The 288,358-nt window shown below is 46.3% G+C and overlaps 1 protein-coding gene across 4 annotated transcripts; it reads left to right on the forward strand.

Moving 5' to 3' along the window:
- The first annotated feature begins 7,683 nt into the window (after positions 1 to 7,683).
- Positions 7,684 to 129,969, forward strand: ECE1 (endothelin converting enzyme 1). 4 transcript variants are annotated; one of them, XM_068968646.1, is made up of 19 exons: positions 7,684 to 7,740; positions 65,978 to 66,064; positions 74,649 to 74,790; positions 80,847 to 81,059; positions 94,437 to 94,558; positions 95,598 to 95,744; positions 98,605 to 98,670; positions 99,793 to 99,984; positions 107,487 to 107,629; positions 109,006 to 109,120; positions 115,678 to 115,788; positions 117,294 to 117,392; positions 117,970 to 118,047; positions 119,540 to 119,643; positions 122,995 to 123,105; positions 123,889 to 123,956; positions 124,639 to 124,829; positions 127,340 to 127,435; positions 128,114 to 129,968. In XM_068968646.1, exons 1-19 carry the CDS (start codon positions 7,738 to 7,740, stop codon positions 128,288 to 128,290), a joined length of 2,265 nt encoding a protein of 754 aa, XP_068824747.1. In that variant the 5' UTR covers positions 7,684 to 7,737; the 3' UTR covers positions 128,291 to 129,968. The 4 variants fall into 4 exon arrangements, with proteins under 4 accessions (XP_068824747.1, XP_068824745.1, XP_068824746.1 ...); XM_068968644.1 differs by lacking the exon at positions 7,684 to 7,740 and adding an exon at positions 65,658 to 65,737 and having other exon boundaries at positions 128,114 to 129,969; XM_068968645.1 differs by lacking the exon at positions 7,684 to 7,740 and adding an exon at positions 65,687 to 65,710.
- The last annotated feature ends 158,389 nt before the right edge of the window (positions 129,970 to 288,358 follow it).

A 288,358-nucleotide genomic window follows, 5' to 3' on the forward strand; every position in this document is an offset into this window, starting at 1 on the left:
CTCATTGGAAAAGACTCTGATGCTGGGAGGGATTTGGGGGCAGGAGGAAAAGGGGACGACAGAGGATAAGATGGCTGGATGGCATCACCGACTTGATGGACATGAGTTTGAGTGAACTCTGGGAGATGGTGATGGACAGGGAGGCCTGGCGTGCTGCGATTCATGAACTGAACTGAACTGAGAGATGAGGTTCAGAGAGGTGTGGAACCTTGGCTAGGCTCCCTCAGCTAAAGACAGAATCCACTTAAGGAGTCTGACTCCAGAGTGGGATCTCATCCCACGGTCCCCAGCCCTAATCCGATGGAGTGTTTGGGGGCTCCCAGCCCATCATCCTTGCTCTGACTGGTTGGGCAGTCTCTGGGGAGCTCTCCCCTTGAGTCAGTGGGGCTGGGCAGCTGGTCTGCTTCGAGGGCATCTGGCTTGATGCCTTTTTCCTGTCCCCACCTGCTCCCCCAGCCGAAAGTCAAGGACACCCTGGAGTGGGAACAGCACCTGGCCTGGGATTGCTTCTGAGAACATAAGCACTCAGGTTTCAGGATAAAAGATACTTTCCCGAGTGGCAAGACACACTCCCAGCCCCAGCTCACCCATGGTCCTCACTGCCCTAAACACACCGGACACTGGAGCCTTCTTCCTGTCCTCCTGTGTCCTGCCCACATCCGGGTCTGTGCACAGGTGGCTCCCACCGCCTGAGCCCTGTTCCCTTCCCTGGCTGTGTGACTCCATCCATCACACTCAGCTACTCCCTCCACAGTGCCCTGACCTCCCTGCCATGTGGAGTATCTCCAGAACCCAGCACCTCTTCCCTGTGTGATCAGTCACCTTTGCTAAGTTGGCCTTGACATCCTCTTCCTCCTGCCTGATCCAGCTTGCCCACCTTGGCCCACTCTACTTCTATGCCCTTTCCCATTTCTCTGTGACTTGACTCTCTTCAGCTGTCAACCAACACATTCATGTGACAAAATGTTTTTGTTTACGATCAACATCTCCACTTACCAAAATGCAGTGAAGTGGCTGCTCGGTATTAAAGCAAACATTTTAAAACATGGATTTAAAAGAGGTTGAAAGCCATTAGAAAGAGATAGGGAGAGATCTTTTGGGGCTTCTGGACTGAATTAGTAACTGAAGTGGAATATATGACTCACCCAAGAGTGTCCTAGCAGCCAAAGCAAAAGGAGAAGTATACTGGGCCAGGGCAGTCTGGTTCTGGGGTGACCTGGTTCCTTGAAAAGCCACACCCTTACCCCCTCGACTGATAAGGGCTGTAGATAAAAAACTGCTACTGGCAGGGAAGACCTTTGAGGAAGTGGGTTTCCAGGCTCTGCATTCCCGTCCCTGCTGGCAGTCTCTGTGCTCATCCTAGCTAATTCTCAGGAATTTCTTCTGCTTCACTGCTCCAACCTGGCCTACTTTCCCCAGCTCTGGGCTCCACAAAAGTAGTGGGCCTCCCATCTGAGAAATGTCCAAACTTGGGCCAGGTGACCACTGTGGGGGAAGCGGCAAAGATTTAGAAACTGAAATAGGGACTAGAATAGACGATCGATTCAGGTCCAGCCCTCAGGGTCTGCAAATTCATGCCTGGGTAACCGAGATGTAGCCCAGATCCCGAGCCAGCTCCGGTTCCTGTATGCTCCTTCAGAGAACACAAATTCACACATCACAACTTAAAAGCTGCCTTACTCTCGGTTAGTGACCATGTTCCACGCAGCTTCAGGCTCTTCACGTAGAAAACAGGGGTGATACTGATCACGAGGAATCATGGACTCAATGACGGTGCATGTCTAACTTTTATTTACGTGTTTTCCTACATGATCAGAAGCAGAAAGGGTTTTGAAGCTCCTTAAAAAATAAACAACAACAAATAGAACTAAGCCACTACATTAACCAGAAGATTAAAATCAGAAAAGTTATTTCAGGGACTTCCCTGGTGGTCCAGTGGTTAAGACTCTATGCTCTCCCCTACCCCGCGCCACCCCCCCTAAAGAAAAGAAAAAGAAAAGCTATATCATCCCTGCTCCCTACTTTCTGGCTACGTGACCTTGGGCAAGTTGCTTTGCCTCGCTGAGTCTTGGTTTCCTCATTTGTAAAGTGAGATAACAGGAGTACCTTCCCCCAGTGGGGTTATTCTAGAATTAAACAGTATGGAAGAAGAATTAGCACAATGTCTGGCATATAGTAAGTAGGCAATACATTTTAGCAATTATTATTATGTAATCTCAGTTTTTGTTTATAAGAAAAGTAATCTGGGTAAAAGCTGAGCCACTTTGAGGCCAGTCTCAAATCCTTATTGAATTAGAAAGAAATATCATTTCCTTTCCCCACCAAAAAAAAAAAAGCAATTCAAATGTTTATTCAGTGCTTTCGAAAATGTTAACGATTTCATTTCATGCATAATATCAACAGAACTTCTTAACATTGCTTTTCCTCTCTTTGTTCCTCTTCTCTTCTTCCCTCCCACCCTCTGCACACAGCACACACATCTATTCCGAGTCCCTCAAGTGTTTTCCCAAAGCTCAGGCTGCACAGCTCTGTTTCCCTGGCTCCTGCTCCAGCCTCTCGCGTCTCCTCCCCTCCAGCATCCTCTGCCCTGTCTCTCCTGGCTTGTGTCTTTCTCCTCCCTCATCCTGTTACTCAGATCCACAGGACAAAGCCAGGCTGAAGATACCTGAACTACAAAGTTTTCTTCCTGAAAGGTAGGAGGGGGACTTCTCTGGTGGTCCAGTGGCTGAGATTCTGAGCTGATCGGAGATCCTGTGTGGTGCAACTAAGACCTGGCCCAGCCAAATAAAGAGATATTTTTTTTTAAAGGCAAGAAACCAAGGAGGCTATGAAAAGTTAATGTGTTTCCTCTCACAAAACAGACACACATCTATTAATGCAGCTCAATGCAAGACTGTTATCAAGGAGTTAGCAGTGGTTAATATTTGAGGAACAGGGTTATGAGGGATTTTTTTCCCATTGTACTCATTTCCATATTACTTACATTATTTTACAGTCAGCATGCAATAATTGCCCTTGAGATCAGAAAAAAACAGATTTTCTTAATTTTTAAAATTAAATTGGGAAATCAGGGCAAAGGGAGATAATAGCGCAAAAAGTAACGGAAGGACTTCCCTGGTGGTCCAGTGGTTAAGAAATCTGCCTGCCAATGTACGGGACACAGGTTCCAACCCTGATCCAGGAAGATTCCACATGCCAAGGGGTAACTAAGCCCCCTCCGAGGGGTAACTACTGAAGCCCGCACTTCTAGGTCCTTCGCTCTGCAAGGGGAGAAGCCGCTACAATGAGAAGCCCCTGCTTGCCAAAACTAGAGAAAGCCCACATGCAGCAAGGAAGACCCAGTGCAGCCATAAATAAATAAATAAATGTTTTTTAAGTAAAGGAAAAGCAGGTATAATGTGAGCATCCAAAATATGTTCCAATGGTCCTGTATTTAAATCACGCAAAGAGCCAAGTATGGGGCCCAGTGCACATTTGATAAACAGCATCTACTGTTGGTCAGGACTTAATGGACCTACAATCCCTCACAGAAATTCAAACTGCCCAATTGAATCAGAGTAGCTAGTGGCCCAAGGAGAAAAGGGTCAGGCTGGAACATCCTGGTCCCCAGCCCCATCCCAGGCAACCTCTCTACAGCATTGGAGGAGTCAAGAAATAGTCTAATTGGATCTGACAAGCTCTACCTGCCCTCCTGGACCAAACTCCTAACGGGCTCCTTCTTACTACATCCTCTTAGACAGGCTGGTGGGTGGGTGGGTGTGATCGGGGAGTCTGTTCCTAGAGAGTCTGGTGATACCCCTCCCCCAGGAGCTCTAGACTATAGCTTCAGTTCTGTTATGGAAGACAAGACAAAATAAAACACTGAATAGCTCTTATAATGAATCTCATTTTGTCTGCGGACCTGTAGCTGTCCAATTTATCCAGACCCTGACTTGGTATGTGGTATCAGCAACCCCCTACCCAAATCAGTCAACCACTAAGGATTCCTTGGGTACCTACTGTATGCTAGACATTACCGTCAAGATGATGACAGAGGAAAAGTGGAGGGGGGATACCAATAAAAACTGTTGCCATTTGTTGAAGGCCTATGAAATTTAAGCCTCTCCACAAATTCTGGAGGATTCTTCTTGGACCTGCATTGGGAAGATCCCCCGGTGAAGGAAACGGCTACCTACTCCAGTATTCTGGCCTGGAGAATTCCATGCATAGTCCATGGGGTCAGAAAGTGTCGGACACGACTGAGCGACTTGCACTTTCACTTTTCACACTTCTTGGATCTTGATGAGTCCCGAGGCTGGGATAGCTAGAAATCCCACATAGACTCAAACACCAGGTACCTCTGAGACCCTCAGGCTCCGTGGCCCGGCCAATCAGAACCCTTGGCCACACTGATTGGCCAAGGCATGGATACATGTTTCAGTAACAGCCAGGGAGACTTGGTTTGGGGAACGCTGTTAGAACTTCTAGGAAAAGAGTCTCTTTCTGCCGGAGCGGCCGGAGACTAGGAGGCATGGCTAGTGCTGCTGGCAGCCACTTTGTGATCAGGAGGAGAGCCTGCCAGAGAATGAGATCAGTGGAGAGGGGAAGAATCTTGAGGGACCAAGAGATTGACCCTGAATCCTGACGACATCATCTGAGCTCCTCAGTGCAGCCATACCTAGAGCTTGCTCGACACGGTCCTTACCAGTTTAAGGTAGGTTTTCTGCCAGTTCAAGCCCTGATGCTCTGACTACTGTACCCAGAAACCTGAGTGCTTGGCAGAAGCATCCTCAACATCCAGTCTATAGGAGCCTGACAAGGGAATCGGGTTCCCCTGCCACACAGCTGCCCACATTTCTGTCAGCACAGAGAGCCCACAAACGCCAACAGAAGCAGTATGGCGCCAGAACGAAGGAGCAAGTCCTCTTAGACTCATTGTGCCACCTTGGGGGAGTCGCTTGCCCTCTCTGGACGTTCATTTTCCTCACCTGTAACAGGGGACTAGGGTGGGAATCATGGCATCTGTAGAGTAGGTTTGTTTCCATGAGGCTGTTTGGGGAGCGGAATACTGGGGACCCCTGAGGAGCTGGGGGTGAGGGTCAGAATGGGCAGCACACCTTCTCCCTGCTGTGCCCCGAGCAGCATGAAGGCCAGGATCTCTCTTTCCCAGGCGGCCTGGTGGGATGGAGCAGAGAAGACCCAGCCCGAGCGCTGAAAGTGCTCAGTTCTAGCCCTGGTGCTTCCGCCAGAGCAGGGTCTGCCTCTGGCTACCCGCCTCCCCTGCCGGTGTGTCCCCTTCAGAAGTGGAAAAGCCAGGCCCCTTCTCGGTGTTCTGGAAGAGTCAGGATCCTGTCCTGCTCACTGTTGTACATCCCCAGCACTCAGCCCAGCTCCTGCCTCACTGATACAGCAATCCAGGATGCCCATCATGCGAGCGAAGGAACCGCGGTCAGGATACCTGAGCTTTCTTCTCTTCTTCAGGGAACATGCTGTCGGAGTATGACACATACAGAAAGAAGGCACAGACCCTAAGCAGTCTTCACAGACAGCACATCCCTGTGCCCAGCCCTCCCATCCGCAAGCCACCCTCTACCAGCACCTGGAAGTCCCCCAGTGCCCCCTTCCAGGCATTCCTTCCACAGAGGCAAGTCTGGCCTGACTTCTGACAGCGTCAAGGTGCTTTGGACTTTATAGAAATGGAGTAACGCTCAACGTTTTCCAGTGATTCATAGCTTACAAAGAGCCCATGTATACACGAACTCATTAAATCTTCACATCAGTACTGAGGGATAGGCAGGAATTACAAATCCTACTTTACAGAGGAGAAAACCAAGGCTCAGAGAGAAGGGAATCCCCTGAATTACATCACTGGTAAGTGGACTGCCAGGATAACTGGTTGCATTTTCCGGTCTCCCCAGATCTCAGAATGTCCCTCCAGACATTAGGATGCAGTTCCCAGGAATGGTCTGGGCAGCTGATAGTCTAAGTTACCAGTCCTCCAGGACGGAGAGAAGGCGCAGGCCTTCAGTCCAGAGAAGATCTGGTCACCTTCAGGGCAGGGCCCACCTCTGCCTTCTTTCAACCCGTGGCACTCAACAAACTTTGTGAATTCTGGCAAGTGGCCCCCCTCCCTGTCTGCTTCCCTCCACGCTGGAGAATTCAGAAGGCTGTTGAATGCAAACAGGGAGAGTTATTTCCCCAGCCCCCTCCCTGCCCTCCAGGTGGCCACATACACTGCCCAGGTCCCATGGTCCCATTTGGCTCCTGGCACCGTGTGCCCAGACCTCTCCTTTGCAGAGTCACTCTGGGCTAGCTCCTGAGGAGGGGCTGCTGCCAGCTCCCCCCCTCCCCAAATCTACCTCTGTCCCCCATGGTTGCTTGGCAAGATTCCCCAGGTCTTTCCTTCTGGCCTCATGAACTCTTATACATCCTTCAGTGCCCCAACCCCCATGTCCTCTGGAATGTCTTTGTTTCTCCTAACCATCCACTGATGGCAGAAATTAACCCACATTAACTTCTCTTTCTCAACACAACACAATCACAAAGTCACATGGACAAAACACACTCTGGCTGTATCTTTTTCTCTCTCTTTTTCACAAACTGGGCTGCATATACAGTTGTACCAAATAATAGCCACGGCCCTCGCAGGTCTGCACATGCAAACAAGCACAGGCTACACCACAAAACCACAGGGTCTGGTTTCTACTTGTTTACAGCTGAGACACAGAATGTCTTTCTACCATACCAACGTGTGTGCACAACAGGCCCAAGAGTACAGACCACACACCATACAAATACACAGACACACACTTCCTTCACTCAGGCAATCACACAATCACATGTAGAGACAGTCCTTCCCTGACATACAGACGAGTGCAGGTGCGGAGAAGCACCAGTCCTTCACCCTGGCTCCTTCCCTCCTCTTCTCAAGCCTGTCTCACTCTTAACACACACACACACACACCCCCTCCTTCCCTCTTAAACACACACACACATCCTCCTTCCCTCTTACATACCCACACACACACAGCCCACCCACCCCCACACGCACAGCCCACGTAAACACGCACGCACACACACCACCTCCTTCCCTCTTACACACACACACACACACACACACACACACACACACAGAAGCACGCAGTAACAAACCCTCATAGTCAGTCTCTGCCTTCCGTCACACAGAAACACATAGGCGCGCACGGGATCCATCACACACACACACACACACACACACTCTCTATCTCTCTCTCTCTTTCTTTCTCTTTCTCTCATACACACACGGGCGCGCGCGCAGCTGCAATGTCCTGGCTCACACTCCGTGCAGGCACCAAGCAGGAAGACAAAGGTCGCTGAGGCTCCCGGCGCCGCGCAACGAACGCAGCTGAGCGGCTCCCTGGCCTTGGCTGGCCCCGAGCCGGGTCTCGGCGAGGTCTGGAGCCCGCGCCCGGCGCCGGAGCCCCAGCCCGGGTCGGCCTTCGGGGGTGCGCACGCGGCCCCCCTGGCCGCGGCCCCGGCGCGCCGAGGGTTAAGGCGCGGGCGCGGGCGGGGGAGGCAGCCCCGGGCGTGATTGGCCCCGCCGCCCGGGCCCGCACCCCCGCGCCCCGCCATTGGCCCGTCGGCGGGCCCGCCTCCCGGGGCTCGTAGCGCGAGCCGCGCTCACCCTCGGGGGCCCAACCTCGCTGTCCGGGCAGCGCGGCCGAGCGCCGGGAGTGGGGCCGGGAGCGCGGCGCGGGGCCGGAGCGGAGCGCGCGAGCGATGGTGAGTGCCGCGCCCGGCCCGCCTCGACGGCGCGCGGGTGGGACTCGGGGCCGGCCCGGCGCGCGGGGGGCCTGGGTGCCGGCTGCGGCTGTGGGAGGGCGTGCAGTCGGGGGGCGCGCGGGCCGCGTTGGGCTCGCCTTGCGGCGCCGCGCTCTGTTCCGTCGGGGGCGGCTGGAGGGGTCGGGGTGCCGCTTCGATTCGTGCTCCCTCGGTGTGGTTTTGCGCTGGGGCGTCCGGAAGTCCCTGAACGCGGCTGGGCTTGGAGACCCTCGGCGGGTTCCGTAAGGGGCTCGGGGACCATCCGAAGTGCTGGATTCGGTAGGACCTGAGTGTCCCGGGACTCTGAGGCGGGACTGGGGCTGGGGCTCGGCTTGGAGCGTCGTGGGTGGCTGCGCCGAGAGCTTCGGAGGAGTAGTTCGGGCGCCCTGGGACTGCGGATCCACTATGCCCTGAGGGTTGAGAGTGGATGCTGTCAGAGACCAGGGGCCCCTGGGGGGACCCTAAGCCCAGCGATCTGGTCTCCCCAGCATGTCCCAGTAATGGGTCTTCATCGGAGGGGGTTGCTGAGGCCACTGACTCGGATGGGCAGTGGCACCAGGGAGAAGGGACGTGGGGACATCGGGGGGGGGGGGGGCGGGGGAGGTGGGTGGCGGTGTTTCTGAAGTCCCTGGAGAGAAATCCGTTTGGTCAGGCTGAATTCGTTGAGGCTGTTTTAGAGAGGAGGGTTGTTCTGGAAGGAAAGCCACGATCTTTCAGTGCCTCTCTGGGGCCTGGTGGCCACTTTGCCATTATGGAGGCCAAGGCCACCTCCTTCTCCGTGGCTTGTTTTCTCCAAGGGCAGGCCCCTCCGATTCTCTCTCAAGTCCTGCTCTGTGTCCTGTGGAGTGGATACAGGGCTCCGCGTAGGGCCTGAGGAGGGCATGAGTCAGTGATGGTGGCTACCAGTCCCACGGAATATCCCGTTCTTCTTCCCTTCAAGCCAGTCCCCTCTTTTCTCGCCCAGGAGTGTCTGCCTCCCCTGCACCACCACGAGCCACTCCAGAGTCAGTTAGAATGAAGTTATGACTTGACTCTGTACCTAGAGGTGCTTAGAGACCATCTTGGATCCAACCTACCTCTTTGATCAGGAACCTCCCCCCTGCACTGCCCTTCTTGAACAGTTGCAGTGGCAGGGTGCTCACTCCCAAGTGGATCGGCACTTGATTTAAGGCCTCAGTATATGGGAAATAAAAAAAGGGTGACTTCGAGCTCATATCGTCATCCACTCTGCCTCCAAGCCCACCCTGACCTTAGTTACTCAGAAAGAGAAATTTATCCTTCTCAAAAATCAGTTAAAGAAGGAGAGGTCACTTTGCCTTGGTGACACTTTTCAGAGCCTTACAACCTTCCAGCCTGTGAGAGAGACCCCTGGTTTTGTCCTCAGACAGACTTGGGTTTGAATTCTGGTTCCTGTACTTCCCCAGAGGGACAGGTGACATCATCACCTCCAAGTTTCTGTTTCCTCTTTATCTGTGAAATGAGATGATATATCTTATCTCTCAAGGATGGTGTACAGATTTGGTGAGCCAACCCAGCAAGAGGGCTTTACTTGAATACAGCTTAGTTTCCTTTCTGATACAACCTTAAGCTTAAGGTGGGAAGTTCTGCCCGACATCTAACCTATTTGCTAAGTACAGAAGAAGGATTCAAGTTTACCATGTGGGGAGAAAAAGGGGAGGGTGATACTTGGAAAATCAGGCATTAGCTCATCATTCAACAAAGATTTATTGAGCTCTTCTATACGCCAAGTCCTGTCTAGAGAGGAAAACAATGGTCATAAACACCATGTTAAGAGCGCTTCCATGGGACTTCCCCTGGCCACCCAGTGGTTAGGGGCTGCGCTTCCACTGCAGGGCACCCAGGCTCAGTCCCTGGTCAGGGAACTAAGATCCCACATGGCACAGAGTATGGCCAAAAAAAAAAGAGGGCTTTGATTAGTCCATAAATGTCCATACCATCCTCAGGCTAGGTGGCATGTCTTTAGGAGAGGTGGCGCAATGCTGCCAGGGGAGGGCTCCTTCTGGATGGAGAGGTGGGAGAAAGCTTCATCGAGCAGGTGGCATCTGAATTGGAAAGAACATCCCAGGTAAGGGCACCTGTGTGAGCAGAGGCGTGGGAGTGTGGGAAGTACTCTTGGAAAGGGCTCAATGGGGCTTGCTCGGCATATGGGCAGCAGAGCGGCAGGAGAGAGGAGAAGGTGGCAGGGGACGCTGCTGGGGCTGGATGGCGGGGGGCTGGATGGTGGGAGCCTGGGGCAGGCCGAGAGGCCAGAGCTCCACGGTGGGTAGTTGGTCCACTGCGAGCGGGTGGGAAGAAGGCTGACGTCAGGCTCCTCGGCCCCTGTCATTTTGGTTTCTCCTAAACACCAGGCCCTGTACTCATTCCTGAGGTGGGGGTGATTCAGGGCTGCTAGAGTGTTTATTCCTTGGCTCTCCTGCTCCACGGGTTTTAAACAATTCAGCGTTCTTGCCAGCATTGCCAAGTTTCCCCTGGCCCCTGGGTTCCTAACGGGGCTCTGCTCGGATAGCGCGTGGGCCGTTTCCTGTGTCCTGCCTCCATCTCCTTGATGGTCCCCAGCGCCCCACCTTGGTCTCTAACCCCTTGGCAGGGAGTCAGCGCTGTTCTCAGAGGTTTCAAGTAGACCACCGGCAGGCTTGGGAGATGAGGGTTCTCAGGAGGCTTTTTGTGCCTCCTGTCTCTGGTTGTCCTTATACTGCCCAGCAGCAGGCACAGAGAGGCAAAGGACATTGTCCAGGGTCACACAACAAGATGGTACCAGAGCACGCACAAACCTCCTGGATGTCTGGGGGGTTCCCAGACAGACAGGTTGGGGGAAGGAGGCCCAGCCTGCTCTTGTGGAGCCCTGAGAATGTTTCTTTAGCTTCCCAACTAGGGGCTGAGCTGGAGGGTCGGCAGTCATTTTTACTGTAAGTGGCTGAGCTGAGAACCGGGTCCAGCTCCCAAGGGTCAAGACTGGATGTACCACCCACTTGCTGTGTGACTTTGGGTCAGCTGTTCCTTCTCTCTGCGCCCCCTTTCCTGCCAAGTGCAGCAGATTTGCTCCTTGTCAGGATCACAGGCCAATACCACCGAGTACGCGACATAGAAATGCTTCGCAAACTGTTGAGAACTTGAGGGAAAGTATGATTGATCGGGAGGAGGAGAAGGGGATGACAGAGGACGAGATGGTTGGATGACATCACCGACTCAATGGACATGAGTCTGGGCAAGCTCTGGGAGATGGTGAAGGACAGGGAAGCCTGGCATGCTGCCGTCCATGAGGTTTCAAAAATCAGACATGACTGAGTGTGGGAATAACAACAAAATCACTGACTGAGGATGGGAGGCCAGCCCCACGCCCCCTGAGCCAGTCTGCAGGGAGTTCCCAGTACAAAGTATCTTTCCCCAGGGTGGCCAGGCCACTGTGCTGTTGGGTTATTGCTTATAGGCACCTTATTAACTTTTGTTAAAGAATAGATACATTGTTTCCCAGATGGAATTGGAGAGACCAAGCCCTATACAGGGGAGAAGCAGGACTTAAGTAGTAGGAGGGCTAAGGGGTGGGTTCAGCAGAAAGTTGCAGGCTTGGCCTAGACAGAAACAGCTTGGCCAAAGTCCACACTTTGCTGTCAGCGGTGACAGCAACAAGGGAGGAGCCATCAGCAAATGTTTACGACTTTTTGTTCCCCTCAATTTTTTCTTTTCAGTTAACTAGGTAAGCGCCTTGCCCTGGTCAAAGTGCTGCATTCATTCATTTGTCCGCCCATTCATTCATTCACCAAAAAAGTATGCCTGGCATAGTGCCAGGAGCTGGGGCTGTGGGCATCAGTGTGGATGAGACTGGGAGGTCTGTTTTTCAGTCTGGCAATCAGGAGATAGGGAGTAGGAAATTACAAGTGTGATTTCTGTTACCAAGGAGACACACAGGGTGCTGTGGCACAGATAGGGCAACCTGGGGCCGGAGAAAGGCTGCCTTAGAGGACATGCCATGAAGGTTGCGGCCCTAAAGAATGGGTGAGACCGGGAAGAGCATTCCAGGCGGGGGACGCAGTAAGTGGGAGATGGGACAAAACTTGATGTTCTCAGGAGTTAATTCGCCTGCAGGCTCAGAAGATGACGCTTGGGAGGTGGCTGGGGTGGACGTGTGCAGGGAGGGCCGGGTTCAGGATTTGGGGCTGGATCCTAAGGGCAGTGAGGGGAGTGACGTGGTCAGGTCTGCATTTTTGAGGTCATCGCAGAGGCTGCTTTGCGGAGAATGGAGGGAAAGGGCAAGGCTAGAGGCCAGGAAACCCATGAGGAGACCGCCGGAGTGGCCCCAGGAGAGACCACAGTGGTCTGAACACCCGCTGCTGCCCCCCAACCCTACCCCACACTCCCATCATGCTGCCCAGAGTGTGCAGTGCGCCGAGGAGGGGGTCTGGCCCTAGAGGTCTCCCAGAGCCCCCTGCCCTGTAGGCGGGGACCTTCCTCTTCTCCTGCTTTCATGCCAATAACTAGCAGGTCTCCAGGAACTTTGATCTAACAGAGGAGAAAGGCGAAGTTTCCAAAAAGTTCTGAAACAAGGTAGAAAATGGGGATGCAGCTTCAAGGTCCCCCTGGCCATGGGGGTGTATCAGGGAAGGCTTTCCAGGGGAGGCGGCATTTGAACTGCTTCCTCGGGCCACAGTGAATGGAATGGAAGGCTTCCAAGGAGCTAGGCTTTGGAGAGAGGACAGTAAGGAGATACTGACTCACTGGGAAAGACCCTGATGCTGGGAGGGATTGAGGGCGGGAGGAGAAGGGACGACAGAGGATGAGATGGCTGGATGGCATCACCCACTCAATGGACATGGGTTTGGGTAAACTCCGGGAGTTGGTGATGGACAGGGGAGCCTGGTGTGCTGCAGTCCATGGGGTCGCAGAGTCAGACACGACTGAGGGACTGAACTGAACTGAAAGAGGTATAGTATGGCAGGGGGCAGAGTTTAATGAGTAACCAGTGCTGACTGACCCCCACTGCCAGAGGGGGCCACTGGGAGTCAAGACTCGTGGGTCCTGCCCTTTCCCCAGTGGTCCTGAGGGTGGGGTGCCTGGGCCTGTCTCAGCTCACTGACAAGCCTCAGAAAGGCTCCCTCTCCCCACAGGCCTCCTGGTGGGGGAGTTAGTGAGGGGCAGATGTAAACAGAGGAGCAAGTTTCTGGAAAACATTCAGGAAATAAGCTGAGGGAGGATCCAACTGCAGGGAGGTGGGCCTGGCTGCTCGATCTCCTTAAAATCTTGAAGTGCTTGTGTTAAAGAGGGATTAGTAACCACCTAATTCAACAGCCCTGGTTTATAGGAGGAAAGACTGAAGGGTAACTTGAGCGTCTACCATGTGCCTGGCACTTACATGTCACCCTTGTGACCGTCACACCAACCGCAGGGAGCAGCTTCATCCCCATTACGGACCTGGGAAGGCTGAGGCTCAGTGACCAGCTAGGGAGTTAGGACCTGTAAGCGGGCAGCAGCCTCCTGATTACTCAAGATTCTGGCTTCAGTCCCACACTGCCACTGGATTTGGCAGAAACGGCCTTCCTGGGAAAACCCCTGGGGACGAGGATGGGACTGTTGGGCAGTGGCCTGAGGCCCTGGGAGCTGGTCGGGGCTGGACACTGGCCAGGCCGACATATTGATTACCTTTCACCTTTGCCCAGCACTTGACAGTTGGTGAGGTCCTTCCGCCCACCCCCTTCACCACCTGCCCGTGATCCTACGGCCAACAGGTGGCCAAGCCAGGGCTGAAACCCAGGCCCGTGTTCCCCAGCCCAGACCCCTATCTCCCAGCTCCCAGCACTGCCCTGGGGGCTCCGGACCAGGTTCCCAGTAGCCCCTGGCTGGAGACGTCCCCAGCCTCTTGACCATGCTCCCCGAGTGTGAGGAGCGGCCCCTGACCCAGAAGACAGACCCTCCTCTTCCCCAGGCTCCTCCCCACCAGCTCCTCCCCTCCTCGGCTGGGCAGCAGGCAGGAGTCGGGTTACAGGGTAAACACCGCCGTCAGTATTTAGCTTGCCTGGAACTGGAGCCTGCCTCCCACGCGCCCGCCCCCAGGTGTGCGGGCCTGCCCCGATCTGGTCACCGAAGGCAAGGCCGAGGGCTGAGATGTAGCTTCAGCCCACGGCCCTCCACAAGACGTGCTTAGTTTTCCCATCTGTAAAATGGCATGGCTGGAACAGACTGATTCAAGGGGCCCCTTTCAGCCGTGATGTGCAGGATTCCAAGCGTGATGCTCTGGTTCAGAGCACGGGTGTGGAGTTGGCCAGACCGGGGTTTCCATCTCAGCTCTGCACTTCCTGCCTGCGAGGCTGTGAGAGGTCAGCCCCTTTGAGCTTCAGTCTCCCCAGTCTGTAAAATGAGCTGCTAACGGACATGTTTTGGAGGATCACTGGTGAGGATTGACAAGATGACACACTGATGAGCAGAGTTTGGGGCACAAGATAAGAAGTGAGTGGGGCGTCCCTGGTGGCTCAGACAGTAAAGAATCTGCCTGCAGTGCTGGAGACCCAGGTTCAATCCCTGGGCTGGGAAGATCCCTTGGAGGAGGGCATGGCAACCCACTCCAGTATTCTTGCCTGGAGAATCCCCGTGGACAGAGGAGCCTGGCAGGCTACAGTCCGTGGGGTCACAAAGAGTCGGACACGACTGAGCGACTAACGCACATAAACACAAGAAGTGAGCCAGTGGTGGTGGTGGTGGCTGTTGTTCCAAATAAACATTTGATAATCCTCTGGATCCAGGCACTGGGCTGCGTCTCTTGGGCACAAGAACTAAGGGTGGGAACTGTAACCTCAAACCTTCCTAGTACTTGGGCTGGGGGAACCCAGGAGTTGAAAAAACCCCTGGGTTAACACCACACACACACACACACACACACACACACACACACACACCCAGGTCCAGGACTGACCTCAGCACACACACATGTGCACACACACACACACCCAGGTCCAGGACTGACCTCAGCACACACACACACACACACACACACACACACACCCAGGTCCAGGACTGACCTCAGCACACACACACACACACACACACACACACACACACCACCCCACCCCCAGGTCCAGGACTGACCTCAGCGCGTGCGCACGCACGCACACACACGCATGCACACACACACACGCACGCACACACGCACACAGGCACACACACCCCCCACCCCACCACCTCAGCGATCTGTGGCGAGGGAGGAAGCAGAGGGGAGGATGGATGCATTTCCGAAGCGGTTAGTTCACAGGAGCTTCGCGACCAGTACAGAGAGGGGCCGTCGTTGCCTCCGGCCCTGGCGAGGAGGGGGCATGGGGCAGGGCAGGGAGGGAGGGGGCAGGGGGCGTGGGGCAGGGCAGGGAGGGAGGGGGCAGCTGCCAGCCGGCAGAAGTGGGCCAGGGTCCAGCCTGGCTCCCTCGCTTTCTGTGCTGTCGCTTGGGACAGCATGCCACCTCTCTGAGCTTCGTTTTCCTTGCCTCTTAGTATGGAGATGCTGGCGCCTGCTCTGTGCTCCAGTTGAAACAGTTGTATCAGATGCTGTTTCAGAAGAACCCAGCCCCCTCCTGGCATATCCAGGGGGCTCAGCCTGTTTTATCAGCCTCTTTTATGGTCACGAGAACCACTCGCCGGTCCTGCTTATCAGGGTGCTTCGTGAGGGCATGAATGTGCATTTTTTAAAATCGTGGCAGAGGGACTTTCCTGGTGGTCCTGTGGTTAAGAATCCGCCTGCCAGTGCAGGGCATGGACTCCATCCCCAGCTGGGGAGCTGAGAGCCCACCTGGCCACAGAGCAGCTAAGCCTGTGGGCCACACCCACTGAGTCCGTGCTCTGGAGCCCCTGCAGTGAGAAGCCCCTGCCCGCTGCAACTAGTGAAAGCCCACGCACCACACCAAAGACCCAGCACAGCCATGAATATGAAATTCAAAAGTTGCAGCATAATTTACACAAGATGCACACACTTGTGCAGCTCAGTTTTCACAGATGTACACACCTACACAACCACCACCTAGAGCAAAATATAGAACCTTCCCATGGGAGGTTCCATTGTCAATCACCCTGCTGCAGGGGGCCGCTGGCCTCTCTTCTGTCGCTCTGTTTTGCCTGATTCTGAACTCTGCGTGAATTCACATGTATGTACGCCTGGGTCTGGTTTCCTTCAGCTGCCATCAGCACTGAATGTTTGTAGCTCCTCTGAGCTGTTGCCAGGATTCATGCCTTTGTGGGCTCCGTTACATGCTGCTGGGTGGATGTACACGTGCACGTCCGTGGATGATGTTTGAGTTGATTTCAGGTTGGGGCAGCGGTGACATTCCCCTGCCTGTCTCTTGGGCGGGTCATAGGAGTGGCCCGGTCGGAGGGTCGCTGTGTGCTTCCTAGAAACTGCCACACATTGTCCAAGGAGGGCTCTGTTCACCTCTTTGCCCGGGGCCCACGGCCTAACCTAGAATATCTGCCTGATGAATGTCTTTTTAAAGAAAGATGAAATTTGAGTCCTTGCTTTGTCTTAAGCCTTCAGACCTATGCCAATGGCCTCAGGACCTGACTGCTCTGGGCAGGGGCTCTGCCCAGATCCTGAGCTTTGTCCAGGAGCCCCTCAGTCCTCAGGGCAGGGCGGGAGTCTGGCCCTGGAGACCCCGGGCCATGAGGCTCTACCACTGGTTGGCTGTGGGACCTTAGGAAGTCCCTTCCCTCCCTGGTCCTCAGTTTCTGCTTCTCCCAAACATGGTGTGGATTGAAGGTTTCTGCGGCTCCCTGGTTTCTGGTGGGCTCCCCTCGTCTGGGAGCATCTGCTCCCAATTGCTTCTCCACCTCCGGGCTTGCTCCGGTGCCCCGTGTCCCGAATCTCCAAGGAAGGACCCTTTAGGAAAGTGGGTTGTCTCTTCATTCTTGGCACCCTCCCCAAATACCTCCTCGGGACTCAGTCCTCTCTGGATGAGATTTCCGCCCCCTCCCCACCAGAGGGGGCCCCTGGTGGGCCCCCACCCATGGAGGCTCTGCAAAGGTAACAGGGCCAACCTGGATCTGAATCCTGCCGCTGTCAGTTCTGTGACCTTGGGCAAGTGACTGCATCCTCTTCTGCAGGGTGGTAAGGCTGAAGTGAGGTCCTGCCTCATGGTGGGGGCGGCAGAACCCCCACCTGTAAGGAGCTGCCTTCTAGGAGAAGGAGCCACAGATTTTAAACAGGAAAGAGCCCATCAGAGAGAGGAGAGAAAAGGAACACGGGGATGAGGCTGTGAGCTGGGGAACGGGAAACTCTAGATTGCTGGGGAAGGATGAGGAGGGGGCAGCCAGGCAGAGATGCAGGGAGAGGAGAGAATTCCAAACAGGACAGCCAGTGCTAAGGGCCTGAGACAGAGATGGGACTGGGCACATGATGAGTGGCCGGAAGGCTGATGGATGGAGCAAGGGGGAAGTGGGCAGGAAGAGGTGGGTGTGGAGGGGCCAGGTCCTACAGGGCCTTGTCAGGCTTGGTGGTGGGGGAGTTGGCATTTCCTTTTTTAAATTAATTAATTTATTTTTGGTTGCACTGGGTCTCGCTTTCTGGGCGTGGGCTTTCTCTGGCTGTGGCCAGCAGGGCCTAGCCGCTCTTCAGTGTGGTGCGTGGGCTTCTCATTGCTGTGGCTTCTTCTGTCCCGAGCACAGTCTCTAGAGCGTTTGGGCTTCCCTAGTTGCAGCCTGCGTGCTCAATAGTTATGGCACACAGGGTTTAGTTGCCGCAGCATGTGGAATCTTCCTGGACCAGGAATCAAACGTGTGTCCCCTGTGTCAGCAGGTGGGCTCCCGTCCAGTGTGCCACCATGGAAGTCCGGCATGTCATTTTTCAGAGTGATGGCAAACTGCTGCAGGGTTCCAGACAGGGAGGGGATGCAGTTGGCTTTAGGAAGGCCCTGGCTGCTGTGTGGGGAGATGGCCTGGAGGGGGCAGGAGTGAGGCAGGGAGGCAGCGCCCAGTGGGAGCCACTTTCACCTGTCCTACGGGCAAAGGAGGCTTCTGTTACGCCAGGACGTGGGCTTTGAGCAGCTACTTCAGAGGGGAGAGAGGTGATAGGGCCATCCCAGGTGCCAAAGATGTTCCTGGCAGCCGAGCCTGGTGGGCAGAGAACTGACTCCTGGAGCTAGAGAGACTGGTCTTAAGACCTGCCTTTGAACTCAGCCTTCCAGAGTGAGCTTCGGGTCCTCCCAGAGGGACCCCTTTCCCAGCACCCCAGGCCCTGGGGACCCAGGGACATGGAGCAAGAAAGGCCCCTCCTCACGCCCTGCCAAGAAGCGAGGCGGAGGAAGTGATGGCTTCCAGGGCTCCCAGTCCTACCCCCGCCACAGGCTGCAGCTCCAATGGCCTGGCTGCAGGCCATCCTGGGGCTTTGTGGTTCCTGGGTGTCCCGGGCTGGTCTGAGGCAGGAGGCAGCTGTGCGAGAAAGCGGTCCTTCACCTTCCTCTGCCCCTGAGTGGTGGTTACTGGGCTTCCCCGGGGGGTGGGGAGGGAAGCCACAGGGAGGGCAGGGCCTGGGAGCTCATGGTCTCATGAGAGCCACATGCAAGTGGGAACTTAGATGTCGTCTAGAGCGGCTGCTTCATGGGGAGACAAAGGCTCAGGAAGGGAAAGAACACTCTTGTGGACCCTGACTGCTTCCCCTTCTGTGGGAGTCCTTAGCTGCCAGCAAAAGTTAAGAAGTTAATACGAGGTCTTTCTGTATATCCTCCCTTAAGCATCAGCTCTGGCTTGAGCTGGTGTCTTTGAGGAAAAAGGGATCTGGAAGTTGAAACCCTGGAAAACAAAGGCCCTGTATCTGGGAGAGGAACGGGATTAGAATAGAGGCGTTTAGCAGGGAGAGGAAGGGAACTCAGAAGGCTGAAAAAAGTTGGAATTCAAGCTGAATCAGCATTTGCTAAATGCATCTTCTGTGCCAGGTATGGGGGTATCTCTGCCCGCCCCCTACAAGGAACTCCCAGGCCTGTGGGAGAGACAGACAAGTCAACTGGCAACAAGTGAGAAGCCACAGCCTTTAAAGGCTGGATGACTGATTTGGCCCAGGGTGGTGATTATTTTGAGCTGGGTCTTGAAGGATGAGTAGGAGTTCACCAGCCAGGCAGAGCCAGAATTTAAATCTAAAGAGTCTGTCTTGGCTTGGCCCCACTACCCTGTGAGCCTTAGGAGATGTGATTCCTCGGGTCCTGGGCCACTGAGTGGGCCCTGGGCAACTGTCCAGCCATTTCTCATCCAACCCCTGCTCCTGTCCTCTCAAACCCTGCTGCCTCCTGCTTCCACCAGGGTGGTGGGTGGTTGACCAGCCGTGAGTGGAGAGCCTCTGCCCTCTCTTGATGGCCAGGACTTCAGTCCTGAGAAGGATGCACAGATTCCACTGCCAGTGCTCCTGTGGCGGCAGAGGAGGCACAAGGAGACGGTGACGGATTTCCTCTTTCATTTTGCAGCTCTCCTCACTTCCCTGCACCAACCCCCGCCCCCAGCGACCTGAGATGTGCTTTGCATAACGCACTTCCTCAGATCTTTCCAACAACCCCGGCAATTAGAGGTTGGTTGTCACCATTTTAGGCCTGCAAAACGCCTGACCTACCTCTTGAGAAATCTGTATGCAGGTCAGGAAGCAACGGTTAGAACTCGACATGGAACAACAGACTGGTTCCAAATAGGAAAGGAGTCCATCAAGGGTATATATTGTCACCTTCCTTATTTAAATTATATGCAGAGTACATCATGAGAAACTCTGGGCTGGATGAAGCACAAGCTGGAATCAAGATTGCTGGGAGAAATATCAATAACCTCAGATATGCAGAAGACACTTCACTTATGGCAGAAAGCGAAGAAGAACTAATGAGCCTCTTGATAAAAGTGAAAGAGGAGAGTGAAAAAGTTGGCTTAAAGCTCAACATTCAGAAAACAAAGTTCATGGCATCCAGTCCCATCACTTCATGGCAAATAGATGGGAAAACAGTGGAAACAGTGGCACACTTTATTTTTCTGGGCTCCAAAATCACTGCAGATGGTGACTGCAGCCATGAAATTAAAAGATGCTTACTCCTTGGAAGAAAAGCTATGACCAACCTAGACAGCATATTAAAAAGCAGAGATGTTACTTTGCCAACAAAGGTCCATCTAGTCAAGGCTATGGTTTTTCCAGTGGTCAGGTATGGATGTGAGAGTTGGACTATAGAGAAAGCTGAGCACCAAAGAATTGATGCTTTTGAACTGTGGTGTTGGAGGACTCTTGAGAGTCCCTTGGACTACAAGGAGATCGAACCAGTCAATCCTAAAGGAAATCAGTCCTGAATATTCATTGAAAAGACTGATATTGAAGCTGAAACTCCAATCCTTTGGCTACCTGATATGAAAAGCTGACTCATTGAAAAAGACCCTGATGCTGCGAAAGATTAAAGGTGGGAGGAGAAGGAGATGACAGAGGATGAGATGGTTGGATGGCATCACTGACTTAGTAGACATGAGTTTGAGCAAACTCTGGGACTCGGTGATGGACAGAGAGACCTGGTGTGCTGCATGGGGTCCATGGGGTTGGACGCGACTGAACTGAACTGACTGAACTGTCACCATTTTAAGCCTGCAGAAGGCAACAAAGAGAGGTTGAGCTGCACATCCATGGGCGCACGGCTAAGCAAATACTCTAGAATTTGCTCCTCAGTTGGTCTAACTCCAAGGCCTGTGCTCACATTTCTAAGCCGTGAGGAAGCAGACCAGTCATGATAGGCTGGGCCTTCCTGGTGACCGGTGCTCCGACCCCCATCCACGCAGCCTCTGGGCTTCTCATCAGGGCCCCAGGACTTCTGCAGGTGGGTGGTAACAGTATGACTCTGCTGTATTAGTGGCAGCCCTTCTCAAGCCCAAGTGTGTGTGAGTCCTCAGGGACCCCGGTGACAAAGGCACGTTTCATCGCCGTTGTACACGCACTCTGATTCCATCTGTGTGGAGCAGGGTACAGACAGGAAGTTACGTTTCCAGTGAGCTTCCCGATTCTGATGCTGGTGGGTGATTGATCACACTTGGGCAACCCTAACTTACTGCACGTCCGCTCTGGAGCCGGCACTGTTGTGGGCCGTTTGTTTTGTCATTTCAGCCATCAGAACGTTACTTGGTGGGGGAAGTCGGTACAAAAGAAAGTGGGGAGTCTTGAGACTTCGACCAGTCATAGTGAGGACATTTGTAACCAACGTGTCAGACGTATTTCATCTTCAGATTAATTGGCTGAGGAAACTAAGGCTCAGAGAGGTTCAGGGACTTAGAACCCACATCCCTCAGCTGCTGATGCCTGTATTCTCAGCCCTGCATGTGGCCTCTTTTGCACATTCCCAAACACAGGTTCTTAGAGGCCTGGAATCTAAGGAAATATGGGAAGATTAGTGGTGGTGGTAACTACCATTTTTTGAGCAACTCCTATGTGCCAGGCAGAATATAGAATGGTGAGCACACAGAAATGGTCTTGGATGATTACACAGATTTCTGATTTTGAGCAGAATACTGTGTGATCTTATGTCTGAAGAGCTCATCCCAGGCAGGGGTTGGGGGGAAAGCAATGGCAGGGAAGACATCTCTCAGGAAAAAACAATTGAGAAATCTGAACGGTGAGTTACGTATTAACCAGGTGAAAAGATAGAAAAGTGCTCTAGGCTAAGAGAATGCATGTGCAAAGGTCCTGAGGTGGGTGGTCTCAGCGTAGCTGGAGTAGAAAGGAAAAGTGACCCAAGGTGAGACAGAGGGGTTTGCCAGGGCCTTGGCCCCATGGGGCTGTGTGGATCAGGTGAGCAACTTGGACTTTGTCCCAACAGCAGTGGAACATGGAAAGCCACGAGAGTGTGTGTATTTTCAAATCAATAAACTTTATAGGCTTTATTTTCTTCTACAATAAAAGATTCCACTTAAGCCTGTGAAGGAAGAAAAGGCAAATGTCTTTAACTCGCAGGGTAGAGGGTCTGGATGGGGCACCAGCAGGGAGATGGCAGGACCCGAATCGCCTTTTATTAGACTCACTCTGGCTGCTGAGTGGAGATGGGCTGGGGGGAGAGGGCAGGAGTGGAGGCGGGAGATGGTGGCCCTGCCCGAGGAAGTGGAAGGGAGAGGCAGACAGAGGCGCTGGGGGGTAGAGCCGATCACTTTGATGAGTGAGAATGGAGCCCAGGAGGTGTGTGAGCTGCTCTGGGTCAGGGTCACACAGCTTGTTGGTGGGCCTTTCCCCAGAGCTCTGACTCAGGGCTGAGCTTCTGAGCAGCCCTTTTGCAGAGTCCTTCTTTCAGGCCTTCTCATGCCTGCTCCCGCTCCCAACTCCCCAAGGGTGGGGCCTGCTGACTTCAGGGAAGGGTGGGCTTCATGGGACAGATCTGTCTTTGAAGCATCTACCAGGGGGAGGGTGGTACTGACCCCCCAGATTCTTTCCCTCTGCCCTCTGCCCTCTGCCCGGCCATCCCCCGGCTTTGAAGGAGTCTGCAGAAGTGGGGCTGGGATGGGGACTGGAGCCACTGTGCTTACATGGCCCCTGCTTGGGTAGGAGTGGGGGCCCTTCCAAGGATCTGGGGAGATGCCCTGCTGCAGAAAGAAAGCGAGGACCAGAGCCTGGGCCTCTGCCGGTGGGCGCCCCCAGATGTAGGAGGCGCCCCCAGATGTAGGAGGCGCCCCGCACCCACCCCTCTTGAGCTGGAAACAGCTGGCTGCCATTTAGGGTTTTTCTCCTCCCCCTCCCAGCCCTGCATTAACTCCCTGGCACATGCCACCTCTGAGATGTTCAACGAAATGAGTTTCTCGCCCTGCAGGCCTCCCTGCCCTCCCGCTCTAAACCATGCGGTTCTAAGAGCCGTGGCACTCCTGCATGAACCGCATCCCCCTTGTGTGGGAGCCCCCATTTTCCTCTCTGCGGCTCAGGCTCCCCTCTCTTCTTTCTGGGTTCCAGAGCCCACTCTCCTCTCTGTGAGAGGAATCGCCCCTGGACCTTGGATCTGGGCGTGATCTCTCTCTGGGACCCGGGTCCTCTGCTCTCCCAGGGATGGTACACACACACACACACACACACACACACACACACACACACACACACACACACACATGCGCACACACACACACACGTGCACGTAAGGAGTGGGTCCTTCTCACCCTGACACACAGTATGTGCGTGCTTAGTTGCTTCCATCGTATCCGACTCTTTGTGGCCCCATAGACGGTAGCCCGCCAGGCTCCTCTGTCCACAGGATTCTCCAGGCAAGAGTACCGGCGTGGGTCGCTATAGCCTCTTCCAGGGTATATTCCTGACCCAGGGATCAAACCCACAGCTCATGTGTCTCCTGCATTGCAGGCAGATTCCGTGCTGCTGAGCCACAGTAGGTACACAAGTAGGTACTGACACATAATAGGTACTCAAGAAATGTATTCTCTTTCTCCTGCCACCCCCTCTCCCACCCCCCCAACCTTGTGACCCCTTCTGAGTCCCCCTCCCCCACATGGGTATTTTTACTTAGGGGGCCACATGCTGTGTGACACCCAGGCCTGGAAAGCAGCTATTATTAACTCAGGACATTGGGACAGGGAGAATGCTCAGTGCTACCAGCTCAGCCCCCTGTCCTGATGTCCTGTTGAGTCGGGATGAGGCAAGTTTGGGACAAGACAGGGGAAGTCCCCTTCCCGCCGCCAGGAGCTCAGCTGCGGACATCGTTGCACTGCCAGGACACGGGCAGCAGCTTTGGAAGCGAGCTGGAGGGTTGGTGTAAGAGCCACTGGTGGCTTCTTGGGGGAAGAAGCCAGGATCTCCCCGGGGCTGGAGGACAGTGTCTGGACTCCTGGTGTGAGTGCAGCGCTTTGGGCTACCTGTTCTCCCCGTCCTCGGGCCAGTCTGCCGCGTGGAGCAGGAGGCAGGAGCCACCACTGAGTGAACGCTAACTCTGAGCCAGGTCCTGTGGCAAACGGCGGTTGCGTGTCATCAAAGTCAGTCTAGAGATGGGTCCTGAGACCTGCCTCGTGGGCCAGCGGTCAAGACTCTGCGCTTGCGCTGCAGGGGATGTGGGTTCCATCCCTGGTTGGGGAACTCAGATCCCACATGTTGCACAGCCACCCTCCCTCCCCACCATAAAAAAGAGAGAGAGGGGTCCAAGGGTGTCGCCATTTAACAGATGAGGAAACTGAGGCTTGGTGAGGCAAGGTGACTCGGCCAAAGCCACACAGCTTAGAGCTGTGACCCCAGAGCCAGGAGTGTTTTGCAGGCCCCTCTGGAGCATCTTAACTTCTGGGCTGGGACGGGGTGGGCTCGTGGCTCAGAAAAGCCATCAAGCGGTGGAGAGAGAGCCAAGCAGCATGAGAGGAAGACGGCTCTGGAACCCTGACCTGGGATCTCTCTGGAGAGAAGCAGATGGTCCCCTCAGGGACCAGGCAGCCGGAAGCAAGTTTCGAGCTGGATGAGGAGCTGGCACTGTTCTGTCCTCTGGGCACTTAATGCCCTTTAGCTGTGCCTGTGGCTTCTCTGCCCTGGAGGGGAAGCCCTGGAGGGCAGAGACCCTGCCTTTTGGCCCACCTGCTCTGGGCAGACGGAAGATGAGCTGGGGGTGGGGTGCAACCCCACAGTGCTGGAAGAGGGGAGCAGTCGGGATGGGGAGCAGCCCTCCTGGGCCAGAGGGACAGTCCTGGAGCCAGTGCGTGGCTCACAGGGCCACCTGGGACGGGTCTATTAAGTGTAAACGCCAGCTAATGGCGACACAGAGTCCAGTACATACAAACTGCACTTTGCAAGCAATTGTGAGCCCCATCTGTTGTGTCCTGTGTTTTTTCAAGAGCAGAACCTGGAACACAATGTCAGGGAGCGTCTCTGCCGGTGACCTAGGATTCCTCCAGACTGAAGAGGGGTTTTTTTTCCCTTCTTTGGTGATCTGAGAGTTTTCTTACTGTCCCCAAGTGCCAGTGAGTCAGCCGTAAAGCTCATTTAGGAAAGTCCAGAGGAATCTTTCTCCTCCGTCAGGTTCCATCTGGGCAGGGCCAGGTGACACCCGGGGACACACTCGAGGCTGGGTGAGGAAAACCAGGCACACTCCACCAGCCACTTGTCCCTGCCACCCCCGCCTGCATTTGTCACCCGTTCCCAGGGCACAGCGCTGGCAGGCAGATCAGTGACCCCAGGGCTCTTCCAGCCTGACTCAGCGCAGCCCTGGCCTTCTCTGGGGGAACGTGAGTCACTTCTTCAACCCTGGAATGTTTCTCTTTGTGTGGAAAGAAGGGGAAAGGAAGGGAGTGGGGATAGCCTCACTTGGGGCTCCTTTCTCAGGCCCCAGAGGGAGGGGTTCCAGGCGACTGTTGGAGGGGGCAGTCGGACCCAGTTAAGTCAGTAAACTGTGCTAAGCTGAGCAAGTAGAAGGTCCCTGTCCTTTCCTCTGTGGCCCCCACAGCACCCTCAGTTCAGTTCAGTTGCTCAGTCGCGTCCTACTCTTTGCGACCCCATGGACTGCATGCCAGGCCTCCCTGTCCATCACCAACTCCCGGAGTTTACTCAAACTCATGTTCATCAAGTCGGTGATGCCATCCAACCATCTCATCCTCTGTCATCCCCTTCTCCTCCTGCCTTCAATCTTTCCCAGCATCAGGGTCTTTTCCAAGGAGTCAGCTCTTTGCATCAGGTGGCCAGAGGATTGGAGCTTCAGCTTCAGCGTCAGTCCTTCCAGTGAACACTCGGGACTGATTCCTTTGGGGGATGGTGCTCCTTTCTATCCCTTGTGAAGTGAGTGAAGTGAAAGTCGCTCAGTCGTGTCCGACTCTTTGCGACCCCTTGAACTATACAGCCCATGGAATTCTCCAGGCCAGAATACTGGAGTGGGTAGCCTTTCCCTTCTCCAGGGGATCTTCCCAGCCCAGGGATGGAACTCAGGTCTTAACCGCTCTTTAACCTGAGCAGGTTAGGAAGGTATCTGGGGATGGGAGATGTTGATTAGGAGTGACTGTTCTGCGGATTTGAAAACCTGACTTCAGCAAGGGCGAGACATGGATGAATCCATCCGTTAGTGATGGCTGCCAGGGTATGGGGACGGGCGTGCAGCTCCGCTGGAGAGGAACTGGGGGCCCTGGGCTCACCCTTGCCCTTGTGCCCAGTTTCTCTGTTATTTGCTAGGTGACCTTACAAAAATCTTTTTCCTTCTTTGAGACACTTTTCTCATCTGTAACATGGGGCAAACAATTGCCACCCACAGGCGTTGAAAGGTAAATGAGGAAGCATCTGCGAAGCAGCCTCATTTCCTTTGCATCCTAACTCAGATGTCACTTTCTCAGAGACCCCTTCCTGGACACGCTCCTGAAAACTGCCCCTCCCTTCATTTTCTGTCCCTTTCCTTGCTTGATTTTTCTCGTTGGCTCTCACTCCAATCCAACACACTGCCTATTTTACTTATTCATTTTCTTTCCTCCTCTCACTAACCCATAAGGATTTCTGTGGTTCTTGTTCCCTAGTTTAGCCACTTACAATGGTGCTGCCACATGGCAGGCACATAAATATTTGTAAAAGAAAGAGTAAGTGAAAAAATGAACAAAGTCACGTGACCCCAGGCACAGTGCATGGCCGTTCGTAAGGCCTGGGTTCCTCATCCTTCTGCAGCTGTTATTCTGGATGGACCACTCTCTCCAGGTCAGCTCATGCACTTTTTAAAAAATTGTTTGTTTGGCTTCTCCGGGTCTTAGTTGCGGCATGCAGAATCTTTCGTTGCCACATGCAAACTCTTAGTTGAGGCATGTGGGATCTGGTTCCCTGACCAGGGATGGAACCTGGGCCCCCTGCGTGGGGAGCTTGGAGTCTTAGCCGCTGGACCACCAGGGAAGTCCCCTGCTCATCCACTTTTGAAGGTTCATGCTTTATACGTGAGCATTTCACTAGTGCATGAGATTGCCCTGGGGAATATAGTGGGGGGCAGTTATGATAAAATTAAAAGTTCCTGGGGGAGGTGGGAAGGAGTTCAGGAGGGAAGGGTATATATACATATCCTTACGGCTGATTCACGTTGTATAGCAGAAACCAACAGAACGTTGTAAAGCAGTTGTCCTCCAGTTAAAAATAATAACTGAATAAAAGGCACTGTTTTGGAGTCAGATGCAGAAGGTACATGAATTTTTAAGATTTTTTTTTTTAAAGAAGCTTCAGCGAAGACTCCTCTGTGTCCTCAGACCTCCCTGGCTCCAGGCTCACTCTCTGGGTGCCTTCAGGAAGGTGTGAGGAGGCTTGGTTTGGGAAGTGACCCCAGTCTGGAAGCCCCACAGCCTGCCCTCCCTCCTGAGCCCCTCCCCAGGATTCCAGCAAATGCGCATGGTTCCTACAGGGCACACACCCCAGCATGTCTCATCCAAGGCCTTTGCCGATCCCCTTCTTAAGCTGTTTCTTTTTCCCAGGAGAGTCAGTCCCTGGGACCTGGAGCCTGAAACCCCCTTTCCTTAAATAAGCATTTTGTTTTGAAATAATTTGGGGCTTCCCTGGTGGCTTAGACGGTAAAGAATCCACCTGCCATATAGGAGACTCGGCTTCAATCCTGGGGTTGGGAAGATCCCTTGGAAAAGGAAACAGCTACCACTCCAGTATTCCTGCCTGGAGAATTCCATGGACGGGGAGCCTGGTGGGCTACAGTCCATGGGGTCACAAAGTGTTGGACACAGCTGAGTGACTTTCACTTTGGAATAATTTTAGATTAACAGAAAAGTTGCAAAGATGATAAGGCGTTTTGGTATCCTCCTCACCCAGCTCCCCATCGTGGCTTTAATAACACTTTCATGACCACAGGACGTTTGTCAAAACTGAGACACCATCGGTGGTTCATTGCAGTTCATTAAATCCACACTCTGGATTTCTTGGGTGTTTACACACGTGTCCTTTTCTGTTCCAGAATCCCATCTGAGACACACACGACAGTTAATCGTCCTGTCTCCTTAGCCTCCTCTGGCCTGTGACCGTTTCTCAGACTTGCCTTGTTTCTTATGACCTCGGCGATGTTGAGGGTACAGGGCAGGTGCTTTGCGGAACGTCCTTCTGTTTGGATTTGTCTGGGGCCTCTTTGTGATGCCTTCCTCTCTGTCTGCTGCACAGAGCGGTCCCCAGGGCCACGGCCTTTTCCTTGGTCCTGGACTCTACCCGCCTCTTTTCTGCTGATGCTGCCTTGCCATGGTGAAGACCACCTCTGCCCTCCTGTGTCCCAAACCCGGCTTTTCCCGCCCTCAGCCAGTGGCTTATCTGTCCAGTTGCCTGCTCGGAGTTCAAAGTGCCACCTAGGTGCCTCCTTGCTCGAGTTCTATATCAGTATTCTGCCTCCCCTCCACTTCTTTCCACCCACACCCTCTGTCGGCCACCCTTGTCCCTGGATTAAGGCAAAGTCTCCTGACCCACCTGCCTCCAGCCTTACCCTTCCAACTTGCCTCCTCACTGCTGCTTTGGGCAACTTTCTGAAACATGTCTGGCCATTCTGCTTAAATGTACCGCCTTGTCCTGGGAGAAGTCAGACTCCTCCATAGGAATTCTCAGGTTTTCGTGACCTAGTCTTTGCCCCTTTCTCCAGCATCGTCTCTGGCCTTTCTCCACCCTGTCGTCCCTGATTCAGCCAAATAGAGGTGTAGCACCCCCGCCATCCCCCAGGCAGCTTACTCTGCCCTTCAGCCTCCATCCATTTGCATAGACTGTGCAGTCTTTGTCTGTTTCCTGCCATTAGAATGTGAATTTCATGAGGATAGAGATCTTATTGGGCTTGTTCTCCACTTCCCTGCAGTACCTTGGACAGAGCCTGGCACATAGTAGGTGCTTGATGGTGGCGGCCAGAATACTGGGGTGGGTTGCCATTTCTTTCTCCGGGAGAACTTCCCAACCCAGGGATCGAACCTGTGTCTCTTACATCTCCTGCATTGTAGGCAGATTATTTACCACTGAGCCACCAGGGAAGCGCAGGTGCTTGATAAATACTTATTAACGACTGTGAGAAGAGCATGGGGTAAGAAAATTCTTTATGAAATAATCTCAGATAAGCGTGAAAGGGCAGCAGTGACAGACGCTGCGAAGGCAGGGCTCATGGTGCTGCACGCGCCTGTATTGAGGGGACTGGACTAGTGAAGGTCAGAGAGGGCTTCTCTGCAGATAAGGACGCTCTCAGTGCAATCTGAAGGAGAGGCGCTGTAACTAGCAGGGAAGAGAAGAGCGTTCTAGGTACAGGGCGTCTGCAAAGGCCCGGTGGTTGAAGGGAGTATGAAGGACTGAAAAGGAAAGCAGAGTTACTGGGGCCCAGCCAGGGTGGGGAGGCCAAACAGGGTGGCAGGGCCAGAGCTTGGGGTACTTATCATTTTTATCTTCATCCTCAGAGCCGTATGAGGCCACTGCATGGGGGTATAAAAGAGAGAGAGAGAGAAGTAGGGGAGAAGACAGGAAGAACCGTGCTCGTGTCTAGGCTCCATGACTTTGGACAGGTCATTTAGTCTGCCTGAGTGTCAGTCTCCTTGTCTATAAAACTGGGGACAGAACCACCTACTTTATAGGGTCCCTGGGGGCATCAAATGAAATAAACATAAAGCACTTTGTCCCATTTCGGTGCCTGGTTGGGGGCCTGGTAAATGTCCCATTTCTTCCCTCCCTTTGTCACCCACCAGCAGCAGCTGCAGACTGTGAGAGAGACATTAACAAGCCCTGTTCACAGCTCAGCCGAGCTCTCTGCTCACGGTCCTTCCCCTTTCCCTCCCATCTCGGCCTCTGCCCTGCAGGGAGCAAGGCCATGCCCATCTGTCCCTCTCAGCCCAGGCCCACCTCCCGCTCTGACCAGCTAGGTGCTAGGATCCCCACGGCCTCCCTCTGCCTGAGCTCTGCAGAGACCGGCAAGGTACAGGAAAGCCAGCTGATCTGTTCAGCTCGTTTTGGGGCTCGTGAGTTTGAGTGGAGAAGGGCTGTGCCTGTTCTGATGACCCAGGAGCCCACCCAGCCCCTCCCTCTTGCTCGCAGAGCACCAGCTGCCCTGCTTTGCGGCCACCGTTTCTCGAGTTCCCTCTGTGAATCAGTGTCCTCTTTTTACAGATGAGGAAACTGAGGCCCAGAGAGGTGACATGATATTCCCAGGCTCTCATCACTTGTTGATGACAGGTCCACCTGACCTGGAGACCCAGTATCCTGCTTTGCCTCCTGTTGGACTTGGAGGCTAAGAACCCTAGGAAGAGCCTTTGAGGTTACAGCCAGTGCCTCTGAATGCAGGCAGTCTTGGCATATGGAGAGAGAGGCAGTTTTTATTATTTTGCAGGATTGTCCCACATATAGCAGAAAGTTAACAACTCTGGCCCCCAGGCTTAAATATGAGTCCTCCCCAGTCGTTTGACAACCAAAAATGCTCCCACATATATCCAAGAACTCCTTAGAGGGGTAGAACTGCCCCAAATTGAGACCTGCTGATAATTGGGTAAAAAGGATGGTAGTACTAACATTATCGAGGGCCCGCTGCTGCTGTCGTGTAGTCGCTTCGGTCGTGTCTGACTCTGTGTGACCCTATGGACTGCAGCCCGCCAGTGCCACACAGTAGGTGAGCATCGGGGGTGAGTTTGAACTCAGGACTGGCAGAGCAGCGCTCTTTTCACTCCACCTGATGCTTAGAAAGACAAGAGGAGCCCCACTGACTGGAACTAGAGAAGCCCCACTGACCAGAGAAGCCACTGGCCCACGGTCAGGGGAGGACTTCCACCTCTGTAGCCTGATGCCTCGGAGAAGGCAATGGCAACTCACTCCAGTACTCTTGCCATGGACAAGAGGAGCCTGGTGGGCTGCAGTCCATGGGGTCACTAAGAGTCGGACATGACTGAGCGCCTTCAATTTCACTTTCACTTTCATGCATTGGAGAAGGAAAGGGCAACCCACTCCAGTGTCCCCAGGGACAGGGGAGCCTGGTGGGCTGCCGTCTCTGGGGTTGCACAGAGTCGGACACAACTGAAGCGACTTAGCAGCAGCAGCGTGATGCCTGGGGTCCCCCCCATTGCCTCCACCAGACACCTTTGCTGAGTTTATCCACATCCCATTTCTCTCTCTCTATCACCCTGAACCTTGTGCCCTTGGAACAGGCCCATCAGGCCCCTCCTCTAGCCTTAGACTTCCTCCTCATCCTTGGAATTATCTGTATCTTTCACGGAGTGGGACATTTTAGAGGATCAGGTGCCAAAACTCGTATGAAGAACGTGCTGGTTTGGTGCCAGGCGGGTCCTGTGGGTTCAGGAAATGTTTGCTAACTCTGACCTCCATTGCCCTGCCCGACTCCATCCTCTGTCCCTCTGTCTCTCCCTCTTCCTCTCCTCTTCACCTCTGACTTTTTCAGTCCTCACCTGGCTAGGAATTTAGGCCAGCTTCTGAATCTCATTGCCAAACCGGCCCCACCTCCCTGTCTCCTATGCCAGTGGTTGGCACTGTCTTCTCTGCCATAGGGCCAGGGGCCTTGGGCTGGAGTGCATGGGAGGAGGGGCCCTGGCATAGTCCCAGCTTGTGCTCTCAGCCTGCCCTTTGCACCGACCAGGTGAGAAGGGCTGACTGGTTTCCTGCCCTCAGAGCACCGCTGGCATTTCCATGGCAGCCGTATAGCCAGGAGCCCTTGGCCCCTGCTGGGCAGAGGGTCACCAGGTGCCCCCCAGGTGCCCACAGCTCCTGGAAGGGAAGCCTCTGTTGGGAGGCCAGAGGTGGGCAACGCTCAGCTGCCCCGAATTCTTAGAGAGGGGAGCAGCCCGTGGCTCAGGTGGGGTGTGGGGTCTTCTGGTTTCATCCAGCGTACCCCTGTCCCCAGTCCTCCTGACTGGGAAGCTGCCCATGACTTCTCTCTGAGCTTTGGTTTCCTCATCTATAAAATGGGGAGATAATGCTGATCGCAAAAGTCGTCCCAGCTGCCTGTATGAGCCTGGGGGCGGGGGCGGATCACCTTGGTCAACGAGCCTGGAGAAGCTGTCCTGGGACAGAGCTGGAGGAAGGCAGGACCAGACCAACAGGACACAGCTCTGTTTCATTAGGACTTGGGAGTCAGACAGATTGGCCCATCCAAGCACAGTGGTCTGCGCCTTTCTTCTCCAAGCCTCCGTTTATCCTTCTCTAAAGTGAGGATAGTTCTTCCTGTATGACAGGATTGCTGGGAGCATGGAATAAGATATATGTGGCATGCCAAACGTGGCGCCTGACCCAGTATACAAGAGGTTCTCATTAGGCGTTGATTACGAGTAAGGGCACTGGCCGGTCGCAGCCCCAAGGAAGGGTGTTTCCTGTGGTCAGCCCTGCCTGCATAGACCTAGGTCCTCCACAGACCCCATTCCTGGGCAGGGCTGCTGAGCGCCCCCAGGATGTGCCCCCCATGGGGAATTCCTCCTGTGTCATTCACACCGACTTCCACAGGAAGGCCGAGCCCCTCTCTGTAAATGTACCCGGCCGCCTGTTATCTGGCTTTCCCTGAAGGCCTTTGTCAATTTCTGGTTTATGTTCGGTTGTTTGTGCCCCGTCTTATCTCCCCCAGAAGACAGGGGCAGCCAGCTGAGTCACAATGACCTGTGTGTGAGTCCCCGGCTCTGCCACCGATCGGCTGTGGGGTGCTGGACAAGTGCCTTCACTTCTTGGAACTTCGGTTTTCTCTTCCGTAGAAATGGGGATAATAAAGCCTCCGGCACAGAGCAGTCGTGAAGATTACATGAGAAAAGGCCGCGTGGTGCCTGGCGTGGGGCAGAGGAGGAGTCAGAGATATTCTGTCCCCACCCCAGGCTATCCAGCAGCGGGGTCCTACACAGTCTGACCCAGGGCCAGGGAAGAACCGCACAGATAAGCAAGTCACCCACCACCCAGGCAATGGGCAGAGGCGGCTGCGCAGCTGAGCCTCCGTCTGCTGGAAGTTCCCAGGACCTCATGGCCGAGAGGAAGCTGGGACCTCAGGAAGCCTCCCCAGAAGGAAGAGTAGGAGGGAAGATACAGATGAGACCCCTGCAGGGATGTGGGCAAGCATGGAGGTTTAGAGCACAGACCCTGGATCAAGCACTCACTTCTTCCACTTAATGAGGGCTGTGTGACCCCAGAGAAGGGAACTGACCTCTCTGGGCCTCAGTGCTCCCCCGGGGAAACAGGGTACAACGATGCACCCCATCTCCTGGGCTTGCTGTGCGGAGGTGATGAGATGAAGCATGGAAAGTGCTTGGCACCTTCTGGTCAAGATTTCCTGTTATTTATTTTTTAAAAGTGCTCTCTAGGGCCCACCAAGTGCTTCACCAAACTCCTCAATTCCCCCTAAAACAATTGCTCGTGAAGTTTTGTTGTTGTTGTTTTTAATTTTAAGAGCTTATTTTCCCAGTACCTTCCAGGAGCCAGGCACTGTGCTTCATGCCTTCATCATTTTAACTCACGTAATCCTTTTTTTTAAAGTTTTTTTGTGTGTGTGTGTGTGATGTGGACTATTTTTAAAGTTTTTATTGAATTTGTTACCGTATTGCTTCAGTTTTATGTTTGATTTTTTGGCCTCAAGGGCTGTAGGATCTTAGCTCCCCCACCAGGGATCTAACCCACACCTCCCGCATTGGAAGGCAAAGTCTTAGCCACTGGACCACCAGGGAAGTCGCTGCCCCGTGTAATCTTCATCATCCTCTCTTGTCCCCATTTTGTAGATGAGGAAACCGAGCCTCTGAGAAGCTGGGCCACCTGTCCTGGCCCACATGGCCCTTGACTCCCACTTTGCCCCTGTTCTGGGGATTGCTACAGACTGGCTTGGGAATGTCTTGCCAGGTATTAGCTGGATACAGCAAACCCCAAACACAGTCTGTGAGGAGAATCTGTAAAGAGAGGATCTGGAGTGGGGTGGAGGCGCCCGGGAGAGAGAAAGCCAGCCGGGAAGGGAGCTGGGGGCAGAAGCCTGTGACCGCGTGTGTTTATTCAGGCTGTTCCAGGCAGGCAGGGGGCCCTGGCCGGCCAGTGTAAACATCCGGCCTGCTTGTTGGCCTGCTGGGGGTTGGGGGGCGGGGGGAGGCTGAGGCAGCCAGGGTACCAGAAGACAGGGCCTCCTGGTGGCAGGCAGCTCGGTGCGGGGGTACCTTGTGGACGACGGGACGGCGCTAGGTGTTGAGTGCCTAGTCCGTGTCACGTCACTTACAGCATCTTCTCACACCTTCCACAGTAGCCCTTTCGGGTCTCTTTTATTATTTTTGCCTTGCTGATGAGGAAACAGAGCCCTGGGAATGGTGTAGCCCCCAGCTGTCAAAACCCCACAGAATTTGGTTTGCTGAGAGGGTGAGTTTGTCAAAGTGTAGCTTAGACGATATTCCTTTGCATCCCTTCCTGGGCGAACTCTGCTGGGACCCTGATGCCCTTTCTCTCCTGCTGGGCTGTGCCGTCTGGGAGCTGTAGTCCTTGCTGTAAATTGCCTCACCTGATTTAGTGTTTCTTAGGCGTGTGGGACTGGCCGGGCTGAGGAAGGCCAGCTCAGGGTTTCTGCCCCTTTCTTAACCAGGGAAGGGAATTTTGCTGGTGCTGGTTTTGCAGCCTTGTGGAGTGAGTCTGATGGATCGATAAGACCTTAGGTATCATCCCACCCATTTAACAGATGGAGAAGCAGAAGCTCAGAGAGGAGAAATGTTTGTCCCAAAGACTTGCCGTGAATGGCCAAGACAGAACCAGTGTTCAGGTCTCCAGGGAGGATGCCCCTAGTCCTTTGTTACTGGGGGTGGGGGTGGGACAGGGTTAGGAAAGGACAGGGATGGGGTAGGTATGTTCCCCAGATGTGTCATGATCTGAAATCTGATTTCACAGCCACCCCCACCGCCTTCTGCCCTCTCCAAGCTGTGCCCCAGAGATGCCCTTGGGCTCTAGGAAACGCGGATAAATTCCTGTGTTTGTGCCAGCGGGGTGGTTTCACTTGATTCCAGTGGCTGAAAGCCCATGCAGGGGCCCCCGCGCCCCGCCCCCCGCCCCTGCCCCTTTCTGTCCCAGGTCTTCCCCTGCTCTATCCCACACACTGCCACTCCCCTCAACACCACCCTACACCCCGCCCCCCAGCTTCACCTTGGAGTCCAACAGAACGGCCGCTTGGGTTGTGCCAAAGCTGGGAGGAATCATTTAAATATTGATTTGGCCAAAAGGGTCGTTCAGATCTTTCCATAAATCTTACAGAAAATCCTGAACGACCGTTTTGGCCAACCCAACATAACAGTGTCCATCGCCTGGGCACTGGATGCCCGAGGGGCTCAGGCCCGACCAGAGGTGTTCCTGCCCCCAGTGGGAGACGGGGCTGGCAGTGGCCCCAGTCGTAGGTTGAGGTCACACCTTGTGCCTGGATTTGGAGCAGGAGGAGCACACCCAAGGGTCCACACCCTCGGCCACACCTCTTAGAGCCTGGGACCTGTGAAAGCCGCTCCAGAGTGTTTGTTTGGGTACAGGGAGGTTCAGACTCCACCTGGAGCGTGAGGCGTGCAGTCTCAGGTGAGTGCGAGAATTGGGCGGGGAGGGAGCCCAACTTTGCTGCCCACCTCGCAGCTGGGAGGGGCGCTGAGAAACCCAGAGCTGGAGAGTCTGAAAAGGGCTGGGGCCGTGGCAGGAGTCTGGCCAGCCAGGCCCATGACTCTCTTTCTGTGTCCTGGCCAAGGGACCACGATTGCCCAATCCCCACATGCGTCACCAGTTAGGAATCACTGAAGGCCGGCCGGGCCGGGCCTCGGGACAAGTAAACCCTTTTCTCCCCTTGATCTGAGGCCTGTGGACTGGCCCTGCGCCTCCATCCGTTTGTTTTGGGAGGCTCTCCCGACAGCTGTAAGGACAAGAGCAGCTGCCGGGCACCTGGCCCCACAACAGCACCCCACACCCCACAGGGTGCCAGCCACTCCCCCCACAACTCTGCACCAGGCTCTTTACAAACCCAGCCTTGTTTGATTCCCAGACGAGTCATGGGAACTAACAGAGGGTCTTATGATCCCACTTCACAGAGGAGAAGACTGAGATCATGCAGCTGCAAAGCCCGATTCTGGCTCTCCACCCAAGTGTGTCTGCTTCCAAAGCCCATGCCTTTTTTGATATGGGACAGAATAGTTCAGACATATAAAAGGCATAGAGTTAAGCAAAAAAGAAACACTGGTGAACCTACCCTCCAGCTTAAGAACTAGAACATTCCAAATGCAGCGGAAGGCCCCACATGGGTCCCTCCCTGACCCCATTGCCTACCACCCCTCCTCTTCCAGAAGTGGCTTTCTTAAATGGCCTCCTCAGTTCTTTTACTAGGTCTTTCTGCCTCCCCAAATGATACACGTGTGTGTTAGTGTTAGTCAGTCGGATCCAACGCTGTGAAACTCCACGGCCTGTAGCCCACCAGGCTCCTCCGTCCGTGGGATTTTCCAGGCAAGAATACTGGAGTGGGTTGCCATTCCCTTCTCCTAGGGATTTTCCCTGACCCAGGGATCAAACCTGGGTCTCCTGCATTGCAGGCAGATTCTTTACCATAGGAACCACGAGGGAAGCCCAAATGATACATAGCATTGCTCCTGTGTTCAGAAACTTAACTGCTAGTAATTGGTGCAGGGCTGTGTATTGTCCGCTGCAGCTTTCTCTCTGCACGTCGTGCTTGGGTTGGGTCCAGGTCACCGCAGTGGTGTAGCGTGTCCTGTGTCACACCGACGCGGTTATGCTGGCTGGGAGAGGCAGCCATTTAAGTCGCTTCTCGTTCATTACTTTTTTATTCAGTCAGTCTTTTTATTTTATTTTATTTATGTTTGGCTGTGCTGGGTCTTCGTTGCTGCCCAGGCTTTTTCTCTTTTTGGCAGTGACTGGGGGCTACTCTCAAGCTGCGGCATGCAGGTGTCTCACTGCGGTCTTCTCTTATTGTGGCGCACGGGCATAATGGTCCCACGGCATGTGGGATCTTCCCGGACCGGGGACGGGACCCATGTCTCCTGCATTGGCAGGTGAATTCTTTTCCACTGAGCCACCAGTACAGCCCCCTCATTCACTGTTTAGATGACGCCATGGAGCTTCCCTGTCCGTGTCTCCCAGTGAACATGGGAGAGTATCCAAGTTGTGTATATGTTTGGCCACCTGAAGCAGAGAGCCGACTTGTTGGAAAAGACCCTGATGCTGGGAAAGATGGAGGGCAAGAGGAGAAGAGGGCGACAGAGGATGAGATGGTTGGATGGCATCATTGACTTGATGGACATGAGTTTGAGCAAACTCTGGAAGACAGTGAAGGACAGGGAGGCCTGGTGTGCTGCAGTCCTTGGGGTCACAAAGGGTCAGACATGACTGAGCAACTGAACAGCATCAGTGTTAAAGGAGGGGGACTCAGTAAGCCCACTGTGTATCAGGACTCTTTGCTGAGAGAACTGATCAATAATTTGGGGGGAGGTTCCTGCTTGAAGAGTTAAAAACCCCCAATGACAAGAGTCTGCTGCTATGAACTGCACCCACAACAGTGTCCAGTGCTTAGTAGGTATACAGTAGATACCTGTTCGCTAGGTATGCATGTTCCAAGCTCTTTGTGAAGCCTTGACATTCACAGCCTTAACCAGTCTGCTGTGCAGATGGGTTCTTCTCACCTCACAGATGAGCTAAGACCTCAGAGCGTTTGTCACGGTCCCAGCATCCCAGAGCCAGCAGCCCGGTCAGTCAGCTCCAGAGCCTGCTCTCTTTCCTATTTCCAGGCATCCTCCGAAATTGTCTGTGTAGTCAGCGGAGGCTTCAGAGGCCAGGAGCTGCTTCTAAAGCCTAGTTACTTGGGGACTTCCCTGGTGGTCCAGTGGCTAAGACTCCATGCTCCCAATGAAGGGGGCCTGGGTTCGATCCCCGGTCTGGGAACTAGACTCCACATGCCTCAACTAAGACATGGTGCAGCCAAATAAATAAATAAAAATAAATAGGCAGTTTTGAAAAATAAAGTCTAGTTGGCTAGATAGAGGTGCTTAGGGCTTTTAAGGTGGTAGGGTGTGGTGGGGCCCACTGGTTGTAGCTTCGAATGCCACCATGGGGTCCAGGGGTGAGTGGCGTCTCACTTCTGAGGCTGATCCATGGGAGACCTACAGAGGCTGGGACCATGCCAGGCACTGGATCCTGATGCAGTCGGTGGGAAAGACCTGTCATACCGCAGGCAGCCTGACCCTTCAAAAGAACCATTTGTGTTCGGCACGAGCAAACCCAGGTTCAAATCCCAGACCAGCCAGTTAGTAAATGTGTGACTTTAGGTTAAGTCACTCAGCCTCTCTGAGCCTTGTCATCTCCATCTGTTCAGTGAGGATATGGACTTTCTCTTGCAGAGTTATTGATGTGTTTAGGATTGAGTATAACACTCTTGGCACAGCGCCTGCATAGTAACTACGGTGCTGGGGGGAAGGATATTTCCGTTAGGGATACATACAAATCACTACAGGTGCTCACAGATGGGGCAGCTTAGGGACACTTAGTGGAGGACATTTGATTTGGGTTCTGAAGGGTGAATAGAAGTTCTTCAAGCCGAAGAGTCAACTATGGGTCCAGCGACTTCTGCCTGTCCCGACTGGACTTGGTATCAAGAGAAACATCATAGTGTTGCTTTGAAAAAGCAGAAGGAAATGTCAGTTGCTTACAATCTGATAGAGGTGCGTGACCTCTGACGATGATGCTGACTGCGTAGATAAAGGATCAGGAGTTAACGGCACTGGGATGCGAGGAACGTGTGAAATCAGTGGGCGAGGGCAGTCAGGAAGTTCTGAGGGTGAGTGGTGGGGCTTGAATGAGAAAGGAAGACGAGAGGGAGAGAGACTGCGTGATTCTTGGTTTCCTGGCTGCACTGGGTCAGGGAAGGGCCCTCCCCAGCCTGGCAGGTGGCTAGGGACAAATGCGGCCGTGTCCACCAAGCCTTGTGCTGATTTTTCCTTTCGAAGAGAAGTTGTTTCTAATTGTGCAATTGCAAATTGGCTCCTGAGCCGGCCTGAGGAGAAGCCAAGCCCCAGAGGGAGGGAGAAAGAGCCTGAGCTGGATGGCTATGCAGCCAGAAGTTTGGGGGCCCAGGAGGGGGTTCGGGAATGCCGCTGAGTGAGTTTCCCAGGCAGGGACGCCTGCCTGGCCTCGGCAGACCTCCCTGCCCAGAACTCCCCCTCCATTCTGCAGGATCCTGTGGTGTCCAAGAGGTGGGCTGACTGGGTTTGGATTATAGACTCTCCCCGGCTGTGTGACCTTGAACCAGTTACCTAACCTCTCTGGGCCTCTCCTTTCAAATCTCTCACATGTGATCGCTGCGGTGGTTAAACCAGATAACACGTGTAAAGCGCACAGGGCCTGATGTGCGTCACTGCTCAGGAAATAGGTTTTGCTGCTGCTGCCCTTGTGATTTCACAGCAGCAACAGCTACACCATCGCGGCCGCTGTCTGCTGTCACCGCCCCCATGACTCCGGGCCACGGTCTTGCTCCGGGGTGAACCCCAGGGTCATCCCAGCTGCCTCACTGTCTCTCCATGAGCCAGGATGTTCCTGCGCCATGCACGGTATTAGCATCCAACATCACAGCCTGTCCCCTTGGCAGGGGCCCCTCTTAGGAGGGGGTAGAATTTGAGCTCTGATGTGCCCTTTCATGGATTATTTTCTTAAATCTTAGCCTGTGAAGTAGGTTCAGGTGTCTCCACTTTATAGATGAGAAAATGTGCTCGGAGAGGTAAGGTGACTTGCCCAGGGTCGCATAGCAGTAAATTACAGGGATGTAAGCCCAGGTCTCTCTGATCCCAAACCATCGCACTTCCCACCCCAGGGTGGGGTGGCGGCTTGTTCCCATGGCCCAGGGCCTGGCACCGTCTCTCCCTGCAGCCACCCTCCGCCCCCTTTGTGGCCGTGTCCTCCGGCCCCTTGCTCTCCAGCCCCCTCGACTCTGCTCCGCACCTGGGGACCACTCTGGGCCAAGACTGCAGACGGGGTGGCCCGTGTCATTCCCCCACTGTCAGCAGAAGCCGGGCCTGCTCACCCCAGCAGGCATTTCCTGCCGAGCTCCCCAGGCAGCCTGACACATGTGTGATGAGGGGAGTAATGGGGACCAGATGGGAGGCTGAGCCCAGGGTGGGCTCTGTTAGGCAGACATTCCTGGTCACTGAGGCAACGCCAGCCCAGTAGCATCTGGTTTGGCCAAGGGTCCAGCCTGATTGGCTGGAGCTAGACTTGGGGAGTTGCCCCCTCCCCGGAGGCCCTGGTGTGGCGGCAGGTGGCGACGAGCAGTTCCTGCTGAGACAGCATTTCAGAGTCCAGGAGGCAATAACAGGGGCCGGAGGGGCAGAGGGGAAACAGCAGGGCGCTCAGAGCTAGACCTGGCGCCCAGTCCTGGCGCTGTCGCTTTCGGTCACTGTCACTCCAGCAAGTCTTTGCCCTGCTCTGGGCTGCAGCGGCATCACCCGCATTGTAGGGAAACGATGATCGTACTCACCCCGTGGGTGCGTGAGAGAATCAAGTGCACAGCGGTGCCGAGGCCAAAATGCTTTCTGTGTTTCACTTCCTCTCATGCTCACAGCCTCCCGTGAGACGAGTCTCTGGCTCTGTGACAGCCTCTGTTTCACGGGAAAACTGAGGCTCAGGGGTCATGGCACTTGCCAAAGTCGGACAGGTCATAGGAGGCAGAGCTGGGACCGGAACCCAGGCTTCCAGGGACCCTTTAAGGTTTCACGGCTGGATGAGTGGGACAGCCGCATACCCAGTCCCCACGGCAGGCGTCACCCCAGCAGCTTGGTGGGGTCTGGTGGCCAGGTGTCCGGGCTGTATCTGCCAGCTGCCCTCTGTCCTCCGCCTGCTGACAGCAGCCTCTTCCTTTGGAAACTGCCCCTCCCCTGCTCCTCAAGCTGTCAGCTGGGTGCCAGTCACAGGATCCTGCCCCGCCCCTTCCCAGGGAGGACACAGGCCCCAGGCCTGGCCAGTCAAGAGTCCTTCCCTGAGACTCTATAATTCAACCGAGAGAAAGAGAAGAGTGCTTTTGTCTAGGGCTCTCAGCTGCCCGGACGCAAGCCTGGCCCTCTTCTGTGGGTTCCCAGGACGTCAGGGGGTAAGGACGGTACACACAGAGGGAAGGTGAGGGGTGGGAGTAGCCGCAGGGAGGGTGCTCCAGCCGGCCAGTGCCGGCACTGGCTTTCCTCCCGCCCGAAGTCTGACCCTCCCTCCCTTCCAGGCAGTTGCAAGCCTGGGCGTTTGCTTTGTTCCAAAACGCCATATGAGCAGCGTTTCTGTCACTTATAATCCTGAGGGTTTCCCCGGTGGCTCAGACAGTAAAGAATCTGCCTCCTAACATGGGAGCCTCGAGTTCCATCTCTGGGTTGGGAAGATCCCCTGGAGAAGGGGATGGTTACCCATGTCCAGTATTCTTGCCCGGAGAATCCCATGGACAGAGACGCCTGGTGGACTACAGTCCACAGTGTCATACAGAGGCAGACACGACTGAGTGACTAACACACACACAGCCTTGAGGGTCCTGACTGAGGGGGCTTCGCAGAGGAGGTGGTGTCTGAGCCGCGTGTTAGAGGAGTTTTTGGATCATCAGCGATGTGAGGGGCGCCAGGCAGGAGAAGCTGGTGAGAAGAGCCCGCTCATGCCCTGCCTGCGGGGCTGGCAGAGCGTGAGGCTCGGGCAGCGCCTAATTACATCCTCCTAACAACCCGGCAAGGGCGACGCTGTGATTCTGTCACTTTACAGATGGGGAGACAAAGGCACAGAGCAGTTCAGCAGCTTGCTTATGACCACATCGCCGGCAAACACCAGAGCTGGGGGTTTGAACCTCAGCCGTCTGGCTCCAGAGTTTGTGCTCTCAGAGTAGAAGTGACCACCCTCTGACTGCAACCTAGAGTTCTTTCCGTGGAATGCCACGTCTCATGGCGCAGCGGGGACGCAGCTGCAGCGCCCACAACTGGGATATGGCCCCAGGACTCCAGAGTCCCAGTGTGGGCTGCGCAGCGGAGAAGAGAGGGAGGGAGGCTCCTGTGGAACCCTCCAGAGGAAGTAAGGTGCTCCCCTGGCCGGCTGCCACCCCAGGCTAGCAGGGAGCTGCAGGCAGGTTCCTGCCAGGTGCCCTGCCGTTTCTGTAAGCTGCGATAATCTCCAGACACGGTGAATGATGGGCTCTGGCTGTGTCTGGCTAAGCCCTTGGCAGGAGGTCAGCGACTTTAAGAAGCTCTGGCTTCTAGCCGAGGTGCTGGAGAGTTATAAAACCGCTTCCAGCCCGGGAGGCCCTGGGCAGGCAGGAAGCGGGGAAGGACTCTGGGCTGCACTTACAATGGACCCCCAGGGATTATCAACCTCAGTCCACAGCTCCAGCCTGCCCCAGGCTCAGGCACCTCCCCTGTGTCAACAGCTTTTTACTGTATACTTACAGAGTTAGGGAGCATCAGCCCTGTATTATAAGTGAAAAGGGTTGAGGCTCAGTGAGGCTTAGTAACCTGCCCAGGGACACCCAGCCAGGTCTCCCAGGTCTGTGTCCAGGGCTCTGAACAGCCTCACTTCTGCCTCTTCGGCCTCATCCCTGATCTGAAGGATGTCTGGGAACACACGCCAGAGCCCCCTCAGTTCTGCTGGTCTTTCCCCCAAAACACTTCTTCCCTCCGATTCCAGAGAAAGGATCCTTCCCCCGTGAGAGAGTACTTTTCCATTTCTCCACCAGAGGAGCCCCCAGCCCCTGGGAGTCCTGCGCAGGTGGGTCTGGGCCAGGGTTGGGGACTAAGGCTTCCACCTGTGCCCCCGTGCCTGGTAGGCCCGGGGGAGCCAGTCTTGCTTGTTAGGCTCAAGCTCTGCGGGAGGAAGACTTTCAGTTCAGCTCAGTCGTGTCCGACTTTGCGACCCCATGTACCACAGCATGCCAGGCCTCCCTGTCCATCACCAACTCCCGGAGTTTACCCAAACTCATGTCCATTGAGTCGGTGATGTGGGAGACCCGGGTTCAATCCCTGGATCGGGAAGATCCCCTGGAGAAGGAAATGGCAACCCACTCCAGTATTGTTGCCTGGAGAATCCCATGGATGGAGGAGCCTGGTGGGCTACAGTCCACGGGGTCGCAAAGAGTCGGGCACGACTGAGCGACTTCACTTTCACTTTCACTTTCATGTCCATTGAGTCGGTGATGCCATCCAGCCATCTCACCCTCTGTCGTCCCCTTTTCTTCCTGCCCTCAGTCTTTCCCAGCATCAGGGTCTCTTCCAATGAGTCAGTTCTTTGCATCAGGTGGCCAAAGTATTGGCGTTTCAGCTTCAACATCAGTCCTTCCAATGAACACTCAAGACTGATCTCCTTTAGGATGAACTGGTGCCTGGGTTCAAATCCTAAAGTCCACCTCTTAGAACTGATGATCTTGGCTGTAGTCTCTCTGTGCCTCAATTTCCTCACCTATTAAATGGGGTCAATAATAACGCATATTGTCATTTTTGTAAGGATTAAGTAATGCGTTACAAAACACAGTTGTCAGCACAGTAAGCACTGAAACCCCGTTAGGAGCTGTTAGGATAGAGAGTAACTCTTGGCAACAGTGTTTAGTGTCCGACCCCCACCCCAGCCCCGCATTAAACCTCCAGCTCCTCAGAGCCAGGACTTTGTCTCGTTCAGTGACATATATCAAGCATGGAGCCAGTTCCTGGCACACAGTAAGTGCCTAATAAATAGTTGTTGAGTGAATGAACGGATGGACGGATGAATGCTGGCATTCCCAGCCTCTCAGCGGCTCCGTATGGCTGGATATGGGCGAGGATGGATTTAGGGAAGACGACCTGGGCCAGCCCCAGCTCAGTGCACGACAGCCCCAACGGTGGGCACACCCCATCCTGCCCCGATGGTGTCTGTGGGTGTTTGATGCTGTTTCCCAGCTCAGAGTTTTGGATTTTTGCAGTCATGCATGGAGACTAACTTAGATTTTCCCCTGTGCTCAGCAGCCTTCCCTCTCAGACCTGCAGAGTTGGGCCCAGCCTACTTATCTTTACCTGGAGAAGGAGGTGGCACCCCACTCCAGTGTTCTTGCCTGGAAAATCCCATGGACGGAGGAGCCTGGTAGGCAACAGTCATGGGGTCGCAGAGTCGGACACAACTGAGCGACTTCACTTCACTCACTTCATGCTTTATCACTGGAGAAGGAAATGGCAACCCACTCCAGTATTCTTGCCTGGAGAATCCCATGGACACAGGAGCCTGGCAGGCCATGGTCCATGAGTTGCAGAGAGTCGGACACGACTGAAGTGACTAAGCACGCACGCACTTATCTTTACCAGTGCCCATCACACTTCCCCTAGCCCAGAGCATCTTTTTTCCTTCTTTTGGCCATGCCATGTGGAATCTTAGTTTTCCACCCAGGGACTGAAGTTGTGCCCCCTGCACTGGAAGCTCAGAGTCTTAACCACTGGACCACCAGGGAAGGCCCCCAGAGCATCTTCATAAACGAGTCTGTAACAGACAGAAATGTCCTCAACCGCGCCTCCCACCGCGCCCATGCCTCCCTCTTGTTCTAGAATTCAGTGTGGGACTGCTGACCGATCCATCCCCCTGCAGGTCTCTTCTTGGCTTCCGGGCCTCTGAGCACCCCAAGCGGTGCCCAGTCCCAGGAGGGAAGGGAGAGATCAGTACGTCACCATCTGCACAGACAACACGGAGGCTTCGTGGGGAGGTTTGCTGGAGGCCCTGCGCTGGCAGTGGCCAGAGGCAGAGTTCAAACCCAGGTCTCACCATTTGCTGCTTCTGTTTTATTCATTCATTCACTCGGCTCAGTTACTGAACAGCTACTCTGTGTCAGACGCCGCTCGGTGATCACAGTGCCTGCCCTGGCCGGGGGCCCAGAACTCAGCCCAGCGACATAGCCAGCTACCCCACGCTGTCCCCTGGGGCTCTGTGACATGGAAATGTGCTGCATCTGTGGCTGCTAACCATGTCTGGCTACTGGACACTTGAAACGTGGCGAGTGCAAATGTGGAACTGAATTCTTTTTTAAAAAATTAATTTATTTTAATTGGAGGCTAATTACAGTATTGCAGTGGTTGTTGCCATACATTGACATGAATCAGCGATGGGTGTACGTGTGCCCCCCATCCTGAGCCTCCCTCCCCATCCCATCCCTCAGGGTCGTCCCAGTCCACTGGCCCTGAGCACCCTGTCTCATGCATCGAACCTGGACTGGTGATCTATTTCACATACAGTAATATCCATGTTTCAATGCTATTCTCTCCGATCATCCCACCCTCGCCCTCTCCCACAGAGTCCAAAAGCCTGTTCTTTACATCTGTGTCTCTTTTGCTGTCTTGCATATAAGGTCATCGTTACCATCTTTCTAAATGGAATTGAATTCTTAATTTTAACTTCAGTAGCCACATGCGGCTTATGGCTACTGGGTTGGACATTATGGGTATGACAGTCCTCTGAGGAGCAGTCATTCTTGGCCTTGGATGGTAGGTCTCAGACTCAAACGTGAGCAGGGGGCCCGTGTTGATTTCCCAGGGGGCAGCTTAGGGTCTGTCTCCTTTCCCAGTTGTCAGTATATTAAACTCACAGGTGTTTGCTTCACACCCACAAAGGAGTCAGTCACTCTTTTCTCTGAAATGCAAGACCCTCCTAACCCATCGTGCAGTCTTCCCCGTTTTTTTTTTTTCCCTCCTTATTGAGGTGTAACTTATATAGAGTAAAATCACACAGTCCAGAAGCAAATGGTTTGACGAGTTTTGACAACTGTCGACACCCGTGTAACCCCAGTGGCATCAAGATAGAAGACACTTCCAGAATATTTCTGCTTTCCCAGACAGCTCCCTCATGCTCCTTTCCAGTAAGTCCTGTCCTCAGAGCAACTGCTGTGCTGACGTCTGTCACCAAAGATTAGTTTTGCCTGTTTTTAAGCCTCACAGCAATCATTTTCACACTTTTGACTGAGACAAGGTTTTAAGAAATATTTCCCTTTGATGGAGACACAAAACACCAGCATGATGAAAAGAGGCAGCTGAACCTGGGTCACAGTGAGGAGGAGACCAGAAAATGGGGAGGGATGGGGGCCCACGGGGGCCTGGGGGTTTGTGGCCGGTCCAGAGAGGGCAGTCGCTCTTCAGCTCGAGCTGGCTGTGGCTACTTGAGAATGTGGGCCCAGAACTTCCAAGTCTTTTTTTTTTCCCTTCTGCCACGTCTTTTTTAAAGGAAAGCTGAAAATACTGGTTTTCATGTAAAATCTCCTTAATGTTGGCATTTTAAAACATGTTACAACACTGCCGGCCAGGTAATTCACATCTGTGTGTCAGACCTGCCGTGTGGACTGCCGGGATGTGAGTCCTGCCTTGGGCTCATCAGAATGTTAAGTTACCATTCTGTCTGATATTTGTGGAGTGGGCACTTGGCTTCAGGTCCTGTTCTAAGTACTCGATGTTATTAAGTCCTCTAATCCTTTTAATAATTTATCAATACATCCATTTCACAGATGAGTAAACTGAGCCGCAAGAGGGATTACATGACTCGCCCAAGGTTACAGGGTACTTGGCTGGCACTCAAACCCTGACTGTCTGCTTTCTGAGTCCCAACTCTTAAGCACTACACGTCCTCCCCCTTGAGGAGTGGGGGCAGAAGGCAAAGCCTCCCCAGGGATGGTTATGCCATTCAGGGTGCAGCTTGGCCAGCCAAGAGCACTCCCACCCTAAGTGAGCGACGGATAGAGAGGCTGGGGCCCCACCTGCTGGGCCCACCTGCCCTGGCACAGTCCGTTTTCATGTCCAGGCACCTTGGCTGTCAGCTGGTGGAGCCCCAGTTTTTCAAAGTGCTGGGAGAGCAGCCAGGGGTGGGGCTGGCAGGCTGGAAGCCTGGCTGAGGGTATCTGGGAGCGCTGGGCAAGTGGGGACAGAAGCTGCAGTAAGCTGGCAGGGGGAGGGCCCAGGCCCAGAGGGTGACAGGGCCTTGGAGGAGGTGCCAGCTGCAGGGCAAGCCCGCCAGCCCGTGATCAGGCCAGGCTGCCGCTGCAGGGAGCTGATGGCTGCGGTATCCCCATCTGCTGATGCTGCGCTCACACAGGCCTGTCTCCTGGGGAAGGTCAGGCAGGAGAAGATAGGGATCACAAGGACAGACAAAGCTGCCTTTCCATTCTCCCCTAGTGCTTCCGCAGGGGGGGAAACTGAGGCCTGGAGAGGGCGCCGCCAGGACCCAGACCTGGACTTCCGGCTCTCTTCACTCCATTTGGGTCCATGTTCCTTAGGACCCAGAGCGGTGGGACAAGGAGGTCTGTGGTTGCTGGCAGGCAAGCGTTCCAGAAGCCTGAGGCACGTGCCAGAGTGTCTGTGTCACTGAGCCAGGGCCGGCCCTGTTTTAAAGAAGCTTTAGCCATTATTTCTTTTTTCTCCAGTTTGATCATCACACCTGCTTCTGGGAGATGTACTCTTATTACCCCCGGTATTACTAGTGAGAAAGCCAGTGCTCGGAGAGGTAGACATCCCTGCCAGGAAGTTGGTGGGTTGAGCGAGTGATGTCTGTCGAGTGCTCGCCGCCGTTCTGGTACACAGCAAAGGGTCATGTGCTTGTGGGCCGGAACAGGGGTGAGGGGTGCGGGGGCAGGACTGGGCAAGGAGGACCTCCTGCATAAGGTAACACGGACTGCGCTTTGGGGAGCTCAGCCTCTCAGGCAGCTGGTTCCCCTAAGGTCAAGGATGCTTCCTGAGTAAGACCAAAATACCACGTAACGTGGTTGGTACCCCAGAGCCCTCACAAACCTTCCAGCAACCCACCCCCACACACACAGGGGAGCCCTCCGGGTCTGGCTCCAGATCTTGTGCATTTTGAAGGAGCAGCCTGACCTTGAGGTCCTCTTGTCACCTCTCTGAGCCTCAGTTTCCTCATCTGTCGAATGGGTACAGTGCTACCTACCATGTAGGGTTGGGATGAGGGCCTGGCATATGATAGGTGCTCAGTAAACAGGCATCACAGAATCTCTGGGAAACACCTATTGAATCGAATTGAACTTTTAAGGACAGAGGACAGACATATTCCAAGTGTAGGCCAGGAAAGCTTGATCCACGCTTTAGTGCAGAACCGAAAAAATCTTTAACTATCGCTTTTGAGGGTCATGTTTTAGAGGGTTAAGAGGAGCCACTCAGCCCTCTTCAGCTATGTCTACACTAGAAGAAAGCACGAGGGAGCAAGTTTGTCATTAGTTCCCCCACGCCCCCACCCAAGAGCAGCAAACACTGCCTGAGCGTTTACTGTGTGCCAGACACACGCTAAACCCTTCCTTTGTGTCATCACTTTATACAGGAGGCAGTGGGCTTGGTAACCCTGGACCCTCCACCAGCGCGTGGTGGCACTGAGATCTGAACCGGCGTAATCTGGCTCCAGACTCTGTTCTTAGGAATGGAAAATAATCTCCCAGAAACATGTGCAAATATTCACTGGGGGCAATCTTTCACAATTCCAAAGCCTGCACATGCACGTGACTCCATTTGCTCCTGGCGTCGCTAGAGAATGGTGTTTTTATGCCCATCTTACAGTTGAGGAGGCTGAGGCCCAGAGAGGTGGTACGGGTTGACCGAGGCTGGAATGTGGGTCCATCCCCCTGGTTCCAAGTCCTGTGCTCTTTCTCCTGCTTCTCAGTCACCTGTTGGGGAAAGAGTCTAACCTGAGCGGTGACAGCCAGCAGCCCCGTGGGCTCTGCCATCACTGTGGTCCAGCCTGTCCCATCGCCACCATGGACCCGCCCTCACTGGGCAAGCACTGTTCCAGCCCCAGACGCCGTTTCCTGCATCCGTATCACTTTGATATCAGAGCTTTAGAGCCACTAGCTCTCAGAGAGAAACAGAAATGAGGGATTTGCAAATTCCATTCCTCGGAAGCCGTGAGGAGAGCCGACCGAGGGTCAGGATGCGGGGTCACTGAGTGCGTGAGTGGCAGCTCCTCTTCTCTGTTTTGTATTTTGGGTTGCAATGTTAAGTTTTCAAAAGCAAACGGCTTGACAGCACCCAGGCCCACGCACCAGCAGGCCAGGAGCCCTTGCACGAGGCGGGGCCTGGCAGCCAACTGGGCCCCCACCTACCAGTGTACCCATAGTAACTGGCTCTACCACACCGAAGGGCTCACACAGGGGGCACCATATGGCTCTGGGGGCTAGTGGGCATGTTCTGTTGACATATAGGATGTCTCCTGTAACAGGCCACCTTGTCAAAGACTGGGAAATGTAATCAACCTACCTAATACATGGAAATAAAAGCAGAAATTAGGCAAAACAAGGCAACAGAGGAATATGTTCCAAGGTAAAACCCCAGAAAGAAAAACAAAGGGAGCGCTCAGTCGTGTCCTACTCTTGCGATCCCACGAACTGCAGCCCACCGGGCTCCTCTGTCCATGGGATTCTCCAGGCAAGAATACTGGAGTGGGTTGCCATTCCCTTCTCCAGGGAATCTTCTCAACCCAGGAATTGAACCCAGGCCTCCCTCATTGCAAGCAGATGCTTTACCGACGAACCCCAGAGGAAGACCTAAATGAAACGGAAATAGGCAGTCTATCCAATAAAAAATTTAAGGAAATGCTCATAAAGATGTTCAATAAATATGGGAGAAGAATGGATGAACACAGAAGTTTAAGAAAGAATTAGAAAATAGAGAAACCAAATAACTGAACAACACGATTGTTGTTCAGTCACTAAGTTTTGTCCCACTCTTTGTGACTCCAGGGACTGCAGCACACACCATGCTTCCCTCTTCTTCGCTGTCTCTTAGAGTTTGCTCAGATTCATGTCCATTGAGTCGGTGGTGCTATCTAACCATCTCATCGTCTGCCACCCTGTTCTCCTTTTGCCTTCCATCTTTTCCAGCATCAGGGTTTCTTCCAGTGAGTCAGCTCTTTGCATCAGGTGGCCAAAGTAGTGGAGCTTCAGCTCCAGCATCAGTCCTTCCAGTTAATATCCAGGGTTGATTTCCTTTAGGATGGACTGGTTTGATCTCTTTGCAGCCCAAGGGACTCGCAAGAGTCCTCCAGCACCACATTTCAAAAGTGTTAATTCTTTGGCACTCAGCCTTCTTTATGGTCCAACTCTCATATCCATACCTGACCACTGGAAAAACCATAGCTTTGACTATATGGACTTTTGTTGGCAAAATGGTGTCTTTGCTTTTTAACATGCTGTCTAGGTTTGTCATAGCTCTCCTTCCAAGGACCAAGCGTCTTTTAAGTTCATGGCTGCAGTCACCGTCCACAGTGATTTTGGAGCCCAAGAAAATTAAATTTGTCACTGCTTCCACTTCTCCTTCTATTTGCCATGAAATGATGGGACTGGATGCCATGGTCTTAGTTTTTTAAATGTTGAGTTTTAAGCCAGCTTTTTCACTCTCATGAAACCTCATCAAGAGACTCTTTAGTTCTTCTTCACTTTCTGCCATTAGAGTGTCATCTGCATATCTGAGGTTATTGGTATTTCTCCCAGCAACCTTGACTCCAGCTTGTGCCTCATCCAGTCCGGCATTTCACATGATGTACTCTGCATATAAGTGACAGGGTGACAGTATACAGCCTTGATGTACTCCTTTCCCAGTTTTGAACTAGTCAACTGTTCCATGTAAGGTTCTAACTGTTACTTCTTAACCTGCTTACAGATTTCTCAGAGACAGGTAAGGTGGCCTGGTATTCCCATCTCTTTAAGAATTTTCCAGTTTGTTGTGACCCACACAATCAAAGGCTTTAGTGTAGTCAATGAAGCAGAGTAGCTGTTTCCCTGGAATTCCCTTGCTTTCTCTATGATCCAGTGAATGTTGGCAATTTGATCTCTGGTTTGTCTGCCTTTTCTAAACCCAGCTTGTACATCTGGAAGTTCTCAGTTCACGTACTGCTGTAGTTTACCTTGGAGGATTTTGAGCATAATCTTACTGTATGTGAAATGAGTGTAGTCGTGCGGTAGTTTGAGCATTCTTTGGCCTTACCCTTCTTTGGGATTGGAATGAAAACTGACTTTTTCCAGTCCTCTGGCCACTGCTGAGTTTTCCAGATTTGCTAACATATTAAGTGCAGCACAAAACCAGCATCATCTTTTAGGATTTTAAATAGCTCAGCTGGAATTCCATCACCTCCATTAGTTGTAGTAATGCTTTCTAAGGCCCATTTGACTTCATACTCTGGATGTCTGGCTCTCGGTGAGTGACCACACCATCATGGTTATCTGGGGCATTAAGACCTTTTTGTGTAGTTCATCTGTATATTTTTGTTACCTCTTCTTAATCTCTTCTGCTTCTTTTAGGTCCTTGCCATTTCTGTCTTTTATCATGCCCATCCTTTCATGAAATATTCCCTTGATATCTCCAATTTTCTTGAAGAGAGCTCTAGTATTTTCCATTCTATTGTTTTCCTCTACTTCTTTGCACTGTTCATTTAATAAGGCCTTCTTATCTCGTCTTGCTGTTCTCTGGAACTCTGCATTCAGTTGGGTATATATTTCCCTTTCTCCTTTGCTTTTAAAGTGGAACAATACAATAACCAGAATTTAAAATGAGCTAGAAGGAATCAACAATAGATTAGATGCAACTAGAGAGTAGCTCTTGCTCACCATCACCAGACAAGAGCCCACACAGCAAGAAAGACCCAGTACAGCTCCCTTCCCCAGAAAATTCTGAGCAAAATATTAGCAAATTGAATCCAACAATACATTAGAAGGATCATACACCATGATTAAGTGGGATTTATCCCAGGAATACAAGGACGGTTCAATATTTGCAAATCATTCAATGTTATACGTCAAATTAACCAACTGAAGAATAAAAATCATATGATAATCTCAATAGAGCATAAAAAACTTTTGGCAGAATTCAACATCCATTTATGATATAAAAAAAAAAAATCTCAACAAAGTGAGTATAGAGGGACCACGCTGCTGCTGCTAAGTTGCTTCAGTCGTGTCCGACTCCGTGCGACCCCATAGATGGCAGCCCACCAGGCTCCCCGTCCCTGGGATTCTCCAGGCAAGAACACTGGAGTGGGTTGCCATTTCCTTCTCCAATGCAGGAAAGTGAAAAGTGAAAGTGAAGTTGCTCAGTCGTGTCCAACTCTTAACGACCCCATGGACTGCAGCCCACCAGGCTTCTCTGTCCATGGGATTTTCCAGGCAAGAGTACTGGAGTGGGGTGCCATTGCCTTCTCCGAGAGGGATCATATCTCAGTATAATAAAAGACACATATGACAAGCCCACTGCTAACATCATACTCAATGGTGAAAATCTGAAAGTGTTTCCTCTAAGATCAGAAACAATACGGAATACCCACTCTCACCACTTTTATTCAACATAGTATTGGGAGTCCTAGCCACAGCAGTCAGACAAGAAAAAGAAGAGGAATCCAAACTGGAAATCCAAAGAAATAAGGCAGATGACATAACACCATATATATAAAATCCTGAAGATCTCATTAAAAAAAAATTAAAACCAATAAATGAATTTAGTAAAGTTTCATGATACAAAATTAATATTAAGTAATCTATTGTGTTTCTGTGCAGTAACAATGAATTATCAGAAAAAGAAATTAAGAAAACAACCCTGTTTACAATTGCATCCAAAAGTAAACTACCTAGGAATAAACTTAACCAAGGTAGTGAAAGATCTGTACACTAAAAACTGTAAGACACTGATGAAATAAATTGAAGAAGACACCAAAAATGGAAAGATACACCATGCTTATGCACTGGAAGAATTACTGTTCTTAAAATGATCATACCACTCCTGCAAAGCAATATACAGGTTCATTGATATCCCTATCCAAATACCAGTGGCATTTTCACAGAACTAGGACAGATAATTCTAAAATTGGTCTTGAAATACAAAAGACCCCCAAATAGTCAAAATAATCTTGGGGAAAAAAAGCACAAAACTAAAGATGTCATCCTCTCTGACTTCAAACTATAACAAAGCTACAGTAATCAAAACAATATGATCAATGGAGCAGAGTTGAGAGTCCAGAAAGAAGCCCACACTTACACGGTCAAGTAATCTCTGACAAAGGAGGCGAGAATACACAATGGGGGAAAAGACAGCCTCTTCCATAAACAGTGTTGGAGAACTAGACATGGAAAAAGAATCAAGCTGGACTACTTTCTCACACGCTGTGTACAAAAATAAACTCAAAATGTACTGAATATTTAAATGTAAGACCTGAGACTATAAACCTCCTAGAAGAAAACATAGGCAGTATGCCCTCTGACATTTTTTTAGGAGTATTCTTTGCATCCGTCTCCTCAGGCATGGGAAACAAAAGTAAATAAATAGTTGGGAACACATCAAGTGAAAAGCTTTTGCACAGTCAGTGAAACCACCAGTAAAATGAAAAGGCAGCATACTGAATGGGAGAAAATATTTGCATATGATGTATCTGATAAGTTAATACCAAAATATACAAAGAACTCATACAACTCACCATTAAAAAAGCAACAACCAGGCTAAAAAAATGAGCAGAGGGCCTGAATGGTCATTTTTCCAGAGACACATAGCTGGTTAACTGACACACGAAAAGAACGCCCAACAGCACTAATCATCAAAGAACTGCAAATCAGAACCACCGTAAGGCATCACTTCATACTTGTCAGAATGGCTTTTATAGAAAAGGCAACAAATGAACATTGGCAAGGATGTGGAGAAAAGGGGACCTTTGTGCGCTGTTAGTGGGAATATCATTTGGTGTAGCCTCTATGAAAAATAGTATGAAGGTTCCTCAAAAAATTAAAAATAGAACTACAGTGTTATCCACTCCTGCATAGTTTTCTGAAGAAAACAAAAACACTAATTTGGAAAAGATATATGCACTTCAATGTTCATTGCAGCATTATTTAAAATATCAAGATATGGAAGCAACCTAAGTACCCATTGACGGTTGGATGGATAAAGAAACTGGGGCACATATGTATGCATGTGCGTATATGTATTTATGTATATATATAACGGGATATTACTCATGCCTTAAAGATGAAATCTTGCCATTTGTGACAACATGGATGGACCTAGAGGGTATTCTGCTCAGTAAAATAAGTCAGATAGAGAAAGACAAATACAGTGTGATTTTACTTACATACAGAATCTTTCAAAAAATGAATAAATGTATCCCAAAGAGGCTGAGCCCTAGATACAGAGAGCACAGAGGTGGTCTGCTCATACAGAGGGGAGGCATAGGGGAAATGAGTGAGACAGGTGAGGGGGATTCATAGTACGAGTTTGCAGTGACAAATGAGTCTGGGGGATGAAGTGTGTAACGTGAGGAATAGTCAATAACATTGTGATAATTTTGCATGGTGACTGATGTTAGCTAGACTTATTATGGTGATCATTTTGCAACGTATAGAAATATCAAATCATTATATTGTAGGAACTAGTAATAACAGCGTTTGGGTCAATTATACTTTGAAAATATTAAAATAAAATTAGATGTGTTAACTAAAAATAACAGTAGTAAATAAAGGACTCTACAGGGCTAAAAATACATATGCTTTCAAACCCCTGTTTAAATCCAGTAAACCACCTCCCCATTTTACAGATGGAAAAACTGACTCCAAAACATGTGCTTTTCCCATAAATGATGATAATATTCAGGCATGTTCCAAGTTTCTTAACTTACTTAACCCTCACAACCCTGAGGGCAGTAGTTGTCTCCATCTTACTGATGAGGACCCTGAGGCTCAGGTGGTTAAGGGCCCTACCTCCCAAGTTCACACTTTCAGCCACTCCCAGCCTGACAGGCATACCTCTTTTTGTCTCGGAGAAGGAAAACCACTTGCCGAGGCCCAGGGTGAGGCAGTGTCAGAAATGGGTCCAGAATATAGATCTTCTGACTCCCAGCGGCAAGCCCTGGTTATCTCCCACGGTCCAGGATATCTCTGGACTGGAGACGGAGATGAGCCAGGCCTGTATGGAGCCTGGCTCCGTTCTTCACTGGCTGTGTGACTTTGCCCAAATGAACGGACCTCTCTGAGCCTGTTCCCTCTCCCTCGCAAAGGAGTGATAGGGCCACATCATGGAGTTTATCATGAAATCTAAACAGGATCATCCACATGAGTAAGTCTGCCCAGGGCTTGGCGCAAACCGAGAGCCCTGGCCACCCTCAGTTCAGGGATCCCCAAAGCTTCCTGCCCCACCCGCCTCCTCCCTGCCCTCTCCCCAGCCCTCTCCTGCCCACCTGTGTAACACAGATACTAATTACAACTATTTCCACAAACCGCTTCCTGCTCGAGCCTAATCACTAGGCGGCTCCGTCATCACCATTATAAATGTCACTAAGTGAGACGGATTAACTTTGTCCTAGGTTTTATGTGATTAGATCAGCAATTGCTCAGGCACGCTTGGTCTTCCCAGTCTGAGACTTACCCAGCCTGGTCATCCTGCACAGCTTAGGGCCTGCTCCTGTCAACCTCAATACCTGATGGCTTGGTGATAACAGTGGGCAACTCGGCCCCTGCAACTTCCCTGGTGGGCCTGTGGATAAGACTCCGTGCTTCAGATGCAGGGCATGCGGGTTTGATCCCTAATCAGGCAACTAAGATCCCACATGCCGCACTGTACAACCAAAAAAAAAAAAAGAATTGGACAACTCAGCCCCTTTGACCTGACCTAGAGGTGGGGCCTAAAGCGGTAAGGATGGAGCAGGTTGGTGCTGCCGTCATATTTGTCATAATGGCAAAACCACGGGCTTTGCAAATAGATACATTTGGGCTGCAGCCTAGGCTTTGTTAGTTACGAGCTGTGTGACTCTGGGGCAAATTACTGACCCTTCTTGTCCTACAGTTGTTTTACACTGTGTAATTGGGAGTTAAAGTTAAATTACACTGTGTAATGTCAAGTTAAAGCACGGTGCCTGGCATGTCATGGGTCCTCCTAGTTCCTCCCCTTCCCATCTTCCATCATCTTCAGTGTGAAGAGCCAGCCCTTTCTGAGCCCTGCCCACACAGTAACATCTCCTGAACTCTGCTCCTCTGTGAGGCACTGGACTTTAGGCATCTTATTTAAGGCATATAAAGACCCTGGGGGTTCCCAGGAGGCGCTAGTGGTAAAGAGCCTGCCTGCCAGCGCAGGAGCTGAAAGAGACACGGGTTTGATCCCTGGGCCAGGAAGATCCCTTGGAGGAGGAAATGGCAACCCACTTGTCTTCTTTCCTGGAGAATCACACGGACAGAGGAGCCTGGCGGGCTGCAGTCCGCAAAGAGCCGGTCGTGACTGAGTGACTTAGAACACTCGTAGCACACAAAGACCCTGGGCTTCCCTGGTGGCTCAGACGTAAAGAATCTGCCTGCAGTGCGGGAGACCTGGGTTGATCCCTAGTTCTGGAAGATCCCCTGGAGAAGGGAGTGGCTACCCACTCTGGTATTCTTGCTTGGGAAATCCCATGGACAGAGAGGCCTGGTGGGCTACAGTCCGAAGGGTCGCGAAGGGTTGGACACGACTGAAGTGACTTACTTAGCAGGCTTGCATAAAGACCCTATGAAGCAGATATCACAATCATTTGATAGCAGAGAAAATGAAAGTACAGAGAGCTCTGTCAAGGTCACACAGCTGCAGTTGGCTGCTGGTCACTCTGTTGGGATGAGATGCTAGAAGCCTGTGTAGCTGCCTTCAGGGATCACAGTAAAGTCCAAGAAGGCTGCCTGTAGGAAGATGCATCTGAACTGAGGGGTTAGACAGGGGAAGGAGGAGAGGAAAAGCCTCCCAGACAGGAGACCATGGATATGCCAAGGCCTGGAAGAGAAAGCACAGTGTGTTTAGGGGCCCGACTCTTCTATTTTACTGAGGTTCAGGCGTCAGTGGGAGGCTGGAGGGGATCCAGGAGCAGCCTGAGAGGTGGGCAGAGGTTGGGAACCCCACCAGGACTCACGCTGTCTCCTGCCAGTTCCAGGGAACCTTCGTGAGAAGGAGGAGAGTGGCTGGATCATATCAGTTAGTCTAAACAGTTCTGCTGGAGCCAGCTTGGGGGCGGCGGACTCGGGGGAGTGAGGGGTTCTAAACCAGGGACGGCTTACAGGCAGAGGAGGAGCAGAACCAAGTGGGCCTGGACAGAGGGGCAGAGATGGAGGCAGGCAGGTGGGGTGAAGAGAGACGAGGTAGGAGCCTTGCAGAGGGGCTGGACAGTCAGCAGGATGGTAGCGGCCTGTGTCGAGGAGTCAAGAAAAGGCTGCCGGCCAGGCTGGACTCAGGTGTGGGCTGGCCGCCTCGGCAGGCTCTGGGGCGCAGTCCCCTGGCAACACAGGTGAGGGCTCTCAGTGCCTCCCGGGGCCCCCGGGCAGGTGAGTCAACACCAGGCCAAGTGGGTGAGTGTTTTCCAGCTCCTGCATGTGTGGGCTGGCCCCCGGCTGCCAGCTCGTTAGGGGGAGCCCAGCCTGGGACTCTGGTCCCAGACGAGGGTGACTGACTCATTGACTGGCAGAGCTGTAGCCTTCTCCCTGGAGGTGGTGAGCAGCCGTGTAAGCTCTGTGCCCTTGACCTTCCGGTCTAACTCACCTTTAGGCCTCCCTGAACTCCTAACTGTCCCCTCGTTCCCGCTCACCTTCCCCCTCCATGCTCAGGCCTCCAGCCCCACCCGGCCTAAAGTGCAATCTCGCCCCCCAACCCCAGCCCAGGTTGTATTCCTCTATTTCCCACGTCTCCGACGGGCAGCCTGTCGTCTCCAAAAGAAGTTGACCTAGAGAGTCAGGCCCCAGGGTAGCATGAGGAAAGAGGAAGTGGATCTTGGAGGGTCAGGAGGATCCGGGTTGGAGTCCCAGCTCTGCCTGAAGGGCAAGCTGCTTCCTTCCTCTGTCCTCAGCCTCTTCCTCCGTGAAACGGGTCCCTGCGTTCCACAGGGTGATGCAGCGTGAGACACAAATGAGACCACGGTATAAAAGAGCCTTGAGAATCGGGTGGCACTGGGCTTTTGGTGGTGTCAACAACTTTTTATTCTGTTTTAGGGAGCAGCTAGTTATTTTTTTTTAATAAACATTTTTTTATTTTAGAGCTTTTTTAGATGTATAGCATCATTGGAAAGATTGAAGAGAGTTCCTTTATACCCCATACCTGGTTCCCCTATTATTTATATATGACATGGAACATTTGTCACAATTAATGAACTAACACTGATACATTGTTACTAACTAAAGTCTTTTATGCCTCTTTTTTTTGGCCTTGCTTTTTGGGATCCTAGTTTCTGGACCAGAGATGGAATGAACCCAATCCCCCTGCACTGGGTGCATGGCGTCCCAACTACTGGCCCACCAAGGAAGTCCCTTAATTTGTCTTTTTTTTTTTTTAATTTCAGGTTTTTTTTGGGCATGTCACATGGCTTGAGGGATCTTAGTGCCCCAACTAGGGATTGAACCCTGAGTCACAGCATTGGAAACACCGAGTCTTAACCACCTGACTGCCAGGGAATTCCCTCGGTTTTCTTGAAGTTTCTGCCTAAGGTCCTTATTCTGTTCTAGGGGCCCACCGAGCATGTACTGTGCTTAGTCGCTCAGTTGTGTCCAACTATTTGAGACTGTAGCCCACCAGGCACCTCTGTCCATGGGGATTCTCCAGGCAAGAATACTGGAGCGGGTAGCCTATCCCTTCTCCAGGGGATCTTCCCAACCCAGGAATCAACCCGGGGTCTCCTGCATTGCAGGCAGATTCTTTACCAGCTGAACTACCAGGGTAGCCCCCACCCCCCGGCCAAGCATACCCCATTACGTTTAGTTGCCATGTCTCCTTAAGTTCATCTTGACTGTGGCCATTGCTTTGGGGAGGAAAGCACAGAGGTAAAGTACCATTTGCATCCCATCATGTCAGGAGTACATCCTATCCTTTGGTAATTTGACTTATCATTGTGGACATTAGCCTTGATCACCCAGGAAGACAGTTGCTTTTGCCTTGAGTATGGCAGCAGAGCAAGAATCACAACCAGTGTTAACTGAGCCAAGGCCAAGGTCAGAAACCTTGGACGGGTGCAGAAGCAAATGGGAAAGCTGAGGAAGCAGAGTAAACAATAGCAGTTTATCAGGCTGCAGTGTTGCCCCCAGGTGCCAGGCCACTTGGGGATGGGATGCTCGGTGCCAGGCAGTTCGTTTCAGCTCATTAAAGCTTTTCAGGGACTCCCCTCGTGGTCCAGTGGCTAAGACTCCGCACTCCCAACGCAGGGAGCCTGGGTTCAATCCCTGGTCGGGGAACTAGATCCCACATGCCACAACTAAGAGTTCATATGCTGCAACTAAGACCAACGCAGCCAAATAAATAGATTTGAAAAAAAATCTTTATACTGAGCCAGTTTATAGATGAGGAAGCTGAGGCCTTAGGAGGGAAATGACATGGTCACGTGATCCAGGGAACCTGGGTTTGGGCCCAGGTCTGTCTTTACTGCTTCTTTCCTGCTGTTGAATAAATACATCGAAGCTGCAGAGAATCGAGTTAGGGCAGGGATGTTTTGTGATGCAGGTTGTTTCAAATTCACTTTATTCCAAAAAGGATTCATGATGGGTTGCAACTGAAACACATTCAATCAAATGATACACAGTAGAAATGAAAAATCAGGAGCAGAGAAAATAGGGCAGAAAGTGTGGACACGGACAAAGATGAACTTAAAGGCCAGAAAAGTGCTTGCTTTGGCTGTGAGGTTCCTCAGCTAATTCCTGTGATTCTTCTTATCAAAGAGCTAAGAAGCAGTTCACTCCTCCGTAAATTTAGAAAGGACTTGATCACATGGAGGGACTTCCCAATGGGTCCAGTGGCTAAGGCTCTGCACTCTCAGTGCGGGGAGCCTGGGTTCGATCCCTGGTCAAGAAACTAGATCCCACATGCCACAACTAACGGTTCTCATTTGCTGCCACTAAAGATCCTGCAAGCTGCCGTTGGGACAAGATCTCGAATGTGGCAATGAAGGCCTGGCACAGCCAAATGAATAAATACTTAAAACAAGAAAGAAATTAATCACGTGGAAATTTCTCAGTGAAGACACTGAGCAGTGTTGCAGATCACGTGACAGTAGTAGTAGCTGTTACCTGGTGTCTTCAGGTAAAGTGAAGTGAACGTCGCTCAGTCATGTCCGACTCTTTGCGACCCTGTGGACTGTAGCCTAACAGGCTCCTCCATTCATGGGATTTTCCAGGCAAGAATACTGGAGTGAGTTGCCATTTCCTTCTCCAGGAGATCTTCCCAACCCAGGGATTGAACCCGGGTCTCCCACTTTGTAAGCAGACACTTCACCATCTGAGCCGCCAGGGAAGTCATCTTCAGGAGTGATGGCTGTGTATTTACTATATGCTTCTTGCCCAAATTTGTCCTATTTGAATTTTACTTGTCATCAAGCAACGCCACCCTGTTTCTTCTTCACTGAAGTCACAGATGCCTTTGCCGGAGTGAAAATCTTGGATACAAATTAACCAGTTATCTATATACCAGGTTTCTGTGCTGGATGGAAGGAAATAACGTAATTGTTGCCCATCCCCCAGGTCCATCCCTGCAATGCAGACACCTGGACAAAGGCCTGAATGAAATGCAACTACTGTGCTTGGGGTACACCAGAGGGATGGGCATAATTCCCTCTGAGTTGGGAGAAAGGGGGGACTTCCTGGAGGAAGAGGTACGCTAGACGTGGAGATCAGTAGCTGTGGTGGAGACAGCATGGTCTTTTGTATTTTTTGGCGGCATCGAGTCTTTGTTAGTTGTGGCACGTGGGATCTAGTTCCCTGACCAAGGATCAAACCCAGGCCCCCTGCATTGGGAGTGCAGACTCTTAGCCACTGGACCACCAGGAAAGTCCCAAGAGGGGGCCTTGGGAAAGAGAGTATCAGTCATAGGTCCCTTAAGGGTGGGGAGCAAGTGCTACCCCCTCAGCTTACAGCCTGGGGCCTGACAGACGTCATGAACTCAGCAAACTCCTTTCGGGAGGTCAGCACCCACAGGGATAGCACGGGGTCAGGGTGACGGCCATACACCCGAGAGGTGTGTGGAGGGTGCGTCTGGGGAGTCAGGTTTGGGCCAGTTCAGGGGAGCCCTTGCATGTCAAGCTGAGGAGTTTGGGTTTTGTTTTTCAGGCAGTGGGGATCAACTGGAGGCTTCTGAGCCCCGTGTCTTATAAGTAGTGATGGTACAGATAGTAACAGGGAACACTTGGTGGGGATATGCTGTGTGCCCAGCACTGTTCTAAGCACTTTATTTATTTGGAAGTTTTAGATTTTTAAAATCTTTATTTCGGGCTGCCCTCTTCGTTGCTAGGCACGGGCTTTCTTTAGTTGCAGCGAGCAGGGACTGTACTCTTTGCGGTACGCGGGCCTTATTGCAGCGGCGTCTCTCACGGAGGCGGGTGGGCTCTGGGGAATGCAGCCTTCAGTAGTTGCAGTGCACAGACTTGGTTGCTCCGCAGCAGGTGGAATCTTCCCAGACCACGAATCGGACCCATGTCCCCTGCATGGGCAGGCGAATTCTTAACCATTGGACAACCAGAGAAATCCCTAAGCACTTCATATTAACTAAATGTCACAACAGTCCTATGAGGGAGGTGCCATTATTCTCATCCCCATTTTATAGATGAGACTGCCGAGGCAGAGAGGCTAAGTCTCTTGTCCAGGCTCATACAGCTGGGACATGGCATTAGTGAGGATCCGAACTGAAGCTTGGAACTAGAGCTTTTCCTCACTCTATTATTGTCCTTGTTAAACATAAGTATTTAACTAACATAAAACACGGAGAAGGAACTGGCAGGCCACTCCAGTGTTCTTGCCTGGAGAATCTTGTGGACAGAGGAGCCTCATGCGCTGCTGTCCATGGGGTCTCGCAGAGTCAGCAGCAGCAGCAACATAAAACATGAGTGTGTATTAGGCGGGCTTCCCAGGTGGTGCCAGTGGTAAAGAATCCACCTACCAGTGCAGGAAGTGAAGTGAAAGTCGCTTAGTCATGTCCGACTCTGATCTTCCCAACCCAGGGATCAAGCCCAGGGCTCCTGTATTGCAGGCAGATTCTTTACCCTCTGAGCCACCAGGGAAGCCAATTGCAGGAGACACAGGAAACAGGTTCAATCCCTGGGTCAGGAAGACCCCCTGGAGAAGGGAGTGGCTACCCACTCCAGTATTCTTGCCTGGAAAATTCCACGGGCAGAGGAACCTGGAGGGCTACAGTCTGTGGGCTTACATAGAGTCAGACACGACTGAACACACATACACGTAAGGATTTAACAGATCTCAACTAATTCCTGGCACAAAAGGCAAGAACCGATGGGGGCTCTGGCCATAGGGCAGCGTCTCTAAGAAGCTGAGACTTAGAATGTGAAACCAACTTGTGGGCTGTGGTCAGGGAGTCCCAAGCCTCCAAATTTCACTGAATTTCACTCACAGCTGCTTTTTTTTTTTTTTTTGCCTCTGACGAGCTCTCAGTTTCTTGGAAGATCCCCCGCCTTTGGGCAAACCAACACAAAAGTCATCGGAGTGACTGACATGGTTAGGAAAGATGACCCAGTGGGGTCACACCCGGTGCCGCTGAGCCTGGAGGCCTTTGTCATCAGAAACACATGAGCGTTTATAACACTTTTCGTTTCTGTTTCAGCCCAGGCCTTTGATTTCCACAGGGTGGGGTTTCCAGAGCTGGGACCATCACACCCTCCATCTGTCTGTCTTTCATCACCTTGTGTGTGATGGATCTGGGGACTGTGGTTCCCACTGCTCCACTCCTGGTCTCCTCCCAGCCCTTCTCACGAACTCCAGGCCCTCACTTCTCAGCAGTCACTCAGCAGGGCCGGGAGAGGAGCTTGCAGATCAAGGCAGCATCTCCCCACAATGCCGCAGTTGTCCGTCCATTTCCCTAAAGTTCCCTGGCTGGGGGTGTCCCCACGACCACAGACGAGGCTGTTAGGAAGAACAGCCCTGGTTGGCCTCCCACTCAGTGTCCCTGAAGTCCATGCCATCCCCGCCTGGAGCAGCAGCTCTCCTTCTGCAAAGATCAGGAGGCCCCACAGTCCAGGCCCTGCTCTGCCCCCACGAGCTGAGTGCCTGAGGTTCTCTGGAGGCGGTGCGGTGGGCTGGGGCAGCCAGGACTCCCATCCCGGTTCTCTGACTCTCTAGCCAGGGAGGGGACCTGTGGGAGGGCTGGGGGAGACTGGGAGGGGGGTGCCGCCTCCCCCATCCTCAGTCTCCTCTGCCAAGTGGAAGTGGGAGGTGAAGATCCCACCGCAGGGTGGGCTTCCCAGGGTCAGGAGGGATACAGATGCCTGGGGCCCAGCGGCTCAGCGTCAGCGTTTGTTCCGCCCAGTCCCTCTCCGTGCCTGGCCCCCTCCCACATCTCCCATGAAAGAGAAGTGATACCTGCCAAGGCCGGGGCTTTGGTGGGTGTGGGGACCCAACAAGACAGTGATCGGAGGGCCCCACCCAGAACCGGGCGGGTAAGAGACAGGGCTCCCCCCATCCAGCGCTGCCCCCCCGCCCCCGTCACTGGAATGCCACCTGGTGACTGGGGCCCACAGTGCTCCCCACGGAGCAGCGAGGCTAAGCCATTCCCACTTCCGAGGTGGGTTCAGTTTCACTCCCCGGCCCTGGGGCAGGCGGCATCTCGAGAAGGGCCCCTCATCTTTTGTGTGCTAAAAAATAAACAGCTCTCGGTCTCCTCGGATTTCTACTCCAGAGGTAGGTGATCTTCCCTGGTCATCCCTGCATGGACAGGCCAGCCTCAGCCTGTGGGATGGGCTGCCAGCCTCCTCCCTCGCCTCTCACCTTCGTGCAGATGCCCGTGGAAGTTCCAGCCCCACTCTAGGCCTTTGCAGATGTAGGGGGTCACAGGACCCAGCCCTCTCTTCTAGGTTCTCCTAATTAAGGTGCTGTGTGCATTAGTAGAAGGAAACGTGGGATGTGGGGAGGGGTAGGGGAAGGCAGAGGACACAGCTCAGGGGGCCTGAGGCTGCCTGGGGTCAGACAAGACTGGTCTAGAGAGCTTTCCAGAACGGCTGATCTCTGAGTTGAGACGGAAAGAGAAGCCATTGCTTCACTACACCTGGGCCAGTTACTTCCCCAAGCCTCAGTTTCAGATCTTGTAAAAGAGACTGATGATACCTGCTTCAGAGGCTTGAATGAGACGTAAAAGAACCGACAAATACCTCGTCCCTCTAAGCCCCTAGGAAACAGTAGCTGCCTGCCGTGCCAGACACAGGAGGTGTTTGGTGACTTGAATTTCTTTTTCAAGGGTCTTTTTCCTGGGGCAGTTAACACCTGTTACTTAGTGTAACTGGTTTCCAAAAAAAAAAAAAAAAACAGCCCAGGGTGAAATTAAAACAGCCCGATGGCCCTTTCTGTTTCTCTGGTGGGTAATGGGAAGTCCTGCACCCAGGGGGAGTGGAGCAGAAAAACCCAGAATTAAAATTCTTCCCGCAGGCCCTGCCTCCCTAAGGTCCTCAGACATGTTCTCCTTGTCCTTGGGTATTGCAAAATTAGATGCATTTTCAAGGCCCTTCCCCAGAGTAATTTTCACTTGTTCTCACTGCATTTTAACAGTGTTTAGAGCGCCTGTGCTATGGCAGCTGATGGGGATTCTCTGTGTCAGACAAGGTCCCAGCCCTGATACAACTCACAATTTGGGGGAGGGGGAAGGAGACAGATGTTAAAAACCAGCATAAATAAGTCACAAACTGCAGTAAAACGGGCTGCCAGGATCGATAATTTGGGTTCTGCTCGGGGTGGCTGGGACGTTTGAGGGTGTGACGTTCACGCTGACCTCTATCTGCAACAGGAGCCAGCACTGGAGGAACAGAGACAGGTCCAGACGGAGGGAACAGCGCTATAAAGGTCTCGAGGGCAGGGGACACTCGGAGACTCCGAGGAACAGAGGGAGGGCGGACAGAGGGAGGGCGGGAGAAGCGGCGGCCTGAGGCAGGGAGGTGGGAAAAGGGGCAGGGTGGGCAGGGGCCACGGGGGACCAGTAAGGGGGCTGTCCCCACAGAATTGGGAGCAAGGGTGGCAGGACCCGAGTTTCCTGTTGAAGGCTGGGCTCTGGCTGCAGAGCAGGCGGTGAGAAGGCAGGAGGTGAAGCCCTGGGAGCTCACCGAGACTGTCGCCCAGGTGTCACTGAGCGTACCTGTTCCTTCATGCATCTGTGACGTCAGCTATGAGAGGGAACGGGAGTGGTCTGGAAAGCTGAGAAAAAATGTATGAACGTGGGGGCTTCCAGGTCCCACCAGACATGGAGGGTCCTTCGGGCAACTGCTGGGTAGGCTCTTCTGGGACCTTGAAGGGCAGGGAGAGAGCCCGGCGTCCAGAGCGCCCCACCTCTGAGGGAAGGTGGAGGGAATGGTCCTGTTCCTGGCTGTCAGCTCGCCTCAAAGCTGTTCCTGTTTTGGAGGTAAGATCACACCTTGGAGCCTGGAGCCAAGCACGGGCTTCCCTCCAGCATGCACAGAACATTTTTCATTCTAAGTCAGGAGAGTGCTCTGGAATTTTCTGAGATCATTGTGAACTCTGGCTCAAAGACCACTGAACTAAAGGAAGGGGGAAATGAGAGGGGAGGCACATGCCTTTTTTATTCCGTGTGTGTGTGTGTGTGTGTGTGTGTGTGTGTGTGTGTGTCTGTGTGTCTATGTGTGTCTGTGTTTTCCCCCAAATCTTTCTAGCTCGCATGGGGGAGGGCCGCTCTTGGCGCAGCTAAGGGTCAATGGCGAGAGAAACCTCTCGACTTTTGCGGCCAATCTAGGGGCCCTTTCCTAATAGCTGCCTTTTGGCATCTGCCACCACGGTTTATAGAAGGAGGACTTCATGTTTCTTAGAAGGAAGGGTGGCCGCGAGCCCCTTCCTGCCTGCAAGCGGGAGGGGCCTCTCCCCGACCCCCAAGGGGCCTCTCCCCGACCCCCACCCCACCCCACCCCACCCCCCGGCCTCTGGGAATGGGGAGAAGGCTCCGTCTCCCTGGTGACTCTGGGGGGCGGTCTCCCGGCGCGGCGCGGGAGGGGGCCGGAGCTGCGCGGGCCAGGCTCCGCCCTCGAAGGTGGTGCGAGGCCGGGCCCAGCCCCAGGGCCGGCCCTCCACGGCCAGAGCCGCGGGCGCGCGGCGGCGGGGACCCGGCGGGTAGCGGGCGTCGCGGGCGCACCATGCGGAGCCTGTGGCCGCGTCCGGTGGTCGCGGCGCTGTCTGCGCTGGGGGTGAGGCGCGGGGTTGCATAAGCGGGGAGGGGGCGGGGGTGGCGGAGGGAGGCGGGACCCCCCTCGCCTCCCCCGGCGCGGGCCTGGCCGTGGGCCGGTCCCGGTGTCCCGGCCGGGGCGGGGCGCGGCGGCGGCGGCGGCGGCGGCGCAGGCGACGGGTGGCCGCTTCCCCGTTCTCCCCATTCGGGAGTGGGAGCCATGGAGGCGCTAAGAGAGTCGGTGCTGCACTTGACTTTGCAGATGTCGACCTACAAGCGGGCCACGCTGGACGAGGAGGACCTGGTGGACTCGCTGTCCGAGGGCGACGTGTACCCCAACCACCTGCAGGTAGGCGCCCCCCCCCCCCCCCCCGCCCTCCCCAGCCCTGGCCGACCCGGCCGTCCTGCCCGCCACCGGGGCGTGAGGGGGCCCGGGCCAGCCCGCCAGCCCTTGGGCTCCGTGGGTTAAAAGCCTGTTCTGGGTTAGCAGTACCCCTGAGGCGCTGGGCTCCCCAAAGGGCCTCCCCGCCCCACTTCCACGCATCCCCAAACCCTCTGGACCACCTGCTACTGGGTTACAACCCAGGTGGCCAAGTGGAAGAAGCATCCTGGAGGGGTGAGCTAGTCCAGTTCTCTCTTCACAGGGAGGGGGCCAGTCCCTGAGTGCTGAGACTTGCCCAGAGTTTTAGGCAGAGCCTAAAATCCTCCCAGTTGTAGCGTAGAAAGTCCCGGAGCCCTGTCAGTCCTGGGCAGACGGGGTGGTTGGTCATCCTGTCTGGTGGACGTCACCCCACATTCCTCCTCTTCTTCCCCCAAACCCCGCGTGTCCCGGGGGTTGGAGCCCAGCCTCTGCTCCCTCTCTCCCTGCCCCTTCCAGCCTCTACGTGGGAAGCCCAGTTCCTCCCCCACCAGGCTCTGCCCCCTGGGGCTCAAATGTGCCCACCACCTCTGCCTCCGGGAGGGACTGAGCTGGGATGGTCCAGACCAGGACCTCAGCCCCGGCTGGGTGTGAACTGAAACAGGTGGACCTGAGGAATCTGGGAATTCTGAAGGATGCCCAGGGGGCCCTGTGACCTGACACCTGGAAAACGGCTTGCAGAGGCCCGGCGAGCAGCAGTCGAGGAGGCTTCTGCCAGGCCGACCCAGGGAGGCCTGCTGCAGGGACTATCAGTTCAGAAGCTGCCCCCAGAGGGAAAGCGTAGGCTGTGTGGAAACCTGGGCTGCCAGGCCCAGTTCTGCTCGGCGCACCTCTCAGAAGCTGGGATCATACTAGTAAAGGGAAACGGCACTGATTGACACTCGTTCAGTAGGCCCTGGGGAGGCCAAACCCGACCCTGAGCGGTCTGCACACACTGGAACGGGACTCTCACCTACATGGTCCCACTCAGCCTTCAGGAGCAGCCCCGTGAGTTACTGTCCTCACAGCGCCCTCTTACAGATGAGGAACCTGAGGCTCTGAAAGGGGAGACAGCTTGCCTTGGGTGCACTGGAGCTAGAATTCTAGGAGTAAGAAACCAAACCCGGTCTGTCTAGAGCCGCTTCCCCGTGGACCTTTCTGAAGAGGCTAAATCCAGCAGGAAATTAGATTCCCGTGGCAGGCGCTTTTGCCTTCCCGAATCAAAACAGAATCTAATCAGCCGTCTTTTTCAGTCTCATCTTTCACAGAAGGTTCTAAATATATCAGCACAAAAGCATTTCGGAATTCACAACGAAGTAGGGTGCTGTGCTGTTATCATCTTGCGGCAGCCCGCATGGCCACAAAATGACTCGTCAGCCTGAGGCCGCCTGGCACAGGGGAGGCACCTGGGGCTGTGAGACGGGGTGAGGGGGGCCCAGGTGTGAATCTGACACCGCCTGTGATCCTGGGCGATCTAAGCTTCTCTTCCTGCCTCTGCACAATGGGAGTTAAGAGAATGACTCTGATGCATGTTTCGGGGCCTGCCAGCATTGTTATGTTTGTGATCGTGAGGTAAGGACTCTTGCGGCTGCGTTACACATGACCAAGCTGAGTCTCAGAGAGGTTAGGGACATTCCTGTGGTCACAGAGCTGTCATGCGGTTGGAATGCAGTGTTGGTGCCCCGACACCAAACCACCCAACGGGGTATATCGTCCACTTTTCATACAGGAAAAGCCCAAATGCTTGCCCCAAGGATTTGGAGGCATTTCTGTAGGTACCCAGCCCGGCTTTCCTTGAGCCTCCACGACTTCCCCGAAGCAGACTAGCTAACGATTGTTCTTGTAAGAGTCGAGAACCTTTTCATCTCATCTTACAGAGTTTTCTATGAATTTTATGTCTTTAATCACAGGGAATGTTTTCCAGTATAACAATTTTGCATACTAATTTGTGAAAAAAAGAGTCAAGTATAAAAGAAATTTACAAAGAGACAGTAACCCCACCACTCAGAAATAACTACTTCTAGTTTTTCACATTTGCTTAGATATATTTTTTATTATAATTGAGCTCATTCTACATCCATAACATTTTGTCCTACTTTTTTCATTTAATGCCACTTCATAAGCATTTTTTGTGTTGTTAGAAAATTCTGAAACATCAGCTGTACCTCAGTTTTAAAAACACTTCCAAGGCGTTCCTTGATGGCTTAGTGGTTAGGACTTGATGCTTTCACTGCTGAGGGCTGGGGTTCAATCCCTGGCCTGGGAACTAACATCCTGCAAGCCAAAAAAATGAAACAACACTTCCAAAACATACTGCCATTAAATATCATACTACCTTATGGTACCAGTATATAAAAATACATTTACTCAATCTGCTCCAATTGGACAATAGGCCCAGTATCCATAACACTGTTGGTGACCAGCTTCTAGCCTTTCGAATAATTTCCTATGAGTAATTGCTAGAAACACAACTGTTCCCTCAATTTTAGGCTTTTTAAAATGGATCCAATCCTCTCCCCCGCCCACCAAATCTCCATCTCTTGATGGGCAGCTATAAAAATCAGCTACTTGATTTTTCAAGATTTTGAAGCCCATTGTTCCTGAAACTCTGGAGTTGTCAATACCAACACTAGTAAATGACAATTTGCATCCATCAGCCAAACTTGCCACCTTTTGCCTGAACATGCTGACAAAGTGTATTTAGCTGGAGCAAAATTTTACCTGTACCTCTCACCTGAAAGGATTTTTCTTTTCCTTGATCTCATATGTGAGGTACAACTTAATTGCAGTCAACTAAAATTGTCCATCGTGGACTAAGTGCAGAGTTTAAAGCCCCAGTATTAACATGGAGCCCCAACTTTGCCTCTTGTGGACTCTGAGACCTGGAAGCTCCTCAGTTAGCCAGCTTTTTTTTTTTTTTTTCTTTTTTTACAAGATGGGGTTGATATAATCCACTTCTCAGAGCTGTTGCATAGATTGAAATGAGACAATACAAGTGAAAGCACATAGTGTAATGCACAGAAAATGTATTTGGTTGGGATCATTATAAAAGCTCACCCGGTGTGATATCTCAGTGATGGCCTAAACGTAATAGCTTTGTCTCTGTTCAGCTCAGACTGGCCTCCTGGTCTCTGTACCTCCCGGTACATGCCATACCATTTCAGTGGCTCAAAGAGAAATAACTAAAGTTATACCTGCAGCTGGGACTTCCCAGGTGGTAAAGAATCCTCCTTCCAGTAAGGAAACACAGGAAACAGGTTTGATCCCTGGGTGGGGAAGATCCCCTGGAGTAGGAAATGGCTACCCACTCCAGTATTCTTGCCCAGAAAATTCCATGGACAGAGGAGTCTGGAGGGCTACAGTCCATGGGGTTGCAGAGTCAGACACAGCTGAGCATGCACACAGCCCTGCAGCCTAAACTGGGGAGCAGAGCCCGCTGCTCCTGCTGCTTAGTCACGTCAGTCGTGTCCAGCTCTGTGCAGCCCCATGGACTGTGGCTGACCAGGTTCCTCTCCAGGGAATTCTCAAGGCAAGAGTACTGAGTGGGTTGCCGTGCCCTCCTCCAGGGGATCTTCTCAACCCTGGGATCGAACCCAGGTCTGCTACCCTGCAGGCAGATTCTTTACCACTGAGCCACCAGGGAAACTTCCCACAGGAGGCCACAACTATTTACCAAAACGTTTGAAGCTCATCCAGTTACCCCTAAAAAATCAAATTTTTTTTCCAAGAAAAAAGAAAGCCAAGATATTTAATTCTTAGTGCTGGTTTTCTCTAATCCCTCCCCTACACCCCTTCCCTTCATGCACAGAGCTGTCTTTTGTGGGCAGTTGCAGAGACAGTCCCATTAAGTACTTTAAAAAGATCTCTCTGCTTTCCAGCAGACTCTTTCAATTCCATCTGCCTGTTTGATCTTTTTACTCTTGACCTTAGAGTTGTTCTAGGATCTGAACTGGTCAGACCTGGCACCTCATTTGCTTCCTCATTTTAAAAATAGGTGACTGGGACTTCACTGGCAGTCCAGCAGTTAAGACTCCACACTTCCAATGCAGGGATGCAGGGGACACAGGTTCGACCCCTGCGTGGGGAGCTAAGATCCCCTAGTCTGCATAAAATAAAAAAATATAAAAATAGGTGACTGAGGTCCAGAGGCTGCCCAGGGACACACTCTCGATCTTGACCTTTGACTTCTCGGGGTCATGCCTTTGCTCCGGGGTCACTGACAGCTGGAAGGTGCATCTTCTAAATACTAGACTAGGATTCCTGTTGAGATGCAAGGAGTCCCCTCCCCCGCTCAGGTACTGATTCAAGCTGCTCTCAGCCATTGGAAGAGTCAGGCAGTGGGGCTGAGGGGCTGGTAGGGCTCCTGGAGGAAATGGAGAGGACGGGAGGGCTTCATAGTTTCACTCTGGCCTGGCCCCAGTGGCCTTAGCCAGAAGCCCGCCATGTAGAAACTGTCCTGGAAGAAACTTCCCCAGCCTAACACAGGATATCACGCAGGGCCAGGCTGTCACGGTCTGTCTGTTCCGAGGGGCTGACTCGGAGGCAGGCGGCCCTGTCTCCCTGCCAGCCCTCCCCGGGGTGGTCTGGCCTCTGGGCTGCAGGGGGTGGGCTCCCTGCCAACCCTTTGGCCAGACTGACTCCTGTTGGCCGCTCCGCTCAGCTCAGGTCGCTGGAGGACCAGGCAGTGTCTCAGGAAACAACTGCCTTCCCTGCGGACCCCCTGCTTCCTCTGAAAGCCAGGCTCCCCGCCCCTTCTGCTGCTGGCTTGCCTCCTGGGCCCCAGGCTTGGTGTCCCGTCCTCACCTGTAGAACCCGTTCTTGCTGGGAGCCTTGCGGGGCCAGGCGCTCACTTCTGTAACCGAATATTTATCCCTCAGCAGGGCTTTGTTCCCTTGGTTATGGCAACCCTGGGAACTCCTGGGCTGGATGGCTCAGCCATTCCTCTCTCTCTTTCTCCAGCTCTGTTTCCTGCTTGGTCTTCCTCTCTACCTTTCTTTCCAGGCATCTTTCTATCTCATGCTCTCTCTGCCTGCCAGGACCAATTGCTAGGATGCTAAGCCGGCCAGCGAGCTGAGCATTCACAGTGATTGTTACCCCATCTTCCAGGATAAGCTCTGCTCCTTGGCCGCTGCTGCGCCCAGTTACCTCTCCCGAGACCAAGTGAGCTGCCCGTCACTCACCCTCTGACCCTCCACGTTGCTGGAGACCCCTTTCTCACGATCCACATGCCCCCATTTCCCAAAGGCGGGCTCTGAAGGAGGCAGGGCGGGGAAGGGACTCACTGAGCCAAATAGCAGCTTGGAGGCCCAGCCCTGGCCACGGCGCCCCGGCATTGGACAGCCTCTCCTGGAGCGGCCTCTTGACCCCGGCCCAGTCTCCTGGTGACTTCTCCTGCCGTGGGAGGCTGCATCTGGACTTCGGCCCTCAGAGGCAAGTCTTGTCCAGAAACCAAGAGGCCCCTCTGCCGGGTCGTTCAAATCAAGCACAGAACCATACAAAGGCTAAAAAAATAATTTTAAAAAAACCCTGTCTTCAGATTCCATTTGCCCTTTCTCCCTGGAATTATGAATGTTTAATTTAATTTTGACTTAATTCTGTTTGCATTTTGCGGTGAACACCATCTGTCTGTTTGATGTTAAACAGTGAGTCTCGGCTCGACTTGCTGCTCCTGGTGGGCAGCGCGGCCACGGAGCTGATGCTGTGGGCTCAGGGGAGATGTGGGTTTTCTTATCACCCTCTCTGGCCCCCGCTTCCTGTGTTCCTTCTGGAGCTAATACCCACGCCTACTCTTGGGGGTCCTGGGAAGATGGAATAGCGTCATCCGGCAACAGAATAGAGTTAACACAGGCACCCAGAAAGCCCTCAAACATTAGCTGCCGTGATTGCTGCTTTTGCCCTCCTTCCTTTGTCCTCTTCTTTCTGCCTGTTTCTTCTTTCTCTTCCCTTTCACTTCCTCGGATCGCACCTTGCTCTGTCTACATAAGAACGAGTTTCCTGCCAAATGTCAACATGAATCAGCCATAGGTATACATATGTCCCCTCCCTTTGGCAGACAACAACAAAATTCTATAAAGCAGTTATCCTTCAATTAAAAAAACATTTTTTTAAAAAAAGAGTTTCCTGGACTCCCCTAGTGGTCCAGTGATTAAGACTCCACCTTCCCCAAACGGGGGGCGCAGCACCAATCTCTGGTCAGGGAGCTAGGATTCCACATGCTGTGCTGTGCAGCTGAAAAAAAAAGACAGGGTTTCCTGCTCCCCCGGCCCCGACAGCTGTGCTCCCTGGCTTCCCAGGGGTCTGGTGCCTCTTCAGCCAAGGTTAGCCATTGCTTAGCTTTCCACCCGTCTCCCCCTGAGCTGAGCTTTGGGGTCACTGAGAGGCCCAGCGTGGGAGATAGAAGGGGATATCAGTTCCATGGCCCAGAAAGAGTGAGAACGAATGTCAGCGTCCCCAGACAAGGCAGTGCCTGCTTCAAACCCTTGGGGGCCCCTCTGGATCCCAGTGCCCCTGATGAACTGGGTGAGGGAATTGCTACCTCTGACAAAGTGCTTCATAGACATCGAGGCTGTGACTGCGTCAGCATTGTCCCAGGCTATGTCTGCGCCAGGAGGGTGGTCAGAATCTTCATGTCTCACCATTTTAAAAAGGTTTTTCAGGGGAGCTCCCTGGTGGCTCAGGTGGTAAAGAATCTTCCTGCAGTTCAAGAGACCCGGGTTCGATCCCTGGGTCAGGAAGAACCCCTGGAGAAGGAAATGGCAACCCACTCCAGTATCTTGCCTGGAGAATCCCATGGACAAATGAGCCTGGCGGGCTACAGTCCATGGGCTCGTAAAGAGTCGGACACGACTCACACTTCAGGGCTTTCAGGAGACCGCACCCCTCCCTGTAGCTGCTTTTGCGTCCTAGCCTCCTGGACCGCCACTGAATTCTCACCAAGCCTCAGGTTCCTTTTCCCGGTTTTAGAATCATCATCGTGTTTTTCCCGCAAAAGTTTTGTCTTCCTCTTTCACTAGGGCAGCAATCCCCAGTCATTTCCTGTTCAGAAAACAGCCAGCGAGGGCCATGAGGCCGCGCTATGCCCTTCACTAAGGACTGGCCTCGGGGTCCCCAGGCGTCGGCGTCAGGCTCCCCCTGGGCTGTGCCGTGGCCCCCAGGGCAGCCGTCCTCTCAGCAGTTGGGGGCCACTCTCAGGGCAGAGGCTGGGTCTCCCCATCTCCCCTGGCAGGCTGTGGGCCTCCCTGCCTCCATGCCCGTTCCCCTCCAGCCTTGCTTCTCCTTCCACCTTGGCTTTTCCAAAGGGTGAATCTAATCCCATCACTCCAGCCCTGGGAAGAAGTCCCCCACCTGTAACCCGGCTTTTCGCACCCCTTAGCATCCAGGCCTTGCCCCCTTCCTTCTCTCTTTCTCTCCCCTTTCACCTGGCCAGCTGCTACTTATTCTTTTAAGACCCAGCCCAGGGACCCCCACCTCCAGGAAGCCTTCCCTGACTGAACCCCTGCCTATCCCAATCAGTTTCTGTATCTCTCTGGCTGCTGGGCAGTGAGAGCTGAAAGTGAGGTCTTGTCCTCTCTGTACTTCCAATGTGGCCCTGAGCTGGTGCTCGACTGTTGACACGTGGCCACAGTGTCACTGAACTGAACCCCAGCTGCAGGGTTCCCTTCCTGTCCCGCGGCCCCAGCCTCGGCAGGAAGCACCTCGTGGAACAGAGGGGAGCCCCCAGTGGGCTTCGGGTGTGAAGGCCGGGCCCTGGGCTCTGAGCACTGTAGGCTGGTGGGCCCCTCCTCAGCTTGGAAGGCCCTGTCACACCCTCCGCTTCCTCTCATTGTACCTCTTTTCCTGTTTAGCTGACTGTGAGTTAGGCCGAGAACGTTTTCTCCTGCCTTTGAGGACCTGCTCGGATGGAGCTGTTTCCCCTTTGCATCCCCCCCGATGTCTCCTGGGACTCGATGCTCTGACCCGTGGGTGGGCTCTGGGATCAATACCTTTGGACCCAGATCCGAGCTCGACCCACCTAGCCCTGTGAGCAGAGGCAAGGGGCTCACCCCTCCGGGTTGCGGATTCCTCATTTGTAAACAGAAGCTGAGAGCACAGTCCTCGTGGGGCTGTGGCGGCTTCGGCGGCCCGGGCTGCGCGCCCCTGTCCGTGTGCGCAGTTGCATGCTGGTGGTTGTGTCCGCCTCAGAGCCCAGCCGGATGCTCCCTGGATGCCTGCGAGTGCAAACATCCTGTTCTTTTTTGAACTCCTTACTGGAGAAACAGGGACAAATCCGATCTATTTTTTTTCCCCTTCTACCCAGATCGGGTGACAGAGAACACAAGCACGGCTGGGCTGAGCTGCTTGACTCTGAGCTGCTGAGCAGGGTGGCCGTTCCTCTCCTGGATTAGGACGGGTTCTGTGGGAACCGGACCACCCCTGAGACGGGAGGGCGGCCCTGATGTCTCCCCGGGGCCAGGACCTGCTGCGGAGCCCCCTCCTCCTGGGCAGCGAGGGCCCTGGGCTCACGTCCTCCCCGTTCCGCCTGCCTCCTTCCCTGCAGGTGAACTTCCGAGGCCCCCGGAATGGCCAGAGATGCTGGGCTGCCAGGACCCCGGTGGAGAAGCGGCTGGTGGTGCTGGTGGCGCTTCTGGCGGCGGCAGTGGTGGCCTGTTTGGCAGTACTGGGCATCCAGTACCGGACAAGTAGGTGCCTCTGTCTGTGATGGGTCATGGGCTCCACTCACTGCTGCCCCGGGCTTTGTCTGCTGATGTCAGCGGCTGGCCTCCGAGGCTCAGGAGGGAGCTGGGTCTGGGAAGCTGGGGTGGCTGACACAGACTGAGGCCTGGGAGGTGGGTGGACGGGTGATGATAAGGTTTAGGGGTCAGGAGGAGGTGAGTTTGAATCCTGGCCTGGCAACTTGTTATCCGTGTGACTTTGGACAAGTCACTCAATCTCTCAGAGCTTGTGTTTTCTGCTTTACATGGAGAGACCAGTGGTCAGTTTGAATCCCTCCCACAACTAGCCCATGTTTCTCTGTCCAAACTTGTGTAACAATATGATCAGGCCCCACTTTGATCTCTGAGGATTCGGGATAATATCTGTCACATACCCAGTGCCCGGTAGAACTTCTCTGGCCTCTCTTCCGGGTTCCCTTATTGTTAGGATGCAGGCTGGTTAGACACACGGGCTGGCCCTGTCGCCCATCGACAGTTCCAACAGAACAGCAGCAATGGCTTCCGTTTGCTCAATACTTTCCATGTACCAAATACCTTGCCTCTCCTTTACAGATGTAATCTCATTTCCTTCTCGCTGCCACTCTGCGAGGTGTGGTTGCTTCTGGCCCCGTTTTCTGCAAAGGAAACTGAGGCAGTGAGACTAAGCTGCTTGCCCAAGGTCACATGTCTAATACGGGAGGGATTCAGCCATGGGTTGGCAGGCGCCTGAGCTCAGGCCCTGTCTTCTGTGTAATTGATGGTACACCCCAGTGTGTGTTACATGCCCAGGAAAGCTGTTCTTCTCTGAGCCAGGGGACCTTTGCGTACCTCTGTCATCTCCTTTCTCTGTCCTACCCTGTACAGCAATATGATCAGACCCCAGTTGGATCCCACTGTCAGGGGTCTGAGGCTGGTTCTCTGTGTCTGGTTGAGTGTATGTAGCAACTGCCTCTCACAGAATCAATGCTCTGTAAGCTCTTATGGACCTGGAAAGGGCAGATCCAAGCTAATAGGGATGGGAGTCCAGTTAATTCTGGGATCTCTCTCTGCTCTGTGCCCTTGTATCCAGCTCTCTGATGGCAAGAAGCACCTGGATGAGCAGCCTCTGGGGCTTTGCCAGGAGTTTAATCCCATTGACTTGGTCACCTGGTGCTCAAACCATCAGAGATATTGTGAACCTCCATAGGATCAGGGAACATCAACTCCAGGCTTTGCTGAGCTTTCTCTGCTGTGAACTGGCTGGCCTGCATGACTGGCCACACTGCACTGGGGTGGGGAAGGGGTTTGGGGGCCTGAAAAGAGTGCAGGGCTTCATCTGAGTCATCCTCCCATCCCTTCTGGACCAAGCACTCATTCATTCACTTTCTCATTCATTCATTCACTCATTATTCATTCCACAAACATTGAACGAGTGCTTACTCTATGTCAGGCGCCTAGGTGGTACCTAAGAAATAATTGCTTAGTTATTTAACTGACTTTTTAATGGTTTGTAGATGTTTTACCAAATGTGCCTAGCCCAACAGGTGATTATTACATATCTGATTGATTAATTAGTGATTTTTAACCATGTGTGCTCAGCATAATGCCTCGATGCCATAGGATACTTTGCAAAGTGAATAAATAAATGATTGAATGAACAAAGAATGAGAAGGAAGACAAAGTGGGAACAGCCTTTCTCTGCTGATCACCCTTGTCCTGTGGCTGCCATCTTGCTTCGTCCTAAAACAGGTTTAGTTCCGGGCAGTGCAGGCCCTCTCCAGCCTTGTCTGCCCAGCTCTTGGCCCTGTGCATGGGAGCCGATGAGATTCCAACACACACTGTTGCCCTGAGGTTGCCCCTAGAAGTTCCCAGGACGCTTCTCCATCAGAAACTAGAAGGGAGCCCCCAAGGCCTGGCTTCTACACATACACGTCTGTCATTGTCAGGTGGGGCCCACAGGGAGGAATCCTGCTTCAGTCTATCCCGTCTGTCTCAGGGCTCCAGATGGGATTTCCCCAGCCCTGGTCCTGGGTGAGGGGAACTCTTCCTCCCAGGGTGGAGCCGGGCTGGGGATCCGGTGACCCTTGAGCCCGTTCATGTGTCTTTATCAGCTGCCTGAGCCTGGGAAAGCAGTGGTTGCCCCAGATGCTGGTGATAACCAGCAGGTGCTGGCATCAACCATATCTGGGCAGACACTGGGCAGGTCAACGCCGATTTTGGTGATTCTATAAAGACGCACCTATAAGTTATGTCTGAGCACTTAAATACATATTTATCCACCTTCCTGTGGCACCCTGCTTTCCTGAAACTTACAGATGCTTTGCAAACAATGGCAGCAAAACAAACAATACGTTTTCCAGAAAATATTCTGAAGTGTCTCACTTAGTGTTGAGGCCAGGCACCATCCAGAGCCTCTAACCTTTAGCTAGATCTGGGACCTGCTCCTGCCTTCTCGATGGACCATGCATGACCTAAAGGGAAGAAATACTTCTGCATCTACAGGTGGTAACCAAAGGCTGGACAAAGCTCTTCTATTCATTCAGCTATTCATTAATTCAGCAAACTCTCAATGGGTAGCTGCTAGGTGCCAAGTGTGCTGAGCAAAGGAACTATAAATGCAATTAAGATGCTGGCCCTGGGCTTTGCAGGTGGCGCTAGTGGTAAAGAACCCACTTGCCAATGCAGGAAATAAAAGAGACACGGGTTCGATCTCTGGGTCAGGAAGATTCCTCTGGAGGAGGGCATGGCAACCCACCCCAATGTTCTTGCCTGGAGAATCCCATGGATAGAGGAGCCTGGCAAGCTTTGGTCCATAGGGTCGGAAAGAGTGGACACAGCTGAAGTGACTTAGCATGCACGCACGCATGCAAGATGCTGGCCCTACCCTCAGGCTCACTTCCTAGTGGGGCAGGTAAACAGGGAGACGGCCATAACACAAAATAGAGTGTGCTCAGGTAGCAGGCCTCCAGACAGCCAAGGTGACCAGGGAAGGGTGAGGCTTCCCCAAGGAGAGAGCGCCTGGGCTGAGTTTTGAAGGTGTTGACATGGGATGATAGGGACATAGAAATTATGAATTAAGTAATCAAATGTACATGAAGTACCTGCTAGGCCAAGGATCGTTGATAAGGGATCTACAAGCCAATAATAGTTAAATAGCCAAGCAATTATTGCCCAAGTATCACCTGGGCGCTTAAGTATTGCTGTGTGCCTAGCAGAGTAGGTGCTTAAGTGAAGAACTGCCAGGTCTGACTGATTCCTGGCAACGGGTTTCTTATTTAAAACCAAGGCCCCCTGTAATAACTACAGATATCTCTCTGTCTCTCTCAAGCACACACATACGCACAGATTCTGCGTCTTGCTCCCTCAGGATCATTCTCTTTACCGCTGGCCTCTGGGTTTTCCCACCAGCCAAGTATTTGTCAAGCTTGACTTCCTGCAGTTAGTTGTATAAAAACAAGAGTTATTCTTTTCCTTTTCCAAATATGAAGTTATATCATAATAATGAATAGGCTTTTTCAGATGACACAGAAATTCTTTTCCCCCACTCCCCCATAAAGATTTTGGTAAATTTCCTTAATTGAAAAGCAAGGCATGCAACTAAAAGGTCTCATCTAGAGGTATTTAAAATTGTGCCACGTCCCCTACCATTTCCTTTCTCTATTTTCATGCCTAAAGTGAAACTCGCTCAGTCGTGTCCGACTCTTTGCGACCCCATGGACTACACTGTCCCGTGGAATTCTCCAGGCCAGAATACTGGAGTGGGTAGCCTTTCCCTTCTCCAGGGGATCTTCCCAACCCAGGGATCGAACCCAGGTCTCCTGCATTGCAGGCGGATTCTTTACCAGCTGAGCCACAAGGGAAGCCCATTTTCATGCCTAACGGTTCAATAATCCTTCATTGTTGTACAGTCATCTCAGAACAGGAAATTATTGGTTGGCCAAAAAGATCATTCCAGTTTTCTGTAACATCCTCCAGAAAGACCCGAGCAACCTTTTTGACCAGCCCAAAACCTGGAAATAGAATCGCCCTGATTTTTGTGCAGTTGTTCGACCCTTCTGAGACTTCCGTCCACCCTCGGACCTTGGGCTTGTCATCAGATGCTAATTAGCACTCAGGTTGCTAGCCCAGCCCCAGCCAGCGTTGTGTCTCCAGGTGAAATGATGAGCAGCCCTGCCAGCCCGTGCACTCTCTTCTGCTCTCTGAGGGTTGATCTGGGAACCTCAGACCCTAGGACTCCAGGGAGCTGAGTCCCCTGCCCCCACTGCCCAGCCACCAGGTTATTTCCTCATCATCAGGCAGCTGGTCCTCCTCTTCCTCATCTGCAGATGGAGAAACCCAGCTTCGGAGGGATGAGGTTGCCAGCACGAGGCCAGAGGCAAGAGAGCTGGGCTTTGCACCCAGGTCTCGGAAGGAGCCCCCAGCACCTGCCCTGCCAGCCTCCTCCCTGCGCAGTGGGAACGGAAGGGCCACAGCAGCCCCGGGTGGGGCCGGCCCAGCAGCGGTGCGGGGATGTAGGAAGAACCCAGCTTCAGTGTTGCCGAAGCAGCACAGAGCGGGTTCAGTCCGGGCGCTCCCAGGCCGCCGGGGGACACTCAGAGGCTCGGTGTCCTCATCTGCCCACGGGGGTCTCGCCCCCGTTAGTGGGACACCGCCCCCTCTGGTTGCCCGTCTGCTCAGGTCAACAGGCGGTGTGGATCCTCTGTCTCCTGCGGTTGGGTTTGTCTCACCACCTGGGGCCGGACCCCCGCTCAGGCGGCCCCCGGCTTGCTTCCTCTGCTTGAGCCCGCTGACCGACCTCAGGGCCGGCATCGGCCCCGTCCGCCGGCCTCTGCCCCAGGCCCTACAGAATCAGCTCAAAGTGAAGAGCAAAGGCGCTCAGTCGTGTCCGACTCTTTGCGAACCCATGGACTGTAGCCTACCAGGCTCCTCCGTCCGTGGGATTTTCCCAGGCACGAGTACTGGAGTGGGTTGCCCTTTCCTTCTCCAGAGGATCTTCCCGACCCAGGGATCGAACCCGTGTCTCCCGCATTGCAGGCAGACGCTTTACCATCTGAGCCACCAGGGGAGTCCATAGAATCAGCTCAGAGGAAGCGGATTTCCTTGTTCGTCTGCTTTGTGGGCACTTGTAGGATTTGGCAGCCCTCCGCCGGGGGACCAGTCATCACGGGAAGAGCTCCCTTCCAGGCCCAAACCAGAGAGAGGAGGGACTCAGACCCCACGGGCCACTGAGCAGGGTGCTTAGGCTCCCTGCGCCTCTGTCTGCCGATATATAAAAATGGCTTTAAGCAAAGTGGTCTGTTAGGGTTGTTTCCTTTTCGCTTTTCTGAAAATTCAGTGAGATGATTCTCCTGCCTTATACCCAGTGGGAGTGATTTTTCATGCTCTCTTCTAGTCCTCAGTCTTTCCTTCTCCCTGAGTCCTGGCACCATGCTGTCCGCATCGCACGTTTGCCGTGGACTACGTATCCTCAGTGAGCGCGTGGATAGTAAATATCGGACATTTCTATGTATCCTCAGTGAGCGTGTGTATAATAAATAACGGACATTTCTCCTGTAGTCTTGACTTTTCTTGGATAAGTTTGCATCCCCCACGAAATTATTAAAAAAGACTATGCTTTTATATCCCTACCACACTCACACACACACCACACACACACACACACACACACAGCTACCTGTACTCAACAAAGAACCTGGAAGATGCTCAGTAATTATTTTGTTGAATAAATGAATGCATGAATGAGTAAACGAATTTGTTGAGCATCAGGAAATAATTTTTTAAAAAATCAATGAATATTTATGGAGGGACTGATTAAAAGAAGCACCTTGGTTCTGGTTTTAAAGTCATAGGAAGGATTTTAGGCAACTCAACAGAAGTCTTATTTTACGAGCCAGGAGATCATAAATCCACTGAAATCTTTGTCTCTGTAGTGTTCTAGTGATTGTCTGTTTGGTCAGGGCTGGGGTGGGGCCTGGCACCCCAGGGCCCCAGACCACCTGCACTGTATTTCCATAGCCTCCTCCCTGCCTGCCCTTCATTGACCTCTTACCCTTGACCCCTGCCAGGAACTCCCTCGGTGTGCCTAAGTGAGGCCTGCATCTCGGTGACCAGCTCCATCTTGAGTTCCATGGACCCCACGGTGGACCCCTGCCAGGACTTCTTCACCTATGCCTGTGGTGGCTGGATCAAAGCCAACCCCGTGCCAGATGGCCACTCGCGCTGGGGGACCTTCAGCAACCTCTGGGAACACAACCAAGCCATCATCAAGCACCTCCTCGGTAGGCACCCAGCGAGGGGACTGTGGAATGGGCTGCAGAGGGGGCCTTCCCTCTGCACCCGCCAGGCTCGGCTAAAGGGCGAGGTTGGCGGGATGGGGAGGCGAAAGGGTTGGGAGCGGACGAGGCTGGGTTAGAATGTCTGCCCCATCTCTGGGTGTGTGATCCTAACTTACTTATCAGTGAGCCTCACTTTCTCCATCTGTAAAAATGGGACTCAGTTCAGTTCAGTTCAGTCTCTCAGTCGTGTCCAACTCTTTGCGACCCCATGAATCACAGCACGCCAGGCCTCCCTGTCCATCACCAACTCCCAGAGTTCACTCAGACTCATGTCCATCAAGTCAGTGATGCCATCAGGCCATCACTGTCGTCCCCTTCTCCTCCTGCCCCCAATCCCTCCCAGCATCAGAGTCTTTTCCAATGAGTCACCTCTTCGCATGAGGTGGCCAAAGTACTAGTGAGGCCCAAACTGCAGAGTTTCAAGAACTAGAGAGCAGATGTGTGGAGCATTAGTGTGGTGTGTACGGCTCGTCATAGGTGCGTAAGAACTGTAGCTGTGCTCGTAGTTTATGGCTTCAAGCTGTGGCTTAGTTTTGGACTGGTTTTGACTGGGAGATTTGCAAGTTGTGAGCAAAAAGAATGAAGGCTGAGCATGCTGGGTCCAGATCCAGGTTCTGACAATGGTTTATCTGAGAGTCATCCAAAGGCAGGAGTCTTCCTGGGCCTCGTGGTAATCCGGCTTGGGTGATAAGCAGTCTCACCAAAGTCCGTCGCATTATACCCTGTTGGGTCGTTAGCACTTCTAGCTGACCTTGGTGTTGGTGGTTTACCCTCAGGTTAGGGTCCCACGTCTGTCTTGGTTGAGGCTGTCCTTGGTCAGTGTCTGTTGAATTAGCATCTGCCCCGGAGGGTGCTCCTCTCTATGTGGAATCAAAACTCGCCGTGCTGTAACCTATAAAGGTCCCGACATGAACCCCTTTGGGACCAAGACCTTCTCCATGCCTGTCTCCTGCTGACCCCTGCCCCATCCTGGGACCTTCAGTGCTGATAGGAGCTAGATCGTGAAAAGTCAGTCTGTTAATTCATCAATGATAGAACTTAGATTCAAGAAATACCTATTAAATTAAAAAAAATACTTTCTTAAAAAATAAAACCTTCTTAATACTCAAAAGTAGGTAAACTGAAGAAGACAGCTAAAAGAGGGCTCAGTCATGTCTGATTCTTTGCGACCCTATGAACTATAGCCCGCCAGGCTCTTCTGCCCATGAGATTCTCCCGGCAAGAATACTGGAGTGGGTTACCATTGCCTCCTCCAAGGGGATCTTCCTGACCCAGGGACTGAACCCTCGTCTCCTGCGTTGGCAGGCAGATTCTTTACCACTGGTGACACCTGGGAAGCCCCTAAAAAGAGGTAGATCTTAACAGGACAGAGACCTTCCTATGAGACAGGAAAAGATTCTAACTTGATGATTATGAATTTCAGGAGACTGTGTCATTAAGATGAAAGTGGAAATTAGCAAACCAGATTAAGGAGACCTTTCCTTTCTTTCTCACCTCAGCCCCGGGGGGCGTGGCTGCTGCAGAGTGAAACTCACCCACCACTTCTCCTTGGTACCCAGAAGCTCCTGGGCAGGGGCCCTCGGCACAAGGAGACCTCCTTGTCTCCCTGAGGATCAGAAAAGGTGGTGGGTGGAGGTGGGGCTGAGGGAACCCCATGTCAGGAATAACACAGCTCCCTGCATGCTTTATGCCACCCGATTGCCTTTGCAAGGGGACCCAGCCTTTTATTTCAGGACTGAAGGCAGATATGTCTATGGTGGCCAGACTGGAGCTCAGGGACATCCTTTCCCCAGCATCTAAAGACACAGGTGGAGACTGGGCCGGGGTCATCAACCAAAGCAGGAGAACGGAAGACTTCCCTGAAGGCCCAGTGGTTTAGATTCCACACTTCTGCTGCAGGAGCCACAGGTTCCCTGCTTGGGAAACGAAGATCCCATATGCTGCACGGTGCAGCCCCAGACATAAATAAGTTGTATTTGGGGACTTCCCCGGCAGTTCAGTGGTTAAGAGTATGTGCTTCCATGCAAGGGGCACAGGTTCGATCCCTGGTCTGGGGAATAGACTAAGATCCCACAGTGCTGTGACGCGTGGTCAAAAAAATGGAAAACACGGCAGGAGAATAGTCTCGGTAGGATAATGATATGGGCTGGTGCCTCTACATCCTTCACCAGGACCTGGATTCAAGTCCTGGTTCTGCCACTTACTGTGTGATCTTGGGTCAGTGACATAACCTCTGTGGGCTTCTTGTCATCAGTACAGTGGGAACCACACCTCCTCCAGGTTGTGAAAATTAGATGGAAAAATATCTATAAAGCACTTTGCTGGAGCCAAGCATATTGTGGTGGCTGCTGGCTGTGCTGGTGTTACTCTTGTTATTCACCCTTGACCTTTGCCCAACACTTTGCAGTTTACAGAGCTCTTTTGTAGATAACCATTCCTTGTGACCCTGCTCCTTTAGGAGCTAGGAAGCTATTGCTCACCGCACTTGATAGACGAGGAACCAAAAGTCCAGAGAGCTCCCCAAGACAGGCTAGTAGGTGGCAGAAGTGCCACTGCCTGAATCCTGCCCATGCGTCCCTTTCCTGTCCGATGCCACCTCCTCTGGGCACCAACGATGGTACAGCTCCCTGTCCACCTTTTTTGGGGAGAACTTGCAGGAAGCACAAAGTGTTGAGAGTCTGAAGGAAAGGAGGAAACGGACTGGCACTTGCTGAGTGTCTGCTCCATGCCGGGCTGTGTACCAGGCTCTATATCCACTGCCTCAATCCTCATGGCTACCCTGGGACCTAGAATTTGCGATCCCCTCTCCTGGATGACGAAACAGAGGTTAAGCTTGCCAAGGACACCCTGCCGGTCCAGGGGCTTCAGCCAAGGGGACCAGTTCACACCGAGAAGGGACTGTGGAGAAAGGCAGATGGGCCCTCTGCCTCCCCAGGCAGGCCTGGAGCTGGCTCTTGGGGAGGGCACCCCTGGGTCCTGATCTGCTGCCTCTGGGAGGATCATGGGTCTTGTCAGGAAGACCTTGGGTCTCAGCCAAGACTCAGCCCATCCCCACACCCTGTCCCGCCCCCACAGCAGTGGCCTCCAGTCTTGACTCTGGCCTTCCATCCCCGCTGTCCCTGAGGGTGGGGAGCTGCACTGAGCTGGCGTGCAACAGCCCGGACCCTGCGTACAAGCCCCTGACCCTGGGTCAGGGCCCGATGGGATCAGGAACCCCGACAGGCTAGCCGATGACGTGTGGCCTTGGACGAGTGACCTGCCTTCTCTACAGCTTCATTTCACTATCTGTAAAAGGTGGATGATGGTATTGTCTGATGCTCAAGGTTACTGTGGGTATCATCTCGCGTGTGATGGGTTAGCGTGCTTGGCTCAGAGCCTGGCACCCAGTAGGCGCTCAGCAGAACTGCCCTCCTCGGTGGTGGGGATGGGTGAGTTCCAGGTCAGCCCTCTCCCTACAGGCTGTGTGACTGCAGAGGGCTGCCCCGCCTGCTTCAGCCCTTCACCTATGAAGTGGGAACCAACTCAGAGTACTGGCCAGGGTGTTCTAAGGATTCATGGGCTGGTCACAGAGAGAGTAATTATTGCTTCTTTTATTTCTTGGACTTGCCTGGTGGCTCAGACGGTAAAGCGTCTGCCTACATTTCAGGAGACCTGGGTTCGACCCCTGGGTCAGGAAGATCCCCTGGAGAAGGAAATGGCAACCCACTCCAGTACTATTGCCCGGAAAATCCTATGGACAGAGGAGCCTGGCAGGCTACAGTCCATGGGGTTGCAAAGAGTCAGACACGACTGAGCAACTTCACTTTTCACTTATTTCTTAAAAAAAAAAAAAAAAAGTAACCGGAGTATAGTTGCTTTACAATGTTGTATCAGTTTCTGCTGCGCAGTGTGGTGAGTCAGCTACGCATGCACTTATGTCCCCTCCCGTTTAGGTCACCACCGAGTGCTATAGCAGAGCCCCTGTGCGATACGGTGGGCTCTCCGTAGTTGCCTATTTCACACGCAGTATCAGGAGTGTCTGTGATCTCCCGATTCATCCCATGCCTTCGCTTTCCCCACTGGCATCCACCTGTGACTCTTTATCTACTTTATAAATAAGATTGTTTATACCAGCTTTTTCAGATTCTACACATACGCGTTAATACACGGTGTTTGTTTTTCTCTTCTAGAAGTCCTGATAGAGCCTCTTAGCAGAAGGAGGTCTGAAAGTGTTAGGCAATTCAGTCTTGTCTGACTCTTTGCAATCCCATAGCCAGGCTCCTCTGTCCATGGAATTCTCCAGGCAAGAATACTGGAGTGGGTAACCATTCCCTTCTCCAGGGGATCTTCCCGATTCAGGGATCGAACCCAGGCCTCCCGCATTGCAGGCAGATTCCTTATCATCTGAGCTGCCAGGGAAGCCCCAAGGAGGTATGGGGGTATCCAAGACCATGCTGGGTTGTTTACTTGTATTATTTTCTTTAAGCCATGGAGTATATGCCCATTTTACAGATGTGATTCACAAATACAAAGGAAACAGATCTAGGAAATGGTGGAGCTGGGGCCTCAGACCTGTCTTTCTCTACTGATTCTGCTGTGCACAGAGGTCACAGAGCAGCCCCGAAGTATGGTCTGCCCTGCCATCTCTTTTCCCTGACAACTGCTTGATTTTGTTCTCCGGGCCAGCGGAGACCTAACCGGGGCCCAGTGAACAAGTAGCTGGGGTCCCTTCATGTCATTATGACCAAGAGCTTCCCCATGAGGTATATCCTGGCATCCCCTCCCCCTGGGCTCACTGTTGAAAACCAGTCTAGAAACGGCCCCTGCCCTGTGGACCTTGATACCTGGGACTCTTGATACCTGGAAATTCCTGAAGGGGCAGAAAGCAGGTGAGCAGGTGAGAGAAATATGCAGGCACGTGGGCCAGTGCATTCTTGGGCTCCAGGTCAGGCTGGTTTCAGCTCCCCCAAGACAAAGGGGTCAGCCAGCAGGTCTAGGGAGGGATTGGATACACAGGGGGCCTGGCTAGGCAGGCTGGCCTGGGTGGGGGCGGCTTCTCTCGGAGGAGAAAGACAACTCAGAGCACAGTGAGGATTGTTATCAGCTGGTCGTGCAGGACAGCTGTCACCATCACTTGCCCCGTGACCTTGGGCGAGCCCCTTCTCTCTGTGAACAGTGGGTTTGCTCTGGCCCCTCCGAGGAAATCTGGGGACATCTGTAGCCGGTGGGTTGAGCTGGGCCAAGTGCCACCGTGGCATATCTTGGCAGCCTGCTGGCTAGAGGGGGCGACCTCAGCCGCATGAGACCCAGGTGCCTCAGCCGGAAGACTCTCTGCCATCCATACACACTGCCGGCGGGGGCTCCCCTCGTAGGCTTTGGGGAGACCGGAGGGTGTCCTCACTTCATCAGGGGAAAGATACGGTTGGACCTGTCACCCTGAGGCTGGGCCCTCGCCTTAGGCATTCTACCTAGTAGTGCTTTTAGCACAGGCTATTCTGCCATCTAGAATACCTTCCCCACCCCGTCCCAGTCCTGCAAGACTCTGTCAAACCTGCTTCTCCCGTTATGCCTTCTGTGGTTACCAAAGGGCCTCTCCAGGCTTGAACTACAATTAAATTTTGTGTACTTGTCAAGTTTACTGTATATTCTAAAATGAATCATGCAAAAAAAATAATTGATGCCTACTTGTAACAATAAACTGTGGGAAATTCTGAAAGAGATGGGAATACCAGGCCACCTGACCTGCCTCTTGAGAAATCTGTATGCAGGTCAGGAAGCAACGGTTAGAACTGGACATGGACCAACAGACTGGTTCCAAATAGGAAAAGGAGTACGTCAAGGCTGTATATTGTCACCCTGCTTATTGAACTTCTATGCAGAGTACATCATGAGAAACGCTGGGCTGGAAGAAGCACAAGCTGGAATCAAGATTGTCGGGAGAAATATCAATAACCTCAGATATGCAGATGACACCACCCTTATGGCAGAAAGTGAAGGGAAACTGAAAAGCCTCTTGATGAAAGTGAAAGAGGAGAGTGAAAAAGTTGGCTTAAAGCTCAACATTCAGAAAACGAAGATCATGGCATCTGGTCCCATCACTTCATGGGAAATAGATTAGGAAACAGTGGAAACAGTGTCAGACCTTATTTTTTGGGGCGCCACAATCACTGCAGATGGTGATTACAGCCATGAAATTAAAAGACAGCATATTCAAAAGCAGAGACATTACTTTGCCAGCAAAGGTCCGTCTAGTCAAAGCTATGGTTTTTCCAGTGGTCATGTATGGATGTGAGAGTTGGACTGGGAAGAAAGCTGAGTGCCGAAGAATTGATGCTTTTGAACTGTGGTGTTGGAGAAGACCCTTGAGAGTCCCTTGGACTGCAAAGAGCTCCAACCAGTCCATCCTAAAGGAGATCAGTCCTGGGTGTTTGTTGGAAGGATGCTAAAGCTGAAACTCTAATACATTGGCCACCTTCAGTGAAGAGTTGACTCATTGGAAAAGACCCTGATGCTGGGAGGGATTGGGGGCAGGAGGAGAAGGGGACGACAGAGGATGAGATGGCTGGATGGCATCATCGACTCGGTGCACATGAGTCTGAGTGAACTCCGGGAGTTGGTGATGGACAGGGAGGCCTGGCGTGCTGCAGTTCATGGGGTCGGGAAGAGTCGGACACGACTGAGTGACTGAACTGAACTGAACTGTAACAGTTCAAGTAATGCAGATTCCCTGAAGCCCAAGTTAATGGTTTCCCTTTCTTCTACTCCTGACCAGATACAGACAGAATCATTCCAATGGCATCGAATCTGTCTGTGTCGGGGACTTGGCGGTTCATCAGGCCACCCTGTGACATCTCTTCTGTTGTCATTTTGTTTTACTTTTCCAGTATTTACTGTCAAATGTAGCTTCATCTTCCTGTGCACGCTGAAAACTCTATGGACCAGATCTGCATGTGAAATGCCTTCTATCCAATGTCACTCCCGCAGCAGGCCCTTCTTTCTCTTTCATGTTTGGTGGGGGGCAGGGGTGGTTAGGTGGATTGGCTTTTTTAATCAATCATTTATTTATCTTTGGCGGCGCTGGGTCTGCTTTCTGTGCCCGCACTCTCTCTGGTTGTGGTGAGCAGGGGCTCCTCTCCCTTGCCGTGTGTGGGCTTCTCATTGCAGGGGCTTCTCTCGTTGCAGAGTGTGGGCTCTAGCCGCTCAAACTCCATAGTTGTGGTGCACGGGCTTAGTCGCTCTGTGCGTGCATGTGTGCTCAGTCACTTCAGTTGCATCTGACTCATTGCAACCCTATAGACTGTAGCCCGCCAGGCTCCTCTGTCCGTGAGGTTTCTCCAGGCAAGAATACTGGAATGGGTGGCCATACCCTCCTCCAGGGGATCTTCCTGACCCAGGGATCGAACCTGCGTCTCTTACGTCTCCCGCATTGGCAGGCAGGTTCTTTACCAGTAGCGTCACTGGGGAAGCCCTATTTCCTCTGTGGCATGTGGGGTCTTCCCACCCAAGGCTGACCCTGTGTCCCCTGCGTTGGCAGGCAGATTCTTCACCGCTGGATCACCAGTGAAGTCCCTGGATGGATTGAGTGATGAGTTGATCCACGGATGGGAGTGGGTGTCCAGGGCTTCTTAGGGGCGGCTGGATTGCTTCAGATCCCCCTCTGGTGTTCCAGGCCAACCTGTAGGAGGGGAAAGAGATGGCGAGAGAGCATAGGCCTCTGCTCTGGCCTCAGCCACTCGCTGGTGTGACCTTGGACTGGTGACCCAGCCTCTTGCCTATAAGTTGGCACCCATGTCTGCAGCCGCCCAGCATCTGTCTCATCCCAGGAGTGCTGTGGGAAAGGGTGTGCCAATAAAAACTTCCAGAGGAAGAAGTAGGCCAATTAAATGCGTTGCTCTTTTTCCTCTCTGGGACTTTGGGGAAGTGACAGAGGAAGTTTCTGGAATTCGGGGTCCCTGGAAGGAAGTACCCAGGCAGTCGGGAGTCCTGTTGTCTGGTCCTGGCTGCCAAATTGTCTCCAGACCACTGGGGTCCTGGAAGTGCCACCATTTTCAAAATATGGCCCCCTTCTGGGTCCTCGGGCCTTCCCTGGTGGCTCAATGGTTAAAAAAAAAAATTCTTGCTTGCCAGTGCAGAGACTCAGGAGACGTGAGCTCAATCCCTGGGTTGGGAGGATCCCCTGGAGGAGGAGATGGTAACCCACTCCAGTATTCTTGCCTGGAGAATCCCATAGACAGAGGAGCCTGACGGGCTACAGTCTAGGGGTGGCAAGAGTCGGATATGACTCAGTGACTGAGCGCGCACACACACTGGGTCCTAGACACTGCCCAGCCCCTTCCTCCTCGGCCGCTCTCCACTTCTGGGAAATAAACAAGGTCTGGGGTGTTTTAAAGGAAACCAGGCTTTTCCTCAGGAGAAAATCAACTGTGCCTGATTTCACTTGGAAAACGAGCCTGCTCCCTCGGGCCCGAGTGATGGACGCCTTTGTCTGCGGAGCCCCAGGCACACCTTCCCTTGGTCTCAGCAGCTCCATGCTGTCCGCTGACTGTGGGGCAGCTTCACTAGGTGCCCGGGGTTGTGGAAGGAATTTAGCAGTCTTTCTTTGTGGAACTTACATTCTCACAGGGGAGACAGTCAACAAATTAATGAGTTAATAAATGACATGGTTGTAAAGACTTCAGCTCAGTTCAGTTCAGTCGCTCGCTCAGCCATGTCTGACTCTTTGCGACCTCATGGACTGCAGCACGCCAGGCCTCCCTGTCTATCACCAGCTCTTGGAGTTTACTCAAACTCATGTCCATCTGGTAGGTGATGCCATCCAACTGTCTCATCCTCTGTCGTCCCCTTTTCCTCCCACCTTCAATCTTTCCCAGCATCAGGGTCTTTTCCAATGAGTCAGATCTTCCCATCAGGTGGCCAAGGTATTGGAGTTTCAGCTTCAGCATCAGTCCTTCCAATAAATATTCAGGACTAATTCCCTTTAGGATGGACTGGTTGGATCTCCTTGCAGTCCAAGGGACTCTCAAGAGTCTTGTCCAACACCACAGGTCAAAAGCATCAATTCTTTGGCGCTTAGCCTTCTTCACAGTCCAACTCTCACATCCATACGTGACTACTGGAAAAACCATAGCCTTGACTAGATGGACCTTAGTCAGCCCTGGGGTAGGAATGTGAGATCAAGAGGGAGGGAACAGAAGGCAGGCTCGAGCTGGAGGCGGCAAGGCGGCAAGGCCCAGGTCATTCAGGGCGGTGTTTCCCAACCTTTTCTAATGACTGCCCCCTCCCTAAAATCTTAACCCCACAGATAGACTGTATGCTTGTTTCTGTACTGTTCTTGTGGTTTAGTCACTCACTAAGTCGTGTCCAACTCTTTTGTGACCCCCATGGTCTATAAGCTGCCAGGCTTCTCTGTCCATGGATTTCCAGGCAAGAGTACTGGAGAGGATTGCCATTTCCTTCTCCGGGAGATCTTCCCAGCCCAGGGATCAAACCTGCATCTCCTGCACTGGCGAGTAGGTTCTTTAGCACTGAGCCACCAGGGAAGCCCTGTATGTATTCATAAAATAAGATGTTTCTAGGGACTTTTCTGGTGGTCCAGTGGTTAAGACTTCACCTTCTAGTGCTGGTGAGGCGGGGGGCGGGTGGTGGTGTGTGGCTTCAATCCCTGGTTGGAGAGCGAAGATCCCATATGCCTCATGGCCAAAAAAATCACAACCATAAAACAGAAGGAATATTGTAAAAATTCAACCGTGGGAAAAAAAAAAGTCTACATTTTTAAAAAACTTTAAAAAAAAGGCTGTGCTTCCAGTGCAGAGGGCGCAGGTTTGATCCCTGGTCAGAGAATGAAGATTCTGCATGCTGCTTGGCACAGCCAAGGAAACAAAAAGAACAAGATGGTTCTGCTATTCAAGAATGAATTTTCTCCCCACTTTAGGAGCAGTATTACCCTCATTGAGAATGCATGCTGTAGGGCCCTCTAGGCAATATTAAGGAATGTGTATACTCCTATGCCTCTTGGAGCTAAAAATATTCAAGACAGCAGCGACTGCCCCCAAGGTTCCACGTGGATGTCTGATAGATCTCAAATGTAAAATAGCTGAAATCCGAAGTGCTGGCTCCATTCACGGAACCTGCCTTCCACCGCCCACTTCTGTAGCTCAGTGCCCCCGACTCCGGCCAGGGGAACCTGGCAGTGTCTCAACTCCTGCTTCCTCTCGTGTTCCCCCCACTGGCTTCTCGGCCCTTCTTTCTGCCACCCTGCCCCCGCCCTGAGCATTGCTCCATCGCTCTGCTGGTCTGTTGCAGCGAGCTCCCAGCTGGCCGTCTCACCCTGGCTCCTGTCCCGCAAGGAGTCTGCGGGGTCGCAGGTGCCTTTGAGCGAGGAGGAAGGAGAGGAGGTGGAAAAGATGCCATGGGTGGTCCTGAGGGGGGGTGGGGTGGGGGGTGGTGGAGGAACTTGGCCTGCTTCCGGGGCTCCAGCCTCAGCCTGCATGGGCAGGTGCTGGGGATGGAGCGTGCTCAGTCCCCGAAGGCCTCATCCTCTGTCCCTCCCTGCCCCCCGCGCCACCTCCTTTCCTCCCCTTGCCAGTCTCCCCTGGGCCCGGGCCTCAGCACCCTCTTGGCCCCCCAGATACAGCTTCTTCCTCATCAGACGCAGACTCTGGGCTCCGTTCTTTCTGTGCCCATCGCTGCGGGCTGCCGTGTGCCCGCCCGGTGCAGGGGGAACAGGGGGACTCAGCTGTGGACTGGTGGGCAAGGCCGCCAAGCCCCACGTTGGCAGTCGCTCCACATCTTCATGCTTCCTTCCCAGAGCTCCAGCACGGCATTCTCAGGCCGCCCCCGCCATCCTGTTTAAAGCCCCTGGACTTGCTCCTTGTAGCATCACCCCACGCATAATCAGAGGTCTTGTGTGGACCACGCTGTTGTCCATCTGGCCCGTCAAGCTGCGGACCTCACGCTGCCACACCTGTGTGTCCCGAGTTGCCCAGTGCCTCCTCCTCCCCCAGCCCAGCAGCCCCCAAACTGCTGGAGCTTAGTAAACGTTTGTGAGGAATTGAGCCGAGGTTGACCACAGGGGTGTGGAGCCAGGAGGAAGGAAGTTTGAAGCTGAGAGGGAAGTCGAGGCATTCCACCTCCCAGTGGAATTGTATCTGATGGGTCTGCCTGGAACTCGCTGTAATGAGCACAGCCAGGCTGTTCCTTGGGAGTCTTTATTTGGGCCTCTTATCTCAGTGGCCTTGAGGCCACAAAGGAGAGAGATACTAGGCCCTTCTGTGGGCCAGAGCACGCAGAACGTGCCTCCCCTGACGCTGCTCTGGCATTTCAAGGTCATGGCCAGAGCCAGCTGAGGGCAGTGGGATGCTGGGGTCTGGTGAGCAGTGATGGTTCTTCAACAGCCTAGCTGCTGGGGGATGTTGCCGTAGAAATGAGGCCCCTGGGAGGCGGTGGGAGCCCCCACTTTGCATTCCCCGATGTTCTGCTTGGAGAGTCTGGGGAGCCGGACAGCTCTCGCCCCATCTGGCCCCCCCCTCCCTGCCCCCAGAAGGCTCTTCTCACACTCCAGGAGGGCCCAGGGGGCGCTCAGTTGTCTCCAGGGCTCAGCAGTGGTCCCTGGTAAATTCCAGGGCTGTGTGTACCCTCCACAGCCCCGCAGCACGCCCCTGGACCTCCGTCTCCATACCACCCTTCAAACTCCCGTCCCGTTCAGGGCCGTCTCCTTGACTGCACCCAGACGGGGCTGACGTTCTCTGCCAGTGGTCCCCGTGACGCTGTTTATGGTAAGAATTGGAGGGCAGGGGCGTGCTCGGGAGAAGGGCTGGGAAAGCTGATTAGACCGGTCAGGAAATGACTCCCGCCCTTGTGAAACAGGCTCCGCCAAACATTTCTTTTCTCCCAGGCCCTTTTACGCTTCCTTGCTTTGCTTCATCCTGTCCAACTCCCCCGCACCCAACCAGACCCAATACCCTTTCCCTTCATTTCTGCCTGGTGAGTAACTTCTTGTCTTTCAGAACTGGCTCAAACAGTAGAACATCCTCTGGAGACCCTCCCCCGTAGGCCCTCCCCACTCCACCAAAGGCTGTGACCTTTCTGTAGGTGGCAGAACCATTTGCGTTAGTGAACGCACACCCTGTCTTAAGGGTGCATCTTGCATGCCTGAGTCACCATTAGACCAGGAGCTCCCCGGAGGCAGGAGTGGGTCTCAGTCACGTCCTTGAAACCTTATGCCCAGTCTGGTACCTGTAGGTGCTCAGCGTGGAGGCCCTTCGTGAACGAGTCTCTGAGGAGACGCCTCTTAGTCAAGGTGGCCTCTGAGAGGCCTTGGAAGCTGAGTGCGGTGTGAGTGTCCGATGCAGAAGGCTAGAGGGAGCTTTTTCTTTATGCGTTTCCTTGTTTAGTATTCGTGTTTATTTGTATTTGTATTTATTCCTTCAAAAGGAAGCTCCATGGGGACGAGGACATTGTCTTTTGTGTCCCCTAAGCTGTCACAGAGCCTGGCATAGAGTTAGCAACTAGTACCTGCTTCGTGAACGAATGGATACACTTTTGCCAGAAGAGTCTTCATGAAGGAAGTGGGGTGTAGGGAGTCTCTCCAGGAAGCAGAGGGAGGGGTTTCAGGATCCTGGAGGAGGAGTGAGGTGGAGTGCCCCAGGGGAGCCAGATGAACAGACACAGACTGCCCTGTCACCTCCAGTGGGTGCGGACAGGCTTGGGCACATGCAGGAGCCTGGTCCTCAGCAGGTAGCATCGGGACCAGGGCCCCAGGGGCAAGGAGAAGGGCCAGGGGTTCCCAGGGGTCCCCAGGTGAAGCACTGAGGTGCTGCTCTTGGGGGTGGGAAGGAGCATGGCAATGGGCCTCTGTGTCAACTCGAGGTCAGACAAAGCTGCCCAGCCCCGCTGAGGAAGGGCACTGAAAGCCAGTCTGTAATGAGCGAGGCCCTTCAAGCTCTGCCCAAGTCCAGTCTTGATCACAAGAGAGGTTCTCGGAAATCTGGAAAGAAAGCCCCAAGACAGGCATCTGTCCCACACGCCAGGCGGGGGAGTGCGGGCCGCATGCTGGCTGGCAGGGAAGCCGACCGCCGTCTGCCGTCCCGGGACAGGTCTGAGAAGGCGTCCAGCGGAGATGGGGAAGCACAGGCTCCTCTCTCCGCGTGCAGCCGGCTGAGGTGAGGAACCCTCCAGCGTGCCTGCTGCGGTGGTCGCATCTCTGCTCTGACCCGGCTCCTCGCCTGCACTGACAGGCTCCTGTGCCAGCCCTTTGCACAACTGAGGACGCCTGAGCTCTCCTGGGGCCGCCCAGCGTGGGGACGGGCGTGTGCCGTCAACCGCTGTCCTTTGTCGTTCCAGAAAACTCCACGGCCAGCGTGAGCGAGGCAGAGAGAAAGGCCCAGGTGTACTACCGAGCCTGCATGAATGAAACCAGGATTGAGGAGCTCAAGGCCAAACCTCTGATGGAGCTCATCAAGAAGGTGGGCCCCTGCCCCCGTCTCCCCTGCCATGCCCCCTGCCCCCTGCCCCCTGCCCGAACCGCTGGCTTCCACCGCCAGGGCCCAGCCACCTTACACCTTACCCAGCCGGATCATGGAGTCTGCTGACATGTGTCAGGCTGCCTGAGCGTGTGTGTATGTGTGTGCGTGCATCTCTGCATCAATGGGGATGTCTGTCGTGTGTGTTTGTGTGTGTGTGTGTTTGTGTGTCTGGGCATCTGCGAGTGGGACAAGGGCTGCGTTTACAGGGAAAATGTTTCTCTTTCTGGCTGCTTCCATTCCCTCAGAGGGGATGTTTGTGTGTGCAGAGGGGTGTGTCTCGCAAGGACCGGCAGAAACTCTGGGGTCAGAAGCAGAGCCCTCCCGGTGAGGAGGGCCACACTGACCCCCGGGGCCACACTGGCACCCCATCCCCCTCAGCTGAATGCCCTCCCGGGCACCGTCCAGTCAGCCTCGGAGGGACCCTGAGGGGAGCCACCCAAGGCTGGCCAGGCTGCCCGGCACACACAGAAGGGTGGGCGTGGGTGTTCCCAGGGGCCTGCTGTTCCCCTGAGGCCCCGCTCCCAGGTGGGCTGCTGGGGGGCCCTGAGGCAGGGTGGGGCACCGTGGACACCCACCTGGACAGCCCTCCCCTATGGCACAGGTGGAGAACATTAGAAAGTCCCAACTCGGAGAGAGACTCTGTTAGACCTTAGCTCATCAACCTTATAAAGAATATGGACCCATTTTTTTATGGGCACAGTTGAATTTCTGCTTTAATAGAAATTACATTCACACGATTGATTATTCAAAAATGAACAGATTCAGGAAAAGTCAGCCACCTCGGAAGCAGGAGCCATGTTCTCATGACTCCCTGATCAGAAACCCCCAGTAAAGACAGACCAGAACTCTCATTTGCTCCTGAGGCCCAGAGAGGTCAGAGGACTGCAGAAGGTCACACAGCATGTCCACTGCGGGAGCAGAACCCACGTCTGGCCTTCAGCCAGCTCATCCCCCCCACGTCCCCTCTCCCTGCCCACAGCTCGGCGGCTGGAACATCACGGGGCCCTGGGACAGGGACAACTTCCAGGACACCCTGCAGGTGGTCACATCCCACTACCACACCTCCCCCTTCTTCTCTGTCTACGTCAGCGCCGACTCCAAGAATTCCAACAGCAACGTGATCCAGGTGAGCGGCCTGGAGGTCTAGGGCGAGGACGGGCCTGACCTCCAGGCCTGATGTGTGTTCGCAAGTGGCTGGGTGGGGCGGGGTGCAGACCTGCCCTGGGCAACAGGCTTCCGGTTCCTGAGCTTGCTGTCTCTGGAGGCTCCCCACTGTGAGATTTAGGGCAGGAAAGTTGTTAAAGGGCAGGCTTGTCCTCCTTGGGTAGGTGGGGTACCACAGTGCAGATGAATTTGGGGGTTTCTGATTGGTCCATGGGCCCCAGGGGTGATGTCAAGTCCTGGGCACAGCCGGAGCCGCCTCCTGGTCACCCCACCTCTGTCTCCAGCTTTCGTGGCTCTGCTTGGAATAGCTTTGAGTCCACCTGTTCCCACCAGAGCCTGCCCCAGACAGCACACCCAGGGGAGCCGCAGCCCTGGTCAGCCCACTCTCAGGTGCCAAAGTGAGAAACCCAAGCTTCTCCTGGGTTTCTCCCCACCTCTACCACTCACTCACTGTGTGACCATGGGGGAGTGCCTCAGCCTCTCTGAGCTGCAGTTTCCTTATCCGTCAAATGAACTATAGTGACACCTACTCCAGGTATGTCAGAGTGTGGCCAAAGGCTTTGTTACGAGCTATCAGGGATTGACCCTGCCTCCCTGCCCAGCACCCAGCAAGCCCTTCACGGGTACTGTCTCCTTGTATTCTCATCCCACCTCTGAGGGCTTGATGGTTCCCCATCTTCCAGCTGGAGAGGCTGAGGATCAGAAAGGTTCAATAGCTTGTCTAAGGTGACATAGCTCTGAGTGATTCTGGACCGCTCATTATCTTGGGAAGTGGTTAATTAAACAGAGAGAGTCTGCAGATCCTTGGAGTTTAAAGAGGAGGATGGCTCTGTCTGGCCCATGAGAAGGGCCCTGAACCCCTACAGCTGACCGCATGTGTCTGTCCCCTCGCTGGAGGGCCATCCCAGGGGTGGCCCCTGCTACCAGCTTGTGCTTTGCCGGGGTCCAGCCCCGGTGGATCCAGGGAATTCGAAGGGTGGACGGAGTTGGCGAGGAAAAAACTTATTTATTTATTAATATGAGATTAGATTAGGTAGAAATAGTGTAGTAGGAAAATTAAGTGTAAAAAGAAGGCTGAATAACTTGGTTTACGTGGGAAGCCAATAAAGTTCCAGACAAGGAGCTTGCACCATCTACGTTAGGCCACTGGTGTCCTCTTGAATATCGGGGGTGCCCCGCCTTGGGCTCCCTCTCGCGTGGTTCTTAAAAGCCGGGGCAAGTAAGTATACATGGTGAGCCTCCACGCCCCAGATGGGAATTCAGCCAGAAATTAGAGAGGAGAAATGGGGGAAACCAGTCCAGCGACTGGCCCTGGCCTCTATTGTCTAGAAAGGCCTTTTATACCTTTTTGATTGTACATAGAGATCAATGGGTAATACAAAATTATGCAGCATTAGCAGCCCAGACTCTTATCAAAACCAGGCTTTTCTCTCTGCATACCTAATTGTATACACAAGTCTTAGGTGATTTACACCATCTTCTGGCCAAAAAAGGCCAATTAACATTTTACAGCCTTTTTTCTGATAAGGGTTTGTCAACCAGAAGACTTACTTGTGTTGATCTTCCCAGAGTCCGGTGCCACTCTCAGAAAGCACTAAATAAAGTTACATTCTTACATAGCAAAGATACAGCAATTTATAACAAGTAAAAGGAGTACAGTGATTTATAACAAAAGAAAAGTAATTAACTCAAAAGTCTAGTGTTGCTAACATCAAAACTACTATATATCTTTTTCTACATCCCGATTACATTGATTAACATCCTCCCAGGTGCCTAAAAGATAAAGAATATGGAGGCCTGGCGGCAATCATTGAGTCAACAGTGAAAACCCATCACCAATATGATTTTTAGCTCTTTAGAAAAGGCTCTGTATCTTTAAGATGCTTTAAGCTTTGTGCCTCTTGCGGTTGGGGGGCTGTAAGCAATTCACAAGCTGTAAGAGGTCCGGGGGAACCTGTTAGGCAAGCTAGAGAGCTATCAGAGGGGGTTTAACTGAAACATCCCTTTCAAATGTGGAAGACTAAAGCCCTGAGTTGACTTTTTCCAGAGAATATCAGAAGAGTGGAAAAGCAGGCAGATTCTTATTTTTGGGGGGGTGGATGCTCAGGAAATTCCAGGGGGAAAACCTGAGGTCTGATTAGCCTTGCCATCAGAGCTCTGCCACATGACCTTGTCACGGGTGGAATTCCTCACGCTGGCTCCCGGCAGTGCTTCTGTGTGCTCCCATCCCTTTGTTGCTCTGTGCCTGCTGTCCATGGGACTGGTGGAGGCTGTGTGGGTATGCATGCACAGGTGTGTGTGCACGGGCATGTGTGTGCAGGTGTGTGTGCATGGGTGTGCATGCACAGGTGTGCGTGCATGGGTATGTGTGCACAGGTGTGCGTGTGCAGGTGTGCGTGCATGGGTATGTGTGTGCAGGTGTGGGTATGTGTGCACAGGTGTGTGTGTGCAGGTGTGCATGCATGGGTATGCGTGCACAGGTGTGCATGCATGGGTATGTGTGCACAGGTGTGCATGTGCAGGTGTGCGTGCATGGGTATGTGTGTGCAGGTGTGTGTGGGTATGTGTGCACAGGTATGTGTGTGCAGGTGTGCATGCATGGGTATGCGTGCACAGGTGTGCATGTGCAAGTGTGTGTGCGTGGGTATGTGCGCACAGGTGTGCGTGTGCAGGTGTGCATGCACGGGTGTGCGTGTACAGGTATGCGTGCATGGGTATGCATGCACAGGTGTGTGTGCATGGGTATACGTGTATGGGTATGCGTGTGCGTGGGTGTGCGTGCATGATAGCAGATTTCCCTCTCACCCTACTTTTCTCTCCAGGTGGACCAGTCTGGCCTGGGCTTACCCTCAAGAGATTATTACCTGAACAAAACTGAGAACGAGAAGGTGGGTGTGCCTTTTCCGAGAGAGTGGGTCCTACCCAGCCTACCTCTCTCCGTGGTTTGTCCCCTTCAGTGATTCCCTCAGTATCCTCCCCTCTGCAGGTCTTTGAAGCTAGAGAAGCATACAGGGGTCCCTTACCTAGCAGTCCCTGGCAGGGGGAGGGGCATCATTTGTCCCCATTTTAGAGTGAAGCTCTTCCACGTATCACCCTATGGGCCCAGGGGACGGGACAGGGGTCATCTGTTCCTGTTCCAGAGAGAGGCAGATCCAACGGCCACTACCTCTGGCCTTCCTGGTAACCCTGCAGGTCCTGAACGCCTCTAAACGTCATTCCTCTCAGCTGTCATATGCATATTATTTTTCCCTGGCCTGTTTCGGAGGAGGAAATAAGGCTCAGAGATGCTGAGTGACCTGCTGAAGGTCACACAGCCAGCCGTCAGTGGTGAGGCTGAGATTCTCATCTAGATACACTGACTCCAAACCGCCTACCCCCTCCCTCCCCCCGACTGTTTCCCGTGATGTCGCAGGGAGACGTGGCCTGAGCTTCGTCATCTTTCCATTCACGAGCCCACCCACTTGTATTGAGTGAATGTGTACTAAGTGCCTGATGCTGGGGAGACAGTGGTCCACGAGGCCCGCCTACTTCCCGCTCTGTGGGACTTCGAGTCTAGGAGAAGAGCAGATGTTAAATAACTCGCCACCAGATTCAAGGCATAGTGAGCAATTGTGCTAAGGGAAGGGCGAGCTGAGAAGGTAACCTGAGGCTCTAATTCAGATCTGGGGACCTGGCAGAGCAGAGTGGTTCGGAAGTAGTGTGTTCCAAGACAAGACCTGAGCGGTGGCCCCGCTGGTGGCTTTCGTGTGATGGGCGTCCCAGAGGGAGTGTGGGCCAGGACAGCAGAGACCAACCCACGTGGGGCCCTGGGTGGGCCTTATCCTGGGGGCCATGGGGAGCCAGTGATGGCGTATGCTGCCAAAACCATTCATGAAGCTGGTTTCCTGGGTAGAACCCCCAGCTCCCTGGCTGCCCGCTCAGGGCTGCCCTGACTGCCCACCCCTGGCCCAGCTTGTCCAGCGGGCAGTGGGTGGCAGCCGCTGATGGAAGTGGGGGGCTGGGTCCCGCAGGTGCTGACGGGATACCTGAACTACATGGTCCAGCTGGGGAAGCTGCTGGGCGGGGGTGCCGAGGACACCATCCGGCCCCAGATGCAGCAGATCCTGGACTTTGAGACGGCGCTGGCCAACATCACCATCCCCCAGGAGAAGCGCCGGGACGAGGAACTCATCTACCACAAAGTGACGGCGGCTGAGCTGCAGGTAGCCGAGTCAGCTGACGTGGAGGCCGGGGCGGCCACGGAATTGAGGATGCAGGGTGCTGGGCTGGGGGCGTGGACACCTCCTTCACCAGAACAGCCCCACGAAGCACAGGGGTGGTTGTTATCACCAATTCACAGATGGCACTGGGGCTCAGAGAGGTCGAGTTGCCGGCGGAAGGTCACACAGCCGGTGACGCCAAGCTGGTCTCTTGCTGTACACCAGGCTGCTTTTCTGAAACCATAGTTAGCTGGGGAGACTCTGCTCATGACAATATCGAATCGTACTGGTTGGACGCGTCCATTCTCTCGAGCTCCTGGAGCCTGGCACGTAGCAAATAAACACGGCAAATAAATCTGATGTCACCTCCCTTTTACCAAGCCGGGAGGTTAGGTGACGTGCTCAAGGCCTCCAGGCTTCTAAGTGGCAGGGGAGCTGAGACCTGGATTCAGGCTTGGCTCACTGGAGCTCTGCTCTTGACCATGACCCCTGCGGCCTCCTGGAGCTGTAGCAGGGTTGAGGTCAGCTCTGTATGACTCTCTACTGGGTGTAACCCATCTAAGAAGCCACTGTTTTCCTCTGTAGATCAGTTCAGTTTAGTTCAGTCCAGTCGCTCAGTCGTGTCTAACTCTTTGCGACCCCATGGACTGCAGGACACCAGGCCTCTCTGTCCATCACCAACTCCCAGAGTTTACTCAAACTCATGTCTATTGAGTTGGTGATGCCATCCAACCATCTCATCCTCTGTCATCCCCTTCTCCTCCCACCTTCAATCTTTCCCAGCATCAGGGTCTTTTCCAATGAGTCAGATCTTCCCATTAGGTGGCCAAAGTATTGGAGTTTCAGTTTCAGCATCAGTCCTTCCAATGAATATTCAGGACTGATTTCCTTTAGGATGGACTAGTTGGATCTCCTTGCAGTCCAAGGGTCTCTCAAGAGTCTTCTCCAACACCACAGTTCAAAAGCATCAATTCTTTGGCACTCAGCTTTCTTTATAGTCCAGCTCTCACATCTGTACATGATTACTGGAAAAACCATAGCCTTGAATAGACGGATCTTTGTTGGCAAAGTAATGTCTCTGCTTTTTAATATGCTGTCTAGGTTGGTCATAACTTTTCTTCCAAGGAGCAAGCATCTTTTAATTTCATGGCTGTAGTCACCATCTGCAGTGATTTTGGAGCCTAAAAAAATAAAGTCTGTCACTGTTTCCACTGTTTCCACTGTTTCCTAATCTATTTCCCATGAAAAGATAGGACCAGATGCCATGATCTTAGTTTTCTGAATGTTGAGCTTTAAACCAACTTTTCACTGTCCTCTTTCGCTTTCATCACGAGGCTCTTTAGTTCTTCTTCACTTTCTGCCATGAGGGTGGTGTCCTTTGTCATCTGCTTATCTACCTGAGGTTATTGATGTTTCTCCCGGCAATCTTGATTCCTCTGTAGATTGGCCTCTACCAAAGTCTGCCCCCTGGTGGCTGCCTGGGACTTGCAGGTGATGAAGTTCCTTGCAGTTCCTTCTTTCTTCTTTTTATATTTGTTTTTATTTACTTATTTGGCTGCACGGAGTCTTAGTTGCGGCACGTGGTCTCTTTAGTTGTGGCTTGCAGACTCTTTGTGGTAGCACGTGGGATCTAGTTTCCTGACCAGGGATGGAACCTGGATCTCCTGCCTTGAGCGCATGGCGTCTTCACCACTGGACCACCAGGGAAGTCCCCAGTTCCTTCTTTCTGGCTCATGGCATGCCAGCCTTCCCCCAGGCCCCAGGGTCACAGAGGGGTCAGCAGAAAGGCCTCGATCAATCTTCCTGTTTCCCGCCATCGCCTGGCTGCCCCCCGGGAAGGATGTCCTGGCCACCTCTGCCCAAGTCCTGCCCGTCCATTCGAGTTCAGCTCATTTTCTCTCCTTTTCGGAAGAATACCTGGACCCCTACCACTTTTCTGTCTCCATCTCTGCCTCCAGCAAGTGTCCATAGGACCATGCTGGGGCCGTGCTTCCAGATGAGCTGGGGACACCGGCAAGAAAGCAAGCTCAGTCTCATTGCCTCGAGCTTTGGGCAGAAGAGGCAGAGCCCCGGAGCCAGGGCAGGGCAGAGTCAGGGAGGGTGAGTCTCGCACTGGGGTGAGCAGGAGCCAGGCCGAGTGGGTGTCCCAGGTGGGGACACAGCCCACACAAGCCTGGGGATGAGGGCCAGAGAGCCCAGCCTCCTTCTGGGTGCCAGCTCCCCTTTAGGTCCCCGGAGAAGCTGGCATCGTGGGGAGTGGTGCTGAGTGGGTTGTTATGGAGATCAGAGGCCTGTGCTGGGCACCATCTGGCACTGTTTTTTCCTCTCCGAGGCCAGGAAGTCGAGGGAGATGCTGTTTGCTGATACGACTTGATTTGGTTTGCTTCAGCTGCCTGGTTCTCAGCCCAGAGGGGCTCCGGCGGTCCCTGTCCCCGCTACAGTGGCCACGAAGCCCAAGAGTGGCTGAGAAAGCAGTCACCCTGGGTGCATCTGCCTCAGAGTGGCTTGTAGGCTCCATCCCCAGACGCCCTTTCACCATTTCAACAAGCTTTTGCTCTGTTCTTCCAAGTAGAAAGGAAAAGCTTTTCCCCCCTCCCCAGCTGCAGAACTCCCCAGGTGGAGAGGATTTTAGCAGGGGCAGCAGCCTGGAGCGGTGTGAGCGGAGGACTGCTCGAGCCCAGCGCCGCCGCCAGCCTTGGGCCAGTCACATAACCCCCTCCTCCTCGAGCCTTGGTTTCCTTCCTTATAAAGTGGGCTTTGCTCGCTCATTCACACCTGCGGTGTTCCAGAACACACAGACAGATGAGGGCAGATCCTATCCTCATAAGGGGCAGCGGTTCTTACCCGCCCTTCTTTTTCACATTTATTCTTTATATTTCTGACCGCGCTGGATCTCCTCACGGTACACTTTCTCCAGTGGTTCTTACCCGCCCTTCTTTTTCACATTTATTCTTTATATTTCTGACCGCGCTGGATCTCCGTCGCGGTGCACTTTCTCCAGTGGTTTTTACCCATCCTTCTTTTTCACATTTATTCTTTATATTTCTGACCGCGCTGGATCTCCGTCGCGGTGCGCTTTCTCTAGTTGCAGCGAGCGGGACGACTCCGTGGTGGTGCGTGGGCCTCTTGTTGTGGTAGCTTCTCTTGTTACAGCTCACGGGCTCTAGAGCACAGGCTTAATGGTTGTGGCACACGGGCTTAGCTGCCCCGTGGCATGTGAGATCCTCCCGGGTCAGGCAGGGAACCCGTGGACCCTGCACTGGCAGGCAGACTCTCAACCGCTTGACCACCAGGAAAGCCCGGTTCTTACCTTTAAGTCACAGAATTTTTTGAGGCCAGGTTGAAAGGTATGGAGTGTCTCCAAGGGGATGGGGACATATTACAAAATGATGTCTAGTGTTTAAAGAAGTGCTGGACGCCTGAAGCCTGGTGTCCTGGCTGAGAATCTGCCTGCCCTGCCCATGGGGTTGCATGATGATGAGATGAGGCAAAGGCTGAGGTCTCAAACTTTACAAACTGGCCTGCAATCTGAACATGCGACAGTCATCGTTCTTAGCACTGTTCCTGTGTCATCAGTGATGATAGCCCATGTCTCCAGCCCTAAACCAATTTGATTCATTTAACCCTTGGACAGGAGAGAATGTCTTTTTGTTCCTTGGTATCTGGAAATGTAATCTTCTTCCTATACTTCAGGTGACTCAGGAAAAGGCACCCCAGCCTTTCACAGTGTGGTTCTAAGAAGACATGTCCGGTTCCAGGCAAGCCCCCAGCAGTAGAGTCTGAATTGAGGACCATGAATCGGACCTCCTTCCGCTCCTCTAAGGGGCCTGAGGCCCTTCCTATTCCTTCCTAGGACCTTCCACATCAAAGATTGACTGGGAATGAGCCCCATCCTCTGCTCTAAATTCTCTGGCTGAGGTGGAATCTTGGGAGCATGCGTTCTCTCCCTTTGCATCCCTCCTTGAGCTGGGGGCTTGGTGACCAGCAGGACTTTTCTTTGGCAGCAAGTGTGGAAAATAGAGCTCATCTGTGTACCTCAAAGGCTTAGAGTCACAAGTGGAAGGTCCTGATTGGTGAAAACAGCTGTCTCCATGGACACAGACCCAAGCACACAAGTTTTAAGCTAGATGTTCGCTAAAGCAATAAAGCGGAGAAGGCGATGGCACCCCACTCCAGTGCTCTTGCCTGGAAAGTCCCATGGATGGAGGAGCCTGGTGGGCTGCAGTCTATGGGGTCACAAAGAGTCAGACACAACTGAGCGACTTCCCTTTCACTTTTCACTTTCATGCATAGGAGAAGGAAATGGCAACCCACTCCAGTGTTCTTGCTTGGAGAATTCCAGGGACGGGAGAACCTGGTGGGCTGCTGGCTATGGGGTTGCAGAGAGTCGGACACGACTGAAGCGACTTCACAGCAGCAGCAGCAGCAGCAAAGCAATAAAGAGTGAAAATTTTCGTAAACCACACACACCTTATTTCAGAGCTGTGGGAATTTACCTGTGTTATGCACTGAACACCTGCTCTCCCTACAGGAACAGGCTTGTGTTAAGTACACAGGGATTTATCATCACCTGTATCTCCACCCTGATCAGAGTCCCAGTGACCAGCAGTTGGATGAAGCTCTCGTTAATTGTATAAACAGCAACATTTTGTCAACTTGGCTATTCTCCCTGGGGTCTTTGCCAGCAAGTCACACAGTCCCATGGCACTGTTGAGCTCTGTTTGACCAGCTCACCTGGACACTGTCATGTCTTGCAGCCACAGAAATTTGATGGGGAGGTCCAAAGGTTACTTGCTTAAGGGACTCCTGCCAGGGAAAGAGGGTGAAATGGACAAGGTGCGGGGGAAAGAAGCTCGGTTTATTGAATAAGCCATCCCAAGAGGCACTTGGAAGGGATTGTTGTCTCCATTGAAAGAAAGGCTGCAGAGTGACTTGAGGTCCCAGCGCTGGTTCATGGTGGGGACCCCAGTCCAGGTCTCACTCAGGGCACGGCTCTGCCCAGCTCATCTTGCTCCCAGGCAGGCAGGGATGTGCTGGGCACACACAGCTCTCCCCAGCTCCGTGGGCAGTTTACAATAGGTTATGGTGGGAACACAGATCACCCCCCATCACTGAGAGCTAGTTGTTAGTTATATATATATTTATTTATTTATTTATTTGGCTATGCTGGGTCTTAGTTGTGGCATGTGGGACCTACTTCCCTGACCAGGGATTGAACCCAGGCCCCCTGCCTTGGAAGCATGGAGTCTTTGCCACTAGACCACCAGAAAAAAATCCTCGAGAGCCATTTGTTAAATGTTTCCCAGCTCACCACTGCCCACAGGACTGGCCCCCTTCTGTCCTTTGAGGTCCTTGCTCCCCAGCAGCTGAGCTCCCCTTTAAAACCAGAGAGACTGTCAAGTGGCAGGTTTCCATGGCTGCCTGTGTCACTGAAGGGATTCTAAGTATTTACCAGCCGGTTATGGGTTCATCAGTGTAACAGGTTGAGTTCACTTTCTTAACTGATCTTTCCGTATAAAGGCTGTTTACAACGCAACTCTCACTTCCTTAATTTGTCTTTGCACTTTGCCTATTTTCAAGGGAACAAAGAATTTGGAATCAGTCCCAGGACCACTCTTGGGAGACGTTGAGCAATGATTGCAATAGCTAATCAATGATTATAATAACTAACATTGGTTGAGTGCTTGCCCAATGCCAGATACCATTGATATTAGAGGCATTTTTACTGTAACACAGGATATATAGTCCTGAAAAACCTTTCTTTCTATAAAATTACAGGACTAAAAATAACAGAACGTGGGGAAAACAGGACTAGAGCAGACCACTGGAAAGTTGTGTAACTTGAGGACATTATGCTAAGTGAAATGAACCAGTCATACAAGGACAAATACTGCATGGCTCCACTTATATGAGTTACAGAGTAGTCAGATTCATAGACAGAAGGTAGAATGGTGGTTGTCTAGGGCTGAGGGTGGGGGAGATACTGTTTAATAGAGTCACTTTCAGTTTTGCAAGGTGGAATCTGGGGATGGATGGTGAATGTACTTTAATGCCATAGTTAAAATGTAGCATGACTTTGTAATCAAAACACTCCCAAGACGGTAACTGGAACCTTGAGAGAGAGCTCGGCATGGCTGGAGGCTGCCTAGGGGGTGGAATGGCGCTCCTGGCTGTGGACACTGAGGCCCTGCAGACAGACGGACAGGAGCTGTGTGCAAGTGGCCTGCCATTCTGCGGGCCCAGGGCAAGTGCAGCCCTCTGGGAGCTGAGTTATGCAAAGCAGGCATGTGCCTCTGTGGGGACAGAGCCCTGCAGGTGCTCCTTTTACATTTTCTTGAGATAGAGCTGACCGGCTTCCTCTGTGTGCCTCAGCTGAGCTGAGGGCTCCCCCTCTCTTGCTGAGGTTAACATCCTGCACCTGCTTTTCCAGCTTCCATGCCTGAGAAAAACGCCCCTGTGGGCCGAAGCCCTCCACATTCTGCAGCCGTCGGTCTCGTAGTTGCCAGTCACGTGGAGGACCGCTCACATAGGAACTGATGCGTGTTGCAGAAACACGTGTTGAGTAAAATGGATGAGTTTAAGTTGTTTAATCCCCATATTAACCCTGTGGGATGGTTTCTATGAAGATAAGCCTCACTTTTCAGAGATCCTGAGACACAGAAAGTAAGGTGTTAGTCGCTCAGTCGTGTCTGACTCTTTGCAACCCCATGGACTATAGCCCGCCACAGGCTCCTCTGTCCATGGGATTCTCCAGGCAAGAATACTGGAGTGGGTTGCCGTGCCCTCCTCCAGGGGATCTTCCCGACTCCAGGATCAAACCTGGGTCTCCTGCTTTGCAGGCAGATTCTTTACCATCTGAGCCACCAGGGAAGCCCAAGAATACTGGAGTAGGTTGCCATGCACTTCTCCAGGGGATCTTCCCGACCCTGGGATCGATCCTGGGTCTCCCGCTTTGCGGGCGGATTCTTTACCGTCTAAGGCACCAAGGAAGCCCTTGAGGCACAAGGGGCTTCATCAACTTACGTGAGATCACACAGCTAGTAAGGGTATGATCCTGGGCAGTTTGGCTCCAGATTCTGCACACCCCCATGACACCCCTCTGAGGCTCAGTTTCTTCATCAGTAAAGTGGGGATAATGGTGCCTACCACCTAGGCCTGTCGGGCAGTCTGGCTGAGAGAAGACGCTTGTCACCCGCGGTGGCTCCTGGCGGTAGAGGGGCCTGACCGACAGCTGCTGCTTCTGTCCCCGCGTCGGCTCTTCTTCATTTCAAGTTGCAGTTCGGTGTTTGGAGCCTCATGTGTGTCCTTCTGTGTACAGGGACTCTGACAGCAGTCAGCCAGCCTGGGTTTGACGTCTGCCCAGTGCACTATCAGTCAGCGCCCAACTCTTCTGCTTTGTCGGTGGGTGGGGAGAGGAGGGCTCCTTCTTCGGAAGAGCGACCTGGAGACCTGGGCTCTGAAGAGAGGCAGCCCGGCCAGAGTCACCCTGCCCGCTTCCCTTCCAGACCTTGGCGCCTGCCATCAACTGGCTGCCCTTCCTCAACACCATCTTCTACCCCGTGGAGATCAATGAGTCAGAGCCTGTTGTCATCTACGACAAAGAATACCTGAGCAAGGTCTCCGCCCTCATCAACAGCACAGACAAATGGTAAGGGCACCCAGCTCCCAGGGACGGGCCCTGCAAAGGCAGCCTCGAGGTCACACATGGCCCCTCTGCTCGGCCAGAATGGGGACACGCTGACCAAGGAAATCGGCCCACGGGCTAGCTTTTTAAAAATATGTATTTGGCTGCGCTGGGTCTTAGTCGCAGCACTCGGGAGCTTTCAGTGGCATCGAGTTCCTCAACCAGGTTCGAACCAGGGCCCCTGCTTTGGGAGTAGAGAGTCTTAGCCACTGGACCACCGGGGAAGTCCCCTGGGCTGGCTTCTCTGAGAGGCTGCAGGGCACCCTGACTCCTCCACCGGCCCCCTTGGTAGCCTGGGGCACGTTTCTTTCCCTTTATTGGGTTCATCTTCCTCATCCATGAAATGAAGATACAAATAGCACTTCCCGCACAGGATTGTTGTGAGAATTGAGTGAAACAATTGGTGTGAAGTGTGTTAACACGGTGCCTCATCCCGAATGGGACTCCGTAAATGTTCTAACACTTTTAGTTAATATCTATGATTGTTTTTAATTTTAAAGACTTGTTGCAGGGAATTCCCTGATGATCCAATGGTTAGGACTCTGGGCTTCCACGGCAGGGTCCCAGGTTCAATCCCTGGTCAGGGAGCAAAGATCCCACAGTCCTTGTGGTACGGCCAAATAAAAAGGATATATTGTAGAAAATTTTTTGAACTACAGAAAAAAACAACAAAAATTAAAATTACCCTGAGCGCTCATGGTGATCTTATGGGATGTGTGTGTGCACATCTGTAGAGAGAAGCATGGATTTGTGAGTGAGAGAGATGGGTGTTCTAATGCCTTGTTACTCTTTTTCCCCATCGTTGTTACCACGTGGATAGTTTGCCTTTCCTTAACATTTATCATAAACATTTCCCCATGTCAACCCAGGCCGTCTGCACGTCTCATTTTTCATAACTCCATGATAGTCCATTGAGTATAAGTATGATTGTTTATTCACCATTCCCTGTTGTCAGACATGTAGATTGGTTCCAGTTTGAGGCTGGATGTTCATTTTAGTGAACACCCTGTGTGTGTGAAGGTGCCTTGCCTACAATGGTGATGGCAGCCCCTGATGACCCTCTGTGCTCTGTGGGGCGGGGGTAGTGAGAGCTCCCATTCATGGAGACTTGGGCCTGGCTGGTCAGAGCGTCCTTTCCTGCCCATCCAATTCTTAGGCCCCTTTTCCCATTTCTGGCCTTCTGGCCGTGACACCCTCAAGCTCTGGAAGTGGTCACCCCTTCCCTGCTCTGGCCGAGTGGCACCCGCCATCCAGCGTGCGTGTCTGTGACCCCTCGAGGTCGGGGAGGGCTTGCTGTGTCCAGCCCCGGGCACTTCTGAGCCTGTCTGCTCCTGCTGCAGCCTGCTGAACAACTACATGATCTGGAACCTGGTGCGGAAGACGAGCTCCTTCCTCGATCAGCGCTTCCAGGACGCCGACGAGAAGTTCATGGAAGTCATGTATGGGACCAAGAAGGTGAGCCTGTCAGCGTGCATTTCTCCCACACACGCCGAGCGCCTGCTGGGCACCAGGCCCTAGAACTCACAGGGAGGTAGGTGCCAGGCAGAGGAGGAAGAGGGCCACCCAAGGGACCCGCCCTGGGGTGCATCAGTGCACGGGAGGGGACCTAAGACAGCCAGGGTGGACAGGAGCCCCCAGGAAGGGGCAGTTACACTGAGTCTTCAAGTTTAAGGGCTTCTTCCCAGGTGGCTCAGAGGCAAAGAATCCGCCTGCCAAGGAGGAGACTTGAGTTCAGTCCCTGGGCCGGGAAGATCCCCAGAAGAAGGAAATGGCAACCTATTCCAGTATTCTTGTCTGGCAAATTCCACGGGCAGAGGAGCCTGGTGGGCTATGGTCCACGGGGTTGCAAAGCGTCAGACACTACTGAACTACAAGTATAAAGCAGGCCCAGAGATTTAGCTAATTTACTGCAAAAGGTGGCTTCTGTTCTCTCCCTGCCGACTTCTTCTCAGGTGCGATGGTTCTAAGGCTTTCCTTGTGTAATAGAACTCACGTGACCGTCACACCCCTGCAGAGTGGGTGCCACCCTCAGCCCCCTTTTACATAGGGGCCCTCCAGTAATCCTACTTCTTCCCCATAAATATAAAACCCTTGGAGCAGCCCCCCTGACTCCCGGGAAGTACACCAGTGTCCACCGATGCTATTATCCTCCCAGGCCCCAGTCCAGGGGCGTCTCTGCTACTTTAAATGCCCCACTGTGACCCCTGCCCACCGGCTACTTCCACCTTCTCCTCAAGGAAGTAGAGGTCATCTCTGTCTGTCGTGGCCACCTACTGTGTGCCCACCGACCTGTGCCACTGTGTGCCAGGCTCTGAGCACAGTGTGCAAACACTGAGGTGGGGTCTGTGCCCTAGGCCCCCATGTCTGCTGAAGGAGCTGGTAGAAACTGATCAGTCCTTGCAGGTGCTGAAGGGATCCCCAACCCAGGGCCCCGGTGAGAAGCCGAGAGGTCCCCCAGCTGCAGAGCAGGAGAAGCTGGAGAGCCGAGCCTTTGGCCAGCGCAACCTGTCCCCACCCAGGACCACTGCTTGCAAGACCCTAGAGGGTGGGCACAGCTGGCTCCCCTGGACTCTGCCCCGCCACCCCTCCCAGAGTCCAGGGGGAGTGGGCGGGGCCAGATAAGGACTCAGGGGATGGCAGGATGTGGGTCTCACAGTTCATCCTGGGGCAGGGTTCTCCGTGTCCCTCTCTCTGGTGGGAAGGGGCCTGAGGAACAAGCCCTGAACTGAATCAGAGGGGCTTCCTCAGCCTGAGGGCCGCCCTGGCCCTGCAGGGGAGGGGAAGAGCTGGCTGCCCTGCCCGGCTCCCTGCTCCAGCTGCTCCTCCTACCCTGGTCCAGCCCTGGAGGAATGCCTGGGTGCAGACCTGAGCATGCAGGGACTCTGCCCTGGAGCCCTGGGCCTCCCGGGGCCTTTATACAGGAGGGCCCTGACCAGGACCTGGCATGGCAGTTACTGAGATGGCCCTGTGTGTGGAGCACACACCTCCATCATTGCTTCCCCCAACCCTGCTGGTTACAGATGAGAAAACTGAGGCTCAGGGAGGAAAGGGCTTTCCCTAGTCACCCCGCAAGGAGGCAGTCAAGAGCAAATTCAAACCCAGATCTGGATGACTAGAACTTTTAGTACTTTTGGCTACCCACTATTAGTAATAATAAATAAAAAATATCCCTGTTGGATGTTTACCTTTATAGACATTATCTCCCCCCAAGTTCCTACAATAGTGCTCTGTGTTGGAAACTATTACCATCATCCCATTTTACAGATGAGGAGACTGAGGCTCAGTGAGGTGAAGGGACTTATTCAGAGTCACACAGCTCCTAAGTGGAGAAAGTGAAAGTGTTACTTGCTCAGTTATGTCAACTCTTTGCGACCCCATGGACTATAGTCCTCCAGGCTCCTCTGTCCAAGGGATTCCCTAGGCAAGAATACTGGAGTGGGCTGTCATTCCCTTCTCCAGGGGTTCTTCCCAACCCAGGGATCAAACCCAGCTCTCCTGCATCGCAAGCAGATTCTTTATCGTCTGAGCCGTCTGGGAGTTCCATAAGTGGAGAGTGGCTTTCAAACCCAGCATGTCTGATTCCACAGCCTGTCCTTCTAAGCTCTGCAGCACTCAGCTTCTGCGCTGCAGGAAGGAAAAGTTACAACTGAGTGACCTGATAGTTGCCAGGGTCAGCAGGGGGGAGGGCAGAGTGGGGAGTTGTCAAATAGGTACAGAGTTTCAGATCTGCAAGGTGAAAAGTTCTGGAGACTGGTTGCAGCACCGGCAGATATGAAACTACTGGACTTTACACTTAGAGTTCCCTGGGCCAGGCTCAAAGTGCAGCTGCCGCTCTGACTAATGAGATGCTGAGAGCTGGTGGGACACAGGGAGGTCTGGGCAGAGGCAGGGGTAGCTGGGAGACCCTGAAGGTGCCAGGCTCTGGGCCGGGAGTCGCCGGGGGTCGCTGGATGCCCCCGGATGGAGGAATGGAAGGTACTGCCTATCTATTTCTCCTTCTCCAGCTCAGCCCGTCATGACTGCTCCTGGGTCCCGGCCAGGTCCACCCAGCTTGTATCCAGCGCAACTCACAGGATGGCCCTTGTGTGACCTTGGGTAGTCCTGGCGCCTCTCTCAGCCTCTGTTTTCCCATCTGTTGTTTGGGATCATTCCTGACCTCATCTCACAGGACCCTGGGGAATGGCCTCCATGTGGGAAAACACTTTTAATTTCCTAAAGCTTTATAGAGCATCCAGTTGTCTGTTGATATAGGGAGATAATAACGCAGAACTTTGCGTCAGAAGATCTGAATTTCCATTGCTTCCTCTGACCAGCCAGCCTTTTTTAAATATAATTTTATTTAGTTATTCGTGTATTTTTGGCTGCTCCGGGTCTTCCGCTGCTCTTCGCAGGGGCTTTCTCTAGTTGCAGTGCTCTGATTTCTGGTTGTGGTGGCTTCTCGTAGAGTGGAGCACGGATTCTAGGTGCACGGGCTTCAGTAGTTGGGGCACACGGGCTCAGTTGCCCTATGGCATGTGGGATCTTCCCGGACGAGGGATTCAACCCGCGTCCCCTGCATTGGCAGGCAGATCCTTTACCGCTGGACCAGCCCGGAAGTTCCTAACCACATAGTTCAGTTCAGTTCAGTCGCTCAGTCGTGTCCGACTCCCTCTGACCCCATGGACTGCAGCACGCCAGGCCTCCCTGTCCATCACCAACTCCTGGAGTTTACTCAAACTCTTGTCCATCGAGTCAGTGATGCCATCCAACCATCTCATCCTCTGTCATCCCCTTCTCCTCCTGCCCTCAGTCTTTCCCAGCATCAGGGTCCAAGGGACTCTCAAGAGTTTCCTAACCACACAGCCTTGGGCAAATCACTACATTAGATCAGGGAGCTTAGTCTTTCTATCTGCAAAATGGGATAACTCATCACTGCCCTGTTTACCAGAGGGCTGACTAGGATTACACAGGGGATCCCCACAAAGTCTGCTCTAAAGGGTACCATACTCCACAAAGGAACACAGAGAGAACCTGCTTCGTAGGGTTGTAGGAGGGTTCTAGGGGATAGGGCCCAGAAGCCAGTTCAATTCAGTCGCTCAGTTGTGTCTGACTCTTTGTGACCCCATGGACTGCAGCAAGCCAGGCCTCCCTGTCCATCACCAATGCCTAGAGCTTGCTCAAACTCAGGTCCATCGAGTTGGTGATGCCATCCAACCATCTCATCCTCTATCGTCCCCTTCTCCTCCTGCCCTCAATCTTTCCCAGCATCAGGGTCTTTTCCAATAAGTCAGCTCTTCGCATCAGGTGGCCAAAGTATTGGAGTTTCAGCTTCAGCATCAGTCCTTCCAATGAACATTCAAGACTGATTTCCTTTAGGATGGACTGGTTGGATCTCCTTGCAGTCCACGGGACTCTCAAGAGTCTTCTCCAACAGCACAGTTCAGAAGCATCAATTCTTTGGCGCTCAGCTTTCTTTATGGTCCACCTCTCACATCCATACATGACCACTGGAAAAGGTCCATATAGCTTTGACTAGACGCACCTTCATCAGTAAAGTAATGCACCCAGCAGACGTTTAATAAGCATTAGCTACTGTTGCTGATGCTGTTGAGCTTGTTTTGCATCTGCTTCTTCCCCCAGATGTTCTGGGTGCTTCAGCTGAGACGCTTGAGGGCAGGACCTAGCCCCAGCTGTCAGGGAACAGCTGAACGGCTCAGAGAACACTGGCTGTGTGAATTAATGAACGCAGACAGGAATGGATGGGTTTATGCAGAGAATCTCCTGAGAAGACAGTGAATAAGAATCGATCCCAGATTCAGCCGCCCCAGCCTGGAGCCTTCACGGAACCCAGGAGCTACAGTCCTCTGGTCCCGACCTCTTGCATGGTCGGCCTCTGCACCTGGGGCAGGGTGCGGGCACAGGGCTGGGAGAGTTTAAATGGATTTAGCAACCAGGAAGTTAAAGAACTTAGAAAAGGCTGGAGGGCCTTTTTCTTTCTTCCCTCTGGTATTTAAGGATCTTTTAAACTAACGAATAATTTGTGATTGTTTTTGTTTAGTGGCTGAGCCATGTCTGACTCTTCTGTGACCCCATGGACTGTAGCCCACCAGGTCCCTCTGTCCATGGGATTTCCCAGGCAGGAATACTAGAGTGGGTTGCCATTTCCTTTTCCAGGGGATCTTCCCAACCCAGGGATGCAACCTGAGTCTCCTGCTGGGCAGGTGGATTCTTTACCGCTGAGCCACCTGGGAAGCCCAACTACATACAAGTAGATGGGGAAACAGTGGAAACAGTGGCCGACTTTATTTTTCTGGCTCCAAAGTCACTGCAGATGGTGACTGCAGCCATGAGATTAAAAGACGCTTACTCCTTGGAAGAAAAGTTATGAGCAACCTAGATAGTATATTCAAAGGCAGAGACATTACTTTGCCGACTAAGGTCCGTCTAGTCAAAGCTATGGTTTTTCCAGTGGTCATGTGTGGATGTGAGAGTTGGACTATAAAGAAAGCTGAGCGCCGAAGAATTGATGCTTGTGAACTATGGTGTCGAAGACTCTTTGAGAGTCCCTTGGACTGCAAGGAGACCCAACCAGTTCATCCTAAAGGAAATCAGTCCTGAATATTCACTGGAAGGACTGATGCTGAAGCTGAAACTCCAATACTTTGGCCACCTGATGTAAAGAACTGACTCATTAGAAAAGATCCTGATGCTGGGAAAGATTAAAGGCAGGAGGAGAAGGGGACGGCAGAGGATGAAATGGCTGGATGGCATCACCTACTCAATGGACATGAGTTTGAGTAAACTCCAGGAGTTGGTGATGGACAGGGAGGCCTGGCGTGCTGTGGTCCATGGGGTCACAAAGAGTTGGACACGACTGAGCGACTGAACTGAACTGAATGGACTAAAAATGTGTACATTAAGTATGCAGTTCAGTGAGTGTTGACAAATGAAATCGCTCCGTTACCACCAGCCCAATCAAGGTAGCGAGTGTGTCCATCACCCATTTGTCCAGAGTGCTCTGTGTATGAGGCACCCTGCGCCCCCATTGGTCCCCCCATCAGCCCTATCCCCCAAGAGGTAGGTGTAGATGGAGCCACACACCGTGCGGGCTTCTGTTGCTCAGCATAACAGCAGTGAAATTCATCCATGTTGTGTGCATCCGTCCCTCCTTCCCCTTTTGTTGCCGAGTCGTGTGCTGTTGTATGAAAATACCACATTTTGTTCATCCATCTGCCTGCCGACCGGCATCTGGATGGTTTTCAGTTGATGGCTATCGTGAAGCAGGCTGCCCTGAGCCTGGGTGGCTTTCACCACCTGTTCTTCAGAGTTAAGAGGACCGGCATCCTCTGCAGCGCAGGGGTTTGTGTGATCAGGGCCACCGCTTTTGGTCACGCAGACTGTCCACAAAGGCGGCCTGGGTGGAGGAGCATGCAGGGCTGAGCCCAGCCCATGCTTGGCCCCAGGCCCCAGGCCTGGAAGGCTTCAGCCCAGCCCCCAGTGCATCTTGTGGGCTGGCGGGCTTGTGGGTGAGACCGAGGTCGGATGAACCTCGGTCATCCCGCAGGGTCCTGGTGGCAGCTCTTTCTCCAGGAGGCTTTAAATGGGGCTGCAGCCCTTCTGGGGTTTTCTGTGACTTGGGGGTAGAAAGGGAACTTCCCAAGATTCTTTGCGACCAGGATCTTTAGCATCCTCCAGGAGAGAGGAGGGGCGTGCAGTGTGGAGTCTGGCATGTCACGGTTCCGGCGGCAGGGCAACTTCGGACCAGTGGCTTCCCCTTGCGGACTGCATGCTCGTCTGCCTCCCAGGTCCATTTTGGTGGCTCTGTAGGATACCTCAGCATCTGTGGAGTGCTCTGCAGGAAGAGACTGATGGCAGGGATTAGGGTGATCCCCGGGCCTTTTGGTCCAGTGCCTACAATAACTTCCGCTGGGTCAGGAAAGGTCTCCCTCAAGTTCTGGACGGAAGCACGGACCCTGCTGTGCCACTTCCTGGACAGACAGTGCCAACTAACCCTTCTGACTTGTGTTTTCCAGACGTGTCTTCCCCGCTGGAAGTTTTGCGTGAGTGACACAGAGAACACCTTGGGCTTTGCTCTGGGCCCCATGTTCGTCAAAGCGACCTTCGCCGAGGACAGCAAGAACATAGTAAGTGCCCCGCCCCCCCGCACACAGAGGCTGTGACGTCACACCCGCCACCCCCATGAGCCTGCCAGGCCACGCTCTCATCCGCTCTGGACCGGCCCTACCCTGGGCCAGGGCTCCAGCCCTAACTCCAAGGTTCCATTTTCTAAAGCCTTGCGTAATCTGAGTTACCTACAATAGAGAATATGATCACAGTGGCAGGCACTTTGTCTGTAGGATTTCATGTAGCTCTCCCCACTTCCCAGGGAGGTTAGTCTGGCCGTCTCCACCTCCAAGGGTAGGCAGGGCCCAGAGAGGTCATGTTGACAGAACAGCTTGACATGAAGTGGTGGCGGGCACAGGACGCCCGTGGCTGAGCACCTGGAGACAGCCGGGCCCCAGCCCCGATGCCAGCTTTGTCTCTTCCTGGTGGGGGGTCTTGGGATAATACTCTGACCCCAAGGACATGGAGGTGGGCACGTCCACCCCGCAGGCGGAGACTGAACGGCATTGTGCACACAGACAGCGACTGGAGCAGAATGAGGGCTCAGGGAGGGTAGCTGCTGTGTCCTTACTGCTGCGGTTCAGTTGCTAACTTGTGTCCACCTCTTTGAGACCCCACGGGCTGCAGCACTCCAGGCCTCCCTGTCCTTCACCACCTCCTAGAGTTTACTCAGACTCGTGTCCATCGAGTTGGTGATGCCATCCAACCACCTCATCCTCTGTCACCCCCTTCTCCTCCTGCCCTCAGTCTTTCCCAGCATCAGGGTCTTTTCCAAAGAGTTGGCTCTTCACATCAGGTGCCCATAGTATTGGAGCCTCAGCTTCAGCATCAGTCCTTCCAATAAATATTCAGGCTTGATTTCCTTTGGTACCATTTTTATTGCTAACTTTAACTGCACAGATTTTTCTTTGCAGTCAGAGGTTAGCAAACTGACTCGCACCTCGTACGTGACCTGCCTGTCAGAGGCCGATGCAGGTTCTGAGTCAGGTTCTGTCTGCTCCTCCTGCTGCCCGGCTCCCCCTACCCCTGCTCCGGAGTCTTTTTCAGCCTCTGGATCTGCTTTTGACATTCATCTCCAGCCTGAACAGAGTCTTTCTGGAACCACCCCTCAGAACTCGGCTTCTCTAGATTTTAAAGCCCAGTCCATCCTAAAGGAACTCCATGATCCGGTACCTCTGAGAACAGATACATGTCGTAACATTTCTGAAAAGAATCGCAGTGCATGGCACACAGTAAAGGCACTGATAAATCCCGCCGTAAGAGTCTTTTCCAGTGCTCCCAGAGCTTGCCCTGAGTGTATTTGACCAGGGAGCCCTGTTTATAGAAACCCGTCTCTTCTCGCAGGATGCTGGTGTTCAGAGGAAGGAGGTTGGGGGAGCGTGGCTGTGGACCCCCTTCCTCAGCCCAGCACCTTGGAGCACGAGGCCTGGAGCCAGGATCTGAGTTTAGCCCCACAGCATCCTTCTCCATGGGATGCCCACTGCCCATGGACAAGTTCAGTGCCCACACCTGACTGTCTCCTCAGGCCAGCGAGATCATCCTGGAGATCAAGAAGGCATTTGAAGAGAGCCTGAGCACCCTGAAGTGGATGGATGAAGACACTCGGAAATCAGCCAAGGAAAAGGTGAGGCTGGCCGGGAGCTGGAAGGGGCCCTGCACAGAGGGTTGTGACCTCCAAGGAGGAGGTGGACGAAGGAGGGACTAGCCGGTGAGCCCAACACGGATGCCGTGGGCAGTCCAGCATGATGCGAGGAGAGCCGTGAACACATGGCTCGGATTAACGACTGGGTGAAAACAGACTGTGCTAAGTGTGCAAGGGAGGGTCTTCCCTAGTGGCCTAGTGGCTAAGACTCTGCAGTCCCAACGCTTGAGGCCCGGGTTTGATCCCATGTGCAACTAAGACCCAGCACAGCCAAATAAATATAATTTTTTAAAAAAAATGTGTGCAAGGGAGAGGTACAGAGTGATATGACGATGGATTGGACATGGTCCAGCAGCGGCAGGGAGGCCACGGAAAGCTTCCCTGGAGAGGTGACATTGAGGCAGAGATCCCAAGGATAAGGAGGAGTTAGACAAGAGAAAGCACCGTGAAAGCCCTGAGTGGGGAGGGGCCTGGCCGCTTTCCCTGGGCCCCGACCTTGAGCCCGGCACCCACAGGGCCCTGCCGAGCGCCCACTGTCCTCCGTGTCTCTCCTGCCCAGGCGGACGCGATCTACAACATGATAGGCTACCCCAACTTCATCATGGACCCCAAGGAGCTGGACAAAGTGTTCAATGATGTGAGTGGCTCCCTTGCACGCTGCCCCCTTGCATTCCTGAAATGCCCCTGGGGGGCCTCCGCTTGAGAGAGGGCAGAGGCTGATCTGGGTGGGCTGCTGGGGGCACCATGACTGTCAAGACGTCCTGAGATGAAGTGGTGTGGGGTCTGGAGATGGACTGGGTACCAGGGGGCCGATCTCTCCTCCTTCCTCCCCGGGACCAGCCAGTGGCCCCTGCCTCCCATGACCCACCAGCAGTCCGTGGCCAGCACAGCACAGTCCGCTCCATTCAGTGAGTGGGAGATAATGGGGGAGGGGGGCGACCAGATCCTAGAAGGCATAAAGATAATCTGCATCCCTAAAAGCATCAGAGTGGAGCCCCCTATGCCTCGCAGCCCCCAGAGAAACCGGGACCTGCCTCCCGTCCCCCGCTTCTCCCCACCTCCCCGGAGAAACCTGGGCCTTTTCTTCAGACCTTGAAATGCTAATGGGAAGGAGGAAGCCTAAACCCCAGATGCACGTTTAAGCTTAATTTAGGCAGCAGGGTAGTTGATACGTCCCTGGTGGTTAGAGCTTTGGGCAAATCACTCCGTTAAATGGATTGTGCTTCTGCCCCGAACGTTTTATACCTTGTAATTGAAATTTGTGAATTCAGGCATTTGTGAAATTATAATAACCTCTCATTGTGGTTATATTTAAAACCTAAGAATATGAAAATTACAGCTGAGAATATGGGACTCATCCACAGCCTTTTTCCTTGAGAATAATTTTAGATGCTCCAGGGTATCATGATATAAGATGAGGGGCTCCTGGAGACAGCCCAGGCAGACCCCATCTGGATTAGAGTCTGAACCCCAAGGGCCTGGCCTTTCACTGGAGCCCTGATGTAAAGAGCAGGTCTGAGAGAGAACCTCACACCTGTGGCAAGAGCCGAAAGGCCAGGCTGAGTGGGGAGGAAATGTGCAGTCATGCCTGCGCCCTGAGAGTTCACAGATCCCAGCTGGATTTATGAGATCTGTGCTGGCCAGTGTGGCAGCTACTAGCTGCAGATCCCTACTTTAGTGAATTAATATCAATTAGTTCATTAAATTAAAAGGTTGCACTCGCCACATTTGAAATGAGCTAGAGCTGTATGCGGCTGATGCTGACTGTGCCTGACAACACACGCATAGAACCTGGCCATCGTCGCAGAATGTTTTGGACCCTGCTGGACGTATTGCCCACCCAAGGCCCTGGCACGATGGCAGGGGCTTCCCGTTGCCCCGAGACCCTGCTGGGCCTCCCTAGGTGAAGCTCATTATGTGTCCTTGAAGGGAGAGGGCGCCAGCCCCTGGCCAGAATGAGGGCCAAGGAAAGCATCCCAGCCTGCAGCCCCGAGCCCCCCGTTTTTGTCTGCCCTGCAGACCAGTGCCCAGGCCACGCGGGATTTCAACTTCCTCAGTTTTAGAAGATGGGGTTTGCGTTCAAGGACCTGAGCGTGCTCTGACCCTGTGACTTACTCCCTCCTGCCCAGTACACCGCCGTGCCAGACCTCTACTTCGAGAACGCCATGCGGTTTTTCAACTTCTCCTGGAGGGTCACTGCCGACCAGCTCCGGAAAGCGCCCAACAGAGATCAGTGAGTCCCTGGGCCTCGCTGGGAGGACGCTGGCTCCCGCAGGCGGGTGTGGGGGCCCAGCGCTCCTTCAGCCTGAATCGTGTGCGGGGATGTAACTGTCCTGACGGCCCTCTGAGCTGCAGGGACTGCTGTTATCCCACTCAGATGCTGGGAGCCGGGATTAGCCTGAGCCTGTGTGTCCTTAGTGTCCAGCCTGTTGGCAGAGGGGGGTCCACCTGACATCACAGCCCAGTTCTGCTGCTGCAGCCTTCAAGGCTTTGCTTCATTGTCTGCAGATAAGGGGTGCGTGTGTGCGTGTGTGCGTGTGTGCGCGCGCGCACACATGTGTTCAGTTGTGTCTGACTCTTTCCAACCCCATGGACCATAGCCCACCCGGCTCCTCTGTCCGTGGGATTTCCCAGGCAAGAAGACTGGGCTGGGTTGTCAGTTGCTGCTCCAGGGGCTCTTCTGGACCCTGGAATCCACCCCGCTTCTCCTGAGTCTCCTGCGTTGCAGGCTGATTCTTCACTTGCTTGAGCCATCAGGGAAGCCAAAGGGCAAAAGCCACTTCTTTCTCTTTGCCCCTGGTTCCCCCTTGTGGACAACAGGGGTTTGAACAGCTCTGTTTCCTCTTTTTCTGTCTTCAACCACGGTACACCCTAAACATACAAGAAAGTGGTCTTTTATCTCCAGAATACGGTGCAGGCACTACCCCAGTGTTGTGAATTTACTAGAAGTCTTTTAGCTTAAACTTTTCCATTTAAATTAAGTCTCCTACTTATTAATGTATCCACGCTTAATGCATCTCTGTGGGACTCACCTGGAGGAGACATAGTAACTAGCTAGGCTCTCAGAGAAAATATCCTTTCTGTCTCACTCCACTCCCCACTGGTCCTTCATATCGGAACAATCATTGGGAGGCCAAATTTTTCATTAATATCTACCATCGGAGCCTCTTCTACGCTAAAAAAAAAAAAAAAATCATTGAACCCCCAAAAGCTTGTTTATGGGGATTGTACTGACTTTTCTGAAAATTTTATGAAAAAGAACTGTTTTTTTTAAAGTTTACTAAAAAGAGAGGTATTGTTCTACTTTTTTACAAGTTTCTTTAATGTCTGGTTTAATGGGAGACGGCAGGATTCTCACATCTGCTCCTGCCTTCAGTCTGTTGCAATATATTGTTTTGAAATATGTAAAGATATTCTGGCCTTACACAGACATGTAGTTAGAAAAGGAAAGAATATTTTAACTGTCTTTTTGATACATGTGTATGTTCTTCATTGATACTACTCCAGAACGTGATGGGCAGTAATTTTTTTAAATTAATTTTTATTGGCGTATAGTTGGTTTACAATTTTGTGTTAGTTTCTACCGTAAGGAAAATGAACCAGCCGTGTGCGTACACATATGCCTGCTTTTTCGGATTTCCCATTGAGGTCACCACAGGGCACTGAGCGGAGTTCCCTGAGCTACCCAGTAGGTTCTCATCAGATAGCTACCTGATTCATGGTATCAGTAATGTATGCATGTTAATTCCAATCCTCAATTCACCCCACCCTCCTTTCCCCCCTTGGTGTCCTAGGTTTGTTTTTTACCTCTATGTCTCTGTTTCTATTTTGCAAATAAGATTGTCTGGTTAATTGCAATGCAGAGTCTGAAACCATGCTCATAAACTTTTCACACTCTGTTACACTAATGGTTCATCAGCGTGCCTTGCACTTTGAATGGATCCTTCCTCTACCCATGCATGACTTTGTAACACCATGCGTTGGTCATCTGGAAAACAGTGCTTCACTGAGTTTCAACATATCTTCCAAACAGTGGCATCTTCATTATACATTATATATCCAAAAAAAAAGTCTACAGCGGGTAATGTCGCTGCTGACCTCCAGAGAAAAAAGTCTTTAAGTATCGGACAGCTATCAGGTTTGCCGTGGCCGACACCAGGTTTCCAAGTTTTTGCTTGAAATTTCAGTTGTTTTGAAACCTTGAGTTTTTATCGCTGGCAACAAACCACGTCAGTTGTCTTGCTTGAGGTGATGCGCTCACTCTGTTCATTTTCAAGAAAACGCCTGTCAAACACCCATCATCCTCTCAAGTACAAATGGCATTCCGTGAAAAAAAAACAGAAATGCTAGGACTTCCCTGGTGGTCCACTGGTTAAGACTCCATGTTTCCAATGCAGGGGACGTGGGTTCGATCCCTGGTCAGGGAACTAAGGTTCCACATGCCACAGTGTTGGCCAAAAGAGTAAAAAAAAGAAATAAAAACAGAAATGCTTACAAGTGCTTCCCATCCGGTCACACAGACTATTAAGAGACTTGTACTCAAGGGTCTAGGTTTAACGAAGTTAATTATTATGCTGCGTCATCAAGGATATTCTTCAGTGAACAGATTGTATTTATTTATTTTTTGATGAAGAACATGGTGACCAACTGAACTGGTACCACTGTCTTGACTCAAGCTGAGGCTCCAGCAGTTTTACCCAGCGTTGCCTTTCCCCCATCCGTATAATGTCAACGTGGTGGGAAAGGTAAATAGCATCTTAGTATTTTAATGAAAATAGTTTCGGCCTCACAGAGCCCCTGAAAGGGAACTGGGGGCTTCCCATCTCAGCAGTGGCAGCAGCAGTAGCAGCAGCATCTCACCAGGTATCCATGGAGCACACTTTGAAAACTGCTGACAGATTCATTTTTGAGCCTACAGAGTAATGACTTTTTAGTATGGAATGGTCCATTTTGTTCTTTGTGTTTTTTTGAGATGTTCAACATTTTTAATAGTGAAATGAAATATAAAACGAGGTTTCATTGTACACTTGCTAACACGGCCAAAGTTGATAGTTTCTAACTATCACCTGGAAATATCCAGCCTGGCAGGTGGAGGTGTAAAATGGTACAACCATGGTGGAGAACGGGGAGCTATTTTCTCTTTTTTGGTTTTTCATTCTTATTGCAGTGCAGCTGATTTACAAGGTTGTGTTAGTTTCAGGGGAAAACAAGATGAACCAGTTAGCTCTCCACGTGCATGCATCCACTCTTCCTAGATTCTTTCCCCATATAGGCCTCACAGAGCCTTGAGAAGTCTTGACCCCTGTGCTCTGCGGCGGGCCCTTACTAGCCATCGCATTCCGCTCTTTGCCGGGGTCTCACTGTTCCACTGTGCGACGTGACATCAAATTCAACCAATTCCTCCCTTACAGACATTTGGGTGTTTCTAGTTTCCTCTCTCAAAAGCAGTGCTACCTCATGCTTGCACGCCCTGGGCCAGGTCAAGGGGAATCCACACTTCCAGGGCTCCCGACACCCCCCAATGGGCTGTCCCTGCCTACCGCCTGCTGTGGGGTCTAGGCTTCCACGTGTGTCTTGCTTGCAGGTGGAGCATGACCCCGCCCATGGTGAACGCCTACTACTCGCCCACCAAGAATGAGATCGTGTTTCCAGCCGGAATCCTGCAGGCGCCATTCTACACCCGCTCTTCACCCAAGTAGGACGCTCCTGGGGCTCCGTCCCATCTCCTCCCCACCCCCCGTGACCTCTCAGCAGACCCCTCGGGCCAGCCTGACAGCTGGGTCAGCCCACAGCTGACCCCGCCTCCAAACCTGTCTCACCGAGGTCTCCTTGTCCCACCGGCCAGGAGATGTTGCCATGGAAACAACTCTTACTCCCTCCGGGGTCTCCTAGACCTTAGAGTCCCTACACAGTGGGAACTCGGGGCCCATCATGGAGGCAGTTCAGTTCAGTCGCTCAGTCGTGTCCGACTCTTTGCAGCACGCCAGGTCTCCCCTGTGCATCACCAACTCCCGAAGCCTGCTCAAACTCATGTCCATCGAGTCGGTGATGCCATCATGGAGGCAGGAATCCCAAACAGGGGAGTGCCCCTCTAGTGATATTCTAGAACAGTCTCAGCTGAGAAGTTGGGAAGGGTCAGAAGTCTCAGAAGTGGATTCCCCACAGGCCTGGATCTGAACCCCAGGCTTGCTCTCTGCTGGCTTACTGGCCCTTGGGAAAGTGGGTGAACCATCCTACACCTCCATTTGCTCCCTTATAGTCAGTTACTGAGGCCTAGCTCTTTGCGCTGACCTGAGGGCAGTGCCTGGCACGGTGCTTGGAGTGCAGCGGACACAGGCTGACGCAGCCAGCTCTCCAGGTTCTGACCGGCTCGGGGGCCTGGCTGGAGCCCTGCAGGACTCTGCTGTGTCTCCAGACTGAGGAAGTGGTGGGCCCGCCCCGCATGACATCACTCTCACCCCCGTGTCTCCCCTTCCAGTGCTTTAAACTTCGGCGGCATCGGCGTCGTTGTGGGCCACGAGCTGACTCATGCTTTTGACGATCAAGGTACGGGTTCCCTGGGGTCCCCTTCAGATGCATCCCCACCAGCTTCCTGGCGCCGCTGCTCCTGCTTTTGCTCCTGTGCATCTTAGCCTTGGAGACAGGAGGACATGGAAAGTTAAAATCCTGGCCCAGGCACCTGCCAATCTGTGTGGACTCTCACAAGCCCCATCATTTCCTCAGGCCTCTGTTTTCTTATCTGTAAAATGGGCGTGTTGATCATGTGATTGCGAAGACTGGGCAGGCTCACAGTGGGACACCCTGCTCCCCGAAGGTGTGCGGTGCTGAGGGGTAGTACAGCACTCCCCACTGTAGTCAGTGGGGAGCGGACATTCCTCCACCACCCCAGAGACTACTCTGGTCCAACGACAAGTAGAAGAGTTAGTACCTCCCCAGCTAATGTCCAGGATCTCCCTCATTGCCTCCCGCCTTGGGGACCCTGTGACCGAGAATGAGGAGGCAGGACCTTCCTGTGACCTTCCCCCCTGCCACTGGGCGCAGGGTCAGAGGCCCTTCACCAGCCTCGACGGTGAATCCAGCTTCACCGAAACTCTGAACGTCTGGGTCCTTAGTCGGGTCACGTTCCTCCCCGCCCCAGCCACCCCAGACCGGCTGATGCATCCCGGTCCTTCAGCACCCAGCTGCGTCTCCCCTCCGCCCAGCCTGACGCTCCCCTCTGACCCCGCAGGCCGAGAGTACGACAAGGACGGGAACCTCCGGCCCTGGTGGAAGAACTCGTCCGTGGAGGCGTTCAAGCAGCAGACCGAGTGCATGGTGGAGCAGTACAGCAACTACAGCGTGAACGGGGAGCCGGTGAACGGCCGGCACACCCTCGGCGAGAACATCGCAGACAACGGCGGCCTCAAGGCGGCCTACCGGGTAGGAGGCCCCTCCCTGCACACCCCACGCCCGCCTCTGGGTCTGTCCAGATGCTTCTCGGTTAAGAGTGGTGGGAGACAAGCTGGGGCATGCGCAACGGGGTCTTTGGGCCTCAGTGGCCACATCTGTGGAATGGGTGGCAGTGCGGACCAAATGAAAGGGTGTCTGTGAGGCACCCGGCTCGGACCTGGCACACAGAGGCTGTGTACCCCAAGTCCAGCCCCCACTGAGGGTCACCAGAAAGGGCTTGGGCTGGACCCACCTGAAGACCTGCCTGTCTCTCCCTTTGCAGGGGAAGCCGCCCCTGACCCAGGCAGCAGTGGGCCCGGGAAGGGAGGGAGGGGGACACTGCTCACAGAGCCGGTTCCGGCTCCGGTCCTGGTTCTGGAGTGAGTCACTCAGCCTCCCTGAGCCTCTGTGCATGTGGCTGTGTTCGTCCCTGCATTGCTGGGTGTGAGAGAGATGGCATGTGACGGTTTGGGCGCCGGGTCTAGTCCGGGGTGGCCCTCGGCGATGTTGGCTGAGTTGGAAGGGAGAGATGCCAGAGGCTAAGGCAGAACCTCCTCCTCCTCCCCATGGCAGCAAGCGCAGGAAGCCTGAGAGATGCTGTGTGCTGAGGCCTGTGTGCTGAGGCCTGTGGGCCGGGGCCCCGGGAGCTCTAGGATTAGGTATCTCACGCCCGCTGTGCAGGCGACAGAACCAACCAGAAACAACCCAGAAACATCCGGTGACTTGCCCGATGTCTGTTAGTCGGTGAAAGTGTGTTGCAAACTTTCAACCTGCTGTGTCCTGTTTTTGGTGCTGGCGGTTCTGGGATGAAACAGCGACGGGTCCTGCTCTCATGAAGCCCCCAACTGTAGCGGGTCAGGGAGGGGGAGGAAGGCAGTTCACACCTCCATGGATAAATGTGATGATGTCAGGTGCTGATAAGATGAAGAAGACAAGACAGGCCAAAGGAATAAAGAAAAATAGGGGAGAGGGTGGTCAGGGGAAGCCTTCTAGAGGGGATGACCTTTGAACGGAGTCCAGTAGGGTGAGAAAGAGGCAGGGAAAGAAGAGTAAATGCCGAGGCCGTGAGGTGGACCCAAGCCTCGCACAGCCCAGGACAAGAAGGACGTGGCAGGGATGGAGGGCACGGCCCTGTGCGGGAGGGGCGGCCGGAGGAGTGGCTGTCCCGGCTACGGCCTCTGTCGACTGAGCAGGACCTTGGGGTTTGTTCTGGCTGCCGCGGGACCCACTGCAGGGGTTTACACGGGGGAAGGATCTGCGTCACCCTCCACAACCAGGTCAGCAGACCTACGGCCTGTGGGCCACATCCCGCCCTTAGCTGGCCAAATCAATACAAATAAATCAAAGCTGTGGGAGAGAGGGGACAGCTACACCCACTCATCCCTATGGTGCCTGTGATTGCTTTCATATATCAGGGTGTTCCTTGAGCTGTTGCAGCAGAGAAACTGTTTGGCTTTCAAAGCTGAAAAGACTTACTCTCTGATCCTTTCCAGAAAATGTTCTCAGCCCCTGCTTTATGAGGATGACCTGAGTTGCTGTGTTGGGAGGGGGTTGGAATTGGACCAGTTTGAGGTCAAGGAGACTAGTTAGAAAGCGGCTGTGAGGTTGTCCAGGCAAGAGATGGGCTAGAGCAATGTGAAGGGTGAGATGTGGTTAGATTGGGGTTGTTCGATTGATTGAAAGAAGATGAATCAAAGGAGAGTCCTGGGGTTTGGGCCTGAGTAACTGGGTGGTTCGGTTCAGTTCAGTGGCTCAGTCCTGTCCGCTCTTTGCGATCCCATGGCATCGCAGCACGCCAGGCCTCCCTGTCCATAACCAGCTCCTGGAGTTCACTCCAGTTCATGTCCATCGAGTCGGTGATGCCATCCAACCATCTCTTCCTCTGTTGTCCCCTTCTCCTCCTGCCCTCAATCTTTCCCAGCTTCAGGGTCTTTTCTAATGAGTCAGTTCTTCACATCAGGTGGCCAAAGTATTGGAGTTTCAGCTTCAGCATCAGTCCTTCCAAAGAATATTCAGGACTGATTTCCTTTAGGATGGACTAGTTGAATCTCCTTGCAGTCCAAGGAACTCTCAAGAGTCTTCTCCAACGCCACAGTTCAAAAGCATCAATTCTTTGGTGCTCAGCTTTCGTGGCTGGCATCATTTACTGTGATGGGAAAGCAGTGTGTGTGTGTGTGTGTGTGTGTGTGTGTGTGTGTGTGTGTATCTTGGATGACCAGCTAGAGCAGTTGAATGTTCTCAAGAAAGGCTGGAGCTGGCAGGATGCTTCTGTATTTAGATGGAGGTGGTATTTAAAGTCATGGGGTTGAATGAGCTCCCTTTGGGATGAGTGCAGGTAGAGGGCGGCTCCTCTAGGCTGAGTTAGGCTCAGAGCTGAGGCCCAAGACCCCCAGAAGCCAGGCCCTGTCCCGACAGGGTGTATGTTCCCAGATCTCCCCCACTAGCCCTCCACTGCCACTGTTCCTGTGTCACGGGGACCTTGAGCTCTGTTCTCCCCCCAGGCCTACCAGAACTGGGTCAAGAAGAACGGGGCTGAGCAGACACTGCCCACTCTGGGTCTCACCAACAACCAGCTCTTCTTCCTGGGCTTTGCACAGGTGAGTTCTTTAGAGAAAAACTAATACCCAGGCACAGTCTGCCATCTTGAGTTCCAGGAGAGCTGAAAACCAAAAGGCAAATTTCCTCAAATAGAGAAGCCCTAGCTTGTGAGTCCATCCACAGGGCATTTACCCTGTAAGAAGGCGAGCTTCATCTCTGGAGAAATTCAAGGAAGGGTCGAGAACCCTGTTAGAGGAATTCCTGCATCAGGTAGAGGAGAGGACAGGTTTGCTTGGATGGCTAAGGGCCCTCCCAGTTCTGCGGTTCTAGGAATGTCTTAAACTCAAGGCATCCCAGGTTGTCCCTAGAGTTGGCAATCGGCATGCAGCCTTCTGTTGGTGCCCAGAGCCACAAGGCCACGAGACAGTTGGTCCTGCCCAGGAAAGGAGTGGTCTGGACTCAGTGCAAAGTGTTCAAACTGATTTGAGGGCAGAATCCTTTGTGCAGGTGAAGCGTAACGCAGAAGCCCAGGACAGACATTCAGCTGGTCTGGCTGCAGGAGAGGAAGCTGGGTGAAGGCCCCCCAGCCCTCTGCTTCTTGCTAACCCAGGTGGCAGGCCCGTCATGGGGGTCTCAGAGCCAGAGGGGCGCTTATTTCCTTGTTACAGTCGTGGGGCCAATCTGGCGACCTCGGGGACCCGCAGTGACTCTGCCCTCTCCCTGTCACCCCCTCACAGGTCTGGTGCTCCGTCCGCACCCCCGAGAGCTCGCACGAAGGTCTCATCACCGACCCCCACAGCCCCTCCCGCTTCCGGGTCATCGGCTCCATCTCCAACTCCAAGGAGTTCTCGGAACACTTCCACTGCCCGCCTGGCTCACCCATGAACCCGCATCACAAGTGTGAAGTCTGGTGAAGGGCCAGGCACCCAGAGCGAGATGGAGGGCAAGGGGGGCCCCAAGAACATGCCCCTGGGCCCACAGACTGCCCCCTCCATCCGGCGGCCAGCCCCCTCCCCCGACACTGCAGGGTGGTCATCCGGAACCAAGCCTGCAATGTGCACTCTCACCGTAATCTGAGATTTGACCCCCAGTGAAGACCCGGTCATCCCAGGCACACGTGTGTCAGCTCTGATGGGTGTTGGGGTGTCAGGCGGGTTGCCCACCGGGCCTGGACACTCGCTGACAAGGGCAGGGGGCCCCAGCTCCCTCCGCCCACATGCAGCACCAGATATACCACAAATACCACTGTGTCAAATGCTTTAAAGATATATTTTTGGGGAAACTATTTTTTAAACATTGTGGAATACACTGGAAACCTTCAGGGAAATGATGCATTTAAAACACTTTTTTTTAAGGAAAGGATCGATATATTTATTATGTTCTGTTTTTCTAAATAACCTGTGGACAAGGGAAAGCCCCTGACTAGCCCCCTCTCTTCCTTCCTCGCTACAAGGCTGGGCTGAAGCAGGATTCCTGGCCACTGAGCAGGTCCTCACATAGAGAGGTGCTTCTGCCCTTGGGGTGTGTGGTTCCAGCCCCCTCCCCTGGTTCTTGCTCCCAGCAGAGGAAGGGGCAGCTCGTTGACACCACCTCCTGGGGATACCTGCCTCTGAACCTAGAGTCCATCAATGGGGACCCCCCCAGCAAGGAAACACTGGCCCCCAGAGTCACACTAGGGGACTGATGGCTGCGTGAGGCCAGATCTGTGCCCTCCAACCCAGTCTGGAGGTGCCCGAGCACCCCAGACCTGGGTCACGAGCCTTGCGAGGCTGAGACCCCCCGTCAGAGCTCTCTGCCATGCTACGGGGTCCTCTCTCTGTCCCCTTGCTTTTGGGCACCTCCGTCAGCCTGGGACCTGCGGCCACTCTGCAGCGCCCCATCCCAGCCATTTCGGAGTCTGCCTTGCACGCCTCTTCTCCTGGGGGAAGAAGAGAAGAGAAAGCAGCGCTCGTCGCCCTGGGACCCAGGTCCTCGCTTGGGCTCCGACCTCTGCCACCTCCCTTCCCGGCTCCCAGGACCACAGCCAGCCCTGGCCTCCCGCTGAGTGCCTTATCTGGGGCTGCGCCCAGGCCCCCGCCCGAGGAGACCGCCCTCCGTGCCAGGGCCCACACAGTTGCCCCCTCAGAGGGCAGCCCCCTCTGCTGCCCAGAGGCCCGGGCCTGCGCGTCAGCGGCACCGCGGTCAGGAGTCTGCGGACCCCCTGAACGTGCCCCGGGCTCCAGCCCACCCTCAGCCCTGGGCTGAGTGGAGACAGTACTTGCCGTGGGCCCTCCTCTTCTTGGGGGGTGCTCTGAGCCGGGGGGCCGGTTCAGGGGGCAGGCACGGTGGGTCTGGCCCGAGGTGTCAGGGCACCGGGAATGCCGTCTCCTCCGCGCGGCCGCAGCTGGTCGGGCTGGCCGCTTTGGGACGCTCCCGCCGGGCGGAGCTCAGGGGGGGAAGCAAGGGGAGCCCCCACCCGCCCGGCGCCGCCCCCTCCCCTGGCGCTCTGGGCAGCCGCCCTCTGAGCCGCGCCCCCTCGAGGGAGCCCCGCGGGGCCGGCGTCTCTGCGGGCACAGGGGTGCGGGGTTTGGAGCTGGGAATCTATTCTTTTGTATTACCACGTTTCGTGCGACTGTAGTTCTCTGCGGCACCATTGTAACTGAAATAAAGTACTTACACCGAGGGCGTGCGACCGAGTGTGTCTTCCCCCAGGCAAGCTGTGTCCTGTGGCGCCGCCAGTGCCCCCGGGGCTGGCCGCGCCTCCTCCCCAGAGCAGAGGCCTTGAGTGAGGCAGTGAACGCCGCTCAGGCGAGACTCTGCGACCCTGTGGACTATACAGTTCATGGAATTCTCTAGGCCAGGATACTGGAGTGGGGAGCCTTGCCCTTCTCCAGGGGATCTTCCCAACCCAGGGATCGAACCCAGGTCTCCTGCATCGCAGGCGGAGTCTTTACCAGCTGAGTCACCGGGGAAGCAGAAGCGCTGGACCCTGGCCAATGCCTGTGCCCACCTGGCCCCTCTTCCGTCGTCACTAAGAGCGTGTGAGGGCCCCCTGCTGGTGAGAATGACGCATGTCGCCACATGGGCTCAAGGGACCTGGTAAAAATACTTCCATTATCTTGGAATGAAGGAGGTCATCACCAATGCCGGGCCTCAGGTGCTTGGGCAGGGCAGGCAGTTCCAGGAAGAGTCTCTGACATACCCTCATGCCTCTCCTGGGTTTACATATATTCTTCCCTCTGCCTGGAATACGCTACCCTGACTTCTTTTGGCTGATGAACTCCTACCCATCCTGCAATGCCCAGGTCAGCATCACCTCTAGGAAGCCATTCGTGACCTGCAGTCCAGATCAGGTGGCTCATACAGGCTTCCCTCTCCTACCAGACTGTCTTAATGCCAGAGCTGCCATAACAAAGTGTCACAGCGTGGTACCTTACACAACAGAAATGTATTCTCTTACGGTTCTGGAGGCTGTAAGTCTGAGATTGAGCTGATTCGTGCTGAGGAATGTGAGGGAGACTCTAGGCCTCCAGCCTGCCTCCCGGGGGTTTGCTGGTGGTCTTTGGTGCCTCCTGGGGGTTTGCTGGTCCTCTTTGGTGCTCCCCAAAGTTCTCCCTTTATGTGCTTCTGGAAACATCCCTCCAGTCTCTGCCTTCATCTCACATGATGTTCTCTCTGCGTGTGTCTGCCTCTGTATCCAAATTCCTTTCTAATTTAATTTTTGTTTTATATTGGGGTATAGTCAATTAACAATGTTGTGTTCTTCTCTGTTTTTATAAGGACATCAGTCATATTGAATTAGGGCCTTAGAAGGCAATGGCGCCCCACTCCAGTACTCTTGCCTGGCAAATCCCATGGGCGGAGGAGCCTGGTAGGCTGCAGTCCATGGGGTCGCTAGGAGTCGGACACGACTGAGCGACTTCACTTTCACTTTTCACTTTCATGCATTGGAGGAGGAAATGGCAACCCACTCCAGTGTTCTTGCCTGAAGAATCCCAGAGATGAGGGAGCCTGGTGGGCTGCCGTCTGTGGGGTTGCACAGAGTCGGACACGACTTAAGCGACTTAGCAGCAGCAGTAGTAGCAGCTGAAAGTGAAAGTGTTAGCCTCTCAGTCCTGTCCAACCCTTTGCGACCCCATGGACTGTAGCCTGCTAGGCTCCTCTGTCCGCAGGATTTCTCAGGCAAGAGTACTGGAGTGGGTTGCCATTTCCTTCTCCAGGGGACCTTCCCGACCCAGGGATGGAGTCTGTGTCTCCTGCATTGCAGGCAGACTCTTTATGGTCTGAGTCACCCGGGAAGCCCAGGGCCTACTTTAGTGACCTCGCTTGTGTTCATTTGTTTATTTGGCAGCGCTGGGTCTTTGTTGTAGCACGCTGGGTCTTTTATTTGTGTCATGCAAACTCTTAACTGTGCTGTGAGGGAGCTGGTTCCCTGACCAGGGATTGAATCCAGGCCCCCAGCATTGGGAACACAGTCTTAGCCACTGGACCAGCAGGGAACTCCCCTGACCTCAACTGCTTGTAAGTTCATGTAATGAATTTATATTACATGCATTATGTATATATTACATATTATAGATATGTAATATATTACATGCATCTTAACTGCATGTAATATAACCCTCTAAGGTCATATTCTGAAGTACTAGGGATTTCAGCCTCAACGTGAGTGGAGGGGCGGGGGCAAATTCAACTCCTAGCGCAGGCCCCAATTCTGCAGGCTTTGGAGGTGCCTGCCCCACCCCCAGCAGCCCGACGCCTGGACCAGCCAGGGACTTAGGCAAATGGGCGAATGGGGGGGTGGGTGGACGAGGAAACAGGCAATAGCTGTAAGTGATGCCGCGATTGAGACGGCCGCCCCACAGCTCGCCAGCACTGAAGAGGCCAAGTCCTGGGGGCTGAGGCGGCCAGAGGAACACTCCCTAGAGGGGAGGGCGTTCATCTGCGCCTTGGCTGAAGTGGGGGGTTGAGATCGCATCCCAGGGTGGACGGAGTGACCGCCCACGCCAAGCACCTACCTGAGAGGCAAGAGTCCTCCCCCTGCCTTGCTTTAAAGGAAGTGAGTCACTTCTCTTCTCTGAGCTCTAAAACAGTTAGCTCTCTCTTTGTTGTGAGCCACAAGTAACGGGGAGATGTGAAGATTCTTGAGACGGTGATGCACTTGGAGGCTCGTCAGAAGGCTCACACGGGGTGAATCTTCTCACCGACAGGCGTGTTGAGCCCCGAGCCCCAGCATCTCAGCGGGCCAGCCTGGCCTCCTGCCCGCCCACTACTCCTCTGTCCTCAGAGGAGTAAGCTGCTTAGAACTATGCCCTCCCACCACAAAGAGAAAAAGTAAAAAAACGTCACTCGTAGTCTGAAGATTAAAAGAGAGTGAGCTGTTTAAAGATCTCATTATCGCGCCCCATCACCAGCTCCGCCTGCTGCCCGAGCCTCCTTTCTGCACCTTACACACTCCAGGCCCTCTCCCGCCTGTCCTTCGGAGTAGAATGTCCCCTCCAACACACACACACACCCCTGCCAATGAATGAATGGATACAGAATTTTTTTTTTTAATTTTTAGATACAGAATTTTTTAAAAGGCTTCCTGGTACTGCGTGCCTGCTGCCAGCTGGGCTGCGCGCTGTACACACACCCTCTCCTTGAATGCTCACAGCAGTGTTCCGAGAGAGGTGCTTTATCACCCAGATCACCGGGGAGCAGCGGCAGAGATGGATCCTGAAGCCGTGTGAGGCTGCCAAGAACAGGGCTGCTCTGAGAATCACACACACACACACACACACACACACACACACGCAGGCTAAAGGTGCAGAAGTGAAGTCGCTCAGTCGTGTCCGACTCTTTGCGACCCCATGGACTGTAGCCTGCCAGGCTCCTCCCTCCATGGGATTCTCCAGGCAAGAGTACTGGAGTGGGTTGCCATTTCCTTCTCCAGGGGATCTTCCCGACCCAGGGATTGAACCCTGGTCTCCTGCATTCCAGACAGACACTTTAACCTCTGAGCCACCAGGGAAGTCCCAAAGGCTGGCTTGTCAGGAGTGGGATGAAGGTGCAGAAGGGAGACATTTTTTCCTGCAGAGCCCCTCTTCCTGACACTCTCCCTTTCCCCATGACCAAGTGAACAGGTCCGTTTCTCTTCCCTGGAGTTCCTGCCCCTCCCTTCCTGAACCTCCTCCCTTTTTTGTAAGCGACAGATCCTCCCCTCTTAAAGCATGCCCCCCTCCCCAAGCAGGAATATTAAAACACTAACTGGATCCTCTAGGAGTTCACCCTACAGTTAAGGAGATAGAAACACATGGAAGACGTGACTAACAAGAAAATGTATGCGACCTACAGCTTCCCAGGCGGCGCTAGTGGCAAAGAACCCGCCTGCCAACGCAGGAGACATAAGAGATGTGGGTTCAGTCCACGGGTTGGGAAGGTCCCCTGGAGGAGGGCATGGCGACCCGCTCCAGTATTCTTGCCTGGAGAGTCCCATGGACAGAGGAGCCTGGTGGGCTACAGTCCATAAGGTCACAGAGAGTCGGACACGACTGAAGTGACTTAGCACGCACACACATGCAACCTATAATGAGAATCAACTGCGAAAGCCAAAGGATTCAGCAGAGACTCTCCATGAGGGTTGAGGAACCGCAGAGGAAGGGATAAGACAATATTCTAAACTTTTAAGGATCTAGTACAGTAATAAAACAATGAAAAATGGGCGAAACCCTTACCAAAGAAAAACAAACCTGTAAAACTTTCCTGAGGAACGTGAAAGAAGACCCAAATAAATGCAGATGAGTATCCTTATCACGGACAGAAAAGTTCAACACAATAAAAGATGTCAGTTCTCCCCCACGGGAATCTCTAACTTCCATGTACTTCCAACCAAACTTCCAAGATAATTTCCATGGAATTTGATAAGCTGATTCACATGGAATGGAAAATGTACCAGGGCCAAGACAATTTTGAAAAAGAATAATGAGGGAGCTGGGCCTCTCACAATATGTTATAAAGCTTTAGTAAGTTGTATAACATGATGCTGGCATAGGATTAGAGAAATGAAAACAACTTGAATAGATTAGAGAACCAGGAACAATTCTATGTGTATGCGGGAATTGGTATAGGAGAAAAGAGAGGGGCTTCCCAAGTGGCGCATGCTCAGTCACTCAGCCAGTCCGACCCTTTGTGATCCCGTGGGCTGTAGCCCACCAGGCTCCTCTGGGAAGTCTCATAGACAGAGGAACCTGGCAGGCTACAGTCCATGGAGTGGCAGATGAATCCGACACAACTTAACAACTGAAAAACAATAAAAAAATGCCCTTTAAATCAGTTGGGAAATGATGAGCCATTTAATAAACCATGGTAGGGTATCCACCCAGGAAAAAATGAGATCTTGCCTTTCTCACACAGTTCTCACATGTAGTGATCACAGCAGTAACTTCCACATATACTAGAAACCTAAACATGAGTAACGATAAAGTGTCAGATGAATCAGAAGATGTTTTGAGTTTGGGTAGCAAAGCTATCTTTGAAAAGACACAACTATTCATAAATAGGAACGTAATTGTAGAATTTCCAAAAATATAAAAACCTCTAAAGAAATGAAAACATACCTTAATCCTATCATCCAAAAAGTCACAGACACACCCTCAGACACACAAATGAAGAAAAAAAAATAAAGGAAACGATTAATACATTTGGCAACATCAAAATGTAATTCATTTATAAACCAGATACAAGAAATAAAATTAAAAGATTAGATAGACAACAAGGACCTACTATATAGCACTGGGAATTATATTCAATATCTTGTTATAACCTATAATGGAAAAGAATCTTAAAAAGTACACACACACACACACACACACACGTATCTGAATCAGTTTGCTGTACACCTGAAAATAACACAACATTGTAAATCAACTATGCTTCAATTAAAAAAATTAATTAAAAGATAAGCGACAGATTGGAAGAAAAGAATTTGCAACATGTGCAGCTAATGACCCAGAACATATGTAAACAACCAAAATCATATCATAAATGAAGATTAAAAAGATGTTCAGGGGAGAATAGATCCAAATGTAAACTTAATAAAGGACTTTGAAGAAAAGCCAGAAAGCAACCATGAGACTGAAAAGTAAAACTGGTCAGAGAGAAAACGGTGGAACTGAAAGACGGGCAAAGGGTTAACATTTTAAAAAATATTTATTAAGTTGGTGCAAAAGTAACTTCAGTTTTGCATTGTTGAACTTTGCATTGTTGACGGCTTTACACATGGACATCACCAGATGGTCAATACCGAAATCAGACTAATTATATTCTTTGCAGCCAAAGATGGATATGCTCTATACAGTCAGCAAAAACAAGACCGGGAGCTGACTGTGGCTCAGATCATGAACTCTTTAATGCCAAATTCAAACTTAAATTGAAGAAAGTAGGGAAAACCACTAGACCATTCATGTATGACCTAAATCAAATCCCTTACAATTATACAGTGGAAGTGAGAAATAGATTCAAGGGATTAGATCTGATAGACAGAGTGCCTGAAGAACTACGGATGGAGGTTCATGACATTGTATAGGAGGCAGGGATCAGATCATCCCCAAGAAAAAGAAATGCAAAAAGGCAAAATGGTTGTCTGAAGAGGCCTTATAAATAACTGAGAAAAGAAGGGAAGCAAAAAGCAAAGGAGAAAAGGAAATATATACCCACTTGAATGCAGAGTTCCAGAGAATAGCAAGGAGAGGTAAGAAAGCCTTCTGAAGTGATCAGTGCAAAGAAATGGAGGGAAACAATAGACTGGGAAAGACTAGAGATCTCTTCAAGAAAATTAGAGATACCAAGGGAACATTTCATGCAAAGATGGGCTCACTAAAGGACAGAAATGGTATGGACCTAACAGAAGCAGATGATATTAAGAAGAGGTGGCAAGAATATACAGAAGAACTGTACAAAAAAGATCTTCATGACCCAGATAATCACGATGGTGTGATCATTCACCTAGAGCCAGATATCCTGGAATGTGAAGTCAAGTGGGCCTTAGGAAGCATCACTATGAACAAAGCTAGTGGACGTGATAGAATTCCAGTTGAGCTATTTCAAATCCTAAAAGATGATGCTGTGAAAGTGCTGCATTCAATATGCCAGCAAATTTGGAAAACTCAGCAGTGGTCACAGGACTGGAAAAGGTCAGTTTTCATTCCAATCCATAAGAAAGGCAATGCCAAAGAATGCTCAAACTGCCGTACGATTGCGATCATCTCACACACTAGCAAAATAATGCTCAAGATTCTCCAAGTGAAGCTTCAACAGTACATGAACTGAGAACTTCCAGATGGTCAAGCTGGTTTTAGAAAAGGCAGAGGAACCAGAGATCAAATTGCCAACATCCATTGGATCATCAGAAAAGCAAGAGAATTCCAGAAAAACATCTACTTCTGTTTTATTGACTATGCCAAAGTCTCTGACAGTGTGGATCACAACAAAATGTGGAAAATTCTTAAAGAGATGGGAATACCAGACCACCTTAGAAATACCAGACCTCCTGAGAAATCTGTATGCAGGTCAAGAAGCAACAGTCAGAACTGGACATAGAACAACAGACTGGTTCCAAACTGGGAAAGGAGTACGTGAAGGCTGCATATTGTCACCCTGCTTATTTAACTTATACGCAGAGTACATCATGAGAAATGCTGGGCTGGAAGAAGCACAAGCTGGAATCAAGATTGCCGGGAGAAATATCAATAATCTCACATATGCAGATGACACCACCGTTATGGCAGAAAGTGAAGAGGAACTAAAGAGCTTCTTGATGAAAGTGAAACAGGAGAGTGAAAAAGCTGGCTTAAAACTCAGCATTCAAAAAATGAAGAGTAAGGCACTGGGTCCCATCACTTCATGGCCAATAGATGGAGGAACAATTCAAACAGTGACAGTCTCTATTTTCTTGGGCTCCAAAATCACTGCAGATGATGACTGCAGCCATGAAATTAAAAGATGCTTGCTCCTTGGAAGAAAAGCTATGACCAACCTAGATAGCATATTGAAAAGCAGAGAGGGACTTCCCTGGTGGTCCAGTGGTTAAGAATTCGCCTTCCACTGCAGAGGATGCAGGTTTGATCCCTGGTCAGGGAAATAAGATCCCACATGCTGAAACCAGAGAGCTCATGCATGACATTGAAGACCCAGTGAAGCCAAAAATAAATTTAAAAAATAAATAAAATACAATTTGAAAATAAAAAGAAGAGACATTACTTTGCCGACAAAGATCTAGTCAAAGCTATGGTTTTCTCCAGTAGTCATGTATGGATGTGAGAGTTGGACCATAAAGAAAGCTGAGCACAGAATAATTGATGCTTTTGAACTGTGGTTGGAGAAGACTCTTGAGAGCCCCTTGGACTGCAAGATCAAACCAGCCCATTCTAAAGGAAATCAGTCCTGGGTGTTCACTGGTAGGACTAATGTTGAAGCTGAAACTCCAATACTTTGGCCACCTGATGCAAAGAACTGATTAATTTGAAACAACCCTGATGCAGGGAAAGATTGAAGGTGGGAGGAGAAGGGGATGACAGAGGATGAGATGGTTGGATGGCATCACCGACTCGATGGATATGAGTTTGAGCAAGCTCTGGGAGGTGGTGATGGACAGGGAGACCTGGCATGCTGCAGGCCATGAGGTCACAAAGAGTCAGACTGAACAGAGCAAATGAACTGAAATGATTGTTGAAATTTCCCATTTGATACTGAAATACATTCTTAAATAAGTGTAGTTACATTATACATCATTTTCAAGCACATTTCTTGCTTTATAAGTTTTTTGCTAATGAATTATTACTTGCTATTTATTTCATATGTATTTTAGACTATGAAATGATTTTAGACAAAAAGCAAATTTGAGTGATTTTCTTACTCGAGTTCAAAATGGATCATAAAGCAGCAGAGATAATTTGCGACATCAACAATGCATTTGGTCTGGGAACTGGTAATGAGTGTTCAGCGCAGTGGTGGTTCAATGAGTTTTGAAAAGGAGATGAGAGTCTTGAAGATGAGGAGTGCAGTGGTTGGCCATCCAAAGTTGACAATGAGCAACTGAGAGGGGCATCAAGGCTGATCCTCTTACAACTACAACAGAACTTGCCCAAGAACTCAACATCGACCATTCTATGGTTGTTTGGCCTTTGAAGCAAACTGGAAAGGTGAAAAAGCTCTGTAAGTGGGCGCCTCCTGAGCTGACTGCAAATCAAAAAATCATCATTTTGAAGCATCATCTTCTCTTATTCTATGCAACAATGACAATTTCTCGATTAGGTTGTGACATGCAACGACAAGTGGATTTTTATACGACAACCAGCAACAACCAGCTCAGCAGATGGAGTAAGAAGGGACTCCAAAACATTTCCCAAAGCCAAATTTGCATCAAGAAAAGGGTCATGGGCACTGTTTGGTGGTCTGTTGCCGGTCTGATCCACCAAAGCTTTCTGAATCCTAGCAGAACCATTACATCTGAGAAGTACACTCAGCAAATCGATGAGATGCACAGAACACTGCAGCACCTACAGCCAGCATTGGTCAACAGAAAGGGCCCAGTTCTTCTCCATGACAATGCCCGATCACATGTCGCACAAGCGAAGCTTCAAAAGTTGAACAAATTGGGTTTCGAAGTTTTGTATTCACCTGACCTCTCGCCAATCGACTACCATTTCTTCAAGCAGCTCGACAACTTTTTGCAGGGAAAACACTTCCACAACCAGCAGGATGCAGAAAATGCTGTCTGAGCATTCGTCGGATCCCAAAGCACGGATTTTTATGCTACAGGAATAAACAAAATTATTTCTCATTGGCAAAAATATGTTGATTGTAATGGCTCCTATTTTGATTAATAAAGGTAAGTTTGAGCCTAGTTATAATAATCTGAAATTCAGGGTCTGGAACCATAATTACTCTTGCACCAAGCTGATATTTATTTTTGGCTGTGTCGGGTCTTAGCTGCAGCAAGTGGGGTCTCTTCTTGTGGTGCACGGGCTTCTCTCTTGCTGCAGCACATGGACTCAGTATCTGTGGTTCACGGGATTAGCTTCCCTGAGCCACAGGGGATCTGAGTTCCCTGACCAGGTATGGAACCCACGTCCCCCTGCACTGGAAGTTGGGTTCTTAACCACTGAATCGCCACGTATGTCCTATGAGCTAAAATTTAAAACAGTAATCCAGAAGAGTTTCTAGAAATGAAAGACCCGCTTCTACACATCAAAAGGGCTCACTGGATATCATGTAAATTGATGCTAAATCATCAACTCTAAGATAGATCGGTATAAAGTTATTGGATTTTAAAGATAGAAAACATTCAGGGCCTCCAGATAAAAATATGAACTAACTTAGAAAGGCAGACTTTGAAAAAATTAACATATATTATATGAGGTACCTAGAATAGACAAATTCATGGAGACAGAAAATAGAACAGAGATTACCAGAGGCTGGAGGGACGAGAGAAGGGGAACTTATAGTTCAATGAGTACAGAGATTTTGTTGGAGATGATGAAAAAGTTTTAGGTATAGATAGTGGTGATTACATAATGTTTTAAATGCATTTAATGACATTAAATTGTACACTCATGAATGGTTAAAGTGATCACTATTATACGTGTGTATATATACACATAGTTGCAACAACTTCATATACAAAGTGAAGCACTAGTGGAGCCGCATTGGGACTCCCTGGTGGCCCAGACAGTGTACACCCCTGGTTGGCGGACTAAGATCCCACAAGCTAGCGGTGTGGCCAAAACAAAAACAAAGCACCAAAAACCCATTCTTAACTTGCAAGTTGTACAAAAAGAGCAGAGGGATGGATCTGATCCGAAAGCATGGTTTGCCAGTCCTTGCCTTGGGGGTTGAGAACGCTGTGCTGCGTGCGTGTCAGCTGCTCAGTCGTGCCCGACTCTTTGCTACCCCATGGACTGTAGTCTGCCAGGCTCCTCTGTCTATGGCAATTCTCCAGGCAAGAATACTGGACTGGGTAGCCATGCCCTTCCCCAGGGGATCTTCCCGACCTGGGGATCGAACCCAGGTCTCCCACATGGAAAGAAACAGCGGTGTACTCACAATTCCTCCCTCCCACCTGTTGTGTATTATTGTCATGTATTGTATTTTTGTATATGCTATAAATCCACACTGCTATTAGTTTTGCTTTAGATAGTCAAGTATCTTTCAAGGTGATTAAAACAGTCTAAACATGCCTTTTATATTTACTTTTATTTTAACCATTTCTGGAGATCTTCATTTCTTTGTGTAAGAAATGAAGCACATCCAAGTGCTTATTCTGGTATCATAGCCTTCCACATGAAGAACTCCTTTAAGATTTCTTGTAGTATAGGTCTGCTGGTGATGAAATCTCTCAGCCTTTGTGTATCTGAAGAAGTCTTCAGCTCACCTTGTTCTTAAAAAATTATATACAGTATAATTGACTTTTTTGCATACAGTTCGATGAGTTTTGAGATTTGCATAGGCTCCTCTGAGACTTTCCAGGTGACGTAGTGGTAAAGAATCTGCCAGTGCAGGAGACACAAGGGATGTGAGTTCGATCCCAGGGTCTGGAAGATCCCCTGGAGAAGGGAATGGCAACCCACTCCAGTATTCTTTCCTGGAAAATACCATGGACAGAGAAGCCTGGCAGTCCTTGGGGTCTCAAGAAGTTGGACACAACCGAGCAACTGACCACGTGTGCCTAATGTCCTCTAACCACCAGAATCAGGACCCAGAATAGTTGTGCTTTCATTAAAAAAGAAAAAAAAAGGGGAGGGTTTATTTTGAAATAGTCATTTTCTCACAGGAAGTTGCAAAAAAATAGCATTGAAAGTCCAGTGTACCCTTCACCTAGACTTCCTCTGTGGTAACCTCTTACAAAACATCCAAACCTAACACCGTCAATTCAAGAAACTTACATTAGTATGGGATACTATTAATCAAACTTATTAAGACCTTATTTACATTTCATCAATTTGTATACACATTCATATCTCTCTATGTGTGTCTCTGTGTGAGTGTATAGTTGTGTGCAGATTTAGGCCATTTATGGATTCATGTTATCAGCACCTTCATTTTTGAAAGTTTTTTTTTTTTTTTAATAACTTTTCGGCCATTTCATGTGGCAGGCAGGATCTTAGTTCCCCTACTAGGGATCGAACTGATACTCCCTGCAGTGGAATCGTGGAATCTTAACCGCTGGACCACCAGGGAAGTCCCCTGAAAGATATTCTTGATCCAGATAGAATTCTGGGTTGATGTTTCTTCAGCACTTTAAAGAGGTTAGGGCTTCCCTGGTCCTCAGTGGTAAAAAATCTGGCTGCCAGTGCAGGAGATGTGAGGCCAACCCCTGATCCGGGAAGATCCCACGTGCCTCAGGGCCACTAAGTCCATGCACTGCAACTACTGAGCCCGCGCTCTAGACCCCGGGGGCCGCGAGCACTGAGCTCCTGCAACCTAGAAGCCTGCTGCTTCTCTGCAGCAAGAGGAGCCCGCGTTCTGCGGCGAGAGAATAGCCCCGACTCTCCACAACTAGAGAAAGGCCCACGCGGCAATGAAGACCCAACACAGCTAAAAATAAAATAAATAAAATCATAAAAAAGCCAAACATGTCAGCTCGTTGTCTCCTGCTTGTACAGTTTGTATGGCTATTAGCATAATTGACACCATCTTGGGACCGTTCAGTTCTTCCGGTCCTCCCACTGAGCCTGCCTGCAGCTGGACTGGGTAGTAAGTAAATCTCTCCTCTGTGGTCAAAGGTTCTGTAGTTAACAGACACTGTTTAATGGTGGTTTAGGTCTAGGTGGCCTCCATGCTCCACAATGGTGAAGACTTTAACTGACATTCCCAGCGCCCACAAGACTAGTTACCCATTCATATATCTTGACTTAGGAATGCACTTCGTGTCTCCAAGCACGCACCTCCACACCCGAGGTCAACTAAAATTGTCCCAGGGGCCTCTCATTGGTGCACAGTGCAGCTGAGAATGCCTCTGGGCATCAACCCAGACTTCTATCTGCATCAGCAGTCTGCTGATTCCATCCTGCAAGTTATCCTTTAATAAACTGACCCATTGATCACATGGAGCTGCCTCCCTCGCTTTTCAGCTCAGTGGACACTTTTTGCTCCCTCTGTCCTCCCACTTAGTTTCTGAGCAGAAGTCTGCTGTAATTCTTCTCTTTGCTCCTTTGTGTGCATTGAAGTATCTTTGGCCCCCTCTGTCTGCCTTCAGGATTTTCTCTATCTTTGGTTTTCAGCAGCTTGACTATGATGCGTCTAGGTGTTTTTGCTTTTGTTTTCTTATGGGATGCGTGCATGCTAAGTTGTTTCAGTTCGTGACTCTTTGCAACTCTATAGATGGTAGCCTGCCAGACTCTCCTCAGTCCATGGGATTCTCCAGGTAAGAATACAGGAGTGGGTTGCCATGCCCTCCTCCAGGGGATCTTCCCGACCCAGGGATCAAACCCGCATCTTTTAGTCTCCTGCACTGGCAGGCAGGTTCTTTACCACTAGGGCCACCTGGGAAGCCCTTTCTTTTTTTGGGGGGGCGCTATTTATCCCACTTGGTGTTCTATCTGATTCTTACATCTATATCTGATGTCTTTCATAATTTTTGGAAAAGTTTCATCCACTATCTCTTCACGTATTCATCTGCCTGTTCTCTTTCTTCTTTCTGGGGTTGCAGGTATACATGTATTAGATCATCTGATTCTGTTTCACAGCTCTTGGATGCTCTGTTCCAGCTTTATTTGTTTTTTTTTTTTCACTTATTTCTCTCTCCTTGTTTCAGTTTAGATAATTTCTATTGAACTATCTTCAAGTTTACCAACTCTTTGCTCAGTTTTGTTGAGTCTGGAGATTAGTCCATAGAAGGCATTCATCTCTGCTACCATGCTGTTTTGTTTTTCTTCTAGAATTTCTGTTTGACTCGTAATTTCCTTTCTGCTGAAATTCCCCATCTGTTTCTGCATGTGGTCCATCTCTTCTACCAGCATTTTTAATGCACAAATCGTGCTTGCTTAAAAATCCTTCTCTGGTAGTTTCAACAACAGCATCATTTCTGAATCTGGCTTGGTTGATTCTTCGTCTCTTGAGAGTGGATTTTTTTCTTGCTTTTTAGTGTTTTATAATTTTTGACCCAACACCCAGACATTGTGTGTAGAGCAGTAGAGACTAAATTAAGTAGCACCAGTTCCTGGAAATGAGCATGCATCTTTCGCTAGACAATCAGTGTAAGAGCTGAAGTCAGTGCACTTAGGGGCTGAGCTGGTTTGGACTTTGTTGTTGCTATGGTTACCTTCCTTGCACTACTGATTTCCAGCTCCTCTAGCATCATCTCAAACTTCGGATGAGCACTGGGTTGCTGGAGGGTTTTTAACAATGGTCCTGCTTCACCCGCTCAACTTTCCATCCCTCAGCTGGGTTGCTTGTTACTTGGTGCTTGCTAGCCTGGGGGGCGGTGTGGGTGGCTCTTACTCTGATCCAGCCTCAGTCTGGTGACTGTATCCCTGGGTTTGAGAAGCCTCGCTCTCAAAGATCACGCACTTCCTTAGAGATCATCTCCTCCTCCCCAAGGCAGCAAAACTCTGCTTTGAATTTTGGCAGTCTTGTGCGGGGGAGTTTCCTGCCCGTGCCCGACCCCCAGTGATAGGAGCCTGGTAATGGTATCAGCAGAGAATCTTGGTCCACGAGGGTTTCTGCCCCTCCCATCTCCCTCAGCCCTGACAAGTCGTCACATGTGCCCTGTGAGGGGAGGGCTTGCCGCCAGTCTCCAGCAGCTCCAGATTTCCAATCTATAGAGGAGACGGGTCCTGGGGAGGGCAAGACTTCCTGCCCTTCCTGCAGCTCAAGCAGTCCTCTCCTCCAGGCTTGATGGAGGCCTGAGGAGAGAAACCTGCAAGAGGGTACGAGCGTCTGTGACTCCTGGGGGACCACGGGAGGCCTGTACAATGAGTTACAGGTTTAGCCTGAACCCCTTACGTGCCTGGCACTTGGCAGAGGCACAGTACATACCTACTGCACAGTGGGAGGAAATTGCGGACTCTTCTAAGTCTGTTTCTGCACCTGTTAAATGGGGGTGATGAGGCCCACCTCACCGGGAGCTCACACGCGGCAACGGCTATGAGAGGGTTTGTGCTAAGTGCTGGTGGTTTAGTCACTAAGTCGTGTACGACTCTTTGTGACCCCCTGGACTGTAGCCCGCCAGGCTCCTCTGGTCCATGGGATTTCCCAGGCCAGAATATTGGAGTGGGTTGCCATTTCTTTCTCCAGGGGATCTCCCTGATCCAGGAATTGAACCTGGGGCTCCTACATTGCAGGCAGATTTTCTTTTTACCGATTGAGCTACGAGGGAAGCCCAGAAGAAGCGGACAGCAGCAAATACACACACGAGATGGTAAATCCTGGGATCTCTGCTTTCTCACCTGTGGAAAAGCTAAGAAGTGCGGTGAGACCAGGACCGAGGGTGAGAGGGGTGTGGGTGCCATGGCACGTGTGGGGAGACAGTGGTGGGAAGAGAGGCTGCAAACCAAAGGGGAGCTCTGGTTCAGACAGTCTGGATTTAAATTCTGGCTCCCACAGTAAATCCCTATTTGACCTGCTGCTGCTGCTAAGTCGCTTCAGTCGTGTCCAACTCTGTGCGACCCCATAGATGGCAGCCCACCAGGCTCCCCCATCCCTGGGATTCTCCAGGCAAGAAGGAGTAAGGTAAATAACCACTCCGTTTCCTCATCTGTAAAATGGGTTTTGAGATTTGTGATAATTCAATTAAAGCTTGTCAAGAGTTTAGAATAGTACTTGGCATAAAATACTTAACAGAAATCAAGGATTTTTGTTTGGTTTTACAAATCCCTTCATTCATCTATTCAACAAATACCGAGAACCTAGTATGCACTAGGAAATGGCAACCCACTCCAGTGTTCTTGCCTGGAGAATCCCAGGGATGGGGGAGCCTGGTGGGCTGCCGTCTTTGGGGTCGCACAGAGTCGGACACGACTGAAGTGACTTAACAGTAGTAGTAGTAGTATGCACTAGGCTTTGGGCAAAGGTGCTGGAAATAGGCCATTGAATGCGATAGGGTTCTTGTTGTTAGTGATCAAGAAAAGCAGTCACTGGGCAAGAAATTGCCACTGTAAAGAGCACTCGAAACTTGAAAGTGCTGTGGAATATAAAAGTGTATGTCTGAAGAGGCAACCTTTGAGCTGAGATGTGAAGAACAAGCAGGAATTTGTAGATAAAGGGCAGGCAAGAGTCCAATGGTTAGGATTTGGTGCTTTCCCTGCCAGGGCTCAGGTTTGATCCCTGGTCAGGGAACTAAAATCCTGCAAGCCACATGGTGAGGCCAAGACAGTTTTTTTAACTGGGGGTGGGCAGTGTAGGGAAGTGTGTCAGGCAGAGGAAACAGCCTGTGTAAAGGCTGAATTAGGAAGATGCAAGCACCTGGAAGAAGGGCAGGGAGGCTGCCTATCAGGGTGAGAAGGAGGGTGGAGGGGGCCAGAGAGAGAGGGAGGTGGGGAGGGAACAGCCATAGGCCTCATCCTCAGAGTTGAATTTTATCTTAAGATCAATGAGAGGGGCTTCCCTGGTGGAAAGTGAAAGTGAAATTCACTCAGTCCTGTCTGACTCTTTGTGACCCCATGGACTGTATAGTCCATGGAATCCTCCAGGCCAGTAACTGGGAAAGGCCAGAAGCCTTTCCCTTCTCCAGGGGATCTTCCCAACCCAGGGATCGAATTCAGGTCTCCTGCATTGCAGGCGGATTCTTTACCAGCTGAGCCACAAGGGAAGACAAGTGGCTAAGACCCCCAAGCTCCTAATGCAGGGGACCTGGGTTCGATCCCTAGTTGGGGAACTAAGATCCCACATATCGAAAGTAAGCCCGGGCGCCACAACTAGAGAAGCTCAGCGGGCTGCAATGAAGACCCAGTGCAGCCAATATTAATAACGAATTTTTAAGGAAAAAGATCAATGGGAAGTTATCGGAGAGGATAAGCTGCAGCTTCCCTCGTAGGGAAGGGCTTACCTTCTAGCTCAGTTGGTAAAGAATCTGCATGCAATGCAGGAGATCTGGGTTCAGTTTCTGGTTTGGGAAGATCCCCTGGAGAAGGAAATGGCAACTCCAGTATTCTTGCCTAGAGAATCCCATGGACAGAGAAGTCTGGTGGGCTACAGTCCATGGGGTTGCAAGAGTCGGACACGACTTAGCGACAGACAGACAGATAAGCCGGAGAATGACATGATCAGCTTTGGGTTTTTAAAAGCAGTTCTGCCAGCTTTGCAAAGAATAGATCTGAGGTAAGCTGGAGTGGAACAGGGAGCCTTAGAAAGCAGAGAAAAAAAGTGGACCACGGCACACCCAAGGCAGCAGGGAGTATGCATCTGGACCCTGTGAGCGATTCCTTCTCCCTCCTGCGCCCCAAGACAAAAAGCTGCTTCGAGAGAGGGAATTTGCTAGAAAGTCCAAGTTTCTTGCCAGTTCTATGATATGGCCACCAGAGGGCGCAAAACACCCTAAAGAGTCTCAGGATCAGCCCAGATCCTCCAGCCCGCCAGACAGTCCTAGGACTCAAAGACAGCCCCAGGCGTCCCCTCCCCTCTCCCAATTAAAAGGCTGAGTCCAGGGCCCACAGGAGCCAGCCTCCAGTTCCTTTGTTAGAAAACAGTGAATAAACTGAAGGAATCATGGACAGGGAGCCTGAAAACCTGAGCTCTGATCCATTTCCCCACAGCTCCTGGACTTGGGCAAGGTACTTCATGTCTCTGATTCCCCCTCCCCAGCATCTGCAAGAATCCTCGCTACTGTTTCCCTTTTGCTCCCTCATTTGGACCAGGGACCCTTTGCTCCCTCGGCCCTCATTTCAGAGAGAAATGTAAGGTGGTTCAAAGCCTAGTGTTTGAGTCACCTGGGTTTAATCTCCATTCCAACCACAGGTGACTTCACCTGTCAAAGCCCCAGTTAACTGGAAATCCTGATACATCCCTTGTGGGTTGCAAATTATGAGATAATGTCTCTAGTGCTTAGAACATATTAATTGTTCGATATATGGTTCTTATGCAGACAGAAATTTGACTCAGATTCATTAAGTGCAGGATTAGAGCTTTAAGAGTAATTCTTTTTGCGCTTTTTGGCAAGATTCCTTCCCCTTTTTTTTTCCCTGAACCTCAGTTTCTCCAACAGAAAAACAAGAGGGTGAGTGGATCCTCAACAGGAGCCATTCCAGCCCTGACCCGCCAGGCTGTCTGTCTCCCTCCCTCCAGCCTCCTCCTGCTTCCTTCCTTTCCTCCATCTACCCATCATTTATTCATTCAGCCGACAATTATTTATTGAGTATCTACTATACTGCAGGTGCAGGAAACAAAACAGACTGACATCAAAACAGGTGTCCAGCACTGACAGCCAGTCTGTTGGAAGCATGTTTGTTCAAACCCTTCTTTGTCCTCTCTTTCAGCAATCAATCCTGCAGGTTATTTTGTGTTTGGAACAGGGGAAAAAAAAAAAAATTGTGCCAAGAGTTTATTTCCGTGCATCTCTGTGTGGCTGTGTACACACACACATTTATATTTAACATTTGCAGCAGCGTTGTCATGGGAACCATTTTTTGGTGTCTCTGGGCATGAGGGCTGCCTGTGAGTGGAGGAGCTTTTATGGAACACCCCCTGCATGTACTTTTGTGCGGCGCACCATCCTGCTGGGAGAGTTCCCCCAAGAGCCTTTGTCGGCCTTTTTGATCATTGCTGCCTATTTTTCTCATTGATCTTGTCGGATGTGAGTGAAAATGACTGGGGGGTAGGGGGGTGGGGGGCTGAATGTCAAGCTCAGCGACTGGCAGAGCCAGATCCCCCTGGACATCTGCCAGCAAGCGGCATGGATAGGGCAGCTTGGGCTTTTTGTCTTTTTAAACCCTTGATTTGGGAATGTTTGAGGCTTTGGGGAAGACTTGGATGAAAAGACAAAAGCAGCCAGAGAATGTATTTTCAGAAACGACAGCTGCACCAACCACTTTTGAACTTGGTAGGCAGTGCCAGAGCTGGGAGGGGCGCAGTGCCGGCCAGGGGGAGAGAAGGGACGTGCTCTTTCTTTATCACGCAGCTCCTCGGGGGGCCTGGCCCGGTCCTCGGTGCTTTGCATACCTTATCTCCTGTAATCCTCCATCCAGCCTGTCAGACAGACACTGTGGTTCTTAGCAGGAAACTGGGATGGAGAGAAATAGAGGCCGAGCCAGGAAGTGGTAAAGCTGCGAGAGTCAAATCCAGGCTGAAGGCTGACTCCAGGGTCAGGGTTCTACCCACGGCTCCAGCCACTGGAGCCCTCTCTGCAGCCAGAGGTTCCTCTCAATCCAGGCCAGGATTTGAGGGGAGAGGCCACCAGGAATGGCAGCCCAAAGATGCAAGTCCTGGTGCAAACCCCAAGTCACAGGGGCAGACCCCCTTCCTAGGGGGCCATGAGATGAACAAATCGAATCTCTGCAGACGTGTGTTTAGTCGCTAAGTCATCTCCAACTCTTTGCGACCCTTTGGACTGTAGCCCTGCAGGCTCCTCTGTCCATGGGATGCAGACATTACCATCACTCTAAATACAGGAGCTGGCTTGTGTTTCGGTGCCATGAGAGCTTACCAAGCACTGCTCTGGTTCTTTATATTATAAAGTCTATGAGACCTATGAGTCAATGAGAAAGTTATCATATCATTACCCTACTACAGACTAGTAGAGTACTCTGCTAAAGAACGTGAGGTACAGAGAGGTTAAATGTCTTGCCCAAGATCACACAGCTGATGAGATTTGAACCCAAGCAAATTGGTTTTGGCACCTGAGCCTTTCCGGTCCGTGAGCTAGGATTCTGCACAGTCACGTGGACTCTCCCTTCCCCAACAGCTCCAGCTGAGAGATAAGAAGAGTTAAAGTAAAAGGAAACAGGATCTTCTTTTATTTTCCATGGCTGCACCTCGAGGCAGGTGGAACTTCCCCAACCAGGGATCAAACCCGTGCCCCTGCAGTGGAAGCTTGGTGTCATAACCACTGGACCACCAGGGAAATCCTGAGGGTCCTCTTTTATTGATGTGTTCAGCCCTGAGCTACACCTCTCTCCCTCAGAACTCCGCCAGCCCATTGGATCTACTAGGGTCCCCTTTATACAGATGCCAGGAGTCAAGGCCCGGCTGGGTGAAGTGACTGGCTAAGGTCTCAGAACTGGGATTTGAGCCAAGACCTACATTTTCCAAAGTCCAAGCCCTATGCTCCAGGAGTAAGATAGCACTGCCCTGGGCACTTCTCTTACATTTCTCAGCTATAGTGCCAAAGAAGTGTTCAGGTGTTTTGCTGAGAAGGAGGAAAGCCATTCTAGGAAACCCTTTTAAGGCAGAGGACTCAGACCTGCCCAGATCGAGGTGCTCTCTCAAATCTGCCAGGGTAGGGTTACATTCAGTAACTCAACCAGCATCCATCTCTCAACTATTTCCAGAGCGCCACCTACTGCCAGGCTCCGGGGCGTGCAGCAGTGAAAGCGAGTCACTGACCCTGCCGTGGGGAGCTTACCTTCTAGCCGCGAATAGCCATGATCCAAGTAAGTACCTGTGTGAGATATCCAGGGAGCTGTGGGTGTGGATGAGACCGCTGGGCCTGGGCTGATAACTGATGTGCGTGTTTTACATTTATTCAAGGACTTGAGAAGGTCAAGGATATCACTTAGTGCTTTTGGCCAAAGCTGAAAGTTGGCCATGCTACAGCATGAAATGAAAGAGGTTTCTATTTTCTTCATGTTCAGAAAGCAGGCTGTGGTACCGTTAGGATTCACCTCCTCTCTCCAAGCCATTTCCAGCTTCATAGAAAAGGTAAATAAGCTAACGTCTGTTGAATACTTATTATGTGCCAGGTACCAGGCTACATCAGTCCCTTATGCACGCAGCACGATAGAATCACACACACACACACACACAGATCGTCCCACCACAAAAGTAGCAGAAGGTGGGGATGAATTAAGTTTGTCTGGGAAGGAGGCAAGTCAAGGAAAGTTTCTCCTGTAAGATGATACTTGCGCTGGGTTTTAAAGGATAAGTAGGAGCTCACTAGGCAATCCAGGAGCAGGAGACATTTCAGGTGGAGGAAACAGCATCTGGAAAGATTTGGAGACGTGAAAGTGTTTGGCTGTTCAAGGTGCATGTCAGTAAGGAAGTGGGAGGAACTGAGGGTGCAGAGATTGCTGAGTCAGAGGCCACAGGGCCTTAGGTACTTGGCTGAGGAACCTGGCCTCTGTCTGATCTCCACGTTCTCTGCAGAAGGGTGGGAGCCAAGCATCTTCTTCCACTTCTCTATCCAAGTGGAAGCAAAGGCACACAAGGGGGGAGGGGGGAAAGAGCGTGATTGCCAAATTTGGGAAGCTGAAAAACGTTCATCTGCAGAATTAATTCTACATCGCTGCTATTTTCATTCTCGCGCTGGTGGGAAAGGCAGAGCATAGCAACGTGCCTCAGCCTTTTTCCAGGTGTCTGGAGCACTGGCAGGCCGGCTCCCACGGAGATCACTGGGGCCAGCCTGCTGCTTGGTGCCAGCTGTGGGCATCTGGAAATCCAGCTTCCTCTTCTTGTCATTAGATAGGGGGGAAGATCAGAATCCAGGATTTTCCCAAGGCAGTAAGCTTGGCAGGATGATAAAATGGCATTAGGCTTGACAAGGGCCAGGGGGAAGGATATCCGGACCACCCAGGATAGAAAGATGGGGTTTTCAGATCCAGGATGGGGTATGTGGGTGGCTCTGTGAAGTCCTTTGGTTTAGAGCATGCTGGTGGCCTGCCAGGCGGGTTCTAGAGACCTCTCACTAGGCCAGGCCCAGTAGCCATCAGATCGGGCTCAGTAACGGGACAGCTCGGAAGATTTGGTGTGTGGGTTGCTGTTGTTTAGTTGCTGAGTCGTGTCTGACTCTTCTGTGACCCCCATGGACTGTAGCCCACCAGGCCCCTCTGTCCATGGGATTCTCCAGGCAAAAATACTGGAGTGCGTTGCTGTTTCCTTCTCCAGGGGATCTTCCCCACTCAGGGATTGAACCTGCGTTTCCTGCATTGGCAGGTAGATTCTTTACCAGTGAGCACCAGGGAAGACCTGGGTGTGTAGGAGGTTCTGTTAATAAGGTCTGGAGCAGTGAGGTCACCTGCTGCTGTGCCCTGGGCCTAGCGGACATGTCCTGAACATCCTGGGTAACAGGCAGACAAGAGAGGAAGGAAGGCCCTGTTCGGATTCAACTTCTATGTGCAGGCAGTATTGGTAGCCACACTGGAGGGTAATGAGTTAATATATCTCAATGAGTTAATATATGTAAAGAGCTTTGCCCAGTGAATAGCACATAGTGAGTGTTCAGTAAATGTTAGATTTGTTGTTGTTGGGTTGTTTTCTTTCTCTGACCAAACCCTGAAGCATTCGGGATCTTAGTTACTTGACCAGGGATCTAACCCATGCCCTTTGTAATGGGAGTGTGGAATCTTAGGCACCAGACTGCCAGGGAAGTCCCGAGTTGTTTTTATCTGCTAGACATACTAATGGTTGTCTTCCATTTGCTAGCTTATTTAATCCTCACATCAGCTCTAGGAAGTAGGAATTAATAAGTTAAAAAAGGTGTACTTTTTACAGGTGAGAAAACTGAGGTACAGTGGGGTAACATAACTCACTCCAGGGCACACAGTTAAGAAAGTGACAGAGCTGAAAGGAACCTCGACAACGCAACAACAACTAAAAAGAAAAGCAACCCGATTCAAAACTGGGCAAAGGACTGGAATACATACACATTTCTCTGAAGAAAGTATCAAGTGGTCAGTAAGCACATGAAGAGATGCTTGACATCAGTAATCATTAGGAAAATACAAATCAAAACTACAATGCAATTCCACTTCACACCTATTAGGAAAGGAAGAAAGAAGAAAATAAGTGTTGGTGAGAATGTGGAGAAACTGGAACCCTTGTGCATTGCTGGTGGGATACACAAGGGAGCAGCCGTTGTAGAAAAACTGTATGAGTATGGTGGTTCTGCAAAAAGTTGAACATACAACTGCCATATGATTCAGCGATTCCACTTCTAAGTATATACCCCAAATAATTCAAAGCTGATACTTGTGAACAGACACTTGTACACCCATAAGTTCATGGCAGCATTGGTCACAATAGCCAAAAAGTAGAAACAACGCAAATCTCCACTGATACATGAATGGATAAACAAAATGTGGTATATCCTTCCAATGGGGTTAGTATTCAGCCCTGAAAAGGAATTACATTCTGACACATGCTACAAGATGGATGAACCTTAAAAATATTAGCGACGTTGCTGCTGCTGCTAAGTCATTTCAGTCGTGTCTGACTCTGTGCAACCCCATAGACGGCAGCCCACCAGGCTCCCCCATCCCTGGGATTCTCCAGGCAAGAATACTGGAGTGGGTTGCCATTTCCTTCTCCAATCCATGAAAGTGAAAAGTGAAAGTGAAGTCGCTCAGTCGTGTCCGACTCTCAGCGACCCCATGGACCGCTGCCTTCCACGCTCCTCTGTCCATGGGATTCTCCAGGCAAGAGTACTGGAGTGGGGTGCCATTGCTGTTAGCCAGACACTAAAGTATTGTATAAGTCCATTTACACGAGGTACCAAGAGCAGTCAAATTCAAAGAGACAGAGAGTAGAACGGTGGTTGCCGGGGGTTGGAGGGAAGAGAGAATAGGGAGTTATTGTTTATTGGGTGCACAGTTTCAGTTTGGGATGTTGGAAAGTTCTGGTAATACGCAAGGTAATGACTGCACCACAATGTGAATGCCACTTAATGCCCCTGAATTGTACACTTAGAAATGGTTACAATGGTGAATTTTATGTTGTATCTTATATTTTTGTTTTTTATGTCTTGTATTTTTTTTATGTTATATCTTACAACTAAAAAAGTGAAAGAAAAATAAATGTCAGAGTTGGATCAGGTCTCTTTGTTCTCAGGATTCCCTGGGGTGGTTCCCTGGGCCCACTTTCTCCTTTCCAGGAAAATGCACTCCATTTTTGTTCAAAGCTGACTGGCAGACAGACTTCCCCGGAGAACCAGTGGTTAAGGATCTGCACTTATGATGCAGGGGGCGTGGGTTCTATCCCTGGTTGGGGAACTAAGTTCCCACATTCATGCAGCGTGGCCGAAAAGTTAAACAAAAAAATTACTGAGTAGTAGAGAGAAAAGCCGTGTCTTGATGCTGATGGACACACCCAGTCAGAATTAGTTCTCTTATCCAAACAAGGCATTGGCAAGTGATGTTCAACTCGAAGGACAGGCAGGTTCTGAATTAGAATGTCGAAGAGTCAGAACGTGGTAACTGTGATTCTTCTCTCTGACCCCCCCCACCCCAACTCCCACTTCCTCTGCCCCCAGCAGGTATCATTTTGTGTCAGTCAATCAGTCAATGAATATTTTACTGAGCCCTCTGGGACATTACAAGCTGGCTCTCAGATACCAGCCAGGTACCTTACAATTTAAGTCAACCCTGACACCATCGACCTGAAGACAGCTTCAAATCTCACAGTCAGTTTATAAAGGATGGTCTGGGAAGGCCTCTCTGATAAGACGAAGTGAAGGGCTCAGTCCTACAAGGTTCCCCCACAACCACCCTTCTGCTTCGGATATGCCGGCCACAAGCCCAGGCTGTTATCTGTGCTTCTGATCCACTGGCTAGAGACGGAGGTTCCCATGATCCCTCCTTGGGTTGGAGTTAGTTACTAGAGCAGCTTACAGAACTCAGAGAAACGTTTCCCTTAGTAGATCACCAGTTTATTATGAAAGGATGTGACTCAAGAACAGCACAGAGCAAAGGACAGGGAAAGGGGTGCAGAAGCTTCCAAGCCCTCTCTCTGCACCGACCTGGAGGCACTCACAACCTTGTCCTTGTGGGTTTTTATGGAAGCCTCATCACAGAGGGCTACAGTTCATGGGGTCACAGAGAGATGGACACGACTGAGCATACACACACACACACACACACGCACACACGCATAACATACGATTGATTGATTAAATCTTGGGCCACTGGTGGTGGAACTCAACCTCCAGCTGAGGGACTGAAAGTTCAGCTCTCTAAACATAAGGTATATTCCCCTGGCAGCCCAGCCCCTCCTCCTTAGGTGACCTAGGGGCTTCCCAAACATCACTTCATTTACATAACAAATGAAGCCTTATCACTCTCCTAGCTTCAGTTCTGTTCAGTTCAGTCTCAGTCTGTCTGACTCTTTGCCACCCCACAGACTGCAGCACACCAGGCTTCCCTGTCCATCACCAACTCCCAGAGCTTACTCAAACTCACGTTCATCAATTCGGTGATGCCATCTAACCATCTCATTTTCTATCGTTCCCTTCTTCCTGCCTTCAATCTTTCCCAGCATCAGGGTCTTTTCAAATGAGTCAGTTTTTCGTATCAGGTGAGCTTCAGCATCAGTCCTTCCAATGAATATTCAGGACTGATTTCCTTTAGGATTGACTGGTTGGATCTCCTTGCAGTTCAAAGAAGTCTCAAGTCAAGTGCCTTCTCCAACACCACAGTTCAAAAGCATCAATTCTTCTTGCGCTCAGCTTTCTTCCCAGTCCAACTCTCACATCCATACATGACTACTGGAAAAACCACAGGTTTGACTAGACGGACCTTTATTGGCAAAGTACTGTCTCTGCTTTTTAATATGCTATCTAGGTTGGTCATAGATTTTCTTCCAAGGAGCAAGTGTCTTTTAATTTCATGGCTGCAGTCACCATCTGCAGTGATTTTGGAGCCCCTCAAAATAAAATCTCTCACTGTTTCCATTGTTTCCCCATCTATTTGCCATGAAGTGATGGGACGAGGTGCCATGATCTTAGCTTCCTGAATGTTGAGTTTTAACCCAGCTTTTTCACTCTCCTCTTTCACTTTCATCAAGAGGCTCTTTAGTTCTTCTTCGCTTTCTGCCATAAGGGTTGTGTCATCTATGTATCTGAGGTTATTGATATTTCTCCCAGCAATCTTGATTCCAGCTTGTGCTTCATCCAGTCCGGCATTTTACACAATGTACTCTGCATATAGTTAAATAAGCAGGGTGACAATACACAGCCTTGAAGTACTCCTTTCTCTATTTGGAACTAGTCTGTTGTTCCATGTCCAGTTCTACCTGTTGCTTCTTGACCCGCATATAGATTTCTCAGGAGGCAGGTAAGGTGGTTTGGTATTCCCATCTTTTTAAGAATTTTCCACAGTTTATTGTGATCCACACAGTCAAAGGCTTTGGCATTGTCCATAAAGCAGAAGCAGATGTTTTTCTGGAACTCTCTTGCTTTCTCAATGAACCAACAGATGTTGGCAATTTGATCTCTGGTTCCTTTGCCTTTTCTAAATCCAGCTTGAACATCTGGAAGTTCACAATTCACATATTGTTGAAGCCTGGCTTGGAGAATTTTGAGCATTACTTTGCTAGCGTGTGAGATGAGTGCAATTGTGGAGTGGTTTGAGCATTCTTTGGTGTTGTCTTTCTTTGGGATTGGAATGGAAACCGACCTTTTCTATTCTAAGGGTTCTAGGAGCTCTACTCCAGGGATGGAATGAAGACCAAATATATATTTCTTATTATAAGTCACAATATCATAAGCACACAATATATGTCAGGCACTATTCTAGGGCCTGGAGATACAGCAATGAACAAAACACAATCTCTACTCTTGTAGGGTTAACATTCTAATGGGAAAAGATAGATTGTAAATATGAATATGTAAATATGTCACTGGTTAGATGGTGATAAGTATAATGAAGGACATTACAGTAGGATAGAGTGGGCTGAGGTTGGGAGTGGGTTGTTAACTTATAAGGGATGATCAGGGAAGGCCTCTCCTATAAGGTGGCAGTTGAGTAGGGACAAGAAGGAAGTGAGGGGATAAGCAGTACTATATCCTAAGGACAGGAAACAGAAAGTGCAAAGGCCCTGAGACCTGAAGTGTATAAAAGGAACATCCAGGAACTTCCCTGCTGGTTCAGCAGTGAAGATTTCACTTCCACTGTAGGGGGCATGGGTTCTATTCCTGGTCAGAAAAGATCTCGCATGCCTTGTGATGTGGCCAAATAAATAAATAAAATGTTAGTTATTAAGAAAAATAAAAAGGGAACATCCTAAAGGCCAGTGCACTAAAGAAGATTAGAGGAGGTGCTCAGGGAGGTAAAGGTGGTGGTGGTGGGAGACAGAGCTCCCTGGGCGCCTCATGGGCCCCTGAAGAGATTTAGGTTTTTACTCTAACCCAGAAGTTGAGGGCAGTGGAGGGCTCTGGGCACAGAAGGGACAGGATCTTAACTTTTCAATGTTAATCATTATGGGGATTATTACTTGGCCACGGCAGCTTGTGGGATCCTAGCCTCCCTCCTGCAAGGAAAGCATGGAGCCCTAACTGGTGCACCACCAGGGAATTCTACGGGGATTATTTAACTTGTAGGTCGAATTACCTCTCTCTCTTCCCTATTAGATGTGATCTTGCTAGGGTCCCAGCACAGAGCCTAGTATGTAGATGTCACTCAGTAAATGCCTGTCAAATAAGTTCTGAAGAGTGGCTGTGATTCCAGAGGCGCACAGGGGACGAATGGCCCATCCTTGAAGTGGAAAAAGAGGGGCATGGGTGCATGTAGGGATATCCAACTTCTTAATGAGAGGATGGTATCAGGTCATGAGAAGCACCTTGGTCCAGCAGTGAGAAGAGCTTGTGAGTTTCAGTCCAGGCTGTATTGCTTACTTGCAGGCTGACCTTGAGAAAAATCATATCTGGGCTCTAATCTTAAAACCAGGACCCTAAGGCAATCCCTAAGGCACCTTCAGTCCTGACGACTCATTATAATAACTTTAAATAATTATGGTAAATAAGTGAAAGTGAAAGTGAAGTCGCTCAGTCATGTCCGTCCGACTCTTTGCGACCCCGTGGACTGTAGCCTACCAGGTTTCTCTGTCCATGGGATTCTCTAGGCAAGAATACTGGAGTGGGTTACCATTTCCTTCTCCAGGGGATCTTCCCGACCCAGGGATCGAACCCGGGTCTCCCTCATCGGAGGCAGACGCTTTAACCTCTGAGCCACCAGGGAAGCCAAATTTACTGTCTTAACAATTTTATTAATAATATTTTTTAATAGTATTTTTTGTTCCCTCTTCCATCCTGGTGAAGCTGCAGTATCTGCTGTTGCCGAACTGTTGGGGGCTATGGTTAGCTGCAGAAATACCTGAGAAATGAAGACCACTGCACATACGGGCAAAGGCAAAGGGGTAGGATGACTTGGCCTGGGAAGTGGGGGTGGCTGTGGCAGCAAGATTTGCCTTGGAGGGAAGAGCTAAAGGCTGTAGCTTTGTTGAGGTTCTGACCATGCCCTGGGCCCTGGTGATGGTCTCTGTGGACCAGCTCCTCCAAGTCCTGCTTTAATCCTTTGAAGGCAGACCTCCTGTCTTCCTTTTACAAATGGCCCAGAGAAATTAGGAAACTTGATTAAGGTTGATCAGCTAGTCTGCAAGGTTAGAATCCAGATCTCTCTGAAAGTTTACAACCTTTGAAAGGAACTACTTACTACCTTTACAGGGCAGCCTACCACCAGGCCCTGTGATGCTTGGCAGGGCCTGCTGGCACAGCTCTTTACCGAAGAACATTTATAGCTAATTATGAACCAGCTTCAGTATAGGCAAAGGGGCAAAATATTTACTTTTTTTCCCCACAGGGGCTTTTCTCCTATCCATGTTCATTTCAGATGAGTGCCCTACTTCTTCAATCCACCTCGGCGTTCTTCTTCTTTTTAATGTTCTTGGTCTCTCATCTCTACGTCTTAACTCCCTAGGGTCTAGATCTTACGTCACTAAGTTCCACGCCCAGGCCTTGGTGGAGGTTTGCATGTCTCAGAGTGGAACACCTGATGCAAATCTTCTGTGGCTACTAAAGATGGCTTCTATTATGCTAAAAGGCTAGTCCCCTCCAGGAGGAAAAACAAGTGAAAGGGCCAGAGAATTACAGCTTGCAAGAATATTTTCAAAAGTTTTCAATTCAGAAATTAAAGGGTCCCCCTGAGTCCAACCTTCCATTCATTTAGAGAAACAGCATGGTGACCCCACATGATAACAAATAAGCAAAGCACCATCACTCAGCCTTCAGAAGATATAAAAACTAGATCTTCACCTGCCTGCTGGCTCTTTGAGTGAGGATAGAGAGGTATACTGATTCTGGGAGGGAATGCAGGCCTCTGCTGGGGGTAGTGTGGTGGGCTCTGGGAATGGTGGCTGGCTGATTAAAAATGCAAAACTCCTCTGGTGGGCCAGCAGGATCCTCTCAACTTTCTCGCTCCCTGTGCAGTGAGGCCCAGCCTAGGCTCTGCTGAAATCCTCTGGCAACTCACAATTATTCTCTCCTTCAGTGAGCTTCACATCCTATTAACTGGGTGCTAGATATCAAGGATATTTTAAAGGACCAGGTAATGTTCCTGTATCCAACGATTGCCGGCTTCCCAGGTGGTACACTGGTAAAGATTCTGCCTGCAATGCAGGAGACACAGGAGATGTGCATTTGATCCCTGTTGGGAAGATCCCCTGAAGGAAACGACAACCCATTCCAGTTATTCTTGCCTGGGAAATCCCATGGACAGAGGAGCCTGGAAGGCTACAGTCATGGTGTCTCAAGAGTTGGACACGACTGAGTGACTAGACCACCAACATCCAACTATTATTATGAGTCAGGGACTGGACTTCCTGAGTATTATCTTATTTCTCATGATAGGAGGTAATCTCCATTTTACAGATGAGAAAACTGAGGCATAAGAGGTTAAGTGATTTTCCCTAAGGTCATACAACTAATCAATGGCAGGGCTGAGAAACTCAGGCAATTTGATTCCAAAGGCTGTACCCTTAACTGCTCAACACGAGCTTTAAGCATCCACTTGGGAACCTAGAAGAGGTGAGCATAGCTCAGCCTGGGGAGTGAGGAAAGGCTGTCTAGAGGAAGTGGAGCCTAAGCCAACCTTGAAGTGGGAGGGGAATTAGCCAATGGGCTGAGAAAAGAGAGGATGGTTTGGGGTTGTAGCCCATATATGGATCCCAGGGCAAGGAGGAAGATGGCCTTGTTTGCAGTGGAGCAAGGTGGCTGCAGCTCTGGATGTGAGGTGGAGAATGGCAGGATGGAAGCAGAGTCCAGATCCTGAGGCTGTTTTATCTCTTTACTTGTTTATAGCTGCACTGTTGTGGTGCATGGGCTCAGCTGCCCTGCAGTATGTGGAATCTTCCTGGATTAGGGATCAAACACATGTCCCCTGAGTTGATAGGCAGACTCTCAACCACTGGACCACCAGGGAAGTCTCCTGAAGGGTCCTGAATTTAAACTGGATCGTCAAGGCAATGTGGGAGACATGGGACAGTTCTCAGCAAGCAAATTCACAAGCTCAGCTTTGCTTGTGAACAGTGCCCCTGGCCAGCATGGGGAGGTTGCTCTGGGGAAGTCAATGGTGGCAAATCAGAACTGGAGTCAGATGCCTGGGTTAATTTTTTAAAACATTTATTTGACTGCACCAGGTCTTAGTTGCAGCACAGATCTTTAGCTGTGGCATCAGAACTCTTAGTTGCAGCATGTAGGATCTAGTTCCCTGATCAGCGTTCAAACCTGGGCCCCCTGCACTGTGAGCTTGGAGTCCTAGCCACTGGACCACCAGGGAAGTCCCAGATGCCTGGGTTTAAATGCCAGCATTTCCACTTGAAAGTTATACAATTGCTTCTTCACATCTTTGAACCTCAGTTTCTTTGTAAATAGGATATAATATTACCTTGCATAGTTTTGGAGGTGAATAGGATTGACTCGAAGTAGAATGCTTAGCAGAGTTGTGCCCTGGCACATGGTAGGTGTTCAACAAATTTTAGCTGCTCTGTGTCAAATGGGAGGTGTTGAGCAGGGTTATGCTTTGGATGAAAGGAGAGCACTCTATAAGCCTTTTGCATTGACTGCCCAGGGCTAGAATCTTATCAGGGACTGTTACATTATTTTGCTCAAGGTCTATCTGTTTTAAGAGAGATAACCCTCATAAAGTGCTTGAAGACCAGACACACAGTAATCGCCTGACTAGTGTAGCTATTAAGTTGGAAAAGGAAACAAGCTCAGAAAAGAATAACAATTAAGGAATTATCAGTCTGTTATCACCCTGTAAGTTCCGTTCTGTTCAGTTGCTCATTCCTGTCCTGACTCTTTGTGACCCTATGGACTGCAGCACGCCAAGCTTCTCTGTCCATCACCAACTCCCGGAGCTTGCTCAAACTCATGTCCGTTGAGTCGGTGATGCCATCCAACCATCTCATCCTCTGTTGGTCCCCTCTTCCTGGCTTCAGTCTTTCCCAGCATCAGGGTCTTTTCCAACGAATCAGTTCTTTTCATCAGGTAGCCAAAGTATTGGACTTTCAGCTTCAGCATCAGTCCTTCCAATGAATATTCAGGACTGATTTCCTTTAAGATTGACTGGTTGGATCTCCTTGCAGTCCAAGGGACTCTCAAGAGTCTTCTCCAATGCCACAGTTCAAAAGCATCAATTCTTCAGTGCTCAGCTTTCTTTATAGTCCAACTCTCACATCCATACATGAATACTGGGAAAACCCTAGCTTTGACTAGATGGACCTTTGTTTGCAAAGTAATGTCTCTGCTTTTTAATATGCTGTCTAGGTTGGTCATAGCTTTTCTTCCAAGGAGCAAGCGTCTTTCAATTTCACGGCTGCAGTCACCATCTTCAGTGATTTTGGAGCCCCCTAAAATAAAGTCTGTTTCCACTGTTTCCCCATCTATTTGCCATGAAGTGATGGGACCAGATGCCATGATCTTAGTTTTCTGAATGTTGAGCTTTAAGGAAACTTTTTAACTCCTCTTTCACTTTCATCAAGAGGCTCTTTAGGTCTTCACTTTCTGCCGTAAGGGTGGTGTCATCTTCGTATCTCAGGTTATTGATATTTCTCCCAGCAATCATGATTCTAGCTTGTGTTTCATCCAGCCTGGCATTTCGCATGATGTATTGTGCATATAAGTTAAATAAGGAGGGTGACAATACACAGCCTTGACGTACTCCTTTCCTGATTTGGAACCAAGTCTGTTGTTCCATGTCCAGTTCTAGCTTCTTGACCTGCATACATACAGATTTCTCAGGAGCAGATCAGGTGGTCTGGTATTCCCATCTCTTTAAGAGTTTTCCACAGTTCGTTGTGATTCACACAAAGGCTGGCGTTGTCAGTAAAGCAGAGGTAGATTCACCCTGTAAATGGGAAACCAAATTCTTTCCTGGGAACAGGTTTTCACTGGGAGAAGGAAGTCTGAGATCTGGAACTCAGAAGGATAACCAGAGGAAGGGCAGGACCAGTTGGGAATTTTTCCTGGAGCTGATTGTGCTTGAAGACCAGAAAATCCAATCCCAGGTAAATAGGTGTTACAAATCCAAATGATTCCAGAATGTGAAGTAGCTCCTGACTTTCAGTCTGGAGATGATGGATGGATGATATTCCTTTTTCACTACACTAGGAGCTGTGAAACTCTCCCCAGAAAGATGCCATGGAGGTATACCCTTCTTCCAGATGCTTTTTATTCAGAGGGAGCTTTTAGGGTTCCCAGGGACTGCCAAGAATTAAGCAGCCACTGTGTGTAGAGCTTCATGTGTATTGAAAAAGAAAAAAAAATGGCAGTATGAAACAGTATAGCAGGAGTTAGAACCCACCTCTGATTTCAATTTTGTGTCTGCCAATTACATTCTCCATGTGACCTTGGGAAAGTCTCCTGTCCTTTTTTTTTTTTTTAATGATTTCATCTTCATTTATTTATTTTTGGTTGTGCTGGGTCTTTGTTGCTGTGCAGGCTTTTCTCTAGTTGTGGTGAGCTGGGCTACTCTCTAGCCGATGTGCAGGGGCTTCTCATTGCGGCGGCTTCTCTTGTGGAGAACGGGCTTTAGGGCATTCCGGCTTCAGTAGTTGTGGCACACGGGCTTGGGAGTTGCAGCTCCTGGGCTCTAGAGCACAGGCTCAATAGTTGTGGCACATGGGCTTAGTTGCTCCACCATCTCAGGGATCTTCCTGCACCAGGGATTAAACAGGTGTCTCCTGTTATTGGCAGGCGGATTCTTTTCTTCTAAGCCACCAGGACAGTCTCCTCTAATGGGTTTTGAGCCTGGCTTTTCTCAGCTCCTGCTTTTAGGTGGTGGTATTGAGCCTCCCTGAGCCTCAGTCTCTTCCTTTGTGAAATGATTATCCCTATTTCACTGGACGGTGTGAGACAGTAAATGCTCAGTGCCTGGGAACCGTTATTACCTGGCTTGCTCCTTGATCTCTGCAGTTCCTTTCCCCTAAATGTTCCCGTGCTTAGACAAGACCCCCAGTGCGGGGGGGGTGGTGGTGGTTTGTGGGCAGGGGGTGTGTGTGGGGGTATGTTCGTTGGTCATGCTGAGGAGAAAGGGAGTTTATCAAGTGTCACAGGGCACTGGGGAGCCGACCGCCGGCTGACGGTTAAAGGGCGCTCGGGTCCTGAGGCAGGCCTGAGAAGAATCCGTGCACAGATCCCTAAGTTAGGGCTGCCGATTCGAAGGCGGTCGGGTGAGGTCCCCGGGAAACCTGGGAGGCGGCCAGGTTCCTTCAGATGAAGGTGGATGTCAGATCCTGGTTTGGCTCTGTCCTTTCTCGGCTGGGTGACCTTGGGCCGGTCCCTTTCCCTCTCCTCGCCTCAGCGCGCTCTGGAGACCGGGGCTCCTCATCCCACTCGCTTCTCTGAGCGAGGGCGAAATGTCGACACAATGGACGGTGACTGCGTTACAGGCCGGCGAGAGCTCTGTGTGATGCAGATAGGGGCACGCGGCTTCTTCCTCTTGAGCGATTTCTCTCTGGTGAAGCGCTTCCTACCTCTGTGACCTGGGTTTCTCTCCTCAGCGTCTCCCGCCCCCCGCGGACAGGGCTCTGCGGACCGCAGGGCTCCACGGCCGTTACCATTGTTCTTCGCGGCTGGGCGACAGGGGAGGGCTCTCACAGACCAGACCTCGCCTTTGCTCTCTCCCTCCGCCTGGTACCCCCGCGTCGCAGCGCGCCTGGGAAGCCGCCCCCGGCGCCCCTCCCCCGACTCCTCGCCGATCTTTCCCGAGGAAGCGAGTCCACCCCAGAGAGCTCCCGAACGGTGGCCGAAGACGCCCCCGAGCGTTTCCGAAGAATCCCGATCGCTCCCAGTCTCCGGAAAGAGCCGAAGGGGCTTCCCACCCTCGGCCTCCCGAGCCACTCCGAAAAGGCCCGAAGTTTTCCGAGCGGCCGTCCTGCCGGACTGCTGGAGGCGGCCGCAGCGCCATGTTGGATGCTCTGCTCGTTGAGGGAAGAAAATCCGCCGGCATCGCCTGAGCCCCGCTACCGAGAAGGGCGCCGCTTCCCCCGGGGAGGGGGATAAAGACCCCCCGCCGCCGGCCCATGAGGATATTGCCGTGAAAGGTCCGGTCTCTCCGCCTCCTGCCCCCGCCGGGTCCGGCCCCCCCCCTGGGGTCGCGTTGTCACGGAGACCGGCAGCCGGTGGTGCTGGCCCGCGGGGCGGCTGCTGCTGCCGGCGGCGGCGGCGGCGGCGGCGGCGGCGGGCGTGTGTGACCGGCCCGGGCCCCCTCCTCCTCCTCCTCCCAGCCTCCCCCCGGCCCCCTGCTCCCGCCGCCTCCCCGGGTCTGCCCCCATCCCGCCCCCCCGCTGCCCCCGGCCCCTGCACCCCGGCGCGCCCGGTCCCGCTCTGGGGGGGTTGGTGGCTTCGCTTTGCCATGAGTTTACCGCAGAAACCGGCTCTGAAATCAGGCTCAGCGGCTGCAGCAGGAACCGGACCCGGCACCGGAGCAGCGGCGGCGGCGGCGGCGGCGGCGGCAGCGGTACCGCCTCCTCACCCGGCGGCGGCGGCGGCGGCGGCGGCAGCGGCGGCGGCGGCGGCAGCAGCAGCGGCGGCCCCTCCTCACCCGAACATCAGGGCCCTCCAGACCCAGGCGCCCCAACAGTATCCTTTTCACCTTCCTGCCAGCCCTTCGGCTCGCTTCGCCGTGGACCAGGGTTGGGGGTGTCGGGGACTGTGGCCCCTCCGGGGACTCTCCTTCCCGCAGTCGCTGCCTAGCCGCGGGCAGGGACGCTTCTCCAGCCCACGCACCCGGCCTGGCGCTGGAGCTTTTGGGGGTGCCCTGGCAGCAGCACTGCGGGGAGTGGGGACCCCCCCCCCCCCCGACCCTCTGCACTACTGTGCAGACTAGCTCCATCGGCCTTGCTTCTGCAGCCCTTCCCTTTTGGAGCCGGGGCGGGGTGGGAGACACCGTTTCCCCTCTCTCGCCTTTTCTCTCCCCATAAACCCGACCCCCACCCCCCTTTTTATTAGGCAGAATTTGCTGGTGCCTGTGACCAGCCCTGCAGGGAAGGCTTTTTTTCTGATTGTTGTAAGGACGACACCCTCCTTCTCGTCTCCCTTCAGCTCTCCCTGCAGCGGGGCATGGTGGGCTTCCTTGATTATCGTGGTTAATACATAATAAACTTTATTGGTAAATTTCCCCTGTGAAACTAAACTCAGCTCGTTCCAAAGGTAAGTTGGATTTTCAGTTTACGGTGAAATTTTGCAGAAAGCACTCCCTCTGGCTAGTGTTTTTTTTTTTTTTTAGCGATTGGGAGAGTTGTGATGTGGTTTGTGGTGGAACGCGATCTAAGGAGGAAATGTTACGCCGGACGCTTCCCTGTCTTTGACCTTTTTAAAGGAAGAGGAAGTTAACTGACATTACCCATCACCCCCAAAAGTCTCACTTCTTGGAAGACTGGTGTTAAATGCTGAATATTTTTAAAGGGCTTGAGTTTATTCTTCCTAGGCCTGCTATCTGGAGGGTACCGTGGCTCCTGGCTGGAAAGTCTAGTGTTGAATGTGTCTAATTTCATGTTATTTGCTCGACTGTAGAGTTTTTGGACAGCTTTGATTGAAAAGACTTGGTGACGAGGTATTTTAGTTAAAAACCAGCGGGTGAAGGTAAAACGTTGAATTCATGAATTCCACGGAGAATTAGAAAGGCATTATTACCTACCTGAGAGTAACATTTCATCATATACCCCTCCCCCCAATCCGTTGTATTTATGTAAATCAATAAATAATTACTGGATGTTTAGATGTGTTGTGTTTTTGTATTTGTGTCATCGTGCGTTTGATTTTTAGAGAGAGTAGGGTGTTGGAGCAAGCGAAACTAACTGCTGTGAGGTCCACAGGTTATTTCACAGTCTGTAGTTTGATTCTTGTCTGTATCCATTATTTTGAGAAGGGAAAGGTATCTCCTCTTGTAGAGTCATCTCAGGTCATAGTTTTGGTTTCTGTCAAGTGCCATTTTCTCTGTGCTTTGAATATTGTTAGTCCACATTTTTTTCAATCCAAGCAGTGTGGCGCAGGGTAAGATAAATTCCATTCCAGTGTGATGTGTGTACTGATTTCATAATGTTTAACTGCATGATTCTGTTCAATTAAGAGTTGCTCATTGATGAGACTGGTTAGTGATGATGCCTTAGTGTTTGTTGCCTGTGAAAAACCTGGTTAGTTTTGATCAGTGTCCCTAGTTGCTTTACTTTGGGGGGAAGACTGGCTGATACTCCTCCTTCAAGGTAGAATTCAGTATTAGATCTCTTAAAGGTATCTTCACTTAATGCTTTGTGGGTTTAAATTCCTTTTTAATTTCAGGTGTATTTTGGTCTTGATTGCCCATACTTGGTTAGCGCTCTTAAAGTTTCTATACTGTGCCACCAAGTAAATTATTCTTTACCTCCATCTTGGAGCTGTTTTGGAAATTAAACACATGAAAGGAGGCCTGTAGTTGTGTGTTCTTGACTACAAAGTGATAAGGACCAAGGTGCTGAATATAACAATGCTGGGTGAGTTTAGTGGTACTGTTTGGATACTAAGCGTTTCGAGTGTGCTTTTTCAAATGCATTTCACGAAGGACTTGTAAAAGCTGTGAGTTGGTTGCAATAAAAGAGAAGCTAGTAATACTGCAACAGTTGTTAAAGGGGATAGATCTAAGATGTAATTTCCAATGGAAATTTTTATACTTAAATGTAGTAATATAGGTTACTTAGTTTTATGTGGCTTTTTTTTTTACTTTGCCTCATGTCAGTAAAGGAAGAAAAAATTTTCTTAATGTATTTCACAGTTCTGTTATCATTTTTTTTGCTTTACACATTGAAAGGTTACAATTGCTAAATCCGAAAGCTTGTAAGTAAATGAAGTGTAGATTACAGATTTCATTAGAACATGCTAGTGGTGAAATGTTATCCGTGGTAGTGGGGAATTGGTTAAAAATGGATTAAAATAGAGTAATTTTGCTTTTCTACACTGAGGGAGTGTGGGGATTTGTATTTGTTTGATAAAAGTGATTATCATATAAATTGATACACATAGAAGCATTGAGACAGGAGTGCAAAGTTGGAGTTGCCCTTTCTATGGCTTGATTAACTCTCTAGTTCCTCAGAATGTACGGGTGCAGTTGTGTTTGAATTAATGAGTTTAGATAGCATTTTAAATCTGTAAAAATATGAGGAGACTCATGTAACAAGATGTCTGTGCTTCATTTGTACGTAGTGTTCAAGTGGCAAATCAGAAATGCTAATTGGAGTTTAAACTAACCTGCTTAAGGTAAGGCGCAGCAGGCTCCTAAGGCCCTGTCAGATGGAGGCCCTTGACTGCCTAGAGGCACGGGATAGGACCTGTCCCGGGATGGATGGGCCATGGTGGAGGGTGGGTGGGGATGGTGAGGATGAAAGAAGATAAACCCTGATACAGAAAGTGCTAATGGCAAGGGAGAAATATGTTTAAGAGTTTCTATAATGTAATCCAGTGTGAATAGTTTATGAAATTGGCGGTTGGGGATCCTTGCCTTGAGATTTGCTCACCTCACCTTCCCAGTGTGAGGTTCCAGGAGGCTGTACTGAGAATCTCCATGCTGATTCTTAAACTTTTCTGGGTAACAAACAACTTTAACATTTTGATAAAACCTTGTAGACCCTCTCCAGAGAAAATTGTACATGCCTAGAAAATCTTGCTAACATTTTTCAGGGAGTTCTTAGGTCCCTATTAAAAGCCTAGTTCTTTAGATGGAAATTGCTCACCCTTGAGATAATTGAAGATAAATGAGTTTGAATTCAAGTGCCCAAGTAGTTCTGACTTAAACAGAACAATTTTGCAGTCTGTTATGAATACTCAGTGTTCTATTTATATGGAAAGGCTTCAGGATGTAATTTCTCTCAGGGCTGCTGACACTTCTGGGGAGTCTAGTTACTGTTTAGGGGGAGTTGGTTTGGTTAAGAAAATCAGAGCAGTAGGTTCTTTAAAGAAACAGTTTGGTAAAGGCCTGTGTGACCCCCAAATGACTTGTGTCCTCAGCTCTTTTGTCTTAGATATGACATACATTAAAAACAAATATTCTCTTTATTTTCGGTACTGTAGTTTTCCCTTTTTTTGCATTCTGTGTTGATTTTCAGTTTTATAGGCTGAAACCGGTAACATTTGCTTTCTTCTTTTTTGCCTCTGGAAGTGAAGTCACTCAGTCGTGTTCGACTCTTTGCGACCCCATGGACTGTAGCCTACCAGGCTCCTCCCTCCATGGGATTCTCCAGGCAAGAGTGCTGGAGTGGGTTGCCATTTTCCTTCTCCAGGAGATCTTCCCAACCCAGGGATCAAACCCCGGTCTCCCTCATTCCAGGCAGACGCTTTAACCTCTGAGCCACCAGGGAAGCCCATAGTGATAACAGTGGTGTTTATTTATTGAGTGCCTACTGTTCTAGGAGCTGTATATATATGATTTTATTTAATATGCACAAGAACTCTAATATTCTCTGTTTTACTGATGAGGAAACTGAAGTTCAGAGAATTTAAGTAACATTCTGAAGGTCATCTGTCTAGTAGGTAGTGAACTGTGGTTCAGACTGTTGTCCTAAGGCTTATGGATGTCCCTTCTATCTGCTGGGCTATTTCTTACCAAGTGTGTGTGTGGGAGTGATGAAAGCAAGGATGCCCTCCTGTATTTTATATCTAGAGGAAGTCTGTATAAAGTAAAGGATCTCTGTGGAGTAATCTAAAGTGCAGTGATGCTGTACCATGTTTTAATTAGCTCATAGCTACATACCGCTAGACAAGTAGGTGATCTTTACTCATTGAGCCTTAAAGCATAGGAATAGGCCTGCCACATTGATTCAGTGCATGTTTCTGCTTGTTCAGATGTTACCAAGGCATCTCTCAAAATACCTGTATAACTAGCAACTAGAACTGTGTAGCTTATGCAATGGCCAGTAGTCTATTTACTCTTAAGCCCCACCATCAACAGAGATGGATTTGTGCTTTGAGACAGAGATCTCCCTCCTCTTCTCGGGAGGGAGATAAAGATGGCGATAAAGGAACAAAGATGGCTGAATCGCATCAGCTCTTGCCTCTGCTGCTGCTGCGCCCTGTACTAGGCTCACTGGTATTTTCCGTCAAACTCGGAGAACTTAAATTACCTAAGAACTGATAAGTTGCTTTTTCACATTGGGGTTTCTGATAAGATTTTTACAGAAAGGTCTGCTAAAAATGTTTTTGAAAACCGTGTTTTAAATCAGAATAGGGTTGTCACCTTTTAGCAGTTTATATTGGTGCTTTAAGTGGCAAGTTTAAAAATTGTTCATCAAGTACCTACTGTGTACCCCACTCAGTGCTAGGTCTCAGGTTGAAGTCTTTGCCCTCAAAGAACTTGGTCCAGACAGGTAAACCAGCAGAATACCAGGAAGCAAGTACAATTACTCTGCTGTAAGAGCCTAGCCTGGGGGGAAGGAGGAATTAGGGCTTCACACAAGAATGAAGCTAAATTACAAGGATGAGTAAGAATTACCCAAGGTTTAGAGAGCTTTCTCCTCTGCCAGCTAACTTTTCCCAGTTCGTTTGCTGTTGCTGCTGCATAGAATGTTAGTACTAAATGGATTTCAGGCATGTTTCAGGTTTTTAGCAGTGGCAGAGAAGCTAGAAAGACATACCAGAGAACATGGCAATCAAAACACAGTTGCTATAGATTGAAAATATCTTCTACATCATAATATGAGAATATGAGAAGATTCATTCATGTTAATATATCAGATCCTGATTTCTGTGGTTGGTTCTTTCCTAGTCTCCTTCCCAGTCATCCTATAATATAATATCCCCTGCCCTTCTGATACTAGACTGGCTTGGAAACAGTACCTGCTGGCCTCAAAATATAAGTAGATTTCACTTGGCGTAGGGAGTTTTAAAAAAAAATCAGGATTAGAGTTTGGCTTTTCCATTTTAATGTGTTATCTTGGACTGGTCTTGTAACTGCTTTGGGCATCAGTTTCCCTTTCTCTAAGATGAAGAGGTTAGACTAGTTTACTAAGTGATCCTCTTGAATTGTAGTGGCTTTTAATTCTGAAGATTATGGTTTGAGGATTTGTTTTGTTCTTGCAAGTAGATGGGAAGGATTTATAGAGACCTATTAATGCTTTCTTAGTTTGTTTGATGGTCAGTGACACGTTTCTGTGGTGACTTAACTGATACTAGAGGCATTCTAATATGGACCACAGGGAAGGCAGCTTGCTCACATAAGAAGCTGCCTCTGGTTTTTGTCTTGTTAATGTTAGATTTAGCCAAACAGATTGAAATACTTCTGTGACTTTAGTAGTGAAGACTTTATTGTCTGTGGTGGGATGATTTGAGGCTATAAAGTTTTCATGTCTGATGCTGGCTTGCTCTGGGGATGACCCAGCTAGTTCATTATGAGGTATGAAGGAGAAAGTAAGTTCTGAAATAAACACCTGTGGTGAGGAATGATCTCTATTTTTACTTTAGGAATGATGCTTTGAGTTAATATAATAGGAAATGAGGTATTTCCTGATTATTAGGCAGGCGCCTGACTTCAGTCAGTGAATAAACTGCAGCTGGAATTTACATGGATTAAATATTGCAGGATCCTGAGACACTTGTGAATTCTCAGTCGGTTCCTAGTTCTTTGGCTTGCTGCCAGTCAGAAGGAGTTTTTCACTTTTCTATACCCTTAGCTGAAATTTGAGATAGTTTGAGCTATGTAAAGAAACTTGTCAGTTTTTATGATCTTTATGAACTAGTAGTAGTTCTGTACTTTTTTGAGCCCTGTGTGGGTGTTCCCTGACTCTTCTGAGACATTAAGTTTTATCTACAGAGAATGTAAACTCCTTAAAGGCAGAGATTTTTGTTGTTTTTGTTCACTCTTGAGTTGCCAGCACCTATAACAGTGCTTGGCAGGTAGTCGGAAGTCTGTAAATGTTTGTTGAATGAAATGTTAAGTTAGAGTCTAGGAATCAGTTTAAGGTAAGTTTTGAGATAATATAGATGACATCACAACAATTCTGGTACTCAAAGCTGCCCTAAAATTGTTTGCACTGATGTGTAATGGAACTGAAAATAGTTCCATAATTTCCTTTGAGATGGCATAAACATTGACCCAGTTTGCAAAGCCGTCTAGAGTGGCTGGATTGCATTTAAAGTATAGATACTGAGAATTAGAGTTTATATAAAGGCCAAGGAGAAAAAAACATAGTCAAACATTACTGTTAAATTTTTTGTTTTATACTTTTGATAATAATACATCAATTCAGAAAGGTTAAAAAATGTAGAAAAGTAAAAAGTCAACCATAATCTTAGTATATAAAGATGCCCACTGTTTAACATCTTGGTATATTTTTTGTCCTTTTTTCTATGGACTTTAACGGACTTAAAATGTGCCCTTTTTTGTAACATAACTTATGGTCAAATTACATAGTTTTGTATCTTGCTTATTTTGTTGCTTAACTATCTGCCAACAGAAACTACTTTTTGAATAGTTTTATTCTTCATCAATTTGGAATGAACTATTATTATTGTTGCTTTGGAAAGGTTTTCTTGAGAATATTGTTTCACCTTTGGCTTGTAGCTCAGAAGTTATGACTGCGCATTAGAAAGAGGAGGGCTGAAACTGTTATCAATAAGTCAGACATTTTTCAATTATTGTGCCTATAATATTTTGCATTATTTATAACATTAAATATATTGATATAACTTCATAGGGGCTTCCCTGGTGGTTCAGAGGTAAGGAATCTGCCTGCCAATGCAGGAGACATGGGTTTGATCCCTGGGTTGAGAAGATCCCCTGGAGTAGGAAATAGCAGCCCACTCCAGTATTCTTGTCTGGGAAATCCCATAGACAGAGGAGCCTAATGGGCTATAGTCCATGGGGTCACAAAAGACTCTGACACGACTTAGCAACTAAACGACATAACTTCACAGATTTCCCCCCCTGTAGTTATTTGCATTTAAAAAATTATTCCTTTGAATCCATCTTCATCCATATATTTAAACATACTTTAAAAAGATGTGAACAGGGTGTTATTTTCTAGTTAGGAATTGTATACATGTGTACATGTATACCTGATTTTCAGAAAATGTTGATATTTATATGGAGTGATTGGAGGGAGGATAAGACCATGTGAGGTCTCACGTAGGGCTCAGAAAATAAGATGGAAGCATCGAAACAACCAGAATTTTGGAATGACAAGGTGGGAACAACACACCATCACAGTAGAAATAAGTACAGCCAGTTTTGTGCCAGTACAGTATTTTTTACACTGAGAATGGAAAGGACTGAAACTTGTAGATAGGATGGAGAAATGTTAAGAAAGAAAGGGTGAGTGAGATGACTCCCAACTCTTTCTTGGCCCTAGAAAATAGCATATAAGACATAGAATTTGAACTGTAAGATGAATTTTTAAAAAATTAAATAGTTTAAGATTACAGTCAGGGTTTGGTTGGGCAGAGAGGAAAGGATTGTGCTGAGTGGGTCATCCGCATGAATAGAGATTTGGGCTTGAAATAAGTATGGTGTATGCTGGATTATTGCTTCCCTGGTGGCTCAAGTGGTAAAGAATCCGCCTGCCAATGCAGGAGATGTGGGTTTGATCCCTGAGTCAGGAAGATCCCTGGAGAAGGAAATGGCAACCCACTCCCATGTTCTTCCATGGGAAATCACATGGTTAGAGGAGCCTGGTGAGTCACAGTCTGTGGGGTCACAAAAGTCAGGCATAGCAATAACATGCTGGATTGTTAGGGTCTTGATCAGTATGCTTGGAGTGGAGGATTCTTCTGGTACAATCCTTGAGATAATGGGTCCAGATTCTAGAGGACTTTGAATGAATAAAAGAAAAGGTTAGACATTGTTTGTATAAAAGCATTGATTGTTTTTGGTAGTGGAGGGGCACAGTGTTGCTGAGATATAATTTGCCTACATCATACAAGCCACCCATTTAGAGTGGACAGTTCAGTGGTTTTTATTCACATCATTCTACAACCATCACTGCAATGAATTTTAGAATCTTCTCATTACTCTCCAAAGAATTCATTAGAATCTCCAGTACCCCGCCCCCCCACCCCTGCCAACCATAGGCAAGTACTATTAGCCTACAGAGATTTGCCTGGTTTTTGGACATTTTGTATAATGGAATAATATAATAAGTGGTCTTTTGTGAGTGATTTCTCTCTGCATAATTTTTCCATGGTTCAACTATGTTCAAGCATGTTGTAGAACCTTTTTTTTTAATTGTTGGAGAATATTGCAGCTGTCATGTTTTCTTCATCTGTTGATGGACATTTGGGTGGTTGAAACATTTGCTGTTATATATGAATGTTTTTGTGTGGATGCATGTTTTGATTTTTCTTGAGTAGATACCTAAGACAGTTGTTGGGTTTTATGAGGTAGCTCCGTGTTTAACATCTTGAGGAACTGCCAGACTTTTCTAGAGTGATTAGCATTTTATATTCCTACCAGCAAAATATGAAGCTTCCAATACTTGTCATGTTGTGTCTTTTTGATGACAGGTTCTAGTGGGTATAGAGTAGTGATTCATTGTGGTTTCGATTCGCTTTTCCTTGATGACTGATGATGATGTGCATATTTTTTGTGGACTTATTGTGCATTTGTCTTTGGAGAAATGTCTGTTCAAATCCTTTGCCCACTTTTTAACTTAGTTTTTTTTTTATGATTGAGTTGTAAGAGTTCTTTATATAGTATGGATACAAGTCCCTTTTCAGATACAACATTTACAATGATTTTTTTCCCCATTCAGTGGGTCGGTCACCTTTTTTCACTTTTTACCTTCTTGATGGTGTCCTTTGAAGCCCCAGTTTTTAATATTGATGAAGTCCAATTTGTCTGTTTCTCTTTTGTCACTTGTGCTTTTGTATTGTGTCTAAGAAGGCTTTGCCTAATTCAGAGTCATGAAGATTTACATCTTTGTTTCCTTCTAAGTTTATAATTTTAGTTTTTATACTTAGGTCTCTGATCCATTCTGAATTTGTATGTATGATGTTAAGTAAGGGTCTAAGTTTAGTCTGCTTTTGTATATCCAGTTGTTTCAGTACTGTTTGTTTAAAAGACTGTTTTATCCTCATTGAATTGTCTTGGCACCCTGTCAAAACCCAGCTGCATTTCTTTTTTATTTATTGGAAAACAGTAGTTTTGAAGATTTATTTGGTTGAGGTGTGCAAGTTGAAATAAGGAACAGGAAAGACTAGGAGAGAAGGAATGGCATCACAGAACTACTTGTAAAAGCTTTTGTAATCCATTAAATGTTTGAGATTTAGTGAGATGTGCTCATTTTTTATGGCTTATTGAATAAACAGACTTTGACCATTTCTACCTTTTGTATAATGCCTGAAACTATTCAAAAGGAGATTTTGCCTCCTTCTGTTATTAAGGTAATTTCCTATTAGGCAGTGATAATTTTGTAAGAAAGTGTGGGCATTTGACTACTTTGCTGTCTTGTCAAGAATTGAAATTGTTAGTTAAAAATTCTTGGGTTATTGTATTTCACATAGAATGTTAGTTCTACCTAATGTGTTTATGTAATTTCCAAGTTAAATTTGATTACTTGTTTATTTCTATCCTCAGGCTATCCTAATGTATATGTTGTTATAAAGAAACAAAATAGAGAAATAACTGCTATCCTTTGTCTAGTAGGATTTTTGTTTTTTTAACTGTTTAGAAAAAGACCACATTAAAGAAGAAACTCTAACCTTTCAGGTCTGATGAAAACAGGGTTTATTTGCTTTGGATGAAGATTTTTCACACACAGTTTCTTCAGTGACTTGAAATATTACAGTGTGGGAATGGGGTTGTTGACTTTTAAAGATTGTATTTACTTCCCTTGTAGCTCAGCTGGTAAAGAATCCACCTGCAATGCAGGAGACCTGGGTTCAATCCCTGGGTCGGGAAGATCCCCTGGAGAAGGGAAAGGCTACCCACTCCCGTATTCTGGCCTGGAGAATTCCATGGACTATATAGTCCATGAGGTCTCAAAGAATTGGACACAACTGAGCAACTTTCACTTCACTTAGCTTAGCTCTTACTAAATATGCAAAGGAAGAAGGTCTTAATTACCCTATGTGGAATTTTGAGGACCTCAATACCTGGTTAATACTGTTGAGTCTTTGAGGCTAATATGTCATATTCAGCTGATAACTTTTAATATTATGTTGTTGATCTTTTGTGGAACTAATAGAATTTGGAGCCAGTCCAACTTTGTGAGGTAACTGCTGTTTGACAAGCAGACAGCAAAGTACTTGACCTTAGCTTATTACCCTGTATCCTGTGCCTGGGTGAGTGTACTTGAATGTGGTACATTTTAGGCAAGGCAGTGAGAGCTGAATGCTGCTCTGGAAAGTCGGTGATTTTATTCTTGACCTTCTTTAAAAAATCATAATTAAAAAAGCTAAGCATGTAAATATGCAGTAGCTTATTTTCACATTACGTAAGTCTCCTTTGGGGGTCTCCTGATTTAACTTTCTGGCCCCTCCCTCAGGGGCATTTGTTCAGAGGCTAAGGGAGATGAGGGTGACTTACCTAAGCATCTGGTTTCTGCCAGCTCAAACTAACTTGATAGCTTTAATAGCATGCACACTTTGACCTACTAGTGGGGTAGACAAAGGTCCTTTTCCTCCTGTTTAATGGTCCTGGTTTGCATGGTAAATTGTATGGTCATCCTACCCAGTAACGGGCTTCCCTTGTGGCTCAGCTGTTAAAGAATCTGCCTGCAATGCAGGAGACCTGGGTTTGATCCCTGAGTTGGGAAGATCCCCTGGAGAAGGGAAAGGCTACCCACTTTCCTTGGACTGTAAGAGTCCATGGGGTCGCAAAGGGTCAGACACAACTAAGCGACTTTCACTCACTTACCCAGTAACGATTATGTGGCTTAGAAAATTAAGAGTGTTTATGTTATTTCTAAGTATGTTGCTAAAATGCTTTGTGAGGCAGCAAAACCTTTCATGTCGATTGGTGCAGTAATTTGTATTTGATGTTATAGTTATTATAGAGGTCTTTGGCACTAGCATGTGAACCAAGTAGGAACAAAGTATCGTCAGCTCGCTAAATAAAAAGAACGACCTTAACTTGAGCTAAGTTTAGACTTGGAGAAAACCTGCCAAAATAGTAGGGTGTGTCCCCTTATGTCTCTCCCCTCCTTCCCCTGCAGTTATGTCTCCCCTGACCAGGTAAAGTGATCAAGAATAGGAAGTTAACATTGCTACAGTATTTTCAGCTAAGCTCCAGACCTTAATAGAATTTTTACCAATTTTTCCACTATCCTCTTTCTGTTCCAGGATTGCACACTGCATTTAGTTACTATTTTTGCTTAGTGTCCTTTAGTCTGTAATTGTTTCTCTGTTTTTCTTATCTTTCATGACTGATGCCTTTGAAGGTTACCAATCAGATATTTCGTAGAATGTCTGTCAGTTTGGATTTATTTGATGTCTCCTGGTGATCAGAATGAGGTTATGAATTTTGATAAGGATACCAAAATGCACCCTTTCCTAGTGTATCATATCAAGAAGTTCACCTTGTCAGTATGGAATGGTCACTATGAAATGGTTACTTGGTTAGATTGATCTTTCTGCTGTGGAGGTACAGTCTCACCCTTATAGTAAGTATCTTGTAGAAGACTTAGCAAATACTGGTTCTCCTCAGACTTTGGCCCACTAGTCTTAGTAACTGGTGGATATTACATGCAACATTTATTAAGTTTGTGGATGCTTAATTGCGACTTTCTAATTCTCTCTTTCCTTCTACATGTATTAATTATAATTCTGCTGTGAGGAAGAGCTCTCCTCCGTTTATTATTATATATTCTATTATATATTTATATGATCACTGAGTCATGGATATGTATTATCATTATATGTTTTGTTGCTCAGACTATTCTAACCTTGGCCATAAGGAGTTCTTTCAGATTGGCGCCTGTGTTTTTCCACCCAGCTAGCAACCTTTTTTTTTTTTTTGGCTGTGTTGTGCATCTTGTGGTATCTTAGTTCCCCACCAGGAGATTGACCCCAGGCCCCTGCCAGCGAAAGTACAGAGTCTTACCCACTGGACTGCCAGGGAATTCACCCCCCTCCCCCGCTTTTAAAAGCATTTCTTTACTTTTTGCCAGCACAAGATGTTTCAGATTCATATTGTATTTTCCCTGCCTCAGTGCTGCAATCAGCCATTTCTCCAAGGAATCTGAGTCTTCTTATTGAAGAATGGTGTTAGTGACCAAGCTCTAGGCCTAGTTGTGTTCAGTGTTACTAGAATGTCCTTGCTTCTAGGCCCTTTCAGCAGACATTAGGGAATATAGGTATACTAACCCCCTTACATACATGTTATCTGTATTTCTGTATTTATATATACATTCGAGTTCCACTGTAGTGCCTCCCAGTTTGTTTTAACATTCCCCTTTCCCTTGTTTATTAAATATCTCTAGTAATGAGAAACCTGGCTCTCCATGTCTATAATCTTCTCACTTCATTGTACACATAAAAGACATTGAGAATTCCTAACACTTTTCTTCTACTTTTGGTTTTGATTGTTTGAGTATGTGAAACATTACTCTGATTCCAAGAGTCAGAATTATATTAAAAAAAAAAAAGAGATGAAAAATACACTCAGAGAAGTATTACTCCCCCTACCTGTGCTGCCCAGTGTCTGTTTTCCCCTTCTTCTTTTTTTTGAAAATTAATCTCCTGTCTGGTTTGTTTTCCATTTGTGTTTGACTGTACTGGGTCTCCGGGCCTCGTCGGGCTCTCTGGTTGCGGTGATTGAGGGCTGCTCGCCGGCTGTGGTGGGAGGGCTTCTCGTTGCAGTGGCTTCTCTTGCTGCAGGGCGCAGGCTCGAGGGCTCGGAGGCCTCAGTTGTTGTGTCTTAGGGATTCCAGTGGCTGTGGCATGTGGGCTTCGCTGCTCCATGGCGTGTGGAATCTTCCTGGACTAGGGGTCAAACCTGTGCCCCCTGCCTTGGCAGGAGGTGTCTTAACCACTGGACCACCAAGGAAGTCCTGTTTCCCCCTTCTTTTCCACCTATACTTGGGGGTAACCTATTTCTTAATTTCTAGTTTATCTTTTCTGTATTTCTTTTACAAATACCTGTGTATTTTCTTTTCTCTCTTTTCTTACATGAAGGTAGCCATGTTGTCATGGTGAATCACATAATCTCCTTGAGTTCCAGTTTTCTCACCTGTAAAATGAGGAAAATCATACCTCTCTCCTTTTCAAAGGGTTTTTGATACTGATTTGAGATAATGAAAGATAAAATGCTTTCTAAACTTTATGATGGCCTTTATAAGGCAACAAGCAGTGTTAGTGGTTTCTGTCCAGGGAAAGGACTTGACTTATTTGACCTTGTAACACAGTATCCGAAGCTTTTGTTACTGTGAAACAGTTTGGGAATTAAAACAAAATGTTTCTGTTGTTCTAGTGTTTCAGTATTCATTATTATTATCTTTTTTTTTTTTTTTTTTTTTTTTACCAATTTTCAGTCTGGCTTTAGGTTATCACGGTGTATCATGTGTAATTATTTAGTTTTATTTTTGAGTTTGACGAGCATCTGAATTCCCCAGTAGTCATGTTTTTAATTTATATTAAAACTTGGTCAGATTTTAAAAGTATTCCTTCTATTAGCAGTGTAGTTAAAAGAAGGAAATGTGTACAGCTTTTTGTTATTGTTCTTGTCTTGTTTTGCTCCCAGAGATGTGAATTTGAAGGGCTTTTTATGTTTACGTTCTATTGGGAACTGCAGGTCCAGTGTCTTTACTTCATATCTGACAATTTGATTTAGTCAGATGTATGTATTTCACATTCTTTGAGTTTGCCTAAGAGTAAATTCTTTTGATGAGATTTGAAGTCAGAGATGTACTCTGCTTACCCCTGTAGAACCCATGGGCAAACCACCTGCCTTGTTTTCTGTTGTTAAACTTTGAATGCCAGGTCCGGTGAATTGTTTTACTTGAAGGAGCTTAACCGAAATAGAAATTTAGTCATTAAATGTTTCAGTTTATATGCCCTTTTAAAATAACAACCCCCTTTCTTCAGTTAACCGTATATTCATCACGGAGTCTAGGTACAAAAAGTAAGTCTCCACATGCTTTCAGTGAAATTAGGGCTTTGGTCTATTCATAATAGTGCTGTGTATGAAAATGCCTGTCAGTGATAAGGACAATTGTGAGAAGCTGCCAACTGGCAGGTGGCAGAATAGCCTTCACAAACGTACTGCTGGTCACTCTTCCTAGTTTTTCTCAGAGTATTTGGAGAGGCAACTCATTTTTCTTTTGTATTCCAGAAACATGTTTGTGGAAGTAGCTTAGCTGCTGTTCAACAGAAGGCTCCACTCAGTGGAAGAGGGCACCTGGTAATGGCAGGTTAGGGTGCTCAAGGGAGAAGGAAAGAACTGCCGGGATCTGGAGAAAAGCCTGTGAGGCAGAACAGGGAAGGGCAGTGTTGGTCACTGTTTCGATACCACAGATTAAGCTAACAGTCCCTGAAGCTTAGTAGGCACAGCAATTATTATTAAGTGAACAAGGAGCAAGTTTTTTTTAAATAATAGTATGTGCTAACTGGTGAAGGAGGTATAAAACAAACCCGAGGTTTGTGCTTTCTGCCTCTTACATACTCTAGTCAAACAGTTAAAAATTTAAGGTGCTTTCTGAATGGAGGTAAGGAGGTCAGAGGCCTGAAGATGGGTGAGGACTAGAGGAATGGGAAGCAGGACTTGGGTAGGCAAAAGGGGAAGGGCATATTGGGAGGAGTGACAGAAGACAGTTGGGGAGGATGCATTTACAGCAGATAGGAAATGGCGTATGTTGTGCTTGGGCTACTCAGCTGCTTGACTGAAACAGAAGACAGTGAATGAGCAGTGTAACAAACAATCTGTACTTTTATCTTGTAGCAGGTGGAGGTTTTAGAAGACTATTAACATGTTTGGTCATTCAGTTTAGTTCAGTTCAGTCGCTCAGTCGTGTCCGACTCTTTGCGACCCCATGAATCGCAGCACACCAGGCCTCCCTGTCCATCACCAACTCCTGGATTTCTCTCAAATTCACATCCATTGAGTCGGTGATGCCATCCAGCCATCTCATCCTCTGTCATCCCCTTCTCGTCCTGCCCCCAATCCCTCCCAGCATCAGAGTCTTTTTCCAATGAGTCAACTCTTTGCTTCAGGTGGCCAAAGTACTGGAGCCTCAGCTTTAGCATCAATGCTTCCAATGAAGACCCAGGACTGATCTCCTTTAGAATGGACTGGTTGGATCTCCTTGCAGTCCAAGGGACTTTCAAGAGTCTTCTCCAACACCACGGTTCAAAAGCATCAATTCTTCTGCGCTCAGCTTTCTTCCCAGTCCAACTCTCACATCCATACATGACCACGGGAAAAACCATAGCCTTGATAAGACGGACTTTTGTTGGCAAAGTAATGTCTCTGCTTTTTAATATGCCATCTATATTGGTCATAACTTTCCTAACAAGGAGTAAGCGTCTTTTAATTTCATGGCTGCAATCACCATCTGTAGTGATTTTGGAACCCCCCAAAATAAAGTCTGACACTGTTTCCACTGTTTCCCCATCTATTTCCCACGAAGTGATGGGACCGACCAGATGCCATGATCTTCGTTTTCTGAATGCTGAGCTTTAAGCCAGCTGTTTCACTGTCCTCTTTCACTTTCATCAAGAGGCTTTTTAGTTCCTCTTCACTTTCTGCCATAAGGGTGGTGTCATCTGCACATTTGAGGTTATTGATATTTCTCCTGGCAATCTTGAGTCCAACTTGTGCTTCTTCCAGTCCAGCGTTTCTCATGATGTACTCTGTATAGAAGTTAAATAAGCAGGATGACAGTATACAGCCTTGACGTACTCCTTTTCCTATTTGGAACCAGTCTGTTGTTCTATGTCCAGTTCTAACTGTTGCTTCCTGACCTGCATATAGGTTTCTCAAGGGGCAGGTCAGATGGTCTGTTACAAGAACGTAAAGATTGCGCTGAATGGGTTGAGATAGACAGGAGGCATGGAGATTGTATGCTGGGTCCATTAAATACTTTTCCAGGGTTTTTCTGCTGTACATCCAGGCTAGAGGGAAGTGAAAAGGAAAGGATGATCATATCATCCTTTTTTTTTCTGCGTTTTTTTGCAAGCACTGAGGAGGAGATCACTTGACTTAAGAGGGTAGGGTGGGAGAGAGTTGGGAGAAGTGAGGGAAGAGGCTTCCTGGAGAAAGGGATATTTTTAAACTTAAGCTGGAAGGATGAATGAGCCATATGAAGGATAATGGTAGGACAAGGAGTATTTCAGCCAGGAATCAGCACGTGGAGAGACTCAGGACAGTGACAAGTGGCTTGTTTATCATTGCTGAGACAACAGTTGGGAGGGGAGAAATGGATAATCAGAGGCCGCAGAAAAGGCCATATATGCCATACTAGTGGTGGTGGTCTCGTCGCTAAGTGGTGTCCAACTCTTTGCAGCCCCATGGATTGTAGCACATTAGGCTCCTCTGTCTGGATTTCACCCGGGTGACCACGAGGAGCCATCAGAGCTGTAAGCTGGGGAATGATGTGGCCAGACTGTGTTTTAGAAGCGTTATTCTGGAAGGTTGTTATGAGGGAGGACCAGATTATCTAAGTTTAGTAAACAGTTAAAATCCAAGGTTGATAATGTGAGTTACAATTTTTACTTGGGACTTTTAAGATAGATTGTATATACTTTTCCTAAGGATGATTTTCAGTTTGTTTACTTTTTTTGTCTGCAGTTTTTCAGATTTATGAACTATATATAGATATGTTTGTTCAAGAGGCTTGGAGCTAGGCAAATTTCCACGGTTGTTCCCCAACCTGCACTTAAAGATCACTTGTACTTCATTTTAAAAAACATGTATAGTTTTAGTTCTAATTTAAATTTCAGGCTTTGTTTACAATTAGTGCATGGTTAGTAACAGGTTCATAGCAGATAGCTTGCCAGTTTATAGTTTAAAAGCCGTATTGTCTTGGTACTTAAGTAAAGGCTTTTCTTTACTTAATAGTGAAAGTACCTGCTGGTTAGCTAACAGGGCATCTTTTGTCACAGATACATCTATGTATTGCATATATTTATATTTCCTTGTTAGTTCAGCTTGGAATTTGATATATTAGGTTAATTTGACTGCCTTAGAAATGAAAAGGAAATTATTATGATGTAACGCCTAGATGGGACTTCCCAGGTGGCTCAGTGGTAAAGAATCCACCTGCCAGTGTAGGAGACACAGGGGACACGTGGGTTTGATTCCTGGGTCAGGAAGATCTGCTGAAGGAGGAAATGGCAACCCATTCAAGTATTTTCGTTACGAGCAGTTGGACATGGCTGAGTGACTGAGTGTGTGCACACACGCGCACATACGCATACAATGCCTGGATAAGCCATCGGATGTGAATCCAGAAAGCAATTAGGAGTTGTTTCAGTCCAGTACTTTACTGGAAATTACAACTTTGAAAAATATACTTGGAGGGGATCCTTCTTACAACAGAAAGATTCTCAAAGGTGAAACACCTTTGGTTCTGAGAAGTGAAACTGAATTGAACCAGAACTGGAGAAGGTAATTCCGTTGAGTTTCAGGTTATTTGGCTTCTCTGACTGCAAAAATAGATTAGTAATTCATATTTTATCCACTTGTTTTCAGTTCCTTTGAATAAGCAGTGAAGAATGCTCTAGTTAACTATATGATGTGGTTAACTCTTGTTTTTTTTATTGGAAGCACATTTTCTTATGTTTGAACATGTATCACAGTAGTAGTCTAATGGGTTATTATGATCAGAGACACTCCTAGTTGCAAGAATGGTTTTGGAATGCTCTTTTAGACACTTATATTATTTTTGCTTTGAGAAAAGAGATTGTTCACTGTGCTTTAGGAGCTGGTAGCTAAGTCTGATGCTTCTTAGCCCTTAACTAAGAAAAATGGAGCTTGGACAATAGATGGTTTTCTAGGCCTGTGAAACCCAACAGCATGTTGAGCAGTGTAAACAATGGCAGCTGTCTTTTGCTGGCTTGTCTGTTGTTTGAAGTGTAATGAAACTGCTTCTCACAAATGGCTTCACCTGCTGACTCATCTTCCAACCCCTAAGAACCATAGGGTCCAGGATTATTTAATGCTGGAATTGAGAATAAAAAGAATCCAAGTCTTAGAATGTGAGGGTAGGATTGGATCATGGAAATCTTTTAACTCAGCCCCTTCTCAGATGGCCTCAACTAAAGAAAGGTCATGATGGCGGATGCCATACATAATAGTTGTACGAATTAGTAATACTGCTATTCAGAGTGCTGTTAGGGTCTTCTTGAATGACTGAGGACTCTTTTTCTGTATAGACATCCTTGAGATGTTTTTTAGCTTTTTTTAAAAAAATAACACTTTATTTTGAAAGTGGTTGTAAGTCACTGGTACAGGGGCAGCACATGTTTAGTCCCTGCTGTACACAGTAGGAGAACTGTGGGGAGAAGTAAAATGAAAGATGACGCTGTGAAAAACTTCCAATAGAATCAGAAAATAGATATGAGACAGGGGTGGGAAATATTTAGGAGTCAACTTATTAATGAGTGAATAAGCTGAGTCACCTGATACCTACTGTGTGAAAGAAGCTTTTATAAATTTGTGTGAGCTCTTAGAGCGGTGGATGCAAAAAAATCTGTTGCGGAAGTGAAAACTCCCCATGTATTTTAATTCTAAAGATTGGAAACTATGTTCCAAGAAGCTGACTCAGAATTTCCCCAGAAAACAGTGAAACCAATGACTTAAAATGGTGGTTCTCAGATTTTTTTCTCCCCTGTACATTGTTAAATATTATTGAGGACATTCTTAAATATTTTTGAGGACCTCAGAGAGCTTTTCTAATGTGGGCTATGTCTGTTGATATTTGTAATATTAGACAATAAAGAAAACTTAAAAATAACCACTTAAAAAAAAGGACAAATCCATTATGGATTAACTTAGTTTGAAAAATGAAAAATAACCATTTTTCAAAACAAAAATTAGAAGAGTAGCATTTTATATTTTTGCAAATCTCTTTAATTTATAGTGGCATAGAATATAACTATTATCTGCTTCTGCATTCATTCTGCTATACAGCATTTTGTTTGAAGGAGCTTGGAAAGGAGTATTTTAATGTCTTTCTCAGATAATTATTGATATTCTTTATTATTATATCGAAACTTGACAGTGGTAGTTTCTCAAAGGTTAATTTCAGTTTGGAACCTGAAACCATGTCCATGAACTTTTGATGCACTTAAATCCATTGGTTTGTATTGTACTTTGAATGGATCTTTTACCCAAGCATGATTTTGTAACATCATGCATTGCTTGTCTGGAAGAAAGTAGTTCAGTAAGTTATGCAGATTTTTCAAATGTTGATGTATTTCATTATACAGTATTTGGGAAGCTTTTGAGCTCACGGTGGTAGATACCAACTCACCTGTGACTTGTGAAGTGTGGAAGGGTTATTGAAATTGCATTAGAAACCAGTCTTTGGGTTATAGGGAAATGGATGTCATTTTCATGAAGAAGCTTCATGTTGATGGCCCTGAAAATGAGGCATTTTATTATCCCTGTTCCTTTTCCTGGTATTAGCAGGTTTGACTCATTCATTTACGGAATACAGAACTGGAAATAGTTGCCCTTTTCAAATAGATTTGTTAACCTGGAGGAATTTCTGTGATGGAACGTGCAGGTGTACCTCTGAGCATTGCTGCTGTAGGTGTTTAGTTTCCTGTCAAAGATCTGGGAGTCTTTAGGATCTCTTCCAAGCTGTTTTATTTCCTCATCCTCAAACAGTGTCCATTTAGAGTCCTGGGTCCTGGATCAGTTCATTTTTTTTTAAAGTGATGTCTAATGCCACAACTAGAATTTCTTTTAAAACTCCATTTATTTTATTTTGTTTATTTTTAGCTGTTGCTGGGCCCTCGTTGCTGCGTGGGCTTTCTCTGATTGTGGCAAGTGGGGCCGACCCTGGTTGCGGTGCGTGGGCTTCTCGCTGCAGTGGCTTCCCTTGTTGTGGAGCACAGGCTCTGGGCGTGTGGGCTTCAGTAGTTGGTGGCACTACGGGCTCAGTTGTTGTGGCTCCCGGGCTCTAGAGCAGAGGCTCAGGAGTTGTGGCACTGGGCTTTGTTGCTCCTTGGCATGTGGGATCTTCGCAGATCAGGGGTCGAGCCCGTGTCTTCACATTGACAAGTGGATGTTTTCCCACTGAGCCACCAGGGAAGCCCCTGGATCAGTTTTACCTCAGAGAATTGCTTTTATTTCTTCCCAGGCTCTGCCACTGTCTTCCTTTAAACTTATTTTCTTTCACTAAATAGGTACCTAGGGTGAGACAGAGACTAAAATGAATCTCTTTTCCAAGTGGGTGGATGAGACAGCTTGACCTAGGATTTTGCTTCTTGTGCCCCTTGGTGATAAACAGAAACTGGGCTGCTGTTGTATTAAACTTTGTTAAGGTTCTAAGGAATTGCTTCAACATTATATCCAAGGATTACTTTGAAATCAGCCTAGGGTTTTTTTTTTTAAAATACCATCTGGCTTTTACAGTATTGTACTTTGAAATCCAGTGTTCAAATAAAATTCTGATTGTTGTCATCATTTACAATAGCAAACCTTTTGAAACATTCTAAAGGCCTAGTAATAGAGTTCTGGGCAAATTCTGGGCTCAGTATGCATTGAAATACCATGTAACCCTTAAAAATCTTGCAGAACACTTACTGAGATAACAGTATCTACATTTATTCTATGGAAGCCCGTTTAAAATAGCATGTGTGATCTAATTTTATCTTAAGAAATACATTGAAAAGGTTCTTGCTTATACAGCAGTATTCATAGGGCTATTTCTGGTTGCTGTTGAAATTGGGTGACTTTCATTTTATTGTCTCTGCTAAGTCATTTTTGTTTACATTAACCATGTATCACTTTTATAATCAGAAAAGTAAAGCAGTTTCTGTTTTGAAAAATGAAACTTAGCTAAAATGTGACTCCTTGCAAGTTCCTCAGTTCAGCAAAGACATTATATTAAGAGCATGAAGAGGATTTAAAATACATTTGTAAATTTTCAAGAGGGAATCAAGGGAGAGAGGGAGCTTTTTTAAAATTAAGTGAAAACTTGTGAATTATGTTCTTTAAGCCTTCTGATTAAATTGATCTTTGCCATAATAGCAATACTTGTGCGGATCTTGCTAAATTTGTCTTCATGACACCAAGAGAAGTGATTTAAAGTGTTTTAAGAGACATCATTGGGGGAAAAAAGCCTTGTTTTTAACGATGTGGCAGATTAGGGCAACGCTTTTTACCGATACCTCTTATTTATTATGGAGTTTCCTTTTTAGAGTCCTTAGCCATCTTGTCCTCGCTGTCCTGGCTTTCATCTGAGGCTGCAGCAGGGCTGAGCCAGGAATGGCAGCTGCTGCAGCGTGGGCAGGCAGGGCACAGGCCTGGGCTGCGGTGGCTCCTGTGACGGAGCAGGAGAAGCCTGCTCGAGGTCGGGACTCTCGTAAAGCCTGTCGCCAAGAGCGTTGGACTTTTCTCATGGAGGAGATAGCACATTGCAGATGATGCTGTGGAGAGGGAATGCCACTGTGCATTGGGATTTGCCGCCTTAGCAGGGGAACCACCCATTCTCTGCAGGGGTGAGAAATCTTAGCATGTGCTGTCGTTTTGCCCAGCAGGACTGGCCATTTTTAAAAAGCAACAAGGCCTACCTGTTGGTTTCAGTTGATGACTGAGAAGTGTCCAGAATGATGGTGATTTCTGGCTCGGTGGATAAATTTACTAAACGAGTAGCTTTTCCCTCAGAGACATAGTGGGCGGCATAGAGTAGGGGATTAAAATGGTCTGTCCACATGTGATGTGCAGCTTGTGTGAGGAACGTTGTATCACGTCAAAAGTAAATCTCAGATATTGGGTGAGAGATGGGCAGTGGTTTGAAGAAGTGAAGTTGCTGTGTGTGCTGCTCAGGCTGCTTCCTAGAGGGAATTTTCACTGCCATTTGGATGGGGTGTGTTTGTGCCTGAGGTCCTGTCCTTTCTGTCTGTGACTGGAGGCGGACATGGTGTAGGATCTCTAGGAGAGGCTGCTTAGCAACCAGGAAGATACCCTATATCCCGTATGTCTGGATGAGTAACACAAAACTTCACTCACTTTTCTTTTAATATGATGAAGAGAAAAGGCTTTAAAAAAACCCCAAAAAACTCCTGCAGAAAAGCCATTTATGATCATTGTAAAAATCACAGGGAAAAAAGAAAAATTAACTTGCAACATTACCACCCATGAATAAAAGTTGTTAGCATTTTTACATATATTTCCTTGGAAGAATTTTTAAAATGTATGTATATATTTATACATGTATTGGCATATATATGTTTATGTGCATATACTCATATTTGCATAGCTTCAAATCATGCTGTGAACATTTATTTCACAGTATGAAATAGTATACTGTTTTAATATATTGATATATTCCTGTCTCAATAAAGATTTTGAAAGGATTTCCTTAATGGTTTTATAAAATTTCTGTATATCGCTGTACCACATATACTTAAAACACATTCCTTATCACTGGATTATTCAGTTAACAATTTTGTCATTAAAAGAAATGCTGAGACTAATATCTTTGTGTGTAATGTTTTTCAATATTTTAGATATTTTTTTGATAAAGTAAAATTTACTGGATCAGCAGGTGTGAACATTGCTGTATTTTTACCAGTATTAAATATTCTAATCTTTTAATTTTTGTAAATTTGATAGGTAAAAATTATATAGTTTTAATTTGCATTCTAGACTATTTTTAAGATTTCATTTTCTCCCATGCTTATTAACTTTTATTTATTGGTTTTAAAATTACCTGTTTATGGCCTAGTTTCATGTCTTGATTGAGATCTTAGTTTCAAAACTTAGATAATACATGTCTGTTGTATAAAGAATACAAATTATATTGACTTAAACATCTGTATTATAAATTTAAAAATGTGAAAAACCTTCCATTTACATTGTTAGAGGCTATCACAGTTGAGGATTCAGCCCTGTCTCTCCTTACTGATCTTTTTGTATGCATTTACAAATTGAGAGAAAGAGGAAGTGGAAAAGGGAGGAGGGTCAGGGAGAGGGGGAGAGGTGGAAGTTTTTAGAGGATGGACTCTGGTTTGCATCCTAACTGCTGGAAATGTGAAGTGAGACCTGGAGTCCTGTAGGTGATAGTCCCAGCTCCCATGATGTAATGTCCGTGTACCTTGGGAAAGCAGTGAAACCTTTTTGTTCCCCAGTGTCCTCATGTATGGAGAAGGAAATGGCAGCCCACTCCACTATTCTTGCCTGGAGAATCCCATGGATAGAGGAACCTGGTGGGCCACAGCCCATGGGGTTGTAGAGTCGGACACAGCTAAAGCCACGCGGCTCGCACATCCTCATGTGTAAAGGCTAATTATAGACTCTAGTGCCCAAGAGTGTTGTGAGGGTTAAATAGTTGTGCATGTGAAGTGCTTAACATGGTACCTAGCACCTAGTGTTATGTAGTCACAAATAGCCATTATTATTTTCGTATTATTGGCGTTTGTATGTTTAACAGGATCTCAGGTGGCACAGTGGTAAAGAATTTGCCTACCAATGCAAGAGATGAGGGTTCCATCGCTGGGTTGGGAAGATTCCCTTGGAGTAGTAGGAAATGGCAACCCACTCCCAGTATTCTTACCTGGAAAATTCCATGGACCTAGGAGTCTGGTGGGCTACAGTCTGTCGGGTAAGAAAAAGTCTGACATGACTGAGTGACTGAGCCTATATTGTTAAACAAGATTAAAAGTGTGATTATACTTTACATGCTTCATAATTGCTTTGTTATGTTTCTTATAAATCTTGCCCATGTTGATACTTACAGATTGTTCTGTGCCTGCTCAGTCGCTTAGTCATGTTTGACTACGACACAATGGGCTGTAGCCTACGAGGCTCCTCTGTCCATGAGATTATCCTGGCAAGAGTACTGGAATGAACTGCGATTTCCTACTGCAGGTTGTCTTCCTGACACAGGGATTGAACCAGTGTCTCTTGCGTCTCCTGCATCAGCAGGCTGACTCTTTACCACTAGTGCCACCTGGGAAGCCCAAGGTTTTTTGGTGTGTGTGTATCAGAATCTGTAGTGGATATCCTTGTCCATATGGGTGAGCATTTAACTTAGATGGAAATCCTATAAATAGAATTGCTGAACTGGCGAGTATGTAAATAATAAACGCTTGGCACGTTTTTACTGTCTAAGAATTTTCTGGTTTTGCTCCTTTCTGGTGTGCGGCAGTTGCGTCTTACTTACGATTGCAGTGTTACCTTGAATCCTTTCATAGCTACTTGTTTTCTCTTGCCTGCACCATCTCTCCCCCTTCAGGATTGGTTCTGTTTATTCCTCTTGGTTCTTTACTTTCTTCATGTCTGGTGATTGTTAGTTTCCATTCATATTTATAAATGAAAGATGAGGTAGAATTGTATAGTTGGCAGATGGATTCCCTGCAGTTGAGTAATAGTCCTCAAATGTTGTCTTTAAGTATTGTGAGTAGGATCTGATGCCAAGGACATTTTCCTGTATTTGGGCATTCATTTTCTCTTGGAATATTTTTAAAGAAACGTATTACTAATAAAAGTGGACTAATATTGCTATTAAAAATTGCTAATTAATAGAAGCATATTACTAATAAAAATTCCACTAATAAAAGTGGAATTGGCAGAATAAACCTGTTAATTCATGTTGACAGATTTGCAGTGAGTCAGCATTTTATATATTTGCGCACTGTCTGTGTTTTGTGAAGTTCCTCATGCGCAGTATTTTTCAGATATATTGTAGTTATGATTTTGGACTCATATATTCTCACAAATAGATACTGTGGAAGTGGAGATCCTAAAATTTCTAAAAATATCCATCTCTGTAGGGAATTTGCTAGTTTTTTGGAGAATTCAGGTGTATTTTTACATATCCATTATTGATTTGTAGTAGTACTTTGTAGACTTTCTTGTTGAAATGAAAAACTCCTGTGACTTTATTTTTTTCATAGTCAAGTCCTCATCTAACAAACCATTTTAACATTTAATGATAAAATCACTTTTCTGATTTGTATAGCTGTTAAAACTATATAATAACCTTTCATTTACTGTAGTTTCTAGCTTTTCAGAATTTTGTGCAATTGGCTGTTTTTATGTATGCCTGTATGTAAACAAAATTAGTATGAGTACCAGATAATTGAATGGTTTAAGTAAGACGTTACCATTCAGACTTGAATATTTTCCTCAAGTGATATCACAGTGTATATTTATAATTTTGTTTCAAATGAATTAAATTTGATAAAATATGAGGTATAAAATACTGGATGCTTTAAGAGATATTGGTGAGGAACACTTAAAAAGCAAAACTTTGGAGTTGAACAGACCTAGGTAGGTTATGGTTCTGTGATTTACAATCATGTGATCTTCGGCAGTTCTGTGTGGCAGATCTTTGACACATCAAAACATCTAATGTGTTTTGAGTGTCAGTTGCCTTGAGTAATAGGGACTGATGATGATACCTCACGAGCTGTTTTGTGACTTAAATGAGATCTCTTCAGAATACCAAGTATACTGATTGGTGTGTAGTTGGTACTCAAGAAATAATGCTAGTATTAATCTAGCCTATTTTAACATTTTTTATTTTAAAAACTAAAAATGAATCACATACTTATTGTTTTACACTCCTTTATTCTGTAATAATCTGGACAAATTTTGTGTTAATAATAGTATTGATCTCATTTTTTGGAAATGACTGGAATTCCTTCGTGTGGGTGTTCCTTAACTTACTTTTATTTAATTCCCTATAATCTATTTGAGTTATTTTCATTTTCTTCTATTATGAAGCTTGGTGCACTAAATGTTCTTATACACATACTTTTTGTACTTGAATTGGCATTTTGAGGATAAATTAAAAAGTAGACCAAAAGGTATGAAAAGAGAATTATGTCAAAGTATGAAGTAGACCACAGATTATGAACATTAAGTATTAGCTACTGTGAGTTTTAAATAGTTTGGTTCCTCATTCCATTTAGATCTTTATTGTTTTTCTGTTTTCTTTTTTATGTTTTACTTTGTATTATTTTGCTTTATTAAATGTGTTCTAATTGGCCACTTTAAATTCTTTTTTTTTTAATAAAGTGGGGGAAATAAATAGAATGGCATTAATTATAATAGGGAACCAGGACTTTTTTGTTAAAACCATAATTTTCTATTTGGCCAAGGAAATAATACATTTAAAATACTGAATTATAGAGCTCATTTAACATTCTTCTTCCCTTCATTGTTTGCCAAATAATTTGTTTGTGTTTTCTGTTTTTAGCAAACTTAACAGTTCAAATTTTATTCCAAAAGAAAGTAGTTAAAAAAAATATTTATGTAGAAGCAGCTATTGTTTAAAAGAAAGCTTGAGTATATTTTAGGTGGTACCAAGTGAATACCTGAATTCACTCCTGAATTGAATAGCATTTGGTCTATTGAAATAGAGTATGCAAGTTTAGATAAGTCAAATTCTTACTTGTTGAAATGTGAGATTATTGATGAAGTGTGACTTCTTCTGTGTCTCATCTGTACTGATTATCTTAGTTCCTAGCAGATGTCTGATAGACAGATATATTAATAGGGAGAATGAAAGGATCTTGGAAGTACTAGGGCAGTCTGCAGAGCATGAGTCATACATTTCTCACATCTGTGAGTGACTGTGAGCTCCTTGAAGGTGAAAACAGTCTTCTTTATCTAAGATGATAGTTAGCAAATCACTGGTGGATTTAAAAAAAAAAAAACGGTAATTTTCTTGAAAATGTGTCATCTTTATTCCTGACATTTATTATTGTAAGTTGGTAATAAATCTTGAAAGTATTTTTAGGAAATTAATCTGTGAGTCTGCATATTTCATTGTCTTTCAGGTTTGTTATTAAATCATAGCTTTTAAAAACAAATATTTTCTTGAAACCTCACACTTCTTGTAAGATGTTTAGACAGCTCAGGAATGTGTATATAAAATAGGACATATGTTCTGTGGGACCTTAAGTAACATAAGCTTTATTTTTTTTCTTTTGGTAGTTAAAAAAAATGTTAGGTCTATATATACAGACAGGAGTTTTATTCTTAAATAGAAGTGGAATTTTCTGTTATCTATTTATCTATGTTAAATACATAAAACAGGGATTTAGGACCTGTTTTATTTATTTAGACCTGTTAATCAGGTCTTACATATTATGTAAATGACAATAAATTAGTTTAATTATTTGGATGGTACCTTTTTCTGAGAGCTTTAAATACTAGCATGATACTTGTTGGATTTGAAATCTATTCTTTGTTAAGATTGTTGACTTTTTAATGATCAAGAAATGAATGATTCCTTTACTTCTCCGTAGACATGTCCTTTAAGTTTCATATCTAGATTCATACTGAAGTAGGATTTGGCCGATAACTAGAGGAAGATATTCTTACCTTTTAAAATAGGTTGATTCTGGGACCTGGAAAAATGTTAAAGGGCAAACCAGGCATGTTGCACCTGACATCCTTTTAGACTTTATATATATATATATATATATATATTTTTTTTTAAGATACCTTTAGTAAATAAACTTTATTAAGTTACAGTTTTCATACAATAAAATAGATTGACTTTGAGGGCATAATTTGATGTTTGAAAATTACACACAACAGTATAGTCAATAAAGATAAAATTTTTACATCACCCCAAAAGTTCTCACATATCTCTGCTAAAAAATCCTGCTTCATCCCTTTTTAAGTTAATTAATTGGAGGATAATTACTTTTCAATATTGTGATGGTTTTTGCCATCCAGCAACATGAAGAACTTAAAATATTTTATTACTGGTATCTGTAGTTAATCACATTGAAAAATTAATGGGCACTGACAAGTCTTTATCTGTTTTCTTTCTATTATGAAGCGCCACGTGGTTTGCCAAGATCTCAGTTCCCCAACCAGGGACTGAACCTGGGCCATGGCAGTGAAAGCTCAAAATCCTAACCACTAGGCCACCAGGGATCTCCCAGAAGTGAACTTTTGTTAATCTGGCAAAGTTTATTGTGTGCAAGGCATAGTCCTGCTTCTGTTGTTGAGGATTGTTAGGATTACCATAGACCTGCCTAAGATTTTTAAACAGTGATACATGCTCAGAAGTGAATGTGTTGACATACTCTTTAGTATGAAGAGACTCCTTGATTTTAATCTGCATTGTTCCACTGATAGCAAGTTACCTGATCCTGAGCTGTTGAGGCACTCTGAGGTGTCAGGAATCCAAACTCCCATCAAAGCATGCCATTTGTTGGTCAGGTGAATCTTGTGGTCCGAGAAGGCTGCTCCAGCTCCAGCCTGTAAGCTTGCATTCCAGTTAGCAGGGAGGATAGAACAAAGAGATCCTACTTCTCTTAAAGGGCACTTGCCAGAAGAGTCATATGCCACTTTTACTGAGGGAAGAGAGGAGGGCAAAAAATTGGGGGGCATCTGGTGGCCTCTGGCAAAGGGGGTTTTTATGAAGCTCTGTGCAGCAGAGTGATAGGCTTATAGTGGAGGGTCCAGTCAATGACAGTTTATGTTTTATAATTCAGTTCTTTCAGTACTTCCTATCTGCTGAGTTATTAAAGAAAAATGAAAGTGAAGTTGCTCAGTCATCTCAGACTCTTTGAGACCCCATGGACTATAGTTTACCAGGCTCCTCCATTCATGGGAGTTTCCAGGCAGGCATACTAGAGTGGATTGCCATTTCCTTCTCCAGGCTATCTTCCCAACCCAGGGATCGAACCTGTCTCCCGCATTGCAAGGCAGAAGCTTTACCGTCTGAGCTACCAGGGAAGCCCGAGTTACTACTCCATTATATATACACCATGGAGATTTAAGGAGGAGGGGCTAACAGCTATACCTGTTAAGACAAAGAGCCTCTTTCTAAATTAGCTCTAATTTTTCTGAGCACACAGTTACTCACATGAGACAGTTAAACAGGAGTTCATTAAAACGCAAAAGGAATCTGTTAAATATTAGCTAGCGGTTGAAAAGGAAGATAGTAAAAAGTAGGTTTCTTAAGGTGTAGTTTGGTCTGAATGCTGCTTATGCCAGTGCCACACACCCACATATGAAAGAATTTTAAAGAATGTAATTGAGTCATAACTCAAATAACACAATTATATTCTAATAGTGTATTATATTCAACTTTAAGGTACTTAGTAATTCGCCAGTAAAACCCTTGTTATGTATGTCAAAGAATGTTGAACTTCTCAGTAATGAACTAAAAGAACAGTGGAAATAGATGTAGGATGAATCTTCATTGGAAATTTTCAGCTATTTTTTCCCTCTACCTCCAAGTTCATTATTATAAAATTGCTGTTTTACTCTGGTATTTTTCAGTTTTTATAAAGTTAATATTTTTGAAGTATAATTTTCTATCATATCTGAGTATATATGAATATTGACATGAATTATAAAAATAGAACAGAATATATATAGGAAAAAATTTTTTATGATGGTGACTCTAAATTTCCCTATCCTTTTTGTGTTAACCTAAAAGATCTCATATCATCTGTCATATTTCATTGAAAAAATATTCAGCTGTAATTTGGTATTTTCCATTTTCATAATGGAACATAATCAAAGCTTTCTTGTAACTTTAGGTATAAGAAATTAGATGTATTAGATGTCCTTTTCATTATAGGGGACTGGAATGCAGAAGTAGAAAGTCAAGAAACATCTGGGGTAACAGGCAAATTTGGCCTTGGAATACGGAATGAAGCAGGCAAAGGCTAATAGAGTTTTGCCAAGAGAACACACTGGTCATAGCAAACACCCTCTTCCAACAACACAAGAGACGACTCTACACATGGACATCACCAGATGGTCAACACTGAGATCAGATTGATTATATTCTTCGCAGCCGAAGATGGAGAAGCTCTATGCAGTCAGCAAAAACAAGACCAGGAGCTGACTGTGGCTCAGATCATGAACTCCTTATCACCAAATTCAGACTTAAATTGAATAAAGTAGGGAAAACCACTAGACCATTCAGATATGACCTAAATCAAATCGCTATGACTATACAGTGGAAGTGAGAAATAGATTTAAGGGACTAGATCTGATAGATAGATGAACTGTGGATGGAGGTTTGTGACTTTGTACAGGAGACAGGGATCAAGACCATCTCCATGGAAAAGAAATGCACAAAAGCAAAATGGCTGTCTGGGGAGGCCATACAAACAGTTGTGAAAAGAAGAGAGGAGAAAAGGAAAGATATAAGCATCTGAATGCAGAGTTCCAAAGAACAGCAAGGAGAGATAAGAAAGCCTTCCTCAGTGATCAGTGCAAAGAAATAGAGGAAAACAATAGAATGGGAAAGACTAGAAATCTCTTCAAGAAAATTAGAGATACCAAGGGAATATTTCATGCAAAGATGGGCTCGATAAAGGACAGAAATGGTATGGACTTAACAGAAGCAGAAGATATTAAGAAGAGGTGGCAAGAATACACAGAAGAACTATACAAAAAAGATCTTCACGACCCAGATAATCACGATGGTGTGATCACTCACCTAGAGCCAGACATCCTGGAATGTGAAGTCAAGTGGGCCTTAGGAAGCATCACTGTGAACAAAGCTGGTGGAGGTGATGGAATTCCAGTTGAGCTATTTCAAATCCTGAAAGATGATGCTGTGAAAGTGCTGCACTCAATATGCCAGCAAATTTGGAACACTCAGCAGTGGCCACGGGACTGGAAAACGTCAATTTTCATTCCAATCCCAAAGAAAGGCAATGCCAAAGAATGCTCAAACTACCGCACAATTGTACTCATCTCACATTCTAGTAAAGTAATGCCCAAAATTCTCCAAGCCAGGCTTCAGCAGTACGTGAACTGTGAACTTCCAGATGTTCTAGCTGGTTTTGGAAAAGGCAGAGGAACCAGAGATATAATTACCAATATCTGCTGGATCATGGACAAAGCAAGAGAGTTCCAGAAAAACATCTATTTCTGCTTTATTGACTATGCCAAAGCCTTCAACTGTGTGGATCACAATACACTGTGGAAAATTCTGAAAGATGGGAGTACCAGACCACCTGACCTTCCTCTTGAGAAACCTATATGCAGGTCAGGAAGCAACAGTTAGAACTGGACATGGAACAACAGACTGTTTCCAAATAGGGAAAGGAGTATGTCAAGGCTGTATATTGTCACCCTGCTTATTTAACTTATATGCAGAGTACATAACGTGAAACACTGCGCTGGATGAAGCACAAGCTGGAATCAAGATTTCTGGGAGAAATATCAATAACTTCAGATATGCAGATGACACCACCCTTATGGCAGAAAGAGAAGAGGAACTAAAGAGCGTCTTGGTACATATACACAATGGAGTATTACTCAGCCAGACTGGTTCAAAATAGGAAAAGAAATATGTCAAGGCTGTATATTGTCACCCTGCTTATTGAACTTATATGCAGAGTACATCATGAGAAACGCTGGGCTGGAAGAAGCACAAGCTGGAATCACGATTGCCGGGTGAAATACCAATAACCTTAGACATGCAGATGACACCACCCTTATGGCAGAAAGTGAAGAGGAACTAAAAAGCCTCTTTATGAAAGTGAAAGTGGAGAGTGAAAAAGTTGGCTTAAAGTTCAGCATTCAGAAAATGAAGATCATGGCATCTGGTTGGTCCCATCGCTTGATGGGAAATAGATGGGGAAACAATGGAAACAGTGTCAGACTTTATTTTTTTTGGCTCCAAAATCACTGCAGATGGTGATTGCAGCCATGAAATTAAAAGATGCTTCCTCCTTGGGAGGAAAGTTATGACCAACCTAGATAGCATATTAAAAAGCAGAGACATAACTTTGTCAACAAAGGTCCATCTAGTTAAGGCTATGGTTTTTCCAGTGGTCATGTATGGATGTGAGAGTTGGACTGTGAAGAAGGCTGAGCGCTGAAGAATTGATGCGTTTCAACTGTGGTGTTGGAGAAGACTCTTGAGAGTCCCTTGGACTGCAAGGAGATCCAACCAGTCCATTCTGAAGGAGATCAACCCTGGGTGTTCATTGGAAGGACTGATGCTGAAGCTGAAACTCCAGTACTTTGGCCGCCTGATGCGAAGAGTTGACTCACTGGAAAAGACCCTGATGCTGGGAGGGATTGGGGGCAGGAGGAGAAGGGACGACAGAGCATGAGATGGCTGGGTGGCATCACTGACTCGATTGACGTGAGTGAGTGAACTCCGGGAGTTGGTGATGGACAGGGAGGCCTGGCGTGTTGCGATTCATGGGGTCGCAAAGAGTCGGACATGACTGAGCGACTGAAATGACTGATGATCAAGTAGTAAGAACTGAAAATGCCTTCCTTCCTTCTGTATCTATAGTGTTTATAGTTCATGAAAATAGAAATCACTTAAATAGAAACACTGTTACTTCGGTTTTCATTCAGGTAGTATTTTCGGAGTGACAGAAGTGAGTTCATTTTTGAGAAGTAAATTGCTTCTCTCCCCTTAGTTTCACTTTCAGTGTTTATGTTCTAACCTTGTCATTGGAATTATGTGTCCATTGAAGAGAACTGGTAAATATTCTGCTTTCAATTTTAGATTCCTTTATTTGTGACTTAATTGAAATCTATTCTGACTAGTAGGAATAAATAGATTCTTATTGTGGGAATAATGTATGTGATTATCTTATGGATAGAAGTAAGCTGTCAATGGAATCAGTTAAATAATAGGGTTTGTGAGGAGAAACTTCGGATCTTGTACACAAGACAGCTTTGATGTCTAACTTAGATTTTCTTGACCTTTTTACTAGTATAATACTTACTATTCCCTGTTAAGTGTAGACTGTGTTGACATTTTAGATAATATGCCATAATTCTGTAAAGAAAATAAACGTGTTCTGGCCTTGTGTACACTCTGCTTTTGCTTTGTCCTTGCCTGCTTGGTTTTCTTCTCACCTCTGTTCTGCTCTGTCATCTATTTTAATTCTCTGCACTCAGTCTTTTCCTCTGTAAAACTAACTAACCAGACTAAATTAGTTCCAAAATCCTTTTTGGCCTTTTTATTTTATTAACCCGATTAGGGTAGAGATAGTCACATGTATTCTTTTTATTTTTCCCCACCTTCCTCGAGCATGGGCAGCAGCCCTTTTTTGTTAATAAGGGCTTTCTTTTAGGCAAAATAGGGAGATATGTGGGGGGAGAGGATTAGTTGAAAATCAAATAAACTTTAGCAATAAAGTGTGATCGGAGAAGTTTGAAATATAGTTGGTACTGGAGACAGTCATGCATAAGAACTCCTTTCCTTTGATTGTATTGCTTATTATTGGAATTTGATGCACATTTTAAACGTTTTTCTTTGTACCTTTTCTCTATCAGAATAATCCTGTTAGGAAAAAGTATGAATTAGTAGGTTATTCAGGTGCTTCCAGAATCAAGCGACATTCCAGGCAATGTCTAATAGAACTTTCTGTAATGGTGAAAACATTCTGCGTCTGCCCTGTCCAGTATGAGTGTGCGCTCCTCTGTCCATGGAATTTTCCACGGAAGAGTACTGGAGTGGGTTGCCATTTCCTCCCCAGGGGCTCTTCTCAACCCAGCGATCGAACTTGCGTTGGATTCTTTAGCACTGCGCCACCTGGGAAGCCCACATTGTCAGGTATGGCAGCCACTAACCTGATAGCTACATGTGGCTAGTGGCTGCCATATTGCACAATGTGCACCATATTGTCCACTCAAGAAGCAGAGATTTTTTTGAATACTCAGAAGATACGCCCAGATTGTGTTAGGTGCCAGAGATATGAGGGTCCTGCAGTATGGTGAGAGAGAGATGATTAAAGAGATAAGTGTAATACGTCGCATAGTTGCTACATTTAAAAAAAAGGAAAAGCAACACAGGGAGTGTGGATAGTGGTTCTTCGCTAATACAGGCTGAGGGTGCCACTTTGAGGGTGCTCTTATGTCAAAAGAAGTTGTGTTGGGTCTTCCCTGGTGGCTGAGTGGTAAAAAATCCACTTGGCAATGCATGGGACATGGATTCGATCCCTGATCTGGAAAGTTCCCACATGCTGTGGAACAACTAAGCCTGTGTGCCACAGCTGTTGAGCCTGTATTCTAGCGCCTGGGAGCTGCAACCCCTGCAGCCCGCATGCCCTGGAGCTTGCGCTCCACAGCAAAGGACGCCCCTGCAGCGAGAAGGCTGTGCAGCAGGACTAGAGTAGCCTCCGCTCACTGCAGCTACAGAGCAGCCCAGCCCAGCACCCTTTCCCCCCGAGAAAATAGTATCCGCTATCCCCTTGTGTTGAGCTCAAGTCAGTCTGTGTGTTTCAACATCACCAAGGGATGTGGAACCACTTGGTTATTATTATTTTTGAGTGTACAGGGTCAGTTCTAGTATTTTTGTGCCTTAACTCTGGACCCTGTATAGAATTGATAGGTCTTCATTGTTTGTGATGAGATGAATTATTTCTGTTGTGAAAATCTGTAAACAGAACTGTAAATCTTTAAGGCTATTTGCCTAAAGTTGTTACTTTTAAGTGGGTGCGGTTTATGTAGTTTTTCTAAGGCCAAGTCTTGCTCTCAAATAACGTTTTGTTTGTGTTATAATATTGCTGGCAAGTAGGCTGTCTTGGTTCTGTAATTCCTGAATATACATATTATGGAGATCTTTGGGTCAGATTTCCTGGGCGTTGTGACTTATACATATGAATATTCAGTGAAAGAGTAATAGTTCTTTATCTTCTTTAGGAGTGATCTTTATCTGAGTTCTAGAGATAAAGGAATGCCTGTGAAGTCCTTGGGCCCCAGGATGTCATTGTAGTCTCTGGGTCCACTTACAGTCTCTCTGGTTTGATTTATTTAGAACCTTCTCTGCCATGACTTGGGGGAGGAGGGCCTTTAGAATTCTCTTTGCTCTTATTCTAGTCCTTCAGGTGACTCTGGAGGAACTCAGAGTGTGAGACATGTGCCTAATGAATGAATTTTCACGGCCCCTCTAGATACTGAAGAGCAGGAGCTTTGACTTTTCGCCCCAGGGGACAGATTATATAAGAATGCACTTACAGATAATTTAAATGAATTGCGCTCATCAGTAAATGCATTGTTTTTAGGATGTTTTGAAATTTGTTTCTATGTAATTCTTGTAAAAAGAGCTTGGGTTTGATTTTGATTTCTCGTGTAACTCAGTTTAAGGAGGAGGAACATTTTTATTGCATGATTATTTAGAAAAATAGAGTTTGTGGTTTCAGTTTGTTGGGTTAATGAGTGTCCTTGTCAGACCATAACACGTGACCTAAGTACTTAAGAATTCTGACAACATAGAGCCTTTCTTTCTTCATGTTGATTTTTTAAAAGATTGAATTTAGGTATGATTATAGGTTATTTTAGCTAGTATTTTTGAAACTTCAGTCTAAGATTCAGATTCAGGTAATAGTTATTGAATGCTTTTAAAATACGTTCATGTTTTACTTTTCCTGTGGATTATTTGTTGAGTGGAAATACATAAACCAGGTATGCAGTTTTAGGTTTTCTAGTAGACATGTTCAAAAGTGAAAAATAGGTAAAATTAATTTTAGTAATATACTTAATCCATTATATCCCAAATACTATCATTTCAAGATGTGATCGTTATAAAATTTTTAGTGAGATACTGCATTTTACATTCTTTCTCTGTACCAAGTCTTTTCTTTGTACTGAAACTCCGGTGTATGTTTTACACTTACAGCACATCTCACCTTGTGGTAGCCGCATTTTAAGTGCTCAGTAGCCTCGTGTGGCTTAGAAGTTCCCTAGTGAAAAATGGATTTCTATTATATATAGAAAGAGTAAACTGCTTTCCTGTGTGCTTTCAGTGGAGACCTGGACCAGCAGAGCTGGAGGCAGAGGAAAGGATAAAAAGGAGGAGTTACGTGGCAGGAAGCACACGTCAGTAGGGTTAATATGCCATACCTTTTTCCAGCTGGGTCAGTTGCTTTACAACAGCTATTATTGACTTTCTTTGCTAAACTAGCTGCTTTATGCAGGAGTTAGGTTTTCCCTTGCTATTTTTCTGGGGTCTCTCCACGCTAAGCACAGCAAAGTGCATACTTGGTCGCTCAGTCTTGTCTGACTCTTTACGACCCCCTGGACTCTAGCCCTACAGGCTCTTCTGTCCATGGGATTTTCCAGGCAAGAATATTGGAGTGGGATGCCATTCCCTTCTCCAGGAAATCTTCCTGACCCAGGGATCAAACCCATGTCTCCTGTATTGGCAGGTAGATTCTTTACCACTGAGCCACCTGGGAAGTCCAGGCACTAAGCAGACAGTAATAAATAATGTTCACTAGAAGTCTATACTGAGAATAGGGAGTTTCAAACACTGCCTGTGAAGATTTTGGCGTGATTTATTGCATTTCTGGGAGTTAGATTTGTTTTGTTTCTCATGTTAGTTATGCATGTATCCATTCTCAGAGTTATTCCACAAATTAGGAGTGGAAAAAATATATACACTGTCAGGAATAAGTACACATGTGAAGACCTACAGATTGTAAATACTGACATACAGTGCTATATTTTTTTGCATTTTTGTCCTTTAGCAGTTGCCCACTAATAGTAACATTTGATTAACATGTAGACTATTCATTTTTGGTTCTACTTCTTTTTCATAATACTGTTGTGGATAGGTCGGTGGGATTGACCTCATTGTATAAATGATGAAAATGGTTTTTTTGGGGGGTCACAAAAGACATTTACTTGTCATGGTTGGAGTTCGTGTGTATGTTTGGTGTGTTTGGTGGGATATAGTTCTCTAGAAACTATAGTAACAGTATGATAAGGATTATTTACGTTTGTGATCAGTGAGATGCAGAGTGAGATATCCAGATTGAAAACTGAGAAGATGCATTTTGAAATGCTACAGCTACTATGGAAATATGTTGTAGTATAGCAAACCCATGTATCCATCAACCAGTTTCACAATCAAAACATTTATCAGTGTAACTGGAGACTTCAGCATGTACCTCCTTGGCCACTTGATTCTGTCATTATGGGTGACTTACCCTGAATTTCCCAGAGGAGGGAATGGAAACCCGCCAGGTATCCTTACCTGGAGAATCCCATGGACAGAGGAGCCTGGCGGGCTACAGTCCATAGGGTTGCAAAGAGTTAGACACGACTGAGGTGACTTAGCACAACCTGAATTTGGGATTTGTTAGTGCAGTGTATTTCTTTATATATTTACTGCATACTTACGTTGAGTTTTCCAAACCTTTTTAGTTGTAATTCAGTTGTGAAAGAAATCAGAATTATTAAATCTAAATTCATTTGTGTGTATTTTTTCAGCCTGCGAGGAATTTCTGAACTTGTTTCCAACTTTGTATTTCTCAATAGAGTTACTGAGTCATTTTGACTGAAAAGTTGCAAGGTTTTGTTTGAAAGAGCTAATCTAATTATTACTAGCCAATATTTTGACTCTTAAGATTTTCGGTGACCTCACTGGCAGTCCAGTGGTTAGGACTCTGTGTGTCACTGCAGGGGGCGCGGGTTCCATCCCTGGTTGAAGGACTAAGATCTTGCATGCCACGGAGCACAGCCAAAAAACCAACAACAAAAAAACGAACAGGTTTTTGTCTCCTAAGGGTAGGGACATGACCATTTCAAATTATTCTGCACAGTGAAGTAATAATACTATGTGAAAGTGAAAGTCGCTCAGTTGTGTCCGACTCTTTGAGACTCCATGGACTGTACAGTCCATGGAACTCTCCAGGCCAGAATACTGGAGTGGGTAGCCTTTCTCTTCTCCAGGGATCTTCCTGACCCAGGAATCGAACTGGGGTCTCTTGCATTGCAGGCGGATTACCAACTGAGCTATCGGGTCTTTATTAAATATGGTCTATTCACTGTTAATAGGTCATAGACATCGAAGAAGCAAGTCACATTAAAATACACAGTGGAAATCTAGGGCTACAGTGCAAGGACTAGAGATAATGCGTGTAATGACAGTGATCTTTAAGGATCTAAATTCTGGTGTCTGTACTTCCTTATCCATAATTAGAATTGGCAGTAGCAAGCCGTACTTAACCTTTTTCGGTTAATGGGGAGGACTAGAGTATGTAAAGTGCCTTAAACCATCCTGGGTGCTCTGTTGTCAGTGTATCAGATATTTTTCAAACCCTAGTGTTTGTAGCCCGTGGGTTTACATAGCTGCTTGGAAGCCTGGTCTGTTATTAGCCTCTTTTTTGGTTGTTGGAGAAGGTGGTGATGAGTGGACTCTGTAACCTTTAGGTTGTTCCTTTTTGATTTTTGTTACTCTGAAAGATAGGTCTGTGGTAGGGTATCTGCTGAAATTATCTGTTTATGTATGTTGTCCACTTTTTTCACGGAGCCCTTGAACATATTCATAACAACAACAAAAAATTCCCTCTCTGACAGTTATAACATCTGAATTACCCTCGAGTCTGCTTGTGTCAGTTGCTTTTTCTCTCGACCATGGGCTGTTTTCTTTTTTTGTGTGTCTCATAAGTTTTGTCTAGGTGTTGGGCATGGTGTATGTAGAACAACAGTAGACACTCAGGTAAATAGTACTTGTGCTTGGAAGTGAGCACACCCCACCTCTCTTGGGCTGTCAGTGTGTGGGGGTAACTCAACTAGTCATGAGTTGAGCTTTTTTTTTTAAAATTTATTTTGCTCTTTTTATTTGGCTTAGTTGATTCATAGCTGTGGAATCTTAGTTCCTTGACCAGGGATTGAAACTGTGTCTCCTGCACTGGAAGGCAGATTCTTGGCATTGTTCCCTCTCCTTCTTGTGGCAGCCATCGTTTGCCTTGTATTTGTACTGTTCTTGAGTGGGGTTTCCTGCTCCTCACCCAGCATTAACAGATTCCTGTGTGGTGTATTAATGTGGAATCCTAGGCACAAGATGGTTACTTACCTATTACTTTATCTCAGTAGCAACAGGTGTTTGCCTTGTCCTATGACAGGGCTTGTTGCCCTACTCCAGTGGCCTGACACCTTTGCTTCACAGGAGGAAAGGATACTGGGAAAATGAGGTGTGACTTTGCGTCTGTTCCCAGCAGTGACTGGTCTCACCTTCTAAATTCCTGTGCCACTGAGCGGGACTCTGGTGTTTTGCCATGAAACTGCTCTTTCTCACGAGCACCTTGTGGAGGCCAGAGAAGAGCTGGCAAGTGAGCGCAGGTCCCCACTATGGATAGGGCACCCAGTTGGGAAGCTGGTATGCTAGCCTATACCTTTTGGGAATTTGTTATACATGTAGCATCTTTTTATTCTTTGTGTTATGGTTACTCTTTTCTCTCCTCATCAGCCATGTATGTTCTTTACTGAAGTTTCTTGTTTGATTTCCTTGCAACTTTCACAGCCTCTGATGGGCTCAAGAAACCTGGGGTGTTTCAGGTTATCTGGCCTGGCCTTCCTTTAGAGTAAGTGCCATGTTTTGTTTTGTTTTGTTTTGTTTTGTTTTTTTTAGTTTTCTGTATCTTAAGCTGAAACAGAAATTTAAAAGTAATCTTTAATCTGTACTAAACTTCATTCAAAGGATTCAAAGTGGTTGACAAAAATACTTGAAATAATAATAGATGATAAAATTAGGTAAGGATGGCCTCTAAGCAATAGATTTTTAGATATGTCTCCTCAAGCAAGGGAAGCAAGCAAAAATGAACAAATGGCATTACATCAGACTAAAATTCTGCACAGCGAAGGAAGTTATCAATAAAATGAAAAGACAGCATACCAAATGGAAGAAGGTATTTGCAAATGATGTATCTGATAAAGGGTTAATGTCTAAAGTATGTGAAGAACTCATCCAACTCAATAACAACAAAACACAATTAAAAAACGAGTGGAGGAGCTGAATAGATATTTTTCCAAAGAAGACACACAAGTGGTCAACAGCCACGGGAGAAGATGTTCAACGTTGCTAATTATTAGGCAACTGCAAATCAGAACCACCCCTGCCAGAATGGTTATTATAAAAAACAAAACAAAACAAAACAAGCAATGACAAGTTTTGGTGAGGATGTAGAGAAAAGGAAACTCTCATGTACTGTTGGTGGGAATGTGAACTGTGCGGCCACTATGGAAGGGAGCATGGAGATTCCTCAAAAAAGTTAAGCATAGGTATACCATATGATCTAGCTGTTCCACTTCTGGGTATTTATCCAAAGAATCCAAAAACCATTTGAAGAGATAACATGCACCCCTGTGTTCACTGCAACACTGTTTACAATAGCGGAAATACGGAGACAACCTGAGTGCCACCAATGGATGGGTGAACAGACGGAGGACGTAGCACATAGGCTTATCCACACATGTGCGTGCATGCACACACACACACGCACGCACGCATGTACACACACATGCACTGTCCAGACACACACAGAGCGTAATACCACTCAGCCACAAAAGATGAGATCTTGACATTTGTGACAACATTGATGGCCCTTGGGGGTGTTATGCTATGTGAAGTAAGTCAGAAAAGATGAATGCTGCGTGATTTCATTCATAAGTGGAATATAAAAATGAATTAAAAAAGAACAACCAAACCAAAGCAAATATAGGTACAGAGAGCACAGTAGTGGTTACCAGAGGGTGAAGGCAAAATGGGTAAGGGGATCAGCCGTATGGTGACAGGTGGAAATTATGTTTGGTGGTGAGCCTGCTATAGAGTATACAGAAGAACAAATATAATATGGCACAAACGAAACGTATGTAATGTTATAAATCAGCGCTACTTCACTGAAAAAATAAAACCAGGTAAAGAAATCGAAACAGAGGCGAAACACGGATATGGATTAGAAAAGTACCAACGGACAGAGAGGTAGAGCATGGGTTTTGTATACAAATGAATGCCGTCGTTGTTGGCTGTGAGTTACAGATTTGAATCTGAGCTTCATCGTGAGCAAAGCTGAGTTACATGATTGACAGTGTTCAAATTTAAATTCTTTTCATTGATGCCTTTTAAGTATGGGAAGGATTTTTTTTTTAAACTTTTACTGGCAGAGCTGGTGAAGTGAATAATGTATAAACATATATTATTTATTGAGTATAGTTTGATTTACTATGTCCTGTTAGTTTCAGGTATATTAGTTTATTTATGTGTTAGTTTCAGCACAATTATATATATATATATGTGTGTGTGTGTATGTCTTCAGATTCTTTTCCCATGTAGATTATTACAAAATACCATAATTGTGCTATATAGTAGGTCCTTATTGGCTCTCTATTATGTGTATATATATAGTGCTGTGTGTATACACTGTGTAGAAAAAGGAACTATTGTAGGGCTTCCCTGGTGGCTCAGATGGTAAAGAAACTGCCTACAATGGAGGAGACCTGGGTTCAGTCCCTGGATCGGGAACATCCCTTGGAGTTGTTCAGTTTCTCAGTCATGTCCGACTCTTTGCAACCCCATGGACTGCAGCACGCCAGGCTTCCCTGTCCTTCACCATCTCCTGGAGCCTGCTCAAACTCATGTCCATTGAGTTGGTGATGCCATCCAACCGTCTTGTCTTCTGTCATCCCCTTCTCCTCTTGCCTTCAGTCTTTCCCAGCATCAGGGTCTTTTCCAGTGTGTCAGCTCTTTGCATCAGGTGGCCACAGTATCGGAGCTTCAGCTTCAGCATAAGTCCCTGCGATGAATATTCAGGATTGATTTTCTTTAGGATGGACTGGTTTTATCTGGTTGCAGTCCAAGGGACTCTCAAGAGTCTTCTCCAACACCACACAGTTCAGGAGCATCACTTCTTTGGCAGTCAGCCTTCTTTATGGTCCAGCTCTCACATCCATACGTGACTGCTGGAAAAACCATAGCCTTGACGAGACGGACCTTTGTTGGCAAACTACTGTCTCTGCTTTTTAATATATTGTCTAGGTTGGTCATAGCTTTTCTTACAAGGAGGAAGCATCTTTTAATTTCATGGCTGCAGTCACCATCTGCAGTGAGTTTGGAGCCCAAGAAAATGAAGTCTCTCACTGTTTCCAGTGTTTCCCCATCTGTTTGCCATGAAGTGGTGGGACTGGATGCCATTTGTGTTTTGAATGTTGAGTTTTAAGCCAGCTTTTTCACTCTCCTTTTTCACCTTTATCAAGAGGCTCTTTAGTTCCTCTTCGCTTTCTGCCATAAGGGTGGTGTCATCTGCATATCTGAGGTTATTGATATTTCTCCTGGCAATCTTGATTCCAGCTGAGCTTCATCCAGCTGGGAATTTCACATGATGTACTCTGCATATAAGTTAAATAATCAGGGTAATACCATGCAGCCTTGACATACTCTTTCCCAATTTTGAACCAGTCCCTTGTTCCATGTCTGGTTCTAACTGTTGCTTCTTGACCTGCATACAGGTTTCTCAGGAGGAAGGTAAGGTGATCTGGTATTCCCATATCTTTAAGAATTTTCCACAGTTTGTTTTGATCCATACAGTCAAAGGCTTCTCCTGGAGTGGGAAATGGCCCCCTAGTCCAGTGTTCTTGCCTGGAGAATTCCATGGACAGAGCAACTTGGCAGATGTAGGTCCATGGGATCGCGAAGAGTCTAACTCCACGGAGCTAGTAACACTCATGTATCTGTTAATCCCAGTCTCCTGGTTTATTCCCCTCCCTTTCCCCATTGGTAGCTGTAAGTTTGTTTTCTGTGTCTGTGAGTATCTTCTGTTTTACAAATAATTTCATTTGTATCTTTTTTTGAGATTCCACATTTAAGGGATGTCATGAGATATTTCTCTCTCCCTGACTTACTTCAGTTAGTATGATAATCTCTTGGCCCATCCATGTTGCTACAGATGGCATTACTTCATTCTTTTTTTGATTCTAAATAATATTCCATTGTGTGTGTGTATGTTTATGTGTATCATATCTTATTTATCCATTCATCTGTCATTGAACATCTAGGTTGCTTCTGTATCTTGGCTTTTGTAAATAGTGCTGCAGTAAACATCCGGGTGCATGTTATCTTTTCAAATTATAGTTTCTTTTTCAAATTATAGTTTGAAATTATAGTTTCCTGTGTGCCCAGGAGTGCGGTTACAGGATCACATGGTAACTCCATTTTTATTTATTTATTTATTTATTTTTTCCGATGCAAAAGCAAGAGAGTTTTTATTACCAAGCTCGAGTTGGGGCTCCCACCGATACCGACGCAGCGGCTATAGGGAGGAGCCCTGAGTTCTGGGTTACATTGCTTATATAGGGTATTCTCAGGCGAGAAATTTGAAAAACGGGAGTTTCCGGGTTGGGAGACGTCTAATTGGTTACCTTCTATGGAAGGGTTAGGTGTTGGTTTCTGATTGGTTTTTATTTTCCCGGGCTGGCCCCAGATTCTGATTGGTTCCCATTACCTAGGTAGACTATGTTAAGTCAGGAGATTTTGTTCTGGGGTCCTATTGGCTCGAGGGTGGTGGGGTGAGGTCGGGGGATTTCCAAAGGGTCTTGGATTTTCAAAGGCTCTTTTCCTGGAACCTTACAAAATGGAATTTTTCTGTTAACAAAATGGAGTAGCTAAGGTCTTTCATTCCCCCCTTCTCTGGGATCCAGGACAGAGCCAATCATGGGTCTGGGGTCAGCTCTATATTGTTTCCTGCTAAGGGGACCGTTTGTAGGGCCGCATATTGGGATCTGAGTACCATGAGCTGCACTGTGTTGATGCGGCTTTTAATGAAGGCCACCAATTTGTTTAGTAAGCATGGTCCGAAGGTGAGCAATAGTAACAAGATAATCACGGGCCCCATCGAGGATATGAGAGTTGCGAACCAGGGGATCAATTGAACCAGGATTGAAACCAGGTTTGAGACATTTCTCTTTCTCTTTTTCTCTGACTCAGCCCTTCTCTTATGTTGGCCAGGGAGTCCCTGACTACCCCCGAGTGATTCACACAAAAACAACATTCTTCTCCTAACGCAGCACATAGCCCCCGCCCCCGTTGGAGAAAAACCAAATCCAATCCCCTTTTATTCTGTAGTACCATTTCCGCCAGAAAACTCAGTGACTCTTGGAGGTGGGTGATTGAGCTTTCTTGTCTTTCGATCTCAAGATCAGTGGCTGCTCTTAGGCTAGAATAGCGTTGATTTTGCACTATTAAAGAGGATATCCCAGTTCCTGCCCTGGCTGCCCCTAACCCCAGTAGGACTGTGAGGGTTAAGGCCGAGACTGGCTCTCTCTTGGAGGTAACTCCATTTTTAATTTTTTAGGGAACCTTCATTCTGTTCTCTGTAGTGACTGCGCCAGTTTACATTCCCACCAACACGCTCTCCAGCATTTATGATTTGTCGACTCTTTGGTGATCTCCATTCTCACTGGTGTGAGGTGATGCCTCATTGTAATTTTGATTTGCATTTCCCTGATAATTAGTGATACTGAGCATCTTGTGCCTGTTGGCCGTCCGTGTGTCTTCTCTGGAGAAATGTTTGTTTAGATCTTCTGCCTCTTTTTTCGATTGAAGATGTTGTATTTTTAATACAGACACTTGATTTCCCTTTTAGCCTGTACTGTTTCTTTAGTTTGTTGCTTGTACTTTGCTCACACTCTCTCCTGAAGGAGTTGGGTAATTTTATGAATATTGGTTCTCGATGGTTGAGTGTAAGCTGTTTAGCCTATGACAAATGGCTTATGAGGTAGTTACTGTTTGAATCTGAGTCCTCAGAAGATGCTATTAACATACTGTTCCTAGGAATCCCAGGTGTCCTTATGCATAGATGGAGTTAAGGAATTAATTCATTTGTTCAGTGAACAAACATTTATGGCATACCAGCTATGCATACATTGTTTTAAGAACTGAGGAACACTGTTTTAAGAACAGTGAATAAAAAACAAGCCCCTTTCTCATAAAACCTATATTGTAGTAGGAATAGAAGGACAGTATGAAATAAGTGAAGTCATATGGTAGTAAGTGCTATGTGAATAATATGAAGTTGGAGAGAGTTGTTATTTTACATAGGGTTGGCCGAGAAAGTCTTTTTTTAAGGGGAAATTTGAACAGAGAGACGAAAAGAAGTTGAGCTTTCGGTTGTGGGAATATCTGCCTGTTTTACAGTAGAATGTTTTGCAAAGGAAACAGTAAGTGCAGGACCTCTGAGCTTGTCCATGAACATATTTGAAGTAGGTGAAGGAGGCCAGTGTATTTGGAGATGAAGTGGGGGGAAATTTGTGTATATGCTTGTAGGAAATGGTAAGAATTTTGTTTTGATACGGGAAGCCTTTGGAGGGTTTAGAGCTGAGACACGGTATTTGTATGACTTTTGTAATTATATCTGATTTTAGATATACCTACCCACCTAAAATCTGTGATGTTTTACTGTGGTGCATTACCATATCCCATCAGTCTATACAGATCAGGAAGACTCTTGTTTTCTTCCATAAGATTCGTTCTGTGTCCTGAAACATTTTTCTTCGAGCTTAAGGAACCTATTCTTGTGATAAAATAAGCATACTTCCAGAAGTTTCTAAACTGCATTTGGTCATTTGTCTATTAAGGTACCTTATTTGTGAGTGAGATCCAGTGTTACTGTTTTAAGTGATGCTAAAGATAATTGATGCCTGTGAAGGATGGGGAGTGCCACTAAGTGGAACAAAGTAGATTAGAACACAGAGATGAGAGTTCCAAGGGCAAACTTAACTACTGCTTCATCAGTTGAGGTAGAGCCAGCTCTGACTGGTATCTGATGCTTTTGTTTCCCTTATCTTGACAAGTGCTTGTTTAAATCTCTTCAGCTTAAGACTCAATACTTAAATACAGCGTAGTATCATGGTTGAGAGTGTGCACTCTGAAGGCAGAATACTTACCAAGCTCAGAAAGGTTTTTTTTTTTTTCTTTTCTGTTCTTCAGTTGTCTCCTCCTGAATAGAGCAAAAGAATAGAGCTTTTCTCTTAGATTTGTTGTGAATGAGTTAATGTGCATACGACAGGGCCAGGCTTAGTACATGCCTCATCAAGTCAGCTATTCTTATTATACGGAATATGTAACCATAAGATTTTGTTTATAAGGGCCGTTTGTCGTGGGCAAAGTGAGGTCACTATTTCAACAGTATTTAACACTCTTTCTAGACCTTCCCTATTTAGTTTTGTTTCACAGTAACTTTGTCTGGTGGCTCAGATGGTAGAGAAAGCCTGCAGTGCAGGTGACGTGGGTTCAGTCCCTGGGTTGGGAAGATCCCCTGGGGGAGGGCATGGCAACCCACTCCAGTATTTTCACCTTGAGAATCCCCATGGACAGAGGAGCCTCGTGGGCTACAGTCCATGGGGTCGCAGAGTTGGACACAACTGATCCACTCAGCACAGCACACACAACTTTGTCAACCATTGGATATGGGATATGCTAACTCTGAGAAGGTCATCATCCAGATGTGCCTGATCGATTTTTCTATTTTGAAATAAACTGGTGACTATTAAAATCTTAAGTGTTATTGTCTCCCTGAGATTGATCTGATATTGGGTATATAGAGATAATTCATGCGTGAGTAACTAATTCAGTTGTACTTGTAGGCTAATGGACATCTTAATTACAATTCTTGCTCTTGTTGTATCATCTTAATCTGACTTTTGAGAATTGCTCATGTATGTTAACATGTGATATACTATTATATATTAATATTAGAGCTTTAATACCAGTTTAAAAAAAAAAACCTTTAAGTTATTTCTGTAATTATCAAAAGTATTTTCCTTCCCCAGCTCAGTTCTCTAGGCATGAAGAACTATCATGTTTTCTTATTTGTTTTTAATGTTAAAAATGTTGTATTAAATCATTTATGGCTGTGCTGGGTCTTGGTTGCTTTGCACAAGTTTTCTCTGCTTGTGAGTGGGGGCAACTCTCTTAATTGTGGTGCCTGGGCTCCGCATTGCGGTGGGTTCTCTTGTGGAACTCGGGCTACAGAGTGCATGGGCTGCGGTAATTGTGGTTCACAGGCTTAGCTGCTTCGCAGCGTGTCGGATCTTCCCAGATGAGGGGTTGAGCCTATGTTCCCTGCATTGGCAGGTGGACTCTTAACCACTGAACCACCAGGGAAGTCTCATGTTTTCTAGTTTTATGCTAAAGTGATCATATTACACTCTCTAATTGTGTTTCCTCTTTTAGAAAGCTCTTTTTCCCAGCTCATAAGCCAGATTTGAGCTTTCACATAATATCATTGTAATGGGTACACAGTTACTGAGAATTAGTGGCTTTACATGGATAAAGAATTACATTTCTCGCCTCTTGTTCATGTCTGTAGTAGTTGATACTGCCTCGGTGTATTTTTTGGTAATGTGTGTTGCTTTATATGTGGTCTTGAAGAACTTGTTTCTTAACCTGAATAAATAGAAACAATTAGCTGATGTGGAGGTAATTTTAGATCTACTTGGTGTTGAAGAAGGTCAGAACCAGAAAACACCATAGTAACATTCACAACCGATGTGTTTTTCTCTCCCCGGTTTTCTAGTTAGGAGTTGGTGAAAGGAGTGCCTCAGCATATGCTTTCATGAATGTCTTTAGTGTGACCATTTAAAATTGGTTCAGTTCAGTTCAGTTCAGTCGCTCAGTCATGTCCGACTCTTTGCGACCCCATGAATTGCAGCACGCCAGGCCTCCCTGTCCATCACCATCTCCCAGAGTTCACTCAGACTCCATCGAGTTGATGATGCCATCCAGCCATCTCATCCTTTGTCTTCCCCTTCTCCTCCTGCCCCCAATCCCTCCCAGCATCAGAGTCTTTTCCAATGAGTCAACTCTTCACATGAGGTGGCCAAAGTACTAGAGCTTCAGCTTTAGCATCATTCCTTCCAAAGAACACCCAGGGCTGATCTCCTTCAGAATGGACTGGTTGGATCTCCTTGCAGTCCAAGGGACTCTCAAGAGTCTTCTCCAACACCACAGTTCAAAAGCATCAATTCTTCAGCACTCAGCTTTTTTCACAGTCCAACTCTCGCATCCATACATGACTACTGGAAAAACCATAGCCTTGACTAGACAGACTTTTCTTGGCAAAGTAACGTTTCTGCTTTTGAATATGCTATCTAGGTTGGTCATAACTTTCCTTCCAAGGAGTAAGCATCTTTTAATTTCATGGCTGCAATCACCATCTGTAGTGATTTTGGAGCCCAAGAAAATAAAGTCTGACCCTATTTCCACTCTTTCCCCATCTATTTCCCATGAAGTGATGGGACCAGATACCATGATCTTTGTTTTCTGAATGTTGAGCTTGAAGCCAACTTTTTCACTCTCCACTTTCACTTTCATCAAGAGGCTTTTTAGTTCCTCTTCACTTTCTGCCATAAGGGTGGTGTCGTCTGCACATCTGAGGTTATTGATATTTCCCCCAGCAATCTTGATTCCAGCTTGTGCTTCTTCCAGCCCAGCGTTTCTCATGATATACTCTGCATATAAGTTAAATAAGCAGGGTGACAGTATACAGCCTTGATGTACTCCTTTTCCTATTTGGAACCAGTCTGTTGTTCCATGTCCAGTTCTAATTGTTGCTTCCTGACCTGCATATAGGTTTCTCAAGAGGCAAGTCAGGTGGTCTGATATTCCCATCGTGTTCAGAATTTTCCACAGTTAATTGTGATCCATACAGTTAAAGGCTTTGGCATAGTCAATAAAGCAGAAATAGATGTTTTTCTGGAACTCTCTTGTTTTTCAATGATCCAGCGGATGTTGGCAATTTGATCTCTGGTTCCTTTGCCTTTTCTAAAACCAGCTTGAACATCAGGGAGTTCACGGTTCACATATTGCTGAAGCCTGGCTTGGAGAATTTTGGGCATTACTTTACTAGCGTGTGACATGAGTATTACTCTAATCCAAAGAGTTAAACTATTTCACTTTTTATAACTTGCCTTATTGTTAGACCAAAATGAGTGCCATTCTATGCTTACTTGAAAAAGGACTATACAGAATGGAGTTTCCTCAAAAAACTAAAAATTCATCTGCCATAGGATCCTAGCAATCCCACTCCTGACTATATATTTGAAGAAAATATAAACACTGACTCAGAAAGGTACATGCACCCCAGTCTTCACAGCAGCACCCTTCACAATAGCCCAGACTTGGAAACAGATGAATGGATAAAGACGACGTAGCGCGCATGTGTATGTGTACACACGATAGACTTCTACTCAGACGTTAGAATGAGTGGAATTTTGCCATTTACAGCACCTTAGAAGGACTTGGGGGGCATTATGCTAAGTGAGATAAATCAGAGAAAGAGAAACACTATGTGATATCACTTACATGTGTAATCTAAACCGTGAAACAAACTAGTGAATATCACAGACAGACTCAGATATAGAGAACAGTTATCAGTGGAGGAGAGGGACAAGATAGGGATAAGGGATTCAGAGGAACAAGCTACTGTGTATGAAATAGACAAGCCACGAGGAGATACTGTACAGCACAGGGAAGACAGCCAACATTCCACAATAACCGTGGGATAGACGACATTTAGGAATTATTAGTCACTGAAATCTATTTAATGTAGTATAATTATAATCAGCTCTGCTGCTGCTGCTGCTGAGTCGCTTCAGTCGTGTCTGACTCTGTGTGACCCCATAGACGGCAGCCCACCAGGCTCCCCTGCCCTTGGGATTCTCCAGGCAAGAACACTGGGGTGGGTTGCCATTTCCTTCTCCAATAATCAGCTCTACCTCAATAGAAATATACTGTCCAAAAAAAAAAAAAAAAGACTTAACAGAAACACAAGAATGCTAACATACTGAGACTTCAATAAATTTGGGATATTATAGTTTGAGAAGATGTCAGAGTTCTGAAGGATTTGTTTCTATTGTAGGCAGTCAAGCCTTCCTCTTGGTACCTGCCTCCTAAAGAAGCGAGGTAAAACACCCACCCTTTAAATTTCCGTGATACAGTACAGGCATACCTTGTTTTATTGGCCCTTCTCTGTACTGTGTTTCACAGACTGAAATGTCAGATAACGGTTAGCTTTTTTTTCTTTTTTAACAATAAAAAGTATTTTTTAACTAAAGCATGTACAGTTTTTTTAAAGACAATGCTATTGCACACTTAATAGACCACAATATAGTGTGACAATAACTGTGTGCCTTGGGAGACTGAAAACATTTGTATGACTCGCTTTATTTGTGATATTAACTTTATTGTGGTGGTCTGGAACCAAACCCACAGTGTCTCCTAGGTATGCTTGCATCAGATTTGCTGACTTTCTGGGGTTCGAAGCCTATATTGCCCATGTAAGAAGCAAAAGCACATCTTTACTTACTACAGGTCCTTGGATGGCAGTTTGAATGTTTGCCAGATGAAGTACATTTGTTTAAAGCTGTGTCATACACCTTGGATATTTGGAAGAGATATATAATATTTGAAATATTTAAGGAAGAGAATATGTGTTTTTAGTCCCCTAGTTGATCCCTTGACTATTAAAAAGCTACTATGTATTCCATAGCATTTGTATGTCATAGAAATGCCTTCACTATATTGTCGTTTAATGCACGCTTTTTGTTATCACAGGAATTTTACCATAGATACTGTTTTCTGTGTTTTTCATGGTACCTTTGTGGCAGCATTTTATTTGATTATCATCTAGGAAAGAGGGTTTTCTTTCTTTGCTTTTGCAGTCAGTTTTTTGCTGTTTAAAACATTGTCCAGTGCAGTTTGTCTCCAGCTCCCTTTTGTAAACCTTAGTGTCATTTTTAAAAAAACCTTTTTATTTTGTATTGGGGTATAGCCAACTATGGATGTTGTGATAGTTTCAATTGAACAGAGCCAGTAAATTTTAAAGCCAGTTTTTTGACCCAAATCCTCTAAACCACTTCGATTTAGGTACTAAAAGCATCATTTCCTTTTTTGATTGATTCCTTCCCCCCATCCTCCTCAAGTGTTTCATATTATTCAAGTTCACTGATACCTCATTGTGAACTAGGGCAGGTAAAAAGAAGTACAGATCTTTTGAGACTAGTTAGAGGTTTTCCAGTCTTCAGATATTTTGATAATACACCATTAAGGGAGAATGAGGAGGATCATGAAGCTATAAGAGAAAAAGCCTGGCATTAAAAACAGTAGTTTCTAGAGGATTTTATTTTTAGTTGGGATTGGGTTACATTACCCTTTTATTTACATTCATATTTTGAGCTGTAGTTTTGCCCACATACATGGTCTTGGCTTGTAAATAAAATACCCAGTCCCCAAAATCATCATGTTTTATGTGTTGCCTGAGTCTGAATCTGTAGTTACTTGAAACTCCGCATTGCTACTAGTGTGAATGCAATTACACATTATTCACATGTGTAATGCAAGCTGGCAGACTAAGCCCCCAGCTGACGTGTTAAATGCAGGGTAGAGAAGTTTTTCGCACATTTGAATTGTGTTATTTTCTTCCATGAAAATGCTCAGTATTATTGGCCTGGACTGGAGTAATTAAATCACAGTTGAACTTGAATTAGCCCAAACTGAAAAAAGTCTGTTGTTTGACCTGGCAGGAATTTGTTCTGTATCTGTGTGTGCTAACTGTAGAAACAATCGAAACGTTAGATATGTGAAAGCTTATTAAGTAATGAAGTGATTATTTAAAAAGCAGCAAGTTTAAACTTGTAACTAATTTTCAGATTAATTTATGACATTCCAAAACCTGTGATCTCCTCTTTTACCTTGTCATTCATAATTGAAAAGAGAGCAACAGGAAAGTAAGTTACATGGCTTGAATTAGTCATCTAGATTTTTGATTTCCAATATATGGGAAAATAGAAATTATTTGGTCCCTTAAAATATTTACATGATTTTGTTTTTAATTACAATTTATTCTTTGGCATAAAGGAATTTTCCTATAATGTTTTGAAGGAAATACTCTGTTGAGCTCACCTAATTTCCTTTATTCTTTCAAGTTTAGATATATATGGCTTTAAAGTTCTGTCTACTTGTTAAGTTCGTTGTTTATACATACATGAATTCATGCCGGAGGGGAAATAGAGGATGGTGACCATTAGGTTTGACTGGAGCTCAGGTGACCTGGGTGGAGTCTCTGCTGTAGCTGTGTGATCTTGGGAAAGTCCCTTAACTTTTCTGTTCCCCACCTTCCTAATCTGTAAAATTGGTTTAATAATAGCACCTGCTTCACAAATTGTTTTGAGTCTTAAATGGGACGTACATTTGCATGCTTAGTATGGAGCCCAGCTTGCAGGAAGTGCTCAATAATGTCTGTGGTTACTCTTGTGTGTTTGATTATGTAATTCTTGCACCAGTACCCTGCCAGTGCTGAGGGGCTCTTTTTTCTAAAGCGCCAGCCCCTCCTCTCAGTCTTAACTTTCAGCATTCTTCTTCATCCCAGGAGCAGACTAAGGTGGAACAACTAGCTTTTGTGGGTTTGTTTTTAAAAATTTTCATTTTTTTGGCTGCACTGTGTGGCATGTGGGATCTTAGTTCCCCGACTGAGGACTGAACCTGAGCCCCCTGGAGTGGAATTACACGGTCTTAATCACTGAACCATCATAAAAGTCCTAGCCTTGGGTTTTTACAGCATAGGCGCATGTTATTATTGAGCTTCAGCTTTAAAATGTGAAACTTTCCCTCCTTTTTTCATGCTTCTCACCTAATTCTTAGGTGGGGGCATTGGAGTAGGTATTTGAAGTGATGGATTAGTTTGAAGTGATGGATCACTTAAGTATTTGGAAGCATTTAGGAGATTGTAGGAGTATCTGACTACAGTACTTCTGTTGTTAGTCATCTGTGTGACAGATTAAAAGCTGTAAATTGTAGTTAGGTTATTTCATCTTCTCAGGCAGTGTGGAACACATGGGGGAAATTAAATACTATTCTTCTAAGTTATAAATAAAACTTAAACATGTACATTTGTAACAGTAAAATACATTGCTGTTTTTTGTGTATGTAGTCAATAAATACAGTTGATCTGAGGAAAGGGAAACTTGAAGGTGAGAGTAGTCATAAAATAGTTTGTTAAGAGGAAGGATTTAAACTTGGTCTGAGAAAGGTTAGAATTTAGGGGAGAATGGAGGAGCTAGATGATGAAGCTGAGACTAAGGTGTACAAGAGAAAATGCATGTGGTATATTTAGAAAGTACTAAAGGACTTCCTCTACAGAAGGTAACATGTATTGAGCCCTGAAACTCTATGCCAGCTATAGTGTAAGGGTTTAATATGTTTACTGTTCATAGCAACTCCACTTTACACTTGAGGTTTAGAAACTTGGCCGTACTTGACTATAAGGCTGCCCCCAGTCCATGGGGTTGCAGAGTCAGACACAACTGAGTGATTTTCACTTTTTAATTTTGTTATAGTGGTAGAATTGTACTTGTGCATAGGTGAAGTTTATCTGTTGCTGTGTGACAAACCACCCCAAGCCAGTTGTCAGTCAGTATCACAATAAATTTTCTGATACTGCAGGCACCAGTATAGACTGTCAAGCAATAGAATATTACAAGAATCATGAAGACTACCCTCCACCCCCAGCTCCCCTTCTAGTCTGCTCCCACTTACCTACTTCTAACAGCATAGATTAGTTTCATCAGGTTTTGAAGCTTTTATGCGTGTAAACACAATGTCTGTGTCTGGTTTCTTTTATTCAGCACTATGAGGTTCATAGCAGTTGTATATAGCTGTATTTCATTTTCATTGCTGTAATATCTTAAAAATTGATTTAAAGTTTTAAAAAAGTTAAAGTTTTTTTCATGTAAGAGGCATTGAAAGTGTGTAAGGTTCTAAGCTTTATATAATTAAAAATTAAAATTATTAAAAATAATTTATGGATGCTAAGGGATATGCTGTTTTAAAGGGCAAGTTATTTTTCTGAGCTTATTATTGACATAGTCTGAAGCATCTTTAAGACATTTCTGTCATATACTTTTGGTCAATAGCTATTCAAAATAACTGTTCTTTGCTGTTTTTCCCTTTAAAAAAATAAAGAATTTTATGAAGATAAATACTCTATGATCTCACTTATATGTGGAATCTTAAAAAAACAAAAACCAAAAGAAAACCCAGCTGATAGATACAGAGGCTAGATTGGTGGTGGCCAGAGGTACGGGGAGTGAGGGTGGAGTGAAATGAGTGAAGAGAGTCAAAAGGTACCAAACTCCAGTTATAAAATAAGTTACGGTGATGTAATATATGGCATGATGGCTGCAGTTGATAATACCTGTGCTATGTATTTGAAAGTTGTAAATTTTAAAAGTTTTCATCATAAAAAAAAGCCTGTATGGTGACAGATGTTAACTATACTTATTGTAGTGACCATTTCGCAGTACATAATAAATAGTGAAGCTGATGTATGTTGATTATACCTCCATTAAAAGTAAAATAATTTTATGAAGGTGGAAGGTGAACTTTTTGAAGTAGTACAGGGGAACAGTTAGGATCAGTGCTGATCTGAGGTGGAAAATGTCAGAGTGAAATTTAAATTAACTTCATCCTAACTCTGACAGTGACTGCTAAACTGGTCATTTTATGTATGCTGTGAGTGAATGCTTCTCAACTAGTTTGGTCTAGAATCCACAGCCTATTTTTTCATTTCTCCCACAGATGTTTGTGGGTGGTGCCAAACTTTAGAGTAGTAGAGTTGAAGTCTTTGATTATTTTTGCTACAAAATGAGAAATGAGAATAACCATAGATGGAAGGGTGCCCATACCTTATATTAAAAAAAAAAAAAAAGATGTGGCTGGACAGTCAGTGGTAGAGAGCTCAGCAAAGGAAGGCAACTTTGCAACATCTCTTCCTCCCCCTCTTGTTTCCTACATTGACATTTTACATGTCATGGCTTTTTGTTTCTTCTCCATAGTTCTTCCTCTATTTCTTGCTTATACAGATAATTTCCTTGACTTAGCTGAGAAGAGTAAAGCAGTGGGAATGTCAGATAAGGAAATGTGTTCTCATTTTACTTCCTAGTTTTTCATGAAAATACTCCTCTGTTTATATCACGCTAAGATTCCTTTGGTGGTTATCCTTTCTGTTACAGAGCTCCCGCATCATCATCTTTTGGCTGTTTCCATTCCCTTTCACTGTCAAGGTTCCTGCTTGAGGTCTGCTGAGCTCTCTACCACTGACTGCTTACCTCGGCTTTCCTCTCTTTCACGTGCACGTTCTTGACTCTGCTGCTGAATCCTTCTCTTGTGCCCGTAACCTGTTCAGAACTTCTCTACATGCGAAGTACCTTTCTCAGGTTGCTGCTGCTTGAGTGGCATTTTGGCCAAGTATATTTGAGCATTTCAGCATTTTTGTTTTGCTTTGGTTTTTTAACTGCAAAACGCTGAAGGGTTGGTTTCTACTTGATGTTTCCAAGCTCCTCATCTTCGATTCAGATACTTGACTCTGTACCATTTGGCTTTCTGCTGTTGTTTTGCTTTAGTTGTTCTTAACCTTGGCTGCATGTTGAAATTACTTTGAAACAGTTAAAGCTCTGAATATCACTTTTCGATTTAGTTCTGATTTAGTTCTAGAGTGGAACCTGAGCATTGAGGGGTTTTGAAAGCTCTGCAGATGTTTCTATTGTGTGCCTATGGTTGAGAACCAGTACCTTGATAGAAATCAGTAGCCATTAAATTTATTCCCTTATCAAGTCAATTCTTAGAACCTGAAGGAGTGTATTTTGGGTTCTGTTGGTCAGAAGCCTTCTCTTTAGGCTCAGGTGAGAAAAGGGTTAATGATTTGAAGGTCTTGACCCCAGTATTTCTTCTCTTGCACACTCTTTATTCTGCTGGATAGTTGACTAGATAAATGTCTGTTCTCCTGACCCAAGGGTCCTCAGACCAAGGTCTTCTGTCAGATGGAGTAGGAAGTCCATTTTGTTCTTGGGCACAAGCTGAATTCTCTAGTCTAGCTTTTATCAGTAGTAAAGCTGATATATATAAATTTTTCCCTATCATCTCCTTTTTCTCTCTTGCTTAGAATTTTGAAGGGATATGAGTATGATTACGTGAATTCCCTCACATTCCAACACATGCTGCTTTTCATCCTTGATACTTTCTTTGTGTTGAACAGATTAAGTCACCAGCAGAACCTGGGACACTTTCTGTCTAGGACAGAGCTTGTCTTACGGACTTTCTGCTTGGAGGAGAGGAAACTTGATAGCTTGCTTGTGCACAGTGACACAGTTTTAGATCCAGTAATGTGGAAAGGGCAGCACTGTCCCATTCTACAGGCTAAGGCAGTAAGGCGGGGGGAATAGGGCTGCAGCCACCATATGGTTTCTCAGATTCGGTCTTTGGGTCCCATTATCTTCCCTACACTTCTTTGGGATAGCATCTGCTTCTGTAACTTGAAACCTTGCCCTTAGATGACAGATCCATGCTATTTCTCCTCTTGGACCTTTGCCTGGTTGCCTGCTGCATATTTCTCTGGGAACATTTTGCAATTGACTCAGACTCAGTAAGGAGATAGCTTTCAGTCCTAAGCATCAGCAGAACCTGGGTTATCATCTTGGCTTTGCCATCGCCTTTGCGACCTTGTTTGGTGTCTTTCCTGAGTTTGACTCTTCTCATCTGTGGGAAGACATGGCAGAATTGGAGTCCTTTCTAGCTCTGACTTCACATGACTTTCGAATCTTGTGTGGACCTCCTCTGTACTTGCCCTACCCTTGCTGATCACACTGTAGGCATGGACTCTCCCAGGCACGTTCCTGTTTCCCTTAATTAGAATGCCTCTTGGTCTGTCACTTTTCAGTCTTCATCTTCCTCTACAATCCATATCAGTCCTTTTGTTTCTTGCAGAATGGTTCCTGATCATTCCAGTCCACAAATGCTTGTTTTCTGAATTTCTACAGTCAATGACATCACTGATTGGCATTCCTCAAAAAAATCTCTTGAGTAGTTATTTGTTATGTACATATATTACTTAGCCAAACTGTAAGCTCTTTGAGGATAAGTCTGTGTTCTGTAGCATAATGCCTTGCACAGATGAGCACTTAATAATTACTTTCTGCCCTTTTGAATAGGCATTCATGGTTAATTCCTTGCAGATTACTTCGTGGTCTCCTTTGCTAACTTAGAATAGATAAGTATCATGTTTCAACATGAGATGGTGATTTGATAGCCTCTAAATGGAAAAACCTATTTATATTTTTTCCAGAATTTAAATACTGTGAGTGTTTTGCTTGTAGACTATTTTGTGACTTTTGCTTAGTATTTGGATATATGAAAATTAAAGCCATGGATTGAAGGTGTGAGTTACTGAGATGTTGACATCCTGTTAACTGGTTATATATAAGCTCCAAGAATGTGGGAACTTTGTGTTGTTAATCACTTGATCTCCTGTTGCTAAAATTGATGTCTAGACAGAAGTAGGTTCTTAATTAATATTTGTTGGATGAATGAGTGATAAGTGTTAACAGAACTGTGAGTATTTGTTCCCTTCTCTATATCTCTGCATTGCACTTGAGCTTTCTGTACACTAAGGAGTGTCTTACTGTATCTGCTTTTCATCCCTTGGTTGGGGAAAACCAGATGAGTAGTGGATTTTGACCCACAAAACCCCAAATTTGTGTGTTATGTGTTCTTTTCTGATGGTGTGGTACATGAGACTGAAGTTCAGGTAGGGTGTTGTCAGTTAGTGTTGGTTGCTCAATTGTGTCTGACTCTTTGCGGTCCCGTGGACTGTAGGAGTGGGTAGCCATTCCCTTCTCCAGGGGATCTTCCTGACCCAGGGATTGAACCTGGGTCTCCCTCGTTGCAGGCAGATTCTGTACCATCTCAGCCACCGAGAAAGCCTGTTGTCAGTAAAACGGGAGTAGCAAAGAGGATCGAAGGTGTCGGGCCAAAATGGAGGTGGGAGGAGGTGGCATCCTAGTCACAGGACTAGGAAAGTTGAGAACATGTGGTGGAGTGGGCGGCTCATAGCTGGGCTGGAGGCGCTTTGGAGGTGAGTTGTGGGTAGCCCGTGGAGACTTTTTTCTGGGCTCCATTGTTGTTGAGTTGCTCAGTCGTGTCCGACTCTTCGTGACCCCATGGACTGCAGCAAACCAGGCTTCCCTGTCCTTGACCATCTCCTGGAGTTTGCTCAAACTCGCATCCATTTAGTCTGTGATGCCATCCAACGATCTCATCCTCTGTCGTTCCCTTCTCCTGCCTCCAGTCTTTCCTAGCATCAGGGTCTTTTCCTATGAGTCAGCTCTTCATATCAAGTAGCCAAAGTATTGGCACTTCAGCAGCAATCCTTCCAATGAATATTCAGGGTTGACTTCCTTTAGGATTGACTGGTTTCATTTCAGTTCCTTGCTGTCCAAGGGACTCTCAAGAGTCCTTAGTATTTAAATCTGCTATGGAGTTCTGGGCTCCATAGCCGACTTGAATGATCAGGTCAAGATCTGTGAAAGGGGTAACGTTTTTCATTTTACATTAGAGTCGCAAGTAGAGTATACACCAAGAAGGAAGCAATAATAAAGAGGAATATATCTCTTGATATTTTGACTCTAGTCTTAGAATTGTGTTTTAAAATCTCAACAGTTTTTCCAAGTTTCAATTTTGTCTTCTACCTACACTTAGTATCTTGAGAAACAAAATAACTTGGTATGATTTTTGTGTCATTTTTTTAAAAGAAGGAGTTCAGTCTTTGCCAAGGCTTATATATCATTTGTATGAAAGGATGAATAGAGTTATTCTTCTGGTTTTCTTTCAGTTCAATAGGCTTGAAAAGTGGTGTTCTTTGCCTTTGGGAAGTTATTCCTGGACTGCTACATGCTAGGGATTGCAGTCTTGAAGATGTGCAGGTGATGAGCACAGACTTGGAAATCAGCATGGTATTTTGGACTAATAACCTGATAGGGCCAAAGTTAGTTCAGGGCATTACTAGGGAAATTCCATATTCTGTCAGTTTCATCAGCAATACAGAATTGAAATCAGTTAATTTTTAGAACTGCAAGGAAGTGTACTGAGTCGTTAATGGTGATTGTCATTGGCTTGTGATTGAGTGGTTTTTAATTTCTATTTTACAGTCTTATATTTAAAAAATGTCAACAAAATGTGTATTTTATAATGCAGTTATTTTTGAAATGTAGTGATGGATACAGTTGATCCTCTGATTGAACCAACCACAGATGGAAAATATTCAGGAAAAAATTTCCAAGAAGATCCAAAAGCAATACTTGAATTTGCCCCACTCTGGCAGCTATTTACATAGCATTTACTGCTCTTTACTAGCAATTCCATTGTATTAGGTGTTATAAATGGCCTGTGGATGATTTAAAGTATATTAGAGGATGCAGATACTATACCACTTTATATAAAAGACTTGCGCATGTATGGATTCTGGTGTCTGTAGGGAGTCCTGGAAGCAATTCATCATAGGTACTTAGGGACGATTGTACTAGTGAAATACATGATTTAATGAGTAAAAGGTAGTCATTGTGTGTACACTGTATTAGTTTTTTAAGAAAATGCCGATGTAGGAGAAAGGTCTGGAAGAAAATAGGAGTGTTGGAGTGACATAGGGAGATAGAATTCTGGGTAAAGATTCTGTCTTACAAAGTTTTGGTAATACATTTGTAATATGACATTCATAAAAGAATCAGTGGCCACTTATCTTTCTTAGTATATTTTGAAGTAGTGGTTTTGTTGACAAAATTGACAACAATCCAAGAATCGTAGTTAAATGTCGTATTTTAGGCATAGTGGGCCTTTCTCATTTTCTGTCTGGTTGTGAAACATAAATGATGTGTAGGCTGAGGGAGAAGTTGAAATTGCTTGTTGCCGCTTCCTGGGGCTTCTGGACAGATGTCCGTGCTGTTGACACTGAGCAACAAAAGTGAGCCGCTTTCAGGGTAGACAGTAGAGTTGTGACAGAAAGTGGAGCTGTGATAGAAAGTGGAGCTGTGACAGAAAGCGGAGCTGTGATAGAAAGTGGCCATGTTTGCGCGTGGGGCCTTTCAGGAAGACATGAGTCGCAGGCAGTGTGACGTTTTGTTGCTTAGAACAATCTGGGTTTAAGTTACATACTTGTGAGTCAAAACTGTAAAGAGGGCAACTTCTTCAAGCATGGTCCGTGTAACTGCAGTATCAGATAATTTTGATATGTGAGCAATGAGGAAAGGAACCTGTCTGTAGCTCCCAAATTGTTTTCATCAAAACCTTTGTATCTCACGATTGTGCTTCCTGGTGGCAGTGCAAAGGGTGGAAAGCAGCAAATGCCTAATGTGCATGGGCATTGTAGTTGGGGCCTACTGCAAAAGAGGCTCAAAGTTCCCCACTTAACTGGGTTGAGGCAAAAGTTGTTTCATAAGGCCAAATGGAAAGTTGAATATTCAGGTTATGTATTTGATCATTTATACTTTCATTGGCTCCATTGTGTGAAATTAAATGTTAAAAATGGTCTTTAACAGAATATTAGATCAAATCGTTCTGTTAACACTTCATACATTTGTTTTGTCTATTTTATAACTTTCTCTAACCATCTTCATCATTACGTTTTCATAATGTAAATGAGCAATATTTAGAAATTTTTTTCTTCTTTCTTAAGCCTGTAGCAATCTGACATTTTAGATAAGTTAAAAAAAAAAAAAACAAAAACTTTTTTGGCTGGTCTTGTGGCTTGCAGGATCTTAATTTCCTGATCAGGATCCAACCCAGGTCCAATGAAAGCATTGAGTCCTAACCACTGGACTGCCAGGGAATTCCCTGACATTTTAGGTAATTTTAGCACAATCACAGTGATTAATTTTAGAAGCAGTTTTTAGGAGTTAGAAAGGATTATGTATTTGTTTAGAAAATTTCTGGAAAGATGCATAAGAAACTTGACAGTGGTTACCTTGAGGAGAAAAAGATAGGATGATGGAAGGTACTTTCCCACCTTACATCCTTCTGTGCTAGTGCTCTCTGCTTTGTGTCCTTTTTACCACTTGACATTTTAAAAACTGAAGATCACATGGTCTTAAAACTAGTCAGTAGCCTAGGCAACTACAGATCTATATATGAATGTAACCCCCTGTGCTATTAATATTAATATTAACTATGACTAGTTTTAAGATTGCATGATCACTGTTTTAAAAGTTTTTTGTCCTGTTTTCAAAGTACATGAAATTTATTTCTTCCTTCGTTGTTGTTCACTTGGTAAGCTGTGTTCGACTCTTTGGGACTTCATGGACTGCAGCATGCCAGGTTCCCCTGGCCTTCACTGTCTTCCGGAATTTGTTCAAATTCATATCCATTGAGTCTGTGATGCTCTCTAACCATTTCATTGTTTGTTGCCGCTTTCTCCTTTTGCCTTCCATCTTTCCCAGCATCAGGGTCTTTTCCAATGACTTGGCTTTTCACATCAGGTGGTCAAAGTATTGGAGCTTCAGCATTAGCCCTTCCAGTGAATAGTCAAGGTTGATTTCTTTTAGAATTGATTGGTTTGATCTTGCAGTCTAACGGACTCTCAAGAGTCTTCTCCAGCACCACAGTTCCAAAGCATCAATTCTTTGGCACTCAGCTTACTTTATGGTCCAGCTCTCACATCCATATACGACCACTGGAAAAACCAGTGGTTTTTGACTATCTGGACCTTTGTTGGCAAAGTGATGTCTCTGCTTTTTAATGTGCTGTCTAGGTTTGTCATAGCTTTCCTTCCAAGGAGCAAGCATCATTTAATTTAATGGCTGCAGTCAACCATCTGCAGTGATTTTAGAGCCCAAGAAAAGAAAATCTGTCACCTTTTCCACTTTTTCCTGTGAAGTGATGGGACCTGATGCCATGATCTTAGTCGTTTGAATATTGAGTTTTAAGCCAGCTTTTTCACTCTCCTCTTTCACCTTCGTCAAGAGGCTCTCTAGTTCCTCCTCACTTTCTGCCATTAGAATGATATCATTTGCATATCTGAGGTTGTTGATATTTCTCCTGGCAGTCTTGATTCCATCTTGTGATTTATCCAGCCTGGCCTTTTGCGTGATGTATTCTGCATATTAATTAAACAATCGGTAACAATATACAGCCTTGTCATACTGCTTTCCCAATTTTCAGTCAGTTGTTTCCTGTTTGGTTCTAACTGTTGCTTCTTGACCTGCATACAGGTTTCTCAGGAGACAGTTAAGATGGTAAAATGTTCTGACAAATTTCTTCCTTCATATGTCAAATAAATTTATCTGATGTGTTCTGTTTTTATAATGTCCCTTTATTTTCACTGCAATATTGTTTTATCTCAGAAGTCAGTGTGATTTCCAGAAAACTGTTTAGAGGTCCTTTGGGACAGTAGAATATTATTTCATTTGTAGATCATAACTCAGTAAAAATGAAGTTGTAAACTGTACACAAATTTGGCTTTTTATTTTCTCCTTTCATTATAAGAAAATTTAGTTGTGTAACCTTTAGCACATTGCTTAATTTTCGAGTGTTTTTCTCTTTGTTTAGTTAGACATTCATTTTTATAAGATTACCTCCAAGGACTCGTTTGGATGAGATATGATTTTGTAATTTCATATCTTTTTCAATTCAAAAGATAGAATTCAATAATTCTTAAAGTATATTACAATCAAAATTTCTAGTTAAGCAAAATCTGCATAACCTCAGAATAAACTTTAATTGTTTAAGTGCATTTGTAGTCTGATTTGTCTCATGAATGAATTCTAATGTAATGTTGCGTAAAGTCAGCCATATGCATATGTAAAATCTTAGTCATAGACTGGGGTTTTGAATGAAAATTTCCGGTAATGAAGACATTAACCTTTTGTGTGTGTATGTGGGGCTTATATATGTGTGTATGTGTGTTTTTTTTTAAGCAAATTAACATTTGTTTTTAATCATTATACTTAATTCTAGAGAATGAGCCTTTTCTTTATTTAGAAACTTAAAGGAAATGGTGTCTTATGCCAAGTTTAGGTTCATGGATAGTTATATAGTGGGTTATCAATCAAATTTAATTAAGCTGTAACAGCTTCTTTCACTGACTTTCCTTCAATTGATTAAATATTGGCACTGAGGAAAATAATTCTGATCCACACGCTGAGGGCTTGCTATTTTCAAAGAAGGTATAGTGTACTGAAATGTGACATCTCTATTGTGAACTTATATTAAAACACCGAACTGCTGTCTTCATTAGGGAACCTCTTTTGGTTACTTGGCCTTTGAAAAACATCTGAACAACAAAAAAATGAAACGTCTTTCTTAATTTAAAAATTTCTGCTGTCTCTTGAAGCAAGACGGTTATCATGCTGCTACTGCTGCTGCGAAGTCACTTCAGTTGTGTCTGACTCTGTGCGACCCCATAGACGGCAGCCTACTGGGCTCCCCCGTTCCTGGGATTCTCCAGGCAAGAACACTGGAGTGGGTTGCCATTTCCTTCTCCAATGCATGAAAGTGAAAAGTGAAAGTGAAGTCGCTCAGGCGTGTCCGACTCTTCGAGACCCCATGGACTGCAGCCCACCAGGCTTCTCCGCCCATGGCATTTTCCAGGCAAGAGTGGGGTGCCATTGCCTTCTCCAACGGTTATCATGGCTGGAATCTAAATTGGAAGCCAGATGACTTTATCTCCCCTACAGTTTTCTGAATGAACTAAATTGAAAGGGTCAGTGTGTATTAGAAATTCTGCTAGATGATGAGATGATTTGTAATGGGGGCGGGGCATACGCGTCCTCATCTCTGGCTTGTGTTAACAGACGAGAGGCTGGGTGCATGCTTGGAAAGCTTTTCTGTGTCCTTCACAATTGATCCTCCCTGCAGCCAGGCAGCTGAGGAGATATCCCCTGAAGTGGCAGAACTCCCCATCCTCCCTCTTCTCCTGCCTTTTTTTCCCCCCTTTACTATATACTGGGCCATTCAATGGCCTTGCATTGACCGGAAAGACAAAGAGTGCTTTCATCCTCTGGGTTTAGCCATGGCCGGTGTGCTGGGCCTTTGTTAGGACTTGCAGTAGCCCTTTCTCTGTCACCACCCCCAGGCTCATTGTTCATACTTTGCAACAGCAACTGTGTCATTTTTAGAATTTTACCTCCTTACTTACAAATAAATAGTTGCAAGAGAAAAGTCCAATTTCTTTTAATGAAAAATGCAAAGAAAAGCAGAGCTTAATTTCCACTTGTGGTTTTTTGATAGCGAGTGCTCTGTAATAGCTTAAGTGCTGTAGTGTGAGACTTGATCTCATTGAAATTATTCTCTGTCATTTAAAATGTGAAGTAAAAATGAACTTTATTTCCTTTGTGTATGGTTATATTCCATCTAACTTAGTGTTGGTGCTTAATATTCATTCATGAAGTACAGATAAGAATCTTTTTCTCCTGTATCAGATGGTTTTTAAATTATTCAGTGTTTTTGTGGTTTATTGGATAATACGAAGTGGAGAATTTAGACAGTTATGTGGATTATTTAAAGAATGCCTTTTGCCTCAGTCAATAGGCAAAAGTTAATAGTATTGCTTTTGTCCTACATTTTGCTTATATGCAAGTAAACTGTCAAGATGAAAAGCAAAAGTTATTTTTTTAAACATGTCACATTTGAATATGTAAACTTTGTCAGATAGACCTGGACTGTATTTTACAGTTTTATCTTTAATTCTGTTTTATTTTTAATTTACTGAAGAGTATTCTCTTTCTACACGTGATTCATCTTTTAATGAAATATTTTATGCATATAGAAAATTATAGAGAATGACAGACAGTACACAACAGCTTTGTTCTATTTGTATTCTTGAGAGATTTTAGAGGGTTTTATTGAACCCTAGAAGTCAATCTGTACCTTACGAAAGTTTATAATTTTTCATTTCCTTATGTCACAACTTTCTCCCCTAGGCAGGTTGTTTGTTAATGTGTTACCCTTGACACAACGCAGTAACTGCTGGAAAGTGTTTGTGACCAATTTAAATTCTGTGTAATAAGCTCAGTATTAAACAAGTAGATACACTAAATTTTTAGATGCCAGAGATAGTCACATTCTAAGAAGGGGATATTATATTAAACATGGTGAAAATATAGTCATGATATATAAACTGGTATATAAATATGTGCTTGAAACCTTAGGAAAATTTCTGCTAGTTTGTCATTGGTTCAGCTGCTATATTGGTATTTTATTTTGACCTTCACACTAGAAAGAATAATTGCTCTTAGAGGTCTTAATGTTAGCAGTGATTTATAGTGTACCTACTGTATATTAATTACTGGATTAAATACTCTAAACAAACTGTGTATCAGCTCTGTGAAGTAAGTACTATTATTGCCCTCATTTTCCAGATGGAAATCCTGTGCTTAGAGATATTAAATGTAACCCCCCCAGAAATCATACGGATAGTAAGTGGAAGAACTAGAATGCTAAAATCAGATTTATATTTGAAATCACTGATATGAATACACTGCCTCCTGAGATCAGTGTTTTTAGAGTTGTGTACTAAACCTCTTTGAGAATTTGGTCTATTTCAGTTAAAATTCTGAGCTTTGGGTCAAGGTACATTCATGTTCTTCAAAACCTAGGTATTGGCTGGAATTACTGGTTCTAGTTTATCTATTAAAGGGCTTGTGTGCAGTGCATTTGATTCAATCCAGAGCTCTTGGACTGACTTGTTGCCAGTGACTTTGTTGCTGTATCCATTTCAGATAGATACCTCATAAGCTGGATGCTTTGCTACCTAAACCTGAAACTAGAGAAAAGGAAAAGGGGGTTGGGAGAAAGGAGGAACAGGGAGTCTTTGCTTTCCTAGTGGTTGAACAACACTGATGGGAGGAGGTTGTTTTGGAAGAGCCTGGAGTGTAAGATCGGAGAAGGCACTGGCACCCACTCCAGTGCTCTTGCCTGGAAAATCCCATGGGCGGAGGGGCCTGGTGGGCTGCAGTCCATGGGGTCGCTAAGAGTCGGGCACGCCTGAGCGACTTCACTTCCACTTTTCATTTTCATGCATTGGAGAAGGCACTGGCACCCACTCCAGTGCTCTTGCCTGGAAAATCCCAGGGACAGAGGAGCCTGGTAGGAGGCCATCTGTGGGGCTGCACAGAGTTGGACATGACTGAAGCGACTCAGCAGCAGCAGCAGCAGAGTGTAAGATGCTAAGGATGAGGTTGAGAAGGAGAATGACTTGACAGTGGGTTGAGGCAGTGGGGACATGGTAGACAAAGCTGCCACTGCTACATTTACTTTAGGATTTTGCTAAATATGGGCTAACAGGGTATATACTCCAGCATACATATCAGTTTGTTCTTTTTCCAAAAGAATGTCAGTGAGTTCTCTGTCCTTGTGAGTGAAAAGCCCTTTGGAGTTTTTTCATGACATCATTTGATGACCATTTTTGCATTAATTTAGCATAACTACATATGTTGGGTGTCCTTATGTACTTGGATCTCTGTGCTTCTGGCTTGCTTACCTAGATTTACTCTGCTCTAGGAAATATTCTGGATGTCAGCAGTGTTGAAATTCTGTTCTTGCCTTCAGCAGGCACTGTGAGAGAGAGTATGATTTAGAGGCAGTATTATTTAGAGGCATAAGTCAGACCTATTTTAATAATTGTTCTAAGGTATTTTTTGATTTTTTTGTTTTATTGACATATTCACTGATGGTGCCAAATCAGTGGTGTCTGTCAAACTGCTCGTGCCTTAGCATGAATCAACATGATGGTACCAAATTAACTAGTAATAATTGTTTTTTTTCCCACCAACACAGATTCTCAGAAAACAAAAAGAAAACTTTGATTTTCATTTAATATCTTTGATGAAACAGTAAAAAAAATTTTAAAAAGGATTTATTAGATCTTTACCCTCATGTACATTTTTAAATACACTGTGCAATAGAATGCAGATATGCATAGACTACTTCCGTTGTTTTTGTTGTTCACTAGCTCAGTCACGTCCGACTCTTTGCGAACCCATGGACTGTCGCACACCAGGCTTCCCTGTCCTTCACCATCTCCTGGAGCTTGCTCAAACTCCTGTCCTTTGAGTTGGTGATGCCATCCAACCATCTCATCCTCTGTCGTCCCCTTCTCCTCCTGCCTTCAGTCTTTCCCAGCATCAGGGTCTTTTCCAGTGAGTTGGCTCTTTGCATCAGGTGGCCAAGGTATCGGAGCTTCAAGCATCAGTCTTTCCAATGAATATTCAGGATTGAGTTCCTGTAGGATTGACTGGTTGGATCTCCTTGCAGTCCAAGGGACTCTCAAGAATCTTCTTCAACACTGCAGTTCAAAAGCATGAATTCTTTGGTACTCAGACTTCTTTATGGTTCAGCTCTCACATCCATACGTGATGACTGGAAAAAACATAGCTTTAACTAGATGGACCTTTGCGGGCAAAATAATGTCTCTGCTTTCTAATATCAAAATAACGTCTCTGCCTTCTAATATGCTGTCTAGGTTTGTCATAGCTTGCCTTCCAGGGAGCAAATGTCTTTTAATTTCATGGCTGCAGTCACCATCTGCACTGATTTTGGAGCCCCCAAAGATAAAATCTGTCATTGTTTCCATCGTTTCTCCATCTATTTGCCGTGAAGTGATGGAACCAGATGCCATGATCTTCGTTTTTTGAATGTTGAGTTTTAAGTCAGTTTTTTCACTCTCCTCTTTCACTTTCAACAAGAGGCTCTTGTTGCCATCTGCGTATCTAAGGTTATTGATATTTCTCTTGATTCCAGCTTGTGCTTCATCTAAGCCCAGCATTTTGCATGATGTACTCTACATATAAGTTAAATAAGCAGAGTGACAATACACAGCCTTGATGTTCTCTTTTCCCAATTTGGAACCAGTCCATTGTTCCATGTTTGGTTCTAACTGTTGCTTCTTGACCTACATAGAGGTTTCGCAGGAGGCAGGTCAGGTGGTCTGGTATTCCCGTCTCTTTAAGAATTTTCCACGGTTTTTTGTTATCCACAGTCAAAGGCTTTAGTGTAGTCAATGAAGCAGAAGTAGTTTTCCTGGAATTCCCTTACTTTCTCTGCGATCCAACAAATGTTGGCAGTTTGATCTCTGGTTCCTCTGCCTTTTCTAAATCCCAGCTTGAACATCTGGAAGTTCTTGGTTCATGTACTGTTGAAGCCTAGCTTGGAGAGTTTTGAGCATTACTTTGCTGGCCTGTGAAATGAGTGCAATTGTCTGGTAGTTTTTATTGCATAATTGTTCAATAATGGTTCTAATGAAAACCACTTAAGTGAGTGAGTTGCAGGCAAAGCTAACCACTTTTTTTCTTGTAACCATTTTTACTTGAAAGAATGATAAACTCTGGTTATTCAAATTTGCATATTTAGGAGATGTAGTTTCAAAAATAAACCATTGTGCCTTCCACTTTGAGGAAAACTGTTACCAGTGATAAAATTAGAGGTTTTTGGTGAAAAAATATTAGACTTGTATCTGTCACCATGAGTTTTGACAGCTTCCCAGTGTTTAATAGTTTTCTGATGAGATCAATGATGATATTAATAGATTTATTTTTTGAACAGATTGGACTTTTAATGTTGTCCAACAAAATGTGTCAGTATCTGGAAAATCTGCACAACTTAACATGCCAGTATTTCCAGATGATCAATGCATGATGTTACAAACGCCTGATAGGTGAAGATCCACTTAAAAAGCAAGGGGGACTTCCCTTGCTGGTTCGGTGGTTAAAAATCTGCCTTGCAGTGTGGGGGATACAGATTCGATTTCTGGTGGGGGACTAAGATCTCATAATGCCGGGGGGCAACTAAGCCCACCAAATAAATAAATATTTTAAAAAATCTTGAAAAGTAATCTGAATTAATTTTACTGCATTTGTGTATGAAAAGTTAATTAATATGGTTTTTAGATTTCAAATTGCATACAATCTGTAAAAACTACCATTAATCAAGTTTTGGTATAATAATAAAAAAGAAAAAGCACTATTATCAAGAAAGACTATTAACATATTCCTTCCCTTTTCCAACCACACATCTGCTGTGTCTGTGAGAGCATCTTTTCCTCACAGACTTCAAAATAACATGTTGCTGGAGAAGGAAATGGCAACCCACTCCAGTGTTCTTTGCCTGGAGAATCCCAGGGATGGGGGAGCCTGTTGGACTGCCGTCTGTGGGGTCGCACAGAGTCGGACACGACTGAAGCAACTTAGCAGTAGCAGCAGATAGCATATTAAAAAGCAGAGACATTACTTTGCCAACAAAGGTCCGTCTAGTCAAGGCTGTGGTTTTTCCAGTGGTCATGTATGGATGTGAGAGTTGCACTGTGAAGAAAGCTGAGAGCCGAAGAATTGATGCATTTGGACTGTGGTGCTGGAGAAGACTCTTGAAAGTCCCTTGGACTGCAAGGAGATCCAACCAGTCCATCCTAAAGGAGATCAGTCCTGGGTGTTCATTGGAAAGACTGATGTTGAGGCTGAACCTCCAATACTTTGGCCATCTGATGCGAAGAACTTACTCATTGGAAAGGACCCTGATGCTGGGAAAGATTGAGGGCAGGAGAAGGGGATGACAGAGGATGAGATGGTTGGATGGCATGACCAACTCGATGGACATGGGTTTGGATGAACTCTGGGAGTTGGTGATAGACAGGGAGGCCTGGCGTGCTTGCAGTTCATGGGGACACAAAGAGTCGGACACAACTGAGCGACTGAGCTGAACTGAAATGCCCTTTCGTACTGACTTTAGATGATATGTCTTTTACCTGCACCCTTACTTCCTTGCTTCTATCACCAGTCACATCCACAGCTGGGTATTGGAAAATTCTGAAAGAGATGGGAATACTAGACCACCTGACCTACCTCTTGAGAAATCTTTATGCTGGTCAGGAAGCAACAGTTAGAATTGGACATGGAACAACAGACTGGTTCCAAATAGGAAAAGGAGTACATCAAGGCTGTATATTGTCACTCTGTTTATTTAACTTATATGCAGTGTACGTCATGAGAAACTCTGGGCTGGAAGAAACACAAGCTGGAATCAAGGTTTCCGGGAGAAATATCAATAACCTCTGATATGCAGATGATACTACCTTTATGGCAGAAAGGTAAGAGGAACTAAAAAGCCTCTTGATGAAAGTGAAAGAGGAGAGTGAAAAAGTTGGCTTAAAGCTCAACATTCCGAAAACGAAGATCATGGCATCCGGTTCGATCACTTCATGGGAAATAGATGGGGAAACAGTGGAAACAGTGTCAGACTTCATTTTGGGGGGCTCCAAATTCACTGCAGATGGTGACTGCAGCCATGAAATTAAAAGACGCTTACTCCTTGGGAGAAAAGTTACGACCAACCTAGATAGCATATTCAAAAGCAGAGACATTACTTTGCCGACTAAGGTCCGTCTAGTCAAGGCTATGGTTTTTCCAGTGGTCATGTATGGATGTGAGAGTTGGACTGTGAAGAAGGCTGAGCGCCGAAGAATTGATGCTTTTGAACTGTGGTGTTGGAGAAGACTCTTGAGAGGCCCTTGGACTGCAAGGAGATCCAACCAGTCCATTCTGAAGGAGATCAACCCTGGGATTTCTTTGGAAGGAATGATGCTAAAGCTGAAACTCTAGTACTTTGGCCACCTCATGCGAAGAGTTGACTCATTGGAAAAGACTCTGATGCTGGGAGGGATTGGGGGCAGGAGGAGAAGGGGATGACAGAGGATGAGATGGTTGGATGGCATCACTGACTCGATGGCCGTGAGTCTGAGTGAACTCTGGGAGTTGGTGATGGACACGGAGGCCTGGTGTGCTGCGATTCATGGGGTCGCAAAGAGACAGGACTGAGCGACTGAACTGAACTGAACTTACTTCCTTACTTCCTCTGCAGTGACTGCTGCCATAATAAATGCTGAAAATTGAAATTCTCCACTTTAGTTTATTAGATAAGATGACTTCAAACTGGGAAGATTGTGAAGTTTTGCCTCCAGATTTACCCACTCAGTAACCAGTTCTAGACTTGAACACAGGGATTCTCAGCTTTGTGTTCTGCTTCAGTTTGCTTATCTGATATTCACATGAACATGGTGAAGGTAGCACTCTGTTCTTCTTTCCTCCTTGGTACTTAGTTGGAATTCCCTTCTTTCTTTCCCCTGCTCTTGGGTTGGTGTCTTTATGCTGCTGTGAATGGATGGATGTTTAAACATTAAGACTTGTAGTATTCTTGTGAGTATGGTAACTCAGTGCCTTATAAGTTATTCTTTTCTTTTTGTTCAGTTAATTGTAGAATACAAGTGGCTATTTTACTAATTACAGGCTACAGATAACTATAAAATCTTTTTGTAAGGTTAAAGAAATTTTGAAGTCCTGCTTTTCATGTTGTAGTTGAAGAAATGGAAGCATATACAGATTAAATGCCTTGCATGCATCAGTACTCTGGCCACCTCATGCGAAGAGCTGACTCATTGGAAAAGACTCTGATGCTGGGAGGGATTGGGGGCAGGAGGAGAAGGGGACAGCAGAGGATGAGATGGCTGGATGGCATCATGGACTCGACGGACATGAGTCTGAGTGAACTCCGGGAGTTGGTGATGGACAGGGAGGCCTGGCGTGCTGCGATTCATGGGGTCGCAAAGAGTGGACGCAACTGAGCAACTGGACTGCACTGCACTGATGCGTCAGTCAGCAGAGTGAGGGCAGCAGTGCACATCTCTTAGATCCCTGGTCTGTGCTTACTCTCCTACCGTGACACCTTTCCTGATAGGATGAGGTGAGGGCCATGATTCTCAAACTAGAAAATACTAAATTTTATGACAGATGATATCTTCTAAAATCGTATAACCAAAATAATAGTTTAAATGTGATTAGAAATTGTACCAGTATTGAAATGACTGTGTTTTTGCCATGAAATTGTTAGTTTACAAAAATGTAGTAGATTTGTTTTTGCTATTATGGTTATATTCTGAATTTATTTTTTATAATTAAAATTGACCACATAAATCTTTGCTTTAAAAATCCAAATAAGTGAATGTGTAGAGAATTTACTCTAATTTGAATATTTAAAGACTAGTTCCTAATTTTGTTTCTTTGGTTTGTTTTTAATAAACTCTTTCAGAAAAAACAAACAAACAAACAAAATAACATGTTGCAACAGATTGATGCAGAATCACATATTAAGATATTAGCTGATCTTCTGTTAAACTAGACATAAAAGTGATTTCCAAAAATGTGAAACAGTGTCAGTCTTCTCCAAGAAAAAATTATATGGCTATTTTTAAAGTTGAAATTTTTTATTGTGTTTACATATAATTAGTTTATTACCTTAAAATAGTAGATATTCGAAATTTTCTCAGTTTTATTTTCTGATGTGATAAATGTACTTAGATATACTCCATTTAAGCAAAAGCTCTTAGGATTCCTCACTAACTTTTAAGTGTAAAAGAATTCTGAGGTCATGAAGTTTAGAAACAGAAATTGTACCATATCAGCAACTAAAGCTGTCATTTCTTTGCTCTTGTTATTTTAATGAGATAATTGTTTTAAAGGAAAAATAAACTTTTTGTTAGAGCTTATTAATAATTTCTATTTCTGCTTCATTGACTACACTAAAGCCTTTGACTGTGTGAATCACAACAACCTATGGGAAATTCTTAAGGAGTAGAATATCAAACCACCTTACTTGCCTCCTGTGAAACCTGTATTCAGGTCAAGAAGCAGCAGTAAGAACTGGACGTGGAACAACGAACTGGTTTTAGATCCAGAAAGGAGTATGTCAAGGCTGCATGCTGTCACCCTGCTTATTTAATTTATATGCAGAGTACATCATGCGAAATGCCGGACTGAGTGAAACACAAGCTGGAATCAAGATTGCTGGGAGAAATATCAATAACCTCGGATATGCAGATGACACCACCCTTATGGCAGAAAGTGAAGAAGAATAGAGAGCCTTTTGATGAAGATGCGAGAGGAGAGTGAAAAAGCTGGCTTAAAATTCAATATTCAGAAAACGAAGATCATGGCATCTGGTCCCATCACTTTATGGCAAATAGATGGGGAAACAATGGAAACAGGGACTGATTTTTTTTTCTTGGGCTCCAAACTCACTGCAGATGGTAACTGCAGCCATGGTAAAAGACACTTGCTCCTTGGAAGGAAAGCTATGACCATCCTAGACAGTATATCAAAAAGCAGAGACATTACTATGCCATCAAAGGTCCGTCTAGTCCAAGCTATGGTTTTTCCAGTAGTCATATATAGATGTGAGAGTTGGACCATAAAGAACTCTGAAAGCTAAAGAATTGGCTTTTGAACTGTGGTGTTGGAGAAGACTCTTGAGAGACCCTTAGACTGCAGTGACATGAAATCAGTCAATCCTAAAGGAGATCAACCCTGAATATTCATTGGAAGGACAGATGCTGAAGCTGAAACTGCAATACTTTGGCCACCTGATATGAAGAGCTGACTCATTGGAAAAGACCCTGATGCTGGGAAAGATTGAAGGCAGGTGGAGAAGGAGGCGACAGAAGATGAGATGGTTGGATGGCATCTTTGACTCAATGGAGATGAGTTTGAGTAAGCTCTGGGAGATGGTGAAGAACAGAGAAGCCTGGCATGCTGCAGTCCATGGGGTCGCAAGGAGTTGGACATGACTGAAGTGACTTAGCAGCAAGAGTCTTTCTTTAACTTGGATCCTCTCCGTTTTTGGTGCCTCTCCTGAGTGTAATCTCTGGTGCCTGCGTCTGGGCTGGCTGGAAGAGAGGCAAGGTATTTAGGATTTAGATACTTTGATTTAGTATTAATATTTAGATACATTGGTTTGATGATTGAAGTAATACTGTATTCTTTTGGGATCTGCTTGGACCGACTTGAGTGCCATATCCTTTTATCCATTCTTCATATGAGAAAGTGATCGTTTTGGTTATTTGGACTGAGACGTATTATGGCAGGGTAATCCCTACCCTAAAAGCCTTTATCAAGAGAAGAAGAGAAGCAAACTCCATTGGATTCTAATTAGCTTTGGGACTAATTTGCTGTGTGAATTATTCAGTGAGGAAGTCTTATAAAAAAGTCTTTTGTCTAGGTGGAGAAACGATGTTAGCATAAGGAATAATAAGAAAGAGAAGTAGTCTCTCACAGAAGGTATCATTTATGAAATACCTACTATGTACTCAATTCTTTATAAGGATTATTTATTTAATCCTTACAGTAATTCTGTGAGGTATTATTTCTTACCTCCTTTTACAAATAATAAGGGTAACTGAAGCTAAGTGAAAGATAGCAATGTAGGACCTCTTACTATACAAAGCCAGGAAGCGTGGAATTTAATCCAGGTAATAGTTTGGAGTTGAATGGATGATAGTTTGGAGTTAAATGGATTTAGATTAGTGGAGGAAAGAAGGGAAGACATTCCAGGTTTTGGCAGTTGCAGGATCAAACAGGAAAGAGCCTAGCATTTGTTCCTTAGGAGAGGTTTTATTTTAGGGCATGGGAAATAAAAATTATATAGGACAGCTCCCAAATTGTTGTGGTAATCAAATTACAGGATTTGGAGTTAAAAAAAAAAATTGGGGAGCCTTTGACTGTTCTTTGATGAACCACAGTATTGTCCAGGACCGTTGATGTGATACCTTTCTGTATAAATTGAAGAGGAAGACTCTCCTCAGGAGACCTAGGCAGCTAGTGCAGCTAGAAAGGGAAGATCTGAATTGAAGTGCTGGCCGTGGCTTGCGGAAAGGGGAGACTGAGGATGGCTTCTAGGAAAATTACTGAAGCCGTGTAGAGGAAAGTGAAGGAATTTATAGGCTAAAGTTGAGTAGTAGCAGTCAGACTGCACACTAGTTAATAATTAGATTGCTGCTGCACCGTAGTAGAGGCAGTATAGATCTTCCCACTTTACTGTTTTATGTATTTGATTTTTTGGTTGTGCTGCACGGTTAGCAGGATCTTAGTTCCCCAACTGGGAATTGAACCCCAAGGCCAAGGCAGTGAAAGTGTCAACTTCTAACCACTGGACCAGCAGAGAATTCTCTGACCCATTTTAACCAGTGTAATTTTTTTCTTGAATTAAAAAATTGCTTAATACAGTAGAATTTATTAATATGTAACATTGACTTTTATGTAACATTGACTTTTGATAGAATAATTATATGCATCTTTGCAGATGTTACTCATAAGAATAGAATTTGTGTGGGGCTGTAACCATTGGAAATGGAGTAACAGGAGGGAGTAATGGGGATGTTTATATACAGTAGTACACTGGTGGTGGTGGGGTGGTGCTGGTTGCATGCTCAAAATTACTTTTAAAAATCAGTCATCTTCGAAGAACATGATTGGTTTAGAGAAAATTTTTTCTAAAGACTAGTAAATTTAAATATGTGACACTGGATGTGTAATAATTACTTTGGACTGGAATTTATGAAAGGCAGTCATCTTGGCTGTGTGCATTCTACATAAGAACATAAAATCTTTCAAGAATTTTATGTTGAAATGCCCCTGACTGTTTTAAGAAAGAAAGGAAAAATATTACCTGTAGTTAACGCCACACCTTGGAGTCACCAAATAAAACAATGGTGACTTCTTATGGGTCTGATATCCTAAGGAGATATGTTTAGAGTTGTGAGTTTATAGGATTTTTTTCTCTGCCAGGACATCCCCCCCGACCCCCCAGCACCGCAGGGCCTGCTGTGATCTCAGTCCCCAGTCAGGATGGAGCCTGTGTCCGCTGGAGTGGAAGCAGTGAGGGTTTTAACCATGGGATGGCTGGAGAAGTTCCTTTGTCAGGATGTTTTTGTTGAATATGGAAAGCAAATTATAATGGTGTTAAAGTTTGTATTCTTGTTGGCATTATTTTAGCCAAAATCTAAAGATAATCCATGTTTTGGCTTTGTGATTGAAAGTTGGTGTGTAATTCTTATTTGTTCATTATGTATCACTCGGGGACCCTCCTGGGTGACTTTGAGTCAGGTGAGACAGAGTTGCAGAATACTTTGCAGTTCTTGTTAGCTGTGCATTTGCAAGTAGGTGAATTGATTACAGATGTTTCCATTATTATTAAGATATTATTAAGAATGACTGTAGGGAAAGGAGAATTATTTATTTTCTAAGTGGTGGTGGTTGCTATTTTATATTGCCATTGTTTATCAAATCCTTTTTTTTTAGGGGAAAATAGGATTTACTAAAAAAATTTCAAGTGGATGGTAGACTTTAGATACAAGTTTTGCTAGTAAAAGAGTGTTGATTTCCCCCATTAGTCAATGAGTCTTGTGACTGCAAACACTAAGACGTTTTCAAAATAAGAGAGTTTTTAAAATACCTGCCATGATAGCTGATGGTTGTTGAGGTTCATTGTTTGCCAAATAGCATTAAATGCCTTAAATGTTTTATTTCAGTTCTAGGAGATAGTTTCCATTTATTCATAACATTATTTTTTGAATGCTGAGACTACTTTGGCAATGTGTTGGCTAGAGTGTAGCATCCCATGTAGTCTAAAAGTTGATTCTCAAGACTTCCTGGAGGGCTGACAAGTTGGTCCTGGCATGTCAACAGTTAAGAGTGTTACGGATGCAGTGTTCATTGCACTTCCATGAATAATGGGGTACTCCTGGGGTTCTGAATCTGGTGGCTTTCCTCCTGCCTTGCCAGGGTCCTTTACTGATTCTTCCATTGTCTCACCCTCATGGCTGTGGTCCTTTGTATCTTTCTCTTGGGTCTAACTACTATTTTCATGTTGATGACTTTCAAATTTCTGTATCTTTAGGTCAGATTTTTAGCCTGATTTGAAAATGCATGTATTCGATTGGTATACTTACATCTCCTCTTGGATTTCCAATTGACATTTCAGACCTCTTGATTTCCTTTTCGCCTCCACTTAACCTGATCCTTCTCAGTTTTGCTAAATAGTGCAGCTGTCTTCCTAACTGCTCAAGGTAGAACATCCGTAAACCATTCTTCGATTGTTATTTTCCTTTGTCCCTCTACTCTTATGCAGTAGCAAAACAAACTTTTACTATTTACACTTGGCCTTCTCTTCATTTATGTCTACTATCCGACTCTCTTCTAGGCCACAGTCTCTTATCTAGACAACTGCTACAGTCTCCTAACTAGTCTTCTTATTTCATTTTTTCATCAGTAGAATGGTCTTCAAGAAACACTGTTCATGTTTGCCCTTCCTCTGTTTTAGCTCTGCCGTTGTCGCCTGTTAATCTTAGAGTTCATATTGTTGAACAAGCCGTGTGCGTGTGTGCGCATACACTCCCTCAGTTCTGTCTGACTCTTTGCAACCCTGGACTGTAGCCTGCCAGGCTCCTTTGTCCATGGGATTTTTAAGGCAAGAATACTGGAGTGGGTTGCCATTTCTTCCTCCAGGGCATCTTCCTGACCCAGGGATCAAAAGCTACCTCTCTTGTGTCTCCTGCGTTGGCAGGCAGGTTCTTTATCAGCTGCACCACCAGGGAAGCCATGAATAGGCCCTACTCAAGTTGAAATGATGTAGCTCTTGCTTGAGCTTCCAAACTGTGATTACCATTTCCTACACACTCCCTTCACTCTAGTCTCAATATCATTTTTGTAAAAATCTATTGAAGTACAGTTGATGGACAGTGTAGTGTTAACTTCTGCTCTGCATCGGGGATTCAGTCATGCATGTATTTGTGTACTCTCTCTCACGCTTTTCCATTGTGCTTCAGTGCAGGATACTGAATATATCCTGTGCTGTGTGGTAGGGTCTTGTTTATCCATTCTGTAGCTGTAATAGTTTGCATTTGCTAATCCTAAACTCTCAGTCTCTTCCCCACCTCCGTCTAGTTTCATGATATTTGAGCACAGCCCTTTTCCTCTGCTGGCCTTTGCATACGATGCTCTCTTCCTGCAATGCTCTTTCCCTTGCTTTTTGTAGAATGTATAATTTGGATCCTTCAGATCTCAATTTAGATGTTATCTCTTCTGTTACTCACTTGTCATATTATTCTTTTTATTGTTGTACCATTTTCACCATTTAAATTATCTGGTTTGTTCACTGACTTTCTGTCCATCTACCTCCAGTAGTATGTAAGCACCATTTACTACTTTGTAGCTACTCAAAAAATATTTGTTGAAAGTGAATGATTGTGGTGACTAGCTGCTTAAAAGCCAGCTTCTTGCATTTGTCCTTCTAATGCCACTTTTCAGACCATTTGTATCATATTGCTTATAATTTAGGAGCTAGAATAGGGAATTAACAGGGATTGAATGTGAAATACCGGGCAGGCATTGTGCAGAGGGTGTATCCTGTACAAAATGATTTAGTTAATCCTCAGAGCAATTTATGAATGTTTTACTGTTACATTTTATAATTGAGAGTGCTGCTGTTTGGATATTAACTATGCCTACACAGTGTACTAAGGGCTAAAGCTAGGAATGGAACCCAAGGTTGTCTGACTGCAGGGCCTCTAAAGCACAGCGCATTAGGAAATTCTGTGGTGAGTTTGCTCTTAGGCAGGAAAGTAGGATTTTGGTCATTTGAAAAAATGGGAGATGGGTCTTACTTCTTTATTCTTCTTTCCTCTTCTCTTTCACCTTTTCCCTACTGTTAGCTAGTCCTTATAGTCACTGTTCACTCCTCCTGCTCCAGGTAAAGTGAATGACCTTCAGTGTATCCTTGACAATTCTTTATAATTTTCTACAGTCCTCTTAAAACAGGAAAAAAAGGTAGCGTTGGAAAGAGCATTAGTGAGGCAGTGTACTATAGGGAGTGTGTTTTTATAAATACAGATTTTTAAGAAATACATGCAAATATTTTTTTCTTTAGAACAGTAAATTCAGAATGAAAAGCACAGTATGAGATAGTTGACTTTAATATTAATTTTTAGTACTGTTGAAGGTGGTTTAGATAGAAAAGAGAATTGAAATGAAGTATGTCTTTTTCTTTTAATATGGGTGAATATGTTAAAATTATTTTTTCTTCTGACATTTCATTTGTTTTCCCTTTTGTTGTTGTTATTATTGCTACTACAAATTGATATTATGGAATAAAATTAGTTAAGGATTCACTGTAATTGTTACAGAAATAGCAATTATAGGTGACTATTGACTTATCAGAATTTGTTTTAGTTATTAAAAACTAGTCTGAGTTTAAACCATATACACTCTTAAGTTTTTCAGATAATATTGTTTTGCTAATGATAATTTCAAGAATCTCACTATTTTAGGTGACTATTGACATATAAGAATTTGTTTTAGTTATTAAAGACTAGTCTGAGTTTAGACCATATACACTTTTAAGTTTTTCAGATAATGCCATTGTTTTGCTAATGATAATTTCAAGAATCTCACTAGCATCAGTCTATTAACATAGTGCCATAACTCTTCTTCCATCTTCATCATGGATGAATTTAATTGATGTTTGGAAACTTAAGGTTTATATTACCAGATATTACATTACTGAGCATTTATTATCTTAAAATGGATAGTCTTGTACAAAGTATTGGGGAAAACTCTTTTATTAGATTAAATTAAGGGTAGGCAACCTATGATCCACTAATCCGCTGCCTATTTTTGTAAATGAGCTTTATTGGGACACACCAGAACCATTCATGTTACCTGTTATCTGTAGCTTCTTTTGCATTGCAGCAGTGTAGGTGAGCAGTACTGGGAGCATACATCTCTCAGGCTCATACAGATACCATGTATACAAAATATTTACTATTTGGCTCCTAGGAAAAAGTTTGCTGGCCCATGGGTTACATTAACAACTTCTAATTTATCATGGTAAACTTCCATATGTAGTTTTTCACCTTTGCCTCCTTATCTCCGTGTTATTTTTATTAATTCTTTATTTCTTTTGTTGGTTTATTTTCTGATTAACTGACTCTTCTGTCATCTCTGTTCTGTTACTGATACCACCTGATGATTTTTTTAAAAGATATTGTATCATTCAGGTCCAAAATTTCCACTTGGTTCCTTTTTATAATTTATATCAACCTGCTGCCGATTTCTGTCTCTCCCTTCACTTCAGATGGGTCTACCTTTACCTCTTGGAGCATAGTTAAAATAGTTGCTTTTATGTCTGTGCTGGGTAATTCTCACATTGGAGTCTTTTCAAGATTGGCATGTATTAATTATCTTCTAAGAATTGGTTAAATTTGCTTGGTTCTTTGTATGTCAGATAATTTTGGATTGTGTCCTAGACACTAAATGTTAAGTGTTATAAAATCTGAATCATTTGTGGAGTATTTTTCTAGGCAGTCAACCCTGTTAGATTTGATTTAATGTTCTTGATAATTGGTTACATTTTACTGTATTTGTATATTAAGTAATTTCAGATTGTATCCTGAACATTTAAAAATTTGTGTTTTGTAGATTTTGGGTCCTTTACAATCCATGGAGAATTGAGATTAAACTTTTTTTTTAAATAGACAATTAACTTGGTTAGGCTCAGGACTCAAGTTTGTCTCTCTTTGGGGGGTGGTTTTAATCTTGATTTGTTTTCAGAGCTTTTAAAATGCTGCTTTTTATCTGTCGCATTTATGTACAACTCTGAGGGTGAGCCTGGGACTTCTATAAGTTTATACAGAAAATTAGAGATCTCTCCCTCCAGTTTGCTTCTTTGGAATTCCGCTAGTACTCTCTGACTCACAAGGGGTCTTTCTCCATTGCCTCTGGCCAAGAAGGGGTTTCTGGAGTATCACAGTGCTCTTTCTTTAATTCTGACCTGCTTAGTAATTTTCCACCAGTGATTTAAATTACGATGAAAAAATTGATTGTCAGATTAGATTTCAAAATGAAATTAAATTGGAATCTGTATGATGAAATTAAATAGGTACAGATGTATTGGGTTTTATATTCAAATGATTGATTACTTACAGTTATGTGTAGAATGAATCAGACATGACTATGTGACAATTTCAGATGGAAAGAAAACACAGGTGGAGAATATTTATTACAGACAGGGTGAATGTATTAATAAGCTTAGTTTTGAAGTAAAGAAAGAAAGCTTATACAAGGCATGGTTGCATTGGTAATAAAAAATTGTCTCCCTTCGACTTTACTCTGACAGGATTATACCACATCTGCCTCTCCACAAGTGGTTGAAAGGAAGTGAGTGTTTTGCCTGGAATAGACAAAAAGATTTATTAATATCAGTGGTGCTCTATTAACATAGAGTTTTCCTGTGGAGTAGAGTGTACTCAGTTATTAAATCTCTGCATTTGATGTTAGGTCCTTAGAGCACTAAGGACCTGCCAAGGATAATTTGATGTGGTTCTCATTGTTGATGATTCTTTATTTTGTGAAGTCATTTCTTCTGTTAAATGTGGATTTCTTTGTTATTGTTTTTCTGGTGTACACACATACTTTGACTCATTTCAAGGTACTATAATCTCCCCTTTGGTGTATTGACAAGCAGTATTGATCCACTGGTTTAAGTAACTGTGCTGTGGCTTGGGTTTGTTCAATGTGGGTAGAGAAGGATCTTTCCCAGCTGTTACTGGAGAGAGAAGTTTGTCAGGAGTTGTGTCAAGAAGCTGGCTGAGCAGATTTCCATATTGCATGGTTATTGGGCAAGGTTCAGAATAGTATAAGATCCTGCCGTTGAAAGAAATTCAGTTCATTGCACAAAGTAAGCTACTTATTTTTCTGTGGGGGTACCTGCTTTACTTTTTTTTTTTTTTTTTAATCACTCAGTCGTGTCTGACTCTTTGCGACCCCATGGACTGTAGCCTACTAGGCTCCTCTGTCCATGGAATTCTCCAGGCCAGAATACTCGAGTAGGTAGCCAGTTCCCTTCTCCAGGGGATCTTCCCAATCCAGGTATTGAACCCCCAGGTCTTCTGCACTGCAAGTGGATTCTTTACCATCTGAGCCACCGGAGAAGCCCAAAAAGTGAAAGTGAAAGTCGCTCAGTCGTGTCTGACTCTTTGTGACCCCATGGACTGTATAGTATGTGACCCCATGGCCTGGAATTCTCCAGGCCAGAGTACTGGAGTGGGTAGCCTTTCCCTTTTCCAGGGGATCTTCCCAACCCAGGGATCCCAATGAAGGTCTCCCACATTGCAGGTGGATTGTTGACCAGCTGAGCACCAGGGAAGTCGGTTTATTATTGTTACTGTTGCATTAAATTTCTCTTTGCTATGTAGATTTTTAGGTTGAGCCATACTTCTTTTAAGTCTAGCGGACTAAGGAATTCCCTGGTGGTCAAATGGTTAGGACTTGGAGCTTTCACTATGGGGCAGAGTTCAATCCCTGGTTGGAACTAAGATCCCATAAGCTGTGTTGCATGGCCAAAAAAAAAAAAACCACACAATGTTAAAAAAAAAAATGTCTAATCTAGATCATGATGATGAAGCATTTTGAGTTTATGACTCTATTGCAATATTCTAGTGTCTGTGAATAGAGTGGTAGACAAAACAAAGTGCTTGCCCCATCATGGAGTTTTAATATTTTAAATACTTGTTTAAGAATTAAACAACAACTTTATTGAGATATTCACATACAATAAAATTCACCCATTTAAAATGGACAGTTTCTTGATTTTAGTATATTTGCGTAGTTTCACTATCACCATGGCCTTATAACCTAATTTTAGATTACTTCAAAAAGAAGCATATACTTTACAAGCATCCCTTCTTCCCCCGTTTCCACGAGTCCTCTCCAGCCTAAGCATCCAGCAGTCATTTTCTTTTTTACTTTGTGACTACTTAGCATTTTGTGTACTTTTTTTCACTTAGCATTTTGTTTTCAAGGTTCATCCTGTTGTAGTATGTATCAGGATTTCCCTTTCTTTTAATTGCCAGATAAAATTCATTGTCTGAATACACCTCAGTTTTGTCCATCATCCATCAGTCGATGGAAACATTGTTTCTGCTTTCTGGCTGTTGTAAATACTGCTGATAGGAACGTTCATGTATTAGTTTTGTGTGCACACCTTTTTATTTCTCTTACATGTGTATCTAGGAGCAAAATTGCTGAGTCATTTAGTGACTCTATTGCTTAACCTCTGGAGAAGCTCATTTAGTTTTATGAATTCTGACAAATGAAGAGTTTTGCAGCCCTGCCATACTGAAAATGAAAAAATTCATCACCCAGTTACATTCCTTCAGTAGCTTCTTTTTTTTTTAAATTTTGTTACAGAATAGTTGATTTACAGTGTTGTATTAGTTTCTGCTATACAGCAAAGTGATTCAGTTATATATATTCTTTCCATTTTCATTTATTATAGGATGTTGAATATGGTTCCCTGTGCTATATAGTAGGACCTTTTTTGTCCATTCTATATATTATAGTTTGCATCTGCTAATCTCAGACTCCCAGTCCATCCCTCACCTCTGCCCCTGGCAACCATAAGTCTCTTCTCTCTATCTGTGAATCTATTTCTGTTTTGTAGGTAAGTTCATTTATGTAATATTTTAGATTCCACATAAAGTAATACGATATATGTGTTTCTCTTTCTGACATACTTCACGTGATATAATAATCTCTAGTTGCATACATGTTGCTGTGGTGGCATTATTTTGGTTTTTCTTTTTTTATGACTGAATAGTTTTCCTGTGTGTGTGTGTATACACATACCATATCTTTATCCAGTTCATCTGTAAATGGACATTTAGTTTACTTACGTGTAAATAGTGCTGCTGTGAAGATAGGAGTGCATATTTTTTTGTCTGAATATATGTGCAAGAGTACAATTGTTGGATCATATAGTGTTGTCTCTTTGAAGATAAACTCTTCCTGAGACCCTAGTAGCCCCTATAGATTTGCTCTTGCCAGAGTGTTTGTAAATGGATGCATAGCCCTTTTGAGTCTAGCTTCTTTCACTTAATTAGCATTTGAGATTCCTTTGTGTTGTTACATTGGCAATTGTTTCCTTTTTGGAACCCTCCAACAGGTGGGAAGGGCTTCCCTGAGCGCTCAGGTGGTAAAGAATCCACTTGGAGTGCAGGAGACCCCAGTTCAATTCCTGGATTGGGAAGATCTGCTGGAGCAGGGATAGGCTACCCACTCCAGTAGTCTTGGGCTTCCCTTGTGGCTCATCTGGTAAAGAATCTGCCTGCAATGCGGGAGACCTGGGTTTGATCCCTGGGTTGGAAGATCCCCTGGAGAAGGAAAAGGCTATCCACTCCAGTATTCTGGCCTAGAGAATGCCATGGACGTCCATGGGGTTGCAAAGAGTTGGACACAACTGAGTGACTTTCACTTTCAACAGGTGGGAATGTAAGTTGGTCTAGCCACTATGCTAAACAGTATGGAGGTTCTTCAAAAAACTAAAAACAGAATTATCAAATATTGACAACATGGTCAACAGCCATTTTTTGGGGGCAGTATTGGTCTTTTTTTGTATATAAAGAAAATGAACAAAAATCCTAAGTAGAGTATGTTTCTGGGTAAATTTAAATGTGACTGTCAGGAAATCAGTTTGTTTTATGTGGTGGGTTGTGTTCTGAGGTAAAAAACCAGAGTCAGAACGAGAGCATTTCTGGCTAAGCACTTGGAGACTAATGTTTCTATATATTTTTTTTTTTTTTAAACGCAATGTAATGGTTCCGGTTGTTAATATTAAAATGATGATTTCCAGCAATTTTTAAATCTAAAACACAATGGGAAAGAATGTATAGGCTTGCAATCTAATATCAAAACAGCTTAGGGAAACTAATTTTTTCCTGAAATTGGCAAAAACTCTGGACAGAAATACAGAAAATTGAATATTCGTATATTTTGTAGTAGAAGTATTAATGTATTTGATTAAAAAGTGCTGCCTAAGACCTTGCTGAAGAAGTTATATACTATAAGGAATAGCTCGCCACTGCATTGACTCTCAACAGTGGAAAAATTCTGAGTTACAGTGAGGGATTTTGGACCTGAATTATTAATAATAGCTTAACAGTAAACTGAATTGAAAAAAATACTGAAATTGCTAGTTTTATTTCAGTGCACTTTTAGTGGCAAAATATAAACGGCTTTGAAGCAAAATTTGTATTAAAACATTGGTTGTTGTTGAGTTGCTCGGTTGTGTCCGACTCTTTGCCATCCCATGGACTGCAGCATGCCAGGTCTCCCTGTCTTTCACCGTCTCCCAGAGCTTGCTCAAGCTCTTGTCCATGGAGTCGGTGATGCCATCCAACCATCTCATCCTCTGTCGTCCCCTTCTCCTCCTGCCCCCAATCCCTCCCAGCATCAGGGTCTTTTCTAATGAGTCAGCTCTTCGCATCAGGTGGCCAAAGTATTGGAGTTTCAGCTTCAGCATCAGTCCTTCCAGTGAACACCCAGAACTGATCTCCTTTAGGATGGACTGGTTGGATCTCCTTGCAGTCCAAGAGGCTCTCAAGAGTCTTCTCCAACACCACAGTTGAAAAGCATCAGTTCTTCAGCACTCAGCCTTGGTATCTTTTTTTTTAAATCATATTCTGTCATAGATTCCTCAGTTAAAGTAGGAGTAGATATGTCCATATTGTTTAGGTTTGAGAATACAGTTTCTGGTTTGCTTTTGTCCATACCACAGTTGCTAAAGTTGTGGCCTTAGATTTCTGTAGTTGCCAGTTTGGGTCATTCAAGATGTTCTTTTTGGGATATTTTGCATGTTTGGTTCCTGTACTTGAGAACGTCAAATTCTAATTCATTTTAATCTGTTTTAATCTTTTCTTATAGCATAGTTTCATGCTTGGATTTGAGAGGCTCTGTCTTTGATACTGTTTAGGGAAATAGAAAGTATCTGAGGATGCTTTGCTGTTGTCAGCCGAAGGCTTCATTCTGGAATTTGCTTCTCTTACTTTCCTACTGCCTCTAGTGGTACAGCTCTCACCCTTATCTTTTATGATGCTTTTTCCAGCATAGGAAAGGATTAATATTTTTTAAACGTTACTGTGATAAAATATGCATTTCATAAAATTCAGTCATTTGATGTGTACAGTGCAGTGGTTTTTCGTGCATTCAGATATATGCAACCATTACCATAGTCAATTTTAGAGCATTTCATCACCTTTGAAAGAAACTTAACACCTCTTGACTCCCTCAGTTCATACCTCAATTCGTATCCCTCCATTGCTCCTAGTCCCAAGCAGTCGCTAGCCTTTCTGTCTTTATAGCTGATTCTGAACATTTAATGAAAATTATATAAGAGGCAGTGTGTGGTGATTGACTTCCTTCACTTGGCTGATTGCAGGGTTCATCCGTGTTGTAACATGAACAGTTGGTACAGTTGCTTCTTGAATAACATGGATTTCAAGTCCCTGGGCCCATTGTTCATGAACTGCTCCACAGTCCTTGGCTGACTGCATCTGAGAATGGAGCTGGGGATGTGGAGGGCCAGCTGTAAAGTTATAAGTGGGGTTCTGACTGTGCTGGCAGGGCAACATCTGTAACCCCCACATTGTTTAGGAGTCAATTTGTATTTCATTTCTTTTTATTGCCAAATTAAATTCCATGATATACTGCATTTTGTGTATACTCTATTCATCAGTTGATGGACAGTTGATGTGTTTCCACCTTTGGCTATTATAAATAATACTGCATATATATGTATAAATATTTATGCACGAGTTTTTCCAGGACATACTATGCTGTGTATATGCTGCTCACTTGAGTGGAGTTGGTGGGTCATAATGCAACTTAATGTTTAAGCTTCTGAGGAACTGTCAGGTGGTTTTCCATGGTGGCTGTATTATCTCGTATTATCACCAGCAGTGTATACGGGTTCCAGTTTCTCCGTGTTCTTGCCCACACAGGCTCTTTTACTATAACCTTCCCAGTGGGTATAAAATGGTATTTCATCGTGGTTTTTGATTTGCATTTCCCTGGTGACACTGAGCATCTGTTCATGTAGCTTTTATTTATTTGTATATCTTCTTTGAAGAAATGTGTGTTCCGATCTTTTGCCCACTTAAAAAGTTGGGTTGTGTTTTTGTTGTTGAGTTGTAAGAATTCTTTATACTATCTGGATAAAAGTCTCTCATCACACATATTCTTTGCAAATGTTTTTCCGATTCTGTGGGTTGTCATTTCACTCTCTTGATTGTATCTTTTGAAGTACAAAAGTTTTATTTCTGTTGAAGTACAGTTTATCTGGGTGGTTTTTTTTTGGGGGGTTGCTGTTCTTTTGGTGTCTGTCATACCTATGCAGTTCATTGCCACATACGTAGTCATGTAGATTTATGCCCTTATTTATTCCCTTATAAACTTTTAAAAAGTGTATACTTCTAGCTCTACATTTAGGTTTTTGATCCAATTTGGAGTTAAGTTTTGTGTATGTTGTGAAGTGAGCATCCAGTTATTTATTTGTTTATTTTTTGCCTTTGTCTATCTAGTTGTCCCAGGAGGAGATGGTTAATCAGTTTCTATATGTGACAGATCTGAAAAACTCAAAAATAATTTTGTACATTCTTAAGTTATTTTTAAAACATTCTGAACTAATCTGGATCGTTTTCTGTATCATAAACAGTGACACAGGATTTTTTTTTAGAATTAAAAATTATGTGGACGGTGTGTTTATTCACTTGAGTGCATTTACTTTTTAAAGCTAGGTTTAGTTTTCTTTTGTTAGGGTTGTTTTCAAAATATGCTGGTTTATTTAAATTGGATTTCTTTAATTTTTGAAAGACATGTACCTTATGGGTCAGAACTAATATTAAAGGGAAATTTCCAAAGCCAGCTGTATTTGAAACGATGTTTTGAGAAATCGTGTATGGTATCTTGTGAAATACAGTATAGTGTAGAAATTTTGCCCTTATTCTTGTACCCTTGTTTTCTTTCGCAATGAGACAGTGTTAACTTGAGGCTGTTACTTTAAGAATATTGCTTATGCTGTGCATTGGGATAGCAGCTTTTCTTATAGTGTTGTGGGGCAGAGTTTAGGAACATTCACCTGGGAATTGTAAATGGACTGTTAGTATTTCAGCACACTGGAGGAATATTTCTGTTGACTTTCAGCTGCTTGTTTTCTGATTTGTCAAAATCTACCTTTTGAGGAGGTTCTGACTTTGAGTCAAACCGAGTTTCAGGTATGATTGCTGTGGATTTAGAAGCTCATCCTGGTGGAGTTCATTATCCTTGAAATGTTAGTAAGCATTTGTGCTAAAAATAATTATAGTTCCCCCTCCTTCCTTCATGGTACAGTAGGAAATGTTCAGATCATTATGTAATCTCATAGATCCTTGGATTTCCCTGATGAAATTTGGTCTCTGAGAATTTTTTATCTGCCTAATTGACATTTAGTGTGGAGAGTTATGTAGTGAGTACTGTAATAATCAATTTAAATTCTGTCGTGTTTTAATACTCTTTAAGCTTCAAGTTTTGTTTCTGAAATTTATCTTGTTAATTTTTTATTAGAAAGAAAATGGGGAATTAGGACTTTTTTGCAATTATATTTCTGCTTAAGTCTTATTAGTTCAGTTATTACATATCCGCTGTGCAGTCTTGCTAATGATTATGCTTGTATTTCCTAATGACATAATATAAATCATAGCAATTTGAATCACAGAAATGTCAAGTGGGTGTAGTACTCTTATTTCAGGCACAAGATTTAAGAAATAAAAACTGTGTTCTGGAGCATTGCACATGCCTATTGCACACTGCGCATTGTTTGAATTAGAATTTAAATAGTACTGTGATGAGCTGTTTGCTTGTAATAGTGAGCCGGAAGGCAGGGAAGTATTCAGTGATTCATGCTGGAGATACGGAGCTTGATGGGAACTGGTAATAAACTTAATATTAATCTATAAAATTCTGTTGGTAGTTTTCAGAGGGAAATAAGTGAGTACTCTTTGTGACCAAGGGAAAAGAATGTTTGTTACTGGAACATTGACCAAATATATGATTGTCTCTGTAGAAGTCTGGTAATTACAGCGATATTGTTAGCCAGTGAAGTGACCAATAGAAATCCCGAGCCTTAACCTTTCCTTGTAAGATGAAAAGGTATGGTTCAGCCCTTGGGGCCTACTACTGATAACTCACTTAGAACTTATTCCCACATAGTGACAGTTGACCCTAGCTTGAAAAAATAGTAGTTGGCTTTGCAGAAGAAAGGTTTTATGTTTTCTACCATTCATATGACCACAATGCAGAACCATAATTCAAAGTAAGTTTTATTTCAGCTAGGAATAATCTTCATTCTGAAAGAATTGACAAGCTAATAGAAAGGCCTTAAGCCCTGAAACTTGTTAGGGTTATGTTTTCTACGTCATAAATATATATATAGTTTCTTTGGATGAAGCAGTTCCTTTATAAATGGTTTGCCTTTGTTATTTCTCAGTGCAGCATTTTAGATCAGTTCTTTGTGTGTAGGGGAGGATGGCATGGTATCCAGCTGTTGTCTGAGGTTGCTAAGTTTAAAGAACTATCTAAAAACTGGTAACAATGTTATTAACATTGGATGACTAAAGCATTGGGTTTTTTTGTTTGGTTTTCCCTCTCTCACCTGGGTAAACTGTTGCAACTTAGATATAAAGAATTTTACTTCTAATGACTCTTTTAGGGCTCCGCAACTTGTAGTCATTCTTGCACAGTTATTATTTGCAGCTGTCACTTTGTCTTCCTGTTTCACTGAATTAAAAAGGCACATGATGTGAGAATTAATTTGTTGAAGAAAGGATACGGTCTCATTTTGGGTTTATTTCATTTGTAGTCTTTTAAAATACATTTAAATTATAAAAATAACTTATTTTCACTGTAGGAAAGGCACATAATACGGGTTTGTGATCCTGCCATCCAGAGAGAGCTGCTGTCAGTCTTTTGGTGCCACGCTCTTGGTTGCCATTCTTAAAGAGGTGGAATGCTGCCTTACCAGTGAGAAGAGCTCACATCTTTCAGTTGTGAAGCTGAATAAAATGACACTCTTTTGAAGAATATCCTGACAACATGTTGAAATATTTTAAACCAAATTGTGGTGGAGAGCCTTTTTTAAAAATGAAGAGTTGATGGTTAGAAATGGGAAAAGTAGTAGCTTTTAAAATAGAAACACAAGGAAGCAGTTGTATTTGCCATTCCTGTGTAGTTGGAACAGACTTGGTCTTTGTCAGTAATTTCCACATTGATGAATTAGTCTTATCTTCCTGAATATCCTACTTATACTTCTTAGTCTTTTTCTCTAAGAAGTAAAGGTGGTAGAGCCTCATCGCGGGCCTAAAGTTAGGAGGCTTGTTGTGTGATTTTTATTTGTTTTGAGTTTCCATGGAATGGTTATCATGGGACTCCCTTTTGGAGAGATTGATCTAATCACGCTAGGAAATTTGAAATACTTTGTTTTCCAGTTTCTCTGGAGAAGTAAGCGGATAGCCCCACTAATTGGATGACAAAGCTTGGGTTGGTGACGGGATTTTGTGGTCGTAAGTTGCTCTTACTGCTCAGTTCGTTTTTGAGTTCTCTTATCCTTAACCGCTCTTCTAGAATTCCTAGAGGACCTGTGCAGCAGCCCCTCGAGGATCGAATCTTTGCTCCTGCTGTCTCGGCAGTGTACAGCGCGGTGAGTACCTACCTCAGGGCTGTTCGTCAGATGGTGTGTGTTTTTTGCACATGAACCTTTGCTCTAATAAACAGTGTTAAATTGGTACATGATATGTGTTTAAAAAGTTCAGTAAAATCTCAAATAGAATTAGATGCATATAATGTAATGTGATCCCTGTCATCTTACTGTAAGAAGTAGACATTGAAAGAAGCATTCTGTTAAGGTAGATTGACTCATGCATCTGTGTTTGTTCTCCTCCCTTTTCTGCCTTCCATAAATATTGTGGTTCTTCTAGGATACTGAGTTTTAATTAATTTTTTTTTTTTACTATTTTCCCTTCAATTTTAATAAATTTTACTGTTTTGCCTTAAATTTTTAATTTTACTTTTTTTCAATCTTTGCATGTAAAAATGCAGAAAGTTTAGAAAACAGTGGTTTTAATGGAAGGGAATTTAAATATTTATGTTAAATGCTTTAAGTTCATACATGACTGGAAATTTGAAAGCGGATGAATATAATAAAATTAGAAGTGGAATTCAGGGATCTTACAGTAAGTCTAAGGGAATTTAGGAGAGAATTGTGGATTTTTTTTATTTTTTGTCTGTGCTGCACTGCTTGTGGGTTTTTTTTTTTTTTCCCTAATCAGGGATTGAACCCAAGCCCTTAGCAGTGAATATGTGGAGTCTGAACCACTGGATAGCCAGGGAATTCCTGGACATACCTTTCTAATGTTTTATTTCATCAAACCATTCATTTCTAGGATATAGTGCTTTAAAAAAACTCATAATGTAGTGAGAGAATAAATAATTGTAATCCAGCTGATACAATAAAGCAATAATTCTTATCCTGTTTGGTTATAAATTACTTTTAGAATCTGAAAATGGTCGTAGTGCATTCTCCTAGGAAAAGATCATATGCCCAGTGTTTGCAAATAATTTCAGAACTTCATGGATGTTCATCAGACCATTCATAAGACTCTGGTTAAGAACCTTAGTTAGAGACACCAGTTCACTTCAGTTGCTCAGTCGTGTCCAACTCTTTGCGACCCCATGGACTGTAGCACACCAGGCTTCCCTGTCCATCACCAACCCCCGGAGCATGCTCAAACTCGTGTTCATCAAGTCGGTGATGCCATCTAACCATCTCATCCTGTGTCTTCCCCTTCTCCTCCTGCCTTCAATTCTTCCCAGCATCCTAGTCTTTTCACAGTGAGTCAGTTCTTCGCATCAGGTGGCCAAAGTTAGAGATACGAACATGCTGTTATATGCTTCGTTGAGGAAGAGGCAGTAAGCCAGAAGATATAGGGCCTTCTAGACAGAAAAGGGAAGAAAAGGCCTTCTAGGAAGTTAGGAATTAGAGGCATGGTTAGTGGAATGCTAAGTAGTCAGTCATGTGTGGGATGTGTGTTTGGTTTTGTAGCAGAAGTAGAGATGAAGAAAGTGGGTTTTAAGTTCATCCTAAAGAGAGAGAACTTTGTTATGTGGGTAATGAGTAAGGTAATTGTTTTTCTGGTTTGCTCAAAACGAGTCTCAGTTTACGCTTGTATAAATCAGCTGAACTACCTGTTAATTATGTTTTGAACCCTCTACAGCTCCTAAAATGGACTCAGTTTGGATGATGAACTATCTGCTCCCTCTACTAATTGGGAACCTTCAACTTATGTTAAAAAATAATCTTTAATTTTTTTCTGGCACAGAGTTGTTTGTTTGTTTGTAGTCCTGAGCTTAGGGAATCTCCCTACTGATCCATGGTTAAGACTACACACTTCCATTATAGGGAACATGAGTTCTGTCCCTGGTTGGGGAACTAAAATCCCAGACACTCCGCAATGTGGCCAAAAAAAAAAGTTCTGAGCTTAAAGGCTGTAGAATTTTATCAGGCATAACTCTTTAACATACAATTTTTTCTAATTTTGAAGGGATACCTTCAACATTAACTTATTTAGGAAAAAGAAGAAAATGTAATTTTCTAGGAATCTTGACTCACTTTCTAGAGGCATCTACTCTAACCAATTTTTGGTATATTTTCCTTTTTCTCAGTTGTAGGCTCTGTATAAGGTATTTTATTCTCATTAGGTTTTCCTATGCTGTTTGAAACATGTCTTAAATAATAAATGGTTGTATGTTGTTTTGTTTTAAGAATTTTAACATTCAATCAAGGTTTGACAGATTAATTTTTAAGCTTTTAATGTGTTTTAAGCTTTTACTGTTATAGGTATTGGGAATATAGTAGTGAGCAAACTAAACCTGCAGTTCTTATGGAGCCTATTTTTTTGTGAGATAGAAAAATAGTTACATGTATGTATGTGTGTATGTGTGTGAGATATCCTATTGGGTGGTAATAAATGCCTTGAGGCAAACGAGGCAAGCTAAAGGGATAGGGAATGGCTGGACATCCTACTTTAGTTAGGGCTCCCAGGGAAGTTTTATTTGAAATCCATGGCATTTAAGTAGAAACTTAAGAAATGAGGGTGTGCGATTGCAGATTTTAGGAAAAGTACATCTCTGGTAGAAGAAACAGCAGAGCCGAGGTGCATAGATGGCGTCTGGAATGTTAGACTGTGTTAGGGTACAGACCAGGGCAGAGACTGAGGAGTTGAGAAAGCCATTGGAAATTTAAGAGCAGAGGAACTGACTTTTTATTTTTAAAGGTAACTTTGTCTTTTATATCAAGGGTAGACTGATGAGGCTAGGTGGCTGTGGCTGTGAGGGGGAAGCGTGAAGATCACTTAGGAGCTTAATTGTAATACAGGCAAATAATGGTGGCTTGCTGTAAGTCGGCAGTGAAAGAGATGAGTAGTGCAGTTAGCTGTATATTTTGAAAGTAGAGTCAGGATGTGATGAGAGCTTGGATGTGGGAAGTGAGAGAAAGAAGAGTAAAGGAGAATGTCAGAAATCAGCACCTGAGCAGCTGAGTGGATGAGCATGATGCTAGTTACAGGAGTGAACGCTGGGTGAGAAACAGGGCCTTTGTTGAGAAAATGAATACATGCGAACGTTATTTATGTGAGGAGTTAATAAGCACTAGGTTGTTTCCAGTTTTTCTTATCGTGAGTAATTTATTGAATTTTAACCCTTTTCTGGATTTGGCATTACTGTTGTAGAATAACTTTCTAGAAATGCAGTTACTGGGTTAAAGTGTAGACATGGTACATAAGTGAGGACACGTGACATTGTAAACGTAGTCCTTTAGAGAGGAGATAATCAAAATCCTGTGACACAGTACCTGTTGCACAGTTGACATGAATTGCTTTGCATTAAAGTTTTTGGATTTATTTTTCAGTTAGATCAGATTTGACATCTGGTATTAAAAGGTACTGTCATATATATGGTCCTTTAGTTAATTTAAAAAGTTGATATGTCAGTTATATGAAATGCATATTCTCAAAGGACAAAGACTTTTAGAGAGTACAAAGCTACCTTAAAATATGATGTCTACTTTTTGATCAGTTTTTCCATTTTTAGTGATTCAGATCGCTTCCTCACTCTTGCAGCGTTGTACACATTAACAGTGAGCAGGAGGGTAGTTGACCAGCTGTGTAGTCTCCCCTTTTCTCCACCCCAAGATTATGTATTGGTCTTTAGTCCTATATTGTCTTGGTCCATTAGGATCATTCCTGTGTCATAAAATAAAGCTAACCTTCAATTCACCTCCTCCTAGCTCAGCATATGGTGCCCGTATGTCACTTTAATTGAGTTGGTAAAATTCCTTGAAAGGTAAAAGATACCGGGACAGCCTTTAAAAATGATACAGCCAGAGATTTCACTCTTTATGTCTGATAAGGAGGCTGTATGGCATATGTCAGCCATTTTGGGTTAAATTGTCTGCTGATATTCAGAGAGGCATCAAAAGTAAGACTCCTATAATGCCTTCAATTTTACATTTTGGCCTGCTTACTATTTTATTATCATCTGGCTTTTCTGAATTTCTCCTTGAAACATTTATCAAGGATGAGAGGGATGCTTATGTCATTATTCCTCATTAGTCGTAATTACATTAGGATGATGGATCATATGAACAAAAGAACAAAAAAGCCAGTATTTTTAAATGCTAGTAAGATCAGTATGTACTTTGGTAGAGAGAAAATGATAAAACTAAAGAGGAATGAGCTAGTTTGAAATATATTCATGAATAACTGTCTTATTGGCATGCTTCCTAAGAACAAATTGTGAAGTTTTACCATATTGTATATTTTTTGGCTTATATCTGCATATCCAAGGGTTCTTCATCCTTGGATTCAGCCAACCGTGGATCAGAAATATTTGGGGGGGAAAAAAAGATTTCAGAGAGTTCCAAAAAGCAAAACTTGAATATCCATTTGCTGGCAGCATATCTACATAGCATTTGCATTGTTTTAGGTATTGGTGTAATCTAGAGATGATTTAAAGGATAGGAGAGGATGTGTATGCAAATACAAAGCCATTTGATGTAAGAAACTTGAGCTTCCCGAATTTCGCTATCTGTGGAAGGGTGGTCAAATAACCAATCTCTCTCTGATACTTAGTTTAGTTCAGTTCAGTTCAGTCGCTCAGTAATGTCTGACTCTTTGCGACCCTGTGAACCACAGCATGCCGGGCCTCCCTGAGTTCCGGAGTCCACCCAAACCCATGTCCATTGAGTCAGTGATGCCATCCAGTCATCTCATCCTCTGTCATCCCCTTCTCCTCCTGCCCTCAATCTTTCCCAGCATCAGGGTCTTTTCAAATGAGTCAGCTCTTCGCATGAGGTGGCCAAAGTATTGGAGTTTCAGCTTCTTTTTGTGGCTGTTTTATTTTGAGTATCAGCTTCAACATCAGTCCTACCAGTAAACACCCAGGACCGATCTCCTTTCGGATGGACTGGTTGGAGCTCCTTTCAGTCCAAGGGACTCTCAAGAGTCTTCTCCAACACCACAGTTTAAAAGCATCAATGCTTTGACGCTCAGTTTTCTTTATAGTCCAACTCTCACATCCATATATGACCACTGGAAAAACCACAGGCTTGACTAGATGGACCTTTGTTGGCAAAGTAATATCTCTGCTTTTTAATATGCTGTCGGTTGGTTATAACTTTCCATCCAAGGAGTAAGCATCTTTTAATTTCATGGCTGCAGTCACCATCTGCAGTGATTTTGGGAGCCCAGAAAAATAAAGTCAGCCACTGTTTCCACTGTTCCCCCATCTATTTGTTATGAAGTGGTGGGACCGGATGCCATGATCTTTGCTTTCTGAATGTTGAGCTTGAAGCCAACTTTTTCACTCTCCTCTTTCACCTTCACCAAGAGGCTCTTTAGTTCCTCTTCACTTTCTGCCATAAGGGTGGTGTCACCTGCATATCTGAGGTTATTGATATTTCTCCCGGCAATCTTGATTCCAGCTTGTGCTTCTTCCAGCCCAGCATTTCTCATGATGTACTCTGCATAGAAGTTCAATAAGCAGGGTGACAATATACAGCCTTGACGTACCCCTTTTCCTATTTGGAAACAGTCTGTTGTTCCATGTCCAGTTCTAACCGTTGCTTCCTGACCTGCATATAGGTTTCTCAAGAGGCAGGTCAGGTGGTCTGGTATTCCCATCTCTTTCAGAATTTTCCACAGTGTATTGTGATCCACACAGTCAAAGGCTTTGGCATAGTCAATAAAGCAGAAATAGATGTTTTTCTGGAACTCTCTTGCTTTTTCCAGGATCCAGTGGATGCTGGCAATTTGATCTCTGGTTCCTCTGCCTTTTCTAAAACCAGCTTGAACATCTGGAAGTTCACGGTTCACATATTGTTGAAGCCTGGCTTGGAGAATTTTGAGCATTACTTTACTAGCGTGTGAGGTGAGTGCAGTTGTGCATTCTTTGGCATTGCCTTTCTTTGGGATTGGAATGAAAACTGATCTTTTCCAGTCCTGTGGCCACTGCTGAGTTTTCCAAATTTGCTGGCATATTGAGTGCTGCACTTTAACAGCATCATCTTTCAGGATTTGATATAGCTCAACTGGAATTCCATCACCTCCACTAGCTTTGTTCCTAGTGATGCTTTCTAAGTCCCACTTGACTTCACAGTCCAGGATGTCTGGCGAGCGATCATACCATCGTGATTATCTGGGTCGTGAAGATCTTTTTTGTACAGTTCTTCTGTGTATTCTTGCCACCTCCTCTTAATATTCTCTACTTCTGTTAGGTCCCTGCCATTTCTATCCTTTATCGAGCCCATCTTTGCATAAAATGTTCTCTTGGTATCTCTGATTTTCTTGAAGAGCGCTCTAGTCTTTCCCATTCTGTTGTTTTCCTCTATTTCTTTGCATTGATCGCTGAGGAAGGATTTCTTATCTCTTCTTGCTGTTCTTTGGAACTCTACTTTCAAATGGGTGTATCTTTCCTTTTCTCCTTTGCTTTTTGCCTCTCTTCTCTTCACAGCCATTTGTAAGGCCTCCTCAGACAGCCATTTTGCTTTTTTGCATTTCTTTTTCTTGGGGATGGTCTTGATTCCTGTCTCCTGTACAGTGTCATGAACCTCCTTCCGTAGTTCATCAGGCTTTCTATCAGATCTAGTCCCTTAAATCTATTTGTCACTTCCACTGTATAATCATAAGGGATTTGATTTAGGTCATTCCTGAATGGTCTAGTGGTTTTCCCCTACTTTCTTCAATTTCAGTCTGAATTTGGTAATAAGGAGTTCATGATCTGAGCCACAGTCAGCTCCCAGTAGTACACATTTAAGTCATACTAAATATATTCACATTGTCATTCAGACACCATTGCCATCCGTTACAGAACTTTGTTCATCTTATAAAACTATACTTGTTAAATAACAGCTATTCATTCTTCGTTCTTCCAGTCCTTGGAAACCACCACTCTGCTTTCTCTCTGATTTGGCTACTTTATGTACCTTCTGCATATAGATGGAATCATACAGTATTTGTCTTTTTTAGTGACTGTCTTATTTCCCTTATGGCTCAGTTCGTAAAGAATCTGCCTGCAGTGTGGGAGACCTGGATTGGGAAGATCCCCTGGAGAAGGGAAAGGCTACCCACTCCAGTATTGTGGCCTAGAGAATTCCATGGACTGTATAGTCCATTGGGTCTCAAAGCGTCGACATGACTGAGTGACTTTCACTTTCGCTTTTAGTTCACTTAGCATAATTCCATATTGTTGAATGTGTCAGCATTTTCCTTTTAAGACTGAGTGATGTCCCTTTGTATGCATATAACACATTTTGCTTATGTGTTCCTCTGTCAGTAGACACTTGGTTTGCTTCTTCATTATAGTTACTGTGAAGAATACTGCCATGATACCTCTTTGAAACTCCACTTTCATTTCTTCTGGTTTATGCCTGGAACTTGAATTGCTGAATCATGTGATGATTTTATTTTTGATATTTTGAGAAAACAAACAATACCATTTTGCACAGTGGCTGTAACATTTTACATTGTCCCCAGAAGTGTACAAGGCTTCCGCTTTCTCCACATCCACTGCAGCCACTGCTGTGTTCTGGGTGTTGTTGGTTTGGTTTGGTTTTGTTTTTGCTGGTAGACATTCTAATGAGTATGAAGTGGTAATCTCACTATAGTATTGATTTGCATTAGCATAATAACTAGTGATGTTGAGCATCTTTTCATGCGTGTCCTGGCCATTTGTGTATCTTCTTTAGCGAAATGTCTGTTCAGGTCTTCTGCCCATTTTTGAGTAAAGTTAGTTTTTTCTGTTGTTTAGTGTTAGCAGTTTTCTGTATACTAATCCTGTATCACATATATGACTTACAAATATTTTTCTCATTCTGTGAGCTACATTTTTACTCTGTTGGCAATGTCTTGATAGATAACTTTTTTTTTCATGAGGTACAACTTGTCTATTTTTCCTTTTGTTACTGATGCCATTGGCGTCATATCCAAGAAGTCATTTCTAGATCCAGCATAATGAAGCTTTTGTCTGAGGTTTTAGGTCTCATGTTTAGGTCATTGATCTGTTTTGAGTTAATTTTTGTGTATGTTGTGTGTAAGGTCCAACGTTGTGCCTTTGTGTGTACACACTCAGTTTTCCCAGCACTGTTTGCTGACAGTGCTGCCCTTTCCCCATTGAATGACCTTGGCGCTCGTGCTGAACATATGTCTCTGCGAACACGCATTCCTGGGCTCCCTCTTCTCTTCTGTAGTTGGTCTGTCTGTATGCTGATAGCACACTGTTTTCTTTCCTATAATTTTGTAGTAAGTTTTGAAACAAAGTAAGAGTCCTTCAGCTTCTTCTATTTCAAGATGGTTTTGTCTGTTTGGGGTCCCTTGAAATTCCATATAAATTTTAGGATGGATTTTTCTGTTTATGTCTGCTGGGATTTTGATGGGAATTGCATTGGATCTGTAGATCACTGTGGATAGTACTGACATCTTAGCAACATGCAGTCCTTCCTGTCTATGAACATGAGATGTGTTTCCATTTACTTAAGTCTTCTTTCTTTCCACCGTGTTTTGTAGTTTTCATTGTACAAGTGTTTTGTTTCTTTAAGTTAATCCTAAGTGTTCTTGTGGATGCTGTTGTACATGGAATTGTTTTCTTCATTATTTGTGTTTAGAAGTTCAACTGATCTTTGTGTGTTGACTTTGTATCCTGCTGCTTTGATGGATTCATTTATTGTTGTAAGAGGTTTTCTTTTTTTAAATTTTGGTGTGAAATCTGTATACATTGTGTGTGTGTCCAAAATCACTGCAGATGGTGATTGCAGCCATGAAATTAAAAGCCGCTTACTCCTTGGAAGGAAAGTTATGAACAACCTAGGCAGCATATTAAAAAACAGAGACATTACTTTGCCAACAAAGGTCCGTCTAGTCAAGGCTATGTTTTTCCAATGGTCATGTATGGATGTGAGAGTTGGACTATAAAGAAAGCTGAGCGCCGAAGCATTGATGCTTTTGAACTGTGGTGTTGGAGAAGACTCTTGAGAGTCCCTTGGACTACAGGGAGATCCAACCAGTCCATCCTAAAGGAGATCAGTCCTGGGTGCTCATTGGAAGGACTGATGCTGAAACTCCAGTACTTTCACCACCTGATGTGAAGAACTGACTCATTTGAAAAGACCCTGATGTTGGGAAAGATTGAAAGTGGGAGGAGAAAGGGACGACAGAGCATCAGATAGGTGGATTGCATCACCGACTTAATGAACATGAGTTTGAGTGAACTCTGGGAGTTGGTGATGGACAGGGAGGCCTGGCATGCTTCAGTTCATGGGGTCGCAAAGATTTGGCCACGACTGAGCGCCTGAGCTGCACTGAGCCATGTGTGTGTATACATATATGAACAGTGTCTTCTTTCTCTGCACAGCTCCCGATAGACTTTTAGGTTGTTTCCGTATCTTTGCTATTGTGAATAATGCTGCAGTTAATACAGGAATGCAGGTATCTTTTTGATATCTTATTTATTTCCTTTGGATATATACCCAGAAGTAGGATTGCTAGATCATACGATTAGCACATTCTAAGGCTTGTATTACTTTGAAAGATCATCTTCAATTTTACAAAAAATTTTAAGATAGTCTAGATTGAGTATGTTTCATCATTTCCTTGCTTTTCCTGGACTCATTTTACTAATACCTTCAAGTTTTACTTTCTTAAAAATCCGTTTCTTACCCATCACTAGTATTAGCCTCCTTTCTTTAGATAAATCTCACAATCAGCATCATTAAATATTTATGAAATCTAGATGCCACTAAAACTGTGTTATTTGTCTTTGTTAAAAATAGGTGTGTTAATTAGACCCAGTCTATTTGGTGTATTGCCTTTCTTTCTAAATGTAGAATTGCTAACTGTTGTAATAATTTAAGACATTTTTGAAGTTACTTTTCTGTAGCATTAAAAATATAGCTGAAAAGCCTCTGATTTCTTGGAGCTTGCTTTTAGGGCTTAAACACGTAGTTGTGGTAGAGTTATTAATGATACTGAGACAGTTAGTTCAGTAAATATTTATTGAATAATAATTGTGTGCAAGTTTTTGTGTTAGATAATCTAGGTTAACAGTGGTAGATAATATCCTTATCTTTTAAGAGTTTTCATTTTATCACATGAGATGGTTAATACATTATTTGAAGCTCTAGGAAGTTATAAAGTGCAGATGGGGAGAAAGTTTGGACTGTGTACTAGTAGAAGGTGAGGAAAGGTGAACGTATTCCAGTTAAATCTTTTGAGATGGATGAGAATTCTACTCTGGAGGGCAATGAGTCATGAAATGTACAGTTAACTCATTAACAAATGGGGTTTAGCGGCACCCACTCTCCATGCAGTTGAAAATGCTCAGGTGTATGTATACCTGAGTATATAAAAGTTGAGCAAATCTGGGCAGAGCAGTTCTTCCTGAGGAAACTGACAGAATACTTTATAGAACATTTTCTTCATTATCATCACTAACACTTGGTCAGTACTAACTGTGTACCAGGCTCTCTTCTAAGCACTTTACTTGTATTAATTCATTTAATCCACATTATAGAGGTATGAAGTAAGTACATCTCCTGTTTTAGTTGGGCATTTATTAGTAGTTATTGGGCCCCTGGCAGTGTGCAAAGTGCTGTACATACAGTGGATTGCTTAATCGTTATGGCAACCTTCGTTTACAAATACGGAAATGGAACTCTCTGAAGTTACAGAATTTGATTACACATCTGTCTGACTTTATACCGCATGTGAAGTACTATATCTTACTGCGTGGGAAGCTGCCTTCTTCTTGTTGAACTCTCACATAAGGTATAATAGCAATACGCAATTTTGGGGGAATCAGGACTCTTGAATCATCTATGAAAGCTATGGATCTACTTTGCAGAACAGTGAGCATACGAATATAGTTTTACTGCAGTTTTAGAAGAGTTCAAGTATCCTTTGAACCTGGCTAAAGAACCTTTACTTTGGTAAGATTCCTTGCTCTAGTCTAGACCAACTTTCCCCTGCAAGGGTCCCGTGTTGTACTCTTTTCATGATTCTCAATGTAGGGAAATGGCTCGTTTATTACTTAGTACATTGTGTGTTAAACTGACAGAGACGTTATTAAGATTTTACCCACTTTTCCATCTTGAGGTAACCTTTTTTTAAAGCATTGGTATATGTTTAGCTCATTTATATCCTTGGTATTAAAAATTCTGGATCCATTTTGCTGCCTATCTTGGTATCTGCTGAGTAATGACATTTATGAAAGTTAAGATTCCTTGTCATTAATATTTAATGTGGATTTACTCATTAAATGTTAAACACATACCTAATTAAAATAATATTTAATATATATTCACTGATTTTTTTCCTTCAGAAGGAAGGATTAATTTTAAAGATAAAACGTGTTCTATTGTTAAATGTCAGCTACAAATGGCTTTTGAATTTGTAAAATAAGAAAATAGTAGATATAGTAATCAAGTTCTTTAATGTTAGAGAATTTTGAAAATGTGTTTCTTTAAACTCTGAGATGGTCTCTGTAGGGCCATTTCATAAAGTATTTTATGCCCTATTATTTAAAAAAAACACAACTGATGGGGCCAATTTAAAATAAAATGAGTCATAGGAAATTGGACTGTTTTAAGTAATTGTGTAGTAAATGAAGTTGTAATTATTTTAAGGAAAAAGAAACAAGGAACATTATTATTTTAAGATAGGCAATTATTATTGCTGTGAAGTTGGCGGCATGAATAGAGAGGTCATTTTTTACCATATGTTTTGATAGACATGGAAACATCTAACTCACATCATTCCTCTTTTAATCTTTTAAAAGCACTCTGCTGTTAGGGTAATCTTACAGGCAAGAGATTGTGAAGGATTAGCATCTTTGTCTGTTGGGTCATTCTTTGCTTGCTTAGTTGCCATATAGAATACAGAACGGTCAAGAGAAGGATGTTGAGTTTCTTTAGCTCTTACAGATCCCAACGAACCCCTGGATATGTTTCATTCTTAGCATTGTTAAATCAGCAGTACCTTTTTTTCCTTTATTTGTTCAGTATGTTGCAGGAAGAGGGGACCCCTTCCAGGGCCAAAGAGTGGGCTATTGTCTAACAGTTGGAAATGAATTGGGTGAGGAGATACACACTTGATTGTGAATGGGCACCTGGCTGGAGACCAGCAGGGTGACGGAACCCAGGAGAACTGCTGTGCCTTGTGGCTTGCAGTCGCAGGTTTTTTGGTGATGGGATTAGTTTCAGGTTTGTCTCTGGCCAGTCATTCTGACTCAGAGTCCTTCCTGATGATCCATGCATCACTCAGCCAAGATAGATTTCAGCACGAAGGATTCTGGGAGGACATGTGGACTGCCGTCTCCTTTCTCCTTCTGACCTTTTCTGAATTCTTCCAGTTTTCACCTTCTTTACCAGGCCCTGCTGTTGTAAGAGAATTCATGCAGATCGTCACCGTGGGGTCTGGGTGGAGCAGGCAGCTTTGGTCCGTGGTCCGCTAATGAGCATCTGTTCAGTGACCTTTCTGTCCTTTCTTTGGTCACACAGTACAGCAGGAGGGACCATGATTCCTCTACCAGGGATCGAACCTGTGCTCCCTGCATTGGAAGTGTGGAGTCTTAACCACTGGATGGCCAGGGGAAGTACCTACTTAACCTGTCTCAAAAAAATCAGAAAAATTAATTAGGAGCATGTTTCAAATATTTATTTAAAAAGTTCTATAGACCAATTAAGAGAGTTTGGTATTGGTGAAAACATGCATAGCAAAGGAAAGAGGTGTAATACTGAAATGTATGATTAAAGATCATTAGACTCAGATAGTGAGCTGGGCTGGGTGAGAATATTTCAGCTTTCTGGAAGGTCTTCATCTCATTAAAATCTTTCCAAATATTGGTCAGGCATTGGCCAGTGCTAATGGTTTTTCAGAGGAAGCTGATAAATTATATAACACAAAAATGTTTGACCCAGACCAAGTTTGGGGTGGATTTCTTTCTTCGTGTATTTTATGTGTTGGGCTAAGTTCTGTGGGAGAAAATGCGGTAGAGAGGGTTCACTTACACTTTGGCTGGAAAGACAGAATGTGCTCACAGGAGTTGAACTGTTAAAAGAACTAGAAGAAAGGAATTGTTTACCATTTCAGGGGAAGAGAGGAAAGCGAAACCAAAACATAACACTAAACAAAAGCAATTTCCTCAATCTTTGACTGTGCACCAGGTCTTTGTGCTTTTCTCTTAAGGGATTTCTTTCAAACCCTAACCTGTTCATTCATCAGACTTTGTTTTTTTTTGAGCATCTGCTTGTGTGGCATTGTGCAGAGCACGAGATACAGTGCTCTCTGCCTTGAAGATGCCTGGAGCCTAGTGGGAAAGTTGAACGTGATTGATGGTTTAAGTGCAAGTGATTAATGCTGAATTAGAGGTAGGCAGAGAATGTCTTGCTATTCTTGCAAGCATGGAGCTGCAGCTTGAAACTCAGCCAGGGACACAGGGCAATGAGAAATTTATCTCAGGAGAGGTGAGATTTGGATTGAGTTTCTAAAGATAAGGAGAAGGTATACAAGTGAAAAAAGGTATGTTTTGGAAAACTACAAAGAAAAAAGCATCAGAATGTTGGCTCTTGAGCTTTGGAGCCCATCTAAGATTATCAGAAAGAGTTAATTACAAGATAGGAAGGAAGGCTGTAGTAGTTAGAGTCATAGCTAACTAACTACATGACAGCAGTTGTAGATGCAGAGAAGTGTGCACATTGGGCTTAGTGACATTCCATTATTTTCAAGTATGTTTTTGCATAATACTTGATGTTCATAATGGTGAATTTGTACGATCAAGAAAAAATTCATTGTATTTAATGTGCTGAAGATTTCCATCCAGAATAAGAGAAAAATAAATTTTGCTTATTTAAAGAGATTCATTCCTAGCTATCTGGAAAATCTGAAATTGTACAGTAGAAGGAATGACTGATTTTTCCAGGGATTCCAAGAAAGTGAGGTTATATCATAATCTAATATAAACTGTTCATTAAATGTGATGGGAATGCAGGGTAAAGGAAAGAAGAGACTGAGTTGGTTAAGTCAAGAAAGTGATTTTTTTACTTGTATTGGAGAAAACAGCACATTTTAGGGTTAATGCTATTTATAAATGATAGTGTTTTCTTTGCACCATCATACTTAGTAATAATGTAGCATAGATGTGTGTACACATATCCAGTAGTCTGCCTTCTGATTTGTCTTGTAACTCGGTGGACTAAACACACCAAGCAGGTGTAACATGCAGGTGCTGTGAATAGTGGTGAAAACTTGTCAGTGTTGTATTTAGCCCACTGCTTCTTAAAGCTTCAGTTGAATCAGCATCACCTGGTGGGGCCCAGGCTGGAGTTTCCAAATCAGTAAGTCTGGGGTGAGGCCTACAAATGTGAATTTTCAACAGGTAGCCACATGCTGCTGCCACTGGCGCAGGGACAGCACTTTGAGAACCACTGCCTTAGGGCTAGTGCAGGTCCCGAGCGTTCCCCTTTCCTGTTTGTAAAATGGGAATCAAAATAGGAATCCTTTGAACCCAAAACTGTTTGATTTACACTTACATGCCTCATACTAGGATATTAAATAACAGTTTAAATGTTTTTAAACAGTGAAATATTACAATAGCTGCCATTTTGGGAATACTTTTTATATAACAGGCATTGTGATACATTTTATCTCATTTAGTGTCTTCAGAGAATCTTCACTGAATCTTCAAGATACTCCTTATTTTTCATTTTACAGAGAAAAAAACTGAATTTAGATAATTTGATTGTATAATTTCTGTGTGGTGGAGCCAGAATTTAAACCCAGGTCTCCGTCTGAAAAACCCGTGCTCTTTTTTTCAAAACTTTTTATTTTTGCATTGGGGTATAGCCAACTAACAATTTTGTGATAGTTTCCGGTGAGCAGCAGAGGGACTCAACCATAAATATACATATATCCATTCTTCCCCAAATTCCCCTCCATCCAGGCTGACACTGAGCAGGGTTCCTAGGCTATATAGTTGGGCCTTGTAACCCGTGATATTTTAGTAATGCTGTTAGGCCTATGTGTAAGATAACTTTAATCAGTTTATCCTCTGCTTGTGTTACTTGTTTCAGACTGTTTGTCTAGAAAGTGATGGTCTTTGACGCATCGTCAGAATAAAAGCGTACAGCTCATGTTTCATGTTACTTGGTGTACACAGCAGCTTAATATTGTGACTTTGATAATGAGATTGTATTTATGTTGGTTCCTAGTTCTCATCTTGGATTTAAAAGCAGAATTCAGTTACCTTGTTCAGTTAGAAGAATGGGTCATTATCAGTAAATGAAGATGAGGAGAAAGACAGACAGCCCATAAGTAGTACAGTGGGAAATGACTGCTGCTATTACAGTTGTTAAATCTATACTGGTCATCTCCCAACTCACCCAGCCATGTCTGTGGTAGGAAGTTAAGAGCTTTGATAGTAGTGGGAATCTTGAACAAATAAAAGCCATCACTTCTCATGTCAGTTTTCAGTGGTTCCTCTTCTGAGAAAAAGGATAGCAAATGGCCTGCTGCTGCTGCTGCTGCTAAGTCACTTCAGTCATGTCCTACTCTGTGTGATCCCATAGATGGCAGCCCACCAGGCTCTGTCCCTGAGATTCTCCAGGCAAGAATACTGGAGTGGGTTGCCATTTCCTTCTCCAATGTGTGCATGCATGCTAAGTCCCTTCAGTCGTGTCCGACTCTATGCGACCCTATGGACAGCAGTCCACCAGGCTCCGCTGTCCACGGGGTTCTCTAGGCAAGAATACTGGAGTGGGTTGCCACTTCCTTCTCCAAGCAAATGGCCTACAAAGTATGTATTTCTTGAAAAATTAAGGAGTTAATTTCATGCTTATGTGGCGTGCTATTTATTATAAGGAAAGGTAGTTTAGTGACTGACTGGACTCACAGAGAGCTTCCCATCACTCTGTTCCTTTCCCCAAGGCGGTCATCCCTAACTGCCTGACATTTTAGTATTTTGTCAGGAAAGGACCGTGGAAGCTTAAGACCATTCTCTGGGCTACTATTAGCAATGAGCGAAATAAAAATCTACTTACTTTCTTGGCCTGCTCCCTTTATACTCCTGTAAGGCAGCACTGGCCACCTGAGTCATATGCTAAATAGCCATATTGCAAATAATGAGATTTGGCAGAATTACTAATATGGTGTAATATTTATACATAAACGTGTAAATGGCCACTTATGTGCAGGTTCTCTCATAAGTACGCCGTAAGTCCTGCCCCTGTCCAAATAATGAGGCAGTGAGAGTCACTGTGGTGGTTAGTCTTGGTGGATGCAGGGCGAGAGAGGACCGCATGAACCTTCCTCTGCTACATCACTGGCTTAAGTAGGATTTTATAGGTCAATCTGGAAACCTAACTGCCGAGTTCCTAAAGCAGATTTGCTCACTATAAAATTTACGTGTGCCTGCTAGAAAAAAAAAAGAAACTCAGAAGTACAACAGGAAAAGATGACCCATATCTGGCTACCTACAGGGCCATCCCACTCACTCTAACATGCTTCTTCCAATTGTTTTGCTGCATACTTAAGAAAAAAACACTTCTGAAATCAGCATACCACAATTTAAAATTATTGGCAACTTCTCATTAAAAAAAGTCTTTCTGAATATGTATTTTAGGGATGCAGATACCCATTCCCCCAAGGAATTATGTAGGTTTTTTTTTGCTGTTATAAATATGTTTAAACAAGTGACTCATTGCTTTACTTTTTTGCTGGCTAAATAATACCAATTAAGAAAAAAGTCAGAAAATAAAGTAAAGAGAATGAAAATCAGCCATTATTTCCCAGAGAAATCTTTACATGTGGAGAGAATTCTTCATATGTTTTTTACCTATATAGACATATATAAAATATACACATATGAACTAAGTCGTACACATGTAACTTAAAGGAGATTTTTGTTCATGCTTGCTTGTAAGTTACATTTTTATCTTAGCATATCGTGTATATCATTTCATGTCAAGATAGAATTACACATCATTTATTGAGCTGTGATTTGTGTTTAGATACCAGAACTAATCTTTTGGCTGTGTTGGGAAGAAGGCACTTTTAGGAATGGAGATGTTTAAAATAAGAATATTACTTTTGGACTATGATTTATATAACTAGTCATTTGTTCGTGGACACTTGTGTTATTTCTATATTCTTGCTTTCATGAATAATATAAATAATACTGTGATTAGCACCCTTGCCTTTTTGATCTTTATCTTGCTAATTTCTTCATGACTGTAAAATAGCTGATTAACATTTATCCATCTGTTTAATGAAAACAGAGCAGTGGAGTACACATAATTTTTACAAAGCTAATAATATAGAAAGGTTTATGAAAAGAAAGAACCTGTTCTTCAGCTCTGTTTTTATCCGTCAGAGGCAGCTGCTTTTAATTCCTCTGGCCTTACCTCTGTTATCTATAATGCAGTTTTTTTTACCATTGTTTGATTTGTCATTATCCATTGACTCTGCTTCAGTAAGTGGTGTTTCAGTTTCTTTTATAGTCTTTCTTTTTCCATTTCCTCTCAGTATAGTTAGGTTCTTGGTCCCATTACATCTAAACAAATTTTTAGAACATGCATTTTGCATACTTGATGAACAAGTTGTACTCTAAAGATGAAAAAGAGCAGTTTTTGTTTTAAAGGAGAATGATAATCCCCATGAATCTTTCTTGTGAGATTCTCAGGAGTTCCCATGTGGCCTGTAAATAAAACAGACGAAACCTTAGGGAAACTCTTTCTGTATCTAATCCACACGTAGAGTTTAGGTATGCTGTCAAGTCTTGTCTCAAGATTTTATTCATTGCATTGTCCAAACCTGAATTATATTAAGAATAATAAAAATTTGATTCTAAGGAGGATGGGAATCCCTTTTCGAGCCAGTAACCGTTTCCTTAAGGAATATATCAGAAGATACAGGCATTTACTTGATTAGGCAGTCAATTCTTTTAGTCAGTGATTCAGTATTGCATTTTAATCTTGTTTTATTTTTGATGGAGATGTCATGATCTCTTGTTTTGTTCTTCTGTACTTTTTGCTAATTTGTTTTTGTGGGCGGTATCAACAAAGCCAGATTCAAGTGAATTAAGAGCTTTGTTACCTAATGAATATGCCTCAACTGATAAAATCTCTGATGTTATAACTAAAATGACCTAAAACTTGTTTATTTCATCTTAATTTAATGCTTTTGTATTCCAAGAATAGTTATTGATCTTATACATATGTATAAATGCAAACTCATGATACCCATGATTAAGATACCCTAGATGTTGAGTTAAACTGTATATTTTGAAAATAATTTGTTTCTATGAAGGTCTTCATAAACTTCATGTTTAATTTGTGGGTAGAAACATTAGTAGCTTCCAGGTTTTGTGTATCAAGCGCTCTGTTAGGTACTCTCCAAAATGTGTCTATAAACTTGCATTCATCCCTCTTACGATTTCTATTGTACAAGGTAAGAAAGTGGGACTCTTGAGTTATTTGCCCATAGTAACACATCTATTAAAGGGTAGAACTGAAGCTAGGTATGGTCATGTGTTCTCCCATTTTATTTTCAGTACCTCTGTTTCTAACATGGAAGAAGGATGCTCAGTCACTAAATAATGTCTGAGTCACTTGTGACCCCGTGGACTGTAGCCCACCATGCTCCTCTGACCATGGGATTCTCCAGGCAAGAATACTGGAGTGGGTTGCCATTTCCTTCTTCAGGGAATTTTCCCAACTCAGGGATAAAACCTGCGTGTCCTGCTTGGCAGTTGGATTCTTCACCACTGAGCCACCAGGGAAGTCAGTGGAAGAAGAATACATAAAAACAAAATGAATAGTAACTGAGATAGAAATTTTGAACATAGAGTTTGTTATTGGTGTCACCAAAGCCCGTGCTCTGAAGTTTGGGTTAGGTGAATAGGATAAAGTATGTCTAGATCTGCCTTGTCTTTCCTGTACTTTGACCTGAATCTTTGTAAGTTTCCTGTTGATTCCTTTGGATACTGTGATGTATTGCGTGGAGAGACCATAACTTATCTCTGCAGCTCTTGATTAAAGTTGTTACTTCTCAAATTGGTCCTTTTACATTGGTTCCCATGTGAAAATCATCTTTCCCATTACTACCCCGTTTGCTTCCTCAGCTCTAGATTCTGTGTCTGTCTCTTACCTTTGTTGAGACATTTGAATATTGTGTAATTCACCCATTTAAAATGTACAGATATTGGATCTTGGTATGTTCAGAGTTGTACAGTCTTCTCCAAAAGCAATTTTGGGACATTTTCATCACCCCCCAAAAGAAACCCCTGTGTCCTTTATTGGCCCATCACTCCCCAGCACCCCGGCTCATGTGCTCGTGCGTGTGCTCAGTTGCCTCAGTCGTGTTCGACCCTTTGCAACCCCGTGGACTATAGCCCGCCAGGCTCCTCTGTCCATGGGGTTCTCCAGGCAAGAACACTGCTGTTGGTTGCTATTCCTTTCTCTAGGGATTCTTCCCGATCCAGGGATCAAACCCCCGTCTCTTACTTCTGCATTGCAGGCAGATTCTGTCTGAGCCACCTGGGAAGCCCTATCCCAGGCCTCGACAACTGCTGATGTACTTTCTGTCTCTGATCGACTTGCCTGTTGTGAGTATTTCACAGAAGACTTACTTCTCTTAGCATAATGTTTTTGTTCCTTAATAGTATCTATTGTATGGATATACATATAATCTTTTCATCAGTTCATGCGTTCAGTTCAGTCGCTCAGTTGTGTCTGACTCTTTGAGACCCCATGGACTGCAGCACGCCAGGCTTCCCTGTCCTTTACTATCTCCCTGAATTTGCTCAGACTCATATCCATTTAATCGGTGATGCCATCCAACCATCTCATATTCTGTTGCCCCCTTCTTTTCCTGCTATCAATTTTTCCCTGCATCAGGGTCTTTTCCAGTGAGTTCGCTTTTTGCATCAGGTAGCCAGAGAATTGGAGTTTCAACTTCAGCATCAGTCCTTCCAATGAATATTCAGGTTTGATTTTCTTTAGGATTGACTGGTTGGATCTTCTTGCAGTCGAAGTGACTCTGAAGAGTCTTCTCCAGCACCACAGTTTGAAAGCATCAACTCTTTTGTGCTCAGCCTTCTTTATGTTCCAACTCTCACATCCATACATGACTACTGGAAATACCTTATCTTTGACTATACAGACCTGTCAGCAAAGTGATGTCTTTGCTTTTTTAATACGCTGTCTAGGTTTGTCATAGCTTTCCTGCCAGTAAGCAGTCATCTTTTAATTTCATGACTGCAATCACCATCCACAGTGATTTTAAAGCCCAAGAAGAGGAAATCTGTCATTGCTTCCACCTTTTGCCCTTCTGTTTGTCATGAAATCATGGAACTGAATATCATGATCTTAGTTTTTTGAAGGGTCTAATTATGTCTGGTTTTTAATCAGTTTTAAATACAGTAAATTGAAAATACATTAAAAAACAGGATTTCTTACATCTTGTTTCTTTATTTACTGTGATATCCTTTTTATTGGAACTCCTTAAGGACAAGGGCTATTTCATTTTTATAGCTTAATACAGTGCCTGACAGAGCCTTGATACTCAGTCAGTCTTGAGTATGTGTCAGAGGAGTTAAAATTGGCAATCATATTAAATTGGTTTGTATTATGTTTATCTCTCCTGTCCTTTATATTCTGTTCTGACATCAGCGCACCCATTAAAAGAAGACAGAGGAACTTCTGTTGTGTGTCAATTTAAAAAAAATTAACCAATCTAGAAAAAAATACTTGTTGTGTGCCTCATTCTCTGTGGTACTAAGTCTATCTTGATCCTAGGACTGCTGAAATTAGATTATCTTTCAGTTCAGTTCAGTTCAGTCGCTCACTCGTGTCCGAATCTTTGTGACCCCATGAATCGCAGCACGCCAGGCCTCCCTGTCCATCACCACCTCCCACAGTTCACTCAGACTCAACGTCCATCGAGTCCGTGATGCCATCCAGCCATCTCATCCTGGGTCGTCCCCTTCTCCTCCTGCCCCCAATCCCTCGCAGCGTCAAAGTCTTTTCCAGGGAGTCAACTCTTCGCATGAGGTGGCCAAAGTACTGGAGTTTCAGCTTTAGCATCATTCCTTCCAAAGAAATCCCAGGGTTGATGTCCTTCAGAATGGACTGGTTGGATCTCCTTGCAGTCCAAGGGACCCTCAAGAGTCTTCTCCAACACCACAGTTCAAAAGCATCAATTTTTCGGCACTCACACTTTACAGTCCAACTCTCACATCCATATATGACCACTGGAAAAACCATAGCCTTGACTAGACAGACCTTAGTTGGCAAAGTAATGTCTCTGCTTTTCAACATGCTATCTAGGTTGGTCATAACTTTTCTTCCAAGGAGTAAGCATCTTTTAATTTCATGGCTGCAGTCACCATCTGCAGTGATTTTGGAGCCCCGCAAAAATACAGTCTGACACTGTTTCTACTGTTTCCCCATCTATTTCCCATGAAGTGATGGGACCAGATACCATGATCTTCATTTTCGGAATGTTGAGCTTGAAGCCAACTTTTTCACTCTCCTCTTTCACTTTCATCAAGAGGCTTTATAGTTCCTCTTCACTTTCTGCCACAAGGATGGTGTCATCTGCATATCTGAGCTTATTGATATTTCTCCTGGCAATCTTGATTCCAGCTTGTGCTTCTTCCAGCCCAGAGTTTCTCATGATGTACTCTGCATAGAAGTTCAATAAGGAGGGTGACAATATACAGCCTTGACGGACTCCTTTTCCTATTTGGAACCAGTCTATTGTTCCAATGTCCAGTTCTAACTGTTGCTTCCTGACTTGCATATAGGTTTCTCAAGAGGCAGGTCAGGTGGTCTGGTATTCCCATCTCTTGCAGAATTTTCCACAGTGTATTGTGATCCACACAGTCAAAGGCTTTGGCATAGTCAATAAAGCAGAAATAGATGTTTTTCTGGAACTCTCTTGTTTTTTCGATGATCCGGCGGATGTTGGGAATTAGATCTCTGGTTCCTCTGCCTTTTCTACAACCAGCTTGAACATCTGGCAGTTCACAGTTCATGTATTGCTGAAGTCTGGCTTGGAGAATTTTGAGCATTACTAGCCTGTGAGATGAGTGCAATTGTTCAGTAGTTTGAGCATTCTTTGGCATTGCCTTTCTTTGGGATCAGAATGAAAACTGACCTTTTCCAGTCCTGTGACCACTGCTGAGTTTTCCAAATTTGCTGGCATATTGAGTGCAGCACTTTCACAGCATCATCTTTTGGGATTTGAAGTAGCTCAACTGGAATTCCATCACCTCCACTAGCTTTGTTGGTAGTGATGCTTTCTAAGGCCCACTTGACTTCACATTCCAGGATGTCTGGCTCTAGGTGAGTGATCACACCATCGTGATTATCTGAGTCTTGATGATCTTTTCTGTATAGTTCTTCTGCATATTCTTGCCACCTCTTCTTAATATCTTCTGCTTCTGTTAGGTCCCTACCATTTCTGTCCTATATCGAGCCCATCTATGCATGACATGTTCCTTTGATATCTCTGATTTTCTTGAAGAGATCTCTAGTCTTTCCCATTGTGTTGTTTTCCTCTGTTTCTTTGCATTGACCACTGAGGAAAGCTTTCTTATCTCTCCTTGCTATTCTTTGGAACTCTGCATTCAGATGCTTATATCTTTCCTTTTCTCCTTTGGTTTTCACTCCTCTTCTTTTCACAGCTTTTCACATTTGTAAGTCCTCCCCAGACAACCGTTTTGCTTTTTTACATTTCTTTTTCATGGGGATGATCTTGATCCCTGTCACCTGTACAGTGTCACTAACCTCAGTCCATAGTTCATCAGGCACTCTTATCAGATCTAATCCCTTAAATCTATTTCTTACTTCCACTGTGTAATCATAAGGAATTTGATTTAGGTCATACCTGAATGATCTAGTGGTTTTCCCTACTTTTTTCAATTTAAGTCTGAATTTGGCGATAAGGAGTTCATGATCTGAGCCACAGTCAGCTCCTGGTCTTGTTTTTGCTGACTGTATAGAGGTTCTCCATCTTTGGCTGCAAAGAACATAATCAGTCTGATTTTGGTGTTGACCATCTGGTGATGTCCATGTGTAGAGTCTTCTCTTGTGTTGTTGTAAGAAGGTGTTTGCTATGACCAGTGCATTTTCTTGGCAAAACTCTTATTAGTCTTTGACCTGCTTCATTCCGCATTCCAAGGCCAAATTTGCCTGTTACTCCAGGTGTTTCTTGACTTCCTACTTTTGCATTCTAGTCCCCTATAATGAAAAGGACATCTTTTTTTGGGTGTTAGTGTTAAAAGGTCTTGTAGGTCTTCACAAAACCGTTGAACTTCAGCTTCTTCAGGGTTAGTGGTTGGGCATAGACTTGGATTACTTTGACATTGAATGGTTTGCCTTGGAGACGAACAGAAATCATTCTGTCGTTTTTGAGATTGCATCCAAGTACTGTATTTCGGACTCTTTTGTTGACCATGATGGCTACTCCATTTCTTCTGAGGGATTCCTTCACGCAGTAGTAGATATAATGGTCATGTGAGTTAAATTCACCCATTCCAGTCCATTTTAGTTCGCTGATTCCTAGAATGTTGATGTTCACTCTTGCCATCTCCTGTTTGACCACTTCCAATTTGCCTTGATTCATGGACCTGACATTCCAGGTTCCTATGCAATATTGCTCTTTACAGCATTGGACCTTGCTTCTATCACCAGTCACATCCACTACTGGGTATTGTTTTTGCTTTGGCTTCATCCCTTCATTCTTTCTGGAGTTATTTCTCCACTGATCTCCAGTAACATATTGGGCACCTACTGACCTGGGGAGTTCCTCTTTCAGTATGCTGTCATTTTGCCTTTTCTTACTGTTCATGGGGTTCTCAAGGCAAGAATACTGAAGTGGCTTGCCATTCCCTTCTCCAGTGGACCACATTCTGTCATCTTTCGGTTACCTTTTGTCTTTAAAATTCTGAGATTCTGACTTTGGTTTAGTTTTAGTTTGAGACATTACTGATTTGTCCTATGATAACCTTGTTTATTCTTTAGGGATTCTGAGTAGAGAAACTAGCCACATTGATTCCATTGAGAGGGTGAGCACTGTCTTGGTGGTGGTGGTGCTGGTTTATTCGCTAAGTCTCACTCTTGTGACCCCTTTGCCAGGCTCCTCTGTCCATGGAATTCTTGAGGCAAGAATACTGGAGTATGCAACGATTAACACTGACTAAATAGATCCCTTTGGTTTATATATTGCAAGGTTTTTCATAGTTTTTATTTGCTAGTTTTCATAGTTAGCTTAGAGACCACATGAAAGTTCACTGTGAACCTACTTCTAAATTTATCCTCCTCAGCCCTGACTCCTTTTCAGCTTGGATTCAAATACTGAAATGGCTACTTAGCCATTTGGATGTCTGTTAGGCATATGTTGCTTTTGATTGTCGTTTCCCCTCAGTCTCTTCTCCCTGTCTCACCGGACTGCACCCACTTAATATTTCAAGCCATAAACTTAAAAGCCATCATCTGTTTTTGTATAGTTATCCCTTTTAAATATATATTTTAAAAATTATTATATCTTTTATTATTATTTTGTATTCTTCAGCCCTGAAGACAGAGATTTTAGAATCTTACTCACCTGATTTTGTATCCCATGCACCAGTGTGTGACATAAAATTTGTTCTCAGTAAATACATATTAAATAAATGAATCAGTCAATCCTCATTCCTTTCTGTCCCTTCTTTTCAGTCAAGTCAATAGGAATTTTGTTTGCTCTGCCTTTGATATACAACCCAAATTGTTCCAGCTTCTTTTCATCTTTATTTTTACTGTTCTAAGCTGCCATCAGTTTTGGCCTAGTTTGTTGTGATAGCTTTTAAGCTAATTGTTTCCATTCTTATATTCTTCTGTTCTTTTCACAAAGCACCCAAAATGATCTTTGAAAACATCAGATCTGCTCATGGTCCTGAGTAAAATTTCCTATATATTCCACTTATCAAAGTCCTTACCATGCTTAATAAACCCTTAAGCAATATTGTCTCTACTGCCATATCTTTTTAGCTTTGGGATGGGGAGATTACTCCCAACCCCACTTGGAACAGTTGAGTCATTCCTGTTGCATGACCTTGTCAAACTTTCAGGGTCTTACACCTGTCATTTTTCTGCCATGTGAGTTCTTTCCCTAGTTTTTGTTATTACTGTGTAACAAGTCACCCCAGAATTAACAACTTAAAATAGCACCCATTCATTATCTCACAGATTAGGTGGGTCTGTGCTGTTAGGGTGCTCTGCTTAGGATTATGCTGAAATTAAAGTGTAAACAGAGTGGAATCTCATGTGAAAAGTGAAAGTGAAAGTCGCTCAGTTGTGTCCAACTCTTTGCTACCCCATGGACTATACAGTCCATTGAATTCTCCAGGCCAGAATACTGGAGTGGATGGCCTTTCCCTTCTCCAGGGGATGTTCCCGACCCAGGAATTGAACCAGAAGTCTCCTGCTTTGCAGGCGGGTTCTTTCCCACCCAAGCTGCACCTTCCTTCCCTCCTCCTTCTGCCCTCGTCTCTTTCTCTCTGTCTCTTTGTCTCACTGTCCCCCCCACCCCCCCCCCACACTTTCTTGGATTTCTCTTTGTCTCTTCCTCCCGTCTCTTTCTCTCTCTTTCCCCCTCTCTTTCTCCTTTTCCTTCTCTCCTTCATTTTTTCATTTCATCTACCAGGGCATCATCTCACATAAGGCTTGGGATTCACTTCCATACTCATTCGGAGTATTGGAAGACTTTATTTCCTTGTGGTTGTTGACCTGCATCCTTGTTTTCTTACTGGCTGTTGGCTAGCAATTGCTCTCAGGTCCTCTCAGGTTCCCTTCAGGTCTTTGCTGTGCAGTCCTGTCATAATCTGGAAGGCTTAGTCTTTAAGAACAGCAAGAGAATCTCTCTCTGATTCACTGTATTTTAACCAGCTCAGCTAAAAAGTTCAGACCCACCCAGGGGAATCTCTGTTGATTAACATGAAGTCCACTGTTTAGTTAACCTATCACAGGAGTGATATTCCATCATGTTCACTGGTATATTAAGCGGAAAGAATTATACAGGGTATGTGCACCAGAGACAGGAATATTGAGAGCCGTTTTAGAATTCTGCCTACCACAATTTGCCCTCTGGCTGGGAAGGATTCACACATAGTATCCTCTCTTTGTTACCTTTGATTCCTAGACATGTTTCTGAGGGCAGGTGTTTTTTTCTTATTTTTATTTAGTTGTTACTGATTTGTGGTAGGTAGTCAACATTGAAAAAGTAGCTGATCTGTTTTTCTTTCAGTTGTTTCCATTGCCAGTTACTAATAAATATGAAAAGAAACAATCCTCAGAATTGAACTTAGAGAGTCCAGTACTTAGTCCATGATAGAAGTGTCAATGGTAGCATCTATTTGCTTGAGTAATTAAGTATTACTTGACTTATCTGAAATTGCCTTTTTAAAACGTGAAAAAAACCTTGAATTTCAGAAATTCCACATGGTTCAACCTAATAAGTGTAGCTAAGAGTAGAGCAAAGAGGAAGTAATTACTTTCTTTCTCTTTTTCTTGGTTTTTGGGAGGAGTTTGGCAGAAATAATGTCTGACTTTGAAAAAAAAGTCATGATACATAGTAAATTTTTTCTATTATATACTGTATTGTTCCTTTTTAAGTGACTAAATCAGCTTTTATTTCCCAATATTTGTAATTTAAAATATCTCTAAATATTGGGAAATAAATAATCTGAAGGAAGCAGTAGGATGAGATGAAAAACTCACCAGGAGGGGTGGAGAAGCTGCTTGAGATTCTCATAGAGTATTGAAATTAGCCAAGTAAGAAGGCAGTCCAACCAGTCCATCCTAAAGGAAATCAGTCTTGAGTATTCATTGGAAGGACTGATGGTGAAGCTGAAGCTCCACTGGTTTGGCCACCTGATGCAAAGAACTGACTCATTGGAAAAGACCCTGATGCTGGGAAATATTGAAGGTGGGAGGAGAAGGGGACAACAGAGGATGAGATGGTTGAATGGCATCACCGACTCTGGGAGTTGGTGATGGACAGGGAAGCCTGGTGTGCTGCAGTCCATGGGGTCGCAAAGAGTTGGACATGACTGAGCGCCTGAACTGAACTGAACTGAATTGAACTGAACTGAAGAAAAGCTTTGGAATCCTTCCAGTCTACCCCAAATTGAACTTGGTCATTTCCATGTGGGAGTTGCAGCTGTTGAAATGCTTTTTGATGATTTCACTAAGTAAACTTCATCTTGGGATAAAAAATTAAGGGATGACTTCTCAGACAAACTACGTATTGTGTTTACCTTTATAGGAATGAATTTTTTTTTGCTGAAAACGTTATTTCTTGGCAGGAATGTCTTGTAATTCTTTTGATAAAGATTCAGTTGTTATGTTTTTAAGTGCTGAGATTTTATTGCATATATTGGGCAACATATGCATATGTAGATGCAGTGAGTAAAAATATATTTTATATGTGTGTATATAATGTTTAACAGTATATCTATATTCATTCATACCTGTCTAGAATTCAGTCATAAGTCTATATGGGAGTACTTCCTTAAAATAGAAAGTTTATTCCTTGTAGTTTTGCTGATTGGAAAATTCTGAGTAAATTCATCACCGTTACTATTTTCATTTTTCTTTTATTACCTTGTTCTTTGTGTTAGTACATAAAGTGACAGAGATAAAAGAATACTATAGCTGTTTATAAGACATTCAGAGGAAATGGGCACACATGTTTACTGTATAAAAGAGATAATTTCTCTTTCTGGAGCAAAAGGCAGCATGCTTACTTACTGTCCATTATAAAAGATTCAAGTTCCCTAAGTTCAAGGTTCTTTTCAGGTAATGCAAGTCACCACATGAACACATTGTCTGTGTTATCCTGAACCTCAGGTTCAAAGTGTGGTACAGAGATACTCTGCTGCTATTGTTGAAAGTAATAAATAGTTCCTCACTTCGTCCAAAGGAAAAAAGAAAAGTCTACACAGTTTATGTTTCAGTGATGATCATGAGGTACGCCTGGAGCCAGGTTCACACTCTGGCTGCCTGTCCTCCTCATGTATCAACGTGCTTTATGTGGCTAGTACCATGTTTTCAAAGTCAGGAACATTTTATTAAAAATATTTAATGTTAGTTTTTCTTGAAAACTTGGAAGATACTGCATGACTTGCTGGAAATTCTGAATGGTGGCGCTTGGCTCCTGCTGAGCGTGTCCTTCCATGTTGGCGACGGGTGTTCACTCCAGCTCTCTGTAGACCTCATTCCCTGGTGTCTACACCTGGCTGGTTTTTTTTCCCTACATACGTTTCCTGCACAGTATTTCCATTCCTCTTGGGTCAAGAGAATGATCATGTTCAGGAAACTTTACTTTTTAAATAGCTATGATTTGAAATTGTAGTTTATGTGTTACAGCTTTTAATTGGCTGGAATATTTTATCCAATCAACTTTCTATTTAATCAACTTTATACTTACTGACTAATCTTAGTTTCCATGGTCTTTATGGTTTAGCTTTACATTTTCTAAAGATTCTTCAAATAACATTGCTCAGTAAACAACAAATATCATTGATTTTATAGGAAATGGTTTTAGGTAATACTTTTGAATGAAATTTACTAGCTAGTTGAAGTTTTTACTCAGTCAAAATTTTAGAGGTTTTCTTTCTTTTTTCCCTTAATTTATTTTTTGTTTAGACCGCAGCTTGCAGCATGTGGGATCCTAGTTCCCCATCGAGGGATCTTCACCACTGGACTGCCAGGGAAGTCCTGAGATATTCTTTTAGTTTATTTTCTTTTTCTATTCTTTCTACTCTTGTAAAACAGCAATATAATTAATACCATTGTAACTAATACTTTAACCTAGGTCCTAAGTAATTTGCTTGTTTTTGTTTCTAATCTTTTTTAGGGAGTTGAAGAGAATTACACATGCATGAAAGTGCATAAAACATAAATGTAGAGTTTAACAAATAATTTTAAAGCAAAAACTGTCTCACCTCCCAGGTTTAAAAGAATAAAACATAATATGGCCTTTTCTGATCTCTACTCCTTCTCTTCCTGATATAGATGGCTTAAAAAAATTTCCTATTTTTGTTTATGGTGTTGCCATTCATTTATGTATTTCTAAATTAATACAGTCAAATTTTGTTTGTTTTGGAACACTTTTGGAATCATATTCTGTATTCTGTGTTCTTTTTTCACTCATTAACATTTATAAGAGTCATTCAAATAGTGAGATGTTGCCCTAGTTTTTAATTTGATTTCCATACAGGAAAATATTTCATTACTGATTCATTCTCCTGCTAATGAATGTTGTGTTATCCAGTTTTGGGTAATAAGAACAGTGCAGCTATGAATATTTTTGTACACGTATCTTGGTGCATGTTTTCCTGTTTTCTCACAAATGTATACCTACAAAGAGCTAGGGCGTGCGGCAGAGGTGCTGTACCAACAGTGCTATAAAGCCATTATACTCCAAGAAAAAAGAGACAAGAAAAAAGCAAAATAAGAAGTAAGCTATAGGGTATACCTATTTTCAAAGGTACTAGCTAGTGCCAAGTTCTTTCCCAGAGAACTTTTACCAATCTATATTTCCACAAGCATATGAATGAGAATTTTGGATCTTTCATATTATTGTTAATGCCAAACTATAATATGCATAACAAATAAACATTTCTCGGCATAAAATCTTTAAATACAGTGTGCATGCACACACAAACACACTGTCCCTGTCTGCATACCAAGAAATGATTGATTCAGTTCAGTTCAGTCGGTCAGTCGTGTCCAACTCTTTGCAATCCCATGAATCGCAGCGCACCAGGCCTCCCTGTCCATCACCAACTCCCACAGTTCACGCAAACCGTGTCCATTGAGTTGGTGATGCCATCCAGCCATCTCATTCTCTGCCATCCCCTTCTCCTCCTCCCCCAATCCCTCCCAGCATCAGGGTCTTTTCCAGTGAGTCAACTCTTCGCATAAGGTGGCCAAAGTATTGGAGTTTCACCTTCAGCATCAGTCCTTCCAGTAAACACCCAGGGCTGATCTCCTTTAGAATGGACTGGTTGGATCTCCTTGCAGTCCAAGGGACTCGCAAGAGTCTTCTCCAACATCACAGTTCAAAAGCATCAATTCTTCTGTGCATAGCTTTCTTTATTTTCCAACTCTCACATCCATATATGACCACAGGAAAAACCATAGCCTTGACTAGACGGACCTTACTTGGCAAAGTAATGTCTCTGCTTTTGAATATGCTATCTAGGTTGGTCATAACTTTGCTTCCAAGGAGTAAGCGTCTTTTAATTTCATGGCTGCAGTCACCACCTGCAGTGGTTTTGGAGCCCATAAAAATAAAGTCTGACACTGTTTCCACTGTTTCCCCATCTATTTCCCATGAAGTGATGGGACCAGATGCCATGATCTTCGTTTTCTGAATGTTGAGCTTGAAGCCAAGTTTTTCACTCTCCACTTTCACTTTCATCAAGAGGCTTTTTAGTTCCTCTTCACTTTCTGCCATAAGGGTGGTGTCATCTGCATATCTGAGGTTATTGATATTTCTGCTTGCAATCCTGATTCCAGCTTGTGCTTCTTCCAGCCCAACGTTTCTCGTGATGTACTTTGCATAGAAGTTCAATAAGCAGGGTGACAATATACAGCCTTGACGGACTCTTTTTCCTATTTGGAAACAGTCTGTTGTTCCATCTCCAGTTCTAACTGTTGCTTCCTGCATACAGATTTCTCAAGAGGCAGGTCAGGTGGTCTGGTATTCCCCTCTCTTTCAGAATTTTCCACAGTCTATTATGATCCACACAGTCAAAGGCTTTGGCATAGTCAGTAAAGCAGAAATAGAGGTTTTTCTGGAACTCTCTTGCTTTTTCCATGATCCAGCGGATATTGGCAATTGATTAATTTTGCTTAAAGAAAGTATTGTATAAAAGAGAAAAATCTTTGTTGCTTTGGAGGTAATTAGTTATCAAAATTAGCTATTTTATAGTTCTGCTCCCGGCCTTCACAGTTGAGATGGTACTAATAATAATGAGAAAACTTGTTTTTTTCCTCAATAAATGAGAACTTCTTGCCACTATATTCAAAGGACATAGGTTATAACAATATGCTTTTAAAAAATGTCTTGCCTGTGTTCTCTTCTAGGAGTTTTATGTCTTGTCTTATATATAACTCTTAAAGATGTTTTGAGCTTTTTTTATGTACAGCCTGAGGGTGTGTTCTAGCTTCATTGATTTGCATGCAGCTTTCCAACTTTTCAATACCACTTACTGAAGAGACTATCTTTTCTCCATTGTATATTCTTGCCTCCTTGTTGAAGATTAATTGACCATAGGTGTGTGAGTTTATTTCTGAGCTCTCTATTCTGTTCCGTTGGTCCATGTATCTCTGTGTGTGTGTGTGTGTGTGTGTGTGTGTGTGCGCGCGTGCGCGCGCCAATACTCTGCTGTTTTGACTGTTGTGACTTCATAGTGTTGTGTGAAGTCTGAGAAAATTATGCTACCCGCATTGTTCTTCTTCCTCAGGATGGCTTTGGCAATTCTAAGTGTTTTATGGTCCCCTGTAAATTTTAGAAGTATTTGTTTTAGTTATATGAAAAATGTCGTGGGTAGATTGATAGAGATCACATTGAGTCTATAGATTGCTTTGTGTAACATGGATGTATAGTGATTATATTTTAATATTCATTTGCTATTAATTTCAGGAAAGATTTGGTTTTTTTGTTTGTTTATTTGAGTTAAATACATGTATTATACAGTCCATGGAATTCTCCAGGCCAGAATACTGTAGTGGGTACCTGCTCCCTTCTCCAAGGAATGTTTCCAATCCAGAGATCTATCCCAGGTCTTTTGCATTGCAGGTGGATTCTTTATCAGCTGAGCCAGCAGGGAAGCCCCGCATCAGCAATTATAAAAACATTTTCCCACATTAGGATTTTTTTTACCTGGGTAAATTTAATCTTTGTTTTATCATAATGAATTGGAGAATTAACCTGACATTTAATATAGCTAACATATTTCACTGAGAAAATTTTTATCGTAGTGTTAAAAATATGTATCTATTTTGATGCTTTGCTTTAATAAAATATCAAAATATTTAATTCTAAAGTATGTGAAATAAGAATATAAATTTATAAAGCCTTGTTAGTGAGAGATTTGCATGTAAGAACTCTTCATTCTGGTTATTAATTTTTCCTAAAGTAGATGTTTAGATACCATTTTGATTTTTATCCTTTGAAAAATTGCCCTGATGAGATTTATAAATGCTATAACATTTCATGGTAAACTTCATGCCCTTACAAATGTAATTTTGACTTGAAATTGTAAACAAAGTTTTCAAAAAAATCATAAAGCTACTTGAAAAGGAGGAAGAAGGACTTCCCTGGAGGTCCATTGGTTAAGACTTCATGCTTCCAATGGTAGGGGGTGTAGGTTTGATCCCTGGTCTGGGAACTAAGATGCCACATGCCACATGGCCAGAAAAAAAGCAGTAAAGAAATGAAACACAATTAATTTTGGTTTTAAACGTTGGTCTCTTTTTACGATATTTGTGTCTCTTAACCTGTAAGCTTTTGAGTGTACTAGTTCTCCATGAGTCTATTTTATTTTAGCTTTTGGAACGGGTAGCTGAGCCTCTCGGTATTCATGTCTGTTTTAGATAGACATAACCTGCCAATGTAACCTGCCAGACATAACCTGCTGAGAATACACAGAAGAACTATACCAAAAAGATCGTAATGATGCAGATAACCACGATGGTGGCTCACTTAGAACCAGACATCCTGGAGGCGCTGAGGTCAAGTGGGCCTTAGGAAGCATCACTACGAACAGAACAGGTGGATGTGATGGAATTTCAGCTGAGCTATTTCAAGTCCTAAATGATGATGCTGTGAAAGTGCTGCACTCAGTATGCCAGCAAATTTGGAAAACTCAGCAGTGCCCACAGGACTGGAAAAGGTCCATTTTCATTTCCAATTCCAAAGAAAGACAATGCCAAAGAAATGCTCAAACTACTGCACAATTACACTCATCTCACATCCTTGCAAAGTAATGCTCAAAATTCTGCAAGCAAGCCTTCAACAGTACGTGAGCTGAGAAATTCCAGATGGTCAAGCTGGATATAGAAAAGGCAGAGGAACTAGAGATCAAATTGCCAAAATTTGTTGGATCATGGGAAAAACAAGAGAGTTCCAGAAAAACATCTATTTCTGCTTTATTGACTATGCCAAAGCCTTTGACTGTGTGGATTACAACAAACTGTGGAAAATTCTTAAAGCGATGGGAATACCAGACCACCTTACCTGCCTCCTGAGAAATCTTTATGTAGGTCAAGAAGCAACAGTTAAAACTGGACATGGAACAGACTGGTTCCAAATAGGAAAAGGAGTACGTCAAGGCTGCATATTGTCACCCTGCTTATTTAACTTGCATGCAGAGTACATCATCTGTAATGCCGGCTGGTTGAAGCACAAGCTGGAATCCAGCTTGCCAGGAGATATATCAGTAACGTCATCCCAATTCCAAAGAAAGGCAATGCAAAAGAATGCTCAAACTACCGCACAGTTGCACTCATCTCACATGCTAGTAAAGTAATGCTCAAAATTCTCCAAGCCAGGCTTCAGCAGTACGTGAACCGTGAACTCCCTGATGTTCAAGCTGGTTCTAGAAAAGGCAGAGGAACCAGAGATCAAATTGCCAACATCCACTGGATCATGG

Source organism: Capricornis sumatraensis, chromosome 3, assembly GCF_032405125.1.
Source record: "Capricornis sumatraensis isolate serow.1 chromosome 3, serow.2, whole genome shotgun sequence".
NCBI classification, from domain to species: Eukaryota; Metazoa; Chordata; class Mammalia; order Artiodactyla; family Bovidae; genus Capricornis; species Capricornis sumatraensis.

Coding starts and splice junctions, on each gene's coding strand:
- ECE1 (XM_068968644.1), top strand. CDS start 65,687: ATGCGGAGCCTGTGGCCGCGTCCGGTGGTCGCGGCGCTGTCTGCGCTG. Junction 74,791..80,846: donor GGGCATCCAGTACCGGACAA/GTAGGTGCCTCT, acceptor GACCCCTGCCAG/GAACTCCCTCGGTGTGCCTA. Junction 123,106..123,888: donor TACACCCGCTCTTCACCCAA/GTAGGACGCTCC, acceptor CTCCCCTTCCAG/TGCTTTAAACTTCGGCGGCA.